The following is a 211,485-nucleotide window of genomic DNA, read 5'->3' as shown; positions in this document are numbered from 1 at the left end:
TTTCAAGTATTCATTTTATAGAATTAATGTCATTTATTGGAAGCAAGTAAAATTACATGAGTAGACTTCCTTATTCATTTTATAACCTCTAATTTCATAGAGTGATTAGTAAGAGCCTTATTAAGAACAAAAATCAAGAAAATTAAGTTATATCTTAGCTTATTGTAATTTATTAATTAACACTAGTATTTAAATTTTAAAGGTCAAAATTCATTCTAAAATGTGTTATGTAAGTACAGTGTTTTTTTTTCATATTTTTATGGATGTTTGGCAAAGACAAGAATATCATGTCATAGTCAAAGATGATGTGCCAAATGGTAAAGTCTGCTCATTTTTCAGATGGGAGGTACCTTTTTTCTCATACTCTTCCTTGTGGAAATGGTGATAGCGCAAGTAATCCTAACCAGGGCATCTCCAGTTGCAGAGTGGAATACAGTTTTCCCAGACATACCATAAAACATGAAGACAGGTGATCCTTACAGGTTTTAATGTCATAATAATGTTGTTTACTGATTTATAGTGTGAAAAACTAGTTTGCATAGTGAATACCTAGTGATAGCATTCAGAAATGTAAAGATTATAAAAAACAGCACAACAAACATTAAGATTTTTATTAAGGTAAGGGTGAGTTGTATAAATTTGCATAGATAAAGAAAAGCATAAAATTGAGGCATAAAATTGCTGAAATGCCATGGGAAAGTGTACCACACTATTTAAAAAAGGCCTTGTATGAATAAAATTGCATGTGATTGTGTTTTCTTGTGAAGTAGAGTGTGTTAGAGAAGTTTGTTGTGACATTGTGACTTGACTATATGCATATTCTTGATTAACTCGGGTGGTGGGTTTATTACTCAGGCCATGTTCTTTGCACCATTTTTTTTATTTCTCATGTCACTTCCCGATTACCAAATGATAAGAATTTTTTATTGTCCTAGGTTGAAAGTGGGCATATCAAGCAGGAATGGAGGCTACAAGATAGTATTAAATACAGATACTAGCTCAGTTACAAACCATGTGATCACAGGACGAGAAGCAACCAGAAATTTCACCTATATTTTTGACTTTGAGGAACCAAAGCATATTTGTCGTGACCTGGGAAAATGTGCTGAAAAAGACTCTGCCTTAATGACTTATGTGGCAAAAAATGGAACCCAGGTAATATAATTTATCATATTTACTATTAAATATGTTTTGGATCTTTATGATAATCTGATGAAATAAGGCAATTCATGCATACCTTTTTTCTTGACATTCACCTTTTCCAGATGCATTTCATTAAACTTTGGTGAAAAACTTGTTTCATTGGTTGAAAATTTCAATATGAATATATATGCAAGTCCAATTACAAATAAGATTGAAGGGATAACCAGTCAGTGTTTCTCTATGACAGCCTCAGCTGGAGATCCAGTGGGCTAACTGGGTAGATGTGACATCTGGTATTGAGAAGTACGTCTATACCATCATCCGTGGTACCATACAAAGTGGTTCACCTGTACATACCAACGAATGGAGAAGTGGGAATCCATGGCCAGTGTACATCGTGAATACAGGAACTTATGCTGTTCTTCTGAAAGTTTTGGACAGAGCTGGAAATGAAGCAACTGCATCTAAAGGTGATTAAAGTACATCCTAGTTGCGATGTTTGCAAAAGTAATACAGTAGAACTGAAAATAATATAATGCAGAAATATTTCCATATACAGGTAGCAGCAATGAATCCTTTAAAAAATATCAATGATTTTAAAGGTATAATAATTTTAACAATGTATTATATTTCAGAGATCAATGTTGACGAGCACCTCCCTACCATCAGTCCAAGTAAGTTGATCAAATCAACAATGCTGAAGGATATAGGGCCTGTACCTGTAACAATTATTGTACCACCAGCGTAGGCGCTGGCGGTACACATGGTTTTAGTCCCGACTCGTATGTTCCGCCGGCTCCGCCGCCATGTCACCGTTACTGCTTCTCCTCCTAGACTACAAGGGCCTGCGTACCCATCTCTTGGATTTAGGTCACCTATAATCTCAACTCGTTCCACGTAAAATTTGGGCTTCATCAGTGCTGGGGTCTAGGTGTAGCGCTCATTGCAATGCACCCTTGTCCAAAAATGGCAAAATTAAATGCTAATTATCTACCCTACAGAAGGAATACTGGGAAAATTTCTACAGACAGCTGACCAAAAGTCATATGTGGAGATTTCAAATATGCCCTTGGATTTGACCTTTATTTCAAGGTCAAACGGGCCAAAATTTTCAAAAAAATACGATAAAAAAATTATTTGCGCTGATATTCAGAAACTACACAGACCTAACCAATAACATTATTGGAAAGTGTTACCCTTTGTTACCCTTTGTTACCCTTTTCATCTCTGTGAAATTGGGGTCAATCGGTGCATTTTCACGGGAGTAGCGGCCACAAGATATCGAAACTGAAAACTGTCTCTAATTCAGGAACCGTTTATGCTAGAGACCCATTCTTTTTTTAATTTTGTAGAGCATGTAAAGCCCAACACTATAAGTGGTCTCCGTTTTTTGTATTCCATAGGGTTTTCGAGTTATGCTGTATCAAAAACTACATTGTGGTGGTGAAAGCAAAATGTGCAGTACGGTAATGTATAATAAATTTTGAACCCCGGGAAAATAAAACATAAGGCTTGGCAAGGCAGACAACTTCTGGTCTAAAATGACATTATTTCATGAAATTTGAACATCTGGAACTTCTGAGCACCTCCCATTTCAAGAATTTCAACCAAAATGACCTTTTCTTTATTTTAGTTAAATTTTTCTGTACGAAATTTATGGCACATTTTTGTAACTCCAAAATTGTAACATTTAGTCCCTTATATCTCCAAAACTGGCAGAGATAGGTCCATAGTTACTATTAAAATTGAATAGATATCACAGTCACATACTGGCAATTTAACAGTGACCTTGAAATTGACCTTTGACCTACTTTTCACCATGAACTGAACTTTGCAAATTTCCGTTCCCTTTTATCTCCAAAACTGGCAGAGATAGGTCCATAGTTACTATTGAACTTGAATAGGAAGTCATATACTAGCAATCTAAGTGTGACCTTAAAATTGACCTTTGACCTACTTTTTACCATGAACTGAACTTTGCAAATTTTCATACCCTTTTATCTTCAAAATTGGCAAAGATACGCCCATAGTTACTATTGAATTTGAATAGAAAGTCATTAGAGGCAATTTACTGTGACCTTTAAATTGACCTTTGACCTACTTTTCACCATGAACTGAACTTTGCAAATTTCCGTTCCCTTTTATCTCCAAAACTGGCAGAGATAGGTCCATAGTTACTATTGAACTTGAATAGGAAGTCATATACTAGCAATCTAAGTGTGACCTTAAAATTGACCTTTGACCTACTTTTTACCATGAACTGAACTTTGCAAATTTTCATACCCTTTTATCTTCAAAATTGGCAAAGATATGCCCATAGTTACTATTGAATTTGAATAGAAAGTCATTAGAGGCAATTTACTGTGACCTTTAAATTGACCTTTGACCTACTTTTCACCATGAACTGAACTTGGCAAATTTTCGTTCCCTTTTATCTCCAAAACTGGCAGAGATAGTTCCATAGTTACTATTGAACTTGAATAGGAAGTCATGTACTGGCAATTTAACAGTGACCTTGAAATTGACCTTTGACCTACTTTTTACCATGAACTGAACTTTGCAAATTTTCGTTCCCTTTTATCTCCAAAACTGGCAGAGATAGGTCCATAGTTACTGTTGAACTTGAATAGAAATTCATATACTATGATATTGAAATTGACCTTTGACCTACTTTTTCACCATGAACTGAGCTTTGCATATTTTCTTGCCTCTCATATCTTCAAAACTAGCAGAGATGTGCCCGTTGTTGCCCCTAGGTTTTCTCTTTTGTCAGCATATATGCACCATTTCAAGGAAAACCAATAGGCCTTTTGTCTAGAGAATCAGAGGAGTGATCAATGGTAGAAAAATGCAAGTCAATTCAAAAATCTGCTTGATTGTACCATTTTTAGTTATATTTTTTTGCATATTTTGAGAACTCTTGTTGATTGCATTTTATAGAGCTTGTCAAGCACAAGACTGGTGATGGTGTCCCTTTTTGGAGGGGGTGGGGGGCCATACGAATGGGCTTACTCCAGCTGGTGGTACAATATCCGGAGGCGGTATCGCCTCTCTGATCCTCTAGTTTTAACAAAGCTATTTCATGCTTGGAATCTTAATTAACTGTTATCCTTTTGGGTGAAGTTCTGCCAGGATAGCATTGTTGGAATGTTGCCAAGTTGTTTGTTCCAAAGAAAACGTGATATTAGAGTTTGAATATACATATTTCCCTTTTTTTATTTTCTTATAATATTTAGATTTTTGTCGCAGTCAAAACTGCTACCCAGGATTCTGTGTCCCTGACATTGGAAATTGTATCTGCACAGCTGGATTTAGTGGAGACAACTGTAATACAAGTAAGATTTTTCTTTATTTATAGACAGAGAAAATTTCTAGTGCCCATTTATTTACATCTTTTGGCTTGCGTACCCCAAAACTATATGAAATCTTCTTTAAGCCACTTTCTAAGCTTATGCCAATTTATCAATTTTTATATGAATATATATAAATATATGTAATTTTTCACGTTTTGAAAATCCTAAATAACAAATTCATTTTACCTAAGAATACCGATGCGTTGTGTCTTTATTTGAATTTCCATTTTACATTTCAGTCAATTTTACTGTGTAATTTCTTTTAGTCAGTGGAGATATCCAGGATCCTGCCATCAAGATGATAAAGATTATGCTAACTGCAAATGACAGCCTTCCTTATGTGTATGAGAATGCAGCAGAAGAATCAAACATCATCAATCTGTACACCAATAAGCTTGACTTGGCATATTTGAAGTTGTTGTGGGAGGTAGAATACAGAATGATGGGGGATTTGCCATCTAGACCACCATCTGTATCAGACTTCAGGATAGGACTTGTTTCATCTAAGGCTGAACTAGAAATTGAGTCAGCTGGTGGGTTTTTCAGCTCAAAATTAAAGTGAAAGCTTTCATAAAATCTAAAGTATTTTATATACTTAAATGATAGCAATTTATTGAGCCCAATAATGTTTTTACATTTAAAGGCTCTCTACTTAAAAAGAAAGCTTAGAATACAGTGTTATAAATGCTCCATATATAATTATGATAACTATAGTGGTATGACAGGTGTATTTTGACAAGTGACAGCAAAAATAAACATTGTATGATTATTTATTTATTTTTTTTATTTTTTTTTTTTTGTGTGTGAAAATGTATCCATATTTGATGTGCAATCTGAATCATAGTTCTCACAATTCAAAATTTTAAAGATTTTCAATTTATATAATGATGATACCAGGTGGCAGCACAAAGAAAGAGGCTACTCTGGACTGTCTAAAAGCTGACACCTCTTTGGAGTCCTTTGTACCCTGCAGCCAAACCCACAAACTGTCTGGTTCTAGAAAAGACCAGGACAAGTAAGGCATATTCATTGATATGGATTTTTTTCAATTACTCATGAAAATTTTTTCTTTTAAAGTGCTGCTGTACAGCATTAGTGGATTTAAGTGATATTTAAAACAGGAATTGAAGGTACCGGTAGGAGAAATATATTTGCAGAGTAGGGCCTTCTAGACACTTATCCAAAAAAAATTTTTAAAGGTTTATCAATTTTACAGACTAAAAATTGTCCTCAAAGCTGAAAATGGTGGCCACAAGATTGTTTCTGGGAGAAATGTTAAATACCAAGGAAAAACAGTTCAGCGCCAAATCAACATCCACTATGATACTGAGGCTCCATATTATAACTGTCCTGCTGGCTCTGGGAAATGTGAAGATGAGGAATTGAAAGTAGCAATTGGACAACAAATTAGTGTTAATAAGGTCAGTTGCACTTGAAAGGATGGTATATGCTTTGGGATTGACCTTGCCCTCACTGTTTCTATTCCTCCACCCCCCCTCCCCTTTTTGGCCCTCAAGTATTTTGATTGATGAAATATTTATGTCTTGCCTATGCCATCTAAAGAGCATATCAACTTCACTGGTTACAAAAAGAAATCCATTTTTGACATCACACATGATCGAAGGTTTGAAGTGGGGAAAAAAGGTGCAGAATCTTGGACAGAAAAAAAGAAATGATTTGGATTTGAATGCTGCAATGTTTCTTATGTTTGAATATGGTGAAGTTGACAAATAAATGAAAGTGGAAAAAACACTATGAAAAATTTCTCATTTTCTTTAGCCAGTTCAAACTGTTTTTAAAAGTATTTGTCAAAAATTGTATATACTGGCAATACTTTGATCCTTTTCATGCATTTCTTTTTTTTCTCATTTTCAGAAAGAAATACTTTTGACCTTATCATGGGGTGATAACTGGAAGGATGCATTGTCTGGTATTGCAAATTTCCACTACTTCATATACAGCTACCTAGGTACCAAGAAGATAGGATTGGAGGATGCCCCTCTTGATAATGGCTCTTGGACAGCTGGGGACAGGTTTCCAACATATGATGTGAAAAGCGATAAAGCTGCGTTTACTGTTGTGCTCCAAGTGCTGGATAAGGCTGGGAATAATATTAGAGTGAGACGTGGTAAATAGCCATAACACAAACATTGTTCGATAATCAAACTGCATATTTTGATTCATCCAGTTGTAGTTTTCACAAATAACAAATGGAAAAATATATGGTGTGAGCACCCACATTTCATCTAGGTATCTTCCATAGATTTTCTCAAGGAATTGAAGTTATTATCAATGTGATCATGTGACAGGTGTAGTGATGATAATGTTTATGGGTACAAACAAATTAGTTACAAAAGGTAGGGATTAATATTTGACAACCTAATATTTTATGTTGATTTTTTTTCTTCAATCTATTGGATATAATGAGTAAACTTTTCATCTTTTAAGATATTGATTTGACCAGTCCAAGAGTGGCAGCTTTACTTGGAAACACACCAGGTGATGGTGGAGGGGATCAAAGTGGACTTCTCACATGTACGTCACTTTTTTCTACAGTACAGTATTCAAGGGTGGTTCCAGAGATAACAGTCTTCCAAATCATCTTTGTAAATTGATTCATCCTCCATTTTTAAAAGTCTTCTGTCAAAAAAAAAAAAATGCTGGTCATTGTAGCCTTTAAAACATCTTACCGTTTCGAAGACCCAGAAGACAGCTCCCATCCCTGGTATTAATAGACCCAGACATGCTATCTGTGTCTGTCTGTTTATCTGTCTACATTTTTTGCCTTAGCAAAATATCCTAGGCCTGCGGCAAATTGCAAACCCCTGCAAACTAGTTGCAGCAAACTTTGTTGCAATATAGCTGGAAACTTTTCATTTTGCTGAGGGCTGTTACATGTTTATATTTCTACATTTTTTATCTTTTTATGTTTTTCATTTTATAAGTTTATTTTAATCCTGACTTATATATTTTAGTGCCAATCTTCTTCATCATCCTGGCTGTAGCTGTGGTTGTGTTGGGAGTTGTGGCAGTTGTGCGACGGAGACGTGGTTATCCTTGGTTGTGGAAAGATGAAAAGTTGAAATTCTGGCGGCCAAAAAACAGGCGGAGAAATGCAACTGCAGGTGTAAGTGCATATTATTTATTAAATGACCTGGTAGTAGAATCAAGCAGAATACATTTTTTTATATGACAAAAAAAGGAAAAATTCCATCAAAACTGCATCCTATCCATTTTAATTTGTGTATGCCACACCTTCTCTTAGATTTTTTCATGGAGGGTAAATATGTCATTAGATTTTTAAATAAAAAGATTGTTTGGTTATATAACACCGTTGTGGTCTGCTGCAATAACTACAGAGAGGAGAGAAATATTTTATAATATAATATAATATAATAAAAATTAAAATATGCAATCAAAATTCATCTATATCCCTGCATTTCATGTAATTAACTGTTTTAAAAGTCACATCAGTATGTATGTAAGGCTTAACGTAGAGATCAAGTGTCAAAATGTTATGAGATTTTGATTTTGATATGGAAACAGTAATTTGGCTCACATTATTTTGAGATTAACCCAGCACACTCCAGTTTGAATCGTTAATAGTAAATGTAGAATATATTATAAAATATATCCAGATTTATTTACACTTTGTTAAAGTGCATACAACTCAAAAGGAAACTGTTTTGCTTATTTCAAGTCTTAATGTCCAGCATGTCTTCAGATAAAAAAATACTGATGATATTAATTCAAACATTTCATTCTGCCAGTACATAACCTCCACATCAGTTGTGAATTAAGCGCAGTGAACTTCTTATTTGTTACAAAGACTTTTATACATTATAGTACAATAACTACACATATGATGAAGATGAAGACCAGGGCATTTACTATGAGAGTGAGGCATATGGCAGAAGTGTGGATATTTCCAGCAGCCATATTGTTCTAGGAGACACACTCTGCAATGGCCATTTTGCCATAATAAGACATGCTGAGTGGACTCCTGATAGACAGAATTCTATGGCAGTTATTGCAAAAGTGCTGAAAGGTACATTTTATATTTAGACTACTGGCTTTGTGATTATTATATTACATGAGAAAGCTGTCTTTAACAGCCATTCAATTTGCTTTATGTATTTGTAACAAATGCATTATATTTATTGTAACATAAAAAAATCAGTAATACTTCATTATACAATGACATTCATAATATCCTATGATGATTATGTGTGATATGAAGGCCAAACGTTGGATGTTATTTTATTTGAAATATGCTCTTCTGTTAATCCCAAACTTTTAAGATGCCAAGAGCAAGGCAGACAGGCAGTTGATGTTGGATAAGATAGAGTTCATTGGAGATGTTCCTCATCATGAAAATGTTCTGGCCATGCTCGGAAAGGTGACAGATGACCTTCAGACTGGTAAGTGATGAGTGCTTTGTCCAGTCTTACTTATTTTGGAATCACTTGTAAAATCAGCACTAGTACAGTCAATATTATAAATATTTTCCTACACATGTGTAACAAGGTAGCAGATAAAGTGCTATTTGTGGCAAAGGCAAGTATTTGATCCAAATTTACCCATCTGATTCTCAAAGAAAATAATATCTACTAGTATGTGCTGAAAAGGAGCTTCATTTATATCCAGTTTGGTCAATTTCTGCTTCTGCATCAATACAGGCATTTCAATTATAGTTTTTTGTATACATACATGGAATTGTTATTAGATAATTAATACTGCTAGTATAGTAATCTCAGTATAAAAATTTCACAAAAAAAGCAGAATAAATTTGTTAGTGGCAAAATACCATATTTCAGCGGTAATCAAAATTTGTTACAGGTCCATACATGGTCCTGGAGTACTGCAGAAATGGTTCACTACGTGACTGGTTGCTGGCACAGAAGGCAAAGGGAAGCGAACTGAGCGCTGACACCGCTGATCGTATGATGGAGTATGCTGTACAAATAGCATCAGGGATGGAACATCTGAGTAACAACCTGGTAACTAATTATGTCACAAATTTTGTGCTGACTTCCTGACAAAGATAAGTCTTATTCCATGACCTGCTCAGGACCCAATTTTTATACTGAAAGTTGAAAACCTTTAAAACTTAAAAATCTTGAGAATTACAGTGTTTTCAATCTCTGCAGTCAACCTCACCTCGATATTGGGGGGAGGGGGGGTACACAGTTTCTTGTAGATAGCTTTTTTTTGTAAGATAAGTAGTACTGGTTGAGAGGATTTACCTGATTTCAGTGAATTTAATACCCAAGGCATTCACGCCCTTGTTTTCTACAGTCACTGTTATGTGTACATTATGTTCTTTTTCAGTCCCAAATTTCTTTTACCAAGTTTGATATTAAATTTTAGCACTTTCGTACTTTTTCTCTTTCTAGATTGTCCACAAGAGGCTGATGTCCAAGAATGTCCTCCTCAATGGTAAAATGGTTGCCAAGGTGATGGGATTTGGCCCAGAGGGAAAAGATGCAGCCAAAAACAAAGTATTTTGCTTTCTAACTAAAGTGTGTAGCAACGAGAAAGTATAAATAATGGCTTAATTGATATTTTTCTTACAAAGATTTTGTTATCTGTTAAATAATGATAAAAAATTGTTGTAATGGTTATCATTGTCTTTTTATATCATCAGAGTCGTTTGCCCACCAAATGGATGGCCTTGGAAATTCTGCAGGATCCTCAGCTGAATTATACCACTGCGTCTGATGTCTGGGCCTTTGGTATCACTTTGTGGGAGATGTACAGCCTGGGTGAGCCTACTGCAAAAATTGTCTGTATTTAAAAGTTTAAATTTCATGGTAAAAATTCCCAGCTTTCTGATGTATTAAATAGTAATACGTCAGTCTGCAAACCTGTTTTCAACCCAACAGACTTTCACACCTAACACACTGTCAAATTAACACATTACACTATCCAGATAGTGCTTGACATTTTAGGTGACCTTCCTTATCCCACTGGACACAAGGACAAACTGATAACCCTGCTGGAGAGTGGAACCCGCCCAGACAAGCCTGTAGAGTGCCCAGATGATATGTAAGTGTGTTTGACCAGTTGAGCCTCCAATTGTTCAAATTGCGTTGGTTGTGATTTTGATAAGTGTGAATGCATGTAATACATTTTCTTAGCTCACAGATTAAGGGAATGACAATATTTCTAAAAGTCCACAGATCAATATGTCTCTGTTTTTCATGAAAATTTTCATTGCAGCTATAACCAAGTGATGCTGAAATGCATGTACCATGATCCAAGCAAGCGTCCATCATTCCAACAGATTAAGAACCAGTTGAATGATTTCTTCCACCCTCCCCCAGATGATAGTGGCATGTACTATGGTTTATAAGGGTAGCTGTGAACATGCGTCTTGCACCTTGACATGTTCTTTTTGTTGGAGATGGAATTAAGAACTGATTACTCTTTGGAGATTGAAATAAGGACTGATTACTGGACACTGATAAAAAGATTTTATTTGCAGTCTTTAGAAGACTCAAAGTAGCTGCCTTTGCTGCTTAAAATGTGTTTACGTACAGTATGTATTATCCCCACCTTTCCATACAGAAAATGTACCTGTAATATTACCCCCCCCCCCCCCCCATGCTCTTGAACAGTGATAATACAAATCAGTGGTCTGCCTCTAAGTCATATTGCATATACCCATAACTTGCATGTTGTATGGAAACTATACATATTCTGGATGGAAAATGAACAATAACTGCCATTGCAATTGGGTGCTTTTAAGCTTATGTGTTTTGTTATTTTACACCACTTTGTTTGGTTGATTGTTAATTACTATTCCTGTATATTAGAAATGCAGCAGTAAAATATGTAACATTTTAAATGAAGAATGTGATATGGACCCCATGGTATATAATGAAAACAAATTTAAAATGTGTGTCAGTGTGTGTTGGAGGCAAAACAGAAGGTGTTATATCAAGTTATAACCTGATTGAAAGTATATATATATATATTATATTAGGCTTAAAAGCTTTGGCAGACACAATTTTGATAAGTTGATGGTAGCATCTTGTGTGTTTTGATTATTCAAATATGTAATAATCTAGAATTTATTTAATCACATTTTTGATGAACTCATTACAGTAATTATAGCTCAAAGATAAAAGTTGAAATTATTACAATTAAATTGACCATTTACCTGTTTGCAGTAAAGTGCTTCAGCAATTTGTTTGTTTTATTTTTTTCAATTGTTTTACTTTTATGAAGAGCATTTTGTGGTTGCTTTACAGGTATATTTTCAATTGCTCAAGGTCAGTTTATCATGCTTTTTGGTAGTACACTACCACTGAAATTACCTAAAAAGCCATTCTCCCCCCACCCCCGGCTTGCACTTAAGTTTTAAGAAGATTTTCATCTAATGTACAGGTTGCTATGAAGCTACTCCAACCCAATGAGGTCTGTCTTTTTTAACCATTGCGATATTTCCTTTTTGAGCTTAAATAGTACTTTGAGCTTAAACAGTATACTGTATCTGACAGTTTTTAAAACTAGTTATATTTCCGACAGAAAATGTGTGGAAAATGTACGGATAATTGTGGAAGTGTGCGGATGCTGGTCGAATTATACAAGCATGTATCACGAATGTTGCAGGTGTTAAGAAATCATCAACCAATTTTGTGCGCAATCCATGCGAAATTTATCCTTAACGCCAGTGGGACCTGGGCCTTAATGTACAATCCATGGATTATCCACATACACCTATCGACACAAAAAGTGAAACAGACAATTTTGTACAGAAGCATAAAAGGCAAAAGTCGTCAGCTTGATATGGATAACCATGGAGTACAAATAGTTATTTGCACACCAAACGTGCACGTAGCTGTCAACCTGCACAAAGACAGAGCGGTGCGTCGATTAGGGGCCTAGTGATATGGATATGTAGTCTGGCTGACTTAAGGAAATGACTCAATCTTTTCATGGGCAAATTTTATCATCTTTCAAATACATACGGTAATGTGCCATGAATTACGAACGGCTGGTAAACTTCGATCCTTTGAGGGATTCTAGACACGTAAAAATCCATTTCTCGAATTTTGAAGATTCAGCACTCAATCCACACACTAGATATATGTTTCAATCGATCCCCACCTTTTAAAAAGTATAAAAACAATCTATTGGTAGAAAAAAAAGCGTTTTAGTAATCCTCACCTCAATATGCAAAAATGAAGCAACAGATCTGGGTCACGTGGTACTTTGACGACAAAGACGATAAAGGTCTTTGAGACTCATCTGAGCTGCATGCTAAATACAGACAGAGAAGTTTAGGAAAGTTGTGTTGAGCGGGGTTGGGCAATTTTCGTTATGCCTCGGTGTGTTGCCGTGGGATTCACCAAACCCGCTCTTCGAAAAATTGTATTATGACAGCGTGCTATAAAGATCTACTCAACAAAAATTTTAATTGGGTAATTTGAGTACCGAATGAACTGGAGACACTGAATTGTCATTAATTTTTCACAAAAATATGTCCTTGACAGAATAAAGATTGAAACATAATTTGAGACAAACACTGACCGGGGAAATATCCACAAGGAGTAACGGGCTATTGTACCAATATCTTCTTGATAATTTTACAGTGCAATTCTATTTAAATAAACCAATTTCACAGAAATATAAGGAATGAATTGCCAAATTTAGACTTTCATCACATAATCTAGCTGTAGAAACTGGAAGGTAAACAGGCACAAATAAAAATTAAGAACTTGTTAACTATGTATTTTAGATGACTTAGGGGATGAATTTCATTTTATTCGGTCTTTTAAGACATTTAAAATGTCTTTGCTACAGAACGATTAGGCAGAATTACGTCAAAAAATATTAAACAAAGCAAAGTGTTTTCAAGCTAATTGTTATCACTTAACAATGTTTCACAATTAAAGTCATAATAACTCTTCGTTTTGGCCAAAAATTGGATTTTCCTGGAGTAAACGGCAATTTTCCCGTACTTACCAATGGTCAACGACCCCATTCCTGCATTCAAAGTGAGTCTAGGGTTTTTTCCCTAAACGCTTGGTTTGTTGTTAAAATATCTTAAGAGATTTTAACTGACGGGGCCCTCTCTGACATTGCATAGTCACGCGATATCGAGCGGGGTTTTCCGGTGACCTACTTAAAACCGCGGGAAAAGCAGACAACAACAACAACACTTTATTACCATAAAATAAGACTCATACGATATAATAGTCTTATTGCTCAAAATGCATTTATATCTACAATGTGTGCAGTTATGGGCATATTGTTATCCGACGCACTGTACAAAAACTCGCAACTTACGTCTGAGGATTGCATCATACGCCTGCTATATCTTATCCCGCCAAATGTTATTTGGTTTCGAATGAACGCGAGAATCCGCGTGACACGCCAAAGTCCTTGGTAACGGATGCCTTGACGACCGAGAAGAAAGGCACCGAAAGCCCTATTGACAAGCACAGTTTTTAGTTTTACTACAATGACAGCCGTTTTAGTGGTGAAATGCAATATATTATATTTACATGCGTTGTTTAGAATGTATTTCTTGCGGAATTTTGAATTTCAAAGGAAGAGTTATTATTGCTTTAACTACTTATGTAAGTGCTTAAAATGTGCATCGGAGCTAAGATTGACGTCAGTCTGATGAGTTTTTATCATTACTACAAGTAGTTGTATTGTTGTTGTTGTTGTTTTTATGACTTTATATTTTTATTGCATTTCATTGTGATGAGCCGTAGGGCGCAAGGGTTTAATAAATTGAACTGAATTGAATTTTATATATAACATGGACCTCATATCGAATGATCAAAAGTACCCTCAAGTCATTCAAATGCAGTATTTTTATGTACAGACACAGATGTGTCTGTACATATTGCCATCACCTGCGTCTGTCGTCGCCGATGGCGATGCCGTCGCCGTGCACTTTCCTTGTAAACACGATAAGTGGAAGGCAGTTTTACTTTTTGGCTTTATATTTACAGAGCTGATGAATATTCATAAAACGCAGGTCAAGTTCGAAAATCAGCATGATCGGGCCATTATTGTAGAAGTTATGCTGTTTTTTCACTTTTCAGCATATATGCAACCTTGTAAACACATTTTAAGGAAAACCGTTAGGCCTGTTGTCATGAAACTCACAGGAGTAATCAATATTACTAAAATGCAGGTCAAGTTCGAAAATCAGCATGATCGGGCCACTATTTTAGTAGTTATGCGGTTTTTTCATTGTTCAGCATATATGCAACACTGTAAACACAATATAAGAAAAACAGAAAGCCCAATTGTCATTAAACTCACAGGAATGGTCAGTCTTACTAAAACGCAGGTTGAGTTCGAAAATCAGCATAATCGGGGCATTATTTTAGAAGTTATGCTGTTTTTTCACATTTCTTCAGATTTCCTCAGATTTAATTCTTAGGCATGTTAATAGCCTTATTATTTAAGTAATAAGATACGTAAAAGTGTTTGTTTGACATTTCCTGCATCTTTACAACATTGTTAGTTGATTATGTAAAAATGATGGTAAACTTGTTATCGTTTATTGTGTAATAAAGTGTCAAAAATGGAAATAAACTCATATCATTGCAGTTTGTCAGATTCAATCATTCACTATGTTCAGAATCTCAGAATGGAAGAAATTGGACATTTAACACTGCTCTATTGATATTTTTCACATCTCATCAATTTTCTTAGTTGATCTTATAAAAATGGCAGTAACCTATTAATTTTGTTTTATGTTAAAAAAGTGTTAAAAATGGAAATAAACCCATTTCAGAACAGTGCAGTCTTGTTTACATTTTGGCATCTTTAAGGCGTGACTTTGAAGTTCCATCGGTCTAAAAACCTTTGTTAGTCACGTTTACTATTTGTCCATGATACTAATATTTTATTATTAAAAATTGATGATCATTATGCTGTTAAACATTATGTAATATTGCATCAAAATTTGAAAAAAACCTATTTTGGGCACTGCTCCCATGATGACCATTTAAGAAAAACCATGTCATTTACTTTTCTTAAACTTACAGAAAAGAAACATGGGACTAAAATACAGCTTCAGTAGGAAATACAGTCTGTTTGGTAATTCTTACTGCCAGTTAAACAGTTATTTGGTGAAAATTTAATTTTTCACATTTTGGCATTTTCAAGGTATGACTTTGAAGTTCCACGGGCTTGAAGACCCATGCTAGTCACATTTTCTGAAAATCCATGATACGTATATTTTATTATTAAAAAATGACGGTCATTATGCTGTTAACCATTATGTAATATTGCATCAGAATAGAAGAAAACACAATTTTGGGTGCTGCTGCCATGATGACCATTATGGGAAAACCATGTTACTTATGATTGCCAAACTTTCAAAAAAGAAATACAGGACTAAAATGCAGTCTGAGTTGGAAAAGCAGTCTAAGTGACTTCTTTTTCTGGAAGTTATACATTTTCAAAGTGTAAACTTGTCACATATTTTAATTACATTGGTATTACCTGTTGAGGATAATTTAAATTTGATGTTGAATTTGCAGTTTAACATAATGTATTTTTGCATCAGAATTGACAGTAGCCTATTTTGTGCATAGTTATTTCCTGTTTTTTGTCTGTACATTTGACAGCTTTGCTGCCTTGTATACTAGTTGGGATAACCATAATTAAATGCTAGTTGAAGAATTGAATAGACTGGAAAATGGCTTTAAGCCTCGGTCACAACCGGCCGTACGGGCTGTTTGTGTCCAAATTTTGCGCAGAATCTCATTTCCCACACAAGTCCTTCTTACGAAATTTCGAGTTCGCAGACAGCCCGTAAGCACGTACGGAGGATGTTGGACATGTCCCAAAGATTCTTCGAATAGCCTGCGAACAGCAAGGCCGCGAATGTAACTGTAACTTGCTCACCTCGCACGGAGTTAGCAAGAGAGACGCGCTTTGTGCAAGACGCACGTCGCAAGCTATGAAGGAGCAATTGAGTGCCCTTTGCGTGTTGAGTAAGGCGCACGCCCTCACAACTAACGAACAAAGTCGAGAGCACACCGGGAATGCGTCGCACGTGCGTCACCCCCACGCCTGGTGAATAAAAGGCTTGCTCACGACGCACGCTCGTGTCTTTACAATGAACGTCGACTGTGTAACGTGTATAACAATTTTCAAAAATTTCAAATTTTTGCTCAATTTAGTTTCTAATATGCCTCCAAAAGGCAAGAGAAAGAAGCTTACATAGTAGAAAAAAGGGAGGAGGAAGAAGAAAGAAGAGGAGAACAGGAAGCAAAACTGACGTACGCCGTCAGTACGTCACCACAAACGTGTGAGGCAAATGAGTAGCAAAACTGACGCAAAAGGGCACTACTTTCGCCGTGCGTTGCATTCCCTTCGTAAGTGGTGAGTGTGTGCCGCGTACACAGGATGCAAGACAAACTCAAGAAATTAGTATAATTTCTACGGCCATCGCTTCTTGCAATTAGCGTCCCTGCTTGAAAGGACATCTCATGTGGCCCTTGCAACTCGCAAGGCAGACTTTCCTTTACCTCTACGACCTCCACGGCCTCCGCAACACTCAAAATTCGCAGGGGACGCACGATCCTGAAATTCGTGCGTCCGGTTGTGACCGAGGTTTACTAGGATTTAGACCCCTCGGGTAAGAGATTTGAATGAGTATGAATTTTTATCAGGAGTCAGAAAAGTCACCTTACAGGGAGACAATGTAGCTCAGTTTGACAGCTAAACACGCTGCTTGGCTCTCTCCTCCGGTGGCACGATTGTCGTCATCGGACCACGTGACCACGTAGCTCATTAACTCCCAGGCCGAGCAAAAAGTACGTTTTTTAAAGCCCAAAATTTAAAAATGAGCTTTTAATTTGTGTATTTGTATAAATATATCGTTAGTTGGGCATGTTTTTTGAAGAATATGCTCCGTTCAGACCATTTCAACGAACTGACGAGAAACCTTTAAAATGAGCCGTATGGAGTTTTTTTTTTCTTTTTCTTTTTTCTTTTTGCGCATGAATATTCGATCAGTGAGCCATTTTGCACAGTTGCGTTTTTCGGGAATTTCGGCCATCGGGTTATTTTTAGGGCCAATTGTGCACCGTAGACAAGAAAGATATCACAAAATTATATTGCTATATAGCATACTTGGTGCTTTTACTACACAGAATAGAGCTATATATAGCGTAGTCTGTTTTTTTTTTTTTTTTTTAATTTTTTCTACCACTCAAAGAAATGTTCTGATTTCAAGAAATTAGGACCTAAAAATACAGTATCTGTAAAATTCAAAGTTTTCCCCCAATTGAAAAGATCGAGTAATTACCGTACGGGTTCGTGCGGGTTTGCATTAGCTAACACGCAAGTTTCACTATGTACAGAAGTACACATTACTATCTTTGTAGTTGTCGTCATAAAAAGGACAATATTTGCTGAAGCGCAATTTTTTCCATTCCACTTCTTGTTGTTGACATAGGTCTTGAAATCAAGTCGACGCAAGCGACTTGATTTCAAGACCTATGTCAACAATATAAAAAAGGGCTGATCGATATTTGCTGTTGGAGTCCAGTATTTTTTCACTTCACTTCCTGGTTGCCGCCATGGGTGTGGGAAACGAGTTGGCATACCTGCTAATTCTGGCGATATATATCGTACCGTCCTTAACTTCAATAACATACACGTAAGTTTTAAATAATATTGAAAGTGATAATAACAAGATTATTTTTTGATCCCGTAATTTTTCAAACCTGCGTTTCCATTACTTTTAAAGAGAGGAACAGTTCATTGGATTTTTTACCTCCGCCAAGGAGGTTGTTTTCACCCCTGTTTGTCTGTCTGTTTGTTTGTCTGTCATCAACATAACTCAAAAAGTTATGGACTTAGAAGTAATTAGTTTTTGGTGGTGATCCGGATCAATAATCAATCAATAATCAAAAATAATAAAAAAATTGTTGCCTTGGCGGAGGTTTGCGCTCTCGGAGTGCTTTTCTAGTTGGAGAATGAGACCTTTGTTTTCCATTTTGGATATGTTTTGGTTCTGAAACTGGTCTTATAAACTGATTAGGCGTTTACTAACGCTACCCGCATAACTTTTAGCAATAACGCCCATATTAACCACATAACCCACAAATTAACCAGCACTACAAGAGCGGATGAATGTTAGTGCTAGGTATTGCTTTGTTGGTGCTAAATAATTGTATGGTTAATTCGTGGGTTTTTGTGGTTAATATGGGTGTTAGTGCTAAAAGATCTGCAGGTAGTGTTAGTAAACGCATAATCCGTTTATAAGACCCGTGAAAGGCACATTTCATCCATTTCAACCGATGATATCATAGTCCTTTCTCGAAATTGTATTTTTACTCGCATAACTTTTTTTCCCAGAAATTCTTCATTAGAAATTGTAAATACAATTGTGATAGACTTGAAAACGCAGGTAAATTGAGGATACTATCAAAAACTGTATTACAAAGTCTTTTTCTTTTCCACGCTAGAAAATACCTTATGCAATTTATTACCTCCGCCAAGGAGGTTATTTTTTCACCCCTGTTTGTCTGTCTGTCATCAACATAACTCAGAAAGTTATGGACCGATTTTGATGAAATTTTCAGGAACTTTCAGAAGTGGGCCAAGGAACAGAGGATTAGTTTTCGGTAGTGATCCGGATCAATGATCAATCAATAATAATAAAAAAATTGCTACCTTGGCGGAGGTCTGCGCTCTCGGAGTGCTTTTCTAGTTTACATTTTGATTTGTTTTAGTGGACACGTGCGCACGTATACCGTGGTAGGCAGAACAGTCAGAATTAGATATTACACAACCAGCTGTGGGTTTTGGGGTTGGGGTAGGTCAGTATTTGTTTTATATTTATAACTCAAACGCTAAACAGTTTAAAGGGTTTGGGTAGGTCAGTATTTGCTTTATATTTATAACTCAAACGCTAATTTAACAGTTTAAAGGGTTAAAAATATTAGACACTAAGCTTCAGTTGGCCTTGGTAATTGTAGTTCTTTGAGGATTAAAACAGTAATTTTTCTGAGTTGGTCCGTTTTCTAGTTGCGGGAGAACAGCTTATTATACATCCACACACACAGAATATCGTCAAAGGTGCGACACTGGTTGGATCGCTGACCGGTCAAATGCTTGTATTATCCGTAAGTATGTGACAGAGAGTCACCCATGGTAGAGTCCGGTCCCCATTAGTTTGTACAGGAAGCAGCGCGCCCTAGATTTTAACATACGTACGTCAGGTTAACCTGGTAGATTTTCTGCTAATGAACCCCTAGTTTTGTCGCATCTGTACGCATGTGCCGTAGTGAAAACAAGATAAAAAAGGAAAATATGACAGCTTTTTGTAAATCCCTCCTCTCCAATGGTCTGATTACTTCACTATTCAAATACTCGACTTGTTGATGAAATTGTTGCAAATGTATGTGCAAACTTGGACATAATAACGAATTCGTTATTATGTCCAAGGTGCAAATTATGTCATTGCTTAATTTTTAAAAAATAAAACATTTGTAATAGTGTGGAATATTTGACTTGAACAAAAAGTGTGGAGTAAACACTGGGCTGCTAAGGAAAACTTTACTCCATTCATTGTACCACCAGCGCGTCGCTGGCGGTACACTTGGTTTTAGTCCTGACCCGTCTCGTCCGTCGCCATTTCACCGTCACCGCTTCTCCTCCTAGACTACAAGGGCCTGTATCATCTCTTGGATTTAGGTCACACATAATCTCATCGCATTCCACGTAAATTTTGGGCTTTGTCGGTGCATGGGTCTAGGTGTGGCACTCATCTCAATGCACCATTGGCCAAAAATTGCAAAATTCAATGCTAAACATCTCCCAAACCGAAGGAATTATGGGGCAATTTCTACAGATGTTTGACCGAATGTTATACGTGGAGATTTCAAATATGCCCTTGGATTTGACCTTTATTTAAAGGTCAAACAGGCCAAAAATTTTCTAAAAATGGGATTTTATTTGCAAGAAATTATTTGTGCCGATTTTCAGTAACTACACAGTATAACATCGCAATTTTCAGTGGTGAAAATAAAATGTGAAATAACTCCAAAATTAGCAAAGATATGACCATAGTTACTATTGAACTTTAATTGGAAGTCATATACTGGCAATCTAACTGTGACCTTGAAATTGAGCTTTGACCTACTTTTTAACATGAACTGAACTTTGCAAATTTTGGTTCCCTTTTATCTCCAAACTGGGTAAGATACGCCCATAGTTACTATTGAACTTGAATATGAAGCCATATACAGGCAATCTAAGTGTGGCCTTGAAATTGAGCTTTGACCTACTTTTCACCATGAACTGAACTTTGCAACTTTTCTGTTCCTTTTATCACCAAAACTGGCAGAGATACACCCATAGTTAACCCATAGTTACTATAGATATTGAACTTGAATAGAAAGCCATATACTGGCAATCTAACTGTGACCTTGAAATTGATCTTTGACTTACTTTTTGCCATGAACTGTCTGTTATATCTCCCAAACTGGCACAGATATGCCCATAGATACTACTGAACTTGAATAAGAACTCATGCATATATTGACAGTCTTCCTGTGACCTTGAATTTGAACTTTGACCTACTTTTCACCATGAACCCCTCTTCACAAATTTGGATTATACCTTATACTTCTCCCAATGATATAGTTATAAATTGTAATTTTCAACAAAAAAAAAAAAAAAAAAAAAAAAAAAAAAAAAAAAAATAGAGAGCTTTTGTTTACTGCATTTTGTAGAGTTTTCAAGCACGACAATGGAGGTGGTGTCCCCCCCCCCTTTTTTTGTTTTGTTTTCCATATAAGCCCAGCAGGCATAGTCGCGCACCATTACTCCCCCACTCCATCACATTTACAGCAACTTATTCAGGCCTACCCAACTACCAGACTCGGAACCTACGGATCCAGAATAAACCGGTATATCAAACCACACTACCCGTTTTCAAGGTGTGTGTCAGATCGCATTACACAGTATCATACCCCATCACAAATTTTGTAAGCCTACCTGTCATCCGGGTATCGCGCCTCGTTTTCATCAAGTAGGAGTCGTATGAATACAACAACATGGAAATCGGCAATCCTCGGCTCATTCCGCAAGCTCCATACTATTGTCGAGTGCGGAGACATCGGAGTAGTTCCGAGTGACAACATGGCGACAGACGACTGACTGAATCTCGTCCAGAACTTCCGCTATCAAAATTAGGTCTACTTTTCTAAATGAATATATAAGTTTGCAAGTTCTTATTTACAAAACATCATTGGCTATGTTCGAACCTAAATTTTATGTTAAAAATTGCGGTATTGTCAGATTTGTAGCATAAACAGGGAAAATTGCAGCAGCGCATGAATCTAGATGAGATGCACTACTTTCCAACCCCGCTTTAGACCACGGTGGAAGTAAAGAACAAAATATTCAGACGTGGTGTAACTCGCATAACCGCACGTCTCGCATGAATGCGTTATAACCCGCTAATGGACCCGCACTCGTGTATGCCACATAACCCTCGCTGACTCGGGGTCTATCTATTACTACGATCATCGCTATCACATCGCGCACCAGGCAAAATCGGTGTGGTGGCTGATACTCTGTAATGCGATCTGACACACACCTTGAAAACGGGTAGTGTGGTCTGATATACTGGTTTATTCTGGATCCGTAGGTGCCGAGTCTGGTAGTTGGTTAGGCTTGTTATTCATCCTAGTGTTAGCTGACCTTGCAAGAAATTCAGTTTATTGGAATGTATTTCTGAATAACAAGTTAAGAAAATTCACTAGTTCACTAAAGACACAAAACAACTGTCACTTGTACTTTTAACACTTTTTTTGATTATTTTGATTAAGTTAGTTACAGTATTGATAAACAAAGTATCACGTTTTCAACAATTAATATTTTAAAATATAATCCATGTCTGCAAGGTTGTGTCAATGACCAAAATACAACGTTGAGTCAACGTCACATTATGACGGTGTTTCGCCGTGGCTGGATCAACGTTGATTTTAAGTTGAATTTAGGTAGATCAACGGCAATTCAATGTATCTAAGATCTAATAAACGGTATATTAGATCTTAGAATGTATCAACCTGTTTTCAACGTTGATCCAAGGCCAAGGCAACTATGCCTGCTGGGTAGTTATGTTCTTATAAATATATATATAGTTATGTTCTTATATATATATATATATATATATATATATATATATATATATATATATTCTTATAAATATATATATAGTTATGTTCTTATATATATATATATATATATATATATATATATATATATATATATATATATATATTAATCTTAACCTTGGAAATTTTAACTTAAAGGCCATACATATATACCCTGCATATATGTAGCCATCAAACATGTCCTACTGCTAAACACATCCAGGCTAAAAGGGTGTACCATGCTTACGTGCAAAACATGCTTAGGAGCCTAATGCGTTGAAAATATCAGACAATTAAAGCAGGCACTTGGATGTTTTTACAGTGTACGTTATAATTGTGTACCTGTGTTTTGTGGCAAAAATAAAAACATTTCAGGTCATTTTAATGTCTTTTCATGCAAGAATGCTGTCTAACAACTGGGGTTGATACAGTGTTGTTATCTGACTTTCAAATCCAATGTTTATCCAACGTATTATCAACATTATGGTTCAATGTTGTTTCAACATTAAAACAACATAATTTGCCCACTGGGAATGTGCTTACTCCAGCTGGTGGTACAAGACCTGGAGGCGGTATTGTCTCTCTCTGATCCTCTAGATTAAATTGTGTTTTTCAATCCAATAATCTGCCAACTGTAGGGGAGACCGGGGCTAGTTGGACCCCGGGGTAAGTTGGCCCCCCGTCAATTTATGAAAAAGTAACTACGATGTAAAAAAAATTGGCCACATACTCTTGTAAAGTGACCGTAGCCTACAATGCTAAAGAAGTGTCGGACGTTAAAAAGTTTTACTTAAGCGGTGAGTCGAAATAAACTTTTTTTGCACCTAAAAGTAATTTTGTTTAAGAGATTGAAAAATCTATTTTCATATGCTTTTGATCGAATATAAGATATGTATAGGGCATCAAACTGAAGCTCATTGTTTCAAGTTTCACGGAGATGTGTCATCGTTGCTCATTCTAGCACCATGAATGGCTAACATCCTTTAAAATAAATAATGTGCACCCGGGGCTAGTTGGCCCCCTTGACACGGGGCAAGTTGGACCCTCACATTACCCACAATCCTTTGCGCGCAACGCTGTTTGAAATAAACTAGTTGGTGAAATTGACAAAGCTTGCCGGTGTTTACCGTCTGATTGATTTTATTTAATTTGCTCTCTGGTGTTTTTTTGAAAATTTATATTAGAAATGTTCTGTTGATTGTATGTATTAATTTGGTGATTGGTGTTTTTTTGAAAATTTATATTAGAAATGTTCTGTTGATTGTATGTATTAAAAAGCGAAACTTTCTTTAGAAAAACATTTATTTTGCCTTAATTCATTGTAAGGGGATTCAATTTGTATTTACAGTGTTATATGTGGCCCCAAGGGGATTTCCCACCCCTCCCTAGCACACGAACAATATGTGGGGCCTCGATTTGAAACCTGTCAGCTTTTGTTTTTTTAATCTCCAAATACTTTAAAAATTTTATAAATCTAATAAATAGGCCGTCTATAAGAACCTATTATATCGCATCTTTTATATTAATTATTATTACATATCACAATAATAAAAGAGTCGCCTTTTGATTTACGCCCGGCTATAAACTCTATTAAAAAATATATCCATTTTTACGAGATTACAAATTGTATCGTATTGTTTGGTTCCATTGCCTCACTTGCGAAAAGTGCGCTGTTTGAAATGAACAAGTTGGTGAAATTGACAAAGCCTGCCGGTGTTTACCGTCTGGTTGATTTTATTTCATTAGCTCTCTGGTGTCTTTTTGAAAGATTATATTAAAAATGTTCTATTGATTTTATGTTGTAAAAAGTAAATCCGTCTGAATTCCGTAGAAAAACATTTATTTTACCTTCATTTTACGGGGATTCCCATTGTATTTATAGTGTTATGTGTGGCCCCAATGGGGATTTTCACACCTCCCCCACTCTTGATTAATAAAATTCTTCATCTGGAGGATTGTAAATTATATTGCAAAATACATTGAAAATCGTAGGAAGGTTAACTGCAGATAATGCTGCGAGGATATTCTTAACAGTGGGGGAACTCGGTCAATATAAAATTTTTATAACTTCGTTTTACGATTTTGGAGCGCCTGTTCTAATTTTTGAAAGCGAGGCAATGGAACCAAACAATGCGATACAATTTAAATCTCGTAAAAATTGCTATTTTTATATAAAGGTCATCGCATGGAGTACATCGAAATGCGACTTGTTTATTATTATGATTTTAAATAATAATTAATATAAAACAAACGATATAATACGTTCTTAACGTTAGCCTATTTATTAGCTTAATTGATTTTTTTTCGTATTTGGAGATTAAAAACACAAAAGTTGTCTGGTTTCATATCGAGGCACCACGTTTCGTTCGTGTGCTCCCCTCCCTAGCTAGAGACCATTGTTGAAACAAACTCAGTGGTTTAAAACTGAATTTGTTACTTTCTTTTAATACGAAATTTATTATTCGTTTTCAATTATTAAAACCCTGCTTTATACCATTATTAATATATTCTTAATTAAAACAAAACAAATTTTATTGATAGATATTTTGGTTCTTGCAACACGTACCTCCCCCCCCCCCTTACAACGTGACGTACGGAAACCTAAAAAAAATCTGCCTCATTTGAACTATTTATTCATCAAAGACTCTCAAAAATCAATTTAATAAATTAAAAATGTATAAAAATGTATTTCAAGGCGTTTACATGATATATACTTCATTTTCGGTCTGGACTAATAATAAAATGCTAACAATGTTGCTAATGTGAATGGTTGAATTCATGGTAAAATATTGAACTCTCAAACAACAGTCATGTTACAAATACTGTACTTCCTAATGAACCAAAATGAAGCACAAGAATGCTGAAATAATTTCTGACAGCTTCATGATGTACAGTTAAATCATATCTGACAGCAATATTTCTTGTCACAACCCTGTATATACTGTCTTCTTTGAGTCTGTAAGGGTTGATCCCGATGGTCAGCTCAAATTTCTCCTTATTATCTATCCTTTATGTAAAAAGTTGCTTCTATGAAAGGTTGAACTTATGATTACACAGTAAACTCTCTAAAACTATAACTGTTATTACCCAATGAACAAGAAAAATTAAGTACAAGATAACTGAACTAGCTTCTGACAATTCCACAATGTTGGGATACAGGGGTAGGTCAGGATTTCACGTCTTTGGACTGTCTTGAGTTTATATGGGTCGATCACGCTGATTAGCTGAAGTTTTCACATGTATATACACTTTTCCTTTTGATGTACTTGATCGCCATATGAAGATTATTTCATTTTATTTGGTTCACCTATATTTACGCTACTATTCCCCGTCGTTCTTTCCCTCCAGCATGGCCGCTGGACTAGTGTTACGGAGCAAATATGACGTCACTGTAATGGGTTAATAGGGGGGCCAACTTGCCCCGACCCTGGGGCCAACTTGCCCCGTGGCGGGGCAAGTTGGCCCCCCTGACGTCAACTGCGTTTTTTGTCAAATCGTGAGCCATCTGGCATTATGTTTGAAAAATAATGGCGTTGCATACGTAGCTTAGTTCATAGGGCTTACTTTGAAACCGGTTTTGTTACTCTAACCCATTCCTAGTTGGCTCTACAAGGCCAAAAGTGTCTAACGGGGCCAACTAGCCCCGGTCTCCCCTATCTTTAAGAACAATAAGAATGTTCAAAACTAAATTATGAAATAGCTTGGTTATTGGATTATATATGATGGTTATCAAACACAAACCAAAATACTTTCATACCATTAGTTTGCAGCCAACATGGACAAAGGTATTCATCAGACTGATGTAAGTAGATGTTTATACTCATACCCCCGTCACACTTATTCAGAATAAGCAGGCACGAAGAAGAATGAGCCCGAATGAAGAATTTTTAAAATTCGAACCACATTCGGGGGAAAATTTTCAAATTGACCTTAATTATTGTAAGAGTACTGTTGGAATACTCAGAATGCGCTTGAATTCGCCTGGAATGATGAGTGCATTTTCGACTGTGTAGCTCTCAAAAGCAGTTCGAATGTAGTTGGAAAACTAGGAATATTTATAATGCTGTAAGAAGGCAGTAAGAATATTTAGAATATACTTTGAAGGGCGCTCTAGTGTAGTTCGATTGCTGCCAAAATTAATATTTCAGCTCATCCGAGGCACATTCGAAACACTCTGGCGGAGTATAAAATCCCCGTCACACTAGAGGCAGAATGATTAAGAATGGCATCGGAAATACAATTCTTTGTGCATTCCAGGATATTCGAATAGCATTCTAAAAGAATTCTAAAAATTCTGAGTGCATTCTAAATATTTTTGACCCATTCTTGTGGCCGGCTCGAATGTTTTTGTCATGCAAAAACTTTCGAAGTGCATTCCAAGAGGAAATTTATCGAATGGCATTTGAACAGTATTCTAGCTGCACTATGACTGCATTCTAAATATTCTCACGGTATTCCGACAGTATTCGAAACATTATGATCAGTTACCATTCCTGTGCCATTATTTATACACTCTGGGCATCCTGTTACATTCTAAACATGTTGGAAAGTAATTTTAATTAAGTATTTTAGGTATTTCAGCTGCATTATGTTTGAATTATTTATATTTCAAACCATCATTGGCAGCCATACCGGGAGCAGTTGACTGCATTTGAGTTCGCTTCATATATCATTCGATGCATCTTCTTACATACATGTACTTCTGTCTGTATTTGTCAAACCACACTCGTACGGCATTTGAATTTCACTTGGAATATTCTGACTGCAATTTGAAATTCCCTCCAGATTATGGCAGGAATTTTTCAATTTATTCATTCTGGCTGGTTCTAGCTACCTTGATTCCTGCTGGTTCCGAATAAGTGCGACGGGAGCCTTAAGTCGCGTACCAGTTCGAATATCCCTCGAATGTGATCAGAATGTTTTGAATGTTGTCGGAATGCCGTGAGAATATTAAGAATGCAGTCACATATATTGCTGTTTGAATATCCAGGAATGCACAAAGAACTGTCTTTCTTCAAATGGCATTCTTGTTCATTCTGCCTCTAGTGTGACGGGGGTATCACTGACTGCTGACAACATCTTCTCACACCAGTCTGATGAAGGCTAGTACATCCAGGTTGGCCATATAATAAGCTAACAGTATGAAAGTATTTAAGCTTGTGTTTGCCTGAAAATCATCATATATAAATAATGTGTAGTATAGATAGATAACATACATGTATTTTTCAGCTGTTTGCAGTGTCAGTTGTAAAAATGGTGGGACTTGTGTAGCACCCAACAGTTGCATCTGCCCTTCTACACACTATGGCTCATACTGTCAGAACAGTGAGTAGATCCTCTCTTGGAATGATTTTCTTTATTGCACTTTTATCAAAAAGGTTTTTCATTTTGAGAAGAGGGAAAACAGCTATTTCCCCAATTGTAGACCTTATATTGTATCGAATCCCATTACTTTAAAGCACTGACCTAGTGTAGTGCATATTTATGATTTCAGTTAATCTTCTGAATAATATTAATTTCACCTTAGTTGATTACTGGCCTTGTATTAACTAATAAATGCTAAATCTAGAGCATCAGAAAAGTCTAATTTTTACCATAGCCATACAAACATTTTTATTGGTTAAAGGTTAAGGTATTTTTTTAATTAACTGTTTCAAAAAGCTTTTGATACTTTAAGAACAGAGGTTCAAAGCAGACCATATCCTACAAATTGACAAGATTGTCTTTGAGGATGTAAAGCAAATAATGAAAAAACAAGGCAGTACCCTAAAAGCCTTTACCTCTGTTATATAGGCCAGTGTTCTTGGAAGTTCCCATGTTACCCAGGTATTTGCAGTTATGGTACTAACTGTAGGTGTACACCTGGATTTGGAGGAGCGCACTGTGGAAGTGGTTAGTCATTTGTATCTAAATTTGTAAAAGCATTTAGATATATTAATGCCACTTTAGAATAATTTTGATAGACCATGCAAAGAGCTTATAGAGCTATCAATATTTTGAAATATAAGAATAACTTCATTGATTTTTAGGTGGTATTCTAAACAGATAATTTGTGGACCAACTGACTAAATATTAGTGACCCCACTTATAAGTAATGCCTCCTACTACCCTGGTGATGTCCCTGCCTCTATACACCCCAGACCTGCAGAGACCGAGCAATTAAACCTCAGAGCCGAGATGAAGTCCATATTTAATTGCTAGGCCCCTAGCTGCAGGTCTGGCAGGGTAGGCATGGAGATCATTAGGGGATTAGTGGCACTGCTTTCAGGTAGGGTCTGCCATATTTGATCCGCAGACCATCTGTTAAGAATTTTGCCTTAGACTCTTTAAATGATACTAGTTTATTACCTTTTATCGTACATGCATGTACAGTAAATAAATTTTGCCATTACCAAAAATATTAAAAGCTTATCAATTGTTACATGCATTAAATTCTACACACAATTTAAAAAGTAAAACTGCCAAAGCTTGGCCAAAATTTGGTCATATTTTTGGCACACAATAATAAATATTATTTTACACAAAGTAAACAGCTAATGTAACATTTTGACATGGGCATTTTTTTATTAGTTATCAGTGATTCCCAAAGCCCAACCATTACATCCTGTAAGGCAACCATGAGTGACCGGACAGGAAGTAGGGATCACTTGGTGGCAGTTGCCAGCTGCCCATCTAACACAACCATTTATGTGAAGAAACAAGATTGGAACCACATGCGAGTAGAGTGGACAAGTAGATATAGTTTGACCACAGCACCACCTCGTCCTTCTTACATTAGGGGTATACTGCTTGGAATTGTGGGAGGGAGTGTTCACCTGAGGTGGCATAGTCAAGGTATGTGGAACATGCTTGATTGTCCTGGCAATTTTAGAAATTCAAATATTGATATTTTAATTATACATGTGTGTAAGTGCCAATGTTGTATTTCGAAGGTAAAAAGCTTGTTTGAAATTCTTAGTTTGTGGTATTTTGTAGTTATTTTCAGGTTAGTGATGTTGCAGTGAGGAAAAATGCATTGTTTATGTATATGACTTATCATTATTTTATCAGACAAATTGACACTGTTTAACTCAACTGTTTGTTTGTTTGTTGTCAAATTTTTGCTTAATTATACTTGTAGGCCACAAATAAAAAGATTTTGGTTTCAAAATTTTTTGTAGATTAGCAATAAATCTTGGATATGAACCCCTTTTGATTTTCATTAGGGTCATGTTTACAGTTAATATGTAAAAACATTTGATATGTTACCATCTGCGAGAAATCGAGGGGAGTAGTAGGTGATTTTCTTTTTACTTTAAAGGGTTTGCTTCATGCCGTCAGAATGGCCTGAACGGAACATATTCTTCAGAAAACATGCCCAACTAACGATATCTTTATCCAAATACACAAATTAAAAGCTCATTTTGTAAATTTTTGGCTTTAAAAAACGTCCTATTTGCTCGGCCTGGGAGTTAATGAGCTACGTGGTCACGTGGTCCAATGACGACAATCGAGCCACTGGAGAACAGAGCGTGCTTAGCTGTCAAACTGAGCTGCATTGTCTACCTGTAAGATGACTTCTCTGGCTTCTGATAAAAGTTTATACTCATTCAAATCTCTTACCCGAGGGGTCTAAATCCTCGTGAAGCTGTGTAAAACCATTTCCCGTCTAGTCATTTCTTTAACAAGCATTTCATTATGGTTATCCCAAGTTGTATAAAACACTGCATTTGAATGAGTTAAGGGAAATGTTGATTATTGCATATGAGGTCCATGTTATTTGTGAAATTCAATTTATTTTATTAAACCGCTGACACTCCGTCTTGCATACTTTTATTAAACTGAGGTAAACAATGCCCGTTACCTTTACAAGTCCTATCTTAATCATCCATCTAACTGGAACTTCCTTTACCTCTTAATTAGAGGGTTAAATGGCATTCAATTTGTCTTGCTTGTATCGAACGCACTCTCTATCTAAGCTTTACTCCAGTTATCTCAGGTAAAAATCTACCTGTGCGTTAGTTACAAAGCGCAGCTCCCGTAGACCTGGGGGTACTAGATAAAATCTGAACACCAGGTTTATCGAGGAGCTAGAGAAAGAAAGGAAGAATTTTTCCCGCACAACTTCATAGGAATTTTAACACAGACTTGATCCAGCTTAGACCTCCAAACTAACAGGGTGACATGGGCAATTTTCACAAACAAATCATAAAACTATATTTCAGTTAACCGCCTTTAAAATAAATATACCGTTCTGGGTAAATTAAAATAGTTATTAAATCGCAAGAATATTTTTGACTTAAATGATGATTTTATTATTAATGGAAATTAAGCTACTATATGAGGTACATTTGCTGTGATTACGCTGTCCTTCATGTTTTGCGTAAGTCTACATTTTGCTGTATGTGCTTGTAATCTTTTTAAATATGTGCGTACAATTTTTGCAGGTCTGGTTACCCCCCTGTTATGTGATGAGAGTATTAATTTGGCAATTAGTTCCTTAGCTTATTTGAATAGAATTGCAGTGTAAAATTTTCAACAAGATGTTGGCGAAATAGCCCATTACTCTTTGTAGGTATTTCCCCCGTCGAAGTTTGTCTAAAATTATCTTTCAATCTTTACTCTTTCAAAGACAGTATAAAGTTACCTGACATATTTTCGTGTAAACTTAAAATAACCCCATGAAATAAATGAGATATATTGAAAAATATGAAAGCCCACCAAGACGAGTTTCATACCTGTTATTACCTGGCTTGGGAATTGCAGCGGTGCATAATTAACAGGTTTGTTGTAAACGAGCTTTTGGTCAACTACAATGCATTTAAAATGCATCAGCAATCAGTAAGTTTGCCAACTGATGACAGTTAATCTGAAAGACTACCAGCTCTTGATATGATCTAAACCACCTGAGGTGACCATGATCTAGAGCATCGCAACTATTGTCACCAAAGTTAATAAGTAAGTCACAGAAGACCGTCACAGACAAAGAAAGATTGTCAACGAGAGCTGCTATTTTGGTGAATCCCACGGCAACACACCGAGGCATAACGCAAATTCCTCAACTCCAATCAACACAACTTTCCTTAACTTCTCCGTCTGTAAGCACCATGCAGCTCAGTTGGGTCTCATAGACCTTTATCGTGATTGTCGTCACAGTACCACGTGACTCAGATCTGTTGCTTCATTTTTGCATATTGAGGTGAGGTTTACTAAAACGCTTTTTTTTCTACTAATAGATTGTTTTTATAATTTTTAAATGGTGGGGATCGATTAAAACATACCTCTAGTGTATAGATTGAGTGCTGTATCTTCAAAATTCGAGAAATGGATTTTTACATGAACATTGTCCTTTAAGCATTTTCATGAATATTTTTATGCTGTTATTGAAAATAACTTGCAATTACTTTATACTTTAAACAGCACCATGTCAATTTCACAATACATGTAGAACCCCATAGATGCAATATTGCTGTATTATACATATAGTTCACAAGTCCTTGCTCTGTTGAGCAATTTTATTTTGTTTTTCAATTTGCTAATCTGTCTCCTGTTTCTTTACAATATTTCCCAGCAGGCATAGTTGCGTTGGATCAACGTTGAAAACAGAGTGATATGTTGAATTGCCGTTGATCTACCTAAATTCAACGTAAAATCAACGTTGATCCAGCCACGTCGAAACACTGTCATAATGTGACATTGACTCAATGTTGTATTTTGGTCATTGACACAACCTTGCAGACATGGATTATATTTTTAAATATTAATTGTTGAAAATGTGATACTTTGTTTATCAATACTGTAACTAACTTTATCAAAATAATCAAAAAAAGTGTTAAAAGTAAAAGTGACAGTTGTTTTGTGTCTTTAGTGAAGTAGTGAATTTTCTCAACTTGTTATTCAGAAATACATTCCAATAAACTGAATTCTTTGCAAGGTCAGCTAACACTAGGATGAATAAGTTGCTGTAAAGTGTGATGGAGTGAATTAATAAAGTTAACAGTTCTTGGTAACCTGATATACATAGACAGGCTGAGGTGACTGTGACTTTGTTACATATATATATATTTATATATATGAGAAAAGAAATATATATATATATATATATATATATATATATATATATATATATAAATCTAAACCTTGGAAATTTTAACTTAAGGATCATACTTTTATACTCTACCCTCAGGTCATTTCAATGTCTTTTCATGCAAGAATGTTGTCTAACAACTGGGGTTGATACAATGTTGTTATCTGAGGTTGAGTCAACTTTCAAATTCAATGTTTATCCAACGTCTAATCAACGTTATTGTTCAACGTTGGTTCAATGTTAAAACAACATATTTTACCTGCTGGGATTACTTTACAAGATTTTTTTAACTTATTGTTTTAATAGGTGTTGTACAGAACTAATAGTATATTTAGGTTTTTATCATTATAGTAATCTTATTTAACTTTTTAATAACTTAATATCATAAAATGTCAGCTCCCTACTTTTTCCACTATTTAATCTCAAATTAAATGGTACAAACTAGCTGGCCAAGTATGTAATAAATGTGTCTGTGGATCATTCGATACAATGAGCTGCTGAAATGAAACCAGACTGGTGTACCACAGATTTATTTGACTTTTATGGGCCTTTGGTTTCCATGCCATGGTAAGCTATTTACAAAAAAAAAAAAAAAAAATACCTTTTATTAGCTGTGACTCATGATCATGCAGTCTACTTGTGCATAGTTTCTAAAAAATGTTATCTTACATCAGATAGAAAAGGAGGTCTCATTTAATAAGAACTTTGTATTGAGCACCAGGGGGTTGATAAGAAAGCAAATATTGAGTCAAAACTTCCATGCACTCAAGGCCATACCATGTAGTACCATAAAGCAAAATTTTATTTAAACATGTATTGTACTTGTTTTTTTGTTTGTTTGTTTGTTTTTCTTTTTTTAGGATTGAAAGTATGTTAAGTGTATTTTTCTTGTAGACCCAATATATATTAATATAAATTTATATCTTGTATTTTTATTTTCATGCCCCTCTTAAAAGAAGGAGCTATATCGTTTTTAGCACGTCTGTCTGTCCCTTGGCCTGTCAAGACTGTTAACAGTCCTTGTCTGACCAATATAGAATATGATTTGCTTTAGGGTCAGCCTTTTTAGTAGGGAGGATTGTCATTTCACATAGCTATATGTGACCCCTATCAATTTTGAGGTCAGTACTTTAAGACCAAGGCCACAAAAACCTGATCAATAAATAGAGAACAATTTTACCTATGGTCGTAATTATTTAGAAGGGAGTTCCTTACATGTGTAGGTGACCGCTATCAGTTTTGTTTTAATGTCTGGAGGTCAAAGGTCAAGGTCACAGTTGTGTTCAACACAAAAAACTTCACTGGCCAATAGATGGAGAACGATTTGACTTACTTGGGGGCATCTGTGTTTAAGGGCCAGAGCTAGAAAATTAGAAAGACATTGTATTTTTCTCAAACATATTAATGATGGTAAAAAATAAATTGTACAAATCCAAGGGGCAGAGCTAGAAAATAATAAAGACATTGTATTTTTTTCTCAAACACATTAATGATGGTAAAAAATAAATCGTACAAATCTACAATTTTTTTTAAAAAATTTTTATTTTTATTTATTTATTAATTATTATTATTATTTTTTTTTTGCAATTTGATATTACCTAGAATGAGTGACCATAAAATTTCACAATTGTTGCAGCCATATATATTCAACTGTGTTAATGTTTGTGCTTTTTTCACATTTAGTGAAAACTGATAGATCTATTCGGAAATATTTCAGATGGAAGATACCTTTTTTCTCAAACTCTTCCCTGTGTAAATGGTGATAGTGAAAGTAAGCCTAATCACGGCATCTCCAGTTGCAGTGTGGAATACAGTTTTCCCAGACATAGCATACAGCATGAAGACAGGTAATCTTTATTTACTTTGTGGTTATTTACTGATTTTTTGTCATTGGAGAATTTCCTGCCAACCTCTCCCAGCAGGCATAGTTGCATTGGATCAACGTTGAAAACAGGTTGATACATTGAATTGCTGTTGATCTACCTAAATTCAACGTAAAATCAATGTTGATCCAGCCACGTCAAAACACCGTCATAATGTGACATTGACTCAACGTTGTATTTTAGTTACTGACACAACCTTGCAGACATGGATTATATTTTAAAATATTAATTGTTGAAAACGTGATATTTTGTTTATCAATACTGTAACCAACTTTATCAAAATAATCAAAAAAAGTGTTAAAAGTAAAAGTGATAGTATTGTTTTGTGTCTTTAGTGAACTAGTGAATTTTCTTAACTTGTTATTCAGAAATACATTTCAGTAAACTGAATTCCTTGCAAGGTCAGCTAACACTAGGATGAATAAATGGCTGTAAATGTGATGGAGTGAATTAATAAAGTTAACAGTTCTTGGTAACCTGATATACATAGACAGGCTGAGGTGACTGTGACTTTGTTACATATATATATTTATATATATGAGAAAAGAAATATATATATATATATATATATATATATATATATATATATATATATATATATATATATATTAATCTAAACCTTGGAAATTTTAACTTAAAGGCCATACTTTTATACCCTACCCTCAGGTCATTTCAATGTCTTTTCATGCAAGAATGTTGTCTAACAACTGGGGTTGATACAATGTTGTTATCTGACGTTGATACAAGGTTGTTATCTGAGGTTGAGTAAACTTTCAAATCCAATGTTTATCCAACATCTTATCAACATTATGATTCAATGTTGTTTCAATGTTAAAACAACATATTTTGCCCGCTGGGTCTGGTATTTCAAAATGAAAGTTAGTTAAAGCAGTACTAGGGGCCTAATGAAGCACTGAGCAAAGTAAGGCAGAACATTTGATTGAACTCATAACCACAAAAAAAAAATAATAATAATAATAATAATCTTAAAGTTAATGCCATAGAGATACTGAGTTGATAAAATATTAATTCTAGCTGTACACTAGTCTGCTTTATCCATGACTGTATTACTAGCCATAATATATATTGCATCTTGCTCCTGGTCAATATATACATGAGTATAGTTGTGTATCTTTTCCCCTCCCCCTCTCTCTCTCTTTTTCTTTGTGTGTATATCTTAATTCTTTCAATGAATTTCATTCTGAATGATTTTAAGTTTGGCTAAATCCATCTTAGGTTAGAAGTCGGCATATCAAGCAAGAATGGAGGCTACAAGGCTGTGTTCAATACAGATACTAGTTCAGTTACAAACATTGCTATCACAGGACGAGACACAACCAAGAATTTAACATACATCTTTGACTTTGAAGAACCAAAGCATATTTGCCGTGACCTAGGAAAATGTGCTGATAATGACTCTGCCTTAATGATTTATGTGGCAAAAAATGGAACACGGGTAATTTTCATACAATTATCAAGAAGAAATGGAGGCAATTTATTATTTATCATTAATTATTTATTTATATGTAATTGGATAAGAAGATCAATATGATAATTCATGCACACCTTTTCGATGACATTTAAGATGAGTGAAAAATTTTACATATTATTTTTTTGTGCAAATTTTCAATAAGATAATGGTATCCAAGTCCAATTACCTATACAGTCAAAGGGATTACCTGAGTTTTTTGTTTCTCTGTGACAGCCTCAGTTAGAGATCCAGTGGGCTAACTGGGTAGATGTGACATCTGGTATTGAGAAGTACATCTACACCATCATCCGTGGCAGCTTACAAAGTGGTTCACCTGTGTATACAAATAAGGAATGGAGAAGTGGAAGTCCTTGGCCAATATACACTTTGGATACAGGAACTTATACTATTATTCTGAAAGCTGTGGACAGAGCTGGAAATGAGGCAACTGTAATTAAAGGTGAGCATTGTAAATTACAGCATAGGCAAAATATATTGTTCCAAAATAAAGTAAGGTTTGAGATTGAACTTCAGTTTTGGAATAAATTTGCCATTGACGGTTAACAATACCAAAACACATAAAGTGGAAAACTGGTCAACCAAAAAAAAAATAAAATAAACTTTTTTGCATCATTATTTTTGTCTGCAGTATATTTGACAGCATTACTTGCTGCCTTGTTCATCCTGTATTTTATTCACGTTTCAGAGATCAATGTTGATGATCAACTGCAAACTGTCAGTCCAAGTAAGTTGGTCATATCAGCTTTTAACAATTAACTGATGAATAATAACTTTGTATAATTGTTGTTTGTAAAGAAAAATGGAATCAATTTTTTAAAAAAATCACTTTTTTATGATATTTAGATATGTGTCGCAGCCAGAACTGTTACCCTGGATTTTGTGCCCCAGACACTGGGAAATGTGTGTGCACAGCTGGATTCAGTGGAGACAACTGTAATACAAGTAAGATATTTAACAACATTCAATATTTAGTTTCATTTCCTGAAATTTTAGACAGAAAAGTTTGGAGTGCCTATCTCTGTTTCCACTCTTTGACCGCCAAAACTCCGAACTTAGTATTGAATCTTTTAAACCACTTAATTTTTTCATCAATTTGTGTTTTGATATGTTTGAATTTTGTTATGGATAGACACCCCATGTCTGGCCATATACGTTAATATGCCAAACAATTCGACCAAGATTAATTAATTAATTTCATGGAAATGTCACTTTGGTCGAATTGATTAAAATATAGCAATGGAAACCACCATCTGCCTCTGTTTACTCTTCCAGCAGGTCATAAGTAGAAAAGATCAGACAGGTTGATTTATTATTATTATTATTATTATTATTATTATTATTATTAATTCAGTTAGTGGAGCTATTCAAGATCCTACCATCAAGACAATACAGATTATGCTGACTGCAAATGACAGCCTTCCCTTTATGTATGAGAATGCAGCAGAGAAATCAAACCTCATCAATCTGTACACCAATAAGCTTGACTTGGCAGATTTGAAGTTGACATGGGATGCTGCATACAGAATGATAGGGGATTTGCCCTCAAGACCACCATCTGTAGCCGACTTCAAGTTAGGGCTTGTTTCCTGTAAGGCTGAAATAGAAATTGAGTCAGTTGGTAAGATTATTACCTCAAAGCTATATTAATTGAAAAGAAAATTTAAAACAAATATAATTTAAAATAAATAAATAAATAAACACGAGACATGTGTGAACCTCAACTCTGAGTTTCACGGACATACCTACAGGGTATGCTTGACCAACAGAAGGTTTATATATATATATATATATATATATATATATATATATATATATATTCTGGTATTCACTGTTATTTCACATTTGCACTTTGTAATTTTGTGTTCAAAATATATCTGAAAACTAAATATCTAAATTCAACCATGTTAACAGGAGGTGGTGCCAAAAAAGAGGCCACTCTGGACTGTCTTAAAGCTGACACCTCTTTGGAGTCCTTTGTACCCTGCAGCCAAACCCACAGACTGTCTGGTTCTAGAAAAAAACGGGACAAGTAAGAGAGTATATACAGTATTCATTTACATGTAATATATAAATTTGTTTTTGGTACCTCAACAGCACAGTTTATCTTAATTCCCTGTGCTTTTTCACAGTATTATTAGACTTTGGCATAATATGTAATAATTATGCTGACATGAATTTAAATTTTAATAAATATTTGCAGTGGATAGGAAAAAAACCCTTAACTCCAAATTTTGACATTGCCAAAACTGCCCTTTTTATAATATCTTTGTGTAGTGGAATTTTTATATATTGCTTCAAATGACAACTAACAAGATTTTGGACTACATACACAATTATCATACAAAGTACCAAAGTATGACTGACATCCACGGCAAGCTGCTCATCACTCTTTTGACTTCCAAACACAAATATGACAAAAATTTATATTTACCAATTTTTCAGACTAAAAATTGTCCTCAAAGCTAGCAATGGTGGCCACAAAATTGTTTCTGGTCGAAATGTTAAATACCAAGGAAGAACAGTTCAGCGCCAAATCAACATCCACTATGATACTGAAGCTCCGTATTATAACTGTGCTGCTGGCTCTGGAAAATGTGAAGATGAGGAATTGAAAGTAGCAGTTGGACAACAAAAGAGTATAAATGAGGTCAGGTTGACAGTAAATGTGGATTTCCCTGTCCTAAATATGTCTTTTTTTTTTTTTTTTTTTTTTTTTTTTTGCAGTTTTAATTTTGTTATACTATAAGATTATTATTATGTACACACTAAGTTTATGTATGACATTAAGAATGCAGTGTTTCTGTTGTCGGTACAATGAAGCTGGTGATTGATATCGGGGTTAAATTTTCAAATTACATTAAATGCCAGAGAAGATATTAGTGGACACTTTCCAGATAATTTTGATATATCTCTTGGTCTTATGGCAAAGAAGCATGAATATATAAAAGTGAGATCTTGGGGTCTAACTTATCAGAAATGTTTAGTGAATGGAAATTGCTAAGGGGAAAGGACTTCTATAACACTTTGCATGGGCTTAAAATGGAGAGAGGCCTTTCGGTGGATGTCTTTCCTTTCTTTTCAGAAAAAAATACTTTTGACCTTATCATGGGGTGATAACTGGAAGGATGCATTGTCTGGCATTGCCAAGCTTCATTACTTCATATACACCTACCTAAGCACCAAAGAAATAGGATTGGAGGATGCTCCTCTTGCAAATGGCTCTTGGACAGCTGGAGACAGGTTTCCAACATATGATGTGAAAAGTGATAAAGCTGCGTTTACTGTTGTGCTCCTAGTGCTGGATAAGGCTGGGAATAATATCACAGTGAGGCGAGGTAAATAGATCTAACATAGAGATTATATTATTGAAAATAAATAATTTTATGATAATAAAAAAATTGCACAGCAAGGACAGGCAAACTATAGAACAATTGAATACTGTAACAGCAAATAATGATTAACTTATAGTCATTCATTTACTGAATACAGATGGCAAATCTTAATTGCCTGATGTAACTGATGTTTTAATTTAGAACCAACCACCCCCAGGGACACTCCAACCCCCACATGCACAGTAAATCCTAAGTGCTTTTGCATATCCTTGGAATTATTATATCAATACCAAAATTTTAAATCTAAAATCAATCCTTATCTTCTAATTTTCAAATTTTAATTGATAAAATGAATAATAATTATAATATGTCTGATCTTTTAAGATATTGATTTGACCAGTCCAAGAGTGGCAGCTTTGCTTGGAAATGTGCCAAATGATAAAGAAGAGGATAAAAGTGGACTTCTAACATGTATGTCACTTATTTTATACCACCCTACATCCCAATATTTAGGCTTAAAGGGTAAACCTGTCTGTCGTTGTGTCTGTCTGGGGGCCAATATTGTTTTCATAATTAAATTAGTTTTTATTTGTTGGATTTTTTCATTTTCTTGCAATTTTGAATGTCCTTTTTTCCACGCATAAGAATTCAAAATATTCATATAGCATAACTGTTGTACTTTGCATATCAGAAAGTATTTTCAGGTTTTCTTAAATCATTACGATAATTCAAGTACAAATTTGGAGATAAACTGTTCTTACAACTAGGTTTTAATTTTTTTCTAGAGTATGAGTAAATGACAATAACTGTTTATCATTCAATTAATTTATTTCAAATTGTTTATTACTATTATTGTTTATCGTGTAGTGCCAATCTTATTCATAATACTGGTTGTTGCTGTGGTGGTGCTGGGAGTTGTGGCAATAGTTCGTCGGAGGCATGGTCATCCATGGTTATGGAAAGATGAAAACTTGAAGTTCTGGCGACAAAAAAACAGGCGGGAAAATGCAAGTGCAAGTGTAAGTGTGCATTTTTGAATGAAATGCCTTGATACTAGAATCAATTAACTGAACTATAGTTTTGTACCACAAAGAAAAACATTAATTAAAACTGCTATCAAAAATGAATATTGGTCATGTTTCTTAAATAATTTGAATCATTTGTTCAGCATGTTTTTAGAGCAAAAATGTTGGGAATTAGGATATGTAGTACCCTCTACCAGGGCCACAAATTGATTTTTCACTTGATATTCACAGATATGTCTCTGGTAAAATTGACAGTTGTTCTCTGTACTGCTACCGCTATTTGTTTTAAAACGTAGTCACAGTAACAGCCAGTTTTAATCAACAGTTAGATCAAATTAATTTTTGCACTCGGATACTTCAGTGTCCATCAGGTCGGAGGTTGGAGGTTACAATCACCAGCAAGTCACTTTGTTGGCTTAATAGCCTATTACTGGAATGTAAAGTTGAGATTTTTTTGTAAAGTTCCAATAAATACACATCATAAATGTTTAATTTTTCTTGAATTGAAAAATAATAAAATTATTTTATTGCCCTTCAGCCCTTTCGTAATCCCAACTAATTTTTTTTTTTAATTTTAGCTCATTGCTACATGTGGCCAGGTAGCACAAAATCTCTTTTATGATACATAAGCTTACTACAGGTGTTCGCCTACATAATGCATAAACACAAACATATACACAGTCACAGGCCAAGTTCGTTAAAATCAGCAACCAATATGAAAACAGCTGATAAATTTCATTTTTGACTGTATGGATCATGCTCTGCTACGAAAATAGCAACTTTGGCTACAAGCAATTTACTCTGTTGGCATCTGACAAAAAACTTAGTGTGACTGTGGCTATTTTTCTTACAATTTCAGTATGGAATTGTGGGTTATGTGTACAGTGCACAGTTTTAGGGAACTCCTTCAAACCACATGTTTCAGCAGACAGACAAGACAGTTTGTGTAACAATCACATTTGCGTGAAGCCCAGCTCCCACTGAGCTCCTGCTGAGCAGATACAAAGCCAGCTGCATGCCTGCAGATTTAATGGCTTCCATCTGGCCAAAGGTTACAGGATTGCATCAGAGAAAATGTCAACATAATAAAAATTGTGAAGTGAAGTGAAGGCAGCAATTAAATTCTAACTTGCAGTTTTTGTACTTTACAGTATAATAACTATACTTACCATGAAGATGAAGACCAGGGCATTTACTATGAGAGTGAGGCATTCGGCAGAAGTGTGGAGATTTCCAGCAGTCATATTGTTCTGGGAGACATACTCTGCAATGGTCATTTTGCTATAATAAGACATGCTGAGTGGACTCCTGATAGACAGAATTCTATGGCAGTTATTGCAAAAGTGTTGAAAGGTAAAATGTTTCTTAAGTATTTTTAATCACAGAGTTACATAAAAGTGAGACAACACAACATATTTTAATTCTGAAAAAAAATTCTCTACATTTACTATGAGTATCTGTCACAGAAGAGCACTTGTCTGATATGTATGGTAAGGAAAGTTTGTAAACATACGTATCACAACCTTGGTTTTCGTTCTATTATATATTACAGACATTGTACATGTATATGTCTGTATATATTCTGACCACTAATTCCATATTATACAGTGTAGGTATCTGTATATTTGTAAGTTCTGATGTCAAGTGCGAAATATATTCTTCAGTTTATCCAAAACTTTTCAGATGCCAACAGTAAGGCAGACAGGCAGATGATGTTGGATAAGATAGAGTTTGTTGGAGATGTTCCTCGTCATGAGAATGTTCTGGCCATGCTTGGAAAGGTGACCAGTGACCTCCAGACAGGTGAGAGGAGTGACCATGCTATGTTACATAATTTTCAAATTTCATATATCCAAGGCAATTCTCATCTGTAACAAGTGTCACAATAGAAAGGTTATTTCGCACCAGAAGGGGAGTTCATTAAGATCCAGTTTGGTCCAGTTCAGCTGCTGCAGCAGCTAGTACAGATATTTTCAGTGTGGTTTGGCCTGTATTTGGCTAGATAGTGCAAGATAAAAAATCAGCTTCTAAGTGACAAAATACCATACTGCAGGGGTAATCAAAATTTGTTACAGGCCCATACATGGTCTTGGAGTATTGCAGAAATGGTTCCCTTCGTGACTGGTTGCTGGCACAGAAGGCAAAGGGAGGTGAACTGAGCGTTGACACCGTTGATCGTATGACGGAGTATGCTGTACAGATAGCATCAGGGATGGAACATCTGAGTAACAATCTGGTAACTACTACATTACATGTATTACACAGACAACCAAGACCAGTTCATACTAATACAAAAATGTCATCATACATTCAATTTTTAGACAGAAAGTTGAAAACTTTTAGAAGTTGAGGAAGTTGATAATTACTGTGATTTGAAATATGCATGATTGTAGATTTAATTTTTGTAAAACCAGTTACATGTACACTGACTCAAGGGACTTACCCAATTTCAGTGAATTTTATACCAAAACCAATAATGCCCTTCTCTACTACATAGCTGTTAAATGTACTAGCATGTTCTTTTTCAAACCTGAAATACCCAATTAAATCACAAGGTGCTAAATATTAAATTTTAGCACTTTGGTACTTTTTCTCTTTCAAGATTGTCCACAAGAGGCTGATGTCCAAGAATGTCCTACTCAATGGTAGAATGGTTGCGAAGGTGATGGGATTTGGTCCCGAGGGAAAAGATGCAGCCAAAAATAAGGTATTTTGCTTGGTAAAAAAAGTGTGTAGTTACAAGTAAGTATAAAATATAAAAAATGGCTTGATATTTTTCTTACAAAGAGGCAGCCAAAAGTAAGGTTTTTTTTTTTTTAACTAAAGGGTGCGATAATTAAAAATGGAGCCAAATAATGATGTGTGTGTTGTGTGTAATTGATATTTTTCATAGAAACATTTTTACAGTCTGTGAGATAAAATTTAGAAAAAAATTATCAAGGTAATACATGACACATTGTCTTTCTATACCTTCAGAGCCGTTTACCCACCAAATGGATGGCCTTGGAAATTCTGCAGGATCCACAGCTGAAATATACCACTGCGTCTGATGTCTGGGCCTTTGGTATCACTTTATGGGAGATATACAGCCTGGGTGATTCTACTGCAAAAATGATTTGTTTTTAAAGATATAAGTTTTGTGGTTCATTGACCAGCTGTTCATGCACCAAGCAAAAAAAGTCTTAGCTTTTTGATATATTCAATAGTGATTACCAAGTCAACTTCATGCAGCCCGTTTGCATCAAAACAGACTGTCAAACACAATGTCACATCTAACACATAACAATAACCAGATTGTGTTTGATATTTAAGGTGACATCCCCTATCCTACTGGACACAAGGACAAACTGATAACCGTGCTGGAGAGTGGAACCCGCCCTGACAAGCCTGTAGAGTGCCCAGATGACATGTAAGTGTGTTTGACCAGTTGAGCATCTAGCTGTGCAAATTGTGTTAGTTGTGAATGTGATTTTGATATGTGTGAATGCATGTTATACATTTTATAAGCTGGTAGATTAAGGGAATGACAATATTGCTGTAAGTCTACAGATAAAAACCTCTGCTTTTCATCAAATTATACATTGCAGCTACAACCAAGTGATGCTGAAATGCATGTACCATGATCCAAGCAAGCGTCCATCATTCCACCAGATCAAGAACCAGTTGAATGATTTCTTCCACCCTCCCCCAGATGATAGTGGCATGTACTATGGTTTATAAGAGTAGCTGTGAACATGTGTCTTGCACCTGGACATGTTCTTTTCGTTGGAGATGGAATTAAGAACTTATTACTCTTTGGAGATTGAAATAAGGACTGATTACTGGACACTGATAAAACGATTTTATTTGCAGTCTTTAGAAGACTCAAAGTAGCTGCCTTTACTGCTTAAAATGTATTTACATACAATATATACATATCCTCACCTTTTTATGCAGAAAATGTACTTGTATTACCCCCCCCCTACATGCTCTTGAACAGTGATAATAGTGATCAGTAATCCAAAGTAACTTAAGTCAAAGTACATGTAGTAGTTTTCTTCCTGACTTCATTCTTTTTTACAGAAATGTTGTAATGTAGAGGTATGCCTCTTAAGTCATATTGCATATACCCATAACTTGCATGTTGTATGGAAACTATACATATTCTGGATGGAAAATGAACAATAACTGCCATTGCAATTAGGCGCTTATGTGTTTTGTTACTATACACCACTTCGTTTGGTTGATTGTTAATTACTATTACTGGATATTAGAAATGCAGCAGTAAAATATGTAACATTTTAAATGAAGAATGTGATATATAATGATATATAATGAAAACAAATTTGAAATGTGTGTCAGTGTGTGTTGGAGGCAAAACAGGTGTTATATCAAGTTATAACCTGACAGAAAGTATATATATATATATATATATATATATATATATATATATATATATATATATATATATATTATATTAGGCTTTAAAGCTTTGGTAGACACAATTTTGATAAGTTGATGGTAGCATCTTGTGTCAAATGTTTTGATTTTTCAAATATATAATAATCTAGAACTTATTTAATCACATTTTTGATGAACGCATTACAGTAATTATAGTTCAAAGATAAAAGTTGAAATATTACAATTAAATTGACCATTTACCTGTTTGCAGTAAAGTGCTTCAGCAATTTGTTTGTTTGTTTTATTTTTATGAAGAGCATTTTGTGGCTGCTTTACCGGTAAACTTCAATTGCTTTAGGTTAGTTTATCATGCTTTTGGTACTTCACTACCACAACTACTTCGTGCTACTCAGCCAGTGACAGAAATTGCATTTTAATGAATGTGGGTGAAATTTTATTTCCACAAGCCATGTGAATGGAGTTACAAAGTTTGAGCAAGTCTAGATTATAAACAGTGGATCAATTCTTCATGTGATACTGATGTTTAGACTTTAACTGTAGCCTACATACTGTATGTCTAAAATAAAGATTTTTACTGTTTAACTTTATTGTCAAGACCTGCTCAAATTTCGTCAAACTCTATTTGCACAATTTTTGAAAATAACATTTTGGTGGAGTATATTTACTAAACAATTCGCCAGCAACACACACCTAAGGGGTGTGTATCTCATGCAGTATTCAAAGATACATAGCCAGGTGAAATTTCATGTTCCTGCATGGAGCTTTTTTGCGTTATAAATGTATTTTGTTGAAATAAAATTTCGTGAAAAACAAATATATTTTAAATAACGACTAGAGAAAGTTATTTATTTTTTTTTTTTATTTTTCTCATCTTACGATTGTTAGGCCACACTTTTTTAAAATTTTATGGATGACATCCTCTGTGGACCCCAAAATCGGCGCGAGAGGTTGAAAAAAAGTTTTTAAAAAATCTGCTGAAGTAAAGGAATGCTGTCAGTACACAGCTGGAAACAAATTTACCACAGAAACACGTATCAAACTAACAATATATCTTTATCCATGCTCTCAGAATATTAAAGCGTTAGGCCACACTTCACAGAAATGTTTAAAAAAAATATTAATACTACCAAATCTATTAAGGTAATTATTTCAGTCGATGCCATTTTGTCTACTTCGACTCACACGAAGCAGCCAAACTGTCGGGTGGCCTACTGAAATTTTCCCGGCGATAGTCGCTGGCCGCTGCCAGCCTTTCGTATAATTGTAAAACGGTGCTATCTCCATGCCCAAGATCAATGGCCAATGAACCCTTGATTAAAAAATCGATGAAAATGTTACCACTTTTCGGACCAATGAACCTTCGGACCAATGAACCTTCGGACTATCGAGACGCCCCCTCCAAAACAACAGCCCCCTTTCTCTTTGACTTTAATTGTTGTGTAATTTGAAAGTAATCCTAGAGATGAATTTGACGGCAAAGCGGCCATATTTCCACGTGGCGATAATCACCCAAACCCAATATATGGGTCTATTCCCACAAGTTTAGATCGATCTATCACCGCGGGGAGTCTCACTAGATTACTGTCATATAATCCCCCTTAAGTGTCCGTCCCCGCCTACTACAAGCTGTAAGGGGTAATTAACTTGCGTGTCCGCCCGGCTGACAGCTATTTAGCGTGAACCCCCAGGGAGTTAGGTCGATATCTAAAGTAGGTCGATCTAATCTATGGAAATGGGGTGTATGTCACAGCCATGCTCTTAAAAAGATTTAGTGCACAGATTGCAAACTATGTCTGATTATTTTAGGTTCCTACGTGAAGAAGTTTACATCAAAGTTTCACTCTCCTGGAACCATGATAAATAAATAATAATTCAACTTCTATCCCCAAAAAGGAACATACGTTACTGTCACAAAACGAAACGTTTCACTCACTTCAAAAATTCAGTCATCACTGGATTTTGTTCTTTGATTTATCTCTAACAAGTATAACCTAAAAAATTATAATAATTTTCTGTATAGAGCAATTAATTGTCTTTGAGCTACTTTAGTTTGCTTGTCACTGAATATCAAAAAGACGGGAGAAAAACACCCAACCGACAGTAAAATAAGCATTAAATAAATTATTTTTGCCCTCGTGCTCCAAATATTATATAAGAAATGTCAAACTATCATAGAATCACATTATATTTTTCGGTCAGCAAAAGAAAACATTTTTTTCTGCACACCAAGTACTTAATTAAACAAAATGAAACATTGTAACAATTTCTCTAGGGAACACGTACGTTGTTCTATTTTACAATTCTAATTTACCATGACTGAACCACTACAAAATATAGCGGAACGTGGTATAAAAATTAAAATCAATTGACCCGGAACATACGTTACCGTACTTTTTTTTGAATGTACGTTACTCTCTGCGTAATGTAAAAGACATTTAGTAAAAATTAAAATTTGAATTTAAATTGACACAGTCGTGGATTTTTGTTCTATACAAATATATGTTTTAAAAATTGAATACAACTTTGAATTCATTCAATTTTATTTTTTGACACTTCAACATGTGAAATGCACCTCTCTATATTGGGTTTAGATGTAATACGCATGCGCAGAAAGCGTATTTTCCGGCAAATTCAATATTGACATTCGCGACAACCGACTTCGTTTTTTCCGCAGAAAATTGTATCCAAGTATATGATGACTTATCACACTGTCATGTTCTGTTCCTTGCAAGTAATTATAACAGTTAATATTTTTGCCAATTTTGCTTCAACATCTTTGGTTTACAGGTGAGTCATTCTGGTCGACGTAGACTACCTCTGCACAAAAAATAAATTAATTGCTTTTCTTAAGTTTTATTTTTATGTTAATTGGCCTTTGCTGCATGTTTCAGTTTTCGCTTCAAAATGAACAGGTTCTCTGAGGATATGTCCTGAACCTCAGGTAAAAATTTCAAATGTTTTTCCTTCATATCTCAGGTTTTAAAAGAGCACGTGATAACAATCTAATATGAGTTTTGACTATCGAGGTGTTACGTATACTGATATAGAAACCATTATCCCTATGTCCCAGCTAGGCTGTTGCTTCAGTGAGTTAGACTTTTTATTCAATTTTAGTGGCCATGTCTGCTACTACTCTGCAAGAGCTGAAAGATATGTCACCTACTATAGAACGTATAAGTGCGGACTTTTTGGATGGTCAAGGTTGGTGAATTTCCTTAATAAGAAGTTCAGTCATCAAAGTCGTCAGTCATCATAAATACTTGTAAATGCAGTTCATTGTTTTAGAATTTAAAAGACTTGTTTCCTAACAATTAACATTAAGGGACCATTCCCACAGATATTTGGATCAATCTATCTCCCTGGGGAGTCGCACTAAATTACTGTCAACTTGACCAGTTTAAATGCCTGTCACGCCTAGTAAAGCTGTTATGGGGGTAATTATTTTTACCCCCTAGCTAATTCGGTAGGTGTGACAGACATTTAATACAGTTAGTTGACAGCAAGTAAGTGAGACTCCCCAGGGAGTTAGGTCGATCCATATGGATAGATCAAGGCATGGGAACCCAGTCTATGTCGTTTTACTGCATGCTTGTTGCTGATTCCCATATATCTTAATTTTTATTGCTTTTTTCGAGATGAAAATCACAATCATTGGCGGATATAATATGTTGTTTTTTTTTTCACTTTAAATTCTGTTGGATAGGTGTAAAAGTAGTGGGTCTCATAGTGTCCCGTACACATATCGCCGGAGCCGTTGCTGTGAAGGTTGGACAAGTAGAAATGCAGCCTGTGTGGTCCGTAAGTATATTTTCTTGATAATAATTTACATCATTCAAATGTTCTTTTTTTTTACAAGGTATACCTAGTCAGGGGCGGATCCAGAGATATTTTCTGACAGGCTTCCGAATTATCTTTATTGATCCATGCTCCACTTTTGACCGTCTTCCGAAAGGAAAAAATAGATATCTGTCAATGTAAACTTGAAAATGTGACCGTCTTCTGGGTCTTCCGCCTAAATCCGCCCCTGCTAGTTGCAATTTCAACTCTAAGATAAGAGGAGTTGGATATAGTCTATATTGTATGTAAGCCATTTGAGTTTTCAGGCAAAATAAAAAGCAGTATAAATAGGTGTCTGATATCAACAACTCTTCTTATAAATGATAAATAATTTTAAGAAAGATGTTTGAAAAAGTCTTTATCCTCTTAAACATAAAACAAACTTGATTGCAGCAAGTGCAGGCAGAAAACAAAAGTACTTCAGTTTCAAATTTACACTAGCAATAATGTTCTTTAAATTGTTATTCAGCTATGAAATGTTATTTTGTTATTTAATTTTCAAATGGTTTCAGCTATTTGCAGTCCCAGTTGTCGAAATGGTGGAACATGCATAAGACCAAACATGTGTATTTGCCCAGCTACACATTATGGTTCTTACTGTCAGTTAAGTATGTGTACTTAATTCACATTGATTAATATAGATTTTTGTGACTATTCTCTGGAGGTAATCCAGATGAAATTTGTGTAAAAAAAGACAGATTGCTAATTTAGTTGTTTCTTGAGTTTTGGAGTTCTGAATTCAATTACTTTAAGATAATTTTTTTCCAAAAAACTAATCATTTGATATGGTTATTCAAATAATTACTTGTCAACTGCTTTCATGATAAAAACTGTCTCATATATGCAGGTCAGTGTTCCTGGAAGTTCCCCTGTTACCCTGGTACTTGTAGTTCTGGTACTAACTGTAGGTGTACGCCTGGATTTGGAGGAGCACACTGTGGAAGTAGTAAGTTTTTTTCCAGTATGTTGCTGCTTTTTTAAACCTATAATCTGTAATCTGAAGCCAGTGATGAAAATTTTTAAAGAAAGTTCTTGCCAAACATAATCCTAAAAATGGGTGATCCACCCATTCCAGAATTTTTTGACACTCTTTCTGACACATAAAACATCCTATCAATAATCACAAAATTTAAATGTATTGGTATATTGGTTGCAATGCTAACAATTTATCACATTTTGAATCACGAGATTGGGGTATTTTAAAAAGAAAAGAATAAATAATTTTAATTGTATATTTTCCAGTCATTGGTGGTTAGTGTTTTGACTGGAAAATAAGACATTTTTTAAAATGATTCACACTATTTGCTATTGCATTTCATTTGTATATTTGTGTTATTAGTTATCAGTGATTCACAGAGCCCAAACATTACATCCTGTAAGGCAACTTTGAGTGACCGGACAGGAAGTCGAGATCATTCAGAGGCAGTGGCCAGCTGGCCATATAACACAACAGTTTATGTGAAGAGACAGGATTGGAACCACGTGAAAGTAGAGTGGACAAGTAAATACAATTTGACCACAGCACCACCTCGTCCTTCTTATATTAGGAGTATACTGCTTGGAATTGTGAGCGGAAATGCTCACCTGAGGTGGCATAGTCAAGGTAAGCAGATTGTGAATATCACAAAAGCAAGTTTTTTTTCTATGACATGGTTATCATAGATTCAAAAGAATACATTTAATTGATTTAAAACTTAAAGAGCTTTTCTTATGGCCTTTATATCTGATAAGAAAATAGTGTGCTTGGACCTACGCCACATTTTTTTATTCTAAAGTAACACCCCCGGTGGCCATTATAGATTTTGATGCCGGTCTCACATCTAGGGATGGGACATTTTTTCACAAGCCAATTTCTCTGAAAATAGCCTTATGTTAGTGTTGAGTCTAAATATGCTTCTGTTTGCATTCAAATTTTTTTGAATACAAGCCCCACCAATATATTATATTGTATTATAATTAATTATTTCCTGGCATTACCTTCAGCTTTAAGTCAATTTCGATAAAATTATAATTATACAAATATAAAGTATGTTTTGTGAAATTAGCTCCCACCATTTGAGCCTTATAACTTCAAAAAAGCCTCTTGGTGCAGTAATGTGTTGGCTAGGATCTCTTGATTTAGACCAAAAAATTGACTGCTGGATTGACATACACAAGAATCTCATGGGGCTCTAAGATGATTTGCCAAATGGTTAAGTCTACTTATTTTTCAGATGAGAGGTACCTTTTTTCTCATACTCTTCCTTGTGGAAATGGTGATAGTGCAAGTAATCCTAACCAAGGCATCTCCAGTTGCAGAGTGGAATACAGTTTTCCCAGACATACCATAAAACATGAAGACAGGTGATCCTTACAGGTTTTAATGTCATAAAATTTTTGTTTGCTGATTTTTAGTCCGAAAAACTTGTTTGCCTAGTGAATACCTAGTGATAGCGTTCAGAAATTTAAATATTTAAAATTTAAATTTAAAACACAGCAAAAGAAGCATTAAGGTTTTTATTAAGGTAAGGGTGAGTTGTATAAATTTACATAGATAAAGAAAAATATATAATTGAGGTATAAAATTGCTATTAAGACATGGGAAAGTGTATGACACTTAAAATGGGCCTCATATGACTAAATTGCATGTGATTGTATTTCCTTGTGAAGTAGAGTTTGTTAGAGAAGTTTGTTGTGACATTGTGACTTGACTATATGCATGTTCTTGATTAACTCGGGTGGTGGGTTTATTATTCAGGCCATGTTCTTTGCACCATTTTTTATTTCTCAATTTCCAAATGATAAGAATTTTTTTTATTTTCCTAGGTTGGAAGTGGGTCTATCAAGCAGGAATGGAGGCTACAAGGTAGTATTAAATACTGATACTAATTTAGTAAAAAACCATGCAATCAAAGGACGAGATGCAACAAGAAATTTCACCTACATTTTCGACTTTGAGGAACCAAAGCATATTTGCCGTGACCTGGATAAATGTGCAGAAAAAGACTCTGCCTTAATGACTTATGTGGCAAAAAATGGAACCCAGGTAATATAATTTATCATATTTACTATTAATATTTTGGATTTATAGAACGATGTGATGAAATAAGGCAATTCATGCATACCCTTTTTCTGGAAATTCACCTTTTTTAGATGCATGTCATTAAACTTTAGTGAAACACCTGTTTGTTTTTGGTTGAAAATTTCAATATGAGTATGATGTGCAAGTCAAATTACAAATAAGATCGAAGAGATAACCAGTCAGTGTTTCTCTATGACAGCCTCAGCTGGAGATCCAGTGGGCTAACTGGGTAGATGTAACATCTGGTATTGAGAAGTATGTCTACACCATCATCCGTGGCAGCATACAAAGTGGTTTACCTGTACATAAGAAAGAATGGAGAAGTGGGAATCCATGGCCGGTGTACATTGTGAACACAGGAACTTATGCTGTTCTTCTGAAAGTTTTGGACAGAGCTGGAAATGAAGCAACTGTGTCTAAAGGTGATTATAGTACATCCTAGGGTCTATTCCCACAAGTTTAGATCGATCTATCACCGCGGGGAGTCTCAGTAGATTACTTTCAGATAATCCCCCTTAAGTGTCCGTCCCCGCCTACTACAAGCTGTAAGGGGTAATTAACTTGCGTGTCTGCCCGGCTGACAGCTATTTAGCGTGAACCCCCAGGGAGTTAGGTCGATCTAAAGTAGGTCGATCTAATCTATGGAAATGGGGTGCTAGTTGCGATGTATGCAAAAGTAATACAGTACAACTGAAAATAATATAATGCAGAACTATTTCCAAATACAGATAGCAGCAATGTATCATTTAAAAATGTCAACGATTTTAAAGGTATAATAATTTTAACAATGTATTATATTTTAGAGATCAAAGTTGACGAGCACCTCCCTACTGTCAGTCCAAGTAAGTTGATCAAATCTGCATTGCTCAAGGATATAGAACCTGTGCGTATAACAATTATTTAAAAAAAAGCTATTTCATGCTTGGAATCTTAATTAACTGTTATCCTTTTGGTTGGAGTTCTGCCAGGATAGCATTGTTGGAATGTTGCCAAGTTGTTTGTTCCAAATAAAACGTGACATTAGAGTTTGAATATACATATTTCCCTTTTTTCTTGTAATATTTAGATTTTTGTCCCAGTCAAAACTGCTACCCAGGGTTCTGTGTCCCTGACACTGGAAATTGTATCTGCACGGCTGGATTTAGTGGAGACAACTGTAATACAAGTAAGCTTTTTCTTTATTTTTAGACAGAGAAAATTTCTAGTGCCCATTTATTTACATCTTTTGGCTTGCATACCCCAAAGCTATATGAAATCTTTTTTAAGCCATTTTCTAAGCTTATGCCAATTTCATATATCAATTTTTATATTCATGAATATATATAAATATATGTAATTTTTCACGTTTTGAAAATCCTAAAATAAATTCATTTTTCCTAAGAATACTGATGCTTTGTGTCTCTATCTGAATGCCCTTTTCAGTCAACTTAAATTCTGAACAACAATGTACCAGTAATTCCACTGTGTAATTTCTTTTAGTCAGTGGAGATATCCAGGATCCTGCCATCAAGATGATAAAGATTATGCTAACTGCAAATGACAGCCTTCCTTATGTGTATGAGAATGCAGCAGTAGAATCAAACATCATCAACATGTTCACCAATAGGCTTGATTTGGCATATTTGAAGTTGTCGTGGGAGGCAGAATACAGAATAATGGGGGATTTGCCATCAAGACCACCATCTGTGTCAGACTTCCAGATAGGACTTGTTTCATCTAAGGCTGAACTAGAAATTGAGTCAGCTGGTAGGTTTTTCAGCTCAAAGTTAAAATGAAAGCTTTCATAAAACCTTAAGTTTTTTATATTCTTAAATGATAACAATTTTTTGAGCCCAATATTGTTTTTACATTTATATTTTCACTACTTAACAAGAAAGCATAGAATACAATATTATTAATAAAAGGAATGCTCCATATAAATTGATGTTGATTAATTATGATATAGTAGAATGACTGGTGTATTTTGACAATGGCAGCAAAAATAAATGTACAGTATGATTTTAAAAATTGTGTTTTGTAAAAATTTAAACATATTTGACTAGCAATTTGAATCATAGTTTTCACAATTCAAAATATAAAAGAAGATATTATTTTTTAAATTTATAAAATGATGATACCAGGTGGCAGCACAAAGAAAGAGGCGACTCTGGACTGTCTTAAAGCTGACACCTCTTTGGAGTCCTTTGTACCCTGCAGCCAAACCCACAGACTGTCTGGTTCTAGAAAAGACCACGACAGGTAAGGCATATTCATTGATATGGATTTTTTTCAATTACTCACGAAAATTCTTTAAAAGTGCTATTGTACAGCATTATTGGATTTAAGTGATGTTTAAAACATGAATTGAAGATAGGAGAACTATATTTGCTTTCTAGACACTAATCCCCCCCCCCAAAAAAAAAAAAAATAAATAATAAAAAAGGTTTATCAATTTTACAGACTAAAAATTGTCCTGAAAGCTGAAAATGGTGGCCACAAGATTGTTTCTGGGCAAAACATTAAATACCAAGGAAAAACAGTTCAGCGCCAAATCAACATCCACTATGATACCGAGGCTCCATATTATAACTGTGCTGCTGGCTCTGGGAAATGTGAAGATGAAGAATTGAAAGTAGCAATTGGACAACAAATTAGTGTTAATAAGGTCAGTTGCAGTTGAAAGGATGGTATATGTTTGGGGATTGACCTTGCCCTCACTGTTTCTATCCCCCCCCTTTTTTTTGCCCTCAAGTATTTTGATTGATGAAATATTTATGGCTTGCCTATGTCATCAAAAGAGAATATCAACTTCACTGGTTTCAAAAAGAAATCCATTTTTGATATCACACATGATCGAAGGCTTGTAGTGAGGAAAAAAAGGTGCAGAATCTTGGACAGAAAAAAGAAATGATGATTAAATGTTTGAGTAAGGTGAAGTTGACAAATAAATAAAAATGGGAAAAAATATAATGAAAAATTTCTCATTTTCGTTAGCCAATTCAAATTAATATATAAGTATTTGTCAAAAATCGTAAATACTGGCAAAACTTTGATTCTTTTCATGCATTTCATTTTTTTCTCATTTTCAGAAAGAAATACTTTTGACCTTATCATGGGGTGATAACTGGAAGGATGCATTGTCTGGTATTGCAAATTTCCACTACTTCATATACAGCTACCTCGGTACCAAGAAGATAGGATTGGAGGACGCTCCTCTTGCAAATGGCTCTTGGACAGCTGGAGACAGGTTTCCAACATATGATGTGAAAAGTGATAAAGCTGCATTTACAGTTGTGCTCCAAGTGCTGGATAAGGCTGGGAATAATATTAGAGTGAGACGCGGTAAATAGAACTGACATAAACATTGTGTGATAATCAAACTGCATATTTTGATTCATCCAGTTGTAGTTTCACAAATAACAAGTGGAAAAATATGGTATGAGCACCTGCCAACATTTCATCTAGCTGTATTTCATAGATTTCCTTCTGTAATTGAAGTTATTGTCGCTGTGGTCATGTGACAGGCATAATGATGATAATGTTTGTTGGTACAAACAAATTGGTTACAAAAGGTAGGAATTAATATTTGACAGCATAATATTTTATGTTGAATTTTTTTTCAATTTATCAGATATAATGAGTATACAATCAGTGTACTTTTTCATCTTTTAAGATATTGATTTGACCAGTCCAAGAGTGGCAGCTTTGCTTGGAAATGCACCAAGTGATGGTGGAGGGGATCAAAGTGGACTTCTAACAGGTATGTCACTTTTTTTCTGTAGTACAATATTCAAGGGCAGATCCAGACACATTTTATAACAATCTTCCAAATTACCTTTTTTTATTCTTCCTCCACTTTTGAAAGTCTTCCTTCATGAAAACAGATGCTGGTCAATGTGAATTTGAAAAATTCTGACCATCTTCTGGAAGGCCCTGACGACAGCTTCCATCCACCCTTGGTATTAATAGACCCAGCCATGCTATCTGCATATCTTTTTGCCTGTGTGTTTACATTGTTTCATGATTTGTTTCTTATTTGTTACATGTACATTTTTACATTTCTTATCTTTTTATGTTTTTCATTTAATAGGTATATTTTAATCCTGACTTATGTTTTAGTGCCAATCTTCTTCTTCATCCTGGTTGTTGCTGTGGTTGCGTTGGGAGCCGTGGCAGTCGTGCGATGGAGACATGGTTATCCTTGGTTGTGGAAAGACGAAAAGTTAAAATTTTGGCAACCAAAAAAAAGGCATGAATATGCAACTGCAGTTGTAAGTGTACATTGCATCCAGTTTATTTTGTTGTGTTGCTTTTCTCTCCGGGCATGACCCAAGTCAAGTCATTGACCGAACCTTAAAATCTTCAGTAGACGGATTAGAGCCCTCAGACTAAATTATACCCCGCAGTATCTGTAAGAAGATTTGGCGCAACAGCTCGCACATGATTCCGTTTTGAGATTTTTGTTATTGCCAGAGAGAAAAGCAACACAACACCACAGCTTAGTTTTAGAATCTAAAACTCTGTTTTTTTCTAGCTGCTACCTGGTTTTATACCTCAAATATTTGCGTGTCAAACCACTTGGCCGCAAATTATTGTAACTTTAGATAAAGGGAAATAAAGTGAGAAAAAATTGAAGTGGAATGGGATTAATTAAAGTAATAGGGACAATTGCATTACTAATATGAGCCGCGTGCATTGATATTTCCTTCTGCCATTACATAACTTCAGTGGTGAATTAATTCCAGTGAAATTCTTATTTGTTTCAAACACTTTTATACATTATAGTACCATAATGACACATATGATGAAGATGAAGACCAGGGCATTTACTATGAGAGTGAGGCATACGGCAGAAGTGTGGAAATTTCCAGCAGCCATATTGTTCTGGGAGACACTCTCTGCTATGGACATTTTGCCATAATTAGACATGCTGAGTGGACTCCTGATAGACAGAATTCTATGGCAGTTATTGCAAAAATGTTGAAAGGTAAATTTTATATTTAGACTACTGACTTTGTGATTATGTATTATACAATATTAGAAAGCTGTCATTCTCAGTTGGACAGTTTACTTTGTGTGTTTGTAACAAATCATTATATTTATTGTAAGACAATTAGATTTCAATGTACAAAAGTCATCTAGAATATTATGATGATTATATGTGATGTGAAGGCCAAGCAGTTTCCTAAACCTTGGATGTAATTTTATTTGAAATATGCTTTTCTGTTAATCCCAAACTTTTCAGATGCCAAGAGCATAACAGACAGGCAGTTGATGTTGGATAAGATCAAGTTTGTTGGAGATGTTCCTCGTCATGAGAATGTTCTGGCCATGCTCGGAAAGGTGACCGATGACTTCCAGACAGGTAATCATAAGAGTGACCAATGCTTTGTCCAGTCTTACTTATATGTGAGTCTTATTTATTTTATTACAGTCTTATTTATTTAAATTAGTTGTGAAATCAGCTCTAGTACAGTCAATATCAGAATATTTTCCTACACATGTGTAACAAGGTAGCAGATAAAGTGCCATATTGTGGCAAAGGCAAATATTTGATCCATATTTACCTATCTGATTCTCAAAGAAAATAATATCTACTAGTATGTCAGTGTATGAAATGGCCGCCTGCCCGCCAGCCCGAGGCTGGTAACTTTCAGGCCGGGCGGGTAAGATTTGCAGATTACCCGCCCGACGGGCTGGCTGTTTTTACAGCCTATTTTCACCTTTTATTTTGTCTATGTTCACAAGCGATTTCAGCAAAATATCAAATAAACTCACTGTTTTCACCCACTTTCATAGAAGCAAAGAACTACCATAGCTTGCAATCGAACGCTCGTATCGAAGTGTAACCAACAGTCTCCCTCTCAGTGGCCTCATTTTCGAAGTTCTGTCTGTGTGATATGAAGTTGAAAGACAATTTGAAACGAGGCACAATGTTCTTAACCAGCTTCAGTGCACAGCAGATAACGTTACGTCATTGTTTTGTGTAGAGGACATACCGCGAGTAGCAATTTGTAGGTTGAGAGTAATAAAAATGTGAAAGTATAAAAAGTTGATATTGATTAAATCGACTTATAGGTACATGAAGTGCTTATAATCAACAGTAATAAAGGCAATGGAGGCAAATTAAAGGAGAATTTTACCAAAAATTTGAATCCCAAAATTATGAGTGAACGTACGAGTTTACGCCGTGCGTCAGATGTAGTGCTTTTCCCACGTGCTTTCATCTTGGGCTGTCAAAAATGAAAAAATTCTATCAAGTCTGATAGAGAAGTTCACAAAAGAAAAACAATTGAGGAAAGAAATAAAACTAACAAAGATTACGACAGAACCAAACGAAAGAGAACAAATTGGGACCAATGGAAAGGTGACTTCGATTGCAATTAGTCGAGCGGCAACATTATTTTTCGTAAAACCGTAACTCGAAAGTATCACGCATTGCGACCGAGCGCAAGCATCTCGATCCAATAACTCGTCCATACTCGCCCCATATAAAAATGATATTGTAGCCTCTATGTGATATATATAGCTATTCTCAATAAGCAATGCTTTCGAGATACGGGGCCCTGCAGGACTGTCTATGGGCCATTAGCGTGCAGGACCGTTCCCGACCGCTTTTTAAAGCTTAAAAGCGATATTCAAAGAGACCTTACGTGCTAAATTTTTTCTTCTTTATTGTTAGCACAGAGATCGATTTAGTTGACAACAATATATATATTTTTGGTCATACTTGTTGCTATACAAAAAAGCAAAAATTATATCACGAAATCGGAATAAAAGTTATGAATAAATTATTGACGAAGAAATGAGACAGCCTGCAAGGTGAACATAAACTGAATTGACTACCCCCGCCCTCCCCCGACTGCTAAAGGGCCCTGAAAATTTTTGGTATTTTAGATGGTGAATGGTGCCATTTGGTATGGTTTAGAACTATGATTCAACTAGTGAAAATCTTATTTCAAGAGGTGAGTTTTTTTTACAGAAATTAAAAGGGGGGCGTCAGGAGCCCCTTGACCCCCTCTAAATCAAACACTGACAAGGTATCATTCAGTAGAAATTCCAAACAATTTCTAAATTTCCATGCATAAGGCATGATATTGCCCTTTCATTTCCAAATTACTCTCCCAAGAATGCATTCTAGACCCCCTCAGCATACCTCTCTTAACTCTAGGGGTTATCATAAATAGGGCAGGTAACTACATGGCCGGGCTGGTAACTTTTCAGAGTTACCTGCCCGGCAGTCTGGCTAGTAATTTCCTTGAATTTCATACACTGAGTATGTGCTTCATTTATATCCAGTTTGGTCAATTTCTGCTTCTGCATCAATACAGGCATTTCCATTATAGCTTTTCGTATACATACATGGAATTGTTATCAGATAATTATGACTGCTAGTATAGTAATATTTAATTTGTTAGTGGCAAAATACCATATTGCAGTGGTAATCAAAATTTGTTACAGGCCCATACATGGTCTTAGAGTACTGCAGAAATGGTTCACTGCGTGACTGGTTGTTAACACAGAAGGCAAAGGGAGGTGAACTGAGCGCCGACACTGCTGATCGTATGACGGAGTATGCTGTACAAATAGCAGCAGGAATGGAACATCTGAGTAATAACCTGGTAATTAATTATGTCACAGAGATATTTTCAGAGATCCAGAGATATTTTCTGACAGTCTTCCAAATTATCTTTGTGGAGCTATCCTCCATTTTTTGACCGTCTTCTGACAGAAAAAGATAGATACCATTCAATGTAAACTTGAAAATCTGACCGTCTTCTGGAAGACCCGGAAGACGGCCTAAATCCGCCCCTGAATTTTATGTCGACTTCATGATCAAGATCAGTCTTATTTCATGACCTGTTCAGGATCCAATTTTTAAGCTGAAAGTTGAAAACTTCTAAAACTTAAGAAACTTGATAATTACAGTGTTTTCAATCCCTGCAGTCAACCTCGCCTGGATATTTGGGGGAGGGGGGTACACAGTTTCTTGTAGATAACTTTTTTTTTGTAAAATAAGTAGTACTGGTTGAGAGGATTTACCTGATTTCAGTGAATTTAATACCTGAGGCTATCATGCCCTTGTTTACTACAGTCACTGTTATGTGTTCTTTATCTGTCCCGAATTTCTTTTACCAAGTTGTATATTAAATAATTGCATTTTGTACTTTTTCTCTTTCAAGATTGTCCACAAGAGACTGATGTCTAAGAATGTCCTCCTCAATGGTAAAATGGTTGCCAAGGTGATGGGATTTGGTCCTGAGGGAAAAGATGCAGCCAAAAACAAGGTATTTTGCTTTCTAACAAAAGTGTGTAGTTATGAGAAAATATGCTTTATAAATAATGGTTTGATATTTTTCTTACAAAAATTTTGTTATCTGTTCCATATTGATGAAAAAATTGGTTAATGGTTATCATAGTCTCTTCATATTTTCAGAGTCGTTTACCCACCAAATGGATGGCCTTGGAAATTCTGCAGGATCCTCAGCTGAAATATACCACTGCGTCTGATGTCTGGGCCTTTGGTATCACTTTATGGGAGATATACAGCCTGGGTGGGTCTTCAGCAAAAATGATCTGTATGAAAATGTTTGAAGTTCATGGTTGATTGAGCTCTGCATGTTCTAAGCAAATATTCTTAGCTTTCTAATATATTCAGTAGTGATTACTAAGTCAACTGCATGCAGCTTGTTTACATCGAAACTGACTGTCAAACGCAATGTCACATCTAACACATTACAATAACCTGATTGTGTTGACATTTCAGGTGACCTTCCTTATCCAACTGGACACAAGGACAAACTGATAACCCTGCTGGAGAGTGGAACTCGCCCAGACAAGCCTGTAGAGTGCCCAGATGATATGTAAGTGTGTTTGACCAGCTGAGCCTCCAGTTGTTCAAAGTGTGTTAGTTGTGATTTTGATATGCATCACTGCAGCCTAACTCTGCTGAATGCTAATATGTTATACATTTTATAAGCTCACAGATCAAGAGGATGACAATATTGCTACAAGTCCACAGATCAAAAACTCTCTGCTATTCAACAAATATGATCCATTGCAGCTACAACCAAGTGATGCTGAAATGCATGGACCATGATCCAAGCAAGCGTCCATCATTCCAACAGATTAAGGACCAGTTGAATGATTTCTTCCACCCTCCTCCAGATGATAGTGGCATATACTATGGTTTATAAGAGTAGCTGTGAACATGTGTCTTGCACCTTGACATGTTCTTTTCGTTGGAGATGGAATTAGGAACTAATTACTCTCTGGAGATTGAAATAAGGACTGATTACTGGACACTGATAAAACGATTTTATTAGAAGACTTGAAGTAGCTGCCTTTGCTGCTTAAAATGTATTTGCATACAATATATATTATCCCCACCTTTTCATGCAGAAAATGTACCTGTATTGTCCCCTTACCATGCTCTTGAACAATGATAATAGTGATCAGTAATCCGAAGTAACTTAAGTCAAAGTACTTGTAGTAGTTTTCTTCCTGACTTCATTCTTTTTTACAGAAGTATTGCAATTTAGTGGTCTGCCTCTTAAGTCATATTGCATATACCAATAACTTGCATGTTGTATGGAAACTATACATATTCTGGATGGAAAATGAACAATAACTGCCATTGCAATTAGGTGCTTTCAAGCTTATGTGTTTTGTTATTATACACCACTTTGTTTGGTTGATTGTCAATTACTATAACTGGATATTAGAAATGCAGCAGTAAAATATGTAATATTTTAAATGAAGAATGTGATTTGGAACCCAAAATAAGTAATTCTACCTGTTTATAGGGAAAACAAATTCAAAATGTGTGTTTGTATATATTTTTAGCTTAAAAGCTTAAGTAGACATAATTTTGATAAGTTGATGGTTCCTAGTATCTTGTGTCAAATGGTTTGATAATAAAAATATATAATAATCTATAATTTATTAATTCACATTTTTGATGAACTTATGACAGTAATTATCACTCTAAGATAAAAGTTGAACTTATTACAATTAAAACAATTTACCTTTTTGCAGTAAAGTGCTTCAGCAATTTGTTTATTTGTTTGTTTCCATTTTTTTTCAATTGTTTTTTTTTAAATGAAGAGCATTTTGTGTCTGCTTTACAGGTATATTTTCAATTGCTCAAGGTCAGTTTGTCATGCTTTTGGTACTTCACTACCACAACTGCCTCGTACTTCTCAGTCAGTGACTGAAATTACATAAAAAAAAACATATTCCCACCCGCTCCAACCCCTTCCCCCCCACTCTCACCTTAGTTTTTATAAGATTTGCATTTTATGTATACCTTGCTAAGAAGCGACTCAAACCCAGCCTAGTCTGAGGTCTATCTTTTTTAATCATTGCATTGTTCCCTTTTTGAGCTTAAATAGCACTTTGAGCTCAATCAGTATTCTGTACCAGCTGGCAGTTAATAAACCTTGGTGTATTTTTAACAAATAATGGGTAGGACAATTCCATTCAAAACTAAATAAATAACAAGGACTAAAATCAGAAAACCGTTTTTGAAGTGGCGCATAATATATAAATCTTTCATGATCCACATACAACTATCAACACAAAAGGTGAAGCAGTTATTTTTGTGAAGAGACATAAAAGGCAAAAGGTATTCATCAGCTTGGTGTAGATAAACATGGAGTACAAATAATTATTTGCGCACAAAACCTGCAGCGCCTGTCAATCTGCACGAGAGCTGTACGTCTTTCAGTAATATCTACGCAGCCTGACATACGACAATGATTCGATCTTTTTAATGGGCAAAAATTATCAAACTTTAAGATATTGTTATTTTATAATCAGAAAATTATATTTTAATAGAGCATTTGAGGTGCTTTTACTGCATAGAATAGAACTATAGACTAACCTGCCATTCAATATTATTGCTAACAATCAATAGAAATTTTCTGATTTTTAGAAATTATAACCTGAAAAATACAGTATCTATAAAAGTCACAATTTTCCCCCATTGAAAAGCATCGAGAAATTACCGTAAGTGTTCGTCCCAGTTTGCATTAGCTAACACGCTAGTTTCACTATAATTATTTTATTATATACAAATTACGACCTTTGTAGTTGTAGTCATAAAAAGGACAATACTTGATGACGCGCATTTTTTTCCATTTCACTTCCTGGTTGTTTCCATTGGTCTAGAAATCGAGTCTATACGCAAGCTCCACCAAAGTTTTTTTTCTTATGAATAAAAGGCAATCTTTGTAGTCATTAAAAAAGGACTGATCGATATTTGCTGCTGGAGTTCAAGATTTTTTCACTTCACTTCCTGGTTGCCGCCATGGGTGTGGGACACGAATTGTCGCTCCTGCTAATTCTGGCGATATATATCGTACCGTCCTTAACTTCCACAACGTACACGTAAGTTTTGAATAATATTAAAAGTGATACTGACAAAATTATCTTAGGCTGCCTTTTTGCAGTTATTTTTACGGAGTGGAAAAGTGCAAGGGATTTTTGGAGAGTTAAAACTTCCTTTTTTCCATCTTGATGCGTTTTGGTTCTGAAAGGCACATTTCATCCATTTCATTCGATGAAATCATATTTCTTGCTCAAATTTGTATTTTTACTCGCATAACTGTTTTTCCCAAGAAAGTATAAATGCTCAATGCGATGTTAATGCGATTGTAATAGACTTGAAAACACAGCTTAATTCCGGGTACTGTCAAAAACTGCAGAGCGAAGTCTTTTTCTTCTACATGCTCAAAAATACCCCTTGTAATTCGTAAATGTTTTGATTTGTTTTAGTGGAGAGGTGTGCCGGTATGCTGTGGTAGAGACATTTGCCAATATACATTATCAGTCTTACAGATGTGGCTGGTGGGATAGGTCAGTATTTGCTGTACAATTAATGAACTACATGTACTTGAGGATTGCCAATCACATAGAGATGATTTTCCATCTACAACCTACCCTCTACCAGGATCGCTGATTTTATTACGTGCACTTTCTATGCTAAAAAAGTCCCGTCATGAAAATAGAGGCATTATCTGTGAATATCTAGTGAAAAATCAATCTGTGGCCCTGGTAGAGACTAAGAGGGTGTGTATAACCCAAACTTTAAACAATTTAAAGGATTAAAATTAACAGACATGGTCGAGTTACAGTTGGCCCAGGTAAATGAAGTACATAGAGAGTTAAAACAATGTTTTTTTCTGGGTTGGTCTGTTTTCTAGGTGCACGAGAACAACTTACCAGACACAAACACGCACAGTATATCGTCAAAGGTGTTGCCCTGGTTGGACCTCTGACTGGTCAAATGCTTGTATTATCCGTAAGTACATGTATATGCCTACTGGTTCAACAAGGTAGAAAATAGGACAGCTGTCCGTTCTCTCCTCCTACTCGACTTGTTGATCAAATTGTTTTGGCATGTACAATTGATGGCATAGCTTTAATGTTTTAAAAATAAAACATTTACACGTGTACATTGTTTGACACGAACAGAAAGTATGGACTAAACTCTGGGCTTGAAAAGAAAAAATTTCTACAATGGTGTTCTCGCTCCAAATAATCAATCTACTGTATCTTTAAGTGTAATGGGAATGTTCATAACATAATTATGTGTAGTAGGCCTATAGGTAAATTATATATTTTTTCAGCTGTTTGCACTGTCCGTTGTCAAAATGGTGGAACTTGTGTAAACCCCGATACTTGCACCTGCCCTACTACACACTATGGCTCGCATTGTCAGAACAGTGAGTGTTTACTTCGAGTGATGATCCTTATTGCGCTTTTATCGAAAGAGTTTTCAATATAAAAGAAACGGAAAAACAGCTACTTCGCACTTGTAGACCTTTATAACATCTCGAATCCCCTTAAAACGCTGACCTTGGGTGGAGCATGTTTATAATTTCAATTAATCTTCTAAGTTAAATTTACCTTGTAAAACTGATAAATTGCTTTTGAAATACATTGACCAGAAAATTACAGCAGCTCTAGCACATGTATAGCTAAATAATATTACGAAAATATAATATGGATATCAGTCATGCCTTTTCCCTGATAGGTCAGTGTTCTTGGAAGTTTCCCTGCTATCCCGGTACTTGTATCACCGGGAACGACTGCAGGTGTGTCCCCGGTTTCGGTGGATTTCATTGTGCAAATAGTAAGTATTGAATCAAGAACTTCTCTCTCTCTCTTGGGTGCGTGTAAAAGGTGGATAAAGGAAATGTCATAGAAGATAGAAGGCTGTTTATCAAGTTCTACCTCTAAAGGGGCTGGAGAAGAACACTCTTATTTATTTTAATTTTCCTTATTTGTCACAGGTTCACTAAAGTTTATCTTTGACAAATCTATGAAATGGTTAAGCCTTGCTGAAAAACGCCATTTCTTTTTTCCTGTTTTAGTGATCACAAACGCGCGGATTCCAAGGTTCACATCTTGTGAGGCCACTCTAAGTGACCGTATTGATAATCAGGATCAACTACAGGCCACTGGCCGCTGCCAAACTGCAACCATTGTCTATGTAAAACGACAAGGTTGGAACCACATGAAAGTGAAATGGACGAGTGCGTACAGTTTTTCTTCACCGCCGCCTAAGCCGTCTTACATTCGCAGTATGGTACTCGGTGTCGTGAGTGGGAACGTGTGGCTTAGACTGAAACGAAGGGGTAAGGTTAACGGTGTCATAATAACACAATGCAGCGTATTTGGACTTGAAAAAATAGTTCTTATCAAGTGGGGCAGAAATAGATCTTAATAAAGGCAACTAGCAGGAAGCGCTGTTGTTATACAATGGTTTTGCAAAGAATGGCAATGCAACCAAATGTTTACGTCAGGAATTTTTGTCATTGTGTCTTTCAATTTCTTTTGAATGAGTTTCCAACTGACTGCCTTCTTTCAAAATATTTTGATAAAGTTTATTGATTTTCCAACCCTTTTCGAAAAAAAAAGAATACCGAACAGCGGTGACGAAATTCTCTTTATAACCTTTTCTTTTTACGAAGAAGGGGGCCTTTTTGTACTTTATTCAACGAAAGCTGCCATTTTGCCAATGGAGATTATTTTAATATCAAAAAGCGTATTGAATAATTGAGAAACATTAAATAAATCATCACCTCCCGAAGGGGGTATTGTTTTCGCTGTTGTAGGATCGGTAGTTATTAGATATATCTAAATGATTCATTAGCGGATTATTATAAAGATTTCAGGACAGGTGAAAAAATGGGCTTAGAATCTATTTTGGTGGTGCTCTGTAATTAAAGCATAACGTCATTGATTTTGGAACTGTAATTAAAGCATAACGTATTAATTTTGTTTAAGATGCCACAACGGTCTTCTCACAGAATATCGTGTGTAACAATGGTGACAATCGTGACAACCCGAACCAAGGAGTATCCCACTGTAGTGTTGAGCACAGCTTCACGCACGGTACAAGGCACGGGGACAGGTATGGGTCTTATTGTTAAAACAGTGCGATTAAGGGCCAAAAGTCATTGAGTCAAAAGCTTATGTATGAGAATCAATACTGTGGTGAATTATTAAAAGAAACAACATTGTATTATATCGAGCATTTTTTTTTTTTGGGGGGGGGGAGTGGGATATTCAAATGAGATGTTACAACCAACAAAATTTGCTGTTTTACAACTTTTAGATTGGACGTGGACATATATACCGCCAATGGCGGTTACAAGGAAGTGGTCACCCCTACCGCACTATCAAAGAACTACTTCAGTGGACGCTCGGCAACCAGAAAACTGACTTTTATCTTTGACTATGAAGCACCGAAGCATTTGTGCCGTGACATTGGCCAATGTACAGAGACAAACTCTACCTTGATGTTGACTGTTGCCAAGATGAATGGCCAGGTAAGCTTATATCATCTGGCGTTTTCTACCCATAATAGTAATATCCATATCCTTTCTTGTTTATAAGCTTTACTTATATATTTAGACACGTTCACAAATTGTAACATTCGGTCATTTTTTAAATAGAATTGATAGGGAAAGAAGGCAAAGTATTTACGAAAACTACAGAATTTCTTTTTATAAATTTCAATTTTATACAGTACAGAGTTGAACGAAAAATCATCTTGAAAAATTGAACGAGAAATAATCTTGAAAATTCATTGAGGCTGTGTTCCGAAAAGAAGTTATCGTACTGGCAGGATCAATCTATCTCGGCGTGGATTCTAGCTCCGGCGCAATCAATGTAATCAACTTTAGAAACAGCTTCCTGAGTTGATGTGAACGGTTACTATACTTAGATATTACATTCCCCAAAGTCTGCAAAATGACTTACCTTTCCCAAGTCACACCTGAAAAAGGACTAAACCTCTCAGATAAAAGTACCCGATTACGACATTTGTTACAAAGACGAATATGTCATTGTGGTGAAACAGCGTTATTTTTCATCTCAAAATTAACCTTGACATGTTTACGTAAGTGTGCTGGTCGCTTCATCGCTTTTGAAGTGTGGTCGGCCATATTTAGTCGGCGTTTCAGTTAGTACTCGGACCATCTATTCTGAATGGCCCCTTAGTTTGAAAGGTGCGCGAATGAGTCTGCAAACTGGACCCACTACTACTACTATCTCTAGAACATAGCTCTAATTTTTAGGTTCAGTTAGAGCTCCAGTGGGCAAACTGGGTGGACGACCTATCCGGAATTGCCAATTACAACTACACAATATATCGTGGCAATGCTCAAGGTGGTTCTGCCGTGGTGTCTGGACAATGGAAACATGGGGATCCATGGATAAAACAGTATGTGAATAGCGGATTATGGTCCGTGGTCCTGAAAGTTTCAGATAGGGCTTGGAACGAGGCGATTGTAATCAAAGGTAGGCGCTCTCTCAAAAAGCAGAATTTGTTGTAATTTTATGAACTGTGTTTTTTACTTTGATAATATTTCACATCTTAGACTTAACCTAGACTTAGACTCGATGTAGATTAAGTGACTCCACTAAGACATGGTTTGAAATTCCAATCTTGTGACGCTTTGACACAATTTTTCTCATTGACGTACTTTAGTCAATATTTCATCTAAATTGGTCCAGTTGTGAACATGCCTTTGTAAACCAAAGGTATCCTGAGTTTCAGATCCTGTCAGAAATTTTCGAGCAGTTTGCATTGTGTTAAACGGGTAGATGATAGAATGTTTCAGGTTTGAAAATGCTGTCTTAGGAAAACATTGTTAAATTGTGTTTGGATGTGTTTCTGAAACAATCGCAGGGTCTATATTCCTATTACATAGACATTAACGTAAGCATGTTCTCCTTTTCAGAGATAAATGTTGGAGACCACCTCCCCACTGTGAGCCCAAGTAAGTATTACAAACAAAATCATATCTGTTTTAATTATTTTTTATTCGTTGTGCTGTGTTTACTGTTTTTTTTTTTTTTTTTTGTTTTTTTTTCTCTCCTGATAAAATGCACGAAAGAAAGGTGATTTTCCAACAATAAATAAATAAATAAATGATAATTAAAAAATAAAAAGATATCGGAATATGTATTTGACATATAACAAACATAACTATCTTATTAGAAGAAATACCAAATTCTTTGTTTTCTTTCATAAATGTCAAGATTTGTGCGTCGGAAAAGATTGCTTCCCGGGATTCTGTGTCCCTGACACTGGTCGGTGTGTGTGCACTGCAGGATTTAGTGGCGAGAATTGTAATACAAGTACGTAATTTTAGGAATTGTTTCTGTTTTTCAGTTTGATAATATTTCACCTATCTATCAATTTAATTTAGATATTTAGATATTAAATGTAGATCATTTAAAGCGTGGTTTCTACCTAGGAGATATCACGTAGTGACGTATCGATTCTTTGTCAAGGGGGTTTCGATCTCCTGTTGTAGTTTTATATGAGGGACTAAAAAACAAAATGACGAACTTAATTTCTCTCTCTTTATCTATACATTTATTTAATTTTCAATTCAGTCAGTGGAAAAATCCAGGAGCCCCAAATTAAGACAGTGCGGATTTCACTGAGTGGAATAAACAAGCGACCCTTTAACTATAGCAACTCTACGGAGACTTCGAACCTTGTCAATGTATACACCAATAAAATCAACTTGACAGACCTAATGCTGTCGTGGCAAGCTGAGTACGAAATGATGGGAGATTTACCATCAAGGCCGTCGTCTGTGTCTGACTTCAACGTAGGGCTGGTTTTGAATAAAGCTGACATAGAGGTGGTTTCCAGCGGTTAGTTCGATTTGTATCGCAAATTTTAGCTTCAATATTTGTGCACGGTATGTTGACGAATATGACAGGCAAGTGACGTAATGAGTGACGTAAGATCTGTGTTAGGATTGAAAGTGAGTTTTATGTCACAAGCGAGACATTGCCTTTATATGAGCGATAACATCATATACCGCAATTAAGTGTTGTGTTGCATTGTATTTGTCAATCAACTATATATCTCATACCTGCACAACGTTTTACCCTTACGTCATTTCAGAAGGAACTGTGCAGAAGGAGGCAAGTTTTTCCTGTCCAGTTAATTCAAGCTCAACCTGTAATAAAACACACACTCTGGCCAGCCCCAGAATGCACAACAGCAAGTGAGTCTTCTTATTCCATATATCAAATACGGTAATTCAAGTGCACTGCAATTATGATTTATTGTGTAATGAAAGGGTTCATTTTATTATCGAAAGCTTCCCAATTTTCTGGAGGTCTTGCAAACGCCGCTCATTTGCAAAACGGGGCGAGTAGGCCTAATATTGGCGCGAAAAACTTCATGAAACGGATTTTGGTCCCGTCTTCGTTATTTTAATGCTATTACACGTTTTGATGTGCAATATCGTTGACCTTTAATTGAAAAATGTGTTTTGAACAAAATGTTTATAATGGTATATGTACACTATGTTAAAAAAAAACGGTCATGACTGTGCCATTTAACGCTCAGCGCTATTTGTTTTGGTTAAAAAATAGTCCCTTAAAGCAAAAAAAAATTATCGCTCTTCTATTTTCAGTTTGAAAATAACCCTGGAAGTTAAAAATGGAGGTTACAAAATTGTGTCTGGAACCAGAGTCGAGTTTCAGGGTAAAACGGTTCAGCGCCAGATTAACATCCGTTATGATACCGAGGCTCCGTATTTCTCCTGCTCTGCTGGTGCAAGGAAATGTGACGATGAAGAAATGAAAGTGAAAGTATCTCAGATTAGTACCGATGGCAAGGTATTTGTTCATTCTACACCTTGTGGTCTTTTTGGCAAATATTTCAAAGCATACGTTTCGTTAATATCATAACTATTTATTCATTTATTTAATAAACAAAATTAATATAGGGCCCTATATCAAAATATAAATCCATAATTTCTTTTATAAATTATTTGAAGCAAAAAATCGACATAAAAAAGCAACAGTTACAAAGGACTTATAATTAAAGTCTTATTATCTCTTACCATGAATTATCTTCAGGTTTTTTATATCATCTTAGCTCCAAAAAAGGGCGCAGAACTCAATTCCTCATTGAGATTCGATTTTTCAAGTTTTTTTTCCAAAAGATGTTTTTCTTTCAAAATACATTACAATTCTGGAAGAATGGGATTTAATCCCTTTTGAGGAACATAATAGTTCGTATCCCCACAACCAGGGGCGGGTCCAGGAATATTTGAAAGGGGGGGGGGGTCCGCAAATGATGAACGGGTGAGTTATGAGTCATCTGATTTTCTAATTCTATAATCATAATCACTCGCTACAAATTTTGTTGCAGCAAGACGCCTCCTAAAGAATTTTTGAATAATTCGTAATGACCGGAAATATTTCAAGCATAGAAACTTAGTTCATGAATTCAAAACGATTTAAATCAATGACCCTTAGGTCAAGTTATTACTTGTCTCTTTTCAATATTAATAGAAAGACATCATCCTGACATTAACGTGGGGAGACAATTGGAGAGATTCTCTAGCCGGCATAGATTACTTCCAATACAATATATACAACTATCCTGGCACTAGAGACATTGGTTTAGATGACGCCCCAATCTATAACGGCTCCTGGGTTGAGGGGGATGCATACCCAACGTTCACTGTCACAAGTCTGACTGCTGCTTATACCGTTGTCCTCAACGTTTTTGACAAGGCCGGGAACAGCTTAACACTGAGGAGAGGTAAATCTTACTTTTTTCAACCTTGGACCCACCTAAAAGCTGACCCCAGTTTTATTCGTTCCTATTTTATTGCCGTACATGTAATCTGTAATATATATATATATATATATATATGTGAAGTCTTGCAGGTCAAAAACATAAGAGCAACCCGGCGACAGCGGTTTGGTCTTAATCCTATACTATACGTGACGTATCACTTGAAAATATACCTGTACATTTATTTCTATTTTAATTTTGAATAAGACATATTAGTAGTCGAGTTAAACCCTCAGAAACCTTTGTTTAACCAGTTTTGACTTAAGGCGTTTTGTACTTTGTCATCTAGACATTTAAACCAATGCCGTTGCTGCTGTTTTTGTAAATATCTTTCTGATCATTTGTGCACTTCAGATGTTGATTTGACTAGTCCTAAGGTGGCCGCCATTCTTGGTACTCAACCTCAGGAGTCAGAGGAGGAGGATAAGCGTGGATTAGCTGCATGTAAGCCACGGACTTGAAACACTGTATATGCAGTAAATTTAAGAAATAGGTTTTTCACTGTCTTTTATGTAAAGATAGCAAAAACACCCTCTAAAGGGACCAGACGTGTATTTCTACCTATGGCGCAGGACGTTCGGAACCATCAGTTAAGGAAATAAGGTGAAAACATCCTAAGTGAAACAATAGTGTAATTATAATTTTCATTGCCCAATCGAAAGTTCATTTGCAGATTAAAAAGTTGGATTTTTAATTTCTAGTGCCCATTTTCTTCATCGTGTTGGCGGCGATATTTATCATTGTGCTTGTGGTGGCAGTTATCCGGCGTCGCCAAGGGCACCCATGGTTGTGGAAGGACGAGAGACTTAGATTCTGGCGAAGAAACACGGAAACGAGAGACCGCCAACATATTAACGTGAGTGGCGTAGCACTTGTAAGAGGTCCTATTGAATGATTTTTATTTTGAATTACTTAAGAATGATATGTTCTACATAAAAACAAATAAGTGGTTCTCAGGTTTGTAGGTTTTCTTTGACCTACAAATGCATGGAGTCGTCTTGAAAATATTGCGTAGTGAGTTTCTTCACATTTCTCAGTAACTTTACTGATTCAACCTGTGTTTTACGGTAAATAAAGGGTATATGATAAATCAAAAGACACCACATTTTAATTATATTATTTTGTTTGCTTATGGTGGTAGAATAGAGAAATGTTTTATTCTAATATCAAGGTATGAACGATTATCAAATTCGCTCAACAATTTATTCGTGTGCATGTGTTTTTTCCGTCTCAGTTCAACGACTATAATGTTGATGAGACAGATGACCCAGGCATATATTATGATAATTCGGCATATGGTCAGAACGTTGACATCCCCAGCAGTGACGTGACCATTGGTAGTGTCCTGTGTAATGGTCACTTTGCGGTCATCAGGACTGCTGAGTGGACTCCGGCCCGTCAGCAGGCTGTGGACGTCATCGCCAAAATGCTGAAAGGTAGAAATTGACGGCGAGTTGCTTTATATCTCATTGCTTCACTAGGCACGCACGCACACGTGCGTGTTTGCGTGCACTCACACACAAACACACACACACATTCAGCAGATTAAAAAAGTGTTTACGCATTGTATTCTTTGCAACATATGTGAGTGACAAATACATTTAAGGAGCAAAAAAGTCTTTTCAAATCTCTTTAAATTTTGTTTATCAAAGTTTGAAATTCAGTGTTTTATACAGAATGAGACGTGATTCATTAATATGAATACACGAAATAATATTTCCCTACAGATCCCAAAAACACCGCTGACAGAAGACTGATGTTGGAGAAATTGGAATTCATGGGGAATGTTCCCCGCCATGAGAACGTCCTGATCATGCTTGGTAAAGTGACGGATGACATACATACAGGTAATACTTTATGAAACTGAATACGATTGGGATCATCAGAAATAACCAAAGACAAAAAGCAGCGAAGTTCTGTTGAAAAAAAAAACTTGGAAAGAAACCTAAAAAATGGACAAAATATATATTTCAATTCATACAGTTTCAAATAGTGTTGCCGTAAATCTACATAATTGGCCGCTACGTGTGTATGATGCAGTGAAATGGTGAAAAATTCTCGTTTTAGGTCCATACATGGTCTTGGAGTATTGCAAAAATGGCACCCTTCGTGACTGGTTGCTGGCACAGAAGGCAAGGGGAGGTGAACTGAGCGCTGACACAGCTGATCGTATGACAGAGTATGGTGCACAAATAGCATCAGGGATGGAACATCTGAGTAATAACCTGGTAAATAATTATGTCACACATTTTATGTCGACTTCGTGACAAAGATCAGTCTTATTCCAGGACCTGCTCAGGGTGCAATTTTTAGACTGAAAGTTGAAAACTTTTAAAACGTAAGAATCTTGATAATTACGTTGTTTTACAGTGGTTTGAATCTCTGAGCATCAGGGATGGAACATCTTGAAAGCTGAATGGCAATCACACACGTTCCTGCTGCCATCTGGCTATTGAAACACACCCGACCCTTTTTGGTTTTTAATAAGGCTGCTATTACCAATAAATTTTCATATGATCAAATTAATCTTTGTTTTCTCTTTTATGTCGAAGTATGGATTTTAGACCACAAAAGGATAAAACAGAAGAGTATTTTGGGTATGAGGTAAATCTTAATTTAACATTTCGTTCATTTTTTTAGATCATTCACAAGAAGTTGATGTCAAAGAATGTCCTCCTTAATGGAAGAATGGTTGCCAAAGTTGCGGGATTTGGTCCTGAGGGAAGAGATGCTGCAAAGGACAAGGTAATGCGTGTCCCCTGCTAAAAGTATTTTGTAAATTTTGTGTTGAGATGAAAACGTCAGATTAAACGGTTTAATATTTAATAAGAAAAATCTCTAACTTATTGTGCCATTTTGATATCTTATTTAATGCAGTATCACTTTTGCATGTCAAGAACACTGAATGACATTTACTGCCACATATACATAAAGTACAATATCACAATCTACAATTTGGTAAAGCAATTAATTGTTTTAGAGAGACTAAATTTATTTTACCCATCATTCATGACTTTACCTTTTTATCAGCACTATATAAGAGACAATAATATAATCTATTTGATTTTTTTTCTGAACTTGCAAATTGACACACGTTTTCTGTGGGTATCTCCAGAGTCGTCTGCCAACAAAATGGATGGCATTGGAAGTTCTGCAGGATCCTGAGTTGAATTTTACAGCAGCGTCGGATGTCTGGGCGTACGGTATCACGCTATGGGAAATATACAGCCTGGGTTAGTATACATATCGTAATATTTATACCTGGCAAATACAATCCAAATACAATCGAAGACAAGCATTCTGCACTAACACAACCCTGGACGGACATACTGTCTTCTCTTCTTTGTGTCCTATTTTGACAACTTCTTTTACCTGTATGGCCGCATTTAGAACAGTGGACTAATTAGTCCGAGGATCAAATATGGCCGACCCACTTGTATATTTCCCCACGGGGAATCTATTCAGTGTCTATAGTAGCGGATTAGACGGCAAGCTTTTTAGTGGATCGCCGTATTTGGCCCGCGGACAAGTTAGTCCACTGTTCTGAATGCGGCTAATGTTCCTGATTGTTATAGGTGATCTCCCATACACAACTGGAAACAAGGGTAAACTGATTAGCATGCTGGAGAGTGGAGTTCGTCCAGAGCGACCCACAGAGTGTCCGGAGGCGATGTAAGTAGGGCGTTTTTAGTTTTTTAGTTGTAAAATGGCATTATGACATAACAATAACAATAACAGTTAAAACTAAGAAAACGTTTTATGTTGACTGTATGGTTAGACTTTGAAAGCTGATAATGTTGTTTTTTTTTTATGAGTACATGTATGTATATGCACCACCCGAATACGTGCACGTACATGTCTTTATGCGTAGTGTAATCGTTTGTGAACGTGTTTTTAACATGTGTGTGTGCAGGTGGACGCTTGTAGGCCCTACGTGTGGGGTTATAATATATTTGTGCGCGTGCGCGTTGGTGCGCCTGGGGCATTTGTGCGTGTCTCTATGTGATACTTCTGCCATGATTCTTTGAATCGTCTTGTTCTTACAGCTACAACGACGTGATATTGAAATGCCTGTACAATGACCCCAGCGCGCGACCGACGTTCCCACAGATCAAAGACAAGCTATATAGTTACTTCCACCCATCTCCCGATGACCACGGAATGTACTACAGAATAGATAATTAATCTGAAATAAGGACTCTTTATACCTAAGCCGGCTACATTCTGAAGACCAAAAAACTATAGAATACCAAAATACTCCATGAACAAACTAATCGAGATTAATTCACCCCGGATTAACACCTTATTGCCAGTGTTTTTTTTTTTTTTAATTATTTTAGATATCATGAAAGGTGCATTGAGTTTTTTTTACTGGAATGCCCCATAAATGATTTATCGTTATTATTTTCGATTTTATTATCATCTTTGTTACAGATTATGTTCTTAGTTTGGTGTGAGGCTTGTTTTACGCCACATTTTCGGTTTTATTATCTGTGCATAAGCTTCAGGCGCCCATTTCTGTTATTGATACGCATACATGTATTTGGGGTGATATTGAAGTAAGAATGAAAACCAAACAACTGAGCTACACGTATTTTAACACAATTGATATCGTAGAAGTGTATCACTTAATTACTTGTTCTAAAATTGGATAGACATGCCCGTTAGACTGTCAGACGATCACACCTGAAACACCTCTATCCAGCACAAAGTTTCTGTACAAATTAATTATATATATATATATGTAACTTCAAGTGTGATCATTTGTGCTTTTATTTAAGATATGTATTTATTCAAGATGATTAATTGTTAAAGCTCTATCTGCGTTTTGGAACATAAAAAAATCAGTGTACGTCACGCAACTTGGACACTTTGGGCCCGGATAATTGTCCCTGTTGTGTCGAGGTGCGAGTTAGGCATGGTTCATTATTTTAAGCTAAAAACATGATTTCTTCGACATAGACGATGACGTTACAAGAAGAGTTACATTGCAGAGCACATTGATATTTATCCAAGAACGTGTGGAAATATATTATTCAAGAACGTTAAGCATTTGTTCCAGTATCTCTTTTCAGCCATCATAGAAGTGTTGTAATTACATTGTGTGAAAATAAAAAATATATATATACATATCATTATTCAAGAACGATCACCAGTTAGTCGATTTTTTGTCGTTTCATATTAGTTTTTTATCGATTTTGTCGGTTGTCATTTGCAATTTTCTTAGCAAAGGAAAGGGATATATAACATAAGACACAGATACTGAACTTCTGAAATCCCCGATATTAGGCTACATTAAGCAAGCCTTCTGACGCACGCTAAAAGCAACCCGAGCTTTATAGAAAACTTGAAACAAACTACTACACTATAGCATACACTTGCCGTTTCAGCTAAGAATAGTTTATAACTATGACTCAGCTAGTCAATTTTCTAATTTCAAGAGAGGAATATTAGTGTGATCTTTTCAGAAACCGAAGGGGAGGGGGGGCAGGACCCCCCCTAATCCCCAGTGCGTGGGATGGGACGGCACCCAACCCACGTCCTTCCTCTCTGGACACTGACACCACACGACCATCCGGGCGGTAAAAATAGGCAAAATATATATTTGCACTCGAGTCCGAGTCCGCTTGATTGGGCATGCAAAATATGAACGCAGACAATGCTTTCTCTTCCCGCAATATCTTACAACTGATTAACACAACGATGAAGTTATACTATTTATTTCCCTGATTATTCACAATAAACTCATGCTAAAGCTATTTAGAATTTCATTCAATGTTATCTTATGGCATGATGAAATTTTTAACTTAATGCATTGTAGATATAAATCCTAATACACGAACTGGACATTTGTACTTTGGGTATAAGGTTCCGTTTAGAAATACTGCCCAAATATACTTTATATATAGTACACAATGTCCGTCTATTTACCTGTAAACATCTAAAGCTGTAAATGAGTAACAAGTGTAAGTAATACAAAAAGAAGGTTTTTTTTAGAATTTCTTTAAGGTCTATTGTTCAATCACGCACTCTCCTCTAATCAAGAGATAAACAGAGTTTCGTCATCAGAGTAGTCTTCACTGGAGTCTGACATGTCACTGAGCCAATCCACGTGAAATAATAAGTGGTCTAAAGCATCTTGTAATTCTAATTCTATCATTCTTTCTCTCTCTTCAAAAAAATCATGAAGAAGAATCCTTTGAAAGGTGTCTAAATCTCCGTCGGCATTTTGTCTCCTGCGTCGCTGCCTTGGTTGAGGTTTAGCTATGGTTCCATCAAGATAGGCGTGGAGATAGAAACATTTCTCATTGAACGGACACTCGCCTTTGCCTCTTTTAAAATACTTGCAGTGTTTTTCCCTGAAAATATAAGAAGAAAAATAGAATAACAGCTTCATCACGTTATATCCCAAAAATATGAAAAAAAAATAGAAATATTGAAGACCACTGAGAACAGAAGTATTTCTTAATATCAATCTTTATCCACTAAAACAAAACACCCTACAAATAATAGTTTATAAAAACATGAGGTGACTTGAAAGATTTTTCTCATACCCAAGAGCATTTTTGTATCCTGCAATCAGCCTTTCTTTGTCCTCCTTGCTCTCCACCCAGTGCTGACTGGGTGTGACAAAATCCGACTTTACACGACACTCTGGACAAGCTCTGTAATAAAACATTTAATATTTATTTTGAGTTGAGGAAAGTGTAACACATTTTTGGGTGTACCTCATCTAAATATCACTGTCTTTGAACCTGTTACTCATTTTGGAAATAGACTGACTGACACCATCAGACTGCTAGGTTGTGTTTACAAAGAAGTTAGGCCCATCCTTCTCAGAATAATCTGTTTACTTTGATAAAATTCAGCCCTGCAGATGATACTGGCAGTATTTTAGACCTACAAGATATGCCACATTCATAAAATTTTGCACTTTTGCACTTTGACTCAACATACCTTATGATTTTATTCTCAAACTGTTTTGCACTCCTCCACTTACGGATACAACTCAAGCAGAAGACGTGAATACAGTTTGAGAGAATTCCAAATCTTCGCTCACTAGGGGGCATCTTTTCCAAGACAGTCTCCATACAAATTCCACACACTTTGTCCTGGCTCCTAGCAACCGCAAATGAAAGTTCCATGTCTTCTTCATGCTGTTTGATACATTGCTAAGGAGACAAAAAAATATGAAGTGATAATTGACAGGACAATGGATGAGTTATCTCTGCAATTGAATTTCTGATACATATTAAGAACAATGAATTTAGAATTGCCAAAATTACTTGCTTTTACTTAAACAATATACATAAAATGAGCAACACTCGATAAATAAAATGAGCAGTAACTGAAACAGTTCTCCCAGTGAAGGGGCACTGAAATTCCAAATAGCTTGTTGGTACAATCTTACCAAACGAGTATTGCTTATTATCAGTTGCTCTCACACTAATGAAAGAAAAATCATAAATTTAGAAGCTACAGATTTGAAACATATTGACAGGTATTGACACTATGAGTTCACAATGACCAGCAATGCATATGTCCCCATTCACCACTTAGGTGACAGAGACAGATGCAGGAGATCACAACGGTTGAAGACATAACAGAAAAAAAGGAATAGAAAAGGAAATAGATATAATTACCTGCCGATGTTCTTCTTGCATTTTCTCATCAAAGGGATGTATCATTGCCTCTCCACACAAATCACACATTTCTCCATGTAAGTATGGACACGCCTCTTCATAACGACAGTACCCCTTCATGGCAAATGGACAAAGTAAGGTCTGAGCAACTTCAGGGTCAACATGTGGGAGGGGAGATGTGGGGATGCTCATGTCAGCGTCAGGAAGTCCACTCCTGGTGGCCGAGGAGTAAGACAGAGCAGCTGTTCAACAAAAAGGAATATATATATAAATATCAATGATATGAAAAACAACTGCAATTCTCAGAAAAAAAAAGAAATCCAACCATGTAAGTAATATTTATTAGATAAATTGGATCTTGCACATCTACTGTACAGTAAAACTATAGCCTTTATTTACAGAGGCATTGTCAAGACTGATGCTAGTTCAAATCTTTTTTTAGATAGCTTGTTCTCCATAATTCACTTATTTTTTTAAAGATTTGAAAATATTACCCTGCATAAAAATTCCATTTTATATAAAATGAATAAATCCACTTTGGATTAAAAAATGAAGAGCTAAAAACTTTCCAGAAAAAGTTTTTTCTTAAATTGAACTGAAGAACATAATCTTTAGAAGTACTTGGTGAAAATCATCTGTACAAGCACGAGGGATCCAAGGCATTACCTGCCCCAGCGTAGGGCTGACCAGGTACGAACTCTGCGGCCTTGACCCACTTTTCTGGATCCAAGGTCACAGAAGTCAGATCAGTTTCTATTCCACTGTCAGCTGAACCAGTCTTCTTCTTTAAGGTGACCATTTTGTGTGAGGCACATTGGGAGTCTGCTTTGAGCAAAGGGACAGGTTTTGGTGCAGGGTTCTGAGCAATATGTTTAGCTGAGACTTCTTTGGGTCTGGTGTGGTCATATCTGAAATATTACCAGAGAGTTTGTCTATTTTTCTTTAAAAAAAAAAAAAAAAAAAAAAAAAAAAAGAAAGAAAGAAAACTGCCCACAGTGGGAAATTTTAATTCTGTCATTGTTTCTTTCCTATTTACCTGCAATGATTGCCATAAGTACAGTGTCCTTTGAGGTAATAGCGGCAGATGTTGGATGGCCTGTTGTCTCTGTCATGGGAAAACATGCAGTGCTCCCCCTGGCGGCAAACTCCACTTGTGTAGTAGCTGTAAAGATAAAAATACTGGTTCGCAGGTTTTGTTAAATGCTGGCTAAAAAGACACTGCTTTTATAAACTGATTGCAGTGACTCTATGTGATAACTTATTTCTGCTGGCCAGGCTTTTGTATAAAAATAAGGTAATATAGAATTTTAAATCTGTCTAATTGGGGTTACCTGAAATCTTTTATTCAGGGTGATGAACTCGAATCAATTGCTGCTGATAGACAGTTCCCTTAGTTATGTTTGTGCACAATTGAGGATTTAAAGATAAAATAATTGTCATGCCTCTGATCTAAAGCTCAAGGTTCAGTTAGCATGGCAGCATGTTTTTTTTCTTCTGAAAGTACTGTTGGCAGTTCAGTGTTTGAATAAATAAGACCTTCATATGATGCCTTAACTGTACAGTTTATAGATATTATCTTTTTTGTTCAAACCAGGGGCAGATTAAGGCCGTCTTCTGGGTCTTCCGGAAGACGGTCAGAATTTCAAGTTTACCTTGATGGGTATGTAATTTTTTCTCTCGGAAGATGGTCAAAAATGGAGGATGGATCAATAAAGATAATTCGGAAGCCTATCAGAAAATATCTCTGGATCCGCCCCTGCAAACTTACCACATGCTTATTACAATATTACTGCTGTAGTGCTCAAGAGGAACTTATTAAAGCTTAGAAATGGGGAAATTTTGCACTTTTTACAATTTACTAAGCAAATTACCAGGTATTTGTTAATTCTTTACAAGTAAAGTGTATCAATTTCCGCAATTGCACTAATACTAGTACGAAAATCCTTATATACAAAGGGCGTAAAATTGTTTATTCCACACTTTGTGTACATACTGTGTTGTAATGATACATATTAAAATCAATCGCACGGTGTCAAGTAATTATTGCATTATTTTTATAACGTCATAAATTAAATATGAGCATAAAAACACCCAGTTTTCTCAATCATTTAAAATGGCTGTTTAAATTCAAGCAAGTGCAACTGAGGTTCGGGTGTTTTATTTATGTACTACATGAATTGTTTTTTGCAGCTATGTCACTGTCATATGTCGAGATTCAACATACCGGCATAACACTTGACCACGGGGAGATGCTGCTTCCGCCATTTTTTGTTGTTATTAGTCATCTCCACACATTTTCCTTTTCTTCGCGTTGACCTCGGTCTCAGATAAACGTGCTTGTATGAAATTTGGTAGGGCACAGGTGCAATCGAGGCTTCCTCATTGTGCTTTGTTGCAAAAGCCCTGCGCAATCACAAATGAACATTCAAATACAAATTATATTTTGTGAAAGTTTGATAAATTGCAATAGAAAAATTAAAAACGTGTTTCTTTTTATTTTGATGACATAGTTTAATGGGAATAACTGCACTGCATGACATTCCTGAAAAAAGCCGAAACAAATGTTCGATTCTGGATGTAGCTTTGTGAGAGCAAGGGTGTAGAAAGAATGATTAGTAGATTCCGGTTAAAAGTACAGAGGTTACTTCACGAAACAAGGTAAATCTTTAAACTTCTTCATTTGAGCTTGCATAAGTCAACCTACAAGTGACTTCAGGCACAAGGCTTTATTGTATTTCTGTCAGTACAATATACGTCCCGTCATAGTTGGTAATCCCCGTGAGAAATTCCCCATCTGTTGTTCAGAGTTTGTCACTTATGATATGACAGATAAGAAAGTCTTATTTGTCAAAATATAACTATTCAGCAGTTATTTTTTTAAATATTTTTTGAAAGTATTACCACAGGGGTGACTAGAGTTACATATTTAAGTTTTCTCATATAAAACACCAAATGATAATAATAATAATAAATTGAGCAATGACACTTTTGTTAATGCGTGATCATGATTTTGTGATTCATGCCAACGGTTTCCATGTCGCAGAATGACTTGCACCCAATTATTTAGTTGACATGCTTTGACTGTAGAATAGGTTTGCCTGAACCATGACAGCTAGTGTATCACATGTCAATCGCCTTAGTCAGCAGAGGAATCTCAAAACCATCTAAAATGACTCTGCTTGTATGCTTAGAAATACTGTACCAGTTTTCTCCCCCCAAATCGCCACAACTCTTAATATTATTTGGGTCTTATTCTATTGTTAGTCAATGTTGATAAATCATGCATTTTAGATGTGTAACAATTGTCTGTGATCATGAATCATCTTCATTTTATAATTTTGTTTGTTTACACCCAGAAATATGGAAAAGATACAACACATAAATTAAAAAGCAACACATTGGCCAATATTGAGTGCATAAGGAACAGATTAAGATAAATATATTTTTCCTTCATATTTTTGCTTGAATAAGTATACATGTATCTTCTTTCAGGGAATATTAAACTAGCATATTATTAGAACAATGAGGTGTTCAGGCTATAAGCTCTTAATTATAGCTGCTTTGGTGTGTGGTGTATGTAGACAGGCAGAGGGCTTTACAAGTAAGTATTAACTAGATTTACTGTTACATTGTCTTGATCAACATAATATCAAACGTGAGTTATCATATTGAACAATTGGTTGTATACACGTACCAATCTTTAGAGGTGTGGGCACTTACACTGCTGATAAAGCTCATATCTTTGTTATCTGTCAATCTGAAAAGAAATGCACCTTGTTTGAAAAATGTAATAACGTTAAACCTTATCACCGTAATTACTGTTGACCTCAGTTTTTTAATGTTAAACATGGTATACAGATCATCTGGGCCATCCAACTGTCCTAACAAATCAAATTGTCATGTCCTAAAAATCTTTTAAAACATTGTAAGAAATATTAGCCATCTACTAAGAAAATTTTTTTGGGGAAAATTTGTGTATGATACTATCTAACATGTTTTAATACTCGAGATTGTGTCCACCATTTTTCCCCATTGTGTAGTTCTTTTTCTTTTTCACAGGATATATGGATGACAGTTCTGACTGCAGCCAGACTGAAACAGTTACCAGTTATGGAGAAGTGACTGTCAAAGCTACAGGGACTGGAGGATCTGCATTTCTGCCATCATCTTGTAGAATGACCTTCAAAGCTTTTTTAAGTACATCTAAACTGAAAGTGACTTTTGATGACTTTAATATGCCAAATTGTGATACAGACCTCTTCATTTATGAATCTTTTACAACTACATCATTAAGGGTGAGTGAGAAAATTATGTATTCTCTCTCTCTCTCTCTCTCTCTCTCTCTCTCTCTCTCTCTCTCTCTCTGCAGAATTGTTGGCTTGTCCTTCTGTCTTTTTCAATCCTTCCTGTCTTCAATGGTTTCTCACTATGTATCTTTCTGTATATACCAGTCCCTAGTGTTAGTGTCTAAGCTGCCCTTCTTCCCAATGTTGGAACACATGGTGGAGATTATTGCTCCAGAATACTTTGATAATGGGGAACCCAGCTTAGAAGCAGGTTTGTGAAATTTAATTGTAATTTTTTTTGGGTTTGTTTTAGGAAAAACTCTCCTGTGGATCCAGCAAACCCACTAGTTTTGTAACTTCTGGACGGTATGTAACATTGTTCCTCAGTCGTGGGACCTCTGTTGGACACCGTTTTACCATAAAAATCAGCGCACAGGATGATGACACTGATTGTAAGTTTATTGGATCAGAAAACTTTGTTGAAAAGTCTTGTTCATATGTATATACAGTAGACTCTTACTCAAAAATGGGTTTGATAAAACCACTAAGACTGCATCAGTTAAGAAGTAAGGGTTAATTTACAAAATGTTATTTTCAGTGCTGTTCTGAGTTAGATTTTTTGTTATTGTTATGGGTAAATGGGAGTAGCTTCTTGTGATTGTGCTACTTTCCAGTTTCCTTAATATTGAAGACATTCCTTTTCTTTTGACCATTTTGAGGATTTGTCATTTTCTCTCTCTCCCCCTCTGATACAAAAATATACTTCTGTTTGAAGTTTATTTTGGGTTTAATTTCAGTACCAACATTTCTTGATTTTCAGCCACCAAGTGAACCTTTAATCCCCAAACCCTCCCCCCAATCCAAAATGGCCCCTTTCATTGTAAGCATAACATTCACTTTTCAATTTCAGATGATTACAGTGACCTCCCTGGAAAAGTGTTCAACCTTGCTATTGGTGTTTTTGTGGCCATTGTGGTTGGGGTCGTGGCCGTAATCGTGATTTGCATTGTTGTTTGTATTTGTTGCTGTTGTCGTAACAACAGAAGAGGCACTGTCCGTCAGCCAGCTGCTGCTGCTGCTACAACCACTACCACTGTTACAGGTAAGGTTGAGGGTTAAGGTCATCTTCTGGGATTTTAACTCTTTCTCTAAGATGTACATAAATTAAGTATTCTAGTTTAGGCCACACTTTTTTAATTTTATGGATGACATCCTGCGCGCGCACCGATTTTCGCCCGTTCTCCGAAAAAAAAAAAAAAAATCCCCCCCCCCCCCCCAGCCCCCAACGAAGTCGGTTGGCGCAAACGTCATTAGTGAATTTGCCAGGAAATGAGCTTTCTGCGCATGCGTATTATCGCCACGTGGAAATGTGGCCGCTTTGCCGTCAAATTCATCTCTAGGATAACTTTCAAATTACACGACAATTAAAGTCATAAAGAGAACGGGTGCCGTCGTTTTGGATTGGTATGCCATTGATATTGGGCATGGAGATATCACCTTTTTACAATTGTGCGAAAGGCTGGCGATTATCGCCCGAAAAATTTCAGTGACATTCTGTACAAAGCAGCACATAGGCTACCAGGTTTTCTGTAGCGAAAAAAGGGTCGACAAGGGCGTCGAGGTATTTGGTGGGCTGAAGGTCGGACAGGCCACCTGACAGTTTGGCCGTGTGAGTCGAAGTAGACAAAATGGCAACGTCCGAAATGACCTTTAATAGATTTGGTAGTATTAAGCATATCTTTGCATCATTATTTTAAACATTTCTGTGAAGTGTTCAAAATGCTTTAATATTCTGAGAATACGAATAAAGACACACTGTTTGTTTGATATTTGTTTTATTGATTGCTATACCAACAAAATGCATGAAATAACCTTAATAGATTTTGTAATAAAAAGTATATCTATCCATGACTTTTTTTTACATTTCTACGAAGTATTCACAATGCTTTAATATTTTGAGAGCATGGATAAAGACATATTGTTAGTTTGATACGTGTTTCTGTGGTAAAATTTGTGTTTCCAGCTGTGTACTGACAGCATTCCTTTACTTAAGGACGCTCTCTCATATTTCAGATTTCATATTTCTGCCCTAGCGATTTTGATTAAAATTGTAAGACAAAATCTTCTTACCATATGAGTAAAAAATATGAAAAAAAAATTGGGGGTCACCACGCTCGTTTTCGAGAGGTGGCGTCCCGAAAAACGCTACGTTTATTACATTGCGTTATATGGGGATTTTGCCAAAATGCCCTTAATTTTGCTGAAAAATGCAAAAATAAAAAATTCTGCCCTAGCGATTTTAATATTATGTGGATATGTTATAGATCTTGGTAGACCTCAAAGAAATTTACAAAAAAATATGTACCACACCATGCTTGTTTTTGAGCCAGGGCTGCTTGAACATCGATTTTTATCAAATTTACATAGGAATCAATGGAAATTTCCAAGCAAATTTAAATAAATGTGTTTTGTATCGTGGGTTTTTTAACTCATACATTTATTTTGCTTCCATGAAAATTATATTTATACTTCTCTGCATCAGCTAACCAAATTTCATAAAGTTTGCTTATCCCATTCATAATAAATAGATATTAATATGTTGAAAGTATCAGTTGGATTTCAGTATGCCTCATGGAATGCCGCCATATTGGATTTTTCATAGGCTGGACCTACAAGCACATGTATCAATCTCTTGTGACTTTTATCTTCCTATTCCTTTTTTCTTACTGTTTTATACATTTTTAACATTGAGATAGCTTGATAGATTGTTTGCTTTGTATATTTTAATATACATTGTTTAAACAATGTATCAATTTCTTACTACTGTTTTTTTGTGTTTGGATTGATTTCACTGAGAAGAAAATAAAGACCATCTAGACCTTCTCTTTGAAAAGCAATTACAAATTCTGATATGTTAACCATGACAGCTTAATTTTTTTCCTACACATGGAGAAATTATTTTTTTACAAACAAGGTTTTCTACAGAATTTGGTAAAGGTTTCACACAGGATTTAGTCAATTGACTGGGATAAAATAATAAATCAGAAAAAAAGGATTTTCTTCACTTTCATCATTGCAAAAATTAACTAAATTTTGTAACTCAAGACTATCTTTTAATGCATTATGGGCTGAATAATTTCTGTGAAGTAATAAATTTACAAACTAAAGTCTCTTGTTTATGATTGGGTAAATTAGGATAAAGTTGGAATAAAGTACACTTTATCTTCTAAAATATACTGTTTATTTTCCTAGCATCACAAAAGTATTACATGTATCTGCATAAAAACCCTTGGTCCTCTGTGGTGTGTTTTATGGTTTTGTAAGAATGACGTCGCAACACGCCAGGCGGGTGCACACCGGTTGCATCTTTTCTGGAGAGCTGAAAATCGCACTGTTTGCAGGTCATATTGTTCAATAACATACTTAAATCAACAACAAAACGCCATGAGTCTAATTATTTTAACTTATTGTGAAAGAAGAGAATTGTTTTCAGCATACAAATCACGGTAACTTGACCCTGGGTGATCGGAAACCAATGCTGAAGAAGGCAATGTCTTGTTGCACACGTCGTAACCATATGACAAATCTCCGCAATACACTTTGTGGTCAAAATACAAGCCCTTGTGAATGTTTTCCGTGAGATAAGATCATGTCACTGCTATACAAGCCTTACTAAAACGCTCTTTTCAATCCCTTCTTCGCGTAACTTCTTACATGCGGTATTTGTAAACAAAGTCGCAAGTGGGTACTTTACGTCGTAAAAGACCAAGCGTTCACTCATATGCAACGCATAGTTGACATATTCGTAGCGCTTCGACCAAAATAACATCAAAGATTTCATACAGATTTCTTAAAAAGATGAATTACGTATTTTATTGCATGTTTTATTTTCATAATTAGCCGCTATCTCAAAAAACTACTCATGCGCGAAACCTGCGCAGATCGCAAAAAAAGCTAATATGAGAGGACTACCTTAAGCAGTATTTTTTTTTTTGACCGTTTTTTTTTTTTTTTTCGCCCTCTCGCACCGATTTTGGGGTACCCAGAGGATGTCATCCATAAAAATAAAAAAGTGTGGCCTTATGATAAATTGTAGACCAAGAATTTCCTGTTGGAGATTGATGGGGTGGAGCAGGGTGGGGTGGGGTGGGGGGGGGGGGGGTGGAGACAGAGGGATATAAAGTAATCTTTATGACTTTACTCAGAGAATATCTGTACTCTACAGCTGGCAAGATATGAAACAGAGTGAAAACTGGATATTTAGTAACTGCGCTACAAATTTGAAGAAAATGTTTATGATAAAGTAGTTGTATTACATATCAAAGTTCTCTCTTAGTTATTCACTGAAATACATAATCTTTCTCCCTCTCTCTCTTCAGGCAGCACAGCTTATCATACAGTTCCCACCAGTGGGCCCCCAGGGTCTTACCCCCCAGGCGGTTACGCACCTCAAGGATACCCACCAGGGAGCACCCCATACCCGCCCCCAGGGGGCACCCCATACCCGCCCCCAGGGGGCACCCCATACCCGCCACCAGGGGGTACCCCGTACCCGCCCCCTGAGTCCACTCAAGGTTACCCAGCACCCCAGGCATATCCCTCTGCTCCCCCTGCCTATGGAGAGGTAGAGTATTCGACAAATAATGATCAGGTCAAAATGGCTCCTCCTCCATGATGGATAAATCTAGAAACTGTATAAGGACCATGGTTGATACTACAGTGTCGTGATGGATAAAGAGAAACTGCATGGCAGCCATGTTTTTTTTTTGCCATTTCACCCTGACGGATAAGTAGAAACTGTATGATGCCATGTTTTTTTTATTTAATTTTTTTTGCCATTATTCCATGATGGACAAGTAGCAACTGTATGGGATCCATGGTTTTTGCCATTATGCCATGATGTGTGACCATGGTCTTTAACTTAAAACATTGTAGATACTGCATGGTAGCTATCTAGAAAGTGTATAGTTTATGGGGATGAATGCCTGCAAAATTGTATATTTTTCCAGAGTGGATGCCTTGAAGCTTACTATTCAAATGTTCCTATAGCCTTTTGATTTGCCGTAATGCAAATATGAAACTAAGCTGTATTGTCTTGAAATTGCATTTATGTTGATTTGGTCAATATAGTGAAATCTGTTTGGTGGCTTGTTGATTGAAAAATCTGCAAAATGTATTACCTCCAGTTTTGTATTTGGTGCACTAGTACCTCTGTTTTTAGAAATTTAGTATTAGTATAGGGACAATCATGAAAGTTAGATGGGATTTTGAGAACTTTAGTTTATCTTGATGCTGCCTGGGATTCGATACTTTAGAACTGGGCCCCGTAACTCGAAAGCATCGTTAATCGAAACTCGATTAGCAACATCATATAGAGGCTACAGTGTATTATGTGGGGCAAGTATGGGCGAGTTATGGAATCAAGACGCTTGTGCTCGGTCGCAATGTGCGATACTTTTGAGTTACGGGGCCCTGGCATAACTAGAAATATGTTATGTGCAATTCAACAAAAATCTGTTAACACTGATGAAAGAATGTGTATCAAAGTGTTGCCAGAAGTTATCAGGAATTGTATGCTGTACATTAGAACAACCTAGTGTGAATACTAGTATTATCAAATTAAATAGTCAAACGTTCATAGGGTATAAGACTTTGTAACATACTTACTATATATAATATATAGTCACTGTAGTATAATAGTGTTGTTATAGATTTTATGGCTATTGTCAGCTGATTTTATCCTAAGTAGAAAGTATATAATATTAGTCCAATTATTTTCTGTTTTTCTTCCATCGATGTTCATGTATAAAATCAGTAAACGTGCTCCAAGTTCCAATTTTGTAGCTTTACATTGCAGCTTCCCATGTGGTACAAATGGTATTTTATGTTTCAAACAAACATGTTTATTGCTGAAAGTTTCAGTGTATTATTCAGGTAATACCATGGTATGTTTTCCTTGTAAATTTGTAGAGTCCATTGCCTTTTATATATCACATTATAACACTGTTGTAGACAGTTATACCACTGGTATATATACTATTTGTGTGCTTACTGGAATTAAGGCATAATTCTGCTTTTAGAACACATGTTCATGTACATATATGCTCATGCTTTTAATTATAAATGACTGATGTCTCGTTGTAACAGGGTTTCTCCCAAAAGTTTTTTCCTGTTATGCATATTTGCATAATATATGGTACTCATGCAATTTAAAACTTATTTTCTTACTTCTAAGTAATACAGCAATACTGCAATAAAAGGGAGCAGTCTCTGTACTTTGATCCAGCGGTATGAATTTACACACATTTGTTGATATGGTATTCTTTGCTATTTTTGATATGAAACCATATCAATATGGCAGCCAGATTCCAATTTTCTGCCTATATGGAGATTTTCACAAAAGTAAAAAAAAAACTTTTTGAAATTATGTATGGTTCTTTCATTCTTGAATGCTTCCAAACTGAGAGCTGATGTATGTTTTGTCTTGCTATTATGGAGATTTCTCACCAATTTAAAATGCCACTTTTTCAAACATTTTCATAGTTCAACATTTATCATATAAGTTGCTCACTTAAATGCAAACTTGGTGACCTAAACCCATCTCAGTGTTCAAAATGTTTTAATGAAAATTGTGAAATGATTATCAAATTTTTATGTTGGAAATATTATTTATCTTTTTTGTTTGCAGTTAGAAAGATATTGTATTTGCTGTCTCAGAGGCCATGTTGATACAAGATTGGAGAAACAATTTGCTTTTTGAAAAAATATCAGCCCAAATTGGTTTGAATTCTATGTCTTGTTATTTTTATTGATTTGCATGGTATTTTTTGTGTGCGTGCATGCATGGGCATGTGTCCCTGTGGGCAAGCACTTTGTAGGTTTATTGTCAAATGACGAGATGGGAGCTTTGGACTACAAACTAACTGAATAAAGTATTACATTGTCACAGTTAAATGGTCATTGCAAAGATTTTTTTTGCTGAAGACTTGAATATTTTAGATTGAAAAACTGTTAAGAGTTCAGTGAAATAGATGTGTTGGTGTGTTTGTTTCATTAGAAGTAACTATGATTAGGAACATAATGAAGATGCAGCGTCCTAATAACTGTTAGAAATACACTACATGTGTGGGATTGTGTTCTGAATACAAAGCACTTTGTTTTGTGTTTAGTTTGAATTAAGTCTGGGAGATCTGTAGTAAGGAAATGTACCCTAATTTAAAAACATTTCTGTTCTGGATGAAATAATGGTGCCTTCTGTTTAAAGGTGCAAACAGCGGTCTTCTATTAGCACAAGTGAGCCATTTCAGAAGCTAATAGAGCAGAGAGTTGGCATTTTCACAACTGTATTGATGTTTGTTTTGAAATGTTTTAGTGATATTAATTGTTGGAACATAACATTTACAAAACAGATATGTTTCCCTTGAAATATTTTGTTTCAAAGTAAGTGATTACCATCACTAAAACATTGCTCTAGATGTGAAATCAAAATGTTGTGTTCAGGTTTTATATATATATATATATATATATATATATATATATATATATATATAAGGCAAGTTTCTTAATTGCTGGCATGCTTTATCAGGAATGGAGAAATAAAAGTCCAAAGAATAAAAAATTTTACCAGTAGGAATATTGTACTGTTAGTTGGAGATGTGCATCAACATACGATAATTACTCTTATCTTTTCAATGGGCAAAAATTATCAAACTTTCAGATGAATAATTTTTTAATCACAAAAAGTTATATTTCTATATAGCGTTTGTGGTGCTTTTACTGTATTGAATAGTACTACAGAATAGCCTGCTGCCACTCAATTGGAATGTTCTAGTTTTAAGAAATTATGATCTTAAAAAATGCAGTATCTGTAAAATTAAATTTTTTCCATTGAAAAGAATGAGTAATTACCACGTGTGGTCTCCGTTATGTCTTTGTGTTTTCTTAGTAGTTACGATGATATTTTTATATGTAATTATGTAGATATATGTTATGTATTGTTTCTGTATACTTTTATGTACTGAAGCAGTTGGTGCTATGAAAATGATATTCATGTTACTGTTTTAGGCCTTGGTTAGAATTTTTGTCAGTACCTGAACTACTTTTTTTTTGATAGTTTTAAATTTTCTGATCAACCCCGCGTTTATATTTGTTAGCTTTTAGTATTATGCAATGATGAAATTTTGGACAAACAAAAATATACATGCACAAACCAGTTTTGTCTTTTTTTTTACATTAATAATCTCATTTGTTTTAAAAATAATAAATAAACCTTTTTCCCCCAAGATTTTATTCACCTGAAATGTTAACATTTTTTTGTTCGATGTATGAAAATATGAGTGACATAACTGATGAGACATTAAATATGAAAGTGACATTTTGCCCGTTATAGTCTATTATGAAGTTTTTCAAAGGTTACCACAATTTCTCTGGTACTCAAAGCCTATCAATTTATCTTGCTGCTCTGAATAATACCATATAGTTTTTGCTGTGTGGGTTGATAAACCAAGTGGTCTCGATCTTGGGTCAAGAAGCAGACCGTCGTCTTGTTATTTCCCTTTGTGTGTGTGTGTGTGTGTGTGTGTGTGTGTGCGCATGCTCTTATTTTAAAATGAATAATTTCACACTTCTGGAATAACAATGGGATGTGGAATGAACTGCGTACAATGATTTTTTTTCAGTGAAAATACTTTGTTGGTCCATGGAAAAAAATATGACCAACTGACTGTGCAGCTTCGGACTTGAAATCAAATGCCAAAGAACAATTCAAGTTTGCAGTAAAACAATTTTTATTTCTGTGATTCAGATTCTCATAATACATTGCCTCTTTTAAGTACTGAGATGTCTGAAATTTAACAGAAGGCATGTGAATGAGTATTATAATAATACAGTATTACAGCACAAACATTTTACAGTGACAGTGATAGGAAATTGACATTGTGACAGTCAATTTTAAAAACTTTCATGATCATTACTTTCTGCTCCAGTAACATGCAAAGTTTCAGAGTCCAAGACCTTAAAAATGACTTCCTCTCTGCAAGCTGACTTTTTTCATGATGAAGTAAGTGCACATAATATAATACGCATAATATAATAAAGGGAACATTAAAGATCCAGAAAAAAAAAATGCTTTCAAGATTTGCCAGTATTACAGTTATTTTTCATTTTCCCTCTGAAATTATTTCAATTGTGAATTCAGAGACAATTCGCTATACTCATTATGGCACACATGGAGGAGAGGACTATTAAAACAAAGCACTAAATTAAGTGTAACTCGTGGTACTACTGAATGCAGTAGACACTTTCTGCCTTTTCTCCTACTGTAAGTACATGCCTTCTATGGCAGTAAAAGGCTTTCACAACTCCTAATTATGATATGTCAGTAAAGGCAGAGGGGCACATTTGTATTAAAATAAAGCTTTGTAATAAATTATCACTATTTATACTGTAACAGCAGAAATTGTTTTATAAAACCAATGACATTTCACCTAATGCATAGTGGCTCATAATGATAAGAAACGGTAACACTGTCACATTTTATTAGAACCAAAAGTAATTAAAAACTTGATCTGGCGAGGGCTTCTGGATCCATTATTTTGGATTAATATGAAAGATGAAGCTGAAAAGCTACATACAGAAAATAATTGGAAGTGAAAATTGAAACCCAATTTTATGAGATTTTTCAAGCATTGTGCCTTAAAACATGATCACATTCTAATCAAACCCCACCGCCTTGGTCCTGCCATGAGCTTGAATTCCATAATTAATATTCATAAAATTTTGAAAATAACAATACAACATCATTATCGGTGTCAACTATTGCCATTACCAATGTGACCAGTCATAGATGCTATGCATACTAGTTATTTTTGATTACATATAATGTTCTTGAGGTATTTTTCTACACAGCTCAACCAGTACTGGCCTGTGCTTTGTGCCAGTGGTATCACCTGAGCAATCGAATCCTAAGTGTTCTGCCCAGTTCAACTACAACAAGCACCATGATGAAATCCGGGTATTCCCTTGTTTGTAAATACTTGGAAAAATCCTGCCAATTTTTACAAACGTGTCCTCTTTGACTACGCAAACAATCTGTGCAATCCTGCATTTCTCATTTAATCAACAAACTTTCACCAACAGATCCTGCATCTTCAGTGGCTGGTCCAATCATCTTTTCCCTTCCATTCTTATACTGACCATCATGGCCACTCATCTTTTCTCTTTTATTTCAATCTTCAACAACAATGGCCAGTCACTTGTTTCTCTGGTTTCTTCAGACCAATCCTAATACTTGTTACAAATTCAAAATTCAAAGATGTGTCTTCAGTACTGATTGTAGGTCCTCTGGCAGAGAACTGATGATACTGTGAAGGTGACATTTCAGTTTTTTCACAATGTCCATGGAGACAGGTATATCATTGTTTTGTGCACTAATCTACAATAATAAGAATGAAAATAAAATATAATAACGATAATCATTTGCACTTTAAAGTAACAACTCCAAATCCATAATAAGTATAAAAATCTAATCATGATATGTCAAATTTTTTCAGTTTCATTTTTTTCAAATGTGCAAGGGAACGATATAAAATTCAAATCCTGAAGACTGTTCTTTAGAACCAACTCAGAGTGTAAAACAAAAGTACTCATTTTCTGGTCTGCTTGCAACTATACATGTCAAGAATCAGGTGGTCTGCAAATCTTTAATCAATATTACATGCACACACATATACATGCAGTATAATAATTAACAAAGAGTCCAACAGAGCTGGCAAAAACATGCACACTTTGGATTTTCTCATTTTTCATATAATGAAAAAAAAAAAAGAATGAGCAGGTACCATTTTGTCCTTCAACCTTAGCACCAGGTCAACAATCTCCACTTCCTGCTTGTCCCTCACCCAGTTCACTAGGTCCTGAAAAGTATTTAGGATGTAATAGGATTTGATCAAATCTCCTTAATGCATAACATCAAACTACAGTCTATAAATGAGAAGGACAAAAAAAATAATAAAATCACATGGAACTTTCATTGTAAATTAAGAAAAAAGTTCACTATGAAACAATAATATTTTCACCAATGTTACTAAGTAAGTAGCGCCTCTTGAACATAAATTTAAGCTTTGATTCATAATAATACCCCAAAACTGCGAAAGATTTTTTTTATCATTCACCCTAAACAATCATCCTTTTACCTCTTTACACAAAGCCTCCAGGTGCAAAGCCTGTAACTTCTGGTTCACTTCTTTCTGCCTGAAGTGATACCAGCCATCAAAATTTGGGCACTTTAAAAACTTCCTGGAATACATAATTTCTGATAAATAGCTTGCACTTTCTAGCAATTTTCACAATTTGCATTTCAGAAACATACAATGACAAATAATATAAATGTTATCACGATCTTTCAAAGCTAAGAACAAAATTGAAAACTATCACAAAACAAAAACCCTTTAACCATCTACAGTATATTTTAGTCATTGACACATGGTGACTATCATATCAATACATTCCTACTTAGTCAATTTATTCTTGTTTATTCACTACACTTAGAAGACTACAATGATATATGTACAGTCCTACTTATATGCACAGTCATTGATCACTGAAGTTTTGTTTAGTGTATTGACAACTACTTCTGTAGTCTGGTAACTGATGACTTCCATACCTGCACAGTTTATTGACTACTGAAGACTATGACCATATATCTATAGTACAGTCTTGTCTGTTTATTGAAGACTACCATACCTGTATAGCCCTATCTGTCTACTAAGGACTACCATACCTGTATAGTCCTATCCGTCTACTAAGGACTACCATACCTGTATAGCCCTATCTGTCTACTAAGGACTACCATACCTGTATAGTCCTATCCGTCCACTAAGGTCTACCATACCTGTATAGTCCTATCCGTCTACTAAGGACTACCATACCTGTATAGTCCTATCCGTCTACTAAGGACTACCATACCTGTATAGTCCTATCCAGTCCCCCTTCAACCCAGAAGTCAATTGTGGTCCAGAGTGGTCTAAAGTCTTCAAGAACTCCTCTACATTGAATGGTTTCAGAACAGGTGGTCCCTTTAAGACATAATTATGTTAATTTTGTTAAAAGACATTGAAAGTTATTGATATACAAATTGGAGAATTCAAAATGTAGGGAACACAAGACATACAATAAAGATTTACACAAAAACATAATTTTTTGTACTTACATGATCATAGTACACTCTGAAATTTTTACTAACAATTCATTCATAATCATACTGACAATATTACAGGTCTCAATGAAATTTCTCTAAAACCCCTTACCTTGTGAGGTGATATGTTCCTTTGCAGTGGCATTAAACTTGCCATATACCTCTCCTGTAATGAATCAATTTTTGGAATATTAAAATTTTGCTTTTAAAGTATATTGCTTTAAAATTAGCCTATGTATTCAAGGCTCACTCAATAAGCCAGACTGTGCTATAACAGTTACTGTGACCCAAATTTAAGCAAAGTAGCACTTCATACACAATATCTTACCCCAAAAAATGGTTTAGCAAAACTGGCTAAACTTAATTTTACATGTTAGATATATCAATGAACAACCAGGAGGTGTAAATTCCCAAAAGCATAGAGCAGTTGTCCCAGAATCTGATGTGAACAGGAAATCTTCACTGTAACTGGTGGTTTAATATGAGTCCTGTTTCTTACCAATGGTATCATAAAACTCTGAGTCAGTTCTAATAAGAACCTCCGCAACATTGCACTTTGTACCTCTACTGGCCGCTTCAACTGGATACCCTGAAATAACAAACAATACCAAACTAGTTACAGCTAATAACATGATAATATATCTTTCCTTTAACCTCATTTTATGTGTTTAGTATATCACATCAAATTTATTGAAAACATTCTCATCACACCATGCCGATCTCAGTACTATATGGTTAAGTTTCCTTCACCCAGCAACACTCTTACTCAAAATACCAAATCTATATGGTGATAATAAAGGCAGGTTTCCAGCAAACTGATATCTATGATGCCATGCAACTATAATTATGCCAACAATACTTCATATTTATGGTATTTTGACTTGTAATATCCAGTTGCATTATCTGTAATGAAGTCTTATTATACTTAATGTTTGCCATCAAAAAAGATAATGAATTTCATACCTTGCTCAGTCTCTTCAGGATAGTCTTGTCCTTACTGAGATAGGGTTTGTACCTGGTATAGACACCTGAAATAAAGAGGATATCTACACATAAATATTATAGTAAATAAATTTTCAAATTTTTATCCTAAAAATTTGATAACAAAGCCTGTGATTAGTGAATGTTTTTCTATCTATTCCAAAAATTGAAAATATAACAGATGATCACTGTTCTTCATAGGGGATCAAATATAGATTTGCTTTAGTATTCCTCATTCAGGCATACAATTTTAAGAAATCAATGGCACGATCAGTTAAAATTCAATCAATTGCCACATTATAAAAATTCAACTTCACAAGCAAAAGTGAATATTCACTAGACCAGCTGAAAAAGGCTTGGGCATTTTGTGCATTTAGAAAAGGAAACAAAACACTGGCACTTGAACAAGAAAATACTGCACAAATACAACCTTACATTAATTTAATAGTAATACACTGTCAGACAATCCAGACCAATAGAACTTAACATAAAACTTTGAAACACTGATACAATAAAGGGCACAAGATATAACTATAATGGCCTGGATCGAAAAATATTTTTTCTTTGAGAGAGTTAAGAAGGCAGAAATCAACATCTTTTAAAGAAAAGGGTGAAAAAAAACCCCAACATTTGTAAACTACAAAAATCATAAAGAGGTGCCCTTTGATTAGCCCAACTTAAGAATTCACAGCTAGACTACTAAAAGACATGCTATTCTAAAAAGGATGGGACTGAACTATTTTACACCTTCAAGTTACTACTACTGTAAAAGTGCACAACAATATAGAAACACTGCATTTGATGGTGGTGCACTGGTTGGGGTTACAAGTAATTTGTAATACGGAATAATGACCAATCTTTTTTCGAATGCAGCCAACAAAGTAAAACCCTGTGCCTTTCCCTATATTTGCATGATTTCAGAGAAGCAAATATCAATTCAGAATCTACTCTTTTATATAACAAAACTGCAAAAAACAATGTCACTAAGAGGCCTATTGTACGCCATTTTGAGGACAAATAGAAGAAGGAATGATGCACCAAGGTGAAAAACTACTGGCAGTTAATGTTATGTCAGACAGACATTTCTGCCTTTTCTCAGTGCTGTTTCACCACCTGGTGTGCCATAGTGTTTATAATAGAATACAGCAGGTTAATACAACACAAGAATCTATGAGAGTGAAGTGATTCTAAAGAAGTAGGAAAATATTTCTACAATAGCAAAAAACTATTAAAAGATTATCATGCAGACTGACCTGGTTTAGAATCTAAAGTTTTCAAGCTACTGGATTTTTTCAATTTCAGCACTGCACGCGGAGAAGCTGTGAGTGGAGAGGACAGATGTCAAACAAAAAACAATTGCAACGGAACTCATTACTTTCCAATGTCTTAAACTAAAAATTTGATATTGTGTTAATTTCTTTTAATTGGTGATAAAATCAAAGTAAAACTCAATAGGTCCAATTAAAACCTAAATGAATTTTTCTAATAAGAAGCATCTCCTGAAATTTGGATGTTAGAGATATCAATGTATTGGCATCACCTGGAAGTATTTTTCATTATATGAAAGTCACAATCAAATTTAGCAAATCACATCTGACTGAAGACGAACACAAAGTTTTCACAATCATTTTCTCATTCTGGCATCTTTGTTCATATTCATCAATCTCCATAACATAAACTACCAGCAAATATTCTGTAAAGAGACCAAAAAGGCTTACTGTCCCCAGTTGCACAAGGACCAATGGGCTTACCATCTCCACTTGTTTCTCCTATGCGTACAATATTGGGCCAGTGCTGAAGAGTTTTGGCAAAGAAAGGGTTGGTAACACCAAGAATCACAGCTGGCCTGAAAATATAACAACTTCTAAATTCAGACTGAAATATTCAAAGAAACCAAATCTTGATAAATATACGTCTGTCTTAAGAATTTCATGTACCTGTAACCACCTGAAACATTTATCATGCCACCTAGTGGCAATTTATCTGGTGCTTTAAGATACTCTTACATAAATCTCATAATAAAAAGAAACATTGGAATAGAAAATGCCCTTTTTTGGCATGTCATACAACATCCAATGACCCTCTTTCATGATAACTCTCTTTCACACATTAAAAAAGGATGAAATTCTTGACATAGAGAAAAATTCCAATGCAAATGCCTTTATAATAATGACTTGGTTATACACTGGTTGGTAAAACTTACGGTGCTTGAGTCTTAGTTGTGTATTCCTTGAACTCACTGTCGTGTATTGTAAAGTATGGCCGGTAATCCGAGCAATACTTCAGTGGCCAGATTATACTGGAAATATAAATAAATAAATAAAGGATAAGAAACAAATCACATTTGAATCATATTAATAAAAACATCATTTTACTACATACTTTTATATACTACTGAATATACTATATGAATCGTATCTTAGCAGTATTCAAAAGTATATAATGTAAAATGTTCACTTTCACCTTATATTGACAAATTTTGACTGATGTAAATCACATGAAATTGGAATCTTTTCTGAACAATCACACACAGGGATGGTACCTAATAGGCTAAGCCATCACATTTTGACTGAAAATTAACCAGTATGTATGAAAATGTATGGCACGAGGGTGACTAACCTGACCAGGGCTTGCACAGCGTTGGCACACAGAGTAGGAGAGGAGGCCATTACTACCACAGGCTAAAACAGGTACATTTGTATGTATTAACATGTAAAATAAAACAGATATGCTTTCTTATAAAACAGAGCAGCTTCCATGTAAATTGTCCTCATAGAGCTATACAATAAAGTAAGTACTGTTTTTTGTTTTTAATCAGTGTCATGACTGAGCACTCAAAAATTCAAAACACTAAGAACCCAAAGTAAATAAAATTTTTACATCTGGCAGCTTGGACTTGGTAAGTTTATCCTGATGTAAACAGGCATTTCCTTACCTCCCCTGTTAAGACTAGTTCCCACATGAGTTGCAAGTGCTGTAGGACTGGTTGAAATGCACTGCAATGGGGAAAACATCCATACTATAATTATTTTAAATATATAACTCCAAGCATCCTAATATATCATTTCAAAGGTCAAGTAGGCTGGTACTTTGTGGCTGGCCAAATATGTACCAAATTGGCCACAAGAAAAATCAATCAATCAGTTTTTGTCAGTATAATAAATTATTTGTGCTAATTGCAAATATTTCAAATCTATTGGTGAACCTGTAGAGAACTCTCCCTACCTGAACAGATCTGTTTCATGTATTGACTGCAGAACATGATTTACTGGGATTTGAGGCTGGAAAATATAAACAACATTAAAACAAATAATTTTCATGAATTGGTGATAGAAAGTATTAATCATTAGGTAAGTATTGCAATAAATACAGTTACTATCATTTTATAAAATAGTATAAAGCAAATTTGTTTGTCATGTCAAATCCACATCACACAATGATGAAGTATACAAATACCTATTTACAAGGCCAACTACCCTCTATAGGAAGTATATCATTAATATATATCTACTACATAAACCATTAAATTCAGTAGCATGTCTTACAAAACACTTGTCTGTGTTTGGTAGACAAGTTTTTTTTTCATTTTCCCTCGATCCATGCACTTACCACAGTGTGTGTCTTGGTTTGGACAGCACCTATCACCTTGTCAGATCTGGAGGGGATTCGGACCTGAGGGAATGATACAAACACCACAATATTTATCACTTTTCTGTATTCTGCTTAACACCAGCAGGAGGCATGTGTATCTGTTAAACTGACTACATTTAGCAAGAGTCCCCTAATAGTTGGATTGTTGGTGTCTATGGGAATGGGGGCTTCGTTTAAGAATGAATACACCTAATATCTACCTGTACAACTGAGCCCATGAGGGGCAAGTTCAGTGTTTCCCCTGGAGTGGGTTCTGGCCACTGGTCTATATCATGGCAGGCTGAAATATGGGTCAGATTTATAATAATAATAATAATAATAATAATAATAATAATAATAATAATAATAATAATAATAATAATAATAATTATCATTATTATTCAAATATATGAAACAATGGACCAGGGTTACATAATATTTTTACAACGAAGCCGGGTCTAACATTAATGTAAGAAATCAGAATTCACAGCTCAACACACAAATATAATAGAACACAACAGACACAGAAAGATACTATTACTTAAAGGTATCAATCTCAGAAATTTAAAACTAACTCCACTTATTTACTCTGAGAAAATCTGGGAGTTCAAAAAGCTCCATTTCCTTCACAAACCTGCTTCTAAGCTGGGTTCCCCATTATCAAAGTATTCTGGAGCCATAATCTCCACCATGTGCTCCAACAGTGGGATGAAGGGCAGCTTAGACACTAATACTAGGGACTGGAATATACAGAAACATACATAGTGAGAAAGCAGTGAAGACAGGAAGGATTGAAAAGACAAAAAGACAAAAGACAGGCAGAAAGACAAGCCAACAATTCTGCAGACAGAAAAGAGAAGAAAAGAGAAGAAAAAAAAGAGAGAGAGAGAGAGAGAGAGAGAGAGAGAGAGAGAGAGAGAGAGAGAGAGAGAGAGAGAGAGAGAGAGAGAGAGAGAGAATGAATCAATGGTAAATTTAATTTTCTGATGAATAACTGAGAATATCACCAATATTAATCAAATGATGACAATAAATAATTTAGTTGAAATAAATATCAGTCTTAACAGACAATATCATGACAAATCCAGTAATAAATTTTAAAATGTAAAACCTCTATATTAATGTATTATCAAACTAAAAGTACTTTCTGAAAGTATCCTCTTCGTATGGATTTATCCTTCATTTGGCGAAAGTAGACATAGCCGTAGTAATAAGCATTATCGATCTGAAGGGAAAAATATGAAGCAAAATGTAATAAAACATCCAGTAATACTTCTCATGATGATAACTTATAAAGACATTCAATCTGTGTTGCAAATATGACAATACATACATTAATATACGCAACCTTGTTTACTGCATCTCACTATTAATTGAATTATGGTAAACTTATATATTTTCATTTCCACGTGCTTGAATATTTTCAGTTATGTGCAATGCATTTTTTGTGGTGCTAGAATTAAAATTAAACTTCAAAATGTCAAATCAAAACAGTTTAACATATCATTCCAATAAGGAGTATCTCCTCAAATTTTCTTTACTTGCAGTGGAGTATTTAAGAACCAGACTTTTTTTACTTTTAAAATATCTACCTGCAGAGAGGCTGGGCACTCTCTGTTGAAGTCATCATGGGCAAGGATGTGATTCTTTCTACCAGGACACTGACGGATTCGAAAGTGAAACTTTGTGTCACCCATACAACCTGAAATTTAAAGTGCATTTAGAAACAATTTAAAATGAAAAGTGAAGACTTCTATCAGCATTGTACTCTAAGTAATACCATACTAGTACTTGAATAATGGTAATATAAGTTAAGCTACTGTCTAAAGAATTATTTTCCTTGTGACTTCTTATAAATAGGTTCTTTACTAGTTTTTGGTTCTCAAAAAAAAAAAAAAAAAAAAAAAAAAAAAAAAAAAAAAAAAAAAAAAAAAAACATTGTGAACTCAATTGTGATAATACACCATAATTTGTGTGTATATTAAAATATGTCAGTAGCTGTAATATGTTAAGTGGGGATGGGAGAATCCAACATTGTTCAAAGATTGTGGATTTCCTTGTCCTTCTTATAACCTTTAAGTTTGCCAATAAATATCCTATGTTTATATAATCTCATATTTTTAAATAGCTTCAAGTTATTATCATATAGACCTTCATGAATAACTTACATAATAGGTTTCATTATATAGGGTTCCCTATCCAATTAACTACTAGTATGTTCATAACAACATAACAACACGTTATTAAGGAATAATTAATGATTCTATGTACCTGAGTTTGAGTCTGGAAACGACAAGTAACAGATATTGATTTTCTGGAAAAGAAGACCATATAGCAAATATGAATACAAGGCATATGACACAAATTACAAATAAATAAATAAAAATAAAATAAAGTAAAAATCTATTTTTGAAAAAATTAATATGTATACGTAAGGCATACCTTAAACCGCTAATGCACATTCTTTAGAAATCCAGAATAATCTTAATCCAAGGACATTTTCATTGACTTTGATTCAATATATTAAATTAAAAAAAAAAAAATGACATCTAAACAGTGCCTGCCATAGTAATTTATATGCTCCATATGCAACTTGATTGCCCTTTCATGCAGTTGATACCATCAGGCCAAAGGCAATCGTCTATATCAATACCCAACTTACTGACAGTAAATACAGCTGCTACATTATTTAAACATTAGACAAACAAACCTCTCTTTCTGTAAGCTTTACATGACCTGGATACACCAGCTGAAAATGAGATAGAAATACGTCATTTCAGAAAATAGAATTTCTAATTTGACCACAAATCATTTTGACCCAATGAGAGAAATAATTAAACATTATTCACTGCACATTTGTATGGTATATCAGTGTTCAGATGGGTCCAAGTGGTTATGTCAGGTGAGAGCACTATTAACAAAACATTTGGAGACTCACTCAAGAGAACAGAGTGCTTTTGTGTTACAAGATATCAAGCCAAGCATGTTCTATGTTTTATATTTTGGCTGATATCTTTTTTTGTTTTAAGCATACTGCCTTTAATCATTACTTTAGTTAAACAGCTTTGAAATTAAAACTAGTCTGAATGATCTGTTAAAGGAGTAGATCTCATGTTTACATTTTATAATGCATTTTTGCCATAGCATTTTTGACAAGCTGCAGATAAACATAAGTTAAGATTTAAAAAAAAAACAAACAAACAAACAAACAACAACAACAGCAATAACAACCAAATTTTCCACCAACATTTTGGGTATAAGCAAATCAAGTATTTTCCATTTGATTGAGCCCACTTAGGAGAAACTTTATCCACTCATCCTAATAAAATGGCTTGGGCATAATAAACTTGTAGACAGTATGTAGGTCACTGATCAACTGTTAAAAATCTTCACATTCATTAATAAAGCCACACGTAACACATTTTTAAACATGTTCAGTAGTATGAAATGAAGAGTACTAGAAACAAAAGACTTGAACTAAATCACAGACAATTTGAGTACTGGGATATATTGTGAAAGTAAAAAATATATATACATTTTGGCAAACTAAATTACTGATAACTTTTAGCAAATGTGACACACACGCGTGAGATTTATTGTATTGGTATTTGGTGAAAGTTTAAAGCATGTGTCCATGCCACTCAACCACTAACCAAGTCCCTTTTAATTCCAGATGATTTTCCATTCAAGTACTGCCAACAAAATTAATTATCGACGCACAAATCAAGAAAACAAATCTAATGATAGAAAAAAAAAAGATTACGTCTTTTGGTATAAAAGGGGAACATGCAGCAGGCCATTAATTTTCACCCGGCAGAAAACGTGACAACCACCAATAAGCAACATTCCTTGAACTTGTAGAAGCCATCCAAAGAAATATGAGAACAAAAGACGGTAAACTAAATACCTCCATTGCTTGTCCAAGCTCCAAATCAAAAGTGACGACACAAGCGCAGTGGAGCCAGTTAGAAAATCTATCCCATGGCAAGACGGTGGGTGATCGCGGCGAATCTTGCAAGGAGAATTTCCTCTCTAAAGGCATTATTTGTTGATGCACGTCAGCTGCCATCTTGTGGGGGTTAAAATCGCACCCTCCAAACCCAAACATTTCAATCCAACAAATATAGCTTGAAGACGTAGAGCCACAGAGTCACGGTAATTTTTTAATTTGCCAAATGAAAGCTTATATCTGAACCAAAATCATAATGAACTTAATTTACATTACTAATTATATCGAGTGAAATGTTTAAAATAGTTAAAATTGATAGAGAGTATTCATTTGACCTAGTTTGAGATCGAGGTCGCTTCAACAAAAAAAAATCATGGCTGTCTACGGTCAGAGGTTGCGGGACTTCCTTGAATATATTGCTTAGGTAAGATGGGGTCTGATTGATGAGTGACAACAACATGTATTTCCCACACGACTCTTGATTATCTTAGCATTACAAAAATCCTTCATGACTGTTAAAATGCAACAGGATCCATTCAATAAAACACAGAGGGGATGTGTATCTTAGTTTCAAGATGGCCGACTCGGGTTCAACTGGGATGGGATCAATGTTTGTATTTTAGCTAACGCAGATGCTCATTAACAGATTTAACTGTCACATCAGATTATGGAGACTCTCTCTTTATTTTCCAGTTTTGAATATGGGATAATTGTGACTTCAGTGTAAGAGCGATTTTCAATGGGTGTGATTACAAGCGCGAAGACGTCCTGACTGGTTCTGTGGGAGATTCGTGTCAACCAAGTCATGTAATGCTGTCACGCTGCTCAAACGAACCGCTGGGAAGTTGTCACTAAAGACGTGGAGCTCTGAAATTGCCTATGAAGTGATATATATGCGTATGCCAGAAGGAGGAGCTTCAAAATTTTGTACAACAACATGACTGCACTTGCCATTTTTATTTGCCGACCAAATTCACATCCATTCCAAGAACGCCATGTTCCCCTCACTGAGCCTGTGAAAATAGGGAGGGCTGTGGCCCGGGCGAGACCTGCCACCAATAATGCCATATTTGACTGCAAGGTGCTATCCAGGAACCATGCACTGGTGTGGTATGAGGGTGGAAAGGTAAGGCTGGAGTTGGTGTGGTATGAGGGTGGAAAGGTAAGGCTGGAGTTGGTGTGGTATGAGGGTGGAAAGGTAAGGCTGGAGTTGGTGTGGTATGAGGGTGGAAAGGTAAGGCTGGAGTTGGTGTGGTATGAGGATGGAAGGTAAGGCAGGAGTTGGTGTGGTATGAGGATGGAAGGTAAGGCAGGAGTTGGTGTGGTATGAGGGTGGAAAGGTAAGGCAGGAGTTGGTGTGGTATGGAGATGGTAAGGTAAGGCTGGAGTTGGAGCATTAATGCCAGGAGTTTGTGATTCATATATAAACACTGGGTTACCTTCATTCATCAACCATTTGATGCCATGTGGTGTATTTGTCCGGTTATAGCACAATTTGCTTGGGCATTGGACTGGGTTATTGACCGTGGATATAGAAAAAAGGCCCAATTCTTTTATGCTACCTCGGTCTACCTTGCTTAACTCATTGCGCATGCATACAGGATGACATTGGTCTGTTTCTGTGGTATCACTACAAACTGTTTTAAATTGTTCCCTGTTCTTGTGATGAATGAAGTGCATCCACTGTGTCATGTTTTGGACCTATTCCATGTACGACACTCTTGATATAATAAAAAAAAACATTGGACCCAGAAGCATTCAAAATTCAAATGCTTCCATTTCAGACTAAAAAGTTAAAAATATGTTTATCATATTTTAGATATATGTATATTGATTGGCTGTGCTTTTGTAGAATGGACTACATTGTACTAGTTGTCTAATGCTAATGGCACATTTAGGCATTTCCCCCTTCTTTAATGGAAATACAGTACAGCATCCTTCATAAAATATTTTCTCAATAAGACCCACTTGACATAGTTCAAAACATTTGGTCTAGATGCATTGGGCCAATGATTAGTTGTTTTGAACAAGCACTTGAAAGCAATAAAATGGCATTATGGCAGTCATATATGATATAGAGTGAAGACTACTGAACATTTTCATTGGCAGATGTTTTATTCATTTGTGCTAGAAATGGTAAAAAACTGCTCATATAAGTGCTCAGTTGTCATTGGCAATATGATATCTAATGAATGCCTATATGTCAGCTCAGTCACAAATTGGATATAGTTATCATCTCCATGACTGCAAAATCATTGAATTTATGACAACTGTATGTTTGCCTTTATAAATTTTAATGCCAGCATAATTGATATTACTTTAAATACGAGCTAATGCCACCTTGAAAAATTACTGCTGTTAACACGAGTTGTGTGATAGATGCCATTTAACAATAGTATTACATGATACATCAGCTTTATTACATGATAATGGTTCCTAGAACATTATATAAATTGATATAAGGTTGTAACAGAACTAGGGCAACAGTTGCCATTGCCTGTTATACCTGTCAATTAATATATGTTTACTGATATAATCTGCATATTAATTTTTCATTTATTTTTTATGAGCTTTTTATAAGTAGAAGAGGCAGGTTGCTGGATTACAACCTTCCACTGTATAATCCTGTAATCTTTAAGTTGAATGATCAATGAATTGTGGGAAGATATGCAGACTGATTACGTTAGGGGTTTGTAATTGAAGTGGATGTTTGTTTAATTAGGGCTAAGTGATTTTAATCAAATCTGAAGTGAACAAGATTTAATAGATAATGAACAAGGAACAATGACAAAGTTATATCTGATTTCCATTGCAAAAAAGGTGACAAGCTCATAAAAAAAAAAAAAAAAACACTTGTTCAAGAGACCCTTGATCTCCAAATATCTTTACTGAGTTCACAATGATACCATATCTGAGTACCAATTTTACCTCAATTACTATTAATCAGTAATCAGATAAGAGCCCAGTTGTAGTACTACATTGAAATACAGAAGCACCTGTGACCAGCAACTGTCCTCAGTTATTGATAAAATGAATGGGATAAATCATATCTGTTGTATTTGACTTCTGATGTTTTATCACTAACCTACAAATGGCTTTGGCCATGTTTTACTAAAATAATTAGTGTGTGTGTGTGTGTGTGTGTGTGTAGAGGCAGTTGTTGTCACATCTACCTCATGAAAATTCAGTTATTTCCAAAAAAAATGACAGTGATGAGATCAGTAAAGATAAAGGACATTGCTGAAATCTGCACATATTTGTCTTTTGTGGTCAGTCTTTAACATTGTAGAGTTGGTAAATGATTTAAAGAAACTGGAAAGAAGAGGGATGTTAAAGTTAAGTTTGGATTTATAAGAAAATTCATGCAGACTGCAGATGAACTGGGTAAGTGGGTCAGGCATGGTATTTGCCAGATAAGAAAAGATATTGCACCTTGAATTCTGCACGCATTTCCATTAAATGCAACATCTTGGGCATTTCACAGTAGTGTATAATGACAAAAAAGAAAGCTATGCAAGAACGGTCTCTATTGCTTAAAAACCAGCTGCTTCTTGTGACAGACTGCAATCTTTTTTCCATGTCACCAAAGTTGCAGCAGTTGATAGGTTGTTTTGACGTTTGACTCTTTGTAGTATAGCTGTGACGTATGTGTATTTACATCTTTGAGTGTTAGCCTTCTGTTAGTAGTTCTCTTACATAAGGATATTTGGTCCCCTAAATGATAAAAATACTTGGCTGTCAGGTGCTTTTAGCTATGTGTACATATTTTGTGGACTGGATACTGCAGATTTAACATGGTTGACAATAAATAATTATTTTGACTCAGTGTTTAAAAACAACAGTCATTTGAAATTTTGTGATGTAAAAGAAGCTCAGTATTTGTGGCAGTAAAAATAAATCACAGTGCTGTTCTACCCTGAGTTGAGCAACTAAAATGATAATACAGCTCTGTATCCTGGTCCTAGGGAAATCGGCACTAAAATGTGCCAACCCAGGGTGTGTATGCTCTCACCCCCAGTTCCTGTCAGATTTAATTGGTGACTAGAGTGGTAACACAGCACCTTTCCTCTATAAAGAAGTAGTCATCATCAGAACATACTCAAACTCAGGATACTTGTTCATAATCAAGTCTAGACGACAGTGTGGTTTTGTTTCATGGTTTAAATTTTAGCCAACACTGCAGTGCTTAGAAATATTTTAAGTCCAGTTGTGACCACTTAACTTAGTTCTAACCTACAAGAAGGGGAGGTGCAGATGAATGAGCCTTCTGAGACTGTAATCTTTCTACATGTATCTACCAAATTGAATATTACAGGCATGTTACATGAATATTATCTTTTTCTCCAGATAAATCCCTTTTCGCCCAATCATTCTTAAGTTTTCTCTTCCATATAAATTGAGCGTGGGATTTAAAAATGGGGTTGGTTGCATTTTAGTGGCTGCTTTTATTGATCTCCCATATTGGATTGTGAAGCAGTATTGACCTGCCTTAGTTGGAAAGTCGGTAGATGTTTGAATGACTGACTTTGTGGAAATCTGTTAGAGTTCATGCCCTTAACCCTTACGTCTTTTGATCTGTGAACATAAGGTAATTACTAGATCTTTTCAGTAAGGGAAAATTGTGAATTTTACAGATACTGTATTTTGAAGTCATAATTTCATAGAATTAGAACATTCCTGTTGAGTGGTAGCAACAAAATTAAAAAGCAAGCTACTCTTTAGTTCTATTCTATGCAGATAACACACAACAAATACTGTGAAAAAATACAATTTTTGCTATTATAAATTTATGCATTTGAAAGATTGAGGATTTTTGCCCATTGAAAAGATCAAGTAATTACTATAGTAACAACAGAAACAGTATATAGCAGAGAGAGAGAGAGAGAGAGAGAGAGAGAGAGAGAGACTCTCTACCCCTCCTCTCCATTCCCTCTTCCAATTCCAAGTGTTAGATTCAGTCATGTTTATTTTCCTAAGCAGCACCATAATTCACAATTTCTCTGATACATTATTATGGAATTTACAAGTTTAAGCTCAGTAATATTGCAGCACAGTAACTAAATACAGAAGCCGAGCCCACTGCTTACGCAAAACAGTTGCATTCTCATCTCTGCTGGACTCCAATTGCTTTTAAAAAGATGAACTGTGAATACCTGGTATCTTAATTTCATGGTATGAAAAAAAAGTTGATGTTTATTTTTGGCAAGTCCTGTCTTCTTTATCTGTAGGTTTTATCATTTTCCCCCCTTAAAACGAAGTTTTGGTACCATGTCCAATGCTTTCTTTAGGTTCTGTTTAATGCTCTTTACTAGTTACTGGCATGACGGATTGTTCCATACATGTGTTTGCAGGTCTTGTTGTTAAAATAGAATGTTTACGTCAGGTGTAAGAGTGCTCCGGGTGATTTTGGGTGGAAATACAGGTACATTTAGAATGGCATTTGTAGAGGAGAGAGATAACTAAACTATGAGATAGAGGGAAAAAAAATGTAGTGCATTGACATCAGAAAGGGTCATAGTCTCATATTAAGTACAGATGTATGTGAATTTTTTAATTACCTCCGCCAAGGAGGTTATGTTTTCACCCCTGTTTGTTTGTTTGTCTGCCTGTCATCAACATAACTCAATAAGTTTTGGACCGATTTTGATGAAATTTTCAGGAAATGTCAGAAGTGGGCCAAGGAACAGATGATTAGTTTTTGGTGGTGATCCGGATCAATAATCAATCAAAAATCAAAAAACTACATCATTATAGAATGAAAATTTAGGGGTGAAATGGAATTGGAATTGCTGCCTTGGCAGAGGTCTGCACTCTCGGCTTGCTTTTCTAGTTGACCATGAAATCCAGTGCAAAAAGTGTATAATAGTGATTGTTGCCTCATATATGAATTTCCGGCTCCTGTGTAAATACTGCAATTAATTTGTGTATGAAGTATTATATTGTCAGAATACATTTGACAAAATTCTGAGAAAAGTGTTTGGTCCATGTCCAAAAGAGGCTTTTTCATGAGTATCAAAACATGATAAATATGGAAGGAAAAATGAATTATTAGAATGACTTAGGGCCTGTTAGGCATATGAAACTTTCGAGTAATTACGGTAGTTGTAATTTCTGAATATCTGGTCAAATCGGGGCTAGTGAAAAAAAATCCCATTTTAACCACTGATGAGGCTCATGTATCTTGCTTGGAAGATAACGAAATCACAAACATTGCTATAGAAAAGGCAGTAGGGATAACCCAGTGCCCTATTGATTATAACTTACTTCAAACTATCTTCAGTGAAGCTAGTCTGGGTGGCACTGATAGGAAATATATTGCTTGCCCACATAAAGAGAAAGGAAGGAAAAATTGATGGATTCAACAAGACTGGGGAATTGGGGGGGGGGGGGGGGGGGGGGGGGGGGGGGAGGCTAAAGAGGCACTCCCAACTCATATTTGCCTTTCCTTCTATAATTGTTTTGTATGCAGTTTCTGCTAATATACCAATAAAATCCAGACAAATATTTTCTACTCATTGAAGCCACATCTCACCATTAAGTGCTATGAATCAGTGAGCAGAAGAAAAAAACGGTGATTAGTTTCCAGCCTGCTAGTACCAGTGCCATCTGTCTCATGATTATTGACATGCTTTCCAGTGTCTTTGTGTTCAGCTTGGGAGATATTTGTTGTCTGTAGCAGAGCAAAATGAGTAATTCTGATTGTTTTTAGTCTCTGCCAGTATACTGATTAGAATTTAATGCCAAAGGCTGAGTAGACTCATACAAAAAGAAAACGAGAGAGAGAAATTTGCCTGCATTCTATGTTTTTTACCATTATTGTCTTCTGGAATTAGTTTTTTTTTACATTGCGAACATTATTAAAAATAAAATAATAACTAGAATAGTGAGAGGGGGCTTTTTTGTTCAAAGATCATATTAGAAATCTCATAAGTGAGTTACACAGTTTAAATCTTTGTCTCTCTCAGTGAAGTCTACAGTGTCTGAAACTTTCAATATTCACTCTGCAATTATTTTTTGTACTCTGTGACTTCCAGCTCCTTTGGATTTTAATGAAATCCTTTATCCCTGAGTGCAGTTATAAATATTGTTTATTAATGGAAATAATAATGCCTCTATCAGAATGATGAATTACTCTCATCAAAGTATGTCACACCTGCGGTGATATGACTGAAATATATACACATGGAATAAATGACCTGTATTTAACTGTTACAGAATGGATGCAGTGAATAACTTCATAATATTGCTGCCTTTTATTTCCTTGTTATTAAGCAATACAGGTTTGTCCCAGTTTTTCAATGGACTTTAGATATATAAATGGATTGTAGATACAGTTTTTCTCAGTTTTCATGCAGTATTATTGACTTTGTGCTAATGGCAGTGGTGTGAGAAAAATGCTAGAATTACAAAACTCGGCGTTCATTGAACTCTGAATAGGGTACATTGCTGCCCTGAGGCAGAATATTTCATTTAGGCTGTGATTTACCTGCATATCTTAGGGATCTGTAATGGATTTTTTTTTAACCATAAAGCTTAACTTGTATAGCAGACATATAGTATAGAAGGTGAATCTACTGACATAAGATGGTGTGATTCGAGGCAGACTTCTGGAATACCTTTGAAGAAAGCAATTTAAGCAGTCTAATGTACCACAGAAAATAGAGGGATTTCAAGAAAAGAAAATTTTTAATAAAGAGGGAATGGAGATTGTGGGAGACTAGGGGATGGATAACAGACGCATGCATATGCGCACACACTCACACACATACACATGCGCACACACACACACACACACACACACACACACAGAGCAAAGAAGAATAGAGAAAGAAACTTAAAGACCCTAACCTACCAGAATGAAGTAAACAGAGCTAACAAGTGTCAGGTTTCAAAATAAAAGCCCAATTTAGGAATTGTTTTCTCTCTATGTCCCACAGCCAACTTAAACCATGATCAGCTGTTTATTCTTTCATTGAATTACACTTGGTCACGAAATTTCTATTGTGTCTCAACTCATAGTCAAATATTAGTTTTGCAAGTCAATATTGAGATGTGAGTCAAATAACTTGTACAAAACACATGGAAATCAGTATACTCGTATGGAATTTTATTGAATTGAAACGCAAAAGATGTCATTGATTTTTTTTTGTGTGCTAAGCTGGCACTCAACATTGAGATGCTGTGACATTGTGGTCATAGCATCTAGTAGTGTGGATATAATAGCAGTACGTGATAGCATGTGATGCAGTTATTGCTGAGTACTAAAGCATATAAGCTACTACAATTGGGCAGCATAATATAGGAGAGTTCATACCATTTCAATTTTTTTATTGGAGAGAGTGTGTGTGTATTTGTTTGTGTGTGTGCGTGTGTGTTTGTGTCTTAAGCAACCCAGTTATATTGTGCACCCATGATCTCTTAACATGCAAGTGCCCATAGCACGCATGCTTACATATATGTATGAAAAACATATACACATAGAAACAATTGCGCACACACAAACACACACACACACACACACACACACTTTAAAGTCTACTCTGTACTTAACATGTTATTATTTAGAAAGCCAATGACAGGCATGAATACTATTTATGAATATATTTACTTGGTATATAGATATTATTATAATCAAAGTCTTGTTCCGTGTGCTGAAAGTAGGTGTGTCATGCGAGATGCCATATGTGTCAGTAAAACAACCACAGGTCTCCACAGCCCCTCTGTTAATAACAATGGAATGAGTAGAGTATGCCCTCGTTTTGGGACATTTCCTTGATTTTATAAACAAAAAAACACCAAGAATGTGTTTTAACTGTTATTAGAAACATTTTTTATCCAGGCAATATTGTGGTGTCGTCCTCCATTATCTGTGCAGACATTAGTTTTTATCACAGTCAGACAATGGATGCTTTCATGTCTGATGTCAATGGTCTAATGCTTATGGGAGATGTTGAGTGGGGGGGGGGGGGGGGGGGGTCCCTGAGTACGGTATTTATTTACAAATTTCAAACATTCTGTTCTACACATGTGGATTGTATTTTTCGAAAGCTTTTCTTTGAAACATCTTTTTGATATATATCCAAATTGCTTTTCACAGCTTTAAGGCAATCAATTCATTCACCATATATTGCTTCCAAATCATTGCTTTTGAAAATTTAATTCGTCAGTTTTGTTCAAATTAAATGAGTAATTACCGTATCAGCACTTGTTTCTATTTCTGTTACTAGTCAAAGCAGGAACTAAACATTCTGATCTTCATTGCATGTAAACAATGTAGCCATTAAAAAGAAACTGGAGGTGGGTAATGTTATTTTGTTGTACAACAGTCAGAGAAATATATAGCAAACAGTTTGTTTTTAAAGCCTCATGTACCTCATGAGATCATACCCTTAGGTTAAGTGGGGCAAACATACTGTTATTCAAATGTAATTTGCTCTCGAAGATGTTCAAGTGCATTTTGCTAAGGTTTCTGCTAAATTAATTCTCAGCAATTTTCATTCAGGAGCACGAGATTGAATCCTAATTTGCCTTGAAGAAGTAGTAAAAAAGAGCAACTGGTAACTGAGCCTCCCCCCCATCCCCCCCCCCCCCCCCCCCCCCCACACACACACACACAGACTAGATTTTATCTCTGAGCTACTTAAACAAATTTCACAAATGGACTTCAGAGTTCTATTTATGTATAGTGTTTCTGTTGATAAAAAATAAGTGTGAATACTCTTGTATATAATTATTACTTCCTGAAGAAGTCCTTTTAGTGCTTGCTAGTACTAAATATAGCATACATAGCATGTTCTTGAAAGGAACACATTTGATTAGAGATAGTGTGAGGGCTGTATTGCATTAAGGGGGCAATGGGTTTTCAGCTTTTTAAAAAAAGGACCTAAGCAGTGCAGTCAGACTGAGAATTAAACTGGCTAACATCTAGATGACTTCGCCTCAATCTTTAAGCCTGATTTTATTGGAGATCATTTACCCATCCAAGCAGATTTTCTTCTCATGATTAGCCATCTAGAATGAAACGGATTGCTGAAATGGATTCGTGTAAATAATGTCGACCCATCTTAAGTGAAAATTGGCCTTGAACCAAACCATTTTATGTCTGAACACACATACTAGTACATACTGAGAAAAGTTCATTTGCTGTTAGTGCTATTTACGCAGAAGTAGCTGACTCACATTTTCTCCCTCAGCTACTGAGCCAATGTCAACAATTGATTTTATTGCCGCTGTGCAATATTGAAATAAGAGTACAGTGTAAAATTGACTGTATTCGTGGTAGTAATCAAGTCAATAACATCAGGGACCATTGTAATAGCTCTTTTATAGGATTTTCTCATGTGTAATTTATTCATTGGGCTATTTATTTTACTAACTTATTTTTGTACCCAGAGTAGTAGGCTAGTATTTATTATATTGTGACACGCTTTTCTCAGTAACATCTCACTGACAGTGGTGACCTGAACTGACTTTCAGTCATCCTACTAATTGGGCTGTAGGTGTTATTTTGAATGCCTGACTTAGTTTTGCCCTATGAACAATAAGTCAGTTTTGTCGTGTAAAAAAGACTGAACAAATGTAGTGCATTGGAATAAAAATCAATTTTGGATCATGCTCGATCAGCTTCACTTCACTTTAAGCATTATCATTTCCATGTGCTCTGAGAAGCTCAAATTGAATTGTCAAGGGCTGTCTTGTCATGGGAATTGATTCCTAGAAACTTTTTTTAATGAGAAGCACTGTTGAATCAAGAGGCCATGACTGTTCCTCTTGGTACCATCAACACTGGCAAGGTGTTGAGAAGAGCTGCTGGCTCTCTGGCCCAAGGCCAGTGACATTCCATTAGGATCAGTGAAGTTGGAATCCAACTGGCCTAAAGCAGTAGCAGTAGTGTATAAGATCTTCTCTAGGTGGCAACTGCTGGATACAGTCAGCCTTGGGGTCAGATTGAGTGTTTGCTTGTGGGAGGTTGTTATTGCAAAATTGGGTGTGGTGGTTTCTGTGCAGAAATGATAGTTGATATAATAACAGACGAAAGATTGGTCAAGAAGTCAAAATAAGCTTTGGATTTTTCTGGCTTTTAAGTTAAAAGTGGTGAAGTTTTTTAACCTGTATAGCTACCAAAGAATGAATGAAAGAATGAATGAATAAATAAAAATAGTTGAAGGAATAAAATAAAAAATGAAGTAAAATAAGTAGATATAAAAATATTTTTCATAAAAAAATTTAAAAAATAATGTTAGTTTATTTTAAGTGTGGCCAGTTAGTCTTGAAACCTCATATAAGTACTAAGAAAAAAAAAGAAAATAAAAGTATGAGTAATAAAAGTATCTTTGCCTACAATTTTTTCTTGTCTTTCCAGTTTTACCTCCAAGACACCCGTAGCAGCAATGGCACCTTTGTCAACAGTCAACGCCTCAGTAAAGGATCAGAGGAGAGCGTCCCCTGGGAGATCAGTTCAGGGGATATTATACAGTTTGGAGTGGATGTCATGGAAAACTCCAGAAGAGGTAGAGAGAGAGAGAGAGAGAGAGAGAGTGTGTGTGTGTGGCTAGGGTAGGGGATAAGTTCTCTTACTATGAAACTGTACTTAAAAGTTCACAAGATAAGAATTCATGGATGATTAGACAAGAATTAATGTAGAATTAGATCGTTGAGGTAGAACTATTAAGACTTGTAAACACTGGGGTATATGGATGCTGTGGTAGTTGTGACATGTATGTTATAGTGTCATTGTTAACAGACTGTCACAATTATCACACTGTCACAACTAACACGCATTCACAACTCAAAAGAAATCACTGTTTATGTTGCTTCACACTAACCCTTGTAAAGGAACTCCAAGCTTATATTGTTGTTTAATTAAAAAGAAAAAAGCCTTTAGGCCCTTAAGGGTAAAGTTATAGTGATAGCACAATCTTTTTTTCATGTGTTGTATAATGTTGTCTTTGTTTATTTCAGTTACTCATGGTTGTATAATCACCTGTGTCACATTGTTCCATCCAGATGGGACTGAAGCCAAGGCAGAGTGAGTACAACTTGCTGTATTTAAAGATTAAAATTCAATAATGTTTTTATCCTATTGTTATTAGGCTTAAGTGGAAGCCAACGTAATATACTGTACCGAGAAACAGGGGTGAATGTACAAAAAATATCTTTAATTTGTCTCTGGCCACTGAAGACAGAAAGACAGACACAGATAAGATGCGAAGTGGATGCATTTTCAAAGATTATCAGACAGACAAGTTGCTAGAGTTACAGACAGACAAGCAGGCAAACAGATACAGACGGGCAGACAGACATAAGCAGACACAGTAGTCAGATGCCTTAAACGCCGTTAAATTTCCTGTCATTACGTAAAGCACATAGCTAAAATCAGACTGTAGCCCACTTTGGTCCAGAGATTTCCACCAGTATATAAAGAACTGCTGTACCAACTAATTATCCCCAGCAGAGGTTCAACAGCCTAGGCTTTCACTCCATTTCCAAGCACACATTTATTACTCCTAGTTATACCAGTGTTTTACCTTCAGGCCAGGTAATGTCTTGAAATAGGCAATTTGTTCAACCTGAAGTGTATATTAGAGTGGGCAGGTAACTGCTTTGAAGACTAATAAGATCAAAGAAGTACCTGTCTACACGTGGTGGTGGCGGGGATGTTTTATTGATAGAAGGTGGGAGGTGCCGCTGCTCCTGTGCCACTGGTAGAAACTAAAAAGAATTCTTTAAAAAGTTGCTTAAAATGCTGATAGGAGAAAGCAATAAAATTGCATATATATAATTCATTAAAATTGTTTAAATTCAGAAGAGAGATTAAAAGAGGAATGCTGTAAGAATTTTTAATGCCAAAGTCTTTTTTGAAGTAAAGTGGATAAGAATTTTACATTAAAAATAACGTGTAATTTCTCTTGCAAATTTTTGTTGAGTCGTTTGTGTGTATAGTAATGGACAATTGAATCAGTGGCTATAGATTTGTGCTATGTACCAGTTATGTTTTTATTCCAAAAAAAATCTGGCAATTTGCAAACAAATCACTTACGACAACTGCTCAAAAATTTCAGAACCACCTACGCCATATTTTCATTTGTATGCAATATCATCATTTCAGTTAATTAACTAAAACAATAGCTTTCAGACTTAATCTAGGCTCTTTTAGTATTTCCTAATCAAAATGTTATGAATTACAGACAAAACATATTTTTAGGAATATTGCTCATTAGTTTTGTTCAAATTTAGCGAGAAACAACTGGATTTCATTTGATTAATAGCCACACAAGTGCTTTAAGTGCGTGACTCACTATTTAGTAATCGTGAAAAGTGCTTTAAAGGAGTGCACTAAAAAAATTAACACCTACTTAATATTACCTTGATTCCGATATGAGTGCTTCAAGATTTCCACTCTGAAGGCGATTTTTCTTTGGGGCTGCCATAAAACACTTTCCCCATCTTTGAGTTGGTATTAGATAGGATGTTGATTTTTCATGTACTCTATAGCCCATTGCCCTCAAATTACCCATCAACCTGTGCAGTTTTAATTATTATTATTATTATCATTATTATTATTATTATTATTATTATTATTATAATTATTAAAAAGAGATAATGATTTAGTATACCATGTAGTCGTACTCACTAGTACTCAGGTGTATATTTGGAAGGAAATGAGGTGTTATATAATGGCAGATGTTTGTACAAGTGTAAATATCTCAACAGAATATTGAAATGTGGATGATTTCCTGGATTTCAGCTCCTCACTCCCCACCTCAGGGACTAGCTTAGGCAGCCAAGTTCATTCTCAGGAGCTTTATCAACTGTCGCAGTATCTACAGGTATGTCATTTTTCAAGTATCACATGAAATGCACGCATGCATGCATGCATGCATGCGCACACACACACACACACACACACACACACACACACACGTGCCAAACTGACTCCCTTGCCTGTATATACCGAGTTATGTTTTAACACACAATGTACTTGGTATTGGAGTCACTCTGGTACGATATCGTTGTAAGGGAATGCCTCATGTTTCACAGAATCATATTGAAATGTATGAAAACTGGTGAAATGTTTCAAATTGCCCTTTGCCAATTTCAATTTTTCTGCAAGTGAATTTCCTAAAGCATTTGGCCAAAGTTTTCTATTTAAGGTGTAAGCCTAGAGGTAGGTTCAAAATATTGGAAGGGATGGTTGAAGAGTTATGTTGTATTTAACCTTTTAAGTTTTTTTAATAGCCTGTACTAATGTCTTAAAAGGATGTGACTTCACTTTCAAGTTGAACCTGCTGAAAATTGTAATTTTCTTGATGTGTAAATTCAAAGGGTGCATAGAGCAACTGACTTGGATTAAGTATGAAATACTGTACAGTAATTATTTTATAACAAAAAATTATAACAATGGCTTCTCCTTTATGGCCATAGTTGCTCTAGTGGACTTCTGAAGATTTATTTTGAAGTGATAAATTGTGTAACACTTTGATATGGAATATATGTCTAGTTGCTTGATTTGTATCCAGTGCAGTTTTTAATTTGAAACTGGTCTGAATGCTACTAAAGCTGAGTTAGAGAAGTTTCCATACTGACTTCTACTACTACTGTACTGCTACTACTGTTTGTCTAATGCCACTAGTGGCGTGAATCAGAAAGTCCAAATTAACACACACATCTGTGTGTGTTTATATTAATATGTTGGTGCAACAAATTTAGAACCACTTTCGGATATTTACGGCTTCACCTGTCACTCTTACGTGTTATCTTACTCCATTTACAAACATTGCGCCCATTACTGCTTCTGTACAATTACGTATGGAAGGTGTCTGATATGTCTGAAGGTGAATTTACAGTCATTTTGTGATAGTTTAACTTAGTTCTGTACTTAGATAGTGTGGAAACAAATTGAGATGTCTCAGCTAGAGTGTGAATGCACGAGTGAAAGAGCAATGCATCTATTTATAGATTTTAATTTGTGGCACCAAGTAATGGAACGCCCTTTTTTCTGAATCATAAGGGTTCTAAATCTGAAAGCAACTAACTCTTACTGTGAATCTAAGGGCGTTTATTCTTCAGTTTATATTGATATTTATGGGAATTGTTCCCCTCTTAAGGACTTCCTCTTTTCACACTAAACTTCAGAAAAATAAGTTTACACTTCACCAAGGAATAAGGACTCTTTTTACTTCTTTAGTGGGGAGCTGTACCATTGAGAGTTTTTTCATATATATATCAGTTTTCACTGCTATAGTTAGTTTGCCAGTAATTATTTTCTGCCAGTTTGTATGTGATTTGGGGACACCTGGTTTGCTTAACCAACCAAGCAAGCAAAGAAAAATTACATGCTTTGATTTATGACTCTATAATCCTCTTATAGTAAGTGTCCTCCATACATGCTACTTTGTCATTATTGGATTAATTGATTTATATGTTATTTTAGTTAGATATTTGTCTGCTAATTAATGTATAATTAAATTGTCTATTTAGGAAGCACTGCATCGAGAACAGATGTTGGAGAACAAGCTGGCCACACTCCAGAGGCTGGTCTCCAGTACACAAGAGGCCTCCGAGTCTGGATGGCAGGTAAGGAAGGTTTATTGTTGTTGTTGTTGTTGTTGTTTTTGTTGTTGTTGTTGTTGTTCTTCTTATTATTATTATGGCAACTATGACTCAGTGGTCAGCAGTTAATGGTTGATAAAACAGAACAAGTGTTTCCAAAGTGTCATTTTGTTATGTTTTATTCCTATATTTCAGGCCCTAATAGATGAAGATAGGTTGCTGTCCAGGTTAGAGTGCTTAGAAAACCAACTTCATATTTATGGCAAGGTAAGGTGGACTATATGTTTACTAGTTTTTCTGTTGTAAAAAAGTTTTCAATTTAAAGCGCTGTCAATCTTGAAGTGCTTATTTAGTTCTTCTTTTTAAAAGATGTTTCTTTTAATGTGAACACAGCTGAAATAAAATGAATGTGATGTACTGCATTAACAGCAAGGATGAAAAATCACAAACAAAAATTACACTTATAATGCTTATTTATGTTATTAAATCTACTCTCCAGTAGTTAAAAACTTTGCCAAAAGGTGGCAGCACATGATAGCAAGGTGAATATTCCTGTATAGATGGCAGCACAGGGATGGCTCTAGTTAATATCAGTGCAAAGATAATACAGTGTAATATTATATAATTTTCTAGAACCACACAGAAGAGTCTTTGCGCCAGGAGTTGGTGGCACTGCAGGAAGATAAGAGCGTCTACGAAACCACCGCTAAGGTACGAGAGAATGATAAATATTACATTGTATTTATGCATTTTGATAGCAATTTAGTGATTGTTACATCTTTTATTTGTGAGATGTCTTTTTATTTTAATTCTTAGATTGGGGTGGCAATCTGATAACCTTGAACGAAATAGATAAGTATATCCTATTAAATTAGTGCAGCTAATGGACTTTTTTATGATTTGCATACTCAGCATAAGATATTTCCTTAACTATATGTGTAAAAATTCCATTGAGTATGTGAATACATGCAATCCACACTTAAACATTTCTGTTTGGATAATATGAAACTTATGTGAAATAAAAGGCCAGAAGTTAAAAAAGGCAGGAGATAGTTATTTACCAGTCACTTGGATATATGTATTAGCTATTTGCAAGGAAGGTGAGAATATATATATAATATCACTTAGAATAGTTCCTAATGTCTCTGAATGCTATGAGGTAGACTGGATTTTGCCTGTAGCATATAGACAGCCTTCTTCAGCATACCTGTTGTACAGTGATATATATAATGCAAAGTTGATACTATGAAAACATTGAAGAGTATCGTATTTTAGGTTGAATGTGTCTTTAAGGGAGAAAATTTCTAGGAAATTGCAAATTGGAGCTGAAAGCTAGATTCACACTGTGGAGAAAAAGTATTGACCCTAGTTGCTTTTTGTTATGAATTTAATGCAAGTATGATTTTGATGCATAAAACAATAAACTCTTAAAAATGAATTATATAAAAATTATATATATATATATATGTGCAAATTTAATGTTGGTATTTGCCAGGAAATATTTTTTTTCTGATGAGCCAAAAAAAAAGTAAATAAATAGATAAACACAATAGCTCTCAAATTTCAAAATTCCATTCAGTCACGAGAACTATTTGACTGCATAAATAGTCAAATCAAAAGGTCTCTTTGTGCACTAGTGCCTGTGACATGGTAACACAATTTTGTTTTTGTTGGCACCACAAGGAACTAAAAAATTTCTGCTCACCCTGTATGTTATACGTATCATGTTTTAAAGTAAAGGCATTCTGTTTTCTTGAGAAATCTCAGATAGATGTGTTAATTTAGAAGTGTTAGACTGTCTTAGTTCTAACTAGGAGTCTATGGTAATTTGTTGTATTGATAGCAGTAGGTTTCATGAAATGACTTGTTTCTCTGCTTCTGCAACAAAGTAATTGCTGATTTTTAATGAACTGGATAGTGATTAATGTGGATAATGGAATCAAAGGTGATTCTTTGGTTTTATGCTTGTGTAAATCTTAAATCTTGGAAATTGATAGGGTTAAATCTTTAAATAATGTTTGAAAGGAAATGATAACTGCATGAGAACAGTACATATGTAGCCATGGCAACCTAATTTACTTACTGTCATGATTTTAATTTCCTTTATTAATATTTCTCCAAATTTCCTTTGCAGGAATCTCTTAGGAAAGTATTGGAAGAAAAACTTGAAGCTGTGCGAAAGCTGTCAGATTTAGAGGTAAGTGAGATTTTTAGGTTCTAAAAATACATTTGATTTTGATATTGTGCTAATGAAAACTAATCTCATTCAACACCAGTAAAGGAAATGTCTTTGGGTATTTCCAGCATTCGTATAGGAATATAAAGAATGGATATAATTAGTGTCTTTGTGTGTTTCTAACATTCATATGTCATTAACTAATATGTAGAAAAATTATAAAGAGTGTCTCTGTGTATTTCCAGCGATCATATAGCAATACAGAAGATGAGTGTAGCCACCTCCGGCAGTTGTGTGAGGGAGCTCAGACAGAGCTACAGGAGCTGGCAGAGAAACATGAGACCCAGCTCAAGGCTGTAGCTGAAGCTGAGCAAAAATTACAGGTACGCTGAATGTTTGTTTTAAAAGGAAAACAAAAATTTACATTATGATTATTTTTGCTTCACATATAGTATTTTGTTTTTATTCTGAAAAAACATTAATTTAATAGAAGTTTGAAAAGGGGTTAAAGTATGTTTTTGTAAACAAGTTAAATTGATCTGTTTTGGTAAAAATGAAGCACTAGAAGGGGGTATTTAAAATTTTGTGTATAATTGCCTTATTTTGAATTGTTCACATTTTCAATTAAAAGTTTCTGATTTTTTCAGGAGGCTGAGCTTACGCACAGTGAAGAGTTAGAAAAAGTTAGACAAGAAAAGACAGACCTGGAAGGCAAACTTGAGGACATGATCAACCAAGAAAATACTCTGTCTGCCAAAGTGGAGTCATTACAGGCAGATAATGATTTCACAAAAGAGCAACTGACTGCCATGAAAGGTAACATAGATGAATAAAGACCTTTCTGAATTTTATATAATATTATATCTGATATTAGTTCTGATATACATATTAATAAGTCACTATTTATGAATCATGTAAATATTTGAATGAGCCATTCAGTCATATCATATTTTTCAGTGGCAAAATTACGTTTTAACACCGACACAAGGAAGTCTTGATTTTAAAAGATTATTTGATAAATTTTTATTTTGATACTGGCAGTTGACTGGTTGGGTTAAAAAAAAACATTCTAAAGTCAACTTGAAGAAAGGATTTTTTCCTGTTTTTAACCTCTAAAAACGGGTGAAATTATATTTTTTGTCTAGTTATGTTATTCTTTTGAATATTTTTTAGCTCGACTAGAGTCCCTTAAAGAGCAGAGCTCAGGGATAGACAAGGAAACTGACTCACAGAGTAAGTGTTATGAGAACAATATCCTGCAGCTCTACCTATGTACACTTGTAAAATAATTGCAACACACCTAATTAGTAAGGATGATAGTCTAACATGCACATTGGTAATAATTTGGATGAAGACAAATTTTAAGTTGGTATTTGATAATAAAATAAAATATATATATAATTATTGTCATATCGTTCTAGACGAAGGTTACAACATGTACTTCTGTGTATTTAACAGCCTCATGTTTCCAATGTATGTGCATGGGTGCATGCATGCACACACATGCATGCGCGCACACACACACACACACACACACACACACACACACACACACACCAAAGTAGCGAACATTATGCTACATTCTTTACCCTCTTACATTGATCTTCAAAGAAAAAAAATCAAATGCCAAGCTAGTGCATGTCTGTAATTCAAGACATTCAGCCAGTAGTGATTTATGTATTAATACCAGTGTCATGATTGCTGCTGTGTTATGTATGGATATCCTGTGTAAAACTCTTCCTCTTATTTTCTCTCACAGGTGTACAGGTGGACATCATATCTATAGACAAGTTAGACAACGAAAGTCAGGAGAACAGTAAAGAACTGGAAGACCTGAAAAGTAAGATTTTTGCATGGGTCTCTTTTTATTCTGCTGTAGGAGGCTTGTGTGCGTGCGTGCGTGCATGCATACGTGTGTGTGTGTGTGTGTGTGTGTGTGTGTGTGTGTGTGTGTAGGCATGATGTATTTACTTTAAAATTAAATTATGTGTGTGGCATAGTATGGGCATGTTTGTGTACAGTTGCGATTTTTTAAATTTAGTTTATGATCATGAACGAGTACTATTAATACTACAAGTCAATGCTGTATCTGCTTCTATGTACCAGTTGGCTGTTAACTTCTCTGTAATGTGGGTTAAACTTAGCAAATTGCAGAACATATGTATATATGATGTATAATAACATGCATGGCATGCCATAGAAAGCATAAAATTGATGAACAGAAATATGCCATACTGATAGATGCAATTAAAATTATATTAAATTAAAAAATGATATATAAAAAATTACTCCTTAATCACATTTAAATCTGACAACTTTTTGTAATATGAAATAACTGATTGAAACTATAGACTTTCTTCAATCTACATAGACCATTATGAAGATTGACTATCAAGTTACTCTTTCTTAAGAATCAATCTTGCACATCTTTAAATGTTACACCAAAATGTCTCGGTACATCACCCAAGTCACTTTAGTGAAAATATGCACTCGGAATAACAGCATGATACTATACTGTAACATGCCAATATAGCAGATGCAATATTTCTGTAACTAAATTAAATTCACTGAAAACTCACTATGTGTATAAACCAGCAGAAAGCAAGCAGAGTTTGAAGCATGTTCAAACACAGTAGACTATACATAGCTTGCACACTTTGGGACTGGAAAATTTGTGTAAGTCACGCAAATATTTGAGTTCAGCAGTGTTTATTTTCCAGCTAATACCAAAGAAAAAAGTCAGTTTCATAAGATTTGTTAGAGGTAAAATAAAATTCAAATTATAAAGTGACCAGTTTTGTGAAGTCTACTGTATTTCTGACTATACAGCTTGTTTAAGAGTTGTGCTTCTAGTATGTAAAAAGCTATGGCCAGATTGATGAACTGAAATAGTAGAATATCTTGCCAGCAAGCTCCGGAAAAAAAATGTTTGAGCTGCTAGCAGATGTTTCTATTGCAAGCCAGTTTGGAAACTATTTGTGGCAGTTTCAGTTGGTTGCAATTGCTGGTGTCATTTGGTTTTGCAGTTTGTGCATTTTAAGTGTTTGTTTATCTTCTGGTACTGATAACAGCTTATAGTGACAGACAAACAAACATTCTTCAGAGTCAGTGAGTCTTTAAAAAAGCTGACTTTGTGGAATGCGAAATGTTTTAAATTAAATGATTAATCTGTCTGTCTACTTATTAATTAATTAACTGAATTAATAATTTATACATTTATTCATCCATATACATATAATCATTTGAAGAGGGAGAAATTGAAGATGGAAAGAGACAAACAGTGGGAGGGTGGGGAGGGGGGGGGGAGGATTGTTTTGTTGATGTCATTAACTAAATGATGTCAGTAATTAAGCTGTTATTGTACCAGAAGAGACCCAGCTTTTTGTTTGGGTGTGGCATTTGTTATCTTTTGCATGGTGTGTCATTACTTTCCAGCCTCTGCTGCTACAGTAACTGTTACTGCTACTGCTGGTGTGAATGTTGTGGATACTGATAGTAGTGATAACAGTGACAACTCTGAGTCAGAGACAAACGGGGATTTTAATAAGGATGATGTCACAGATGGTGACAGTGCCGAGGTGGCTTTTGTAAAAGGTAAGGACAGGGAAAAAATGACTACTGGATCGGCTCAGGAAACATGTCATGCAGGTGTACTGGACAAATATTGAGTTTGTGCCCATGCATATTAACCTGTAACAAAATTGGTTTGGTGGTGTTCTACAATCAGAAATTTGCCAAGGGTACAATGGTGTATTGGACTGAACAGAACACCATTGCCAGAAGAGCCTAATCTAAATTCATGGCTAATTCTCACTGGAGCTGGGTCAACACATTGTATGAATATGATTTCTAATAATAAATTATAATAAGCATGGCTTTACTTGATCATAGTGTTAGTGTGTGGGGGACAGCAAGGGGATTAGAATGGCTTCTTATGATTAAAAATTGTAATCTGGCAGTCTTCCAAGATGGTGTTCACTGTGATAGGTCAACCCGTCTCTAGTTGAAATTGGTCCCTCAGCTGGTGGGCTGGATACCAGAGGTCTGTTCACATCCAAGTTGATCCAGGCTTAACTGAGCAGCGACTCAAATATAGTGTGACCCACTTGAAAACATGCCGCCTAATCTGTCCGATAAATGTAGCATAATGGTAACATGATGTGAAATGGGTGGTCTGACATTTGTTTAAAATAGAGAGAAGAATTCATCAAAGTTTGTTACTTTGGTGGCAGGAATGGCACATAGGTATTTTTTCCTCCTGCAGTGTGTTATGCACTTTGGTGATGTGTGGCTTCCTGTAGTTCATCGCTTAAAAGGAGTGGTTTTAAGTTTTCGTCGTGCTACTCTGACTTAACTCACAACATGTTGTCTTTTGTCCTTTGTTGTCTTGTGTAATAACTTCTGTGACAGTTGATAAAGGGTGAAACAATTCTTTATGATACATATTTTGTACTTTCCATGTTCTTTTTGATAATCTTAATTTTATGTTTATCTCTGATTTACAGGTAAATTAAGAGAAACACAAGAACAGATAGAGAATTACAAAAGTAAGTAATGGATTTATATATTCATTGTTCTGTGCTTGTTTGCTTTATAAATTCCTTTTTCAGTTAATTAAATCGTGACCAATCATTGCATAAAATAAAAGTGAACTACAAAATACCTCATAACCAGCATTCCATTTTTAGATAAAATTTAAGTGTGTGTGCGTATGTGAAGTGTTTACTTTTGTGACTTATTAACAGTCCACTGTAGTATAAGACTGAACTATTCTTTTCACAGAACGATTAGAAGATTCTGAGAATCGGTTACAGGAAAGTAAAGAAAAAGTGGATCAGTTGCAGAGTAAGTGCAGAGATATAATCAGGTTTACCAATAATAACAACTTGCTTTATTATACGATGAAATATCAATACAAAAAAACAAGTATTTTCATCAGGCAAATTTCAGAAAATGTACTCTGTATTATTAAAATCTTTGCTTTTTATCTGTACTCCATTGCCTCCCTTACAGACCAGCTTGAGCAGGCTCAGTTTGAAGTGGTTCAGTATGTGTCCAAGGTGGCTTCACTGGAAGGTATGTTGTCTCAACCAACACAACCGAGATTGTGTTGCTGTCACAGCTATCACAATCACACAGTATCACAACTATCACAACTCGGCTAACATATTTGTTATTCTCAAAGTAATCCCAACTAGCAAAATAACTATTGATGTTGTAACTTGTTGTCTCATCTAATGAATTCTGATTTAGTATGTTTAGAAACTGTAGCAGTAAACAATGAAAAATCTTTATATAATCCTGCTCAGTCATTCTGCATAAATTTGGGAAAGGTGAATTTTACTTTGATGAGGAGAAATATTTATAATGCATAGGAACTAAATATTAAGTGATTGAACTATGTGTTGCAAGGCAAATCCAAATTGAAAAAAATTGACACTTCCTTTTTGCATGTTTAAGAACCATAACTTCTTTAAACTGATTGTGCTTAAATGGATATTTCATTTGCTGAATGTTTTGCAGGCAGATCATTATATAGCTTGTTGGCAAGATGATGTTTTTAGTTTTCTTACTTTATGTAATGTTTCCTTTGATCATTATTCCAACATTATTCTGCTGCATGGTAGCTTTGACTGTATGATTTCACGAAATATATTTCCAAGTTTGGAAAAAAACAACAACAACTAATACCGACTAAATTCAATAGTTGTTTCATGCTGCTGAAATACTAAATTGAACTTAACATAGACATTTTCTCTTATTCCATCTCTTTCTACTACAGACAAACTCAGGCAGTCAGATATTCAAATGAACCAAATTATGGAAAATACTGTGGATGATTTAAAGTGTAAGTGCTTTCTTTTCTGCTTCTTTCTTTCTCCCTTTGTTCTTATTTCCCCTGTGCTGATACATTAAGGCTCACACTTATGCATAGTTTTATTTTGTGAAAAGTCCAGTTATTAAAATTTGACAAAATCAGAGACATTTTAGCTGGGTCTTGTGAATTTTTTAAAATTTCCTACACCTGTGTGCCTTCCCATTATAATTTAAAATTTTTTCTTAAAAAAACCTGTCAGTGCTTTCCCTGGTTGCATGTTTTTAATTTTTCCCCCTGATTATTAAGTGTTGTGTATTGCAGGACTAGCTATGATCTTATTGACTTGGTTGTATTCATTTGGCTCCCTTATTGAGCTGCAGAATATTTCAGGGAGAAATGTGATAAGAAACTGGTCTTTCTTGTCTTGAGCGTGGCAATTTGTGAAATTGCCTTTTCTACTTGTTTATTTATGTGTACTTTTAGTTATTGTTTCTAAATGTATATCCCATAATTAATAAACTCCCTCGTGTTTGGTTGCTGGTTTTGATGCATTTGGTTTTAATCAAGGCTGGTGTATACCTTTCAAATGTGAAGTTTGGTTAATTTTCAGTTCAACTAGAAGAATCACGGAAACAAGAGGAGCAAAGCAAAGAGCTCTCTAGTCAACTTCAAGGTGGGTGTCATTTTTTGTGTTCTAAAGAAAATAAATATAAGGGCAAATTTCACTTTCGTGACTTAAGTGTAAAGTTTTAAGCAGTTTTTAGCCTGGTGTGAGAAATTGCTGCATTTACATGCATACTTATGCCTGTGCACACAGAGAGACAGCAAAAGAGAGAGATAAAGAGAAATTTGGTACTGACTTAAAATGACGCCAACACGTACAGTTTTCCACTCATAATGAATAATGCCCAGAGAGTGACTGGAGCCACGATTGTATTATTTTTTAGAACACATAGAAGAACTTGAAGCAGAACTAGAGGAATTAAAGAGTTACAGACATGAACATCAAGGTAGGCATCATATGAACATTTTAAAATGAAGTGGAACATAGAAGTAGGAATAAGAATTCATGAACTTTAGTTTGAAATGTGAAGTAAATATTTATACTGAATAATAATGACACAAAAAGTATGTCTTCTAAAAGATATTGAAAACAAAAAGACAAAACAAAAACAAAGTAAGTAAAAAATGAGAAAAAGATTTACACTAAGAAAACATGGGGATTGCACATGATTGGGCGTGTAAAGACAAAAAGATAGCATTATACAATTTGTACAAAATTATATGATAGGCATATGGCTATATTTTTATTTCACATTCAAATCTCAAATTCTTTTGATTCCAGACCAGGTAATGAAATTACAAGCAGAACTAGCTGAGTTGCGATTGCTGAAACACGAGCATGACCTCCTGATGGAGTCACGACAGGACGCATCTGATGTTGATGCCCAGAATGACTCCGACTCTGACAGCGGTAGTATAGGGGCCAGTTTGGAGGCTGGGGGAACGCTAACCCCCAACCACAAGGTGAACCATGTGCACCAAGAGAGGGCCAAGACACCCGAGGAATATGAGAGAGAGATCGAAAAACTACAAGGTAAGAATGTCAACATGTTTTCAGTTGTGCAGTTCCATTATTCTGTTTGTGAACTTGCTTGCTGCACTTTGCCTTGATCTGCCAATAGGTATTTATCTCATTTATACCACTGCAGTGCATGATGGGAAATGAGTTGGCATGGCAACCATGTTGGCATGGTTACTTCTCTGAATTACTGAGAATTGGCTAGATTGCAGCAGCTGTGGATCTTTGTGCATGACTTGCACAGTTTTAGTTTTAGGGCTAGCTGTGTAATTTCTGCCATGCATAGTTCTCAGTATGAGGGCTGTGGTGATGCACTTTATTTAAAGTATCTCTAAAAAGACCCCCTCCCCAAAATGATAAGGCAAATATGAAAAAAAAAATGTCAACTACAGTTAAGTAATCACATGAAATGGAAGTTCTTCTTATTTTGAATAAATCTTCAGACTAAGCATGCTTTAATTTCTTCTCATTAGTTTAATCATGGAAAGAATTAACAGTAGTGAATCAGAATTTCATAAGAAAATAATTGACTTACCGTAATATGTAATTTTTCTCTTACTGGTAACATTCAATTCTTTAATACTAGATTTTAGAAGAGAAACAACAGTGATAGATATTGATGGATTTTATGGATTAATCAAAAAAAAATCTCATCACATACAAAAGATTTTAAAAGATGTAGAAAATAATCTTTATACATTTGTCCCGAGCCTTTGTTTTGAGATACGAAGATAAAAAGTTCTTACTGCCACTGTCAGTGGTATGACCTCTGTAACAGTCATACTGTATGAGATATTTTGATACAGTGTTGGTGAGAGATTTGCTTTTGGCTTGTCTTCAAATTTGATGCCACCTATCCTGTTGCACTTTCATGTTTCTGAATTCTCTCTGTTGAAAAATGCTAACTAATGATGCATGGTTTGTGTTTTATCTTGTCCCTGCAGAGGACCACAGTGACACACAGGTGTCCCTGGACAGTGTTAGCTGTAAAGTCGTCCTACTTAAAGGTATCCTATTTGTAGTAAAATCTGTGTGGTTGCTTAGTTACAGTTGCCTAGTTACTTGTTGTAGGGGATGGGGCTATCAGAGCTTTGATTGCAAGGATAAAGGGATCTGCCTCAAACTGTTTGTGGCACAGTTTTCTTTTCATCTATTTTATATCATAGGCGCATTTTTTTATTTTAAAGGAAAAATTATATATTGTTTTACTCTGACTTTGTACTGAAATATATTGCAACGATTTTCTGTCCTCAATCCATACTATGCCATTGAGGCTAACCTTCCTTTTACCTTCAATCAAATGAGAACAGATTTTTATCATGGGCCATGTAGCTTATTTGCTGTAGAAGGTTTATCTACGTGCTATACTGGTGGTCTTTCTGAGGTCTTTCTAGAGCATTGCGTGTGTAACATCAGGCATGAAGTTTTTCAAACTTTGGGTGAAATTAGGCTCATTATCTGTACAGGGGCCATTGCTGTGGCAGAAAGTGTTTCAGAGTACTTTCACAGACATTTTCAGACTTTTTCTCAGAAGTTGAACTCATGCCTGATGTTTCATTAGAGATGAAGCTTAAAGAAGTCATATATACTATTTGGCATAGGACCATCCCCCTTTGGAAAAATCCTTCAGTAGAAGGATGCAGTTATCCCTGCTCTTTTAGATTAGTTACAGTGTTTTTCTTACTATTACCTGTACATAATGTTTGTTACTATGCTTTTGGCAAGTTATTTTTTTCAGCAATTGTTGAATTAAAATACTCAGAAAGTGTTTTATCAGAGGTTATATTTCATTTTTTTCTGTAAAATATAAATCACAGTTTCCTGTTTAATTTACCTTCCTTATTTAGGAGATTGATATGATTGGTTTGTTTGTGTTTCTCTAATGCCTCAAACTAAAATCCATGCTGCTTTTTCTGATGCTCTGTACTGACTCTTGAAAACATTGATGTATTCATAATTCTCTCACTAATCTCTAGCTAAGATACTAACTAGTTGAACAACATTACTGCAGTGCTTGCTGTTATCTTCTTGTATTGTTTTATATGAGGAGAGTAAGTTGAAACAGTGGACTGTTCCTAAGAATATGTATGTGACAAGAAAAGATTAAAGAAAGCTTAAAAAAATACAAACATGCCTTGTCAGCACTGAACAGACTGCCAGGCAGCCATCATATGCATTTTGGCATTTAGATATTTGTACTCCAAAGGTCAACTTATCTGTTTCATTGAAACCTACATATCTAGACTTTTTTCACCAAAAGCCAGTCTCTTGTCCTGACAGGGTCTGTTTTCTGGGGACATTTTAGCAAATTTTAAGTTTAGAGTGGATTTTTAATACTGGCAAAAAAAAAATAGTATAATTGGATAAGAATCACAACAAATATTATATTATTGCAAGGACAATCTCATATTATTGCAAGTACAATCTCAACCAACACAATATCACAACTAACACAGTTTTAACCAACGGCACTAGATATATCTAATCAGCATCTAGTACAGTATTTAACATGGCATAATAAGATTGTCAGCACTCAAATAGTGGGTGAAATTTACAATTATTAAATTTAGAATCCAGCTTTAAATTTAAATATCCTGTACTGCTAATAGTACCTTAAAATTAACATCCTTTTTTTGTTGTAAGACATTTTATGCGTTTAGGAAAAAGTTGTAATGCATTTCATGTTGTACATTTTTCTTCATCATTTTCTGAATTATTAGACTCTGGAAAATGAAATATGGAATATATTTTCAACATACTGCATTTCATGTTGTACATTTTTCTTTATCATTTTCTGAATTAATGGACTCTGGAAAACGGAATATGGAATATATTTTCAACATCTTTGATTTTTTATATACTTTTACATTTACATATTGCCTTTGCTTTTAAAAGATAGATAACTAAATGATACTATGAAAAATGTTTTGTGCATCAAATGCCATGACTGGAGTCTATATGCCCAAGTTAATATGTAACACTAGTCTCAACACTCTGATGCAAATTGATATTGCACTGCTGTCTGCTCTAACACAATTGCCACAGCACCACCTCTTACACAATTGCACACAGTGATTTTTTTTTACCTTGTAGAACTGCTGAGTGAAGCTAGAGATGCTCAGAAGAAAAGCAACCAGGAAGTAGACAGATTAAAACGTAAGTTTATATTAGGTGCATAATAGTAACAACATGATAGGTGTAATGATTAGTCTTCAATAGGTACCTAGCTGTAGAAAAGAAACATGTGTATATGTATTAATTAATTGTACTGTGATGGTGAATATGTGTCTTTTTAGTGAAGAAAGAAAGAAAATGGGGGGGGGGGAGTAGTAGAAGAGGCTAAGGCTTAGTGCTGTAAAAACAGGGCTGAGAAAATGGAGCTAAATTGGACATATTCATCTGTGATTGTGATTGTTTTAGGTGAGCTGGAAGCTGCACAATCAGAGGGCAAGAAGTCCAAGGAGGAGGCTGCTGGTCTGAGATCACAGCTGCAGGAGGTGAAACAGACAGCCAAGACCAGTGAAGACAGAGTGGCAGACCTCCAGGGTAAGCTACCAGGCTGGGATTTTAACTGTCACCTGTTTCAAAACCAAACCAAAATATTGCTGTAATGGGCCCCAAAAGTAATGGATTGGATTTGCATTTGGATGAATGCGGCATTGAATATATTTTCAATTGGCTTTCTTTCAGATAAATTCAATGAAGCAGAGGCAGCATTAAAGGAAGTGAATATCCAAATCCTGGCACTAAGAGGTATGTGCTGTCTTGACTTGATAAGTTTTCAGGACTTGGAGCTTAGGTTTTAGTGGTGCTAGTTTGCAAACAGTTTTCACTGGCACATTTTATTTCAGTTAGTTTAGATAGATTTTGATTATCTGTGGCTGAATTGATCAAAGGGGTGGAAGTTGGGATCATAACATGTCAATAGATCAAAAACTGATTTGAAATTGCCATGGTAATGTGACTGTGCTTAGTTGATGCCTTTTAGCCAAGGTGATGCCATGTTCTTATCCTAACATGTTGTGAGAGCGATGATCCCGTGGTGATATAATGTTGCCTTGGTATCGTGCTGTTGCTGCCACAATAACTTGCATCACTTTTAGCTGCTGTTAAGGAGGCATTTTTTATCTCTCCCTCTGTTGAGCAAATCATTCCACATTTCTGCATTGCACAAGCCAATCATTTGCATGAATTGCTTGCCTGGTATAGTACAGTATAGTATGCTGAGCATGATATTCTGATCTCTATTTGAAAAAAAATCTTCATCAATAACAATTTATTTTAAAGCATGCCAAAGCTTTCTGTGCACTTTCTAATATGCTATAGCTGACACTTATATACTTAGAGCATTAAATGTCCTTTTCTTCTATGTTTTGTATGAATTATGAATATTTTTTACTTCATATGGAAAGAGCATGAGTTTTGTATAATATGCCAACTTTATTTAGTTTTAGTAGGTCTATAATCAAGTTTGTTTTGTTAATTTCAAAAACACCTGAATTTCTTTTAATTTTGAACTGTCTGTTTTGTGTATTAATCTGGAGAGTTTTCATCCATCCATCTGTAAATACACACCAAGCATGCTTAGAATCAATCTTCAACTGAAAGTTTACAGTTTTAACCTAATTTTATTGTGCTTTTTAGAGATATATTTCACATTTTTGGGATGCTTTATTCACTCACTTACAGATGTTTATTCCAGTAGTAAATTATCAATAAGCTTATTTATGGTCCATACGAATTCTAATTACTGACATTTTAGTCATAGTGATCACTTACTTTGGCACTAAATATTGGTGTAACAGCTACATTTTGGTCTTGTCGCAAGAGCTTCATCAGGCTAAAAGCCCAAAGGTCATTTGGTGTTGTTAGACCTGTGAATGATTCTCAATGGGGGTAGTAAGTGAGAATGTTCACAGGTCCACAGGTCAACGCCCAACGACCTGTGGTCATTCAGCCTGATGATACCCTTGTGACAAGAGCAAGACATAGCTGAATCACTACAGTTTTTGTTCCAAAGTTAGTGTTTACTATCACTAAAACATCAGCAACCAGTATAAAATTAATAAACTTTAGTTTTATCTGTATATGGTAAAACAATACAACAAGCTTTATTGACCTTCTAAACCAAGTTCAATAAAATAACTTTTGAAAAAAAAAAAAACAATTAAATTTTGCAATAATTTTACAAGAACCAAACTGCAAAATTAAGCAGACCAGAAAAAATCCCTGCTTTGTGTGTATTTATATGAAGCATGCTGCCAAGTCTATTCTTTCTTTATTCCCCTCTGTCTCTCCCTTAGACCAGCTCATAGAGGAGCAGGGCCACACCAGGAGTATACACGAGGAGGCTGAGGGCTTGAAAAGTGAGTTCTGTGCCTGATCAGAACTGAGCATTGTTAATCCCACTAATATTAGGACTTGGTGTTGAGGTTTAACAAAAATCATTCAAAATCTAGGGTCAAAACTGGCATATTAATTTCATATTAGCCAAGTAGCTAAAAAATCATTAATCTAGTTTTGTATCAAGAAATGTACATAAAATTGATGCTGTATTTTATCAAAGCTAAGTTTTTGATAATTAAAGCACTTTGTGGCTAAGATGTTATATGCCAGGTTGAATCTAGAGACGTGCATAGTGTACAGACCTGGATATAATGCTGAGAGCCCAAGTTTTCATTGTTGGTGTTGAGTATCAGCTGAAAGCTTACTTACAGAGATGAAAATCTTCTAGATGTATCTTGCAGTCTGTTTTTAGGAGGTTGTGTTTGTGCCAGCATTCCTATGAATGTTGATTGCATTACATCATGCATTGCTTTAAGCAAATTGTAGTAGTGCTGTGTGATTGGGTTGTGGTCAAATGAATGTAGAAATAGGTAAAACTTGGTAGAAAGCAACTCCTGTGTAATTGTTGAGCATTTTCTGTTGCTGTGGATATATATTTATACTTAACATTTCAATGTTGTAACAAGATTAACCTAAAGGACCCCCAATAACCTCTGCTCTATAACCTAGGCACTGAAGGAAAGATTTTGAAAAAAGAAAAGAAAATGAGACTAGTCTGTTGCCTTTTTTGTCTCATTTTAAGTTTTTTCTAAAAGCTTAGTCTTTTGTCGTTGCTTTTCTTGAAATTTTAGTTTGCTTTTACTTGCAACTTTCTATTTTTTTTTTTTTTTGTTCATCAATAACATTTGATATTGTAAGAATTTTAGATACAAAAAAAAGTGAAGGAAAAAAATATAGCATTTTGTACATCTTGATATTATGGTCACTAACTGTGATAACTGAATAGTTAACACATCCAAAGAGATTATTATGAATGAGAGTTGGTACAAAATCTGTTTGGGTCTTTTGATATATATATATTTAAACAGAAAGTGTATTTGTACAAACCTTTCCATCACAAATAGATGAGTTTGTGGGAGGGTTACACTTTTCTGTCACAAAAAAATTAGTGTAATATCAAAGATCCACATTTGGTCAAAAACTGCACTGATATTGTGATCTTTTGCTATTTTCAGAGCAATTGCTTGCAGCACAGCAGGCAGCCAAACAGAGTCACAATGAAGCAGAACAGCTTAAGGGTAGGTGCCCCCCTCTCTCTCCTTCATACTCTCTCTATTCTGCACGCACACACACACACACACACACACACACACACATTTCTTCTAAATTAATAACAGCCATATTCCACATGTTTATAAACCATATTGAACATTTCAGGCAAAGTTTCTGAACTTGAGGGAGAACTAGAATGTTCCAGATCCCTGCTGGATGATATTAAGGGGAAAGATAAGGAGACAGTCAATGAAAAATTGGCTTCCAAAAATAGAGGTTTGTACACATGTTATGACCCATATGCATTACCCAGATGTTAAAATGATAATATCAAACATAGTAAATAAGTAGCCATAATTAAATTCCACAAAATATATTGAAAATGGTTTAATTGCAGTATAATGAAGACTGTATAATGAAATGATGTTTTACAGTTTTTGTATTCTTTTGAAACATACGTCAGTAGACCCAGGATTTAATTAAAGGGGAATGTGTTTGTGTGTGTGTGTGTGTGTGTGTGTGTAAACTGCAAAGGATTAACATCTAGGTGTCATTTCAGCAGAATTTGCCAGCCTTAAGGAAGAATGTGCCAACCTTAGGAGAAGAATCCAAGTTATAGAAGGGGATATGAAAGTGTAAGGAAACAATCTGAAACAATTTTCATTTTCTCACAATATATTTTCTATTCAGTAAGTCTGCAAATAATTGTGTTACCATTATATTTTGTTCATTGCAAAAAAAAAAAAAAAAAAAAAAGTGCATATAACGTATGACAACTATAACTTAATCTATATTTCAGTACGAGGAAGGAGAATGCCCAGATCTCTCAAGACTACTCCAAACTCCAGGAACAGTACAAGGAGTTAGAAGCCATGAAGGATAAGCTGGAGAATAAGGAGATTACGTGGAAACTAAATCTTACTGATGCGCAAAAGGAAGCTGAACAGACTAAGTTGGAGGTGAGAATGTAGAATAGATTAGTAGATTTTGGGGTGAGAGTTTGAGGGGGAGGATACAGAGAAAGGACACACTAAATGGTGTTTTCATTCTTTGTTCACTTTGTTAAATCTGGTTAACTGAAGCCAACAGTGCTTCTCAATGAATAGAGTCCTGTTCAAAGTGCAATATGAAGATTAGAAAAATCTGTGTGAAGTATATGAAGACCTTCCAGTATCCATTTTGCTGCATTCAACCAAAGCTATTTTCAAGAGATTGATCAGTATGTTCAGACTGGTAAGGTGAGAGAGAAAGATGATCTGAATATATATTTAACAGCATTTATTTTTATTAATTCCAGTTAACTGAAGCCAACAAGGAGATTGCACAGCTCAAAGAGAGGTGTGCCCAGTTCAGTGAGGAGATATCCCAGCTGAAGGAGGAGCTAGTGGACATGACGGAGGAGTATCAGCTGCTGGCTGACAGAAGCAAAATGGTAAGGATCAGTATATTTGTTATGATTGGGTTAAAGGGGTAGCTCAGGGGTATAATGGCAGTATATCAGATATATGTTTGGAAACATTTATTGCAACGTTATAAGGAGTGGGCAATGTGTCAGTTATCTATGTGGAAAAATATCAGCTACTGGCAATCATATCGTATAAGTTAGTCTAAATTTATGTTCCTGGATGTATCAAGTTTTATGAAGTTGAAAAAAAGTTACTATTTATTCACCTTCATAATTTGTTTCTTGTGCTCTTTTCCAGTTATCTGTCTGCTCCATGGTTCCCCTTCTAATGCTCCTGTTTGCCATCTTGGTATCACTGTATCCAACCCTAGCAGAAATCACAGCCACCACCTCCTGATGATGCCAACTCTAGGATAGATGGCACTGTACTCAACACAAGCTTGAAAATTTCTCTGGCTCCTTTTCTTCATCATTACGGCACTGCAACCAGTGTTTGTGGGGTGACAGTCATCAATAAGCAGTATTTTTTCACAAGACTTTCAGTATGGGTGATGTTGAATTCAGAACAAGGTATTTTGTTTCACAGAATGCTGAATTTATCCATAGCTGCATCTCCATCACTCACTCAAGGATTTTATGAACATTTACTGTGAAAAGGTGACATTGCATCCAAGACATGCTTAAAAGTCACTGCCTTTTTACCTCACTCCAATAACCAAGTTATACAATGATCAGCACTGACTAGTATTACATAGTTTCTTCTCAATTATAGCTTTTGCTGTGCATAAGAAATGACAACAAGGAAGAAGTAGCTGAGATTGTAGTGTTTATATTAAAGAAAAATATATGTATTATCGGAACAAACAAAAGAAGGACATAATGTCTTATGCAGTAGTCTGCAGAGCACAGGTATTGAGCTTGCCTTGCAGTTTCAATATGTTGATGATAGTGCCACCTACAGGACCATTTCATGGCACAGTGTGGGAACAGCCATCAGGCATGAATGTTTCATGAACACTTCATGAACAGATCATGAACAGGGATGGGAAATGGTGTTAGTAGATACATGCTTATTCAGAACAGTTAAAAGTGAATCAGATTATGTTGAAGTTGTTAAACTGAGCACATCAAAATATCCAAAGGCTGATTTACCTTAGAAACTGCTTATTACAGCTATAAGAAGTGTTTGGTTTGAGTGTTGAAAATGCCGAAGTCTGAGACTTGAACGCTTTGTGTAGACCTGCTTAATGATAATAGATGTGCTGTGAGAAAAGTCATAATCCTACAATTCTTCCTGCCATAGTTTGAATAGATATTATTATCTTCATTCATCATGTTTTTAGTCTCATATTATTATTATTATTATTATTCAATTATTTTCTTCCTGAGATGTTCATTTAATTTTATTTGAACACGACTGTTGTTTCTTTTCCCTTATGAAGTACAAGTGTAACAGATAGATATATTTTCCTGAGACATTTTTTATTCTTCACGTGGTTATTATTCAACTTGATTTCATAAAGTAAAAATGGAAATAGACCAATTATTTATGCAGAATGGATTATAAGAATATTTTCTGCTGAGAAAGTTACACAAGATTTGACCATGAGGTTCAAAGATTAAAGATTATGTACCATTTCAAGATTTTTGCACTGTAATTCACTGGGACTTCCTTACTTGAAGCAAGCCCTTCTTGGTCATTAGTGAAATACATAATTGCATTAGTAACATTGCTGAGCATAAATACTATATACACTTCCCAGTTCTTCAATTATTATTTCAACTTTTATAATTATTTAATTGTTTGAAAGGGGGGAGGTCTACATTTATATACATATATATATATACATATATGACATGTTAGAACTTATTATGTTAGGTTTAATATGCAATTTCAATATGATTTACTTAATTTCCTCCATGTGATAGTTTCAGGACGCAAGCGGTCCTCCAAGATTTGGTTGTAAATTTTGTTTGTAATGACTTATACTGTACAGAATACAGTGTGTACATAAAGTATGTTGTGCAGTCAGCAAATGAAAGTAAATGATATGATATGATAGTTGACAATTAACAGGACGACTTCTACATAAACTGTGTAAATACATTGATATTGACATTGAATAAAGGCACAGATTTGAAACTGAAATTGCAGTTATTGAATTTAATCTTCCTTTCACATGTACTGTACATTATAAACCTGAGGAGAGGCTGAATGTGAATGAGTAATTTTCATTGAGAATGGCAGGAAAACTGACCCCATTGAAACCTTGATGTTTCAAACCTGGATTTCAGCAACTTTAACAAATGATGTCTTCTTTTTAAAATTCAAAAATAAAAGGTGTGGTAACAGTGAAATTATGTAACAAAATCAAAATTGAATAAGATTAAGGTCTGTGCCCAACATGTGTGAAGTAGAAATGGCCTCGGGCTGCAAAACGTTGGAAGATTAAAAAGATTAAGATTTATGGCCTATAGGCCTGCTTGTCTGTGTTGGAGTTAAAAAGTAAACAGATTCAGATTCAGATTCAGATTCTTTATTGATGAACACCTTCACATAAAGGTACAATCAATTACAATACTAGTAACTATAACATAGAGCAGACAAATAAATAGATAAATAAATATATATATATATATAGATTAGCATATGGTTGACATGTTCTACTTCTCCATCGGTATAAGAGGTAATTTATGTTTCTGATGTCTATAGCCTCATAATTGTTTCAACAGTTTAGACAAATTAACACTTTTCTTCAACTTTTCTCTTTTCTTGAAGCTGATGCAAAATAACTTTTACAAATGTGATTGCGTTAGTTGAGCTCAACTAGTACAACCAGTACAGAAAGCACAACCACTCCTGCTCCATTAGACAGCTCACAGCCTATTCAATAATGAGTGTTTACTTTGGCAACGCTACTAATTCAGACCTCTATTCGAATGTTGCCCTAATCCAATCAATTCCCCGCCTTTATTGTGTATAGCGCAAACAAATATTTCATTGGCATTGCCGGAAGGATTGACAAAGGCATTTATGGCAAGTTTTCTGAATCAATCAATCAACAAATGTCAAGGTGCCCGTGACGTCACTAAGAAGGCGGAGCCAGCTCAATGTAATTTGAAATCTTGAGGTCGACAGGTGAGTCGCTTTGTGAAATTTGCACTTACTTTTTAACAGAAACCGTCAACACTTTGGGTTCATATTTTGCCAGTGTTGACATAAGGTTACAATTAAAGCTGTCTGTTCGTCTTACGGTTCAAACCGACTAAGAAATGTTAAAATCAGAGTGAAATGTACAAGTTCGAAGAAATGAACACTCACAGTCACGCTTGGATGTCGCATACTCTTGCAGTTACCGTAGAGTTAATCGAAATCTGTCAGCAGGTAAGCTCGATTTTCTTAGCTGTCGGATTAACAGAATTACGTTAGAGGCATGGGGAGTTATTAAGCGTCTCCCCAGACTTAAATATTCTGGTCCACGTACGGTTAAACTAAGTGGAATGATGGAACACGACAAGAGTAGCTTTCCGAATTTTGAAAGACCGTCGGTGGCAAACCATTTAAGTTTTATGGCTACCCATTTCTACTTCATCCTCGTACTTTGAAGTTTTACGACTACACAATTAATTCCCTGTCAGAGCTTGACTGCCTTACACGAAATATTGCATGTTAAAACATTAGCTTATAAATTTTATGGTGACCTATTGCCGTTTCATATTATTGTCAGTATTGTGCAGAATACTTTATTGGTGTAACAGCAGGAAAGATGTGAGGAGTTTTGTAATGTGCTGTCACTTTGTAAATTTTACAACTTGTGATGTCATAAGAAAAGTCTTATTGCTGTCAACATGAATTTCACACTCACTCGTGAGTTATATGATAGGTGTTGTGTGTCCTGTTGCTGATCTTTTTTGCTTATTTACACATCTCAGTTGATGTCAATAATTTACCACTATTAAACAATGAAGCTCAACACATGAAAAGGTACTAATGCTAGTTGTAAGTCATTCCCACATTTGTCAGTCTAAGCTGTTGTATTATGTTTAATGGGAACACCACCTTTTTCTTTTCAGTAAAATCACATGGATTTCAATAATGGCACACTTGGAAGAACCAAGGAACATGGATAATAGCACCAAACCACGGATTAGTATTAAAGATAATACAATGGATTCACAAGTTATGGATAGTAATATAAAGCTTCAACATCAGCAGCATATGATGGATGCAAGCAAGCCTAGATTGGCCTGCCAGAATTGTGAAGATCAGTGCCCAGGATTTGAGGCCCACTATTGGAGGTGAGGAAAAAATACTAGTATTATATATTGTATTATATAGCGGTATGGTACCCTCTACCAGGGCGACTGATAGATTTTTACAGATATTCACAGATATATGACTTCAGCCCAAAATGACCATCTATCTAGCTAGAGACATATCTGTGAATATCTGTAAAAATCTATCAGTCGCCCTGGTAGAGGGTAGCGGTATGGTATGGGTATGATCGACACATCAGTGAGTGTTATTTGTTATGAGTTGAAGTATTGGAAATAAACAGGAAAGAAAGAATAGAAATGACCTCGACTGTGTTAATTGACTATTGTTGATAAGTCAAAACATTGCTTAGGATTCATTTTCTGATCACCACATTACTCAAGATCACGAAAGAAGTTCGTGTCCCTAAGGCCAGTTTCAGAAAGTCAAAAATAAGAAATTAGCCACCAGCTATATCTGTCACTACCATATTGTGATAGTGTTAATTTAGAAACTTAATGAAAGGGATCGATGTATTCTATAGAACACCCCAGGGAAGACCAGCAATATTATCACAGAGTATGTGGAACTGGTTTAATATAAGATCAAGGAACAGCTGTTCCACTGGGACTACAATAGAGATAGTACAGCTGTATTGAAATTGAACATGGTGTCTTCATGAAGACTTGAAAGTATGAGTCATTATAAATAAGTCAAATGACGTGGATTTGTTCAGAATCTCAGCCACTTTAAAATGGAAAAGATGAAAAAGAAGTTCTTTGTTGTATTCAGCTGTTACAAAGATAGACTTCACTAAAACCCTGTCACTTCTAAGAATTTAGATTTTTTTTCGATTTTTTTTAGTCTAAAAAAAAAAGGGTAATAGAACTGCTTTATCTGTGCTTAAAGTTGAATTTAGATAAGAAATTGAGGTAAGAACATGTAATGCAGAGCCCTGGATATTAATTGGGTCACAAAAAAGTCGTCCAGGATATCTTATCTCAAACATCATAAATTACAATCAAGTCTCTCTACATTGTTCTGCATTAAGGCTGGCTTAAAGTCTGCATTATGATGAAAATTAGACCATTTATATTCAGATCCTTCAACATGCCTTACAATTTTGCCCCGTTAGTATGCTAACTAGTGTACCTAAGGAGGATTCCATTGCTATTACTTAATCAGCCTGCCTTGTTTGTTGTCGTAATCCAATTTGGTGGGTATTAAATGAACAGAGAGATATGATAGGACCCATCATTTATTTCATTAAACCTTGATTAAGACCAGGGTTTGGTTTAATTAAGTGATAGCTAGAAAGCTGGTAGATCTAAGATAAACACCAATCAAAAGATAATATCACTCAATCTGCTGTGGTTTTAGTTTTGAGTCTTGATTTAGGGTAGATTTCAGGAGATTTTAACTGTGAAGTAGATTATGCTTACTAGTGTAGAGTTTATCTCGTTGCTAAAAAGGTATGTGAAAATTCTCGGGATGAGCAAAAAAGAAATGTTGTTCTTATGAAATTAAAAACTAGTCTTGAAAAACACCTTTGCTGATGCTCATCATATTCATCTGTGTGTAACAAAGGGCAATTTTCACACCATGTATGACCCGGTCAATATGCTCCATTGTCTGATAAGAAATTATTTGGACTGTATTTTAACAATTGATTTGCGGTTGTGGTATTTGTTGACAATATTCTCCACAAGTTTGGGAGCGACAATAAGCGGATGTGTCTTGAACTCTTCAACGCCAGCATGTGTATATGTGACTGAGTTAAGTGTCTTTTACACGGCAGGTCCTTAACTTGATGCATCACTGTCAGGGTGCTAAAACTTGGTGATATTTTTCTGTCACTGAAAAAAACTAGTTTTCAGTTTGATTTTTTAAATCTACCAGACCTACCACAGGCCATAGGTAATTATACATATTTGAGACAAACAACTGCACATATTTTAAGTTATCCATTTTGATATTATATTTTAGTTTTATAATTTGCATGATTGGCCATATGGCATTTCATGCTAAAGCTAAGCTGTATAATGATCACATTATCTTTTAAATAGAAATGGGCTAAACTGTGATTTGGGGTCACATCCATTAACAGCTGGGAGATTAATAAAAGAAATTGTACGTTTGTTGCAATTAATATTATATTTTATCCTGTAAGATAGAAGAATCACAGAGGAATGTACAAAATGGCAAATGTCATGGTTTAAGAGATCCTGGTTACTAGTTGTCCCACAGCATGGTCAGACTTGAATAAAACCTCCCTCAGTGTCCACAGATAAATATGTCAACAGATCGAAGGATTATTTCTATTATGAACGAGACTCTACCAGGACATAGAGGATTAGGTAGAAAGACAAATCTCCGCCTTACATAGATAACTTTTTGATCTTCGCTTCAAGCAGATGCAGCTCTAAGATGTCACTATGTGAAGGGGCTGTGTCACAGTTTTCATATGAACCCAAGTCAAGTCCAGATGTTAATCAATGAAAATGTTGAACATTGAAAACAACACAGAGATGTCTTCTCTTGTAAATTAAGAACACAGAATTTGTACTGTTTGTAACATCTCATTCTCTCTCCTTTTTTGAGAGACACCATAACATACACTGTCAAATACTATTAAAATTGGAATCAATTTTTTATCCAAACACTTATAAACTAGAACTTGGGGATCACTTTTTGATGGCTGATAATTGGGGAGGGGATAATTTTCTTCCAAAAATTCAGAACAGTTGAAACCCAACCCTAAACCCAAACCCTACCTGACATCTGTCCTTGCTATATGTAGAGTACATTATCTGTGTCCTAACACTTAAATCGAGGTACAGGAATGTGCCCTTGGAATCTAATAACCCGTCCCCATAGTATAGCTCTTATCTCTTGATACTGGTTATCATTACACACAGAGAGATGGTGCTAGATAGCAATTATCCCAATATCATTTTTGTATCCCTTCATCATCACCTGGCATAGTAGCTCCGAGATCACAGACGTCTAGGTGAAAAGAGACCAATTAAAATTCCCTTTCACTGATCACGGGTGGGTATTATTATGTGTAATTACTACCAAATGGTAATACTAGTGCAGAATCACTGCCCCTCCATTTTACCCCAGATGAAGGCTGGGCTGGTAGAGGATATGAAACTTGTAGTCGTTCCTTGATAAGCCCAGAGAGAGATGCTTGGTCACGGAAGGTAAGATATTATTCAATATAAACCGATATTGATATAATGTTGTGTGCATAATTCTTATGTGGTGTGGGAATTACAGTTGATTATATGAATACTAGACTATAAGCTATCATTCTGTTTTTCTTTTATAACTTCCAAAGTATAACCTTAGAGGCTTTTGGTCTTGGATTTTTAAACTTCCATCAATAAGGTGTTAGTTAACATCAGATCCCCATCATAAGACAATATATTGTACATCAATGTATTTTTCCATCCGCTTTTCACTTAAATGTCAAATGTAAACCATATAAATCATTATTTGAACAAATCACAGCAGATGGGTTTGAGTTATCTAACGTGTGTCTAGATAGATGGGATGTTATGTGAAGTGGTTTTGATATGCACCCTTTGAGAGGTTCAAAGAACCTTAAAGGTGGGAATTAAGGAAACTGTTTGGAATGTCCTCAGGTAGTACGTGTACTACCTTAGGGCAGGTGTTATTGAGTTACTGTTAGGCCTCAAGAAACTGCATGGTGAGCATTGCTTGAAGCATAGGAATGGTGCCTTCTTCCCCTTAGGTCCAACTGATAAGGGCATTGGGTAATATAACATGTTGTCATCAGACTTTATAAACTGTACAAATTGATGGTACTTGTATGTCTCCCAGGTAAAGGGTAACCATTAGATTGGGGGGGGGGGGGGGGGTGACTGCAATGTAGGGAATGAAATGATGAGCTCTTTTTCAAAAAGTAACTTTTTTCCCTTTTTTTTTGGGGGGGGGGGGGTGATAAAATTATCTCAACTTAAGTTTTAAATTAAAAATAGTTTGGAGGTGGTGCACAAAATAGTTTCCATGTGTAAAATAAAACCAATCCACATAATTAGAAATCTGTCAACATCTTTAAGAGGCTGGGTGAAAAACGGAAGTCAAACTGAGATCTGTAATTAGAAGTCTATCAACATCCCTAAGAGAGTGAGTGAAAATGCATGTCTTGTCCATTTTGTCTCAAAGATAAGAAGGAAATAGTACTGTTTTGCCTGAGACTGATTTATAAATATGCATCACCCATTTACCCCAAAGCAGCTAAAGGAAGGTTTAAATGTCAGAGTTGTTTGACTAATGTGAACAGTGAATATATCAGAACAGCAAGGTGTAAAAGTGAAAAGTATAAAGCCAAAGCCAGGCGAATTTTAATCTGAGCTATTTTGAAATTGGAATGCACTTAGAAGGTAGAAGTGCCAGAGGGAATATGGGTCTCCTGTCACCCACTTTTTGTCTGAACTGAGGTGTTAATACCAACCTAAAGCAGAAATAGAGGTGTGTGTCCTTTTAAGTTGGGTTTGGCCCTACTCATTGCCACCAACCTCATCAGATTATGATTAGCTCATTACAAGCTGGTCTTATGGTGTTAGGCTCACTACTATGTTACTAACAGTGGGCGGGGTAGAAAGGGGATAAGATTTGCTCTGTGGTGAACTTATCATAACACTGCCTTCTAGAATGGTTCAAACTGAGTCAGGTCAACTCATCTCCACTGGAAACATGCCTAAAGACTCACTGAGGTTTAAAGTAAAGGTGTGTTTCACCATGTGTTGTGGAGATTAAATCCTGTATCAGTTGGTGAATAAAACAGATTAGCTTAGATCCTGTTATAAGATCATCACTGATCCCATTTGAGGTTCATCACTGTTTACTCAGAGGAGCCTCTTACTACCAATAGCTGGGATTCATACCTGGCCTTGTTTGTGTCTAGGGCTTCGTTCACATGGAAAGTCTATTTTCTAAAAATTTATTTTCTTTTCGCGGTATCTTATGATCACGGTCTGTGCCCTGAATGTCCCGCGGCGTAATTACTGGCAGCGCGAGCCAGTTACTTATACAAAGCTGTAATTCTTAGGATCTGGTAATACAAGTATATTGATATCTAGTAATTTTTTATTTTTTTGTGTCAAATTAAGATGTCAGTTTATATGAAAAGTAGAGACAATATTAATATAAACCACCACTTGACCTGCCATCAAGTCTTTGCCAGGTTAATCTGGTCTAATCTCATAATCTGTGGTCATGTCTAACAAGGAGACATATCTGTATATGTGACAGACGGAGAATGGTTGAATATTTACTGATTCTTTACCTGGGAACAACTTTTCACTGAGACTGATAAGGGGACTGATCTGATATATGTATAAAAGATGGTCCCCAATTTTTTTGTGCTTTGGAATAATTACAGATAAACATAAACAGAATAAGTTCAATTATAAGCATGTTTTTGGAACTTTATTAAAGGACATTGGCTCTCTTGAAAGGAGGTCATATAGAATCATAATTAGAACTTAAAAAGATAGAATTTGACAGAAGATAAGGCTGCTTTCTCATTTGCATTAACAATAGTACTTTGTTTGACCTCTGTTAACTCAAAATGTAGTACCAAAACCACCACACCAGTGTGATTTTCTCTTCTGAAATAAGCTCTGGTTCTAACACCACTGAACCATATGAGAAACAAATGTATCTGCAGGACCCCATGCTGGGTCCAATTTTACATGCAAACATATCAAGGCTCAGATTGCCATATATTTTTTCACAAAATGCTGACAATAATTCACTTTTTGGGTAACAAAAAATTGAAAATACTGGTTTTAAAATGGGTAATTTATCAATTTGTTCTAACCAGGGATATGGATTTGGCTAAAGTTTTACATCTGTTTAGTTGACACAAGAATCGGGTCTCCTTGTGTATATAAAAAGTGTCCAATATAAGAATCCATAGATTGCCCATGTATATGGAGTGTATTGTCCCCCACTACTCCGTCATTCTGCGGTCAGCAAGCAGGTGGAACAGAATACTTGTAATTGACAACCTGATAACTACCAGTTGACAACTCTGTTAGAAAGTCTTTCATTTCGTACTTTAGCCTGTCGTGTAGCTGGTGTGCCTAGGGGGGAGTTCGTGGTGTTTCTTTACATTGCGTGCAGGGTTAGACAGAACGGAGTCTGTTCATGCAGCTAGATCTAGGACCCAGCACTGACAGGCATGCTATGGCTATTGGGACTTGGGCAAAGGCCAGATTTTTGGGTGAACAAAACAAAACAAAAAAAGGATGTAAATGAAATTTATGAGCATTGTGTTTGATATTGTGTTCAGAACAGGGTTATGTGAAGTTTTAGTTTTGAAAAAAAAGGTATGCATGTTCTTATAGAGCTGTAACTCTTTTGAGGATGAAAATACTGATATAAGTTGAAACATTTTAACTGACGAGAATGAGGCTGACGTATTGATAAAGAGCTGAAAAACATGATCGTGCAAGGCACACAGTCAGGTTATGTAGCTATAAACTTAGTTAAGGCTTACATATAGATCTACTAGTAGTAGAAATGCACCTTAAGACATGTGCTTTAAATGTTTAACGAGTGCACAGCAAGGGGGGAGTAAACCAGGTGTATTATCTACATCGCAGTAACACGTTCATTGTCAGCGCGTTAAGGTGACAAAAAGAGGTTGTACTAGAAGTGTTACAAGGGCGGAGATGTGGTCTGCTTATTGTTACGTACAGAATGACAGCATGGTTAGGCAGTTTCCTGATTCCTTTTTACTGTTTTATTTGCTTGATTGACGCCATTGTATTCAACGTATTACGCTGTGGTTATAGATTGGAAAGTTTGCCGATAGCGCTGTATCTAGGTGGAAATGGGCGAACTGTGCACACAATGGAAGCATGTTTAATATAATAAAAGGTTATTTTTGATCAATAAGAAGGGTTTTTTATTGCAATAAAGGGCCGTATATGTTGTGCTTACAGTCAGGTAGTGCGTCTTATTGCCATTTATCGTGCTACTTTCTTTCCTCTTATGGGGTTTGAGTCACTCCAAGATTGATGCACTGTTTTATATTATAATGCAATTAACATAGATACCCCAGTAATCAGATAAAAAAATAAATGTTTGAATATACCCTCTTACTTCACCCACCCTAAACCCTTAAATATATCCCCCCCAAGTCATGGGCTGTCTTAATGTATTAAATATAGTGATTCTTGAATATTTTACATTTTTACATTTTAATTCTTTACAGGTTCAATGAAACATTATCCCAATTTGAAAATGTACTTAACTTTTGATCTGTGAGTAACCATTAATGAATTCAGTAACACAGAATTACAAATGCCATTTAAATGCTGCCTAAGTTGACAGGAAAAGAGGTGCAGTGGCTTCTTCCATCCACTTTCACCTCATTGTGGTTTGTTTTGTGTACTTGTCCCCAGATGTAACACGTCTATTTAATTAGGAGAAATGTGTCTGCCATGCGGGCTCAAATAAGGATGGGACATTAACACTCAGGAGAAGAATGGAATAAATTGCAGGTGAAATTAGCTCATCCCATATTTTCATTCATGCTGACCATGATGGTTACTGTGAGATAAAAGAAAACTGTTGACCCATGGGAAGACATTTGAATGTGGTCTAAAATGTGGGATATTAACAAATTTTGAAGAATGATGTTAATTACTGGTGAAATTTGAACCTGCCATGATCAGGGTTTTCTATAGATTTTGAACCAGGGGTTATTTGGGCCTCAGCTGAAAAAAAAATTGGTCATTTTTATTTCACTAAGAGAATGCACTAATCGGTGGGTTTTGTTAGGATAGCTGTTTTATTGCCAGCTTGCACCTCGGTTTTCACCATGTGTACATTACATGTTTAAAGATACGGAAGACAAACATTGTGGTCTAAAATTGACTCTTGGATTGGTGTCATTTGAGTAACAGTTAGAGGAGCATATTTTGAAGTCATAGTTCAGTCTCTATTGACTTATAACCCATCTAATGATATTCTAAACTGTATCAGTTTTTACAAAAAGAAAAAAAAAGAATGGGCTTATATTTATCATTATTAAGGTACATGTACGACATGGATTAATTCAGTTAATATAGATAATAGTCAGGTGAGGCCCTAGGTGAGCATAACAAGAGCCATACCTGTATCTGTTCATGGGGTATATTAAAGAAAACATGCTATCATATAAAGTCAAAGATCTTATGAAACCAAAGATGACAGTCGCCTGGAGTTGGCAGGTGAAGGCAGAGTGACCATAATGGAAGGCAGGGAAGTAGTGTCAGGTAGCCATTGTATCACTCAGTGTGTGACAGGTGCTTGCATGGCATTCGCACCTGTTGTCATGCTGGTAATGGCAGCCACTGTAGTGCATGTCTTAGTTGTAGTAGTAGGGAATTAAATCATGGGGGGAAACTTTTTGAAAAAAAAAATTATATAAAATATAGCACTGGTGCATGGAAGTATTGGACTAAGGTGTGGATTGGGAGAAGGGGAAAGGCAGACATTAATTAAAGAGGTCTTTACAGGTGTTTCTTTGGAAATGCCGAATGTCATACATCTTTGCTATACTGTTCTGAATAATCAGGGACTATCTATAGCTATCTTACGAAAGATCCTTGTGCTGTTTGGATTCAGACTATGCACAGACATTATCTTGATCACTATTCTGCTTTATAATGTTCTGCCCAACAGTTTTGCTCAATGTTTTTGGCTGATGTTTTATCACTCTCCCTCTCCCACAGTCCCTATCTTCTCTCCAAAATGGTGTACAGTATGCTTTAATCCCCCCTTTGTCCCCCTATCAGTAATAGTGGAGACCCCACCTGTAATACCAGACCAAGCCCGTGGGTGCATTCAAGACTGGCCAGACACAATACAGATTTGGTCTTATAAGGTGCATTTACAGTGAAGATTAGTTGACCCTTCTAGGCACCAAATCCATTTCCTCTGTGTTTCAAATTTAGTCATATTTTGTGGTCATTAATATGCATGGTGTTGAGCAGGAAAACAGAAGTGTCAACCTGACTTCAATGTCAATGCGCCTCGTGTCCAGGTTTGGGCAGTTTACTACTTAAGGACCTTTGCCACACAAAAAATATAAATCCTGCATATTTATCAAGCAATCTATGGAGTTTGGTAAAACCAGTTAGGTTTCTAGTTTATTTTTGAACAGTTCTAAATGTGCCTACGGACAGGTCTCTTACTAAATACTGTATGCATTAATTCCACCTTAAACTCAATCGAGTACAGGACATTTTGTAGGTGAACAGTTCTGAACGCACCCTCAGGCAAGCCTCCTCACAAAGTATAAAGTCATACATATTTACACCAGCTTAATCCCAGTCAAGTCAGGGGCAACAGAGGAATTATTATTGTCTTCAGCTATGTTGATGTTTTATTGACAACAAGATTATTGCTAGGCTACTTAATGCTTTCTGTTTATCCCATGAAGCAGGTGCTTGTCAACTAATTACCGGACATACTATTTATTGGGTTGAGATATATTTGATTCTGAAGGGAAGGGGATATTTGTAATGGACTAAAATTGGAATGATTATGTTGTTAGCAGCTCCTTTCTTTAATTGTAATGCTGTTCGGTTTAGTTCATTCATAATTTAGATCTGAAATGCATGACTAAATTGAAATGGCATTCAAATGCATTGCTACTAAGTTGAAACTATATCCAGCCCTGTTTTAGCTAAAATCATGGGCCTACATTAGTCAGTTGGTGGTTTGAATGCATGTAAATTTCTGTTGCCAGGTTGGGAAGCTCGTTGTCCCTGTTGTCCCACAGTTAGTGTCAACCACCTTATTCCTTGATTACATATCATGGAGATGCAGGAAATTCTTCTAATCTGTGTTCTTTGGCTTTCAGTTGAGTTCAAGACTTGGGCCTTACATTGTACATGATTATATACAGATGAAATAAGGAAATCACAAATGCAGAATGATTGTTTCTGTTATCTTCATTAATCAAAGAAATAGCTTACTAGTATTTTATTTTGAGACATTCACTGAAATTATGACACGAAAAATTAAAAAAAAAAAGAGCCAAGCCATACAGTTTAGACTACAATCTTTTAAAACCAATGATGACCTGTTACTCATACATCACCATTCTTTTTGCAAGTATGTGCACACACGTCTTCTGATACATTGTGCAGACTTCACATATCAAGTAAAGCATGCTGCCCTGGGGGGTCCGTGCCTGCTGTTGACTTGAAATTCAAATTCTGTTTGCACACATTGTATAATGAAGTTTCGTGAGGGCATGTTAATGTTAGCATTTGATATTTTCATGCTCTCGCTTTTCAGATTCAGAATTTTGGGATGAGAGAATGCTTTGTTACGTATACCTGCTTTAAATAATATAACCAATTAAAGGTTATTAAAATTGGCATAAATTAACATTTCAAACATCTGTAAAACTAAGGTCGGGAGAAGTTGATGATTTGCATTCTTTTTTTATGGCTAAATATGAGATAAAGTCTGTCGATTGGGTAAAAAAAGCAACATACAGTAACATGCTGTGTGAAATACCAACTTCAGAGTCATTCAGTACATTTTCATTTTAATAGGAAATATTTCTTATTTCTGTGTCTTGCTGTGGTTTTAATAAAAGACCACTGTTTTAAAACTGTGCAAGAATTTCTTGTGTCCTTTAGTTAGAGTTCAGGCCTCTTCCCTATGGCCATGAAAAACCTGGATACAGGGCTTGATGGGATCTTGCGGTCAGCAGACGTTCAGGAGAGATTTTATCGAAGAAACTTCCAAAAGACTTTTATCAGTTTTCTTTTTATTTTGTCTTGCAGTATTTCCTGCCCTGGAAAAGTAACCAAAATTAAAATCCAACCACCAAAGAACTTGTTGCTAACAATAAATCAACCATCCAAAAGTAACTGGAATAAATTTGTTTCGCTCAACCCTGGCAGATTCTTTCATCTTAGAATTTTAATCTGCTTTACAATTCTGATTCAGTAATGTGACCTGTATGCAGAGTTTAATGTTCTTTTGAACTGAGTCTACCAACACACAGGAAAGGTATTTAATTGAAAGATTGCAGTCCTTTGATTTATTTTGTATTTGGTTCACATTTCTGATGCCAGTGATATCACATGCTGTAGTTTCAGTAATATCCAGATGATTATTATATTACAAATAATTGGTAGCAAACAGAGCATCAAATAGCCAGAGTTCAGGTAGATCTGAAAAGCAAAAAAATAAGGTTTCGAGTTGAACAAGCACAAATAGGTCAGCGGAGAGAATAGAATTTTGCACCCAGGTATGAGTGTAGAATTATAAGCAACCCTCTCTAGTTCTTTCAAATAGAGAGGGCACAAAAATTTGGGCAATTTGCCAAAGCAGAAATATTGTCAGGTATTATTCCACTTGTCAACTCTCCTGTAGTCATTTAAGCTATAAAATGATATGGTTTGGATCAAATCCTTTTGTGCATTTTTTTTCTTCATCACCTATTAAAGGCTCTGGGTTCTCCAGTCTTCTGTCATGTGTGAAGAGGAGTGTGTCAGGTAAGAGGCTCTAACTTACAGGTAGCTTAACTGGAAATGACAATTTACATTTAATCCAGTCCTCAGAGCCAAAGAGAAACTACAACATCTCCAAAGGGGCTCCCAAAAATGGAATTTTACAAAACTGTGACAGGTATTCAGTTTGGCATTTTCAAATGAGTTAATAGGGCCCCAGACAAGGTGTAGTATAAATCTTCAATAAGACTGTTGTTGACGATGGAAGAAGAATGGTTTAGGCACAAATCCTGCTATTTGTTTGGCCTCCAGAGATGTTGTACAATGTTTGTTCCCCGTCTTACTGCCCAACATTTCCTACATGCCAGGATCATGGTAAACACCGCGTAACAAATGAAAACTGTCCCTTGTTTGTGGGGTACTTTAAGAATAACCCAACTTGTAGACATTCGCCTCGGAGGCCCATCTGGCTCATTGTGATGGGAAACCTTCAATAAAACCTTGTCCATTTTTGTCTGGTGTGGTAATTGCCGTGACATGTAGTTCTCTATGCAATGTAGTGATTCTTTTACCTGCTTTATTTTGACAAAAAGATGTATTGCTTTTGAGAAATTCTGTTAGACATTTGTTTCTAGTCTCGGTATTTTCTGTTACTTTTGCACAGAAAACAGAACAAAATGGAACAGAAAGCTTATAACTGATAAAAAAGGTTAAATAGAGCAATACTGACTTGAAAATTCTTCACGAATTTTAATATAAATTGCAGTCTACACCATAAGTTCTCAGTATATCAGATGAACAGCAGTGTCACATCATTCAGATCTCTATTGTGGCATGTTCGTAACTCTGTCTCAAGTGACAGGCAATCATCGGGTTGCCAGACAACTTCAGTGTCGACAGCCATGGCATGTCAACCATGGCTGATCACAGCTTAATTCCCTGTCAGGTGCGTACTTGGTGGACACCTCCTACCCTTCAGGCCAATTGTATTTGTATTTAGTCAAATCAGACATAAAATCATCTGTTTTGCTAAATGAAAAGTGCCCTGAAATGGTCAAAAATGTGTTTGTGTCTAGGCTTTGCTTATTTAATCCAGTAGCATTAGACTTATTGCTTAATGTAATGAAGATGAGTTGTAAGGGTGTTGCCTTTTGAGTTTTAAATGTGAAGTAGTATATTAAAATGGTTTTCCCTGTAGGAGTTTTTACCTTCAGTTTTTACATTATCTGTGATGGATGTTTACCTTAAAAGCAATTAACACAGAAATTGACTTTCTCTTAATTGTCTCATTAAGCCTTGGGATGTACTTTGCTCCTTTGAAGCAGAATAGTAAATTTGTTTTAATTTTAGCCAGCTGTTTTTGGTGCTGTGTCAATTTACATTGCTGATTCAATTCTTGCCTACTTTCCACACTTCAAACTGTATTCAACCTTGTACCCAGTAGCAGTAGCAAATTCCCAAACATTAATTAAACTTGTCAAACATTGTCCTTAGAGTTTCATTGTACGAATGATGATAAGTAGAAAAAAATTGCAAGAGAAATCCTTGAAGACAGTTAATGATGGAAGTGTAAGAATCTTAATATCATTATGAGTGGATGTGATTTGCAAGTAAGACAGCATAAACAATTGGTATTACCAGTTCTGAGGCTGCTAACTAATTGCGTTTCACCAATTTAGTGATGAATTAGCAAAAGTGTAGCTTTTTTTTTTAAAGAATTTCTTTTGCCAGCTTAAATAATTTTTATAGGGAGATTTTTTTTAAATGCCAGTGTAAGTGTTGTCATGGATATGGGGGAGGGTTTTCATGGTTGCTCGAGTTCGACTTCAACTCTGCTCTAGCAAATGAAGTTTGAGCTCTCAAAGTTTGCACTCCTGTCAATGGACAAAGCAGTTGTTCCTGAAAGTCCACACACAGAGTAGGCAACAAGGAAAGAGCCAGACTTAGGAGTAAAAGAAAAGACTATGGGAGCCAGTATTCTTCAATTTCAACATTTTGATAAGAACCATGTTTCTCTCTGGGTCATAAGTTGCAGATTACCATCAGTTGGGTTTTCTGCATGGTATTACCCAACACGAAGACCACTTTTTTTGGCGTCTGCCATCGGGCAAGTTTCGCAGTGACATAACCCCACATAACCGGCGCATGGCCTCTGCTATTGTAAGCTGGATAGTTATTGATCATCGAGTAAACTTAGAAGTTTGTGTCAACATTTGAAATCAAAGTAGCCCTGCCTTGGCCTTTGTATCTTATTTCCAGTGAATTTGTTGCCACAAAAGTATGTTTTGATAAGGAGTAATAGAAGCAAGGAGGCGATCCACTGGTCAAAGAAGTTGTCTGGACAACTTGGCACTGACCAACAAGATGGAAGTTGATGCTGTGGACCTGTTGGTCACTTGTTTCTCCCAACCCCCTTTTTATTAAAATTTTGTAACATATTTGTATAATATATTTTGTAGACTTATAAAAATAAGAAAATAAGGGAAGAAGAAAGCAAATAATTTAAGAAAAGTATGTGATAAATTGATATTCATTTCTGTGTGGTAAAACTTAAATAATAGTCAAAATGACAATTTAAAATAAAGTTACATATACTGCATTTGATAGTGTCAGAAAAGGGATCATTAAAAAGCACTTGAGGGTAGTTCTTCCTTCACTAACTGTAGTATGGCATGAGGTCAGAGTAGCATGAATTATGACATAGATTACCTTGCTTGACCATGCAGTGGTAGGTTCCCGACCTGGTCACCTGTTGGTCATCAGTTAAACCTGTCCTGCTGACCAATGACAAAGTCCTGCGGCTGACCAGGTTGACAACCTCATCCCTCATCAGTTGCTGTTGCTACTGTATGAATATGCTGAATACAAAGACATTACTCTATTTTGTCCATGTTAAAGAATGGAAATTCATTGAAGCTTAGATTTTGACCAGAAAGAAAGAAAAAATGTGGATACTGTGTCAGGTTTTTTGTTTGAGGGGTGTGTAAAGGGGGGGGGGGTAGAGAGAAATGAAAGTTCGCTCTTTTCTGTCTAAAATTTAGCATTTGACTTCAGGCAAAATACCTGTTTTTCACTTCATCAGTAGAAGGTGGGCATCTCTAAATGTTATTGAGCTTGTTCAAACTTCTAGTGATTGTCCAGAAAGTGAGGCATTAGGTCCTCTTTTAAAATTGCACTAAAGAATGCCACATCGACTTTCTGCTTAATCCCTATAGTTATTATCCGCTATTGCCTAGATCCATCATCAGCTGAAATAATAAAATAATTGGCAAACTATTGATTACAAGTAATACCAGTGCATATATAGTTATTGATTACCTTCAGTAGTAGTAGTAGCAGATTGAATATGTATTAATTGATTAATTAATTATAGATGAGTGAATGATTGCTGGATTTTGTGAGTGATAGGTGTCACAATTCATTATGGCACTTATGGATTTAGGGGAAGATTAAGTGAAATAAAGAGGGCAGTAGTTAATAGTGAGGAAAAGTGGTATTGTGCACAGTTGATTATGTTTGTTATTTATGATTAATGTTTTAGTTTTATGGAGTCTGTAAATTTCAGCATTAAATTATTCTTTTTTTTACTTTTGGTGTTGTGCAAAATGCTTCAACAAATTGTTCATTCAGAAAAAGTTTTTTTTTTTGAAGAGTCCTTTGAAAAATTGTGTGTAACAATTCAATTTTTCATTTATAAGGCACTAAAATGTATTAATTTTTTTTCAGAAAAATTTGCAGAAATTGCAAATGTCCAAGAGAATCACATGAAATTGTCACCTCGGACCAAGAGAAAAATCTCAGCAAGCTGATCCAGGACTTCCAGCGGAACTCTGCGTCTGATGATGACAGTGGCTGTGCTCTGGAGGAGTATACCTGGGTCCCACCAGGCCTTAAACCAGATCAGGTAAGATAGGTTGAGAGTTTTGGGCTTAAAACAGACCAACTAGGGCATAAATAGAGGATTTAAACCAGATTAGGTAAGAGTTTATTATTCTTTAAAATAAGATAAATTAAGGCATATATATCTACGTTTTAAATAGATGAAGTGATGTTTAGATTGAGAGCTTAAATCAGACCAACTAGATCATAAAAAGAGGATCTAACACAAGATCAGGTAAGAGTGTGTTCATATTTAAACCCAGGTTAGGTACTTGTGGTATAAATTTAGGGATTGAACTCTAGCTTGAGTATGAAATTTTAACCAGATCAGGTTGTACATAAATAAAGGGCATAAACCAGATGAAATAAGGCATAAATTGAGGGCTTAAATTGGTTAACCATAAATATAGGCCTAAAGCTGACTTTTTGGTATGTAGATTTTTTTAAAACCAAATTATTTAAGTCTTAAATAAATGGGTTGAACAAGGTGAGGAAAGGCTCAAGTAGAACATTAAAACATGGTCTTGTCTGCCATAAATGGCATATAGTGCAAAACCTGGATACTTCTAAGGGTTTAAATCCGATTGGGTAATAATCTACTTGAATATGTTATATCTAACCTTTGGTATTTTTAGAATTAAACCATAAGTTAAATATGACATGTTTTATTGCATGAGGTCAGAAAGGTAAAGCAGGCAGAAAAATGGAATTTCCAACCTACAAAAGGGAAAAATTTTATGTGTTCAAATCCACTATACCTGACACAAAACTGGTAGGTGTGAGGTGGAAACAATGTATTGTAAAATGGTACGATATGTCAACCAGCAGGGTTAATGTATATATGGAATCTGGATTTCTTTAATCTGACAATTTGCGTTTGTGTCCCACTGGGCTTCAGGTAAGGTGTGTGTGAGAGAGACAGAAAATGATATAGTCACAAATAAGGCGATATTTCAACCAGCAGGTACTTGTGTGCTGTCATCTTTGGGTACCCTGAGTAACAGAATCAGAATGGAGACTAAGACCCCATTCTCATAGATATTTAGATCGATCTATCCCCCTGGGGAGTCTCACTAGATTGGTGAGAGCTTAACAGGCTTAAATTCATGCCCCGCCTACTAAAAGCTGTAAGGGGGTAATTAACTATGGTGCGCGCTTGGCTGACTGCAATTTAGCGTGAACCCCCAGGGAGTTAGGTCGATATAAATCTAAATCTCCAGATCAATCTAAATCTCTGGGAATGCACTCTAAATGTTAATGTCTCCGTCAAATGGCCTGAGATTCTGGATCTATAGTAGTGAATTGAGAAACTTTCCTATATAAATCACTGCAGGATTATTAGGTAGAGGAATCTTCATCATCATCATCATCATCATTAGGACCCTGAAACTCAGTGGTTGTAAGATGATAGCTAGAAAATTGTAATATATGGAGGCGTCAACATTGGAACTATGAGAGTCAGGGTTTAATTCAAGGTGCCCTTTGGTTATTTTGTGGTATAGCAGAAACAAGCATTCTTATGCATAGTTATCTTTTAGTAGAAGTCGGGTAGATCCTTCTAGATAGCCTGGTGAGTCGTGACGTAAGGGTTTTGAACCAGGTTCTGAAATTATTTCCTTGTATTTACATCTCATGTTTATACCTTCAAGATGCTTTATATTCTGGTGCAGTATGGTTCACAGCACTTAACCACACAGCCAAAGGCATACACTGTCCTTCACAATGTCTGGTAGTTTGCGTGACTTGATGATGACTATGATGAAGATGATGATGCATTATATGTCTGACATCAGTGAACGGCAATATATTACATTACCATTGTTACAGTGAAACTTTCCATTTCTCTCTTTCTTTTTTGGTGTGATCTTTGCTCCTATTTCAAGTGAGCATGACACTGAAAAAGAAAATGGTTTTCACCTTCTTTTTAAATGTTTATCTTCTTGTCAAGCAATATTGTGTTTTGAAATCTCAATGTCATCACTCCATTGTGAGTTAACAAGGATATCCCCCACAGGTACATTGATTCACTCTTTTATAATTAAGTTAAAGTTAGCCTGGGGAATATATCAACAATGAATATTAAAAAAAGAGAAAAGCTTAGAAATTTAGTGCCTTGGAATATAAGTTAGAACATAGGCTTGGATATACAGAGCTAAGTTTAACTCTCTTTCTCTCTCTCTCTCTCGCACTGCTAAATAGCTATAAGCATATTCTGGCAACTCATAGAAGAATTCATTATATAACATTTATAAAAAAAAGGCATCACCTTTCACTAACCCTCCACCTTACATGCCAGCATATTTTGGTTGTTGTTAATTAGTAAGTAAAGAGTCTGCACTCAGAGATGTTTGTTACAAGAAGGATGGGGAGGTCCTGGCGTCTGCACCTTCAGGCCTACATACCAGACATTGCCAGGTGCAAAATAATTACTTATCACACAGACAAGGCAGAGGAACATGGTCTCTCATGTTTGGGTGGGTGGGTAGTGGGGGAGGAAGGGTTGGGTTATCACATCAGTGGAGTGTAGGGTATTCTTAAATCCCCCCCTCCCGCCCCGATTCAAATATCGGTACAAAGGGGGTACAAGGCAGTGCTGAATAAAAAGATAGATTGCAAAGTGTCTTGTACAAAGCAGAAAAAATTAACACCAAATCTGGGGAGGCATGGGATGGGGGTGATAAAACACAGTATAGACATACAACATGGCTAAATCTTGAGGGTGGAGGCGTCTGCCAGATTTGTTTAATGTACCTAGTCTGGTGTACACATGTTTTCACACAGTGCTGTCTGGTGTGTCTGTCAGTCCAAACCCTCTCTCTACATACCAGACATTTCCAGGTGGAGATACCAGACAACAACAGAACCTACCAACATGGCTCCCCCTAGGGGAACTTTTAAAAAAATTTTATCAGTCTGCATGGTTACCGTGGCAGCACAGCAGACTTCAACACAAGAAGGTTCTGCTCAGTCTTTTTACTTCACAGATACTGTACAAGGATATGTATGATAAGGTTAAACAGATTTATTTGATATGGAGCTGATGGCTCATTGGAGCAGAAAGATGTTGGAAAGGAGGGTTAATTTGAAGTTTATTACATGTGTATTATATCTAGTGATTAAAAGAGAAATGTAACCTTTACTAAAGGAAAGAAAAATATTTAAAGTTTGCCATCAGACTACCCAGTTGTTGCCACACCTCTCGTGGTGTTTTAACCTTCTTGTAGTATTTCTGTCAGCTAATAAGGAGAGGTAGTGATAGTGATCTTGTGTGATGGGTCAGCTAATTGAAAATGACCACGGGAGTAGGAAGAAAACAGGAAAGAATCACCTGGAGGGCTCTTGGGCTAATTTGTGAAGTGATTCTTCTTGATGGTCAGTGAGATAGCCACTGTAACAGTAGCAGCTGGGAGATGCCATTAGTTCATCTATTCTTAATGTAAGCAGCAGACAGTAACAAGTGCCCCACTGAGCTAAAGAAAAAAGAAACCAATAAAAAACGATCCATATTTGGTCAGGCGATGTTCAGACAGGTCATATGGATATTAACTTTTCTCAACTTAATCCTTTTAAAAATTACCTTATTCTTGAGATCCTTCAATTTTGGTTTTAGAAAAAAATGATTGAATTTAGTATTTCTGTCAGTTCAGTTGTATGGTACTGTAAAAAAATAGATATGTGACTGAAAAAATGCTATGTCACCCTTGTGTGTTGTGTTCTCAAGAAATAGAATCTGCCTTATAAAAATATTTCAGTTACTTTAAACTGAACATATGTACTTGGGTTAACAGTTACTTCTTCAGATCAATTTTTGTACTCTTTCTTGTATTATTGAATAATTGTTATTCTGCTGGTTTTTAATTCATCATTTATTTTTTATTTTTAAAGGTACAGCATAAGGAATCTAAATAAACCAGTTGCTTTGCAACCTATGTACTTTTTTTTTTTTGGGGGGGGGGGGGGGGGTTCAGCCTGCACGTATCTCCCAATGCTTAATTCATCTGGTCATCCAGTGACCTTTTACTACCAGCCATTTTAAATTGTTGGTCTGAACATGCCTTTTGTGGACTCTTAATTGCAGACCACCTGAGGTAACTTGATGGTGCATGGGTCAGAATGAATTAAGGTCACAGGCCTAATTTATCTCCCCCTTTGAGGAAAATTCTGTCTCCTATCAGAGAATTGTAAAGAGGCCTTTAACTCGTAGTATACAGTTCTTTTGAAGATATTTTCTAAATTTAGAGTGTGAGAGAATTCCTGAGCAGAAGGTATTTATTCAGGCTATGCCAGCTAAGAATGATGGATTTGATTTTGAAAGGAAATTAACTGAAAGCAGTGAAGGGGAGTATATAGCAACTATACAGTTTAAAATCAATTTATCTGGAATTGTTTTGATATTGGGGCCGGTGTTGAAAAAAATGGAATACCTGCCAGTGTGACCATTTGCTAACTTATGGGCAAACTTATTACTTAACATTACATTGGTTATAAAATATGTTATCTCCAGATTTGGTTTGTAATAACATTCATCATAGTCAAAGAACCCATATGATCATATTCACTTAGGTTTGGTATATTCAAATTGATGCCCTTGTATGAACATTTCTCAAGTACTATTCCAATGATAAGTAGAAACATGCACACCAAAAACAAGAAGCAATTTACAGTCATGATACAGGTGAAGGCTTTAAAATATATAGTCCAGTGAAAAATAATAATACTTGAAATAAGATATGATTAACTTAATTATGCACCATGAGTTTCAGTCTGTTCAAAACTTCCAGAACCAGAATATGTTCATGTGACTAAAACTGTATGCTGGGTAAAAAAAAGGCATAGTGCTCTTTTAAATGCGAGGGTGATCTTATATGATCCAACCCATCCAGTTAAGTTCAACTTAGAAGTGCTAAGTGGGAAGTGGATTAATGTAGAATTTATGGTTCATGACTGACCTCATAAAACTTAACCTTAGTAGAAGGATGCAGGTGTATCAGGGCGCATTTACACCAGCACTAACTTAGACTGAAACTGGCTAATTGTCGCCAACAGTTGACTAGATTACATAGTAACTCCTACTGCATCTGACATTTATAAAACTATAAGTTTAGTGATTTTGGAACAGAAGGATGACACAACTACTGGTTTGTGTGAACACATCCTGTTAAGATAAAGACCCAAGTTATTTCAGATTTTCAGTTTGCAGTGATCCTTGTCTGAACTGTCCTGTAATGTGCCTTGTCATGACATCCATCATCAGTGGTAATTAACCTGGAAGTGGGGGAGGTCATGGATGAGCTGACACTTGAAGCTGAACACAATAAATCATATAAGATAGCTTAGGATTTTTACTGTAAATTTTGTGGAAGAAAGCTTTTGAAGGGCAATAAAATAACTTTGTTTCTGAGTATGTCACTTGAGGCTGACTCTAAATTATGTGGACAGAGTGGAATCATTTAAAGGTTCTATGTCATTTATGTCATTGCAAAATAGTTGAAAACAATTAATCATATTAGATGGAGTACCTCATTTTAGAAGATTTGTCTGTTTCACCAGTACAAATCAAAAAGAGTCAGAGAGCAATAAATCATGGGATAAGTAGCCACTGAAAGCTGACAGACATGGAAAGTGTGACCTGTGCCTTTCTTGGAGTGATGACCTCTGTAAAGAACAGATGTCAGCTTTCTTGGTTATAAATCACCTTGGTGAAAGTGGCCTTCTTGGAAGCTTGGACCTCATTTGTGAATTTATGAGGTGAAAAATTTGAAAGATCCTATGTAAAGCTTGTATAATCTTATGACCAATTATAAATTATGCCTGAAATGCTGGTTCTTGGAATAAGGCAATAATGTGATACACTAGGGGTGTATTTCAAATATTTTGATACTAATTATTTAATATGTCAGACACTATTCAAAGTATTTCTTTTTGTAATAAGATTCAATATTAGATTCAATTACATATTGCTCTCACTCATGAAAAGATGAGTTCTACGGCAGAATCATGGAACCTGTTCTTGCTGGTCAAGCCATGAAAAAAAAAACAGCATGAATTTTGCTGCTCTCAGTATGCCAGATGGCAATACACAGAAGTTGATTGTTTGATAGGAGTTGCACAATGGTATCTTTTTGGTATCTTTCTCATGTGGTGGGTGGCCCACGGTTCTGCTTGATGGATGTGTTGTGAGATTTGTTACGGGATACATAATGTATTCTTTTCTACAGCTGGAAGATGTAAGGCAGATGTACTGGGGCTGTCTCACAAGAGTTTCATCCTTATCCAAAAACAGAGAAACTTGTGTGTTCTGTATTTTTTTATATACTGTATGTTGTGTGCAGAGTAAAGTAGACATTGTGATATTGTTCAAGAGTTTTTTATGAGAAATATGAAGTCTTTCACACTAATAGAAAAGCACATGTAATACATTGTGGTGTAGTTTAAAGCACTTGTCAACGAACAGTTCATTTCAACTATGCCCTATAATATTCCAAATTTCAATGTTTTATGTAACTTAGCATCTACCTTTCCATACCAGACTTGATAGAGATTAAGTTAATAAAATAGGCCAAAAAATTCAGATTCATTACAAAGACCAACTTCCAATCGCCAGTATATCTTTCACATAAATTCTAATAAGTTGGCTTGGGGTTAAATTGCTAAATTCAGATAGCTGCCAACATGAAGTTTACATTGCATTATTGGTCTGAGAGCATTTTATGAAAAAAAATTACGTCTTGTACCCTGATAAATTAACCATGAATTCTGAGTCGAAGTATGCAAAAAATTCAGTGTAAAAGGGGGGCACAGTAGAGTGTTAGTAGTGTACTCGACTGTGCTTGGTATGGGGTCACGTTGGAGGTGATTGGCATGGTGTCATATTGGTGTCATACCCCTGCGTCAACACACTGACTTGCCCTTACAAACAGACCTTCTGGAAAAAAATCCAAATATTGCCATATTTTGTTTGACACTCACTTTCTGTGCACATTCCTGAAGGTGGCGGATATAAAGTAGCACACCTGGTGGCCCCTAACAAAGGGGGAGCGTGCAGAGTTTATCTTACCTGGCCCAGCTATGTTACTGTATGAATTGAAGCTGTGAGTGCGGTGTTGTTTCAAAAAATAGTTCCGAATTGTGACTAATGGTTTCTTTTTTTGTTGGGCCCAGTTAGTAATAAGATCATTAAGGATTTATTGTTGATTTCCGTGTTTAGTCATGGATTTGCTACCTGTGTATAGCAAATTGTTAGCCTACACATGTCAAGATACATAGAGACTGTTACGGGGTTAACGTGTTTGGAGTATAACGCCATTACTCCACTTGTTTTCTGCCAGAGGTAGAAAGAAAATGTTTAAGGGGATAAATATTTAGAGCGTTACGTCATTTCTCTGCATGTTATTTTTCCTGCCCATATGTATATTTTTTTTCTGTTTTTTTCCATTGTACTCAAATTGAATTAACAACCTCAGTTGAATTTGATATACAAAAAGTGGTTTCACCTCAACTTAGGAATTTAGTTGTGAAAGATGCTACATTGTTGTACTAAATGGTTGTGGTTATAGTAACTAACCCTCGCAGCACAATAAATTATGGCATGTTATCTATACTTACTCTGTAGTTGCCAGTCACTGCAAATTGACTTACATTGTTAGTCACATTCACCATATGGTCTGCCAACAGTGATATTTCACCGTCAATTGAACTTTGTAATTAAAGGAAAGATGGATGTGGTGTAGGCTGCTCACTTTTCACATCTGTCTACTGTTGTCGCCATGTTCATCAGTTTTTTATCGCTCTTGTGGTTGCTTTATAGATGCTCTCTCTTTCTCCCCCCTCTTTCTTTCTTTCTCTCTCTCTTTCTCTCTCTCTCACACACACACACACACACACACTTGAAAAAAGCAGCTTTGCTACAAGTTTGTGGTGAAATTTTAACCTTATTACAACATCTAGAATTTCTACAATGGCTCCAAATTGGAATTCCACTCTTGTGTCCTTTCATTTATTTCTCCAAAAAGTACCCTAGTAAGTGATACAGCTCCCCCCCCTCCCCCCTCCATCTCAGAAAAATTATAATGTGGAATTTTCCCTGTTCTCAATTGATCTGAATAACAATGCTTATACACTAGAGTGGAATTATGACTGACATGTGATTAGTCGACTAGGTCGAACTGAGCTGGAAGTACAGGTAATTAGTGATAAGTAACTTGGGTTAAAGGATTAAAGAGTTCCTCTGTTGTGCAATATGTCAGTTAATGGGCCACAACAAAGTTGGATTATAAGGTACATACTTGTAATATGTGTAAACATACTTGACAGGTATTTACCCCATAGCTAAATACTAAAATATTGAGATTGCAGTTCTAACCTTGATTAATTATTCATTTTCACAATTTTGCGATAAACTGTTTTGTCTCTTTTCCTCTTCATTCATAAGTATAATTTAAAGCTTTATGTAGAAAAATGTCTAAAATCACCGTGTAGGATTGTTCAACCACAGGCAATATCAGCATTTTTCCAACTTTTAAAACAGCAATGCGTTGTATATATAATTAAGTGATCTCGTAGAATTGGCATCAAAAATGCAATCTTACTCTTTGTAGGTTCACCAATATATGAGCGCCCTTCCTGAAGACAGAGTACCATATTTGAACAGTGTTGGAGAAAAATACAGAATAAAGCAACTTCTGCAGCAGCTTCCCCCTCACGACAATGAAATACGCTACTGTAATTCTCTCAGCGAGGAGGAGAGGAAGGAGCTGCGCCTCTTCAGTACCCAGAGGAAGAGAGAGGCGCTGGGAAGAGGAAGTGTGCGTCCTCTACCTCTCACAATGCAGGGGACGTCCTGTTATGAGGTATGTTAACAAAGCATTTTCACAAAAAATCTCAGATTTGAACCCAAAAGAATTGGAGGGCAGGGATGACACTACCTTTGTTTTGTGTGCACGTGAGCATGCGTGTGTGAGTGGGGAGACTTCCCTTAACATATATTGTCAGCATTGCAAGCAAGAAATGCAAGCGCTATTTATTTTCCCCTGTACGTCTCTCCCTTCATTAAAAAAGTTGAGGATGCGCTACAGTACAGGTGGTATCCCTACATTTGATATTCTCAACCTCATCTCACCTGCCTATTTCTCAGCAGGTCTCGGCACTTAAAGCTTCTTTTTTAGGAGGTAATAAATCTAGGACAAAGCGTATCCAAGTGTCTAGATTATCAAAAAGAGCAAAAAAAAAAAAAAAAAAAAACGACACAGCATATTGAATAAAAAACATCCACATGCAACATGAGGAAGGCAGAGCTTGGAAAATATTGTTGCCACGTTATAAAATGTGAACGTAAAAACTGGATAACCTTAGAGTGCAATATGTTAGTCATGTGTGGAAAAAAACAGCACAGTTTTTCACTTACCTGAAATTAGATCTGAAATAGAGAAGGAAAAAGAGAGAGATTGTCAGTGGGGCATGGATTTATCTCTTTTTTACGACAACTAGGTCATCCAAACCTGACCCCCACTAAAAACTACATTTGCTCTTTTCTGTTCCTGTACAATTCAATCTTTGTCAAGTTATTTGAAGCATTTTACTGCTTTTGGTAATCACAGAATGTGACCATGTAATTTAAATGCATAAGATTTACTATTGACTAGAGTGACATACAATATGGAAGTGATTAAGGCAACATGTGTTGTTAAACGTCATAAAACTATTTGGTCTAAAATTGGTATTCTTGAGCTTTGCCATAAAAAGAAATGCTCAGAAGTCTTGGAAGTGTGCGGGCTTTTTAACCGATTAGGAGAAGTTTATGAGGTCGCCTGCCATAAAATGGTTGCTTGCTTACAAAATTGTACTACAAATGAAGTGTTGGACAAAACACCTGACAATAAACATTTGGAGTCAATAAATGTTACATTGAATGTATTTTGTAAAACTTCTTTCTTCCTCTCTTAATAAAATCTACCTGTTTAAAGAGCTAGGCTGAGTGATCCAGGTCTGTGAATGAGACCGAGGGCAGTAATATAGTCAAATCATGATTGAAGTTTACCCCCTGTTCACTTGAATAATTTTCTTCTGAAGCGTACCATTCTTTCTTTAAAGATTGGGGTCTGATTTGTTTGTTTATTTTCTGTTTAATAATGGGGCCCCAGGATCAGCCGACTGATTGTTTCATAAAACTAGAAAATAACGTAACTTTGGGTCTTTAGAAACTTATCCAAGCAGGGCAGCTCAAATTTCTGAAGGCTGCACTTTGACGTGTGTTGCACTGAATGAAGTGAGCTTTGTAGGTTATGTCGATTCCTGTAACCTTTTACAGCTACTCTTTCCGAGCAGGAATTAGCAAGGTGTTACGTTATTTGTTTGGATAAGGTATTTTACTATGTAGCATAGAATGCTTCATATTTTGTAACTTCTGGCTTCGGTTTTAAGGTGTGAAATGTGACGACGATTTTGTGATTTGAGAGCAATCACAGCAGGTAAAGAGCAGTAGTTTCAGAACTAGTTCTAGACAGAGAGAGACTCCGTCAGTGATGATGTCTGTGTGTGAATGAGTGCAGTATATCACTGTCACTCAGGTTAGGAGAAGATTGAAGGTGTGGCAGTTTTGGTATTGGTACTGTTATTGATAGGAAATGTGCGCATGCCCTCACGCATGTGTGTGATGCAGAGAGAGAGAGAGAGAGAGAGAGAGAGAGAGAGAGAGAGAGCAATAAGACTATGGCAGAAAAAAGAACATTTCTTATTTACTATATGTAAACAGACATCTAATCCCGTCTTTCTTTCTTTCAAGTGTAAGGAGACCATCAAGGGAGGAGACATCGCAGTATTTGCCTCCAGAGCTGGCCACAGTAACTGCTGGCACCCAGCCTGTTTCATCTGCTTCACGTGCAAGGAGCTCCTGGTCGACTTGATCTACTTCTACAAGGACTCGCACGTGTACTGCGGCAGACATCATGCGGAGAATCTCAAGCCGCGCTGTGCTGCTTGCGACGAGGTGGGTAAGGTGATGAATTAGGTTTAGGTTGATGGAAAGCTTTTTCTGAAAGGGCTGCTACTTCATTTTACAAGAGTCCTTTGGACATGTTTAACATGTTTGTGTTTTTCTGAAGTTATAAAAAATGTCCCTTAATCCAGGGGTAAGGTTTTTTTTTTTTACTTGTTTTTGACAGAACTCAAAATAGAATGAAAGGTAAATGTTGATCTAGTGTGAATGTTTACATATATGAGGCAAACTGTGTTATAGTTTGTTAGCATTTTTAATGCGAAGGTCATAAGTCAAACACATCTATGCAAATGTATGTTGTCGTGTGTGCAACTTCAAATCAAGAGACCTAATTATTTACTTTAAGAAATGACTTTGAACTGCCTGAGGTTGCTCTGTGTTATGTTCAGCTGTCAGACGTACTGTTTAACATTCACGTAATTCTGGCTTGTCATTATTTAAAACCAGTCGCATGCCAAATTTAAAAGAGAGGAAACAGAAGTATGCTGGAGTTCTGGAATAGGATATCATTATTTTGGCTTAAAACAAATTACATCGGGGCATGGATAATATTTTATGTTGCACATGATAGCATTGAGTGTTTAGGCTGTATTTATAGTATATGAGCAGGAAAATTCCTTTGTAAATGACAAAGAAAAAAAAAATTTAATAAGGCCATTACTAAACTTGTGCCCATTAGTGGATGTCATTTCTACTATGAATTATTTTGAAGAACAATATAAAGAAAAAGATAATGAAATATAAGGTGTATATTTCTCACACGTTGCATTAAGTTGCATTAAAAAAGTACCAACCATGTATTGATCTGTTTCAAAATTTTTATCAAATTTCACTGTGATTCCCTATCTTGAAATTGTTAAATGATATCTCTGTTTGCAAGACTGTAAAAAGGAGTGACATTTTAGCATTCAAAAATAGATTAAAATGAAATGACAAGACCTGAAGGATATGCTAACCGAGTCCCATAAATCATGTTTGGTGTGAACACAGATCAGTCTAATTCTCCATTGTTGTAGAGTGATGCAATTAGGCCTCCATCAATTATTCAGGCCCCAACTGCTCACAATATGCTTCATCTATTATGCATGGGATCTGGGGGCTAATTTGCAGTGTTTGCATGCTTGTAACAGTCCAAAGAAGTTGCTTCAAATCTACAGCAAAGATGGTGAAGATATTGCAATAAAATATATTTTATGATGTTAAAAAAAGATATTTCTCAAATTGACGTGTATATATTAGTCATGCATTGAAATTTTCTGGAAATTGAACTTGTTGGCAAGATGTTTTGTTTTTAAAATTACCATGCATGATGGATTTCTTTTGTTTAAAAAGACATTTAATGAAAAGTCAGTACTAGTAGTTTTTTACATGCAGAAAATTTGCCAGATGGCTTTTTGAGAATATGGAATGGAAAGGTATGCCCTTTAGTCTTTGCAAATTTGTCATTTATCACATTATTTCAGTGTATGTTTTGGGAACTGTTGAGGTTCATTCTTCACATGTGTTATTTAAATCTTCTGAACTTGTTTATTTTTTCATTCCAGATAATATTTGCAGACGAGTGCACAGAGGCAGAGGGAAGAAGCTGGCACATGAAGCATTTCTGCTGCTTTGAATGCGACCAGCAGTTGGGCGGACAGCGCTATATAATGCGCGAAGGGCGGCCATATTGCTGCACATGTTTCGAAAGGATGTTTGCAGAGTATTGTGACACATGCGGCGACCACATTGCTGTAGACCAGGGACAAATGACTCATGATGGTCAGCACTGGCATGCCACTGACCGCTGCTTTAAGTGTTTCACCTGTAACTCTCCACTGTTGGGTAAACCTTTCTTACCCAAACACGGCGTTATTTACTGTTCCTCAGACTGCAGTCGCAGAGATCGAGGAGGAAACAGCAGCCAATCAGACTGCGAGTATGCCAACCTTCAAGTGTACAAAACACAGACTCGATTGGCCCCTGATATCAAGCACCAAAAGGGGCGGAGTCGAAACCCTATAGATCTCAGGGACACTAGTTTTGATAGTTTAATAAGTAATACCTCGGATCAGGACACACGGCCAAAACAGCTCCCGCCACAGACTGCGGTGCCAGTGGTGAACCCCAATAGTTCACAGTTGCCTCCCCGAGTCCCAAATGGATCATACATGTATCCAAACTCTCCTCAGGCCCATACATATCACACACCAAATGGAGACTTGACAGTGAGAACTAGACCCTCAAATGCAGCCAGTAGGCCTACAGAACTTAATGTAAGAAGTAGGTCAGAGAATGGCACTCAAGGAGATTTAGCAAACTTAAACAGTCAAAGACTGCAAGCGAGGCCTCAACAGGGAGACTCACAGGTCAATCCGATCCCATTGGGACGACCCATGGTCCATCCACGTTCTTCACAGTCCCATTCCCGCCCCCCTCTTCCACCCCACCTACAACCCCTTCCACCTCAGTTCACCAATCAGAGCAGCAGAGTACCTTATACAAGGACTGAGCGTTACATAGACCGAGTGAATAGGTACTATGCCATGGCAAGCTCTGGGAATGACCAGATGAACCCCATATCACGACCCAAAGAAAAACCAGTCATCCATGCCTCCGTGAGTCAGCGAAGCAGGAGCTTTACTTCCTCCCCTTCGCAAAATCTTCAATCTGGATCTGAAACCGAAGGGGGCGCTAGTGTTGATGCACACAATACATCGCAGTCGTCCTCACAGCTGAATAAGACTTCCTCTGACGTTGCTTTAGAAAATGCTGTGGTGGATAAGTTTCTTCGTGTTCAGTCTGGAGACGAGTGCAGCACATGTTCAAGTTCCAGCGATTCAGAGGATGATGACTTTTATTACAGACCAGTGAGGCGCCCAGGTGCCCGCCTCACATATGTTGATGACAGTGATAAAGCCATGAAGGCATCCTCTATGAAATCCAACACTTTGCCAAATGGAAGTAGTAAAAGTGGTAGTGGTAAAAGACATAAGAATAGAAATAAAAGTCAGCATTGCATAGTCTCTTAATTTCTAGCCCAAATGGTTATTGTTTTGTTTGGGGAATTCTTGTTGTTTTGTGGCTTAAGTTTTGATTAATATTTGAACTGTGTATAGTGCAAAGAACATCTCATGTTTCATAATGATCAGAAATTGTTTAATTATTTTAAAAAAAATTAAAGCAAATGAAATAATGAAAGACAAAGAAGTGGAATTTGTTGTGTCAAAAAAGAGCCAACTTATAATACAATTGTAGCTGTAGAAATTCTTGACACAACGTAACTTATTATGCATATACAAGGGGTAGGTTTTTGTACTTGTTGAGACTGCAGAGCTAGGTTACTTGACCAACTTAAAAGACACATTTGAAGATTTCTGTAATTTGCTTTATTTTCAATTTTCAATATTGACTTGTCGATAAAAACATGACTTAAGATAAAAGCAATAAAATGTGCCATCATATCTGCCAATTCTAATGACTATATTATAGTTTTCTAACAGGAAGTTGTATGCACTGTAGCTGGTCGTGGAAAATCCCTGCAGTGTTTACAGTTCAGTTCAGTATTTTCCTTTCCATTTGCTCAGCTTTGTGAGCACTAGTTTTTGACTATGTGAGTGATTTGAAGTTGATAAGCTATGTTTTTATTCACAAAGATGGTGTGCAAAGTTGAAAGCTAACAGATACAAATTTATTACTTTTAAGTTAGTAAAATGGAAAGCCATAAGAAAGAAATACCCCCAACCATTGTGTTACAGCTATTGGCTTTATTTTAAGGTCAAATAAATTGCCTCTTTTTGTATAATACTTTTATTTCATTTATTGTTTATGTGTATACAACCATGTAAATTATGCAACAATGTGTAATGCAATACACTTGTAATAAAATTGTGAAAAAAATCTTATGTATGTATTTATCTGTTGTTATCATACTAAATTGAAAAAGATTGATTCATTTAGATCACAATACGAAATGCAAATCTTACTTCACGTGTTTCTTGGCAGTTACTCTTGCCTGGGCCTATTGTTGAGTAATTTTATTTTGGGGAAGGGGGCTTTTAGCTGCATATCCCCTATTTCTGCATCAGTGATAAGAACATTAAGTGGACAAACAATAATATTGTTAAGAATTAATTCAGGGGGGAAAGTTAGCAGTTTAAACAAAATTATCTAAAAAAATTAATTTTCCATCAATTTAGATATTAGAAAATGTGTTCCTATCTTGCAAGAGTGAAACGCAATCGTCACAACTGCACGTCCCAACTAACACATTCTTAACTTGGTTTAAGAACTGCGCATGCTCGTGAAACTAGCTACTTCTGAATTAAAATCTGTTACGTTTTAATCACCATTTGTTTACCTTTTAAAAAATTTCGTTATACACTTGTTAATTAAAATGCTAATTAACCCTAGTTATCTTTGTTTTAAATAGTTATAATCATGTCAAGAACTTACTTTTAAAAGTACCACGATTTCATGTAGTCCGGTATGGTCTAGTGGTTAGGATTTCTGGTTTTCACCCAGACGGCCCGGGTTCGATTCCCGGTACCGGAACACTGTATTTTTCATTTTATTTCTGTATTTTTATTTTATTTAAAGATGATATCACTACAGATAAAAAAAAAAGCTGCTATTATATGTTATAAATTCTTATTACTTGAATTTAATTTTTATACTTGAGCGCTTTCTTTATTATTTACAAAATAGTACAAACAGAAGGAGTGCGTGGGAGAGAGAAAGAGAGAAGCACCTGCGCTTTTTTTAAAACCCATTTGGGTCGAAGAAAGTTAAAATATGTAGCAAATTCGTGCACATATATCAATTTACGCAACGTAGGGGAGACCGGGGCTAGTTGGACTCCGGGTAAGTTGGCCCCCCGTCCATTTATGAAAAAGTAACTACGAGGTAAAAAAAATTGGCCACATACTCTTGTAAAGTGACCGTAGCCTACAATACTAAGGAAGTGTCGGACGTTAAAAAGTTTTACTTAAGCGGTGAGTCGAAATAAACGATTTTTGCACCTAAAAGTAATTTTGTTTAAGAGATTTAAAAATCTATTTTCATAGGCTTTTGATCAAATATAATATATGTATAGGGCATCAAACTGAAGCTCATTGTTTCAAGTTTCACAGAGATGTATCATCGTTGCTTATTCTAGCACCATAAATGGCTGCCATCCTTTAAAATAAAAAGTGTGCACCCGGGGCTAGTTGGGCCCCCTTGACTCGGGGCAAGTTGGACCATCATATTACCCACAAACCTTTGCGCGCAACAGAGCTAGAGACCATTGTTAAAACAAACTCGATGGTTTAAAACTGAATTTGTTACTTTCTTTTAAAACGAAAATTTATTATTCGTTTTCATTCATTAAAAACCTGCTTTATACCATTATTAATTTATTCTTTATTAAAATAAAACAAATTCTATTGATAGATATTTTGGTTCTTGCAACACATAGACCCCCCTACAACGTGACGTACGGAAACCTCAATAAATCTGCCTCATTTGAACTATTTATTCATCAAAGACTCTCAAAAATCAAATTAAAAATGTATCAAAATGTAATTCAAGGCGTTTACATGGTAAATTTACTTCATTTTTGTATAGGGGGGCCAACTTGCCCCGACCCTGGGGCCAACTTGCCCCGTGGCGGGGCAAGTTGGCCCCCCTGACGTCAACTGCTTTTTTTGTCAAATTGTGAGCCATCTGGCATTATATTTGAAAAATAATGACGTTGCATACATAGCTTAGTTCATGGGGCTAACTTTAAAACCGGTTTTGTTACTCTAACTCATTCCTAGTTGGCTCTACAAGGCCAAAAGTGTCTAACCGGGCCAACTACAGGTAGCCCCGGTCTCCCCTACCTCCCTCTTGGGAGTTAAACCACTCTGGATTTTATGGTCGCTAGTTTAATTATTCATTAAGCTTTCCCGCTTTTGTTACTCATTTGCACAGGTTTAAACTTTGTGTCTTTTGTACAGTACACATGTGCGAGATCTTATAATTTCGAATTGAAATATTATATATTTATATGGTGAATCACTGTAGGAGACGCAAAAATAGTAAAAAATGGTTAACGAGAAAACACGCATGGATACACAATGAACACGGTTAAGTTCTCAGTGCACATTATAGATAACTACGGAAAGCTACCCCGGTACTTAACATACAGGTTTTAGCGCTGATGATTCGTCTCCCAAAATATTTCAACAAGCTTCCTAGAGTTAGAGCTTCCTACGTGTTTTCTGAGAATAAAATGACGAGTAAGCTGTACAGAAACAACTTTGAATTTATTTCAGAAGCTGCTTACAAGTGAGAAAAGTAATCATAATGCCATGCACAAATTTGGGTCAACTTCGTGTGAAATGTCATCATCATTTGCTCTCGAGTTTGTACGCAAACGCTGCGGCGTATGTTTTCTTCTCCGTAGATTGCAGAAAAAGGCCAACTCTGCCATTTTGGGATTGACGACAGACAACCTGACCTGTAAAATATTTGTGTATATTTTTCATAAAGATTGAGGGGGAAATCAACATATTTACAATTAATTCATGAAACAGCATATAGGGCCTAGATTAGATACCACAGCAACAAGTTTCACCTTTACTTGAGATAAAAACACACCTTTAGACTAAATGAGATCTTTCATGATTTGAACATATTTAAAAGTCGGTCATTACAATTTAACATTATGTCAATTTTCTGTAATGTGCCTCTTCGTACTAAGATATTACCTCTCCTAGTGGGTTTTGCGATCTGGACAATCTTTTCGCCTGTGACGTCGTAAATTTTCCAGTACCCGGCCAGTTGAGAGCCGTACAAATCTTGAAAACAGAACTGAAAGTCATCGTATACTGAACTCTGCATGCGAAACAAAGTTGCACCCATGGGGAAGTTCCAGTCAAAGCGACCCTCGGTGCAGTTAGCCATTGCAGTGTATTCTTTTACCTCCGACTCTTTGTAAGGACTGAAAAATAAGACAATTATCTGCATAGTTTTTTTTTGTCAACAAATAAGAATGAGCGACATAAAAACATGTGTGCGTACATATACAACGTCGCACGCACTCACAAAGTCGTGATAACAGAGAACAATCAATGGAATCAGAAAACAACAGCTAAATATTAATTGGTCATGTATGTATCGGTAACGTATGTATCATATGAACAATTTTCCCAGATAGTTGGAGGCAAGAAATCTTATTTGTCTCGTTTTCTTTTATTTTAATGTAACATAAAGACATAAGTGTTGGCCCACAAAACGAAAGGCAACCAATGAAAATAGAATCAATAAATATTTATGTAAATACTTTTATTTTTATTGTTTGTTGTCCGTTTTGTGAGCAAACGCCTTTTTCTTATGGTATACTACATTACAATAAAAAGAAAAAGCAGGGCAAGTATAGAATACTTGTCTTGAAACCGTTCGTTGAAATTGTTTATATGATAGATACGTTACCGATATCTACTTTGCCAAATAACGAGGTGTTGTTTTTTGATTTCATTGTTTGTTGTCCTTTGTCACGACTCTCTGTGTTCCTACGACGTTCCGCGCATGGTTTTACGTCGCTCATTCTTCTTTGTTACGTAAATATGATACATACGTTACCGATATATATACGTTACCTTCCGTATGTATCGGTAACGTATGTATCATTTTAACGTAACAAAGAAGAATGAGCGACGTAATAACGGTAACGTGTGTATCATTTTAACGTAACAAAGAAGAATGAGTGACGTAATAACGGTAACGTATGTATCATATTAACGTAACAAAAAAGAATGAGCGACGTAATAAGCGTGCACACATATACAATATGATTGAGGTTAATTCACCGTATAGATCTTGATAAAAATAGAAGTATATATATTTTGATGCACCTTGAAAGATCTACATTATAGTTGTTAAATACAATCCGAGCTTTCGTCACGTATCCTAGGAGTTTTTTTTTACGTTTTTTAACTTTTTGTTCATAATCCCCGAAGAAGGCCCAGGGGCCGAAAGCTCGGATTGTATTTAACAACTATAATGTAGATCTTTCAAGGTGCATAAAAAAATGTATATACTTCCACATATACAATACAACCACAGAGTCGCGACAACATAGAACAAAAAATGAAATCATAAAACAATACCTTCACGTTATTTGGTAACGTATATATCTATCATATAAACAATTTCAACAAACGGTTTCAAGACAAGTAATCTATACTTGAACTGCTTTTCCTTTTTATTGTAATGTAGTATACCGTAAGAATAAGGCGTTTGTTTGCAAAACGGACAACAAACAATAAAAATAAAAGTATTTACACGCTACATGGTAACGTATGTATCGGTAACGTATGTATCATATTTACGTAACAAAGAAGAATGAGCGTTACCATGTAGCGTGTAAAAACCAGCGTGGCACATACACAACGTCACACGCAACCACAGAGTTGCGACAACAGAGAACAATTAGTGGAATCAGAAAACAACACCTTCACCTTCTTGTTTGGTCACGTATGTAACGGTAACGTTTGTATCATTTGAACAATTTTCACAGATAGTTGAAGGCAAGAAATTCTTTTTGTCCCGTTTTCTTTTATTGTAATGTAACTCTAAGACATAAGTGTTGGCCCACAAAACAAAAGACAGCCAATGAAAATAAAATTAATAAATATTTTCCGTCGAAGACAAACTTCGAGACAACATATACCATTGCTTACCCATCATAATCACCTTTGCAGGGACCGTTCCTTGGATAGTCCAGTCCCAAACAAACTGTTAGAACAGAAGTATAGACAACAATTGTCATAGCCCGGTTCATATTGGAGTTTCTTCCCTCACCACAACTGCTGTGTGAAACTGGGTTCCTGTAAAACTGGTGCTTTAAGAAGAACCGTTTATATACGTACCCTAGTGGAAATCACATGGCTTTCACATGACTTTGTCAAAATCAGGGGGCTACCTGGGAGCTGTTAGATTACTCCTCGGATGAACAAATAATGAACTACTCACTGAATTCTGCTCATATGACTTAGGTGGACTGGGTGTGCACGCCGGCGTGACGTGACAGAGAGTCGAGACGACGTCGAAACTCGACTTGTTCTCTCTGCCGCATCTTCTCCCCCCTCTACAGTTCTTTGCAAAATCGCTTCTGCAAGTCCTGTTGATCTTGTGTTGCAAGTGCCGTCGCTTGATAAATATCTGCTTAATCGTTGATTTTTCACTTATTTTATTCCTGCGGACGCTCGTTGGCGCTTTTGGATGCTCATCGATCAATGCTTGTGAACACTATTCTCTGTTATCATTCAGTAGGCCTACATAGGCTATTGGTGCATTATATTTTGTTTTCAAACTTAAAAAACCTTCATTTGTCAAATATTATTATCTGATTTCCCAACCATTTTATGTTATGGGGGGATTATTATCAAAATATGTTTGCTTTTTAAAAAGTATTTTACATAGAAATATAAACATCAACAGGCTACTCCATGACAAGTTGTTGAAATCTGCCGTCGGTACGCTGTTTAGGTAGATACCCTACCCGCAGTGCCTTTGGACTATCAGGACGCACCAGTTCCGAGTTGTAAAATTATTCCTATCCCAAAATTTAAAGTAAAACACTGCTTCAATAAAAAAGTTGTAATTTTAAAAATTAAAATCTTATTGCTTTTTAAAACGCATTTTTCAAATTAAACACTACAACAGGCTGCTCATTTAATGTATGTATACTTTTTATCTTTCTTTGTACATATTTCACAAGAGGCATAGGGGGAATTGCCTTATCAACAAGTTCTGTGATCAGTTATTTGGCTTGTTTGTCATTCAAAAAATCCACACTGAATTTTAATGACGAGAAATGAAGATGACAAACTGTCATGTTCTTAAAAAACTGATTTAGAAAACAGACTTGGATGCAGCAATTCGTATGAATGAAGGGAAGCTTAACGGCATTGAGAAATATCAATATACATAAAATCCATTTCCTGTAGCATTTTGTCATTCACTCCTTATGTCTTAAAATATACACTTCAAGTTTATAGGGCATTCACATATTTATGGACATGAAATAACTACACCTCATTATCTTAAAGGGGAAAATATATATATCTTATAATAAACACATGGACAGCAAATTTTAAGGATACAGACTCAGACAAACAAGCACATATAACCCCCCACCCAAACTACACACATACAAATATGTTGCCTCAGTTTTCTACCACATACTTCTCTAAACATTTAATTGACTTTTTAATACCATACACTTCCACTGATTATGCTGTTACCAAAAACATATAAAAAAGACAATAGTTGAAAGGCAGACACATACAATGGCACTGCCACTATGTAATTTTAAATCTATATTCTAAGAATAAAATATTTTGTTTCAAAACATTCAATGTGGAGCGCTTAATCTTGTGGATAAATGGGTGCCCTGCCCTCTCTTCAAATTTGACAAAAAGCACAAGATACATTTCACTACAAATTACAAAGAACCCTTCACAAGACATATATTCTAATCTCACATAATATTATAACAATAATTTTTCGTACAAAGACTTTTCAGAATGCATTCTCTTTGGTGTGTAACACTGGATTTATCAGTGTTATTTTATGAGAGCCTTTGAAAAGATCCCAACTTCATTCTTTTCCTTTCTTGCATTAATCGTGCTCTAAAAATCAACAAAAAGACTGCAGTAATACCATGTTCTTTGTAAAAACATGGGGGTAAATCTTTTCTTATTAATCTGCAGTGCAAAAATTTCTTCAAGTTCATGAAGTTCCATGAGAAAAGTATGTTTCTCTGTATCATTTCTAAACAATACTTCAAGAAAAGTGAAGTGTGTGCCACAAAAACACTAATAAAATATCTTTAAGTTATAAAAGAGTAGAAAATGCTTTGCCTCAAGTGTTAACATTGTACAGTGAAGAAATCTTCACATGGCATGCAAGACTCCAAATGTTGCATATTATCAAGTTGCACAATCTAAAAACAGTAAATCAGCTAAAAACTGCCTAATCACTAACATTTATCTAAAAGAGAAATTATCAGGTATTTAAAATCGTTGTAGCATCTTGCTTGACTGTTACTAATCTAGGTTCAGAACTGAACCAAACCTCAACTCTTAACATAGCCACGTCTGTGTACAGATCCAGATATTCTTATTCCTTACACTAAGAGCGCATTCAGAATGAGTTGATCTGCGGACTAATTGATCCGTCGACTAAATATGGCTGACCCACTTAAAAGCAATGCCGCTAATCCCCTGATGGTCTCCCTCCGTCCCTGCAGGGGCCTAACAATTAAACCTCAGAGCCGAGATTTAATCCATAATGGCACGTGTGGAGGCATGGAGACCATCAAGAGATTTAGATGGCTTGCTTTAAGGTGGGGTCGGCCACATTTAGTCGACAGATCAATTAATATGTGGATCATCTGTTCTGAATGCGCTCTTGAGGAAAGAAGACGATGGTTTTGGAGAGATCAACTTAAATCCTGCTTATAAAACTATTTCAACAACAATCAAATACATCACATTAATCCTATCACATACTGTGTAAACTATCACAGAGGACTGGTGAATTCAGAACATCAGTTTTCATAAAGCACACAAAATAAAACTTTCCCCCTTTTAGGAAAAGACATCTATTACAGATTTAGTTCAATCTCAAATGCCAATGGAATGTAGACTTTAAAGTCTCCATGTCAGTGGAGTCAGTCATAAAGGTATTTATCTGCCTCCTTAAAGTAACTGTTTTGGCCACATGCAGCTTTTCGGCATAAAAAATGTAGTACCATACTGTTAATAAAACGAATAGGAGTACATTCATTTAGTTATTTTTGAGGCTTATTAGACACGCCAGATGCCTTTGCATTCAGAAACAAAAACTGACCCAAACTAGCCTGCACAAAAAATGTGGTGTTAATCAGTTGGCGTTTTTTTGGTGGGAAAATATGGACCTAAACCAGTCTTGGTATTGCATCATGTCTGTATGTGCCTCGGTAACTTATACAAGGCTAAATATTGCTATATTGCTATAGGAGAGCCCAAATAATAGCAGTTACCCACACCAATGATGGGTTTAAGAAAGTTAATTACATACATGTACATATCTATAGAGTAAGTGACTATTACTCAATATGTCACATGGCTCAAATGATATGTCACATGACTCTCACATGACATATCATATGTCCTTTTTTGTAATGACAAAACATCCCCTCGCTCCTCAAATTTTTGGTCATAAACATCCCAGTTGCCATTAAAGTGGTGATATTCATCCTTTCATATGTGGAAAAAAATGCCACAAATTTTTTGCGTTGGTGCCATACAATATATATTTTTCTCCAGGCTAGGCCTCAATACAAGGACCCTTCAACATTAGTCTTCAGTCTGTTGTACAGCAGTTTTACTGGCCAGTGGTGTATCTGTTCATTTTACAGCATTGGTGAACTATCACTCCTTCCTGGACAGGACACAGGCTGATCACAAATACCATGCAGGTAACTGAGAGGTAGCTGATTCTGGCATCCTTTTAACTCTTGCAAAAAGATGCCATTTTCCTCCCTTCTCCAATCTCCACAGATGTGATATCTGCCATTTGCTTCTGTACTGAACATTTGATACTCTTGTCTTGGCCATCTGCCACCTTGGCAGTAGGCAGTCACGCCACCTATTGTTATGTTGGAGAAACTACCGTTAATTTGGTATAGAAGATGTGTCTGCTGTACTAGAGGTGCTCTGCCTCTTTGCCCTGTCATCTTTTGCTTTTTGTAAGGCCAGTCTTACTGCTATCTTATCAAGTTCTTGTTGTGTTGTTGCCTCTTTGTCAAGTAGAACCTAAATGAAGAAAATAATTACCTTATTCTATTTTCTTCTTATGATTGTTATTTTCTTATCTTATATAAAAACAATAATATTTGCATAATATATACAAAACTAAATATTTCCAAAAATGTCACCATAGTAATGAATTATCCTGAAATGAAAATTGTAACGTTTTATCTTTCATTCACATACAGGGACTGTCAGAACTTTTTTTAAAATTTAACATAATAATGATGATTTAACTACACTTATAACTTAAAGTATAGGGCCAAAAGCCAATGCAAACAAATTAAACTATTCAATCAAGACCATTCAACCAAAATCAATTTCCGCTATTCACCTCTTTAGCTCTGTCTCCAAACAGCTCCAGTACAGCCACTCTGTAGTCTACCACAGTCCTGATAGGGTTATCACGGAGGATGAGATTCTCAAGGCAGGGAAGCTTGCCTATACATTGCACATTTTCTACCTGAAATTACAGCAATAAACAATTGTGTTAGGTGTGACAGTGTACTGGGTGTGACAGTGTGTTAGGTGTGACATTGTGTTAGGTTTGATGTGTAACCATGTGTTAGATAAGACAATGTAATAACACACAGAATGAAACTCAAAGCGGAGGAGATTTTTATAATGCATAACATGCTCTCTACTTGGAATAACAGCAACATATTTTTACTTCTCCCAGTTTTCTAATACAAAATGTAGCCATCTTCTGACCAGTGACCAAATGGACGCTCACATACAGGCTTTCTTCACAATGCCCTTGTGTCATTACATAATCTTGAAATGCATGTTTTCACTCACTTTACAGTATTTGATTCTTAAATCGTCAAGTACCAAACATTGTTTTCTCACCTCAGCTAATTTATTTTTGCTGACATTCAATGTTTCCAGAGAGTAAAGCTTGGACAGACCTAAGTATATATTTAAAAAAAAAAAAAGAAAAACAGTAATAAATCATATAAACATGTGCTATAAATGCAGTCTAAACATAAGTTAATTGAAACTGTGTCCCTAGTTTAAAGATGCTGCTATTTTATCTACCTAAGGCCTTTATGCTAATTATGGCTTTAGAAAAATTTCCAGCAACATCTCACACAAATACTGAAAAATATGTCAGTACAAAATATTTGGTAAATATTATCTGTTTAGACTTACGAATACTAGTTATTTAGTTACACATAAATATGATACAAGAGTGAAAAAAGAGGTAACATATATCACTTTCAAGGAACAAACCTTCCAGTGTATCCAGTTGATTGCCCGACAGATTAAGTATTTTCACGTTGCCGAGTCGCACATGCAGTGACTCCAGTGTGCGGAGTCTGTTGTGGGCCAAGTTGACCTGGCTAAGTGCAGGAAGGTAGTGAAGATGCTGTACATCAGAGAGTTGATTGCGACTCAGATCTAGGTATTCAAGACGAGGCATAAGTCTCTGAAAAAAATAAATAGTTAAAATTATATCAATACAATCTTATCTTCCCAATATTCTGTGTGTGTGTGTGTGTGTGTGTGTGTGTGTGTGTGTGTGTGTGTGTGTGGTAAAGGTGGTGATTGTGAGGAGGCATGTCAAAAATTCAAGAATATTTCTTTACAACTGCAATAAAATCACAGCTACATAAAATCGTATTCACATCTAATTTAGAATCAAATTTCTCACCACAGACTCATCAATTTCTTTGATCTCATTGTGACTGAAGTCAGCTGCCTGCAGTGATTCCCACACTGGTAACACAGCCGTTTCCTCTGTGTCCTCAGTCTGCCAGTACACGATGTCACGGAGCAGCATGTCCTACAATGACATAAAAGTTATTAGATTTTGAGCCACTTGATTTTGAGAGTGAAGATAGGGACTAGTGAATCTTCATTTTGAGATGGTAAAATTAATAGGTATAAAACACGAAAACATGGATGTGGATTGCTTTTCTCTCATCAGTTTTGGATAGGGCATACCATGGTGATAATGGGGATAATACTAAAATCTCCGTGCTTATTCAATTTTTAAGAATTTACTATTTTCATATAAAGGTCTGACAGTTATTGAATGCCTTTAAAAATTTCATGTATCCCCATTTTCCCCCTCACCTTGAGTGCTTGCAAAGACCCGTGGACTATAAGGTGTTTCAGTGTCTTTTTGACTGTGTCCACCACAGAGATTGTGCCAATATTACACTGGTCAAGCTGTAAATGAAGCAGTGATAAATCCATGCAGAGACATTATTTTGTAATGGAGTATTACAAAACTATCAATAAAATTCAATTCTTGTGTGATTTTTAAATCATTAAGATGACTTAAAGACACTGCTCTTCAGATAATCTGCAGAAATAAAACCTTAATCACATAATGTTTAAATCAAGCTTTATAATACAAATAAAAAGAATTAAACAGCACACTGGCTGAACACTGTTTTTGTTTATGTTTTAATATATTTGCAATACAGTTATTGCTTCACTGTATACCTCTAGCACTGTAAGTGACTTGAAGCAATTCATTTCAAAGGACAACTGATTGACTTCAATATTGCTGGTGCCTAAAGGCTCTTTAGTGCCCAATATCTGGAACAGAAAAGCTTTAATAATTCAAAATTCAAAACAGAATATTTTTACTTGATTGTTAGAGAGCATAAGATACAAACATATAAAATGAGAATACAGCTGACTTAGAAATGTTATGATAAAGCTAGCAAATATTAATTCAGTTACCCTACCCTTAGCGGTATGTCATTATAGACCTCCCTAACCACATCTATATATATCAAATTATATGACATTAAGACATGCAGACAACAATACTTCTAAGTCACAAAACTGTAAATAAGTGAAGAAATTACAATCATTCATCAAAACTTAAGACATCAACCAGTTCACATTGTGCACAATCCAGGGAACAGTACTATACTGTGCAGCAGAGACACCTACAGTGAAGTATTCTGTACAGAAGAAACACCCTGAGAACCAATGGTTACTTCAGTTACCCATGTTGTGGGGAAAGGTATGGATCACCATTCCATGCAGTGAAAACAACTAGGCTGTGCTCAGAATGGAAGTTATCATACTAGCAGGATCGATCCATCTCAGCAGAGATTCTAGCTAAGGCACAGTCAATGTAATCAGCTTAATTGTCTGGCACGCCCCCTCACAAAGCAACATGAACAACATCATGGACCACAAAGTTTTCCTGACTTTACCAAGTACTTAAAGTTACAAGGTGGGCAGACAATTAAGCTGATTACACCGAGCGTGACTTAGCAAGAGAACCCACATTCCATGCCGTGGAAACACCTTTATTTTATTTACCCATGCAGTGGTGACACCTATGGACAAGTATTCCATGCAGTGGAGACACCTATGGACCACTCCACAATGATACGAGAACTCTTTACTATATCTTCAGAGCTCCCTGCATCAGTGTGTAGCATTTCATAGGACTGTGCCAGTAAGTGCTGTTAACATAGTCAGTCACTAATTATAAATATTATAATAACATTTAATAACCTTGGAGGGTGGTTTACAGATAAATCAAACAGTAAATGTTAATTCTTTGGAGCTACAGAGAATTAATAAATAAGTGAGGCCAGGTTAGCATATTAGTTGACAAACTAACAAATAATAATAATTATAAAATTTTGGATTTTCTTTGGTCAGTTTTAATCTCAATGCACTTGTGATATATTTAATATATAAACATGTCCCCATGTTTATTTATCTTTATCTGAAATAAAGATGCCAAAGGATATATTTTTAAAAAATGAATAAATAAAAAACAATCAGAAGCAAAGTTTTAAACTATTATTGTGCATAAAAATTGAACATTTCTTTAAAACAAAAACAAAAACAAATAAAAATGTTAGAAAGACAAAGCAAATTTGGAACATCTTTCTATCCAACTTAAAACAAAAACAATCTGGTAATAATCACCAAAAGAACAAGATAAAGTCTATGTGAAAACCAGAATGTGTATAAAAAAGCCAAACACACACACTGCCCTGACTTTATGGTGATGTCATCCAGACCATTTCTGGTTTAAGTAAGACCATGTCTGAACAGGCCTTTCAAATAACTCACCTTTAGATATTTTAATCTAGTAAAAAAATCTAAAATATGGCCTAAATCTTTTCTCATATCTCCTGTATCTGAAAATGAGAAACAAAATTCTTGATAATTTGGCATTTTAGAATTAAGATTTCATATACTAAATAAAAAGTGAACAATTATCTAAACAATAGACACTACTTTGGTAACTGTATTTTTTCTTTTTAAAACCAAAGGATATAAATATGTATCTATTTTAAAATAGAAAAAGCTCAAAATTCATATATATATATATATATATATATATATATATATATATATATATATATATATATATATATATATATATATATATATATATATATATATATATATATATATATATATATTGCTTTGCATAAGTTATCTAAAATCATTTATTTATCAGGTGCATTATATTAACTTAAGTAGCCATTATCTGTTAAACTATGTAAAAGCTTTAAATTAAAAGTGCTATTGAAATCAGAATATAAAACTCAAATCATTAGAGATATGCAGTGGAAGAGCTAGCTGTGCATCAGTGTGCTATACCAATGTGCTTATGTGCAGGAAAGCAAACTCTGTGCATGAAAATAAATATGCACACAGACATGTACACACACACACACACAAAATTCTAATAACTTAATTTCCTTTTGTCAACATGAGTTATTCTGCTGTTGATTTAAATACAGGTTTACCCCTGGGAATATCAAAACAAGCAAAATTGTGCACCACAACTGATTAAATTGAAATACAAAATTGATTAGTCATTTGCAAAATGATCAGACTCTCAATCGAAATGTCATGTGCATGATAAACATTATCTGTACATATTTTGTGTTGCAAACCTGTCAGCAAAATGATACACCTGATAACCTGTGTATTTATTAAAATTTGATTGCTGATTATCCAGAAATATTTCTTAGGCTACTTAACATTCTTTTGTTTCTTTTGAATTATGTAAATCTGTCCAAATTTGTTTACTGAAACTTGTGTCATTTAAATTTAAATCTCCATTTATTATTATCTATTAAAATTCAAAGGGAATTCACTGTAAAAGAACATTGTTATAATTGTTATCTTTACGTATAATGATACTATTGTACAAATCTCAAATCACAAGTGGTACATTTTTTTTCACCTCTAGCAATTCATATGAAAGCCATTTTCTCTACAAAGGGAGTGTACATTTTAAAGCCATTTGTGCACCAACTTTATTATTGTAAATTGTAAGTTGAATAAATACATAGGGACATCATGGTTAACTGACTACAATATCATTTAATCTAGTTCTGATGTGTTTTCATTACCTATTTAGAATTATTGAAATATGACTCAGATAAAAAAAATTTTTTTTATAAATCAGACTGACGATAGTTGAAATATGACTTGGTTAAAGAAAAATGTCTCTGTTACAAATGCACCTTTCCAATCATTCTGATTAAAAAAGTTTTAAAGTAAGTTCAATTATTCAATCAGGTTTTTGTACAGCAGTGTTAAGTGCATCTCAAGCATAAGGAGGAAAAAATAGGCTTATAACACTTACAGATTAAAACATGATCTGTGGGTGAGGAAACAGAAAATATTTAAGATACAACTGCTGTGAAATATACATTAAGTAACAAAGAGCACATAGTAAAATTTTCGGTCAGATCAACCTGAGTTTTAAATATCAAGTGTAAAAAGATTTCTGTCTGTCACAAAGAAATTGAATGCTGTGTCAACATTAAAACCACCAAAATAAGCATTTCAGATTTGTAACATTTTGTACAACACAGTACATAATTCTACAGTAAATCTGAACACTTCATGCCTGCTATTAAGAAAACAATGACCAAATACAAGATAGCAGTGTAAGGCTTTCTATTTGCGTCATAACAAAAAGTGCACAAGTAGGAAATATCAAAGCTCATGCATAAAAGGTGAAATGCTACTGTCTACAGTATATCTAATACAAATATAAAGCAATGTCTAAGCACTAAAATGTTACTGTGTTTAAATAACAACAAAGCAAAAATAAAAGGTCACTTAAACCTGAAAGCAAGAAGATTTGTACCCATGCAAAAAGTTTTTTTATGGTCTGAAAATTTTACAATAGCCAAAAAAAGTAGACTTCAAGTTGTTCAGGATTCCTCATATCAGCCCAACCTCTGCCAGAAGCACTTTGCATTTCATATACCTCCTTGCTTAGATTATACATGGACCTGTGCATTTTTGTGTACATTGCTTCTGTCCCATGTGTGTGTGTGTGTGTGTGTGTGTGTGCGTGTTTGAGAGAGAGAGAGAGAGAGAGAAAGGAGGGGACTGTTATTTTTTTGGCAATTTTACCAAAAGTAGCTTCAACACTTACCACAGGTGGGTTCTGGCAGTTTCAACCTCTGTGTCACAGCATTTAAATGAAGAGGAGACACCACAAAGGTTTGCTGAGATTGGAGAATTTTTTCTCCTGCAATGAAATATAGTCCACACAAAAAAAAAAATAAACATAGGATAAGACACCTGGTAGACGTACAAATCCTTTTTTCACTAATGGAGAATAATAAAAAAGCAGTATTAAAAGCAAGTGGTCTTCTACCTTACAGTTTGACAGCTACAATACTTTCTTTTTTTTTTAACCAATATGTCTAAATACGTTTAAAATGAAGGATTACAACTTTGAGATTTTTCCTGACTTTGCTGATGTAGCTTTTGTCAAAGTGCAGCACCTTCACCATTTGTTTTTTACAATAATCAAGCTTAATTATATTGTATAGTGCATATATGTGACATCAAATACAACTGGTCTTTAGAATGTTTAACATAAACAGCATACAACTAAGTACATCTTATATCATACTGATATACCTTGTTAACTGATACTAGTCATCAATTTTTTCTTTTAATCTACAAAGTATGACAGATGATTTACCTTTTTCAAAGAGATGCTCTGCTAAAAGTTGTGTTATACCGTGGATTTCCTAAAATTAAACAAAAAGTGAAATACATCTAAAATGTTTTGGTAAGATGGGGTCATGCTTGCACATGTATTTATAAATAAGTTTAAAGCAAGATGTTGATTTTCTGCATTCGATAAAATTATTGCTGTTGACATATTAAACATCTCCAAAATAAGAAAAGAAATACCAATTTACTACATCCTTTATCTTCACATATAAAAATAGACATACAACATTCAACAAAGCAAAACACTCACATATTTATCAAAATCCAGGAAGAAAGCCAGCTCCGGTGGAAGTTTTGGCAGGTAGTGCATTAGAACCTGTAGGTACAACTCCAGGTCTGCCTGCCTCTTCTTGATAAACTCCTCATTCTGATTGCCAAACACTTTCTTGGGTGGGAGCAGAGTCTTGTCTATTTTGTACTTAGTCACAAGCTTAAGATAAAGACAGAATGCTATAAGTATGATCACTTTTGATCCGTCTTCTAAGACAAGATTAAAAGCTTTATGGTTATTGTATTATTCTTGCTCCTTGTATCAAATTAAGTTAATTTTCTTATGTCAAAATTATTATTTTAAGTTTTATTCAATTGTTAGAAATGGCCTTATATACGTAAGCTTTACCTAAACATGGACTGGACACAAAGTCAAACAGTTAAAACTCATCACAAGTTGTATATTAAAACAGAAAATTAACAGGCCCTACCCTCTCATGAAGCTCATGAAATTCACTGTATCTGTGTCTTACTGTCCATGAATAGCTGCCACAGTATACTTCTAGGATATATACCTGAAATGGTTAATAAGGTACAACTTTTTAGTCACTGATTAAATAAAACAATCAGAAGGAATAAGAAACTGTCTATACTGATACGATAAAAGACAGAACCTTTTATTCTCTGTATCATACGGTCTTCAAATTGATGACCTAGCAAGGCTCATCTCATAAAATCCTCCCTCTGCTCTCCATCAAGTGAAGAGAACTGAGAAAACATTCAAAAGATATGGGAAATCAGGTAGTAAAAGAAATGTGGGACACCAGGTCAAAGTTTTCAAAACGTTTTTATCCAAATAAAAAGGGGTGTGCCTGGTCAAATAAATGCAGGGGTCATACATATAAAATGCTTCCCAGTATCTGTAATAAGGAAAGTTGAGGTAGAGTGGGAATTTTCAATAATTCAGATCAATTTTAATTGTGTCCATGAATCAAAGAAACAAACCTTTAGTGAGCAAGGTCTATCATAGAAATTGATTGCACAGATAATGCTACTAGAATTGATTGTGAAGCTTATAACTGCAACAAAGAATACACAAAAGACTCATCCTTCAACTACGAAAAAAGAAAAGTAACTTTTAAATATTATTAACTTTCGTGTTTGAGTAACATGAATAATGAGTATCGGTCAATCATCTCGGTCAAAAGATTTTACTTCACTACATCTACACACAGTTGAGCCATACATATTAAATATTTACCTCCGTAATTCAATTTAGATCTATATCAAAATCGAAACAAAAAGTAAAAAGTTGAGTCACGTTTCAATTTTTCCTCTAGCCTCTAGGCTCACTGCTTACCGTGTAATTATCAACGTTTTCAGAGCCGATCGTCTTAACCACACGTGATGCAGTAAACCCCTCTACATCTCTGTTGAAATGCGCCATAATAAGGCGCACAAATAAAATCCTAAAATTGCTAAAAAGTTAAAAATATATTAAAAGGCAAACGCGGAAACAAAGTCCGTCCGTGCGCCATGTTGATAAATACAGTGGTGATAACCTTGACCCATATAATACTGAAAAAAAATTAAATACAGTACAATTTTTGAAAATGATCAGCACAGTAATTTGAAATGAAAACATTTGAATAATATTATTCAATTTTTTTTCTAAAATTAGCGTCATCTTTGAAATGTTGAGACTGAAAGGGCTCGCTCTTTTGTATTCGGAGGTAGCTACGCAAAACAAGGAAATGATATGGAGGGTGCTGATTCGGGACAACAACGTCCCACTAAAAAATTAAAATGGACATTTTATCATGTCACCATTTTTATTCTTACTTTTATGAGGTACGTAGACTGCACTTATGTTTAATTGTTTGCCATAATTTTGATCGGTGCAAGCTGTGGTAGCTGTAAATTTTGTAATGCAAATATCCAACTTGTTGAACTTTTAAGTGCTTAGTCTGGAATGAAACAGAATTCAAAACAGAGTGCAAAATCAGTTAGTTTATAGTCTCAGTTAATTTCTTAGTTCCGGCATGACAAAATGTTGGTATTTGTAAAGAATTTCAATATTGTATTCATAATAAATGGACCCTTGGTGTTTTTCAGCTATGCCTTTTTTCATGCCACCAGGAAGACATTTAGTAATGTGAAGGACAGCCTCACTCAAGTGTGGACACCACAGTTCCACAATGCTACCATCAGAGAAACTAAACCTGATCATGTAGGTCTTAGACTAAATATATATACATACTATATAAATGCATTGCTTTGATGATTCCTGTAATACTTAAAACAATGTCATGTACATTTTACTTATAATATTATCTCCATTTTTAGTCTTGTTATCTCTCAAAAAGAAAGAAAAAACAATCAGTCTTACAATTTGTCATATATACCTAAGAAACCATTGCTGGCCAACAGAACTATTCTGGTAAAAAATAACCTGAATCAATTTTAAAATCCAGTTCCAGTACACGTTTTTGTCCACCCAATTAAAGCACCATATCTTGTTACTTATGGAATATTTGATTACATTTTCAGATCTGGAATGACCACAAAATGTTTGCCAATAAAGATGATGCAGAATATTTCTTGGGAGCTCTTGACACTGCATTTATGGTGGCTTATGCTGTGGTAGGTAGTTGTTTGTTTTTTATTTATTTATTTGTTTAATGTATTTTTTTTATGGAGCTTGAGTGGAAGATTGTTTTCCATGGTTACTGATATGATGAATTGCCTGGTCTTAGATATTTAAGTCCCTTTTTCTTTTGAAATAAGTTATAAAAATTATTCTTGAAAGATTTGTTTCATAATGATATGTGTATTTCTTGTAGGGACTCTACTTTAGTGGACCACTAGGTGACAGGTTAAACATGTGCTATGTACTCTCCTTTGGAATGTGTTCTTCAGCTCTTCTAGTGAGTAACTTCAGAGTCTTGACTAAAAGGCTCGTCGAATTAATGATTCAATTTGATAGCCATTTAATTATGATAATGTGTAGTTGTACATTTAACGGGTTATTTCACAGTATGCTGGGGTAACGCTAACACTCGCCAGTTTAGCCAAATGCTAAAACTGACTTAAATTGGCTAAAGAAAAGGGGCTTGATTTGACTTGTTTTAGCCAAATTCTAACCATTTTGATAAAAAATTGACAAAATGTGGTGATTTGGCTAAGCAAAAAAAATTGCTAGTGCTACCCCAGGTATGTCTTTCCTTTGGTTTATTGAACTTAAAATGGTTGACAGATTTGGACAGACTAGATTCAGATTTACAATATATACTTCTCCATGCAGTTATAAATACTGAACATTTTAAGATAAATACAATTTATTATACAGGTATTTCTGTTTGGCACGGTGACAGAATGGGTCCAGTTCTACAACATATACTTCTACATGGCAGTGTGGATACTGAATGGTTTGCTACAGTCCAGTGGCTGGCCCACTGTGGTGGCTATCATGGGGAACTGGTTTGGAAAGTCTAGGTGAGTGATTAAGATTAACAGGGGCAGATCCAGAGATATTTTCTGACAGTCTTCCAAATTATCTTTGTTGACCCATCCTCCATTTTTGACCGTCTTCCGACAGAAAAATTAGGTGACTTTCAATGTAAACTTGAAAAATTATCACAGTCTTCCAGAAGACCCAGAAGACGGCCACCATCCACCCCTGATTAACAGTTGAATCAATTAAGCATGTGCAGTATTTCAATGAATCAAAGATTCATTCCTAGTTCTTGTTTTGAATCATGTCAATTCAATAATATTATATTTTCTTCTTAATGGGATTGATTTCCAGTCGTGGTGTGGTGTTTGGTATCTGGAGTGCCTGTGCATCAGTTGGAAACATAATTGGGACTCTTCTCAGTGCTGCTGTCCTCCCCTTTGGATATGAGGTGAGTTAATTATAACAGTAATTAAGGAGGGGAAAGAATTGATTACAAATTCAACTGAATCTAAGTCTTACTTATTTTTTAAAAAACAATTTTGGTGACCCACATTTTTTATTTTATGTGATATATCTTTTCCTAATGAACCATCTTATCTGATGAATGGAAATGTGATGTGATGTAATGAATTCTCACCCTTACCCATTTGATTTCTAACTCTCCACACCCACTGTTTCAGTATCCATTCCTGGTCACATCTGCTGTTCTATTTGCTGGAGGCGTGGTGGTATTCTTTGGATTGATTCCATCTCCGAGAGAGATAGGGATGCCAGAGGCAGATGAGGAGGAGGAGGAGGATAAAACTGGTGCTGGTGTCACAAGTAAGTACTCAATGTAGATGTTTGGCATGTTCACATACAATGTACTGAAATAAGTCAGACATAAAATTAACTAATAAACTCTCACTTGGTGTCACTAGGCAACTGACATAAAAAGCAAAGATGACCAAGTTAATCACTATGGTTATTCATTTAAGTTAGATATTAAGCGAGTTTTCAGATAAACCATCATACTAGCTGGATCGCTCCAACTCTGCAGGAGATCCTCACTAAGTGCAATCACTGTAATCAGCTTAAATGTCTGGCACGCCTCCTTGAGTACCAGGAAGTAATTAACTAAAAGTTTTACCATCTTTCAGCCCCACTTTTGGTGGATGAAGTGAATGGAGATGGTCCTAATACAGAAGACCACAAGGAGAGGGCTGAGGCTATTGGGTTCATTCAGGCCATTCTGCTGCCAGGGGTCATTCCGGTAGGTTGTGATGACTGCTCATACATATTCGGAACAATCACATCAATTAAATTTCAAACATTTTGTTATATGTCAAGATTTATATAGAAAAAAAAAAGAAATGAAATTGAATGTTCTGAATTGAAGTGAACTCACTCTACATGATTTTTGTTAGAATTTTAGGAATTTGCATACTAGTTTTGTATTAGAATTTTAGGAATTGTAGATAGATAAAAAATAGGTCATACTACAACTTGATAATTGGTTCTGTCACAGGAATCATCTTAACAGGATTAGAATATACAGTTCATATGTAGCTTGGTAGGACTTCAAAATTAAAATTTAACTTTTAAATGTTCCTTCTTTTAACCAGTATTCCCTATCCTATGCTTGCTTGAAGTTGGTGAACTACTCTTTCTTCTTCTGGCTGCCATTTTACCTGGCAGTCCATTTCAATTGGCCGGATACCACAGCAGACGACCTGTCAATCTGGTATGATGTGGGCGGAATTATAGCAGGAATTGTGGGAGGATTGATTTCAGTAAGTATGTTTCGTAAAAAATAGTGTGTCATATATTTTTAATTAAAAAAGGGCAAGTTTTATGAATGAAAAACATTATGATGATATTTAGCATTATATTTGGGAGAGATTTAAAAAAAAAAACAACATAAATAAATTTTATACTTTGATGTTCAAAAGGCGAGAGATGGCAGTGTGTTTGGTTTTTGCCATGGTTAATGAATTTCGTTCATTTCAGGATATAATGAGGAAGAGATCACCAGTAGTTGTTTTTATGTTAATACTAGCACTGCCATCTTTGTTCATTTATAGTAGTAAGTATTTCTCAATACCAGCTCTCATTTTTTTATGGTCATACTTAATTTATTTTATTAAAATTTTTTCCAAGTGGTAAAATTGTTTGCGAAATGGTAAGATTCTGCTTTAAGATTACTTTAAAAAAAAGAAACAAATGTACTACTTAACTAAACAGGACTTTTATAAAGTATATTGTGGCTGTTGTAATTCAATTTGATATTTTTTTTCTTTTTTTAGAATCACCAAAAGATCTGTATTGGAATGGTTTCTTAATGGGCGTGACTGGTTTCTTCATAGGAGGACCTGCAAATTTAATAAGCTCAGCCATATCAGCAGATTTAGGTAATTAATACATGGTTTGCTGATTGTTTGCAATTTATGATTCTGTTTGTCCAGCTCTGCTTACAATGAAGATACCTTAATATGAATGATTTTTGTGTAACCTGACCATAGTTTTTCTCTCTTTTTCTTTTGTCCAGGTCGTCAGGGCCCAGTGCAAGGCAACAAGGAGGCCCTAGCAACAGTGGCTGGGATTGTAGATGGCACTGGTAGTGTTGGAGCTGCCATTGGACAGGTCTGTAGTATAAGGATGAAACTCTGTTATCATATTACATTTGTTATTGAATAATAAAATACACATAGTGAATCTTAAACCTTTATCTAGCAAAAAAGAAATTTTGTCTGAAAAATTTTATAAACTTTTACCTTAATCACCATGGGATAAGGTATACTGTTTCCAAAACCACTGACAAAACTAGAAGAGCACTCAGAGAACATAGACTTCTGCCAAGACAAATAATTAACTAATTATTTACCATTAGTTAATTAATGGACCATCAAAATCTTATCACTGTTTAGGTAGCTCATTTTTGACCCATCTTGAAACTTTCATTTAATTCTGCCGTGATAATTTTTTTGCTAACAGACAGACAAACTAATGAAATAAAAAAAAACATAACCTCCTTGCGGGAAGTAGTTGTGATCTATACACCTGTTTGGGAGTTCTGCAATAAATTAAAATTTATAAGTCATGCAAGTTATGGAGATAAACACCTGTGATAATGAAATTTGAATTTTAGTGCCTGAAAGTTCATGATTTGAATTTATTGCTTAATTTATAATCAGTGATTCTTCTTTTTTCAGATTTTGGTTCCTGTAATCCAAGTTCACACCAGCTGGCAGTGGGTGTTTTATTTCTTTATTGTCATGGTAAGTTGATGGGTGGTAAGTTAAAGGGTAAAATATGAATTTTTTGAAAATAGTGTAATTTTGCTCAGTTCAAGATCATTTGCCAATAAAATGATCCGTAATGTGTCTAAAATGGCTAATTTTAGTATTTGGTTATATTTCAAACTGCTTGATTTGATTTCTGCAATAAATGGATGGGGCTGTGGGACTATTTTTAATTGTTTTTTTTTTTTTTTTTTTGTTATTTCATATTCCATCTTCAGACTGCTTTGACGGTTGTCTGCATTTTACCACTATTGAAGAATGAGATTATGAGCATGAGATGTTGTCAGCAACGTAGAGGTGCATTAGTAGTAAATGTTAATCCAGATTAATATGATATTTACATGAAGACCAAATTCACATTAGCATACTGAAAAAATATCCCATTTCATAAGTGATATCAGAAAATGAAGATCTGAAATTTCCGAAAAGTTTTTTTTTACATGCAAGATTTTTTTAGGTTTTTGACTTAGTTTAACTTAAGCATTTTATTTAAATTCCAATGTTATTAATGTTTCAAGTACAACTTCAACCCACTGGATTGCAGTCTTATCAATTAATTATTTTAAAGAAATTAGAAGTTGATGAATTTTAAAAATGTGAACATTGCAATAAGTAAAGGCGGTTTTAAGTCTCATTGATATAAGTTACAGATTTGACTGATAATGTAATACAGACTTTCAGTTATAGATCGGTTTTAACAGTATTTTTATTTATACATTTTAAATAAGAAAATTAGCTCAGAAAGAAGCTTTTTTTTTCATTTCATAGTTAATTTTAATATCAGGCAGTTCTAAGTATTTACTATGCTGACACCTACAGTCATCATGCAATGTAGAAACCTCTTTTGTGTTCTTCATTTTAAAATTTTCTAGTTTATTCAATGACAATACTGCCAATTAAAATTGCTATCAAAATTGCTTACCAAATGTGTTCAGAAGGAACATAGATTTTCTGCATATTAGATTTCTTTTTCACTGTTTTTCAATGTTTTGCACTGAAAGCTTCTAGTCATCTACATGCACAAAACTTTTTACTTCTACGTATTTATTTATATATATGTTCTTAAATAAATTGATTGAATGGTATGTATATATGTGTGTATCAAAAAGGAAATGTTTTTATATACAGCGTATTGTATTTTGCTGGGAAATGGTAATATTTCATGATTGAACAAAAGGTGAAAATAAATCAGTTTTATAATGTTTATTGCACAATCTTAAACAATCAAATGATCTCAGTAAGTAAAAAGAAAGTGGAGCTGGGGAGCTGTGATGTTTAACCCATGGGAACTCTAATGATCAGTGAGTCTATTGGCTTGAGCAACAATTTAAAACAATATTTAGACAACCATATAGTTTTAGAATGCCTGATTTGACATATGAAGAAATTCAAATGGAATCTTGTATAATTTGCTGTTAAAATGAGATAAATTCTCTTTCACAAACAAATCTATGCTTACAGTCACATATCAATGAAATCCTAAATTATATTTTTAAATAATAGTCAATTATGCTACATTTAGACCAGGTTTTGTATATTTTTCAAACTGAAAAGAAATAAAGCAAAATAATGAGAAACAATGCCCATGACCATCAGGAGGCCTTAGATCAATAGTTTTTACATTTTGTGTTCAAATTTTTTTTTCTAAAGATCTAAACACTTTACTAAACCTGGAGAGAAAAAACAAGTACTAATAATTATCTTCAAAATGTTGCTTTGATTTCAATTTACTTTGGTGTCAAAGTAAATCCTTAATTGTTGAACTTTATTAAAAATAATTTAACAGAATCCATAATGAGATACGAAACTTGCTCCCCTCCCCTTCAGCTCTAGGAATGTCTCAAAAAAGAAAAAAAATAATAACTTGCACCAGACTGGTTAAGACACATTCAAAGTCATTGCAAAGCAAACACAAATAAACAAAATAGTAAATTGTTTGCAGTATTGTGAAATTACCTTGAGCTGTGTTTACTTCTTTTAACAATAAAAAAGAGTTATCTTTCACGATGACAGCATAGTGTTATGTCATTTAACCTCAAAAGAACATGACACATTAACATTACTACTTGTTAAATAGTTATAAAACATTTGGAAATACAGCTCAAACGAAATAAATGAAATACCCTATTCTATGAACCAATAATGTTTAACTTATTACTAAAAGGTGGATATGCCCATAAATATTTAATTGTTTTTATAAATATGATAATTACTAAAAAATTCTAAAGCCTGTCATATTCCAGTATCTAATTTTTCATAGAGTCTTAGGCTTAAGTCACCCACAATATAATACTTTTTGGCATGAGCCCAACAAACTTGTTTCTATTTCAATAATATCTGTTTTCAGATATTACACATAAAAACCTTGTTTTGTAAAGTGGGGTACATAAGATTTGTTTAAACTTTATGAGTTGCTACATTTCTGTTCTATGTCCCCATTTCTGTATCATCAGTTATGTTTCTGCGTTAGGATCTCATTACTTCACAGAAACAGGAATCACCATCATCTATCTGTGGTCCACAGAGCCTCACACATCACAACTGGAAAGTCTTTATTAATCCTTGGATGGGGCAAATCCACATAACCCTAAAATACACAGAAATATATATATTGCTTATATCATAGATATTAGATGAATATCTTTTTTTTACATTTATGAATATCACATAATTCTCATTTTATTTTATCTGTTATTTGGTAATGAAATGTTGTCTCTCCTTACTTCAACGAGTCAAAATGCCACCTTCCTCACAAAAATCAGATGATAAGAAGGGTAAAATTACCTGAGGTGTCAAATTTTTTACTCTCTTTTGCATAACCATTTTCTTGCCATTTTTCTCCACTCTGACTTCTTCATAAAATTCATGAGCTAGATCACCATCTTCATCAAAGAATTGAGACCTATTTTTGTCAAAGTAAAAGCTTACATAAAACTTTTGTGTTGAGTGTAAATCCAACAGTCAAGCAACTCCCCATAATCTTTGTTTAACGTGGTGCAGTAACTTTAATTAAATAAGAATCATGCCATTATCAATAACTAAATAAAGTTTTGAAAACAAACAACCAAAATTATTTTGTAATTATTTCAGAAGTCACAATATTTTTACCAATAGTGCTGAATTAAAGTGTGAAAACAAACAATCACAACAATGTCAAATTGCATAGTAATTGTGCTTGAGACAAATGAAAACATCATATATTGTCACTGGTATATATGAGATTGCACTTCCTCACCCTCTTCTTTTGAAGACAAATGGAGTTGGTCCCGATTTGCAAGGGACAAGATCCTGCCCTGTTCCCTCAACGGCAGGAGTTCCAAAGAGGTACCTAATTGGAGATAGTAAGTATCCTACTAGTCTTGAAACCATAGTTCCCATTTCTTCATGTCTATTAACTATGATTTTTGTCAGAAGACTCCGAAGATTTGATAAGATATAAAAATCGTCGAAAAATCATCCTTCAGCCATTCGACCTTTACTTTGACTGGTTCCTAGAAACAACTTTAAAAATCGGTGCAAATTATCCTGTTAAATCATGCATATTTTCAATTACCATATAATATTATATCATTTAATAATTAATTAAAGTAATTAATTGCCCAATAAAGCATGATATTTTATTCGTTTTATCAGATCTACATGGATACTATTCTAGGGAACTAAGATTAAAAATCCAAGACAGACTCTTTTTGTTTATTCATTTGGGATTTTTTAGCTATCTCTAAGTTAAAATCTACAAAATACAATTTTATGTGATTAACACTATGGTAACAAAGCAAAATAAAGAGTATTAAGGTAAATTTCTGTCAATAGTGATAAATAGAGCAAGACTGTCTTGGAAGAGTAGCAAATATGGCATCCGGCGTGGGACGGTCTGCTAGTGTCTTGCGAGCTTTTGTGAGCAATTTTTCTTTCAGGACGCTTTCAAATGTACGTTTTATCGGATAATTATATCTAATGGTTACTATATATGTTAATTATGAAAACTTAGTTTGGTTGAATAACGTATTGTAGGAAGGTTTATAAGACGCCTGCATTGGCAAAGTGTATGCATCCCTTGGATCAATGATAACTTGAGTTGAATGTTGATTTGGAGTTGGAATCTACATGTTATAATTTTAAGCACTTTTTAAATTGTAGTGTGCTCATATGAATACTATTCCAGGAACACTTTTTGTCTGGACTGCGTTGTGTATCCTGTCTTCACAAAAGAGGTTATTCGACCCCAGTGAGTAATATTTTCTAAGTAGAAATAGATAAAAAATATTTTAAACTGTATCATGTATGATGAATGTGATAGACTATACTCGTTAATATTTGCATTTTCGTTGTCATATCTTTTCAGTTATGTGTACATTTCTTGGATTGTTAATTTATTTACCATTATTCATTTATCCATTCAAATTTATTTTACTAACAGTTCTTTTTTTTTAATTAATCAGTCAGTTTATTTTTTGTGTTAATTACTTTATTCGTCCACATTGATTCCATTTTAGTTACAGATTCCATTGCATTATGTTAAAGGTGAATTAATATATTTTCATATTTCTACATGTTAATTCTCAGGCCCCCACTGTGAGAGCTCAGTATGGAGGGAGGCACACTGTCACACTGATGGCAGGAGATGGAGTGGGTCCGGAACTCATGGGACATGTTAAGCAAGTTTTCAGGTAATATTATGTAGAGATTTGGGATAAGTAGCGGACTCAACCCGGTCTCAAACCCCCGCCACTTGCTATTCATGCGACTGCTCTACCAACTGAGTGGGTCGACCCACCCAGCTACTATACTTACATCTGAGACCTTTTTACTTTCTAGCTAACACAAGTTCAAATGGAATCTTTAATACATGATATACTCTCAATTAGAGCATAGTTCCTAAGGAACTATATAATAGGAAAATATTACATAGTATGAGAGGAGGTTCATCTCAAGTCCTTTTTGCATACATGGCATACTGTACTGAATAGGGCATTTTATCTAATCAGTCAGAGGCCTGGAGTTCTTCAGTATATATAATTTTATACAGACTTGACTATTGTTCAGCCATCCTCATCATTACATTTTACTCTGAAAGAAGTGATACTGTTTTAGTATCCCAGTAGTATGGCTATTTGTAACTGGGTCTCTCAAACTCTGAAGATACTGAGTGCAATATTTTTTATTCGAATATTTCTGACAAATTTTTACAGGTATGCAGGTGTCCCTGTGGACTTTGAAGAGATTCGCTTGGACCGAGAGCACAACGATTCAGAAGCCTTCAGACAAGCTTTGCTGGCAGTGAAGAGAAATGGTACAGCCCTGAAGGGGAGCGTAGAGACAGGAATAGATTCTCCAACTGGTTCACTAAATGCACAGTTGAGGTATTGTTATACTAGTGTTGTTAAGCTGTCACACCTTACACACTTACCTCAATTGGTGTAAAGTTTAGGTAAATTAATGTTGGAACAATGTTCAGGTTCATATATTTTTTATCTCCAGGTCTTGACTAAAACACTGAAAAAGATTTTTTTTTTAAATATTTTCCATCACTCTGCTTAAATGTTTGCTGGTCTAATACTGATACAGATAATCCTTATTATGAAGAAAACACAATATAACAATGCACTATATATTTTTTCTCCAGGACAGAGCTGGATCTGTTTGCCAGTGTGATCAAAGTTCAGTCCATCCCAGGTGTACAGACTAGGCATGACAACATTGATGTGGTGATTATCAGAGAAAACACAGAGGGAGAATACTCTAACCTGGAACATGAGGTAATAACGGACTCTGTGTAAAGACTTAAATTACCTTACCACATGTCTTTGTGCAGTCATATAGCCATTTTTACATCATGTCAACAGATATATTGATGTGGTTCTATCTACAGTCATTTACTGTTGCTACCCTGAAGTATTTGGCAAAGTGTAACTGATTGCATGATGATAAGATTGGTTTTCCTTTGCTATTACAATATTATTACAATACATTATTTATGTTTAGAATGTCCCTGGAGTAGTTGAGAGCCTGAAGATCATCACAGCTGCCAAGTCCACCAGAATTGCCAGATATGCCTTTAACTATGCTGTAGAACATGGAAGGAAAAAAGTCACTGCAGTGCACAAGGCCAATATCATGTAAGATGGCTTAAGAGTATTTGTTTTTTGGCATAGGAAACATCAATTTGTGAACATTGAAATATTGGTTCTCTTTATTGATGTTAAAAATAAATCACAACAGTACAGTAGATATTTGAAAATAAATATTAAATTATGTTTTTCAGTTCAAATTGATGTTAGAATGATATAAAAATGATGACAACCTGCCTTTTTCTGAGTTCAATAATATTTTACTTTTAAAAGTAATTTCCCTTCTTTTTTTAGGAAACTTGGGGATGGTCTGTTTTTGGAATGTTGCAGAAAGGTTTCAGAGGAATTTCCACAAATAGAATTTGAGTCCATGATCATTGATAACTGTAGTATGCAGGTATGGGAAATGAAATGTTGTTTTAAAATTAACATTTTTTATCCTAGTCTTTACTTATGTTCATGAAAAAGGTAAACATATTTGTAAAGATTAATAACCATTATTATATATTTATGTTGCATGTGCTACAATAGCTATAAAGGCTGAACGCAATTTTTGGGTAATGCAAAAAATATCATTCTACTATGTTATGTTAGAAATAACTGATTGCTGAAGAAAATTGGGGTTCCAATTTAGGACACATAAGTAGAATGCAGACTCATATGTATATGTGGAGCAAAACATAGAGCTCTTGTTCCTTTGAAGGTATTTGAAGCCAAAACCAAAATGGCTTCTTCTCAACTTATCAGGTCAGCTCACACTCTAAGCTGAAAGCTTGTGAGGCAGGTAGCTCAGCTGCTATCTCAGAGTGTACACTGGGCCTGACTGTTTTTCTTTCATTATTGTAGATGGTGTCCCGCCCCCAGCAGTTTGATGTGATGGTGCTCCCCAATCTGTATGGTAACATAGTGGGGAATATAGCAGCTGGACTGACAGGGGGACAGGGAGTGGTGCCTGGCATGAATATAGGAGAGAATTACGCCATCTTTGAGTCTGTGAGTAGTACAGAGGCAAAGTGTTTGGCTGCCTTTGAGGTTATGAGTAAGATAGGACATATGTAATCATGCTATCTTTGAGTCTCTATGAAGAAATATGTACTATACTGTACCATTGAAGTTTTAAGAAATAAAAAGGAAACTCTGACGTATTTAAGCCTGTAAGGAGACTGATATTAAGGAGTCAGATTCAGGTTTGTAAGTAATGTTTAAGTGTAACACTCTTTTATAAAATCACAGCTAAAATATTTCTTGTAAGGCAGAGTGCTCCATTCCTGGTAAAGATATCACTAGTCTGATTGGCATATCATTGACCAGCATAGTATTGCAATCTTTGGAATAATAACATTAAAAGTCATCATATATTCTAGGGCACTCGTAACTCAGGGCGCTCTATTGCTGGTAAGGATATCGCTAACCCAGCTGCCATGTTACTGGCCAGTGCAGATCTGTTGGAACACATTGGGTAAGGAGAGAAAGCTGGGCTCTCTCTTGGTTAGAATGTCTTTTAACTGGATGTGTCTTTTAGCTGGATGTTATAGTCATTATTGCCAAAAAAAGCATGCCCCCCTTCTGATAGAAAGATTAAAAGAGCATGTTTTTATTGCAATAAGACTAGAGAAGTGGAATTTTCCATAAATGCTTGTAACTTCGATTTGTCTTTACTCAGACATCCCAGTTAGAATAATGATACAGAGGTTGTATCATGTGAATGTGGTGAATGGCAATATTTTTTGGTGATGTAACTAGTTATACTTTCTTTTGTGTGTTTTCAGTTTAAAGAGCCATTCGGAACTAATAAGAGATGCTGTAATAAAAGTCATTGTTGAGGATAAGGTAAGGGAAAATCAGGGCATGATTTATTTCTTAACACTATGTTCATTGTGATGTTTTGATTACAATCAAAAGTATTTATAAGAAATAACTAAAAGTACAATTTTTACAACAAGTGTACACTGAAGGAAGACCTTGGCAGTGAAGCCAACACCCTGCAAACTGTTATATTTCTTCCTGAAGTAAAATATCATGAAAATTGAAAGCATATATTTTCCACTCAAGATCCACACCCCAGACCTTGGCGGTCAAGCCACCACGTTACAGGTTGTTCAGGCTGTGATAGGACACGTCAGGGAGAAGACAAAACAATGGTACAGTCATGTTCATTGATATAGGACTTGGTCCTTGTGGTATTCAACATCTCTAAATGACTACTGTCCTAATCTGTGTGGTATTCAACATTTCTAAATGACTACAGTCGTAGTCTGCGTGGTATTCAACTTCTGTGTAGGACTTTGCACGTGTTCAGGGTGGGCAGTTGGCTTCTCATGAGTGAAAGAGTTTGTTGATGGCTCTGCAGAGTAATGCTGGCTCATGTAAGAATTTTCCATGTGAAGGACTGTCTGTTGGAGGTAGGGGGTGAGTTAGGGGAAAAGGGAGGGGTGCAGAGATTATGGCACAATAGCAGGTATATAGGTACATGTAAAATAAAATAATATGATATTGTTCGTAGGGGAAAGTGCAACATAAAGTGGACTCCATACACTTCTAGTATCATATACCACATAAATGTATATCACTGATTTCTAGTTATAGAAATGGTAATTGAAAGTATTGAAAATACTGGTCAGGGTCTTACACCACATATCCCTTAAGTGGTCTAGGCCTATAACAGTGGGTTCAAAAACAAGGAGAATGTTACACTCTGATAATGTGACCTATTAGAAAAATGAAAAAATGAATCCCAATTATTTGTGTCTTATACTGCAAAAATTTCGTGAATTTTTTTAGTGAGTCCAGAAGCCTTTGTTATGTTTTCAGCTCTTAAAAAATCAATGTGACAGTCATTCTCATCCCAAAAGCTTGTAAACTCTGTGTAGTACCCTAATAATTACAAAATACTGCTAACATTTGTATTTCTTATTCATTGAAAATATATTATGTAAGTGTCACAAATATCTTTAAAGTAAAAAATAGACATGTAAATAACCTTTAAATATAGAAGCTATTTCAAAACTAAATCATCCAATGATTCATTTAAGAAAGAAAATTTGCCTTTATAGTACATTTCAGCATTCATTGGTAGGCATGTTTGAACAGCTGCTTCACATTTCACATCAAATCTTCCATGCTCTCAACAACTGTCACAAGTGAAAAGAATGTAAATCTTTTCTTTTGTCACTTGTCAGCTGGGGTGATGAATCAGACTGACTTTTGAACCTCCCTGGGCATAGATTTATTTTGATCCCCCTCCCTTTTTTTTCTGCCAAATCAAATTTTATACCACATCAATGACAAAACTGTTGAAAAAAATGTAATAATGCCTTCACATTTGCTTAAGGTAGAATGTTTTTGTTTCTTAGTATTTAAAGAAAAAATTAAGATTTTTGTCCTAACCCACCTTGTTTCAGAGTCTTTTTCCTAGGAAAAAAAAACATATTAACAGTCTATATATATTTTTTCTTCCCATCACATTTGATCATCTCACATTTCATCCCGATCAGAAGATAGATATAGAAAACAAAAAATGTAGTCAAAGTCTGTTCATTAAAGGCTTGATTTAGAATAGCATTTTCCCTGTGATATCTCAAATAAGAATTATTCCACTGAACTCTTCTGCAGGTGTTTTAAGTGTGTGGCTTGATTTTACATACTTCATTGACTGACAGTGGTTGTTTCTGGCAACCTTTGAAGTTTGACACCACAAATATTCAGTGGTATAACTACTCAATAAAAAATAACTGTTTTGAATTCAAAATGTGCATCAGGAAATTCTTTCGTTTGGTCAAATACTATCATATGTGCATTGTTTTCAACAAAACTTGAAAAAAATAATCACAAAAAAGTAGTGAAAGCCAAAATGTATAGCAGAATTCAAATGGTTCACTTGTTTTGATGTCAGAGGTTAGTGGGGGCTTCATGAGTAAATAGACGGGGTCTGGTTCATATTATGTATGATCAAGAGATGCAGTCAGACCAGAAATTATTTAGATCGATAAGGATGCTAAGCTTCACATCATGATCAGATGGTCAGTTCTCAGACCACCAGGGGGAGAGGATAACGATGACAGAATTAGTTGAAAACTTCATGCCTTTGGTCTGTTATTATTATTATCAAAGCATCATGCAGGAATAGAATTTCTTTAAATTGTTTGAAGACAATGGGTTATTACTCTATTTCTATCACATGGCATGAGTGTAGGCAAAACTAAATGAAACTGATATTGTTTTGACATTGCTGGTATAAAAAAGGTGTGTACATTTTCTCACTAGTATCATTCTTCAGTTCTCTTAGGGTCACTTGTATGTGAATTACTTTGCTCCTTAAGTGCCATTAATGTTTGCAAACAATGGCTGATCATCTTAAAGTCTGTTTTAAGATTTACAGTAATGCCATTATGACATACAGATGTATAAAATGAATTGTTAATTTTAAAATTGTGCCTTTTTGAAGACAGATTGTTGATTTATTCTATTGATTGTATGAAGTGCTTGTTGTGAGAGTTTTGTTACAACACTTTTTGTCTTTAGATTTTTTGGGTGTTCAACTGTGTAAAAACTGATCCTGTTTTATTTGGTTTTGGTTCACTGTTTGATCCAACCTAGCCATTTTTAGTGGCAATTCATGTTAGATGTTTGTTTCTGCAGAATTAAAAAGATTTGGTATGTGATTTTTTTATTTATGTTTCAAAAAGTGTGCAGCAGTATTGTATTGGTATTGGTGCTGTTGTAAATTTAGTTTCTATGGTTCTTGTACAAAATATTTTACTATGTCTCTTCCTAGTTTATGCATATTTTTGTTTTATCATTGACATTTTTTCTCACAAACCCCTAAATAACATATACATATGCCTTCACATTTTCATGTTAGAATTTTTTTGCCTCACTTTTGTTTATTATCATTGACCAGTATGAGATTGCCTTTTATAAAAAATGTTACACTAGATTTGGAAATTTTAAGTGGCAGGTTACATGACTGAATTTCTCTTATGACAGATGTAAATTCTACCAGAATAAAAAGAAATTGGATGGATTTGAAAAGTTAACTTGATAAATACACCCAAAGTGGTCAAGTGTAGCATGTTTTGCTTGCAAATATGCACCTTTCATATGCACTTGCACATTTGCAACAACCACTTTGAACTCAGCTAAGTGTGCGTACACATGTGCATATTTGTGTGCATCTGATAGTATATGTACTAACCTGATGTTAATTTCAAAAGTGATACTACTTGGTGGGTCTTCACAAAAAGTTTAATTTTCTTGAAGGATTATACTACAATTCAAAACATATGATATGCATTTCAATTTTTTTCGATTATGGAGTACAGACAGCCAGGACAGACAGAAAGGATGGGTATTTGGATAGCCCTTGGGATCATTGGAGGGGTGGGGTGAAGTGCACAACCTTTAACATGGGTTTTAAAAGTTGGTCAAGCTTTTACACCTGATATTTGACCCCTTATCATATTCAAATCACAAAATGCATGCCTTTAATGCATGTGTCATAATTTTTTTTTTACTTGGGCACATTTTTGCACTCACCTGGGAATTTGCATGAGATTAGAGTTGTTAGGGGTTGATCAAGAGCCGACAGGAATCAGACAAAATGCTACCCTTTTTGTTTTTCTTTCACAGGAAATATACAGAACTTTTACTCCATTTTCATGAAAATGTATGGACATGTTTGCTCCCTAATTTAACTCTTTTTAATTTTTGTTCTCTTTTGAGGTTGTGAACCAAACTTTCCAAATTCCCTTAATTGGAGGGAGGATGGACTGGTTTAATGGGACTCCGTAATATCAAGAATTGATAATATTGAATGAGAACACAATATCTGATCCCAGCATCAAAGATTGCACCAGACCCACTCTTGTAGTATACTTTTCCTTTCCTGTTTAGTTTTACTAACAGTCTTTTTTGTTTCCTCTTCCTTTTTATCAGATTTTAACACTGAGCACTTCCTGTTGAGCACTTCCTGTTTTGTGTACTGCGCCTCATCTCATACATTTCTTCTTGTTTCCTGCTCCTTCAAGGATTGGACCAGATTTCGAGGTGGAGGGAGTATAGACGGCTTGGTAACATAGTTATTTGTAGTGGTAACATGGTATAGCTGGCACAGGGTCACATGGTAACATGGTAACACAAACATGTACAGCACTCACTTGGTAACGGCCAAAAGAAATGGTAACACATAACATGACAGCTAGAACACTGTAATTACTCACAAAGTTAAAACAAAATTTACGAATTTCGTTTTCAAAAAAAAAAAAAAAAAATCTTTTCTAGATAATACCAGAAAAGGTTTGTTCAAATGTTTTTAAATTGAAGCATGTTTTGGCAAGAAACTTAAGTTATGAATCAATTGAGGCATTCGAACTAGGATCCTTGGTTTGAATTTTGTGAATAATTACCATGACATTTGACAACACAACATTGACATTTGCAATAACATAGATTGTGGTAGCTACTACACTTCTAAGATTTACAGTAAAATAGTATATACGTATACAAATATAATAGTAAAGGATGCAACACTACGTGTATGTGATGCATGCAATATCATTAACAGCTTTTAGCGGTATAATGGTAACATAGTTTAATATTTAAGTAACTCAGACATGTATACCATTTCACCAATTAATGCTATTTCATGCTATTATTGAACCTTTCTAATACCATATCTAAAGGTGCACTGACAATGAAGATAGGTAGGTCCTAGTGGGATCTCACCATAGGCAGCAAGTGATTCCATTTTTTACTCCAAATTTAATCATGTTATGCCCATCAGAGGACATGGTGGTCAACGGAAAATGGAGGGAATCCACTCTTTGCCTATGATGAGCTTATTTGAATGAAGTACCTCAATGGAGAAGGTTTATACAAAAAAAGGTCTATCTATCTTCAGTGTAAATGAACCCTCGCATGCTTCTGAGTCTTAATATGCAAATAGTGTCACTCATTTGGTTATGCAGACATAAAAACGCAAATACTATAAATGGAATCCATATTGACTCCATAACAGATAAAACAGGACACAGCTTCTTTGGTAACTCTGAGTACTTCTTAACAGCATTAGATTCCTTACCATGAATTTATGTGGACTTATAGCATTACATAAGATTATTTAAATTGAATTGAAATACCACGGAAAATGTTTATTATTTTAATGTATTTTTAAGTAGTGGCATTGTTGGGTTGGGTTACATTGTATACTGGAGTACAACTTGTAGCTCTGGTGGTGCATTGATTGTCTTTGATAAGCATTGTTATCTTTATTAAGTTTATAGATGTGGTATTAAACATTGATTCATTGTTGTGTACAACACTTCCACACTGAGGATATATCTTTCACTGAAAGTTCAAGTGTATATAGTACCCACAATGTAGAAAAGTTGAAGATTTCATGTTTTGTACAGATTGTACTCATTAAAAATGTAAAAAGATTGATTCAGAAGTTTCAAGTTTTACTGCAGATGTATAGAGCAATGTCACTGGTCTTTGTCCAAAGAATAAATATACAGTCTTATAAAATTATACAAATAAGTTACTTGCACAGAAATGTGTGGGGTGTCCTTTTTTTTATCTGTGTTACCACACTCCAGAACATATTGAACATTTAATTATTAATTATTATTATGTTTAATGGACAGATTGTAAATATTTACATTATTCAGTATTCTTGCTCAGTTTAAACATTGTTCATTTATTTCAATAAATACTGTCTTTTCAAATGCATTGGTTGTTACCTTTATTTCATAGGATGAATGAGTGTTTTTTATAATTGCTGAATTGTTTGCTGCATTTTTTCAACATGGAAAAAGAAAATTCTTTTCATTAAAAGACTAAATACCAGCCGTATAAATGTTCAAGAAGTCAGAGTGGATTCAGTGCAATGTGATGATATAACAAAAATATCTATCAATATTTGTGCACTGACATCCCATACAAATAAACAAGAAAGATGAGAACTTGCAATAACAGAATAGAATAGCAATGTGAGAGAAACTGCAGTGTCTGTTAACATAAACCAGTGACACGAAAAACTTTGGAATCAATATAGAATAGAAATCTACAAATTCTGAAACATTCTTTGGCACCTGTTATGATTATTACTTTTTTGTGAATATGAAAATGAAATGAGACTAAAAATAAATATCAGTGCCATTTATTATAATTATTATTTTTTTGTTTAATTAAGAAGTTATGTAAATTTTTCATTTTCTTTTATTATTATTATTAGTATTAGTAGTAGTAGTATATTTTAAAATTTGGTAAAAATGTTTTGACAACTGAATCACGGACCGTACATCCCTCATTGTCCACTTCCACAATGTCAAAAAAAAAAAAAAAAAAAAAAAAAAAATTAATAATTATAATAAAAGTTGTGTGCCTCCTCCCCCTCCCTGGATGAAGATCGTAGTCATTTTAATTGGTGTCTAAATATCATATGCCGCCAACACTGGTCTGGTACGGGGATCGATTACTGATAAACCAAACAGACATACTTTTTTTTTCATGAAAGAACATGGAGCACTGAGGGAGAAATCAGCCGAGCACAAAATCAAGCCTTATGACATCTGACTTTTGACATTGCCTGGGGATTTCTGTTTTTTTTTTTTTTTCGCCTCTCATATTTACTTCATTGCATCGCATTAGAATGGGGTATGGAAAACGGTGCCGTTGGTCTGCGTTTATTACAAAAAAAAAAAAAAAGAAAAAAATCGAGGAATCAATCATACCATCACAGGCCATAGCAAAAGATCGAGGATATAAAATATGCCTTTGTTTAATCTGCTGCAATACTAAAATAAGTGCTTCACACAGGAATATGGGATTTTCCTTCTAATATATTCGGAGGATTTTCTCCTTGTTTAAAAGCTGGGGAAATTATGGATACTACGAAAAATTATCAAAATATGGACATTCGTGGGAGGGGAAGGTTACCCACTCACCATACCTCCCTTTTTTATTAGCATTTTGTGATCTTTTTTTGAGTTCACATGAAATCCCCCCCTCCCCGCCAAAAATGCTCTCAAACATTTCTTTCGATGATGATATCATTCTGAAAAAGCACTTTTAGTTGTCAAGAAGAATTGCTTGCATTTACGTGCACTTCTCCACATATTTAGTCCCAATTTTAAACCTTGTAAAAAAAGATCTAAGCAATATAAAATTACATTGGTATTCCTAAATATGGATCGAAATGAGATATTTCGGAATGCTTGCGCCTGTTTGGCGCTCAACAAGTTGCAGTCACCTCGTTGACCTCGCCGATGGTGTCTTCTTTAGTAACTTGCGGCAATTTAACTTGGCGTACATGAAATGTGACCTTTCAAACGCGTGGTCTACACACTAAGCGCGATAATTATGTCTCATTTGTGTTTTAAAAAAAGATTGTTTGTGTACTTTTTTTTAGGTAGGGTCTCGGTAAGGTAAAAGGGAAACGGAACTCTCCCTACAACTGTTCAAGTTTGAGTGGGGTCACGCTGTTTGGAGATGCTCTTTGAAAACGGATTCCAATAATACCCAATGTTATCCCCCCTAAATATTCAAGCAGACTTTAAAAAAAATTAAACGCATTTTTTAAGATCAATGTTTTAAAAGATTATTGAATACAAATCAAGCACAGAACTCGTTTTTTTATACAAAATATTGTGTCTAATGCCTTACAACCTATCCGTTATCGGCCAAATAATATATTTAATAAGTTGATGGATATGTTTTTGTTAAAGAAATGATCATCAAAGAGGCTGTTTCGGGATGTCAACAGTTTCACATTTTTAGATGATAAAAAATAATTTTGGCGTTAAAATTGAGATCAAAATGTAAAAAGAGAAACGACAAATCACATTTCTTAATACACACATCAAATGGTGTTTTCAGGCACATTTCCATTCATCATACCCCCTTCGCTGTTCCCAAATATTTAGAAAATACCTTGCGCTGTGAAACGAGAAAGACAAACTACAATCCGTTTACTTTGTGTGCTAACTAGGATGAGAGGCCTCGGCTCCGTGTCTGAGTAAACTACCGTGTATGTTCCCGTGGAAATATTACAGCAAGGTGCGTTGTCTTAATACACGTCCTCCAGGCCCGAGCCACGCCCGTGTTGTTATGGAAACAGTTATCATGGCGTTGGTGGTAGCATTTGGGGAGAGTGAGAGAGAGAGAGAGTCGGAACGTGGGACTATAGTCTGCACCAACGAAAATGTTTTTCGTTGTTTCAAGTGTAAAGATAGAAAAAAAGTTAATTATGGTCACATCAGTGAGTGAATCGGTGAATATAATAGCTCGTTCCCAATGAAACAATCATTTTACTTAGATAGACCCAACTCCGTGTGGTCTCTTAGCAACGATTTACTTTTTTTGTCAACAGTGCTTTGACTCCTTTTTTTTACTTTTTCAATCAAGGAACCATTGAGAGTTAACAGAGGCCCGCCCTGAGATTCTGAGAGCTGGCGGTGACACTGGAGACGCCATGTTTGTCATGGAAGTAAGTTACTGCTGAACTCTGAAATTCAGGGTGCTTCAGTGCTTCAGCAATGGTTTCAGCCGACCGCCCCCGCACCAAAAGATCCACTCTCCCGCTAACAACTAGGCCTTCTCAAATTAGTGTAGCAAAGTGCTTTAAGGATACATCTTATTTTTAAAGTGTCGCGTTACGTGTAAGCTTCGTGTTCAACAATCTGTCCTTATGTTTTGCTCCTCATTGTGAACACTTGGCGGTAGGTATTTCTTTATACATCCCCGCTTTTGCTTATCCTTACCACCGCAGTGTACACGTTTAATTGATGGTTGTTTTGTATCCTTTGTGTGGGTGTTTAAACGTTCTTTTAAATAGGAAAAAGTTGGGTTCTTATATTTTAGAAAGGCATTTTGTGAACGAGAGAGAGAGAGAGAGAGAGAGAGAAAGAGAGAGAGCTGACGTTTCCAGCAGACGACTTCTGTTTGGTTTTGAATCTTTGCTTTTCGCGGGAAATAAAATAACTGACAGCAAAATGCACGAATGAACATTTCTGATGGTTAAGTCATTGTTTGAATATCAGTTTTATGCATTGACGAGAATATTACACCTCCTCAGTAAACCCACTTGGAGGAGAATAAATGGAGTGCTATAAATACAAATAAAGATAATTTTTTTTGAAAAAATTAAACGATTAAGAAGCCATTTCTAAGGTTGTCTATGGTCTGTGCTTAGCCAGAAGGCTGAAATTCAAAACACTATAATTAAGAAACGCCTTTCAAAACAAACATGGCATGTGAATTTTGTTTCTTCTCAAATATTCAACAAACAGCCTGCTATGGGCACTTGAGTTTAAAATTCCTTTTCTGCAGCTATCATGTGCATCCTTAAATATTTACACTTCTCTGTGCACGGGGTTGTTGCGTCTCATTTCGATTTTTTTAATACTTCAAG

General features: G+C 35.3%; 15 protein-coding genes and 1 non-coding gene across 30 annotated transcripts in view; 11 read left to right on the top strand and 5 right to left on the bottom strand.

The window, feature by feature from the left end:
• LOC106169701 (uncharacterized) overlaps window positions 1-10,042 on the top strand; it is a 12,681-nt gene extending 2,639 nt beyond the window's left edge. The window contains exons 3-17 of the mRNA XM_087015140.1: window positions 340-469; window positions 936-1,155; window positions 1,391-1,613; window positions 1,779-1,817; window positions 4,380-4,478; window positions 4,763-5,029; window positions 5,394-5,511; window positions 5,713-5,917; window positions 6,372-6,624; window positions 6,945-7,031; window positions 7,472-7,623; window positions 8,343-8,544; window positions 8,798-8,917; window positions 9,336-9,496; window positions 9,893-10,042. Coding sequence (XP_086871266.1) covers window positions 340-469; window positions 936-1,155; window positions 1,391-1,613; window positions 1,779-1,817; window positions 4,380-4,478; window positions 4,763-5,029; window positions 5,394-5,511; window positions 5,713-5,917; window positions 6,372-6,624; window positions 6,945-7,031; window positions 7,472-7,623; window positions 8,343-8,544; window positions 8,798-8,917; window positions 9,336-9,496; window positions 9,893-10,042 — 2,426 coding nt within the window. The remainder of the gene's footprint in view (window positions 1-339; window positions 470-935; window positions 1,156-1,390; window positions 1,614-1,778; window positions 1,818-4,379; window positions 4,479-4,762; window positions 5,030-5,393; window positions 5,512-5,712; window positions 5,918-6,371; window positions 6,625-6,944; window positions 7,032-7,471; window positions 7,624-8,342; window positions 8,545-8,797; window positions 8,918-9,335; window positions 9,497-9,892) is intronic.
• Window positions 10,043-10,146: 104 nt separating this feature from the next.
• LOC147761057 (tyrosine-protein kinase CSK-like) lies at window positions 10,147-11,521 on the top strand. Its single transcript, XM_087015877.1, has 3 exons — window positions 10,147-10,261; window positions 10,448-10,544; window positions 10,719-11,521. The coding sequence occupies exons 1-3, from the start codon at window positions 10,165-10,167 to the stop codon at window positions 10,849-10,851; spliced, it is 327 nt and encodes a 108-aa protein (XP_086872003.1). The 5' UTR covers window positions 10,147-10,164; the 3' UTR covers window positions 10,852-11,521.
• A 6,464-nt stretch (window positions 11,522-17,985) lies between these two features.
• LOC106169714 (uncharacterized) lies at window positions 17,986-45,119 on the top strand. 2 transcript variants are annotated; one of them, XM_087015886.1, is made up of 24 exons: window positions 17,986-18,144; window positions 19,223-19,309; window positions 19,518-19,615; window positions 27,884-27,979; window positions 28,448-28,546; window positions 29,225-29,488; window positions 34,438-34,567; window positions 35,840-36,059; window positions 36,309-36,534; window positions 36,781-36,819; window positions 36,939-37,037; window positions 37,447-37,713; window positions 38,007-38,124; window positions 38,538-38,742; window positions 39,178-39,430; window positions 39,812-39,898; window positions 40,295-40,446; window positions 41,604-41,805; window positions 42,136-42,255; window positions 42,528-42,688; window positions 43,055-43,159; window positions 43,429-43,546; window positions 43,765-43,861; window positions 44,040-45,119. In XM_087015886.1, exons 1-24 carry the CDS (start codon window positions 18,065-18,067, stop codon window positions 44,170-44,172), a joined length of 3,456 nt encoding a protein of 1,151 aa, XP_086872012.1. In that variant the 5' UTR covers window positions 17,986-18,064; the 3' UTR covers window positions 44,173-45,119. The 2 variants fall into 2 exon arrangements, with proteins under 2 accessions (XP_086872012.1, XP_086872013.1); XM_087015887.1 differs by lacking the exons at window positions 17,986-18,144; window positions 19,223-19,309; window positions 19,518-19,615 and adding an exon at window positions 26,441-26,456.
• Window positions 45,120-47,456: 2,337 nt separating this feature from the next.
• Window positions 47,457-61,788, top strand: LOC106169700 (uncharacterized). Its single transcript, XM_087015885.1, has 24 exons — window positions 47,457-47,640; window positions 47,968-48,054; window positions 48,557-48,651; window positions 49,203-49,298; window positions 49,538-49,636; window positions 50,030-50,293; window positions 50,904-51,033; window positions 51,496-51,715; window positions 51,951-52,173; window positions 52,555-52,593; window positions 52,818-52,916; window positions 53,231-53,497; window positions 53,872-53,989; window positions 54,191-54,395; window positions 54,820-55,072; window positions 55,404-55,490; window positions 55,850-56,001; window positions 56,516-56,717; window positions 56,976-57,095; window positions 59,192-59,352; window positions 59,914-60,018; window positions 60,168-60,285; window positions 60,498-60,594; window positions 60,795-61,788. The coding sequence occupies exons 1-24, from the start codon at window positions 47,546-47,548 to the stop codon at window positions 60,925-60,927; spliced, it is 3,465 nt and encodes a 1,154-aa protein (XP_086872011.1). The 5' UTR covers window positions 47,457-47,545; the 3' UTR covers window positions 60,928-61,788.
• A 1,181-nt stretch (window positions 61,789-62,969) lies between these two features.
• Window positions 62,970-76,008, top strand: LOC106169713 (uncharacterized). Its single transcript, XM_087015888.1, has 24 exons — window positions 62,970-63,121; window positions 63,509-63,589; window positions 63,937-64,034; window positions 64,363-64,458; window positions 64,770-64,868; window positions 65,110-65,373; window positions 66,026-66,152; window positions 66,357-66,570; window positions 67,321-67,543; window positions 67,987-68,025; window positions 68,288-68,386; window positions 68,648-68,914; window positions 69,171-69,273; window positions 69,688-69,892; window positions 70,574-70,826; window positions 71,217-71,306; window positions 71,564-71,718; window positions 72,097-72,298; window positions 72,590-72,709; window positions 72,930-73,090; window positions 73,503-73,607; window positions 73,978-74,095; window positions 74,438-74,534; window positions 74,909-76,008. Exons 1-24 carry the CDS (start codon window positions 63,042-63,044, stop codon window positions 75,045-75,047), a joined length of 3,435 nt encoding a protein of 1,144 aa, XP_086872014.1. The 5' UTR covers window positions 62,970-63,041; the 3' UTR covers window positions 75,048-76,008.
• Window positions 76,009-76,566: 558 nt separating this feature from the next.
• Window positions 76,567-80,887, bottom strand: LOC106169710 (putative E3 ubiquitin-protein ligase makorin-1). The gene is made up of 7 exons (XM_013549295.2): window positions 80,730-80,887; window positions 79,542-79,667; window positions 79,172-79,413; window positions 78,506-78,747; window positions 77,820-78,034; window positions 77,417-77,527; window positions 76,567-77,221 (listed from the first exon to the last, which is right to left on the bottom strand). The coding sequence occupies exons 1-7, from the start codon at window positions 80,768-80,770 to the stop codon at window positions 76,903-76,905; spliced, it is 1,296 nt and encodes a 431-aa protein (XP_013404749.1). The 5' UTR covers window positions 80,771-80,887; the 3' UTR covers window positions 76,567-76,902.
• Window positions 80,888-81,002: 115 nt separating this feature from the next.
• On the top strand, window positions 81,003-90,577 carry LOC106169709 (uncharacterized). The gene is made up of 6 exons (XM_013549293.3): window positions 81,003-81,163; window positions 81,998-82,106; window positions 82,565-82,800; window positions 83,105-83,243; window positions 83,702-83,893; window positions 87,171-90,577. The coding sequence occupies exons 2-6, from the start codon at window positions 82,028-82,030 to the stop codon at window positions 87,464-87,466; spliced, it is 942 nt and encodes a 313-aa protein (XP_013404747.2). The 5' UTR covers window positions 81,003-81,163; window positions 81,998-82,027; the 3' UTR covers window positions 87,467-90,577.
• A 982-nt stretch (window positions 90,578-91,559) lies between these two features.
• LOC106169720 (protein DENND6A) lies at window positions 91,560-103,702 on the bottom strand. 2 transcript variants are annotated; one of them, XM_087015892.1, is made up of 21 exons: window positions 103,503-103,702; window positions 102,306-102,344; window positions 101,867-101,909; window positions 101,188-101,297; window positions 100,740-100,820; window positions 100,230-100,335; window positions 99,817-99,896; window positions 99,575-99,637; window positions 99,191-99,246; window positions 98,901-98,961; window positions 98,585-98,646; window positions 98,169-98,264; window positions 97,717-97,811; window positions 97,219-97,284; window positions 95,948-96,012; window positions 95,484-95,573; window positions 95,097-95,150; window positions 94,756-94,865; window positions 93,984-94,086; window positions 93,630-93,704; window positions 91,560-93,223 (listed from the first exon to the last, which is right to left on the bottom strand). In XM_087015892.1, exons 1-21 carry the CDS (start codon window positions 103,662-103,664, stop codon window positions 93,098-93,100), a joined length of 1,743 nt encoding a protein of 580 aa, XP_086872018.1. In that variant the 5' UTR covers window positions 103,665-103,702; the 3' UTR covers window positions 91,560-93,097. The 2 variants fall into 2 exon arrangements, with proteins under 2 accessions (XP_086872018.1, XP_086872019.1); XM_087015893.1 differs by lacking the exon at window positions 97,219-97,284 and having other exon boundaries at window positions 103,503-103,701.
• A 151-nt stretch (window positions 103,703-103,853) lies between these two features.
• On the top strand, window positions 103,854-138,784 carry LOC106169717 (uncharacterized). 6 transcript variants are annotated; one of them, XM_013549304.2, is made up of 32 exons: window positions 103,854-103,968; window positions 104,238-104,670; window positions 114,907-115,054; window positions 115,506-115,572; window positions 117,292-117,373; window positions 119,025-119,120; window positions 119,292-119,363; window positions 119,730-119,807; window positions 121,231-121,293; window positions 121,518-121,655; window positions 121,920-122,088; window positions 122,446-122,505; window positions 123,032-123,112; window positions 124,708-124,866; window positions 125,778-125,819; window positions 126,055-126,117; window positions 126,286-126,348; window positions 127,055-127,120; window positions 127,701-127,763; window positions 128,038-128,100; window positions 128,436-128,687; window positions 129,617-129,679; window positions 131,766-131,828; window positions 132,093-132,218; window positions 132,363-132,425; window positions 133,976-134,038; window positions 135,194-135,256; window positions 135,396-135,506; window positions 135,793-135,865; window positions 136,030-136,189; window positions 136,528-136,662; window positions 136,934-138,784. In XM_013549304.2, exons 2-32 carry the CDS (start codon window positions 104,482-104,484, stop codon window positions 137,030-137,032), a joined length of 3,033 nt encoding a protein of 1,010 aa, XP_013404758.2. In that variant the 5' UTR covers window positions 103,854-103,968; window positions 104,238-104,481; the 3' UTR covers window positions 137,033-138,784. The 6 variants fall into 6 exon arrangements, with proteins under 6 accessions (XP_013404758.2, XP_013404761.2, XP_086872015.1 ...); XM_013549303.2 differs by having other exon boundaries at window positions 103,855-103,968; window positions 135,790-135,865; XM_013549307.2 differs by lacking the exon at window positions 124,708-124,866 and having other exon boundaries at window positions 135,790-135,865.
• Window positions 138,785-139,619: 835 nt separating this feature from the next.
• On the top strand, window positions 139,620-171,147 carry LOC106169718 (prickle-like protein 2). Of its 4 annotated transcripts, none has more exons than XM_013549310.2 (6): window positions 139,620-139,774; window positions 140,710-140,934; window positions 156,118-156,295; window positions 164,868-165,119; window positions 167,051-167,254; window positions 168,808-171,147. In XM_013549310.2, the coding sequence occupies exons 2-6, from the start codon at window positions 140,732-140,734 to the stop codon at window positions 170,272-170,274; spliced, it is 2,304 nt and encodes a 767-aa protein (XP_013404764.2). In that variant the 5' UTR covers window positions 139,620-139,774; window positions 140,710-140,731; the 3' UTR covers window positions 170,275-171,147. The 4 variants fall into 4 exon arrangements, with proteins under 4 accessions (XP_013404764.2, XP_013404763.2, XP_086872017.1 ...); XM_013549309.2 differs by lacking the exon at window positions 139,620-139,774 and adding an exon at window positions 139,786-140,020; XM_087015891.1 differs by lacking the exons at window positions 139,620-139,774; window positions 140,710-140,934 and adding an exon at window positions 142,672-142,807.
• A 577-nt stretch (window positions 171,148-171,724) lies between these two features.
• On the top strand, window positions 171,725-171,796 carry Trnae-uuc (transfer RNA glutamic acid (anticodon UUC)). The gene has a single exon. It is a non-coding gene; the product is annotated as a tRNA-Glu (tRNA).
• Window positions 171,797-173,511: 1,715 nt separating this feature from the next.
• Window positions 173,512-176,805, bottom strand: LOC106160480 (uncharacterized). 2 transcript variants are annotated; one of them, XM_087015899.1, is made up of 3 exons: window positions 176,243-176,805; window positions 173,977-174,209; window positions 173,512-173,726 (listed from the first exon to the last, which is right to left on the bottom strand). In XM_087015899.1, exons 1-3 carry the CDS (start codon window positions 176,254-176,256, stop codon window positions 173,617-173,619), a joined length of 357 nt encoding a protein of 118 aa, XP_086872025.1. In that variant the 5' UTR covers window positions 176,257-176,805; the 3' UTR covers window positions 173,512-173,616. The 2 variants fall into 2 exon arrangements, with proteins under 2 accessions (XP_086872025.1, XP_013392555.2); XM_013537101.2 differs by lacking the exon at window positions 176,243-176,805 and adding an exon at window positions 175,951-176,133.
• Window positions 176,806-176,939: 134 nt separating this feature from the next.
• LOC106160481 (nischarin) lies at window positions 176,940-188,830 on the bottom strand. Of its 2 annotated transcripts, XM_013537102.3 has the most exons (14): window positions 188,627-188,830; window positions 187,758-187,841; window positions 187,307-187,486; window positions 187,022-187,070; window positions 186,464-186,559; window positions 185,660-185,674; window positions 184,126-184,193; window positions 182,521-182,616; window positions 182,146-182,241; window positions 181,721-181,852; window positions 181,300-181,495; window positions 180,916-180,974; window positions 180,401-180,529; window positions 176,940-180,072 (listed from the first exon to the last, which is right to left on the bottom strand). In XM_013537102.3, exons 1-14 carry the CDS (start codon window positions 188,711-188,713, stop codon window positions 179,932-179,934), a joined length of 1,428 nt encoding a protein of 475 aa, XP_013392556.2. In that variant the 5' UTR covers window positions 188,714-188,830; the 3' UTR covers window positions 176,940-179,931. The 2 variants fall into 2 exon arrangements, with proteins under 2 accessions (XP_013392556.2, XP_013392557.1); XM_013537103.3 differs by lacking the exon at window positions 185,660-185,674.
• A 98-nt stretch (window positions 188,831-188,928) lies between these two features.
• Window positions 188,929-195,210, top strand: LOC106160482 (sugar phosphate exchanger 3). The gene is made up of 14 exons (XM_013537104.2): window positions 188,929-189,117; window positions 189,382-189,496; window positions 189,817-189,909; window positions 190,110-190,193; window positions 190,616-190,761; window positions 191,075-191,171; window positions 191,404-191,545; window positions 191,863-191,975; window positions 192,328-192,495; window positions 192,713-192,788; window positions 193,009-193,113; window positions 193,251-193,345; window positions 193,915-193,980; window positions 194,223-195,210. Exons 1-14 carry the CDS (start codon window positions 189,026-189,028, stop codon window positions 194,331-194,333), a joined length of 1,503 nt encoding a protein of 500 aa, XP_013392558.2. The 5' UTR covers window positions 188,929-189,025; the 3' UTR covers window positions 194,334-195,210.
• LOC106169722 (tumor suppressor candidate 2) lies at window positions 195,193-197,504 on the bottom strand. The gene is made up of 3 exons (XM_013549319.2): window positions 197,240-197,504; window positions 196,789-196,906; window positions 195,193-196,591 (listed from the first exon to the last, which is right to left on the bottom strand). The coding sequence occupies exons 1-3, from the start codon at window positions 197,380-197,382 to the stop codon at window positions 196,508-196,510; spliced, it is 345 nt and encodes a 114-aa protein (XP_013404773.2). The 5' UTR covers window positions 197,383-197,504; the 3' UTR covers window positions 195,193-196,507.
• Window positions 197,505-197,802: 298 nt separating this feature from the next.
• On the top strand, window positions 197,803-207,803 carry LOC106169721 (isocitrate dehydrogenase [NAD] subunit gamma, mitochondrial). 3 transcript variants are annotated; one of them, XM_087015896.1, is made up of 12 exons: window positions 197,803-197,934; window positions 198,170-198,232; window positions 198,571-198,674; window positions 199,197-199,367; window positions 199,631-199,763; window positions 199,990-200,123; window positions 200,370-200,472; window positions 200,922-201,068; window positions 201,440-201,534; window positions 201,845-201,905; window positions 202,128-202,216; window positions 206,102-207,803. In XM_087015896.1, exons 1-12 carry the CDS (start codon window positions 197,857-197,859, stop codon window positions 206,133-206,135), a joined length of 1,212 nt encoding a protein of 403 aa, XP_086872022.1. In that variant the 5' UTR covers window positions 197,803-197,856; the 3' UTR covers window positions 206,136-207,803. The 3 variants fall into 3 exon arrangements, with proteins under 3 accessions (XP_086872022.1, XP_086872023.1, XP_086872024.1); XM_087015897.1 differs by having other exon boundaries at window positions 206,010-207,803; XM_087015898.1 differs by having other exon boundaries at window positions 197,852-197,901.
• Window positions 207,804-211,485: the final 3,682 nt, after the last annotated feature.

The sequence above is a fragment of the Lingula anatina genome, chromosome 6 (genome assembly GCF_051362555.1).
Source record: "Lingula anatina isolate TDL-2025a chromosome 6, LinAna3.0, whole genome shotgun sequence".
In the NCBI taxonomy this organism is placed as follows: domain Eukaryota; kingdom Metazoa; phylum Brachiopoda; class Lingulata; order Lingulida; family Lingulidae; genus Lingula; species Lingula anatina.
The sequence above is the reverse complement of the archived record's forward strand: the minus strand, read 5'-3'. Positions and strand labels throughout refer to the sequence as shown.

Bases quoted from the DNA above. Each gene is read 5' to 3' on its own strand.
- LOC147761057 (XM_087015877.1), top strand. From the start codon at position 10,165: ATGGCCTTGGAAATTCTGCAGGATCCTCAGCTGAATTATACCACTGCG. The intron at 10,262-10,447 runs GTGAGCCTACTG...TTGACATTTTAG, and splicing joins GTGGGAGATGTACAGCCTGG to GTGACCTTCCTTATCCCACT. The intron at 10,545-10,718 runs GTAAGTGTGTTT...TTTTCATTGCAG, and splicing joins GTAGAGTGCCCAGATGATAT to CTATAACCAAGTGATGCTGA.
- LOC106169714 (XM_087015886.1), top strand. From the start codon at position 18,065: ATGGGTGTGGGAAACGAGTTGGCATACCTGCTAATTCTGGCGATATAT. The intron at 37,038-37,446 runs GTAAGATATTTA...TTATTAATTCAG, and splicing joins TGGAGACAACTGTAATACAA to TTAGTGGAGCTATTCAAGAT. The intron at 39,431-39,811 runs GTAAATAGATCT...TGATCTTTTAAG, and splicing joins TAATATCACAGTGAGGCGAG to ATATTGATTTGACCAGTCCA.
- LOC106169700 (XM_087015885.1), top strand. From the start codon at position 47,546: ATGATGACTTATCACACTGTCATGTTCTGTTCCTTGCAAGTAATTATA. The intron at 48,055-48,556 runs GTTGGTGAATTT...TCTGTTGGATAG, and splicing joins GGACTTTTTGGATGGTCAAG to GTGTAAAAGTAGTGGGTCTC. The intron at 60,019-60,167 runs GTATTTTGCTTT...TCATATTTTCAG, and splicing joins AAGATGCAGCCAAAAACAAG to AGTCGTTTACCCACCAAATG.
- LOC106169713 (XM_087015888.1), top strand. From the start codon at position 63,042: ATGGGTGTGGGACACGAATTGTCGCTCCTGCTAATTCTGGCGATATAT. The intron at 71,307-71,563 runs GTAAGCCACGGA...TTTAATTTCTAG, and splicing joins TAAGCGTGGATTAGCTGCAT to TGCCCATTTTCTTCATCGTG. The intron at 73,608-73,977 runs GTAATGCGTGTC...GGGTATCTCCAG, and splicing joins GAGATGCTGCAAAGGACAAG to AGTCGTCTGCCAACAAAATG.
- LOC106169710 (XM_013549295.2), bottom strand. From the start codon at position 80,770: ATGGCGGAAGCAGCATCTCCCCGTGGTCAAGTGTTATGCCG. The intron at 79,668-80,729 runs GTATGTTGAATC...TTATCTTTACAG, and splicing joins CGTGGTCAAGTGTTATGCCG to CTACTACACAAGTGGAGTTT. The intron at 77,528-77,819 runs GTATGTTGAGTC...GTTTTATTACAG, and splicing joins TTTGAGAATAAAATCATAAG to AGCTTGTCCAGAGTGTCGTG.
- LOC106169709 (XM_013549293.3), top strand. From the start codon at position 82,028: ATGAGGTGTTCAGGCTATAAGCTCTTAATTATAGCTGCTTTGGTGTGT. The intron at 83,244-83,701 runs GTAAGTTTATTG...TTTCAATTTCAG, and splicing joins ACAGGATGATGACACTGATT to ATGATTACAGTGACCTCCCT. The intron at 83,894-87,170 runs GTAAGGTTGAGG...CTCTCTCTTCAG, and splicing joins AACCACTACCACTGTTACAG to GCAGCACAGCTTATCATACA.
- LOC106169720 (XM_087015892.1), bottom strand. From the start codon at position 103,664: ATGGCAGCTGACGTGCATCAACAAATAATGCCTTTAGAGAGGAAATTC. The intron at 101,910-102,305 runs GTTTGTTTGTCT...CTTCTTTTCCAG, and splicing joins TAAAGCTTACAGAAAGAGAG to AAAATCAATATCTGTTACTT. The intron at 93,705-93,983 runs GTAAAAGGATGA...AATACTTTTCAG, and splicing joins TGGAGGCTTTGTGTAAAGAG to GACCTAGTGAACTGGGTGAG.
- LOC106169717 (XM_013549303.2), top strand. From the start codon at position 104,482: ATGACTGCACTTGCCATTTTTATTTGCCGACCAAATTCACATCCATTC. The intron at 124,867-125,777 runs GTAAGGACAGGG...TCTGATTTACAG, and splicing joins CGAGGTGGCTTTTGTAAAAG to GTAAATTAAGAGAAACACAA. The intron at 127,121-127,700 runs GTAAGTGCTTTC...GTTAATTTTCAG, and splicing joins TACTGTGGATGATTTAAAGT to TTCAACTAGAAGAATCACGG.
- LOC106169718 (XM_013549310.2), top strand. From the start codon at position 140,732: ATGGCACACTTGGAAGAACCAAGGAACATGGATAATAGCACCAAACCA. The intron at 140,935-156,117 runs GTGAGGAAAAAA...ATTTTTTTTCAG, and splicing joins TTTGAGGCCCACTATTGGAG to AAAAATTTGCAGAAATTGCA. The intron at 167,255-168,807 runs GTGGGTAAGGTG...TTTTCATTCCAG, and splicing joins GCTGTGCTGCTTGCGACGAG to ATAATATTTGCAGACGAGTG.
- LOC106160480 (XM_013537101.2), bottom strand. From the start codon at position 176,051: ATGAACCGGGCTATGACAATTGTTGTCTATACTTCTGTTCTAACAGTT. The intron at 174,210-175,950 runs GTAAGCAATGGT...CTTATTTTTCAG, and splicing joins TGCAAAGGTGATTATGATGG to TCCTTACAAAGAGTCGGAGG. The intron at 173,727-173,976 runs GTAATATCTTAG...AATATTTTACAG, and splicing joins CGCAAAACCCACTAGGAGAG to GTCAGGTTGTCTGTCGTCAA.
- LOC106160481 (XM_013537102.3), bottom strand. From the start codon at position 188,713: ATGGCGCATTTCAACAGAGATGTAGAGGGGTTTACTGCATCACGTGTG. The intron at 187,487-187,757 runs GTAGGGCCTGTT...CTTTATCTTAAG, and splicing joins TTCATGAGCTTCATGAGAGG to CTTGTGACTAAGTACAAAAT. The intron at 180,530-180,915 runs GTGAGAAAACAA...CTGTAATTTCAG, and splicing joins GCAAAAATAAATTAGCTGAG to GTAGAAAATGTGCAATGTAT.
- LOC106160482 (XM_013537104.2), top strand. From the start codon at position 189,026: ATGGAGGGTGCTGATTCGGGACAACAACGTCCCACTAAAAAATTAAAA. The intron at 191,172-191,403 runs GTGAGTTAATTA...CCACTGTTTCAG, and splicing joins TCCTCCCCTTTGGATATGAG to TATCCATTCCTGGTCACATC. The intron at 191,546-191,862 runs GTAAGTACTCAA...ACCATCTTTCAG, and splicing joins AACTGGTGCTGGTGTCACAA to CCCCACTTTTGGTGGATGAA.
- LOC106169722 (XM_013549319.2), bottom strand. From the start codon at position 197,382: ATGGGAACTATGGTTTCAAGACTAGTAGGATACTTACTATCTCCAATT. The intron at 196,907-197,239 runs GTGAGGAAGTGC...TGACAAAAATAG, and splicing joins TTTGTCTTCAAAAGAAGAGG to GTCTCAATTCTTTGATGAAG. The intron at 196,592-196,788 runs GTAATTTTACCC...TGTGTATTTTAG, and splicing joins TAAAAAATTTGACACCTCAG to GGTTATGTGGATTTGCCCCA.
- LOC106169721 (XM_087015896.1), top strand. From the start codon at position 197,857: ATGGCATCCGGCGTGGGACGGTCTGCTAGTGTCTTGCGAGCTTTTGTG. The intron at 200,124-200,369 runs GTAAGATGGCTT...TTCTTTTTTTAG, and splicing joins GTGCACAAGGCCAATATCAT to GAAACTTGGGGATGGTCTGT. The intron at 201,906-202,127 runs GTAAGGGAAAAT...TTTCCACTCAAG, and splicing joins AAGTCATTGTTGAGGATAAG to ATCCACACCCCAGACCTTGG.